The sequence below is a fragment of the Phascolarctos cinereus genome, unplaced genomic scaffold (assembly GCF_003287225.1).
Source record: "Phascolarctos cinereus isolate Bilbo 61053 unplaced genomic scaffold, phaCin_HiC Scaffold_5;HRSCAF=322, whole genome shotgun sequence".
In the NCBI taxonomy this organism is placed as follows: Eukaryota; Metazoa; Chordata; class Mammalia; order Diprotodontia; family Phascolarctidae; genus Phascolarctos; species Phascolarctos cinereus.
The window spans coordinates 326,509,670-326,798,027 of NW_027555958.1; the positions used below are offsets into that span (position 1 = coordinate 326,509,670).

At 39.1% G+C, this 288,358-nt stretch overlaps 7 protein-coding genes, 1 long non-coding RNA gene and 1 pseudogene across 8 annotated transcripts in view; 6 read left to right on the forward strand and 3 right to left on the reverse strand.

Moving 5' to 3' along the window:
• Positions 1 to 15,585: 15,585 nt before the first annotated feature.
• Positions 15,586 to 128,152, forward strand: LOC110201875 (uncharacterized). The gene is made up of 4 exons (XR_002322589.2): positions 15,586 to 15,966; positions 16,734 to 16,812; positions 21,763 to 21,846; positions 128,078 to 128,152. It is a non-coding gene; the product is annotated as an uncharacterized LOC110201875 (long non-coding RNA).
• Positions 85,574 to 103,641, forward strand: LOC110201874 (antigen-presenting glycoprotein CD1d-like). Its single transcript, XM_020977744.2, is given in 6 exon segments — positions 85,574 to 85,737; positions 86,065 to 86,331; positions 87,214 to 87,483; positions 101,143 to 101,415; positions 101,709 to 101,808; positions 101,984 to 103,641. Coding segments are annotated over 6 exon segments (1,002 nt in total). The 5' UTR covers positions 85,574 to 85,667; the 3' UTR covers positions 102,006 to 103,641.
• A 13,493-nt stretch (positions 128,153 to 141,645) lies between the features above and the next one.
• LOC110201851 (olfactory receptor 10T2) lies at positions 141,646 to 142,590 on the reverse strand. Its single transcript, XM_020977723.1, has one exon. It carries the CDS (start codon positions 142,588 to 142,590, stop codon positions 141,646 to 141,648), a length of 945 nt encoding a protein of 314 aa, XP_020833382.1.
• A 36,963-nt stretch (positions 142,591 to 179,553) lies between these two features.
• Positions 179,554 to 180,497, reverse strand: LOC110201883 (olfactory receptor 10K1-like; annotated as a pseudogene).
• A 35,476-nt stretch (positions 180,498 to 215,973) lies between these two features.
• Positions 215,974 to 216,821, reverse strand: LOC110201826 (olfactory receptor 10T2-like). The gene is given in 2 exon segments (XM_078155763.1): positions 215,974 to 216,584; positions 216,587 to 216,821. Coding segments are annotated over 2 exon segments (831 nt in total). The 3' UTR covers positions 215,974 to 215,988.
• Positions 216,822 to 250,947: 34,126 nt separating this feature from the next.
• On the forward strand, positions 250,948 to 251,895 carry LOC110201825 (olfactory receptor 10K1-like). The gene is given in 2 exon segments (XM_020977706.2): positions 250,948 to 251,041; positions 251,044 to 251,895. Coding segments are annotated over 2 exon segments (906 nt in total). The 3' UTR covers positions 251,856 to 251,895.
• Positions 251,896 to 257,922: 6,027 nt separating this feature from the next.
• LOC110201858 (olfactory receptor 10K1-like) lies at positions 257,923 to 258,876 on the forward strand. The gene has a single exon (XM_020977731.2). The coding sequence runs from the start codon at positions 257,935 to 257,937 to the stop codon at positions 258,874 to 258,876; it is 942 nt and encodes a 313-aa protein (XP_020833390.2). The 5' UTR covers positions 257,923 to 257,934.
• An 18,907-nt stretch (positions 258,877 to 277,783) lies between these two features.
• Positions 277,784 to 278,952, forward strand: LOC110201827 (olfactory receptor 10R2-like). Its single transcript, XM_020977708.2, has one exon. It carries the CDS (start codon positions 278,011 to 278,013, stop codon positions 278,950 to 278,952), a length of 942 nt encoding a protein of 313 aa, XP_020833367.2. The 5' UTR covers positions 277,784 to 278,010.
• A 6,631-nt stretch (positions 278,953 to 285,583) lies between these two features.
• LOC110201828 (olfactory receptor 10R2-like) overlaps positions 285,584 to 288,358 on the forward strand; it is a 10,926-nt gene continuing 8,151 nt past the window's right edge. The window contains 3 exon segments of the mRNA XM_020977709.1: positions 285,584 to 285,598; positions 288,221 to 288,283; positions 288,285 to 288,320. Of these exon segments, the coding sequence (XP_020833368.1) occupies positions 285,584 to 285,598; positions 288,221 to 288,283; positions 288,285 to 288,320 (114 nt within the window).

The window sequence follows — 288,358 nt, forward strand, 5'->3', positions numbered from 1 at the left end:
TCAGCATTGAATATGATGTTAAAAATGAATCAGTCCATTTTGAGTGTTGCCAAATGAACCAAACTGTTGAACTGGGAGAGAGGAATTAGATTGGTGCTTTGAAATCATCCAGGAGAGGATAGTGCCAAATCTCAGCAAGGAATGATCAACTGGGACAAGTTGTGCTATGGGGCAGGATAAAGAATGGAGGATGAAGAGGCAAGGAATGTCTCTTGGGAGAGTGGGCTTACTCTTAACAGAATTTCTGCATAGCCTTGTTTCTACTAATTTTAAAAGATCAAATGTAGCATTACTGAAGGATGAGACCTCATCTAAGCTACTGCTGGGATGGGTGCCTGAGTTTCTCACTTTTCAAGGCATCCGTGCTGAGCTGGATGCAAAACCCAGCATGGACTCTGACTCTTGGACTCCAGGAGGCTCACTCTCCTGACCTTTCAAAAGCCTCCAGATCTTTCATCTAAGAACAGGGCAAAGGATTAAGGCCCATTTACACGAGGCTGCCTGTTGGCCGTGAAGGGAAAATGTCCAAAGCCTTAGCTTTTACTGTGTTCTCTCTCAATGGACACTGTCAGCAAAGGAATTCAAACCAAGAGAAGAGGTTCACCAAGGGAGAGAACTGAAAAGAGTGACTAAGGCTTTGGTTGACCAAGTGTTTTGGACAGACTTTGAAGCATGTGTAGATATTCTGTAACTAGTTCCAACCAGCTGCCCAAGAGGTAAATAGTAGCCTCTTGATGGCTACACACCTTCAAAAGGCTAGTGTCTTCAAAGTATCTCCAGAGCACAGCACTGTAATTCTCCCAGAAGCAGGCTCACCAGGAGTAGCATCAGAGCTCTCTGCATGTATTCCAGCCCTCCATTATAATTAAATATCCCATTATTTAAATTTGAGAACAAAAACAGATTCCAAAGCCAAATATAAATGATTTAAAAATCTGCTCTTTTAGATTCTCTATGCTCCAATTTTCCTCTGTTACTTTAGAACACAGAGGGTTGACCACTAATTGGAAATCCAAAGAGAATTTAGAAGACACAAAAGAATTTGGCCCAGGTAATGAATAAGATTATCAGGGCTGGTGGTGGTGATAAATAGGTCCTCTTAGCACATTCTCCCATTCACCCCCAATGAGGTGAAAGGCAATTGGCCCCTTGAGCAGAGCCTCTACTTCTCCTGACCCAGACCTGTGCCCCTCTTGGGTCTCCAGATCTTTGACTCCAAACCCTCTTGACTGGTTAATTTGAATGGTTAAGTAGGAAGTCCTGCCTCATTCTGGAGGTCATGCCTCTTGCTTTCAAAGGATACATAGGCTAGGGTGGGTCTCATGTCCAGAGTCCCAAGGAGTATGATGAGGAAGACTGCCTTTACCAGGAAGACAAGACTGTGTCTGAAGCTGTGAATTGCAGCTAGAACCCCTGCATAAGATTAAAAGTAGGAGGAAAGGGGTGAAGAAGAGGTTATGCTGGAAAAGGGCTCAATGTAGAAGACAGATTGACCATAGGACCCAAAGGCCAAACAGAGGAACAAATGCAAGACTTTTCCAAGGTATGTGTACACAGAAGTCCAGAGTCCTAATGTTGGAAGGAGTCTCAGGCTATAGCTAGTCCAAGTTATTCTTGAATAAGAATCTCTTTTATATCATCTTTGATAAAAAGCCAATTCACCTTTTGTTGACATTTTACAGTGAAAGGAAACCCATCACCTCAGGAAGTCTACTCCACTTTTTGGCAGATCTAATTGTTATTAAAGCTAGGATCTCTGGAATGCTTAAAAGATTGCAAAGTGCTTTATGTATATTAACTCATTGGATCCTTCTAACAACCCTGTGAGGGAGGTGTCCATTTTACAGATGAAGAAATTGATCCTAAGAGAGGTTAATTGATTTGCCCAGGGTCACACAGCTAAGAAGCACCTGCAAGCTCAGTGAATAGAACACTAGATGTGGAGTCAAGAAGATCTGAGTTCAAATCTGGTCTCAGATACTTACTAGCTGTGTGACCCTGGCCAAGTCACTCAATCACTGAGGCTGCATTTGAACCCTTCTCTGTGACTCAACTTCTATAACATGAGGTCATCCAGGCACCTTCTCTCTTCATTCCCTTCCACCTCTCCCTTGCCTCCTCCCCCCACCACTCACATTTTTCGGCTCTCTTTTGCATATTTTCTTCCCCTGTTAGAATGTAAGCTTCTTTGGGGGAGTCACTGTCTTTCTTTTTGGTTGTTTTTATATTCCCAGTGCTTGGCAGGGTGCCCAACACAGAGTAAGAACTTAACAAAAAATGGCTTCTTCTCTTACCTTTCCTTACGGGTTATTGATAAAGCGTACAGTCAGAGGAATGTGTGGCTGTTTTTGTTTCTTTGACATCTAGAACTGGGCTATTCCATCAGGTAATGGATAAGAAGGAAGTCAGGAGCTAGGCTTAAAATTAGGAGCCACTTATATTAAGTATTCATATTTTCTGGAAATCACATAATAATTATAATAACAACTGTACCGTAAGACTTACAAAGCCTTTAATATATCTTATTTCATTTGATCCTCACAACAACCCCATGAATTAAGGACTACAGATATTATTATCTCCCTTTTATAGGTAAGAAAACTAAGAGTGGCTAAGTGATTTGCTTGTGGTCACCCAATTAGTAATTTTTAGAGTCAGAGTAAAGAACAGGATTTGAAGCCTCAGTGAAGAGGGTATGCAAGTATAGATGACATTTGTTCCTTTGTCCTTACCCGTGCCCTTTAGTAGTAAGATGAAGTTCCCATTCTCAGGTAGCATAGAGTTCAAGCCAAGCATGGCTCTAGATAGTCTAAGTAAGAGAGGAGAAGATAGCTCATTTTAAAAAGGTTCTTTTTTTAAATTTTAGGAATTCCCCAATCATAAATCTAAGAGATCAAAGGGATTTTAGAGGTCTTCCAGTCCCACTGCTCACCTATTGAGGCAGTGTGGAAGAATGGAAAGAGTTTTAATTTTGGATTGGGGGCCTCAGTTCAAATCTCAGTTCTAATGCTTATGACACCACTCTGCGCAAGTCCTTTAATCTCAGAGTCTCAGTTTCCTCATCTGAAAATAGAATTAATAATACTTTCACTACAATCTCCACAGGATTAAAGTGAAGTAAGGTAGCATAGTGGATAGAACAGAGCTTGGAATCAGGAATAGGCATGTTCATGAGTTCACATGTGGCCTCAGATACTAGGTGTGTGACCCTGGGCAGGTCACTTGATACTATTTGCCTCAGTTTCCTCATCCATAAAATGAGCTGGAGAAGGAAATGGCAAACCACTTCAGTATCTCTTTCAAGAAAACTCCAAATGGGGTCACGAAGAGTTGGACGTGACTGAAATGACTGAAGAACAAATTAGTTATGGTATGGTATATATTAGTTATGACTACCACTCCTGCAACATCCCTGAAAGACACAAAGTCTTACTTGATCACTTCTAGCGGCAGTGAATTCATTAATGTGAGGCAGTTGTTGAACAGCTTTAATTATATATTTTTAAAGATAATTTTCTACTGAGTCAAAATCCACCTTCTTTAACATCTACACACTGTGGAACAAGTCTGCTCTCTCTTCTATGTGGGTGGCCTTCAAATATTTAGGAACACAGACTTCTCTAGTTGAAAGGTCCTGGAGATTACCCAGTCCAGCAATTCCTTTTTAGTGGTTCAAGAATCCCTTGGGGTTTGAGACATTGGTCCAAACGGTTCATGCTAAAAGTTCTTTAATGGCACCTTAAGAAGTAAATAATTGCAGAGTATAATGCGTAGTATATTAAAATACCTAGCAGTTCACAATTCTTTTGTTTCACTAAAAGGAGTTCATGGAACAAAAATGTTGGGAGCCACTGATCTAGTCCAAGCCTTCATCTTACATATGAAGAAGCTGAGATGCAGAGAAGAGAAAGGATTTGCACTTATTCAAAGTCACATAGGTACTAAAGTTGACAGAGCTAGGATTCAAACACAAGTCCCTTCATTCCAGAGTCAGTTTTATTTATTTATGTCACATTATGTTGTCTGAGACAACCCGTCTACTTTTCTCAACTATCAATTGATCAACAAGAATTTATTAAGCACCTACTATGTGCTTGGTATATAATAGGCATTTGGCACATTTGGCATTTGGTTTTTAGTATATGTTTGTTGACTTATTGTCTGACAAACACCATGTTGGCACTGGGGATTCAAAAAACAAAAGTGAAACAGTTCCTGCCCTCAAGCAGCTTACATTCTATTAGGAGAGATAAAATGTATAGTACATAAATAAATATATAAAACTAGATTGAAATTCCATAAGACTCTATTTGGTTCCTTTCTTGCTATTCTGATACCATCTCACTTTAAGGCTTTGGGGTATATTGTTTTACTTATTGCAGTCAAGGTGGGTACTGTCCTTGAAGACAATAATAATACAAGCTACCATTTTAAAATCCTGTAAGGTTTGCAAAACACTTTACAAATAGCTTATTTGATCCTCACAACAACTCTGGGAGGCAGGTGCTATTATGAATCTTATTTTACAGAGGAGGAAACTGAGGAAGAGAGAGGTTAAGGGAGTTACCCAGGGTCACAGAGCTGGTAAATGGCTAAGGTCTGATTTGAGCTTTGAACTTTGGTCTCCCTAACTTCCTAACTCCGGTGCTCTACGCAGCGTACCACGTACGCCTCATGACATAAACTCATGGAAGCCTGTAGTGAAGATCTGAACTTTACAGATTGAGTTTGCTGATCCTTGGCAGGAAGACACTAAACAGATTCAAATTGTTCCTTGAGCCATTTGTTAACAATGGCGAAAGGGGGATTCTTTCACTCATTCCTTGCGTCACAAAGCCCTCAGTGGGGTGGAAACTCCAGACAATTCTCTCTATCTGCATCCCCTCCAGGACATACAAGGGAAACTCTACTGACTCACCCAGAACACCAAGAAAGTGGAAGGACAATTTTCCCTAGTGCTGATTCAGCACCTCCTGAGAGCTTTAACTTAATAGGATGCTTGGAGACAAAGAAGGAGAAGCCCAATTCCTTTCCCTTTCTTTGCCAAGTGGCTCAGATGTTTCCAGGTTAATGGCATTAGGCACTTCAGAGACTCCCAGAACTCAGTCTTTGCCCCTGTATGGTCCATTCTACCTACCTATTAAAGCCAGAATTAGCTTCCAAATTATAATTCCTTCTGAATTATAATCATAAACCCATAGAATGCTGGAACTTGAAGGAAACTTACTGTTCATCTAGCTCAGTCCTCTCATTTTACTAATTATAACTGACATTTACGAAACACATTTGGGATTGCAAAGTGCTTTAGGCAGGGCCAAAGATCGGGAGCTGGAGCTGAACCAAATTTATGAAAATAAGAGCTATTCCTCAACTGAGAAATAGTCAAAGGAGATGACTAGGCAGCTTTTGGAAGAAGAAATCAATACCAGCATCAATAGTCACATAAAAATGCTCTAAATCACTGTTGATTAGAAAAATGTAAATTAAAACAACTTTGAGGTACCACCTCATACCTATCAGATTGGCTAATATGACAGGAAAGGAAAATGACAAATGTTGGAGATGTGGAAAAATAGATACACTAATGCACTGTGGGTGGAATTACGAACTGGTCCAACCATTCTAGAGAACAATTTGGAACTCTACCCAAAGGGCTATAAAAGTGTGCATACCCTTTGACTCAGCAACACAGCTACTATATCTGTATTCCAAAGACATCAAAGACAGAGGAAAAGGGCCTATATGTCCAAAAATATTTACAGCAGATCATTTTGTAGTGGCAAAAAACTGGAAATTGAGGGGATGCCCATCATCTGGGGAATGGCTAAACAAGTTGTGGTATGTGATTATGGTGGAATACTATTGTCCTATAAGAAAAGAGCAGGATGGTTTCAGAAAAACTTGGGAAGATTTATATGAACTGAGTTTGAGTGACATGAGCAAAACCAGAAGAACACTGTACACAGTGACAGCAATATCGTAATGATGACCAACACTGAGAAAGACTTGACTGCTCTGACCAAGGCAATGATCCAAGACAATCCCAAAGGACACGTGGTGAAAAATACAATCTACGTCCAGAGGGAGAACTGATGCACTCAGCACACAGACTGAAGCACACTTCTTTGTTTTTCTTGCTTTTTTGTGTTATTGTTTATCTTGTTTATCTTCTCAATGGGCTGGGAAAGGACGAGAGGGAGGGAGAGAATTTGCTCAAAATTTTAAAAAGTGAACATCAAAATTTTTAAAGAAATTTAATTGGGAAATACTTAACCAAATAAAAAAATATAATTAGAAAAAGAAACAATGGATCAAGGATAAGTGACTGCCTAAGGTCACACAGGTAATAAGCATCAGAAGTGGGCTTTGAACCCCAATCCTCTGACTCCAGTCAGTGAATGATCTTACCACTGTGACACATGACCTCATGATTTCATCTGATACTCTCAACAACCCTGTGAGGTGGATGCTGTTACCATACTAGATTCTTTTCCAGGAAAGGGACTGGTTCAAGGTCACAGAACTTAGTGGCAAAGCCAAGACTATAAGCTGGGTTGACATTCATTTCCCCACTGCTTAGCACAGGGAACTGCACTCAATATTTAGTAAATGTTTGTTGAATTGAATTTCAGTTAATCAAACTTTGTGCTGTACCCAGCAAATAGCTCCACAGAGCTGTTCAAAGAACTTGTGTATTCTGTAAATGTGTATATTCATCAATATTATTCACTGAGTGCTCAATGTATCTATCCAAGAGCTGTCAGAGGTAAGAGAAGCAGGTTTACCCACCTGGAGGAGAAAGTCTGATCTTTGGAGATTAAGGAGACAAAAGAATATGTAGTAGGAGCAGTGAAGACAGTTGGTAAAGGGGCCCATTAGTGAAGCAGAGACAGTTGTCTCTTGGGTACTTTTATGGCACAAAGAAGACCACATTTTTGGTTAGGAGGCAGATTGTTCAAGTTTATTTTTCACAGCTGCTCAGCTGGGGGCTTCATTCCCTTTCAGAAAAATTGATCCCCAAGTGTCAGTGAATATGACGGCATATTTATACAGTTACAGACATAAGGGAGAAACATCAGTGATGGGAAGCAAGCAGGCTTTAATGAGGTCAGGAGCAGGGAGAGGAGAGCGGGCTACAAGGACACATTTGGTGTTCACTCTGAAGCCCACAGTCCTAGCAGCTGGCATTAAACAGGGAAAGAGCTTGGAAAACATTATACAATTCACCTGCCTCGTTGAGATAAGGACATCTGTGTGACTGCATGCATGGGGCAAATGGGGGGAAACAATGAGTCAATTATTAAAGAATGGGATCTAAGCTCTTGAAACCAAGAAAGAGGCAGGTATCTAAGAAAAACAGTTTTGCCAGTGTTGCAAATTTGCACATAACAAACAGATTTTTTCTCTTCCATCCCTTCTCATTACAATAAAGGAAAACATTACCTTACATTAAAGTAGACTGTGGTCAACATCTAAAACATAAAGAAATATAATAAATGGGAATACGGGGAAAACAGATTTGAGGTACAGATAAAGAATGCTTTTCCACCACCAGAATCACAGTGTCTTGGTCAGGAGGAACCTCATAGATAATTTTTTAGATCAATCCATATTTGTACAGAAATGTCGTCTAAAACTGGTGTCAAACTCAAGTAGAAATGGGGACTGCTAACCCATACATAAGGTTCTTTGTGGGCTGCATGTTGACTTAATTTTAAGATGTAATATTATCTATAATTTAATTTATTTTGTTAAATATTTTCCAATTACACATTAATTTGGTTCAAGTTACACTCCACAGTATTGTAGGGTGGCCTATGAGAAGAGTACACCTCTATTCTAAAACACCCAGGACAAAAAGTCATTAAGCCTATGCATAAAGCCCTCCAGTGAGGGGAAACTCAGTACCTCCAAGGGCATTCCACTTTTAAATAGCTCTATTTGTTAGGAAGTTTTCCTCTCCATCAAGACTAAATCCTCTTTGCTCTTCTAATCATGTTCCTGTTTTTGTGTTCTGGGGCCAAGCAGAGCAAATCTGATTCCTTTGCAGTGGCAGGCCTGTGACAAGCCTTCAAAGTATCGAAGACAGCTATTATGCTCTCCTTTCCTTAAGTTTTCTCTTCTCTTAGATAAAAAATCCTTAGTTCCTTCTATAATAGATGACTGACCAAAGAAGGCTCAGTACCAGGAACGTAGGCAATAGGTTCTGTCTGCTACTCACTCATATCGGGCAGGGGTTTGGTGAACCTGCTTCTGGCAGTGCATGATGACATATAACGGAGAAGCTCTGCTCTCAGGATTGGAGAATGTGCAGGTATTCGTGACTGTTTCTTGCCTCCTTACCAAGTGGTGAAGAAAAGCCTTCTCAATGGCTTGTGAGCTGGAAATGAGGGAGCATATAAGAGGTACTAAGAAGCCGAAGTGAGCTCTCTTTCCTGGTGGTAACTGAGGGAAAATATTTTGGAAGCCTCTTGGTCTGGAGAGAGGCCTTGGTCACTAATCTTTCTACTGTGGTTACCATGTGGCCCATGAACACATGACATCTCTATTTTTTTTAACATTGTTCTTTTTGCTCTTAGGGGAAAGAATTTTGGAGAGGGAAAGGACTAGGTGATGACCTGGTGAATTTCAAAAAGTCAGAAAATCTACCAGAGGTCCAGTAACTAGAGTTCACTCCTTACTCAGTAAGGAGTCTAGCCCTAAGGAGCATCTTGAAGGATTCAGCTTAGCAGTAGGCTGCAGGAAGGCACTGACTTGGTTAGTGACTATGCCATACCTAGAAGTGAATGCAATGAATGTTCACGGTGGCCACTTTAGGTTTGAGTTCACCCTCTCTAGGCACCAAAGTTGTAGAGGGGAGAATGTGCCCCAGTTTGGTAGAATGTCTTTGGACTATGCTTCATGCTATTTTTTTTCAGTAAACTTCCCTTTGTGAAACTAAATGATGTTCATAGGTTAGATAATATTGGTGTGTCAGTCATTAATGATTGAGTTTGGGGCAGCAAATGCAACAGAATGGGGACTCAAGTCAATAGCACTAGAAAAACCTCACTACCTCTAAGGGTGCCCGTAGAGCCCTGAGGGGGGATGTATAATCAGACATACGCATTGGGCACCTGACCTTAAACTCACAGGAGCTTGTGAGTTGGGAGAGGGGTCTCAACTATATCAATATTCTTCAGTTGGTTCTCATATAATGTGGTCTTGAAACCTTCCACTATTCTAGTCAATTTTCTATGTTTGTTCTCCATCTTATCAATATTCTACCTAACATATGCAACTCATTAAAGAAACAGTGTTGAGAATGCTTCTATTGTCTTATGTTTCCATTTCTGTTCTTATTAAATGTTATTACTGATTCTCTGTTATTTTTATTAGCCTAGGGTCTATTTGCATAGTAGAAACTGTATATCTAGTCCTGAATTTGACTTTAGAGGATTTTTTTTTCCTGGAATGGGGGTTCGAGCCAAGTGAGGTACATTTACTACAGTATACTCTCTCTCCCTATAATATGACCAATTCACAAAGGACTAGGATTGGTTGGCACATGGGCAATGTAGGCTAAAGTGTTCAGTTCAATGTTGGTAAGGCTGTGGGGAAACAGACCTGTTAATATGGTTCTTGTTGGAATTGTAAATTGGTGCAATCTCTTTGGAGAGCAATCTGGCAACATAGAATAAGGGTTAGAAAACTCTTTATTCCCTTTGACCCAATGAAACCACTACTAGGACTATACACTAAGGATGTAATTATCCAGAAAAAAAAATACCTAGCTATATAAAACTATCCGGAGTGCTTTATTTGTAACAGCAAAAAACTAGAAGCAAATTCTCTGGTCAATGGTTAGGGAATGGCTGAACAAACTGTGGTATATCAATATAATGGAATATTATTTCCCCATTAAAATGACAAATAGTAGGAATATAGAGAAATATAGAACAACAAAGGGAATAATGTAAAGTGAAGAAAACAGCTAGAAGGACAAGATGCCATATAAACAGCAACAACGACAGAACTTTATGTGTACACAGATGATCGATCAGAACGGGACCCAGAGTTAATAACTTGTTACTGTTATTGCTTTGTAGAAATATATGTTCTTTTAAAAATGTAAATAGGTCTCCTTATATGGTTATAATGAGTTTAATTCTTTCTTTACTTTCCTTGTTTGTATTTCTAGAGATTGTTGCTAAATTTACAATAAAAAATTTAGAACTCTACTCCCAAACAGTTCTTAGAAGCTGCAAACAAACCAGCCCCTGGCTTCTCCTCCCTGGGGGCCCACAGGATTATAGGATCATAGATTTAAAGCTAGAAGGGACCTAGTTCAACTCTGCCATTTTATAGATGAGAAACAGAGGTCTGAAGAGGGTAAGTGACTTCAAGGTCACCGAGTAGAAGAGCCAAGAGTCAAACGTGGGTCATTTGACTCCAAACCTGACATTTCTGAGTGTAATGGAACCTAGAGGATCTGTACAGAAAGGAGTTTTCTTTGTGAGTTGCCCTGCTTACCCATTTGTGTTTCATTATTTGTATCTTCTGAGACGTGGAGTTGAAAGAGGGAGTTAGGTGGTAAGTGATTGAGAGGAATGTGGATTTAAGAAGCAAAAAACCCATTTGTTATCAGGAGGACTCCTGATTTGATTCAATTCAATTCAATCCAACTAATATTTTAGTAAGCACCTACACTGTGTCAGGCTCTATTCTACACTGAGGATGCAAGAACAAAAAATGAAATGTTCCCTGCTCATTATAAGGGCAGGTTCCCCTCGTTGGTCTGGGACTGTATTAAAAACAAATGAATGAGGTCAATAGAGTTTGGCCAAGTGAGCATCCCAAAATCAACTTATTCACATTGGAATATTCTAAAAATGAAGATGCCATTCTTCTTCTAAGGTCTCCTAGTGAGGGAATCAGGATCATGAGGAGAATCTCAAATCCCCCAAGAGACATCTAGGTGGTGCAGTAGATAGAGCACTGGGCCTGAAGTCAGGAAGACCGGAGTTCAAATTTGACCTCAGATACTTACTAATTGTATGACCCTGGGCAAGTCACATTACCTCTGTCTGCCTCAGTTTCTTCAACCGTAAAAAGGGGATAACAACAGTACCTACCTCACAGGGCTGCTATGAGGATTAAATGAGTTAATAGTTGTAAAGCACTTAGCACAATGCCTGGCACATTACTGGTGCTTAATAAAGGCTTATTTCTTCCCTTCCCCAAAGGGGAGAAAAGGTATGAAAAAGTTATTTATTTCCTCTACACAAAAGAAATGTTAAAAACAAAAGGTTTTCACAAGCATTCGATGACAGAAAACTTAACATTCAGCAACAGTAGAACAATTACTTTTCATTCTCCTAGAGGTTGATACTTAACATATCAAGACATGATGAAGTACTGAATGGGCGTTTTATACTTCACCTTGGTTCTGTACCATTCAGAGAATTCTCTCTAGGTCCATGTCTTCTGGCAAGCTGTCCTGGGGATTGAGATTCTTCTAGTCTTATTGGTATATTTTCCAATGCAGTGATCCCACCTCTGTGGAAGGGAACCAGAATTTCCAACCTCATAAACTCACAAAGTTGCCTTGCTACATACATCTCAGGTTCCCTGTTTGGTCACCTATATTCAGGAGAGGAAACACAAAGTGGAAAGGTATATAGCTATAGAGGAGTCTCTGGCCCCACTCTCCTAGGCCTGCTTCCCATTACATTATGCTTAAGACTTAAACTATATACAATTCTACTTAGAACTGGCTGCTGAGACTCCAGCTAGCTTGCTGATGCAGCACAGTTATAATTCTACCTTCTTCATCCTGAGTAGGCTTTACTGGTTAATTTTTAGAGACTCCACTTTTGTTACTCGTCCATGTTCCACAATCTTGTTACTCCACTAGTGACCAAAGAGCTAACAGAGCAGGTCCTTTGCCTGAAAATCCTATGTAAACCAGGGTCCCTTGTAACTCTGGGTCTTTGATGGGAAAACATATCCCACTGTTCATCTGGGCCACCAACACCCAGCATGCTGCCCTGTGGTATGGTTGGGTGTCAGGATGGCCACTTGGGACTGCCCTGACTGAACTGGTGTTCATCTGTTCATACCCTCCCATACTGTGCTTGGCTATGAGTATAAATTAACCATTCTGTGTTGCTGGGTGCCACCCAGCTGCCCCAAAATAATATGCATGATAATATTAGTGAAAACATCAAAAGAAACAACAATGATGGTGATATTAATAAATAACAATAGATTTATACAACACTTAGAAATTTACAAAATGTTTCATATACATTATCTCATCATAGATTCACAACAACCCTAAAGAAGTAGCTACTATAGGTATTATTATCTCCATTTTACAAATAGAGGAAATTGATTCTCAGAGAATTTAAGGACCACTGAATTAAGATCAAATGCAATGACCAATCCTGGTTCCCTCCTACCAGAAGAGAGTTGAGGAACCAAGGTTATAGAATGTTCCATATCAGACCCAGTTCCTGTGCTTAACTATTTTCTTCCTTTTGTAACCCCTGTCCCAAAGCCAACTGGCATGGGACTCTTCTCATTGGTGGAGATGAGAGGAGTCTCCATCATGTCCCTATTCCCAGCTCGCTGCATTAGAGACTTTGGGGAGTTTTCCCTTGGGTGAGATCAAGGACAGTCTCTCTTGGTTGAACTAAATTATCTCACTCCCAGTGGGAAAGATCCTTCACTCTGTATAAGAGAGTATATATTCTCTTATTATAACTTCTGTGATTTCTGTTTTGTGACTGATTTGGATAAATGGGTTTTCTTTACTACTCAGTGTTTGTGTTCATTTTGGAACTAGTATTTGGTGAGAAAGAAGTCAAGTATATAGAGCTTGGGGTCCCCCTTCCCCAGTAATAGTGAGACAGCAATTAGGCTTTAGATGGAACCCAAACATATCCCCCAGATTAATTATTATTTAAGACAGCAAATAGAAATAATAGCCCAGTACCCTCTCTTTATCTGAGGAGAGCAAAATGGCCTCAGGCCCCAAATTCCCTTGCTTTCTGTCCTGGTAAGAATGAAAGTCTCTCTTGGAGAAGCCTGGGAGGAAAAGAGGCTAGAGATGTCTATTCTGCCTCCCTTTGAGCCCTATGCCACAGGCAGGGGGACCGCCCCTTATGGACTTTCTCTATCCTTTTAATGTGGAAAGAACGGGTTCTATGGTAGGAGCAAGGGTAGGGTAGAGTTGTTGATAAGTGATTGTGCTGTAAAAAACAAAAACATCAATAAAATATTTTTCTGAAAAGAAAAATAAGTAAATAGAAAGTAGAGGCAAGGGTTGTTAACAGAGGATGAATACAAAAACATGGCAGGGTGCTATAAGAGTAGCGTCTGGGGTGCTGAGTAACTGATAATTTTTTAAAGAGTTTTTCTTAAGCTATATTGAGGAAAATAGGCTCAAAGAAGGGTTGAGACTGTTAGGATGAACGGGACAAAGATAACTGGTCTATATAGGCTTAAATCCCACTTTAGACACATACTAGCTGTGTGATCATGGACAAGTTACAGAACCTCTCTGAATCCTAACTTGTTGAACTTGACAAAATAGAGACAATGACACAGAGTATTCTATTCTGGGCCTTTTCTTCTCCCTCTATACTACTTCACTTGGTAATCTTCATCAGCTCCTGTGGATTTAATTACTGTTTCTATGCTGATAATTCTCAAATCTACCTATCCTTCTCTAAATTCCCTGCTGACCTCCAGTTTTGCATCTCCAACTGCCTTTCAGATATCTTGAATTGGATGTCCAGCAGACACCTCAAACTAAACACGTCCAAAACTGAGCTCATTATCTTTCCCCCAAATTCCCTCCCCTTCCCAAATTTCCCTATTACTGAAGAGGGCAACACCGTCCTCCCAGTTAACCTGGTTTACAACCTGGGTGTCATCCTCACTATCTCTGCACACACCCTTGCTCCCCTGCCCACCCCATCCCCCAATATGTTGCCAAGACATATTGATTTCACTTTTGTAGCATCTCTCCAAAATGCCTCCTTCTCTCTGATACTGTCACCACTCTGGCATAGTCCTCATTATCAGATAATTGGTTGGTCTGCCTGCTACAAGACTCTCCATTTTTGTCTAGCTTCCACTCAGCCAGCAAAGTGATTTTCCTAAAGCCAAGGTTTGACCATGTCACTCCCTCTTACACAAAAATTCCAGTGGTTCCCTGTTACTTCCAGGATCAAATGCAAAATCCTCTGGCACTCAAAGCTCTCTATAGCTACCCCTCCCTCATATTTCCAGTCTTCTTACACCTTAAGCCATTTCCCGACCTCCATCCCTTATTCCCTTCCCCTGAACTCTTCAGTGATGCTGACCTCCTTGAAAGACACTCCGTATCTTGGCTGGGGGCATTTTCTCCGGTTCTCTCCCATACCTGCCTCCTCATGGATCTCCCTCTGCTCCTGGCTTCCTTTAAGCTCCAACTAAAATTACACCTTCTACAGAAAGCCTTTTCCAATCCCTTTTAATCCTTTTCTTCAATTCTTCCCATTTATAGCTTGTATTTTTACATAATTGTTGGCTTGTTGGCTTCCTCATTAGATTGCCAGCTCCTTGAGGGCAAAGAGTGTCTTTTGCCTCTTTTGTATCTTCGGCACCGAAATAAGAGATTAATAAATGAATGCATTATTGACTGACTTGCCCTGCTTCCTTCACACGGTCGCTGTAAGGGAAGAACTTTGTAAAACTCAAAGGGCGCTGATTAAATCTTTGGGTAAAGAATTCAAATCAAATTTGCTTCAGTAGAAGAGCACCCTCCTTGGACCTCAATTTCCTCACCCATAAAACAATAATACAGCTAACGCTTATTATATGCCAGGCACTGTGCACTTAACAATTACCATCTCATTTGATCCTCATGACCCTAGAAAGTAGGGGTTTTATTATTATCCCTTTCTACAGACGTGGAAGTTGAGGTTAACGTTGACTTGCCCGGGGTCACACAGGCTGTATCTGAGTTTGGATTTGAACCCAGGCCCAGGACTCTAACCACTGCACTACCTAGCTGCCTCTGAATGGGTTCCCTTTAAGCTTCCCGCAGTTCTGCGACGATACTGAGAGCGGGTTTGAGTGTCGTAGAGTGAGAAGCCAGACCACACAACCTCCTCCTTTGCCTCCCAGCTAAGAAAAATGTGCGCATGCTCACTAAAGGGAAGCGAGGTAGCGCCCCCCCCAAAACCAACTGCGCTTGCTCACTAAGGTGGGGTCCTGGCACTTGACTGACAGTAATTTTGGCAATACCTACAGGAACCCGTGTTTGTCTGGTGAAGGAAATTGGGGTGAACGTCAAAGGCAGGGATGGTGTTTCCAATGCTTAAGAACTCTGGCCCAACGCCAATTTCTCTTCTCAGGGTCCAGGTTCCCTTCCTCCCAAACCAAGAGTAATGGGCCACCCGGACAAAAAAAGTCCACCCACTCCACCACCTCTGATTGGCCCCTTGAGTGAAATTTGCTGAGGCTATTGGCTCAATCTCACGTCAGTCAACACCGGAACAGGCGATGACTCACTCGGCTCAATACCGGAAACTCTCGCGGGCTCGGCACGTGTCATCTTGGGTATTGTAGTCCCGAGCACAGATAAACGAGTCCGCTTTTTTCCTTTCCTTCCCGCGTCTTCTAGAAGAATTCTTTTGCGCTTCTGGAGGTAGAACAGAATTCTCCGTGCGCTGGCGAGGGACGGGGGGTTTGCCTCCCACTCCCCCTGGACCGAGTGGACACAGACCCCTCTAGGCTCACTAGGAGTGAGTGGTGATAATGGAAAGAGCCCAGGGTTTGGAGGTGTTGGCTTCTGGGTTCAAATTCTGACTCCAGCCCGTACCAACTTTGTGACCCTGAGTGAGACCCTTCCTTCACAAGAATCCTTTTCCTGTCTGTAAATTAGTAAGAACAAGTGCAAGTGGGATGTGAATAATTGAGCTTTATAGAAATGTGAGTTATCTATTAATGGATGGAACATTCATTCAACAAACATTTGCATTTATTAAGCGCCATTTGATAGGAGCTGGGGGAGGGGGGCATGATACAAGACGCTCCCCGCCCACCCCCCCCACCCCCACCCCCCCTTGTTGTTCAGTTGTTGAATCATGTCTCGTTTGGGGTTTTCTTGGCACAGATACTGGAGCAGTTTGCCATTTCCTTCTCTAGCCTATTTTACAGATGAGGAAACTGAGGCAAACAAGGTTAAGTGATTTGCCCAGGGTCACACAGCTAGTGTGTATCTGAGGCCAGGTTTGAACTCCTGAAGATGAGTCTTCCTGACTCCAGGCCTGACACCCAATACAGTGTGCCACCTAGCTGCCCCCCCCCCAAGGGAAGTTTAAAATGGAGCTTACAGTAATATGTCAGTTAAAGTGTACAAAATGTTTTCCCCAGACCCACCCTGTGAAGTAGTTTAAATATTATCCCTGTTTTACACATGGGGACATTGAGGCTCAAAGAGCTTAACTGTTAACTTGCCCATGCCACCTAGCTAGTCAGTGTTAAAGCCAGGACCCAGACCTAGTTTCCTATGTTAGGCCACAAGTGCTTCTGGGAGCTTATCTCTTCATTGTATTCCAGAATGAGATGGAGCAGGATTGAACCTATAATAGGAGTGGATAGATATAAAGGTCTAGGTCTGTGCCCCATTCCTCTGAGGCATGCGGGCTGTGTGACCCTGGGGAAGTCACAGGTTATTCTATCTCTGTCATCTCCAGGTGCCCAGAAGATGCAGTTACCCAGAGATGCAACAAGAAAGCCTACTTCAGCTGTAGAGATGAGGAGCCAACTGGAGGGGTAATGATGTTAACTTCTGTTAGTCTGCCCAGTTCAGGAACCTTTAGGTTTCATAAGGGGCCTCTACTTGTGAAGGTGGAAAAGGAAGGACTCTCTTTAGCGAGCCAGCTTCACTGACCAAAGATCCTAGCCTTGAGCTATTTCCCTGGTATGGATGAACCCCAAGTCCCTAAGTGGAATCTGGGGTTTTTGCTGTTGTTGGCTGCAACCTGAGCTGCATTCCACTTCACAGGCAAATCAGGGAGCATTTATTAAACACTTGCTATGTTATGTGGCAAACACTGTGCTAAGCTCTGGGGATACAAAGAGGCAAAAATGTGGTTCCTTCTCTTGGACTACATGCAAATAATTGTGCTATATACAGGGTAAGTGGGAGATAATTTCAGAGGGAAGGGGTTGGGTAAGGGTTGTTGGGGGAGGCCTACTGCAGAAGGTAGGATTTGAGCCCAATCTTGAAGGAATCCAGGAGGTGGAGGTGAAGATGGAGGGCACTGTGGTCATGGAGAACAGTCGTGGTATGGAGTTGGCAGATGGAGAGTTGTATTTCAGGCACAGCAAGAAGTCCAGTGACACTGAATCATAGACTGTGTAGAGAAGTAAAATGGAAGAAGACAAGGAAGGGAGGAAGAGGCCAGGTAGTGAAAGGCTAAAAGCCAAACTGGGGATTTTATGTTTAGTTGTGGAGGTAATAAGAAGCCATGACAGTATATTGAGTGTGTGTGTGTGTGTGTGTGTGTGTGTGTGTGTGTGTGTGTGTGTGTGAGAGAGTATGTGAGGGGTGATATGGTCAGTTCTTCGATTTAGGAAAAATCACAGTGCCAGCTGAGTGGAGAATAGATTGTAGCAGGGAGAGACAAGTTGAGGAGAACACCCTGCATTAGGATGGTGGCTGTGTAAGTAGAGAGAAGGGGATGTATATGAGAGATGTGAAGGTAGAAATGACAAATTAGATATGTGAGGTGAGTGTGTATGAATCAAGGTTGCAAACCTGGGTGTCTGCAGTGTCTGGGAAGTTGGTCTGGCCCTTAACAGTAGCAGGGAAATTTGGAAGAAGGAAGAGATTGGGGGGAAGAATTCTTTGGGCATGTCGACTTTGAGATGCCTGTGGGACGTCTAGTGTGATATAGTCAATAAACAATTGTAGGCCTGGAGCTCCAGAGAGTTTAGGATTGATTATATAGATGTGAGAGTCTTCTGCATAGAGATGATTGTTGAATCCATGGGAGCTGATGATATTATATAGGGAGAAGCAGGCCCAGGACAGAGCCCTGGGGGGCAGCCATGTTCGACCTGGATGAAGTTCTTGCAAGGAGATTGAAAAAGACCAGTCTTAGGTGGCAGTGGCAGCAACAGCAGCAGTAGTAGTAACAGTAATAGTAGTAGTAATAGTTAACATTCATATAGCACTTATTGTGCCAGGCACTGTGCTAAGCACTTTACAATTATCTCTTTTGGTCTTCACGACAACCCTGGGAAGTAAGTGTGATTATCACCCTATTTCACAGATGAGGAAACTGAGGCAAACAGAGGTTATGTGACTTGCCCAGTGTCACACAGCTAGTCAGTATCTGAGGTTGGATTTCAACTCAGGTCTTCCTGACCTCAGGCCTGCCGTTCTATCCACTGTATCTCCTAGCAGTCCTGGGTAGGAGGAGAACCTGGAGAGAACAGTGTCACCAAAACCTAGAGAGGAAAAAGTGCGCAGGAGAAGAGGGTGATTGGCAGTGTTGGAGGCTATGGGGAGGCTAGGGAGGATCACGATTGAAGAAAGGCCATTACATTTGGCAATTAAGATCAGTAACTTTGGAGACGGCAGTTTCAGTTGAAATAAATGAAGCTGTAAAGCAGATTGCTGAGGTGTGGAATCAAGTGATGTGAAAGAAGGTGGCGGCACTGAGTGTGATAACTTTCCGAGGAGGTTGGCCATGAAGAGGAGAGACCCAGGATGATAGCTCGCAGGAATGGGAGGATCACAGAAAGGTTTCTAAAGATGGAGGAGACACGAGCATGTTGTGGGCCCCAGGGAAGCAGCCAGTAGATAGGGAAGGACTGAAGATTAGAGAGGGAAGGGATGCTAGAGGATGTGGTCCCAGGGCTCTCGGTTCTGAATACACTGACCAGTGAGCTCCACAATTGGACAGAGAAGCGTCATCCCAAAAGAGCAATGGCATTTGTGGAGGACTTAGAGAGAGGACCCAGGAGGCCAAGCAGCAGGTAAGAAATGAAAGTCAGTCCATATGATGACTCAGACACCCCTTGTGTAGGTGCCAGTGTACTCTGAGTTGAAGGGATAATAAAAGAAATGTGACTTTGGAAGTCACAGATCTGAAGAAGGTTTGCATAGCAGCCTGTAAACAAGTTCAGTGATCAGAGTTGGATGGAGTCAGTTAGGGTAGACTTCTTGGAATGGATATTGTTCACAAAACCATAGAATGTTGTAACTAGTTGGGGCTTTGAGATCATCCAAGTCCAGCTCCCTAATTTTGCAGCTAAGGAAACTGAGGCCCAGAAAAGGAAAATAACTTGCCCAAGATATTTCAAGGAACAAAACTAGGACTTGGCTAATTGCCTGCCTCGAAATCCAGCACTTTTTTTTTTTACCATGCCATTATTCCCATTTTGAAATGGGCTTTGATTGGTAGAAAGCGAGAGAGAAATCATAAGGACAATTGGGAAGTCGTTGTGGTCTTCTTTGTCTCCTGTCAATAGTCAGTAAACATTTATTCAGCAGCTCCTATGTGCCCGGCACTGTGCTCATCTCATAGCTTTTGTCTTGAGGGTGTGTTATAGTGGTAAAAGCCCTGGAATTGTGAGAGACCTAAGTTTGATTCCGGTTTCTAATTGTTGACTCGTTGTGTGACCATGAGCAAGCACATCCTGAAAATCTCCCAGCCTCAGTTTTTATCTGTAAAATAGTGACAGTAACACCTGTAGCACCTGTTACAGATTGTTTTGAGGATCAAATGACATTACATGTATAAAGTGCTTTGTAAAACTTAAAAAGCATTCTATAAATCTTTCCTCTTCTCCTTTGTTGTGTATCTTTCTGGAAAACTGGGGCTCTGTTCTTTTTTTTTCCTCGCCTCTTCCTTTGGCTCTCTCTGTGCTCTCCATAATCCCTTATAAGATATGATCCCTGCCTTCACCAGCCTCTCTTTTGATAATTCTTGTTGCTTGCCCCCATTTCTCAGACTTTTCCTACCTCCATTTCCCAGTCCTTTGATGGATTTAACAGACTCCTTTCCATATCACCATTGAATGGGAAATGATCACAGCATCCTTGGGACAGGATGGAGGAGAGGACAGGAAAAGGAACTTGGTAGTATGGCCTAGGAAGATTGAGTCATGGGGTTCCACAGCAGAATCAGAAAGGAAGAAGGGCCCCCAGAGGATTTCTTCACCCTTTTCCTGGGAAATCCTAAGGACAGAGAACAAAGCAGAATTAGTGAAGGCTGTGATCTGCTTGTTGGTTTGGAGGTAGGGAATGGAGGCAAACTAGAATTTCAATGTTTGTAGTGTGGTTGTCCCTGTTGGGGAAGGTAGGACCCAGCTCTGGTTCAAGCCATGGTCTCATTTATGTTTCTTTCTCATAAAATTCGGCTGGGTCAGCCACAATGATTTCCACCCTGCCCTGGGAAGGGAGTCCCTGAGATAGGAAGATGGTAGCTGCCTTCCTGGTTGCCTGGAAGCATATTATTGACTCTTGCTCTGTTCTCATCCCAGAGCCAGGAAATCCCTATTTTCAAAACTCACTTTTTCTCTGAGCGTCATCTCTTAACCTTCCATTCTTACCAAAGGGATGCATGTAAAAAAAAAAAAAGCATGGGAGACTTGAGTTTGAGTTAGGGCTCAAGTAAAACTTACTATTGCCTGACCAAGGTCAAGTAATTTAACATTTCTGAACCTCAGTTTTCTGGTCTGTGAAATGGGGATAAAAATATCCACTCAGCTTACCTCATAGTTCTATTGTGATATTCAAGTAAGATATTATGTGAAAGTAATTTGTAAACTTTGAATTACCATAAATATGTTGTTGTTATTATTATTGCTAGGAACAAGTTAGCTGAGTTTGGAGAAGGTAATCACTAGATTAACCATGTTATGATTTTGGATCATACCAACTCTCAATGACAGACTTTTAGGTTGGGGTGGGGGTTATGTGTGTGTGATTTGCTTCAGTTGAAGTAGTACCCACATTGAATTCTTCCTATCCTTCATTTATGGTGCAATAATATGCATGATACTACAGTTTACTCAGCCACTTCCTGGATTCTTTCTGTCAATATAGAACAGTGGAGAGTGTGCTGGATTTCAAATCAGAACAACTGAATTTGAATCCTGGATCTACTACTTACTTCCTGGGTTACCTTAGTCAAGTCACGTAACCTATCTCAGCCGCAGTCCTACAGCTGTAAAATGGGAGGGTTCGATTAGTTGTCCTCTGAGGTCCCTTCCAGATGTAAATCTAAGATCCTAGAAGGATCATTTGTGCCCTCATAAATGACCAGAAGTGTGCAGTGATCAGTCTTGATGACCCATACCATCTTGCTAAGCCACCATTTCCTCCTCTTAGAACTGTTCTACTGGACTTGTGTCTTTATTCTCCAAACTTCCTTATCATTGGTCCTAGCCTGAGCCACTGAGACTCTTGGACATTGGTGATTTCCTCATCACACTTGAGTCCTTGACTTCAGAGTTTCCCTCTACCTAATCCCAGATTACCTTTTCCCTCTTCTTTGACTATTGCCATGATAACTAGGTGCCCTGGTGTCCTAATGCAGACTTTAAGAAAGCTTAAAATACCAAGTACAGAAAGAAACACAGCCATAAAGCAAGTCAGCTTGATTGGAGGGAGATAACACAAAACCTAGGTGGGGGTATCAAGAGTTGGACATGACTGAACTAGAACTATGAGGTCAGTAATGCAAGTATTATTGTTGCCATTTTCAGGTGAGGAAACAGAGGTTAAAGGACTTCCTAGTATTACACACTAATGAGGATCGGTGACAGGATTTGAAGCCAGATCTCCTGACGGTAGGACCGCTTCTCTTTCCACAGTGCTACATAGTAGTCATGTTCTCACTCTCCACCTGAGATTATAATGGGAAAGTTGGGATTTTAGTAGTGTGGAGAAGTCTCCTTACCTGAGGCAGCCTGCTGTGCCCCAGCCTGAGTCCAAGAGATATTTTCCCTCAGGTAGAAGGTCCTGAGGGGATAGCTTTGTGTCATCCTGGATGCCAGCATGCTTTGAAGTGATGGCCCTGCACCTTTCAAGGTTATGGTCCTGCCCCTTTAGGTACAGGTGCATAACCTCAAAGTATTCTGGGAAGCAAAGGCTTTCTGGAGACCATCTCTCAGTAGTCCAATAGAATCCACTCCTGGGCTGTGGATGCTCTGCTGAAAGCCTTTTTGTTCTAGTGGGTTTCCGTCATAGGTATTTACGTCAATGAGTTTCTATTTAAGCACCTGCCATATGCCCAGCATTGTGCAAAATATGTTGTCCCAGTGAAGTTTAAAGCCAGTTGGAATCTGTGTGCATGGAACAGCTAGAGACCAACGCTAGGCAGTACAAGAGCAAGTAATAGGTTGTAGGCTGGAGACTTTATGGGATAGAGATTATACATGCTGTAAGAATTCTGGGAAGGAAGATGGGAAGTGTGAGGTAGTGGAAAGAGGGCCTGGAGTCTAGTCTCAGTCTTATCACTAGCCAGTCCTGTGATCTGGAGCTGATCACCTTACCTCTCTGAATCTCAGTTTGCATATCAGTAAGATGGAGATAATGTCATTTGCTGTATCCTCTATCACAGGGTGATTGTGAAGGAAGCACTCTGTAAACCACAAGTATCCACTTATGGTTATTGGGGCAGCTAGGTGGTGGAGTAAGTAGAGCGTCAGGCCTGGAGTCAGGAAGACCTGAGTTCAAATATGGCCTCAGACACTTACTAGCTGTGTGACTCTGGGCAAGTCACTTAACCCTGCTTGCTTCAGTTTCCTCATCTGTCAAATGAGCTGGAGAAGAAAATGGCAAACCACCCTAGTGTCTTTGCCAAGAAACCCCCAAATAGGGTCACAAAGAATTGGATGTGACCGAAATGATTGAACAACAGCATTATGGTTATTGGAGAAAACAGTGGAAGGTGTAGAATTTGAAGTGGAAGTATGGCAGATGTTGGGAATAGCGTTAGCAAAGATGGGACTGAGGGTGAGCCATGGAAGGGGAATTTGAGTCAACAAACAAACGTAGAAGGACCTGCTAAGCCCAAGGATCTATGTTAGGTACTGGGGATACAAAGACGAAAAATGGCAGTCCCTCAGCGTAGTGCTTATGTCATGGAGTTAGTTGTCCTAAGGATCAGAGGAGAACAAAGATATAAAGCTCTTTGCAAACCTTAAAGCACTGTATAAATGACAGCTGTTACCCTGGAGATTGCAGTTTAGTAGAGAAGATAAAATACGTGTGCAAACCACTATGAGCACAAGTTAGAAAATGAATATGTGCATGGGATGTATCAGATTAACTAGAACCTAAGAAGTTTAGGGAGGAAAAAAATCACTTCTAGCTGGGCAGACTTCATGGAGGAAATGGCTCCTGAGCTGGGCCTTGAAGGAAGGGGAAGATGGCAGGAGGAAGAGACGAGAAAGGCTGAGGGGTGGTTTGGGCCAAGCATGGGAGACAGCATGTGCAAAGGCATGTGAGTGGCAGAAGGTGGGATGATTGGGAAAAAATAAGGAGTCTAGTTTGGCTGAGATTGAGGATGCTAGTAGAATAAAACCACTGCCAGGGCAGCTTGCTGACCATGGAGCCCTATGAAGGCCTGGCCAAAGAGTTGGTGTTTTATTTGGATGGCAGCGGGGAACCACTTTAGGTGTTGGTGTAAGGAACTGATCTGTGCATATCCAAAGCATGGGGTCCTGAAATGAACTGCAATGTAAGTGAAAAGGAAGTGACGGATGTGGGAGAGATAGGCAGATGGGGACCTCTAGGACCTGGCAATTAATTTGGGGTGGGATGTGCAGGAGTGGGAAGATTCCAGCTTGACTCCAAGTCAGAATGGGAAAAGTTGGAAAATGCAAAAAGAAAGGGAAAGTTAAGAGGAGGTGAAGATTTGAGAGGGATACAAGGAGTTGGCCTTTCTGGAGAAGTTTTTGTCCTGAGTAGTAGTGCAAAATGAGGTTAAATGAGTAGGAGGTATGAAGGACTAGAAATGGAGGCCCTTGAATGCCAACTGGGATTCCAGTCAAGGTTAAATAGGATTAGCTAGGCAGTTTGGTGTATTGGATAGAGAGCTGGCCTCAAGGTCAAGAAGATCTTAGTTCAGATCCCTGCTGTCCCACATACTCCCTATGTAACCGAGGGCAAATTTACTTAACCTCTCATCCATTGTTCCTTATGTGAATGAGTCACAGATTCTGGTTCCCCCAAAAGCCACCAAAAATAACCCCTGCCCTACATGGTTTGTTCTAAGATCAGATCAGTCAAGTAGTTAGTGAGCATTCATTAAGTGCTGATTTAGTGCCAGGTCTTGTACTAAGCCTTGAGGATAAAAAGAAAAGAAAAGAAAAAAAACAATAGTCTTTGTCTTCAAGGAACTTACATTCTAATGGAGGAGACAACATGTAAATAAATAGGCTCATACGAGATACATGCAGAGTAGGTGGAAGATAAATTGAGAGGGGAAGGCTCTAACTCTTGGGGGTGATGAGAAAGGCCTCTTGCCAAAGGTGGTATTTGAGCTTGAAGGAAGCCAAGCATTTTAATTCTGTTAGTTTTTGTACTTCCTTCTTCAGTTGGCCAATTGTATTTTTAAGGGATTTGTTTTCTTCAGTGTACTTTTTTCCAGTTTGCCAATTGTGTTTTTTAGGGACTTGTTTTCTTCGGTGTACTTTTTTTCCAATTGGCCAATTGTATTTTTTAAGGACTCTTCTACCTCTCTCATTAGCCTTTTAAAATCCTTCTTGAGCTCTTCTAAGAAGGCTCTTTGGGCTTCAGACCAGTTCATATTCCCTTTTGATCTTGAAGATGTGGGTTTGTTGACAATGTTGTCCTGTTCGGAATTTCTGTCTTGATCTTCATTCTTCTCATAATATGAATCTATAGTATGTTTCTTTTTACTCATGGTTTCTTTATTCCCTGGCCTTTAAAGAGATTGAGCTCTCCTGCTGGGGAAGAGAGGGCACTGATCCAAGCTTCTTGTGTTGGGAGCCTAGGTCCTGACCACTGGCTTTGCGTGCTGCAGCCTCTTTATGTTGGCAATTGGAGGCTGTGGGGCCCTGGCAGCCCACTTTGTGTTGGGCTGGAATCAGCAAGGCTGGAATTTTCAGGCAATTCTAGGTTGCCTGCTTTTCCTTTCCTTTAGCTTTCTTCAGCTCCTTTTAGATGGGTGCTGCAGGGTGTTTATCTCTCTGGAGACCCTTGCAATGCTGCCTCCCTCGTTTTTTGCTAATGCACTGGGAGATTCCTTTGAGGTAGAGTTCTGAGGCACCTGGTGGTTTTCTGAGCTGGTTTCCACTGGTTCCCCTGCCCTCACTGAGGCACTGGGAGGTCCAGGTGTTGGTGTTTGCCTGCTCTACCACCTGGGCTTCAGGATCTCTTCCTGGTTGACAGTTGGAGCCTGTAGGGTTCTGACAGCTTACCTGGTGTTGGGTTGGAATCAGCAAGGCTGGGACTTTAGGAAGTTGCTTTCTTCAGCTCCTTTCAGATGAATGCTGCAGGGTGCTTATCCGCCTGGGGCCCTTTGTAGTGCTGGGCTGCTGCACTGCTGTTCCCCATCTTTCTTCTAGTTCAGCTGTTCCAGGGTTTTTTTTTTTCCTGGGGTGATATTTTCTGGGTTTTCAGAGGTTGATAGGGGAGGGTGAGAGCGACTACCTTTTTCACTCTGCCATCTTGGCTTCAGGAAGTGGAAGACCAAGCTAAGCATTTTAAGAGTAAAGGTGAGGAGGGAGAGAATGTTAGGTATGGGGGATAGTCAGTGCAAAGGCACGAAGATGGGAATGTCATAGATGAGGAACAGCAAATGGGGTTTTAGGGTATGTCTGGAGGAGAGTAAAATGTAGGAAGACTGGAAGGTTGGAAGGGGCTGGGTTGGGAAGAGTTTTAAATGCCAAATGGAAAACTTTCTATTCTATCCTGAAGTGATAAGGAGTTTACTGAGTAGAGGGGTAACTTTAGAAAACTCACTTTGGCAGCTGTGTAGAAGATGGATTGAAGTAGAGAGAGAGTGGAAGTAACTATCTTTATCTGATTTGACAGAAGAGTCAACTGAGGCCTAGAAAAGAAAAGGGACTTGTTCAAGATCTCACAGAACCAAGATCTGTTAGGAGGCTATTGCCTCAGGCTAAGTGAGAAGTGATAAGGGTTTGAACTAGCATAGTGGTCATGTAAGTATAGGGAAGGGGATGTATTTGAAAGATGTTGTAGAGAAAGAAACAATAAATACAGGCCACTCATTGGGTATGTGGAATGAGAGAGAGTGAGGTCTTAAAGATGACCTTAAGGTTATGAACCCTGGTGACTGTTGGGATGGTTCTGTTCTTGGCAGTAATAGGGATGCTTAGTGCAGGGATAAGTTTGCCTGGCAGTGGGGAGGAGAGGCGATAACAAACTCTGCTGTGGACTTGTTGAGTTTGTGATGGCTTTAGGACATTGGGTTTGAAGTGGCCGATAGGCAATTAGCAAGACAGTTAATAAAGTCATTCTTGCTATTCTTGTCAAAGAGATAGAGAGCTGTGGGCTAGACACTAATATAATTAGGTGGTTTCAGAATTGGTTGAATGGCTGAAATCAAAGTGTGTCATTAATGGTTTGTTGCCATTTTGGAAGGAGTTTTCGGGTGGTGTGCTCCAGGGAAGGGTATTTGGCCCCCTACTCTTTAACTTTTTTATCAGTGACTTGAAAAAAGTCCAGATGCATCCTTATCCAATTTGCTGGTGTTACCAAATTAAAGGAGAAAACTAAACTCACTGGATGGCAGTGTCAGGATCTAAAAAGATCTTGATAGTCTAGAAACTGGTCCATATCTAAGAAGATGCAATGTAAAAATTTTTATTGATACATTTTGTTTTCATATCAGTTTCATTTTCCAGCATAGACCCCTCCTCTCTCCCACCCAGAAAGCCATTCCTTATAACAAATAACAAAGAGAAATAAAAATAGGTCAACAAGAGGACAAATCACTCAAGTTTAATAGTGTGTGCTGTGTTCCTCCTCCATAATCTCCCTCCTCCGCTGAGAAGAGAGGGAAATGCACTGTTACATCTCTTAGGCTGAGCTTACTTACTACAATTACATGGCATTCAGTTTTGATTTTTGTTCTTTCTATTTACATTGATGTAGTCATTGTGTATATAGGCAGCTAGAAGGTACAGTGGCGGAAGCATTGGGCCTAGAGTCAGGAAGATCCAGCCTTGGATACTTCCTAGCTATGTAATCCTGGGCAAGTCACTTAACTTCTATTGCCTTATTTTCCTCATTTGTAAAATGGGGTTAATAATAGCACCTACCTCCCAGGGTTGTTGTGAGGATTGAATGAGATAGGAGGTGCACAGTGTCTGACAGTTACTGCTACATAAATATTAATTATTATTATAATATTGTTTTCTTGGTTCTTAAGGAAGATGAAATTTTATATGGATAAATGTAAAAGCTTTTACTTGGGTTTAAAAAAAAACAACTTCACCTATTCAAGATGGGGGAGGCATGGTTAGACAGTAGTTCATCTGTAAACTATTTGAGGGTTTTAATAGTACCTTACAGGTGTTGTGACATAAGCCAAAGTTTGGATTAGTCCAATAGGTTCAAAGGTTTTTTTCTTTTAAAAAAATTCGATAGGTACTCGTGAGCCATAAAATCCAATTAAAACTACTTTAATAATGAAATTTAAAAGCACATAATAGAAGAATAAAAAGGATATAAAAACATCTCCCTTTTTTCAGTTACTGATTCAGGAACAGAAGGAAACAACTTGAAGGCAGTTGGAGCTCAGAAAAGATTCCTGACAACCTTTCCTGCCTTTATGCTGTTCCAATTTTAGATCAAATCACCAGGTGTTTTGGGCTGAGCCATGGAGCCAGTAGGAGGACCAGTTGTGGCTGAAACAGTTACCACAATCCTAAGAGCCCACTCGTCCTCCCCCTATTTTCTACCCCTTGATGACAAGGTCCCAAAATTTTCTAGAAGATCTTTCACCAGTAAAAATGTCAAAACGGCTTTCAGACATGGGGGAAAAACTTAAAACAAATGAAGATAAATTAATTTAAACAACTCTTTTGAAACATGGGAAAGTGATAGCAGGGGCAGTTCATTAAAGTCCTCTGAGATAAAATGATCATAATGTCCAGGAGCAGCACTAAGAGGATGAGGTTCGCCAAATGAATGTTGTATATGACATTGTCATCCATTCTCGTCACAAGTCTTGACTACATGAATCAAAACAGCTAAGAGATCATAGGCCTCTAACACATAACCTGTCCTGGAGGTTAAGTTGATACTAAGACTCACTCCATAATTCCAGATACACAGACTCATCCAGTGTTCCAAAGCCTGCCAGCCAAAAACTTCCTTTCTTGGATCCCCATTGTGTAGATAATACTAAATTTTGTTCTCTTTAGAGACTGAAAGACTACCCCAGTCTTTATTCCATAAAGATTCCCCTTTGCCTTCATCCAAAGACTTAAAATCACCACAAAACAGGCCAAAAGATCTTTTTCCCTGCCAGTGAATTCCTTGTCACCACTGTTATAAAAGGTGATTTTTACCTTCCCCATACCATTAAAAAGCAAAGCCCCTCCCAATAATTGGCTCTTTGTTTCCCCAAACTCTAGGAAAGAGCTTTTCAAACCATCCCAGGGTAAAGGGAACTGCCAACAAATGGGTACCTGAGCCTTTTCTCTAGTTGTACAAATCCACATAAGGGGGCAAAACCCTCAAATCTTGAATGACCCTGAACAGAAGATAGAAAGGAAGGGCAAGAGGGGGTCAGCTGAGACTGTATCCAAAAGTAGTCCATCCTGGTCAGGCAAATCCTTCTGAAGGGTAGAGCCAAGAAAGCACTGGAGTGGAAAGCATTCCTCCATCTAAGGGTAGTGCTGTTTTATCAGAGCCACAGCCTCTGGAAGATGGAACACCCAGTCCTGATAATCAGGGGTGTGATGACAGAGCTGTTATTTTAAAAGTCTGTTCTATGACACCAGCTGCCTGGGGATGGTGTGGAAGATTGATGGTATGGAATATGGTGATGATGGGCCTAATCCCAGACCTTTTTTGCAGTAAAATAGGTACTTTGATCAGAGGTGATACAAGGGAGCCCATAGGGAAGAGGAATATGTTTTGTAAAGGAAAGAGAAAGCCTTGATACTGGCTGCAGTAGTAGTGGACTTAGCTGGCACTGCAGTGCCCTATCCTGAATAGGTATCAATTATAGTGAAGACAGACCTCTTGTCCTTAGATGGAGTAAGAGGGCCAGAATAACAATTTGTCAGTCAGAGGCAGGCTAAGAATTACGTGGGATTATACAATACAGAAGAGTCCTGTTGAGCAGAAGTGGCTGCATCGTCTTTGTTTAAAGGGATGATATGGTCTCGTGCCAACCAGAACAGAGCATCTTGGCCCTCACATCCAGATTAATGATAACCCCAACCCCCTGTCTCTCATGTTCTTATAAAGACAATGGCCAGCTTCCTTGGTTTATCAGTGGGCGTATGATGTCTCCAGTGAGCACTAACATGACCTACAAACTACTGTATGCTGCTAGAAGCATCAGCAAAATTCTCCCATTTGTCCTGACCCCAAAGTGTAGAGTCTTTAATTGTCCAATTATGTCCTCTCTCAGCCCCAGTCCACTCAGCAAAATCCATAGCCTCTGGCCAGGCATCAATTTAAATACAAATTGTATCTCGTCCATCCCTCCAAGCTCTTTTCCAGGCCAGCTGTGCAGTTCTTAGCTCAGCCCAGTGGGAGAACTGGCCAGAACTTCCTTCCCTTGTGAGGATCAGCTAAGGTAATTTTGTAAATCTACAAGTGCTACATAAATGTGAACTATCTTTATCTGATTTGACTGAAGAGTCAGCTGAGGCCTAAATGAGGAAAGGGACTTTTCTAAGATCCCACAGAGCCAAGACTAACCCCAGGCCTTTGATTTCTTGTTCAGTGCTTTTTCCTTAGTAGTTTGTGCTTATGTTCTCTTTTCACCCCCAAGGCTGCCTCCAGGTCCCATCACAGCTCTGCCAGGGAGCAGCTCGGTAGTAAAGGTGCTGTGTGCGTGTGTGCTTCTGACCCAGGCTCCAGGTCTGAGGCGCCCTTCTTTATGGCACAGAGAAAACATTTTTGATTTCCTTAGGCAAAGGCCCTTCTGGCCTGTGAAACTCAGAGCCCCTAGCCTGCTTGTTAACTGCTATTTCTCTGACAAAATGATCTTTGTTAAAATGGAGTGACATTTTCCCTGACTAACTATGGGAGGCAGCTATTATGTAATGGGAAGAGCCCTGAATTTAGAGTTTTGAGAGTTGGCCTTCATTGTTGACTCTGTGGGTGACGTAACCTTTCTGAGCCTCAGTTTCCTTATCTGTAAAATGGGGATAATATTACTCAATAAACCCACCTGTCTTCTCAACTTCCCTATTTCTCTGGAGGGCATTACCACATTTCCAGTTCCCAAGCCACATTCTCAGTGTCATTCTCAGCTCTTCACTCTTCCTTACCCTCAGTATCCTGTCAGTCACAAGTGTTGTCAGTTCTGTCTCCGCAGTAGTTCCCACATCCTTCTCCTTTTCCACTCTCACAGCTACTACCCGGCTTCATGCCTTCATTACTGATCACCTAGGTTGCTTCAGGGGCCTCCTCGTTGGTCTTCCTGTCTCATGCCTTTCCCTTTTCTTCTCTAGTCCATCTTCCATATTGTGGCTAAATTGCTATTCCTTATACACAGATCTGACCTTATCCCTCCTCTGTTCAAGAGGCCCCAGTGGCTTCTGGTTACTTCCTGGTATCAACTATAAATTCTGGCATTTAAAGCTCTTCAGAATTTCAAAGCACAGGGGATGGCCTGCACAGTGGCGAGGAAACAAGATGGGGTATCTAGTATGAGGGACAACAAGAGGCCATCGTGGCCGGAATGTAGAATCCATGCTAAAGGAGAATCTGCAGTAAGCTTGGAGAGGTGGGCCGCATGAAGGCCTTGAAGGCCTAATACCTCTATGTGGCTTTTAAAGCCCTTCACAGCCTCGTTCCAGCATACATTCTGAGGCTTGTAGCACACTGCATCTCAAGGGCTGCTCCATCCTGCCCTAAGTGACATGTGTGCTGTCCCCCATATATGACATTCCACTCCCTTGTCTTTGTGCCCTGGCACAGATGTCCCCCAAGCCTAATTTTTCACCTCTACCTGGGACAATCCTTCTCTTCCTTGAAAGCTCAGCTCATGTAATACAGCCTGTAGGAAAGCTATTTTTTTTCTTTCCTCATGAAGTTTCTAGTGCTTTCCTTCTAGGAATTACTTTATCTGTATCTTGTGTTGATTTTCTATGTTTGTGTGTGTTGTGTTCCCAAAACTCTTTGAGGGCATGGACTGTAGGCTTTGACTTTGTATGCCCAGGATCTAGCCCAGTACCAGCCACAGAGTAGACAGTCCACAAATGCTTATGGAATGGACAGATGACTGCAAGATGATATATGTAAAGGACTCTTCCTTCCCCTTTGCTCACTGCCAATTTTTAAGAGACTGTGCCTCTTTTCCTACTTTTTTCCTCTTTGAATCTTCTCTTATCATTCATTCAACAACTGTTTTTAAGGGCCTACAATACATGATAGTATATGTTTAAACTAACCTTTTTTAAACTCCCAATCCCAAATCATTGATGGAGTTATTCTTTAGGTCAGCCAACTTTCCCACCCATCCTAATCCCTTGCCTTCCTGGGAATTCCTAGCAAGCAGATCCCTGAATGGGGGAGTGAGAGAGTCCTTTGAGTGAACAGGAAGAATCCAGAAGGAGGCATATATACCCTCCTTGACTCCATGCCCTCAGGGAGATCAGCATCTGATAGGAGAGACTGGGAGAAATGCAGGAAAACATAGCCAGGATTGCCTAGGTTGGGGTGCTGAGGGGCTGTGGTGCGGCCAGTGTTGGATGAATATAGTCTAAAAGAACTCAGATGTCCAAAGACCTAGAGTTAAAAGACATCCTACAGATTATCTAATAGAATTAATTTATTCTGCACGAGAAACTGAGGTCACAAGACTTGGGCCAGAGTCTTGGCTCTATCCTTGGACAAGGCATTTAACCAGTCAGAGCTGCATTTTTTGTATCATTTGTAAAATGAGGATAATACTACTTGGTTATCTGTCTCTTAGGCTAGACTTTGTAGCCCCGCTTTGTAAAGGAGAGTGGGTGGGGATACCCCTGGGGTTAGACTAAGTGCTCTTTATTCCACCATCTGGGCCCTGGGAGATAAGGGCAAGGCAGGGGATGCTAGGCTGAGTTCATTTGCTCTGGAAGAGGAATGAAGGGCAGGGGAAGGCAAGACCTGGTGAGAATCAAGGTGGCAGGTTTCCATGACTAGAATGGGAAATCAGTGTTGTACATATGCATTAGAAGATGGAGGAAAATCCATTTAATTGAGTACCTAGAAAATATGACTGGTGGAAAAGCAAACCTCCTAGAGAGAGGAAATGCCTCAGCTGTTCTCAGCTCGGCCCTACCCCATAGCTCTCAAACAGCAGACCCTGGTGAGTTTTGTTCTATGGGGACATGGGAAACGTCTCTGGCTTCACTCTCTTAGGTGTTCATTAAAAGTCAGCAGAATTGAACTGAATTCCCTTTCCTTCCTTCCCAAACCCTGTGGGTGTGCTCTAGTCCAAAGACTATTAAAAATAATTGAGTCACTATAGTATTGGAGGGAATGCTTTGTCATGGATGGTGAAAAATAATGGCTCATATTTCAGGTGTCACAATTCAGTTGTCACTTCCTCTATGAAGCCTTCCTTTATCTTCCCCCATGAACTCCTCAATCATTAGTGATCTTTTCCTCTTCAGTTTTCCTTGTACCTCTACCTGTTGTGGCTCCCAGGTGAATATGCACTTTTTGGGAGCAAGGACTGTTAACTTTCTGTATCCTATAATCTAGCAGAATGCTTTGCAAATAATAAGTACATAATAAATGTTAAATTGGTTCTTTAATAAAAAAATTTCAAAGTAGTTTCTATATAGCTACGTGAGGTAGGCACTATATGCATTATTATCCCCATTTTACAAATTAAGAAATTGAGGCTCAAAGAGATTCATTGATGACCTAAGGACAAGTGATCAGTAAGAATCAGTACAAAGACTCAAATCCAAGTCATGTGGCTCCAAGACAAGGACTTGTTCTATTATACTAGGCATTAATTGTCTGAGAGGCAAGGGATAATGGGAACTTTTTTGGAATGGAGATTTAGAAAGAGTAGAGTCCCTTGGGAACATAAGAACATAAGGATTGTCATTCTGGGTCAAAGCTGGGGTCTACCCAGCCTAGTGTTCTGTCTTAGACAGAGGTACCAAGGCATCTGTTTTAGAAGACATGGCTACTGGATGGATCAGTGTTGGACTGGGCCTTACTTCAGCTTTTTCTTTGTATCCCCATTGCTTAGCCTAGTGCCGGGCACATAGTAAACTCTTAATGAATGCTTGTAGCCTGACTGAAGGTAGAAAGCACAAGATGTGGCAGTTGCTGGTTATGTGAAATGAGGAAGAGAGAGGCATTTGAGGACATCAGGTTTGAAATGTCCAACAAGCAGTTGGTAGTGTAGGGCCAGAGCTTAAGGGAGCCTGGAGCAAGATAACATGCATTATCTGCATATGATAATTGAACTCATAGGAGCTGATGAGGTCCCTGAGAGAATGTGCAGAGAGGGAACACTTAGGACAGAACCTTGGGAAATACCCAAAGGGACAACTTTTTGACTCTCTGGATTTCGCCCTTCTGGATATCACCTGCGTTATACTCCAGTGTAGGGGCTGGGTGATGAGCCAGCAAGACATTGAGAAGGAGCCATCAGACAGGTAGGCTAAAAAATAAGAGAGAAGTGAGTGAGAAGGTAAGCAATGGTGTCAAATGCAGCAGAGAAATCAACAAGTATGAAGAATAATGGGAGAAACCCCACATTTGGCAATTTCAATTCAGTGATGAGTTTTGAAGCCAGTGTACAAAAGTTTGAGGAGTGAGTGAGAGGTAGTTGAGGCAGTGAATGTAGACTGATTTTTTAAGTAAGAGAGAGAGAGAGAGAGAGGTTTGGAATAACTTCTTGGGAAGTGAAATAGGGAATCAATTAAGGAAGAACAAAGCTAAAGTGAAGACCCAGATAAGATTAGACTCCTTGGCAACCTTCTAGAGTGAGGCTTCTTTTTTTTTTTAAAAATTTTTGTTTTTATTTACAATTCCATTTTTTTCCTTCCCCTTAGTCCTTTCCCTACCCATTGAGAAGGCAAGAAATATGATACCTATTATATATGTAAAGTTATGCAAAACATATTTCTGCATTAGCCATGTTCCAACAAAAAAAGCAAGAGAGATAAAGAAAGGGGAAAAAAGCTTGTTTGTACTCAGAGTTCCTCAGTTCTGCCTCTTGAGGTAGATAGCATTTTTCATGAGTCCTTCGGAATTGTCTTGGATCATTGTATTGATCAGAAGAGCTAAGTCTTTCACTGTTGATTATTTTTATAATATTGCTGTTACTGTGTAGATTGTTCTTTGGTTTCTCATTTCACTTTGCATCAGTTCATTTAAGTCTTCTTAGTTTTCTTCTGAAATCATCCCTTTCATCATTTCTTAGTACAATAGTATCCATCACATTCATATACCACAAGTTGTTCAGCAGTTCTCCAATTGATGGATATCTCTTTAGTTTCTAATTCTTTGCCACCGCAAAAAGAGCTGCTATAAATATTTTCATACATGTGAGTCCTTTTCCTTTTTCTTTGCTCTCTTTGGGGGTATAGAAGTAGTAGTATTGCTGGGTCAGAGAGCATGTACCGTTTTATAACCTTTTGGGCATAGTTCCAAATTGTTATCCAGAACTGTCGGGTGAGGTCACCAGTTGTGCATTAGTGTCCCTAATTTTCCACAGTCCCTTCAGCGTTCATCATTTTCGTTTTCTGTCTGTTAGCCAATCTGATGGTTGTAAGGTGGTGCCTTGGAGTTGTTTTAATTTGCATTTTTAGTTATTAGTGATTTAGAACATTTTTTCATATGATTATTGATAGCTTTGATTTCTTCCTCTAGAAACTGCCTTTTCATATCTTTTGACCATTTTTCAGTTGGGAAATGAATTCTGTTTTTATAAATTTGGCTCAGTTCTCTACGTTTTTGAGAAATGAGACTTTTATAAGAGAAATTTGATGTGAAATGTTTTTTTCTCCCAGTTTCCTTCTTTCTTTTTAATTTTGGCTGTATTGGTTTTGTTTATGTAAAACTCTCCATTATGTAAAATTCTCCATTTTACCTCCTTTGAATCTCTCTATCTCTTATTTGGTCTTCAAATTTTCTCCTATTCATAGATCTGACAGTTAATTTCTTCTGTGCTCTCCTTATCTGCTTATGGTATTACCCTTTATATCTAAATCATATACCCATTTTAAGCTTGTTTTGGTATATGGTCTTAGATATTGCTGTGCCTACTTTCTGCCAAACTACTTTCCATTTTACCCAGAAGTTTTTGTCAAATAGTGAGTTTTTGCTCCAGTAGCTTAGATCTTTGGGTCTGTCAAATATTAGGCTACTGTGTAGAGCGACTTCGTAACTGTTTTTTTTTTTTTCTGTCCTGGACTGCTTTGACAGTCTGGTGAAGCCTGTGGACCTCTCTCAAAATAATGTTTTAAAATGTATAAATTAAAATAAATAGGATTACAAAGGAGACCAATTATAATGAAATATAATTATCAAAATATATTTAGTTTAAAAGGTTTTTTTTTAAAGTTCATGGACCCCAGGTTAAGTGCTCTGGAATCTAGAAGCCCCAGAGGTGACCTCGTACTGCAAAGTAAGCCTTGGAAATAACTCTTCTTCTCTTCCTCCTGTCTGAATATCACCACCACCAGGACTTTGGGGCTCAGTCTCCTTCCTATTTTACTCCCACCCCAGGTAACCAAACCCTCATCACTTTTAAGCAGAAGAAGCAAAAATGTAGTTGGTGGAGGAAAGATAGAAGGGGAAGAAGGAGGGAGCAAGATAGTGGTTCTGTTATGGGATTTTCTACCTTGTAGCTAAAGCCATAGTGTAGTGGAGAGAACCAGATTGTAGAAAGCTAGGGCTTTGCCACTAGCTACCTGTGTGACCTTGGGTAAGTCCCTTCACCTCTTCAGATTCTAATTTTCTTGTCTACTGAAATAGATGTTCTCCATTGTGCCCAGATCTAACTCCTGTAAGCCTGGTAATGGAGTCTCTGGTTCTAAGGGTATGGGCATTTTAGTCCCTTTATTTGCATAATTCCAAATTAACTTTCCACAGTGGTAATACCATTTCACAGCTCCACCAATAATGTATTAATACATATGCAGTATTTGTGGGTGACACTTGCTCAGAGTCACACAGCTAATAAATGTCTGAGGACGGATTTGAATTTAGATCTTTCTGATGTTAGGTCCAGTACTTTATCCATTGTACCACCTAGCTGCATCTGACAAGGGCTGTCAGGAGTGTATTTCTCTTATATTTTACAAATCTAATCAAAACAGCTTTAAAATGGAAAGGATGGAGAGGCAGAAAACTCCTTATATTTATCAACCAAGCTAGATACCCTTGAGAATAGTTATAATGGAAGAAGATTATCAGTAAAGATAACCACCAAATTGACAAAGTGACAAAATTCACAAAAGGAGCCAGTAATAACATCTCTGCCTCAAATGTCTTTATACAAATGCTCTAAATCAAGGCAACGAACAAGAGAAACTAGGGGTTCTAATGCAAGGAGGCAAATTAGACCTCATCATTGAAGTATACTGAGATTTGGTGAGATGAAACCTGTGACTAGAATATGGCTCTGGATGTACATATCTTCTCAAAAGAAACAGAATAGGACTGGCATGGATACAGGGTAGGAGGGAAGGTACATTTTTATTAAGTATGTATACTAAAATGAAGAAATTCAGAAATCAAAGGAGAAGCATGGTGGAAAGCATTTGAGTAAAGATCAGTGGAGGAAGAAACAAAGGATTTTGTAATCAGAATATATTATAGACCAGTGGTGTCAAATTCAAATAGAAAGGAATCCTGGATGGTGACATATTGACTTAGAAAACCACAAATTAACACAAATTATTGTATTGTGTTTTTAAAAACATTTCCCAAGTACATTTTAATCTGGTTCTGCTGGCTTGCCACCCACACTTGGGGCTGGGAGTTTGACATCCCTGCACAGATAACTTGATCAGAAAGAGGAAATAGATGAAGAGATTGAAAAATAGACCACAAGCTTAGCCTGGAAATAAGATATAGTAGGAATGGAACACTTAAATTATCTGTCTTCCTGCTTCTCTGCCAAAAGCAAAGTAGCTTAATAGCTTCTTAACTTGTCTCAATGATAATTTCATTACTTAAAAGGCAGAGAAACCAGTTAGAGGAAATTATGCACTGGACCTCACTAACAAGGAAGAACAAGTTGCTGGAGTAGAAATGATGGAAGTCTTGAAGGCAAGTGACCAGTTATTCCCAGTGTTTATCGTGGAGGAGGAGAGAGTTCAGAGAAATGGGATGGGTATAATCCCCTATGCTGAAGAGTCCGCTTGTGAAATATTGGAAACCCATTCATGAAATTCTGAAGAAACAACAGGAGTTCATTCCACTGAAGTGAAAAGGAAAGGATATTGTCTAAAGAGTTTGTTGTGGATGCACAGGGTGCTCACCAACCTAGGTTTTTAAAAAAGGTATGTGGAGGAGCAAGGAATAATGATGAATGTCAGAGCTCGGCAAAAAGAGTTAGGCGAGATGAAGCTCAGAATAGACTGAGTTTTGTTAGAGAAGTCTTGGAAAACACAAAGAGTTTGGGGTTTTCTTGTTACCTATGTTGAGGGAAAAGGGAGGATCAGAAAAGGGCCAGTCATGAGATGAAGCCACTGCTGGGCATGAGCTGGATGATGGAAAACTGAAGAAGAGCTGCTCAGTTCCTATTTGGATTTTTTTTTTCCTGCCAAGAAAAATCACCTTTGCCAGGGAAATGTCAGAACCCAAATCACTAATGGGGAGTTGATAGCCAAGAAAACTAAGGAGATATGAAGAGAGCACCTACTTGTTTTTGATGAATTCAGTCACCTGTACCCAGATGAACTACATCCTTGATTCTCATTCCGTCAGTCAACATGCACTGCTCAAATGCCTACAAAATACACATTGAATAAACATAAGGGAATTTCAAGAGGGATGCTATAGCCTTAGAGGGTCAGAAAAGGCCTTGTGTAGGAGATGACATGTAAGATGAGCTTTGAATGATATTAGAGATTCAGAGATGGAAGCAAAGTGGCAGCATATTCTAGGCATGGGGAGCAGCCTTTGTGTGCAGAGTCATGGAGACTAGAAGGAGGTGGACTATTAGGTGTGTGTGAGGAGCAGCAAGAAGGCCACTTTGGCTGGACCAGTGATAGAGTGTGTAAAGCAGAGTCGTGTCCTAGTGAGGTTGGGAAGGTAATTGGAGCCAGGCTGTGAACGGCTGTCATAAGACTGACAGAGATGATTGCTGAGCCACGGTCCCTGATCAGTGAAGACTGGAGAATGGGAGAGGCACCCCAAGATTACAGAAAGGTCATTACAAAAAGGGAAGAGAAAAAGTCTGCAAGCCAGAGACTAATGAGGTTGACTTGGATTCCTCAGAAAATTCTAGAGTGGATCATAAAAGAGATGGTTAACAAAAATCTAGAAAAGGAAGCAATGACCACAGAGTGCCAGCATGGCTTCGTCAGGAGCAGGTCATGCCAGACTAACCTCGTTTCCTTTTTTATCAGGCTGACTAAACATAACAGATCAGGCCAATGCTGTAGAAATCTGGTTTTGTATCCCTAGCACTCAGCACAGTGCCTGGAACATAGCAGGCCCTTAATCAATGTTTTTTTTTTTAATTGAAAGGATATTATTTACCTGTATTTTAGCAAAGCATTTGATAAAGTTGATCTGATACTATTCTTGGGGAGAAGATAGATACGGATTATATGATGAGACAATTAGATGAATTTGGAAATGGTTGGTTGGGCTGACTCAAAGAGTCGTTGTTAATGGTTCAGTGACAGGTTGGCAGGCGGTCTCCAGTGGATTGCCTCAGGGATCCATCTGGGCTTGGCCCTGTGCTGTTTAACATTTTTGTCAGTCTTGGATAAAAGCATAGATGGCAGGTTTATCAAATTTACAGATGACCCAAAGCGGGGAGGGAAAGCTAACACAATGTATGACAGAATCGAGATCTAAAAAGATCTTGACATCTAGAGCATTGAACTGAATTAAATAATATGAAACTCAGTAGGAAATTTTTAAAAATAACATTTTATTTTTTCCAAATTACATGTAAAACCAATTTTTAACATTTGTTGTTTGTTTTTTAAAGTTTTAAGTTCTGAATTCTATCTTTCCCTTCCTCCCCTTCCCTCTCCCTGAGACAGTGAGCAATCTGATATAGGCTATACATGTGGAATCATGTAAAACATTTCCACATTATTCATTTTGTACAAGAAGACTCAAAAAAAAAGAAAAGAAGAAAGAAAGATAGGATTCTTCACTCTGTATTCAGGCAACATCAATTCTTTCTCTGGAGGTGGATAGCATTTTTCATCATGAGTCCTTTGGGATTGTCTTGGATCATTGTATTGCTGAGAATAGTTAAGTCATTCACAGTTCTTCATCACATAATATCAGTAGGGAAAATTTAAGTCTTACACTTACTTATGTTAAAAAAAAATCAACTTCACAAGTACAGCATAGGGGAGGCCTGGTTAGACAGCAGTTTATCTGAAACAAATAGTTGGGGCATTTAGTGGGCTATATATTCAACATGAGGTGGCAGTCACAAAAGCTAGTATGATCTTAGGGATCGTTTCCAGGAATAAGGGGGTAATTGTACTTTAGGCTCCCTCCTGGTCAGACCATGTCTAAGGTACTGTGTTTAGTTCTGGGCACTGCAGTTTAAGAGGGGGGGACACTGATACCCTGGAGAGTGTCCAGAGAAGCAAAAACAAGACTATGAGTCTGTGTGTGAAAGGAACATCAGTTGAAGGAATTGGAAAGCAGTGGGGCACATGGGAAAGAACGCTAGGTTTGGAGCAAGATGACCTGCTTTCAGATCCCAGCTCTGCCACTTAACTCCCTGTGTGGTCTCCAGCAAGTCACTTAATCTCTCTAGGGCTTAATTTCCTCGACTATAAAATGAGAGGGGTGGATAGATGGCCCACGAGGCCAGCTCTGGACTGATGATCCCATGAAATATCCTTCCTGTGTCACATCTGCTGTTGTTACCTCAGGGTACTGTATGGTTAGGTGACCTGTTTAGATTTACATTGCTAGTGTTGTCTGAGACAGGACTGGAGCCTAGATCTTCCTGAGCCATCTGTTTGGGGGAGAGACACAGAGAGGCAAGGATATAGAGACAGAGGGGTCAGAAGACCTGAAGGGTGTGTGTGTGTGTGTGTGTGTGTGTGTGTGTGTGTGTGTGGTCATGTCTGTACGCATGCACACTAACTAATCTTCATTAGATATGGCCAAGAAGCCATTATTTCAATTTCTTAGGAAGGTATGGTCCAGAAATCCAAATCCCATTCTTAGGTACCTCTTTTTTAATCAGCTGTCCATTTTTTCTTCACTTAGTAGCATTAATGTATATATGACTTGCCTCTATACACTTTTCAGTCTCTTGCCCAGTACTTCATAATCTGCAGTGATGTTTTCTAGTGTATTGGTCCTTACATAGAACATCTGAAGAGACAGTGGATGGAACTGACCTAGAAGTCAGGAAGACCTGGGTACACATCCCACCTCTGATATCTATTGGTTATATGTTCCTGGATAAGTCACTTAACCTCTTGGTGCCTCTGACAAGTCTCTAAGATTAAAAATTGCAGTGTAGGTATTGATCTTTGTCGGTAAAACTTAGTCACTGGGAGCTCCCAACAATGATAAAAATTGCAAATCCAGTTTAAAAAAAACTGCTGGAAGAAGGCAGCGATTGTCAGCATCTGTGGTGTTTCTCAAACAGTGTTTCATCCTGGGGAATGTAAAAGGAAAGGGACAAATTACTGGGGAGATTGTGGGGGGCAGGCAAGGGCATTCATGATGGATTGAGCACAGATGAAGACTGGGATAGGAATCAGTTTTATCAGGAGTTGTATGTAGGGTATAGAAATAGTTTCTGGTGTGTTTGGAATTATTATTATTATTATTTTGTTGTTTTTGGCTAGGCGGTGGGGTTTAGTGACTTGCCCAGGGTCATACAGCTAGCTAGTAGGTGTTATGTGTCTGAGGCCAGATTTGAGCTCAGGTCCTCCTGACTCCAGGGCCAGTGCTCTGAGATCCACTGCGCCACCTAGCTGCCCTGTGTTTGGAATTCTTCATAGAAGTTCTCAAGAAGCTCAATAATTTTTGAGCATTGTAGTGCTATGAAAAGAACAGCGCCACGTAGGTAAAAGCCTGGTGTTCAGATCCTTGTGCTACTCCTTACTAGTTGTGTGGCCTTGGGAAAGTCACTGAGCCAGGAGTGCTGGATGTAATCTGTTGGCTTGTTCTGTCATATATCAGTGGACCTGTTATCTCTGGTCCCAGTTTTTCCCATCTACAAAATGAGGGCATTAGATTAGATCATCCCTAAAGTCTCTTTCAGTTCTAAAATCCCATGATTCTAGTCTAACCCTTTCATTTTGTAGATGTAGAGACTGAGGGAGTGGGCTATGATTCAGAATGTGAGGAAGCCCCTCATAGGGGCAGCCCTTACCCCTTATGCTTCTGCGGGTCTCTTTATTAGTCCTTCTTCCTAGTCCACAGGCAGCCTAGTAGGCAAGCTCTAGCATAGTCTTAGAAATTACCTAAATTGCAGAAATTCTTTCAACATGGCCCTAATCCTGCCTTAATCTAGCCTCAACCCACCCCTGACCTGGCCCTAACCCTGGAATAAAATCGAGGAAGCCTCTTCTCCTAAGGGCTCACTTTTGTTCTTTTATTCTTTGAAGCTTTTATAGGCTTATGAACAATGAATTTTATAGGCTTAGACAAAAATCACTGCTAATAGCCATGTAGTTTATTGGCAATAACAAGTAATATAGACATGTAGATGGATATCAACACAAGGTATGGAAGGCTGTAGTAGGAATCGTATCAATCACCTCCCTCTTTACACGCTTCTCTCAGCTGGTCTGAGGGGGTGGAGTGTAATGTTGCTGTAAAAAGAGATTGAGATATAAACTCCAGGTCTGAGTTTCCCCAGCACTGCCCTCTGGGAAAACAAGGGAAAGAAAGAAGCTGTTGACTGGCCTTTACTCTCACTACCCTCACAATTGTTGTCTTAGCCTGGTCTCAGGCCACTCCTGCCTGCCATTGCCTGACTTCTCACTTTCAGTCTTCTCACTTGCTGTCTTGCTTATCCATGCCCCAGAGGACTTAACCTTTTTGGGCTTGGAAATTTTTACCCTGGAGCCCTGCCTGTCCTGATTGAGAATTGCCTCAGTTGCTGACTGTATCTCAGATTGGCCCCAGCTACGCTTCACTTCACTCTCCAGCTGCCTTTCCATCTGCTTTGCTCACATGTATGTAGCCTCCCACCTCCCCCTGCATGTAGTTCTTAACATAATTGATCAGCTTTGTCATTGCTTCTGAAGGTGTATGGCAGTCTACTCTCCTGTTGTTCCACCCACCATCCTGGTAAATTCTCCAAACAAAATATCCCTCCCTTGCCCCCATTCCCTTCCATGTGATGTTTCCTTCTATTAAGTAACTATTTTAAAGCACTGCTGTGTGACTCTGGGCAAGTCACTTCACTTCTGTTTGCCTCAAGTTTCCTCAGCTGTAAAATGGGCATAAAAATAGCACCTACCTTGCCGGGTTGTTGTGAGGATCAAATCAGATGATATCTGTAAAGTGCTTAGCACAGTACCTGGCACATAGTAGGTATTTAGTAAATGCTTATTTTCTTCTCTCTTCCCTTCTCCTATTACAGTAAATACTTCTTGAGTTTTCTAACCCATTTATTCTCTACCTTCCAAGAAAAGTCCTCCAAACTCTTTGTGATTCTGAATCTTGACAAACTGGGGCTCGAGTAGAGAAGGAAGCTGAGAGTGACTTACCCATAGTGATGCAGTGAGTCAGAGGCAGAGCTGGGATTAGAGGCTGGCACTGGTGACTCTTAGTTCAGGGCTCTTTCACATTGATTGGTTTCACAGTTGCCTTTCAGCATAGGCACAGAATCAGAAAATCTCAAGATTCATTTAGTCCAATTTGGACTTGAGTCTCCTCTGCAATATCCCAGCAAGTAGTTGGGGTGCAGCCTCTATTGGAAGATCTCTTTTGACAGGGAATCACATTCAGCTTTTGGACAACTCTGAATATAAGGGAGAGAAAGAGGCTTTAATTTCTTATTTAGATTATTGTCGTTACCCTGCCTTTCCCACAGGGTGGAAATACCGTATGTCAAAGACCGTTTGGAAACAGTAAAAAGCCTTTTGAAATGCAGAAAGAAAGCTGTTTGGAATAGCTGCAGAGGCAAATCTAGGGCAGTGTGTGTGTGTGGTGTGGGGAGGAATGTTTTAAGTTTCCATTTATGTCCCTCAAACTGTCAGTCATTCATTTATTCTTTATACATTTAAATGTAGCAGCCAGAATCCTCCCCACAGGTGGGTCTTCTGAAAGCTACTCCAGGTACAAAGCAAGTTGTGGGGCAACATTCACTTAAAACTGTAGCTCAAGCTGTGGTAACTGTTCTGTGCCCTGAAATAATATACCTTCACTTTCAGAGCTTCTGTTTCCTTACCCATTGAACTAGCAATATTCTCTGGTGAAGTCACCTGGCTACAAGCTGCTTTTTCTGTTAAATTGGGACCATCTGCTAATCTGCTCTTTGCGGTATTACTCTGAAATGGCATCTGTACTGAACTGCTATTTTCTATCACTCTCTCCTGGCATTTTGCTGGTCATTAGCCACTGTGCAGCTTTATCCCCCATGGAGAAGGAGTCTATTAATTTGTTTTAGCTGATAACCCAGGGGTTATTTGAACTCTGTTGTGAGTTTAGGCCCTAGCCAGTCGTACCCAGTCACCTGGATAAAGAAATCATTAGGCATTTGTCACTCTTTCATACCTCTTGGTTATTTGCTTGGGTCCCATGAAAATTATCCCAGAAGTTTCACTGGCAAAACTGCCGAAGAACTGGGTGGAGCTGCAGTGAAGAGATTCCTCTCAAGCTGTACCATCCCCATGGTCCATGTAGATACCTTGTCAGCAAGACTAAAAAGAAACTAGGTAAACCTGTAGATCTTTGACCTTTTTTTCACCAGTTCATTTATCATTTCTAGGTTCCTCTTCAACCCCCAGCTACTAGTGCTTTCCTTATGAGATACTTTCCATCTACTGTGTATATACCTAGTTATTTTTATATTGCCTTACCCATTAAGATGTGAGCACCTTTCATGCAAGGACTGCTTTTGCCTATCGTTATATCTCTAGTACTTAGCACATTGTCTGACACATAATAAATTGACTAACCTAACTTATAAAGCTATATTTCCAACATTAGTCTCCCTTCTGAATTCCTCTTCATTATCACTAACTCCCTATAAGATATCTCCATCTGTACGTTTTATAAACATCTCAATGTTAGCATGTTTAAAATGTAATGTATTATCTACCTTTCCTTCTCCAAGACTTTCTGTTTCTAGAAAATAGAATCAGTGCTCTGTATCAGTGAGAAAGTACTGACATTCTCTAGCCACTGGGGTTTGTAATCTGATAATCCCTGGTCCTGGGAGCCCAAAGAGATACTTCTGGGGGTCTTCATATGGATGGTTTGTATAGGGGGCTATAGCAGGAGAGCTGAAAGTAGACAAAACAGTGGAGCCAGGATGAGCAGGGTGGAGAAAGCCTGGGAACCAGTGCAGGAAGGAACCGAGACTGGTAAGTGTGTGGATATGGTAGGGAATAGGGCTGGCTTTTGAAAACCTCTGTGATTAGGAGGAAGACTGGTAGACCATTTATGAACCTCTTCTTCCTCACTGTTTCTTCTTGGCTTTTAGGGCTGATCCCAGGTGGGTCTCAGACATGCGACCTCTTTATTTTGATCTTTCTTATGACTAGGGTGGTGGTGGTGGTGGTGGTGGTGGGAAAGAATGAGGAAGGAGGCAGAACTGTTTAAAAACTACTTTCTTTCTTGCCCTCATTGGGAAAGCCAAGAGGATGCTGTGGGAGGAGGTTTGGGGAGATGGTTGAACTGAGTGTTTCATGCATGAGAAGAGTGAATAACAATGTCTTTATTTTGTTATGTTCAGTAAACCATGGGATCACAGTATGTTGAGTATTGTAGTAAATTGTGTCTGTGTGTATGTGTGTGTGTGTGTGTGTGTGTGTGTGTGTGTGTGTGTGTGTGTGTGTATGTGTATACATCACCAGAAAGGGAAGAATCCGTGTACAGAGTGAGAGTGGAACTAGCAGTTTTCCTGATAATTCTTCAACACTTCAGAGTTATGTCTTGTGTTGACCTCAGATCAGTGCTGAATCAGGGACAAGCAGCCCTAGTGAAAAGCTGTGAGGATCTTGGGGTGCAAGGATGGGGAGTAGTTTAAAGCTTTGTAGGCCTAGTGCCCTGTGGGACACAATGGTCACACTCTGGACTTTAGGAAAGGTCTGTACACGGGTTCACTAGGGAAGAAGCCTCCCTTCTTAATGTCTCTGCAGGCTCACTAGTCTCCAAAGCTCATGGCCTGTGGCTAGACTACAGTGCCACCCAGTGGCCAAATTACATATTACATTCTCCTGCTGGTTAATTGATCAATTGTGATACCTTGTAGGGATTATGCCTCTAGGCCCAAAGAAGATAGGACAAGAGGCAGTTTGAGTTGCTTTCAGTATTCCTGTGCCCCAGGTGTCACCTGGGACACCCAAGTCACGTGCTACTCGCACTATGATCAGGGAAAACTTCCTGACAACCAAAGATGTTTCAGAAATAAAATAAGCGGGCTTTGGGGATAGAAAGTCCTCCATGACTAGAGGTCTTTAAGAAGAGGGATAGTTGACTGTCAGAAATGTTGTAGAAGCTGTTCATGCTTTGGTGTGGCTGAACTTCAGGCTCTCTGACATCCTTTTTGGTGCTGATTTTTTCTGTTTCTAATTTCAGCCTTGTCATTTACTAGGTATATGGCTTTGGACACATTACTTTACCATTCCAAGCTTCAGTTTCCTCATCTGTAAAATGAAGGACATGGACTACATGATCTTTAAAATCTCTTTCGGCTTTAAGATTCCAGAATAGTTAATGTAAATATTATTATCCCCTTTTCACAGATGAAGGTTGGGGCTCAGAGAAGTTCACATATGTGCTAAATAGAAGAGCCAAGAGTCAAACAAGATATGATTCCAAGCTCAATGCGTTTTTCATCCACTCCTTAAAGAATTTTTGTTGAATTGAGTTACACACAAAGGGAATCACTCTTTGGGAGTGATTGGGAGGCAGAAGGGAGGCAGAAGTTCTCAGGATGGGGTTGGTGAGAAGGTTGGGAGAACATTCGGTTCCCCATTGCTGCCTCTGGCTTGCAGAGCTGACCCCAGGAAGGTGTCAGATTCACAACCTCTTTCTGATATGTGACATATCTGGCACAAAGAATTGGAGTGAAATTGGGGCAAGGATGGAGAGGACCCTTTGGGTGGCACTAATTAGATGCTAGAGCAGAAGTTGGGGGGAAAGGCAAGGAAGGAAAATTAGGTTTCCATGTAGTGGTAAGTAAGACAGCCTATTAGGCTTTTTAAAGAGGTGGAATAATAGTAGTGAGAGGGTAGAGTTCAGGAGACACTGAGGCTAAAGTTCACATCTGGGGTGGGAAGATCTGAGCCAAGGACCCTGACTGGGAGATTGTGGGCCTTGCCCCAAGCCTCACACTGCTCTTACCCTTCTAGCTTCTGTTCTGGGTCTGACTCCCTGGGGCTAGAGAGATACTCTGGGTAAGAACTGATTGGGAAAGGGGAAGGGAAGAGGAGGTGACCTGGTGATTGAAGGAAAGGGTTAGAAGTACTTCTGCTGTTTAAGGGTTCTCTCTCATCACTCTAGCCACAGGGTTGAGTGACCCTATTGGGCAGTACCCTTTTCTTTCCAGTTTTCATTTTTTTGTGTGGGGTAGAGGAGAAAGGTAGAAGTTAGGGAGGTGGGGATGGAAGGTTGAGGGTGGAGGGGACAAGTGAAGAGATCCCAATGACAGTGATTTCTCTTGCTTCCTTTTCTTTTCCCTTTTTTCTTCACTTATTTCCTTCCTTCTAACCTCTCTCCCCACAGCTTCCCAAGAGCCCCTCACATTCCTCTGCCTGCAGATCTTGCCCTTCTTCAGCCATGGCTGGACCTAGACTGCCAGAACCTGGAGACCCATAGGTGGAAGCCACAGGCTGGCACCCTCCGCTTCCTGCTGCCCTGGGCTCAGGATCATTCAGTGCAGAAGAGTGAGGAGAATGATGGAGAACGGTGCAGATCTGTTTAACCAACTTCACACAGGATGTGCAGCATTTTGTTAAGTTCTTGAGGCAGGACTGTGAGCCTTGAGGGGCCTGGATGGCTGATAGCTGGTGATCTCCTCTGAGGAGTTTGATAAGGGAAGTGGGGAAGGACTGGAGAGGGCGATGTGGACTATAAGACTCTACTGTCTCCCCTGGGCCCAGAGTCCCCTACCTCCCCCAAACTTCACCATTACCCACCCCTGAATCCTTATTTCTTTTCCCTCAACCATGGCCCCAGGTTCTCTTCTCTGACAAACAAAAGATTCCCAACCCCCCCAAACCTCCCAGGTTCATGTCTCCTCTCAGTCTTTTACCCTTGTAATTCTGGGAGAATCTGAAAGCTTCCTTTCACCTGGTCTTCCCTCACTTATTGGCTGGTCAACATTATCCTTTCTCATGTTCCCTGTCTTACCTGTAGAGGAAAGTGGAAAGAGTACTGTAACTGGAGTCAGAGGAGCCTGCTTTTCTTTTCTACTTACTACTCCCATGGTCTTGAACAAGTCCTTTTGCTTCTCTGGGACTCAGTTTCCTCATCTGTAAAATGAGGAAGTTGACTAATCACCAAAGTCCCTTGCAGCATTGAAATCCTGTGAGCCTAAATTGGTGTTATATATTGCACTAACTTCCTACTGATCCAACTTTTCCAATCTTTCCCTAAACTCCACCCTCTTTGTCCTCTACTTCCTCATCCCCAGACCCCTTTGTGATCCAGGTGTAACATCTGCTTCAAAAGCCTCTCCCACAGAGGAGATATACTGTGGCTTTAAGAGCCAAATGGACTGTCTAAGATTGGGTGGTTATGCCTAACAGTTTTTGAGAAAACTGAGCAGAGAGATTTAATGCCTATTTCTGAGAGAAATTCCAGAGAAGACAGAAAGAAGATGAGGAAAAACTTCTTTCTTGAGAGAACTGTCAGCTTTTATTTTATGAAGAAACATTATAAAGATGAGAAATGAGTTTGAAGAGACTATTCAGTGATGGTTGAGAGAAGCTATAGAGACTATTTTCTTGTCATGGCTTAAGAGAAGCTGAGGAAGACAGGAGGATGGAGAAGTCTTTTTTTTTTAACTGATAGAAATGTTTTAACTTCTATCTTTTTTTTTTAATTTAATTTTTTTTATTTTTTTCCATATGCTTTTGAGTTGAAAAATTTTCTCCCTTTTCCTCTGCCCCACCCTCCCCAAGACGGCACACAATCTGATATAGGCTTTACATTTACATACCCATTAAACATATTTTCACGTTAGTGAAGTTGTAAGTAAAAATTAAAACCAATACGAGGAACCATCAGAAAGATGAAACAAAACTCAACAGAAGGTAAAAATAAGTGATAGCGATTTGACTTCTATAGTTCTTTCTTTCGATGTGGACAGCATTTTCCATCCCGAGGCCTCTGGAGATGTCTTAGATCCTCATAATGCTGAGAAGGGTTCAGTTTAACAATCTTAGTCATTGCATAACATGGCTGTTATTGTGTACAAAGTCCTCTTGGTTCTGCTCACTTCACTCAGCATCAGACCATATAAGTCTTTCCAGGTTTTTCTGAAGTCAGCCTGTTCATCATTTCTTATAGCACAATAGTATTCCATTACATTCATATACCACAACTTGCTCAGCCATTCCCCAATTGATGGGCATCCTCTCAATTTCCAATTCTTTGCCACCACAAAAAGAGCTGCTATGAATATTTTTGTACATGTGGGTCCTTTTCCCATTTGTTTGATCTCTTTGGGATATAGCCCTAGAAGTGCTATTGCTGGATCAAAGGGTATGCACATTTTTGTAGCCCTTTGGGCATAGTTCCAAATTGTTCTCCAAAATGGTTGGATCATTTCACAACTCCACCAACAATGTATTAGCGTTCCAATTTTCCCACACCTCTCCAACATTTATCATTTTCCTGTTTTGTCATGTTGGCCAATCTGATAGGTGTGATGTGGTACCTCAGAAGTTTTTTGATTTGCATTTCTCTAATCAATAATGATTTAGAGCATTTTTTCATATGACTATAGATGGCTTTAATTTCTTCATCTGAGAACTGTCTGTTCATATCCTTTGACCATTTATCAATTGGGGAATGGCTTGTGTTCTTATAAATTTGTCTTAATTCTCTATATATTTTAGAAATGAGGCCTTTATCAAAAGAGACTGGTTGTAAAAATTCTTTCCCAATTTTCTACCTTCCTTCTAATCTTAGTTGCATTGGCTTTGTTTGTGCAAAAACTTTTCAATTTAATGTAATCAAAATTATCCATTTTGCTTTTCATAATGTTCTCTATCTCCTGTTTGGTCATGAATTCTTCTGTTCTCCATAGATCTGATAGGTAAACTATTCCTTGTTCTCCCAGTTTACTTATGGTATCAGCCTTTATATCTAAGTCCTGAACCCATTTTGACTTTATTTTGGTATATGGTGTGAGATTTGGGTCTATGCCTAGTTTCTGCCATACTCTTTTCCAGTTTTCCCAGCAGTTTTTTTTCAAAGAGTGGGTTCTTATCCCAGAAGCTGGGGTCTTTGGGTTTATCAAATAATAGATTACTATAATCATTGACTACTGTGTCTTGCATATTTAACCTATTCCACTGATCCACCTCCCTATTTCTTAGCCAGTACCAAGCAGTTTTGATGATTGCTGCTTTATAATACAATTTAAGATCTGGAATTGCTAGGCCACCTTCCCCTGCATTTCTTTTCATTAGTTCCTTTGATATTCTGGACCTTTTGTTTTCCAAATGAATCTTGTTATTATTTTTTCTAACTCTATAAAATAATTTTTGGTAGTTTGATTGGTATGGCACTGAATAAGTAAATTAGCTTAGGTAGGATTGTCATTTTTATTATATTAGCTCGGCCTACCCATGAGCAACTGATGTTTTTCCAATTATTTAGATCTGATTTTATTTGTGTGAAAAGTGTTTTGTAATTGTGTTCATAGAGTTCCTGGGTTTGTTTCGGGAGGTAGACTCCTAAATATTTTATAATGTCTACAGTAAGTTTAAATGGGATTTCTCTTTCTATCTCTTGCTGTTGGGCTTTGTTGGTAATATATAGAAATGCTGATGATTTATGTGGGTTTGTTTTATAGCCTGCAAATTTGCTAAAGTTGTTTATTATTTCAAGTAGTTTTTTACTTGATTCTCTAGGATTCTCTAAGTATATCATCATGTCATCTGCAAAGAGTGATAGCTTTGTTTCTTCTTTGCCTATTCTAGTACCTTCAATTTCTTTTTCTTCTCTTATTGCTAAAGCTAAGGTTTCCAGTACAATATTGAATAACAGTGGTGATAATGGACATCCTTGTTTCACCCCCATTCTTATTGGAAATGCTTCTAGCCTGTCCCCATTACATATAATGCTTGTTGAAGGTTTTAGATAGATGCTATTTATTATTTTAAGGAAGACTCCATTTATACCTATGCTTTCTAGTGCTTTTAATAGGAATGGGTGTTGTATTTTATCAAAAGCTTTTTCTGCATCTATTGAGATGATCATGTGGTTTCTGTTGGTTTTGTTGTTGATATGCTCAATGATACTGATAGTTTTCCTAATATTGAACCAACCCTGCATTCCTGGTATAAATCCTACCTGGTCATAGTGTATTATTCTTGTGATAAGTTGCTGCAATCTACTTGCTAGTATTTTGTTTAAAATTTTTGCATCTATATTCATTAGAGAAATTGGTCTATAATTTTCTTTCTCTATTTTGACTCTTCCTTGTTTAGGTATCAATACCATATTTGTATGATAAAAAGAATTTGGTAAGACTCCTTCTTCACCTATTTTCCCAAATACTCTATATAGTATTGTTCTTTAAATGTTTGATAGAATTCACATGTAAATCCATCTGGCCCTGGAGATGTTTTCCTAGGGAGTTAATCAAGGGCCTGTTCAATTTCTTTTTCTGAGATGGGGTTATTTAAGTATTTTACTTCCTCTTCGGTTAATCTGGGCAATTTATATTTTTGTAAATATGTATCCATTTCACTAAGATTGTCAAATTTGTTGGCATATAGTTGGGCAAAATAATTCCTAATTATTGTTTTAATTTCCTCTTCCTTGGTGGGAGCTTCACCCTTTTCATTCTTGATACTAGTAATTTGGTTTTCTTCTTTCTTTTTTTAAATTAAATTAACCAAAGACTTATCTATTTTATTGGTTTTTTCATAAAACCAGCTTTTAATTTTATTTATTAGTTCAATAGTTTTCTTAATTTTAATTTTGTTAATTTTTCCTTTGGTTTTCAATCTTTCTAATCTGGTGTTTAGTTGAGGATTTTTAATTTGTTCTTTTTCTAGTTTTTTTAGTTGTATGCCCAATTCATTAATCTCCTCTTTTCTATTTTATTTATGTAAGCATTTAGAGATATAAAACTTCCCCTAAGAACTGCTTTTGCTGCATCCCATAGGTTTTGGTATGTTGTCTCATTATTGTCATTCTCTTGAATGAAATTATTGATTGTTTCTATGATTTGTTGTTTGACCCAATCATTTTTTAGGATTAGATTATTTAGTTTCCAATTATTTTTTAGTCTATCTTTCCATGGCCCTTTATTACATATAATTTTTATTGCATCATGATCTGAAAAGGATGCATTTAATATTTCTGCCTTTCTGCATTGGATTGTGAGGTTTTTATGCCCTAGTACATGGTCAATTTTTGTGTATGTGCCATGTACTGCGAGAAAAAAGTATATTCCTTTCTATCCCCATTCAGTTTTCTCCAGAGGTCTATCATACCTAACTTTTCTAATGTTCTATTCACCTCCTTAACTTCTTTCTTGTTTATTTTGTGGTTAGACTTATCTAGTGCCAAGAGGGGGAGGTTCAGGTCCCCCACTAGTATAGTTTTGCTGTCTATTTCTTCCTGTAACTCCCTGAACTTCTCCTGTAAGAATTTGGATGCTATACCATTTGGTGCATATATGTTTAGTAATGATATTACTTCATTGTCTATGGTGCCTTTTAGCAGGATGTAGTTTCCTTCCTTATCTCTTTTGATTAGATCTATTTTTGCTTTTGCTTTGTCTGAGATCAGGATTGCTACCCCTGCTTTTTTTCTTCAGCTGACGCATAATATATTCTGCTCCAGCCTTTTACCTTTACCCTGTATGTGTCACTCTTTTCCAAATGTGTTTCTTGTAAACAACATATTGTAAGATTATGGTTTTTAATCCATTCTGCAATCCTTTTCCTTTTATGGGAGAGTTCATCCCACATTCACAGTTATGATTACTATCTGTGTCTTTTTCTCCATCCTTTTCCCCCATTTATGCTTTTCTTTCTCCTTTTTCCTTTCCCCCTTCACTAGTGTTTTGCTTTTGACCACCCCTCCTTCAGTCCCTTCCCCTTTTATTATCCCTTTCCCTTTTCTTCCCCTTTAGTCTTACTGCTGCTTCCCTCCCTTCTTTCCCCCTCCTTTTTCCCCTCCCTTTTCTTTCCCCTTTTCCCTCCTACTGCCTATAGGGCAAGTTAGATTTCTATACCTAACTGATTATATTATGCCCTTCTTGAGCCAAATCTGATGAGAGTAAGGTTCAAACAATGCTCCCCCCCCTTTCCCTCTGCTGTAATAGGATTTTGTCGTCTTTTCCTGTAATGTAATTTACCCTTGTCTGCCTCCTCCTTTCTCAGTACATTTTCTAAGATCAGATTGATCCACTTATTTGGATCCATTTAACCCACTTGATTAGATTTTTTTTTATCATTACATCAAAGTCAACTAATATCCACCCTCTTTATGTATACTCCTTTAACAAGGTGTAATAACAATACAGTTCTCAAGGGTTGCAAGTCTCATATTCCCTTGTAGGGGTTTAAACACCCCCCCCCTTATTAACAACATATTGTATCTTCTGTCCCATTTACCTTTTTAAGTCCTTCTTGAGTCCTGTACTTGAAGATCAAATTTTTTGTTGAGCTCTGGTCTTTTTATCAGGAAAGTTTGGAAGTCTCCTATTTCATTGAATATCCACCTCCTCCCTTGAAAAATGATGCTCATTTTTGCTGGGTAATTGATCCTTGGCTGCATTCCAAGCTCCTTTGCCTTATGGAATATCATGTTCCATGCCCTGCAGTCTTTTAATGTAGAAGCTGCAAGGTCCTGTGTAATCCTGACTGTGGTTCCATGATATTTAAATTGTTTCTTTCTGGCTGCTTGCAGCACCTTCTCTTTCATCTGGTAATTTTGGAATTTTGCTATTATATTCTTGGTGTTGTCAATTTGGGATCTCTTTCAGGTGGTGATGGTGGATTCTTTCTATGGTTATTTTCCCTTCTGGTTCTAGGACTTCTGGGCAGTTTTCCTTTATGATTTCCTGAAAGATACTGTCCAGGCTCTTTTTTTCATCATGATTTTCAGGTAGTCCAATAATTTTTAAATTGTCTCTCCTGAGTCGATTTTCCAGGTCGGTTGTTTTACTGATGAGGTATTTTACATTTTCATCTTTTTCATTTTTTTGTTTCTGTTTGATTCATTCTTGCTTTCTCATAGAGACATTAGTTTCCATTTATCCAATTCTAGTTTTCAACAGATTGTTTTCTTCTGTTAGTTTTTGTACTTCCTTCTTCAATTGGCCAATTGTGTTTTTTAGGGACTTGTTTTCTTCAGTTTATTTTTTTTCCAATTGACCAATTGTATTTTTGAAGGACTCTTCTACCTCTCTCATTTGACTATTAAAATCCTTCTTGAGCTCTTCTAAGAAGGCTTTTTGGGCTTCAGACCAGTTCATATTCCCTTTTGTTGTTGCAGATGTGGGTTTGTTGACAATGTTGTCCTCTTCAGAATTTCTGTCTTGATCTTCACTCTTCTCATAATATGAATCTATGGTACGTTTCTTTTTACTCATGGTGTTTCTTTATTCCCTGGCCTTTCAAGAGATTGAGCTCTCGTGCTGGGGAACAGAGGGTACTGACCCAAGCTTCTTGTGTTGGGAGCCTAGGTCTTGGTCACTGGCTTTGTGTGCTGGGGCCTCTTATGCTGGCAATTGGAGGCTGTAGGTTTCTGGCAGCTTACCTGTGTTGGGCTGGAATCAGCAAGGCTGGAACTTTCAGGCAATTCTAGGTTGCCTGCTTTTCCTTTCCTTTAGCTTTCTTCAGCTCCTTTTAGATGGGTGCTGCAGGGTGTTTATCTGCCTGGGGCCCCCTGCAGTGTTGTGTCTCTGTTTCTGTTAATGCAATGGGAGATTCCTTTGTGGTGAGTGCCAGGCACCTGGTGGTTTTCTGAGCTGGTTTCCACGGTTCCCCCCCCTCACTGAGGCACTCGGAGGTCCAGGTGTTGGTGTTTGCCTGCTCTACCACCTGGGCTTCAGGATTTCTTCACAATTGGAGGCTTCAGGGCTCTACAGCTCACCTGGTGTTGGGTTGGAATCAGCAAGGCCGGGCTTTAGGAAGCCTTTAGGTTGTTTTCTTCACCTCCTTTCAGATGAATGCTGCAGGGTACTCGCCTGGGCCCCTTGTAGTTCTGCCTCCCTTATTTTTGCTGAGGCACTGGGAGACCCTTTGCTGGGCTGCTGCACTGCTGCTCCTGTCTTTCTTCTAGTTCAGTGTTCCAGGGTTTTTTTTTCTGGGGTGACATTTTCTGGGTTTTCAGAGGTTGATAGGGGAGAGTGAGGGTGACTACCTTTTCACTCCGCCATCTTGGCTCCCGGAAACCTTAACTTTTATCTTGAGAAGAGGATGAAGAGAGTCCTTTAGAAGAGAATTTCCTTGGTGTCTTGAGTGAACTGACTGGTGGAATTGTGTTCTCAGAAGTTAAGAGAACACTGACTATTACAGTCAGAGTTTGAGGAGACTGGCCATGATCCTTCTTACAGATAGAATATTGTTCAAAAAAATTATGTCTTTGTTTTTAATATTGACTTCATTGTTAACAAATTATATAATCAGTAACTTTAATATTCATTTAATCCTAGTAGATTAAAAGATTCAATAGAGAGAGATGGAAAAAGATGTTTCTCTAGAGTATTAAATAATATTTGATGAAGTGAGTTAAGCTAAGTTAATTAAGTGAGAGATATGTTGAAATTTTATTAATTAATGAGAAAGTATATAGACATGCCTCTGGATTGCCCTAGAGCCCTGGATGATAAGATTAAATATGGAAAGAATCAGTAGCACACTAAGGAATGACCAACAGGTGAAGTTAGTTGACTCATGTAAGCTTGTTATATATGTGGAAGGCTGTCTTCCTGCTATATAGATCAGGACACTGCTCTTGAGGAAAAGCAAAAGGCAGCTTTGGGTGGTAGTTCAGTAGACTTCTTGAGCTCCTAAGGAGATTCATAGAAGTCTGTTCCAGGTAAGTATAGTTCAGGCTACTTGAAGGGTACTTAACCTGTGCCGGGGGACCTGGAACACATCACAGTCTACTCAGTGACAGTTTCCCTGGATCTGTTGATGATGATCTAGAAGCAGGAGAGGCACAGGGTGTCCTGAAATGGCAAATTTGGGTTTGGGAATCACTTTTTCCCTCTTTCCTCCTCCCTCCCCTATTTCGTGGCCCAAAGTCATCAAGACTTTAGGGCTCACCCTAACCCCTTCCCACTCACACCCAATTCTCCATCTCTTTAAGTCGTTGGCTAAAGAGGCAACAAGGTAATTGGTGAGAGAGAAGAGAAAGTTAGTCCCAGGAAAAGGGAAGAGGCTTGGAGTGGTCCTATTATGGGACCTTGGCCCTTATAGCCAGAGCATCTTAGAATAGTGAAAAGAGCTTGGGATTTAGGAGGCTAAGATTTGAGTCTTGGCTCTCTTACTCCTTCTGTGACTTTGAGCAGGTTTCTGTGTCTTTGGGCATAAGTTTACCTTCCGGGTTTAGCTGGATACTACACCATGAGGACCTGGCTCAACTCTAAGGGTCACAGCTGAGGTTGTAGTGGTTTTAGTGATTGGTATCTACTGTTGAAAAAGTGCTGGCTAATTCTCCTGTTTCTATTTGCTCCATCTTTCTTCTTTCCACTTCTCTAAGTCTTTACCCCTTAACCTTTTCTAAAGCTCAGCTCTCCTCCCCATTCAGGCCCAGGAAAGCACTTTTACCTTGAGTTAGGCCAGGCGATGTTCCTCAGTGTTCTCCTTACAGGTCATACTCTTTGCCTCTCACTACGTATCTCCTATTGGATTGTGAGCTCTGCAATCTCAGAAACTTGGCTCTGCACAATCCAGAAGTCTTAGGGCTTCTCCAATATCTTTCTCTCTTCCTTTCCACTCTCCTCTTTCCCAAACATGTTGTTATTATGGACTTTTCCTTCCTCTAACTCCAAGAAGTAACTTTCTACATTGGTCAGAGGTTCCCCTGTAAACTCTATCAAAATACAGTGGAGGGGGTAGGAGGTTGGGCCATTTCTTCTTTCAGTAAGCAAACATCACTGAGTACCTGTTATGTTCTTAGCACTATAACTGACAAATGAGGACACCCAAGAAATAGAAAACAGGGCTCTTGTCTTTGGAGAGCTTGAAATCCCAGAGGAGGATTAACTAGACAGAGGAAGGAAGGAACAGGGGAGCTTTTGCCTGGACAAGAAGAAATTTTAGCAAGGTGCACGTTATAGATGCTTTCAAGTATTTTAACTGCCACATGGAAAAGGATCAGACTTGATCAGTTCTGTCCTGAGAACCACCTGATCATTTAGGGAGAACAGTTGCCACTGCTATTGGATGTTATATGAGAATAAAGAAAGCAAAGGACCCTGGGACCTGTCATTTATTATTGAATATCTGTATACACACATCTATAAAATTATATACATACATATATGTACATATAAACATATACATGCATATGTGTGTGTATATACATATATACATACACACATCTACACATATGTGTATATATATCTATATGTATATATATCTATATCTATCTATCTATCTATCTATCTATCTATCTATCTATCTATACATACACACACACACACACCCCTATGCATAAATGGGAAAGAAGTGAAGAGAGAAATATATAGCTTCAGCCTGAAAGTGAAATTAAGAAAGTGTAGCCACTGTGTATCTGCAGGAGTTCCTCGGTGACGGGCTGAGATTGCAGAGGGACAAATTCCGAGCTTAGCCATAAGGGTGGCTGAGTTGAATTAATGAGTAAACATGTAACTTTGACAGATTTCCCATACCAAAATTAAGGCACTGGTTAGAAGGGAGTAGAACTCTTATTCTTGAGATGGAAACATTGGGGAAGACACAGAATAGGACCATAGATTTAGTGTGAGAGGGTCTTCATTTTACAGAGTAAACTGATGCCTCGGTTTAGAATTATATACATCAGGAAGTCACTGTCTTTCATACATCCTCCACACTTATCTTTCACATAGTCACATGACTAATAAGTGTCTGAGATAGGATTTGAACTTAGGTCTTCCCAATTCCAAGCCTTTAGTCTTCCTAGCTGCCTCAATCTTGTGATCTCCAGGGGACTGGGAGAAGGGGAATGGGGGAAGATAGGAATACTGTATCTTCCACACTGTGAGACTTGCCCTGTGACAGAAATAAGGGTATAGCCAGGGGCTTGGAGGAAATATCAGACTTGAGAAGTAAAACTACACAAACCAAAATTTAGGAATTACCTAAGGAGGAACCACCCAATCCTGTGGAGTGCTCTGGTGCCCCAGTTCTACATATTGATGAGTGCCACCCCCTCACCTAAAAGTAGCTTTTTTGCCTGCATTAGCCCATCACGTAATGCCAGTGGGAGCTCCTAAGAACAAAATAGATGGGTAACCAACTAAAGCCTTTGTAGATTTGTATTTTCAGAAGAGCAAGGGAGGTAGTGTAGAGACATTTAGTGAGACTTCTGTATGCAAAGGGACACCTAGGGCAGGGAGGAGGGGAAGGAAAAAAAACCACATTATTCTATCCTAATGAATCTATTTAATAGTCTTAAACTCATGGACTTTGAGAATGGCCATCAGGCTCTTCAGTAGGAGAGGGCATGTGTATGTGTGTGTGTGTGTGTGTAGCTATCTATAAAATTTGATAAATGATGACTATATAGCTATCTATAAATGACATAGATAGTACATACATACATACATGCACATATATATGCAGACACAAAAAATGTATATGTGCACATGTGGAATTATACACACATGTGTATGTTTGTCATTTTTTGAAAAGGACCAACAACATCACTGGGTGATGTCTTGACTCGTCCATGAATTGGATTTAAGTGAGGCAGAGTTGCACAAAGTTGTCAGCCTCACTCTCTTCCAGAATTGTCGAAGTCTAATGGCAGGACAAAAGTCAGGATAACTAGCAATGGTCTGGGATACAGTGGATGACATTAACATTTTTGATATCTGACCAAGCTCTCTAAGCTTTCCACAGTGCCAGCTTCAGCTGCCTCTATAGCCATTGGAGCAGACTGTTCTCCTCTGCCCATTCTACTGGGGGAAATCTTCACATGCTTGGGCTAGACATCCCTCTAACACACTGATGGGTTTGCAACCCATTGGTTACCCATTATATATGTATATGTATATATATGTGTGTTCATAGATAGCCCTCCTCTCTTGCCTTTTTTCAGGGGGATCTTAGTAAATGTACCCTGCGAAAGGTGTAATAATCAAACAGGCCTGTTAGGTACCATGTCACCCTCCTCTCTCCTCCCTCCTGTTCAGTGAGCTCCAGGCAGCTCCTTATTACCTACCTCCTCTGTTCAGCTGTTAAAGCTCTTAATAGCTTGGCCATTTCTTACATTTCCTAGTCTTAAAATTCTTGCACCCTGTGATCCAGCAATATTGGTTTGCTTGTGATTCTCCAACAGGACACTCTGTCTCCTGTCTCAGTGCCTTTCCATGGCTATTCCCCACACTGGAATGCTCTGCCTCCTCACCTCTGCTACTTAATTTTCCTGACTTCAGTACTCAGTTTAAGACCCACTTTCTGCAGGAGGTTTTTCCCAGGCTCCCTTGCTGCTAATGCTTTCCCTTCTCATATTGCCTTCCATTTACTCTGTATATGTTTGCACCTAGTTATTTATAGGTTGTCTCCCCCATTAGAATGTTAGGTCCTCGAGGGCAAGGACCGTTTTTACCTTTCTTCATACCCCTAATTTTTAGCCCCATGCCTAGTATATAGTAAATACTTAATAAATGCCTGTTGGTTGACCGCATTACAAATGTATGTGGCTTAGAGCAACTGCTGGTGTGCTATATCTATTCAGATCACGAGGTGGCGCTTAAAGCTCGAGGTGAGCCAGTTCATTCACCTTGTATTCCTGCAGTTAAACCTAGCATCTTCCATCCTCTTACCAATTTCCAAGAACTTTCCAGGGATGGCGAATAATTCTAAAAATAACTGACAATTCTCTTGAACCATATCCCATCTTCTTAGATCTCCCTCCTCCTCAGTGTATTCCTCAAACAATTCACTTAGTTGGTACCCCCAGAGTACAAGACTCTCACAAAGAGTGAATGCCAGAAGATCCAAGACTACGGAGCATTGAATCTTTTTTAAGGTCCTACAAGACAATTCTTTTAAGGTAGATGTGGAACTGCATGGTCACTGAGGTCCCTTCCAACTCTGAGATTCTCTGAGCTGTTGTTATCATGATCATTCATTTTGTTCTCAACTCTTTTAGTGGAGTCCAAGAATCAACCTGAAAAATTGGCTATCCTGTTTCATTCTTTTATATTTAATGCTCTACAGACTCTTTCAAGATGGATAAAATAATTGATTTTTAATATTTGGTTAAAATATTGGGATGCAAGCTCATGTTTAGTAGAGTCACCAATATCATCTTTGGGATAGCTTTAGTGGCAGACAGGATATCAATGAAAATATGTACCTCATCCTGTTCCCGTGTGCTTTTAATTTCTTCTAGTAGGTCTATCCTTTAAATGCTGGGGATGGAATGTCAGAAATGTATTCTTAGGTCAAGAAGAAGAAAGAGCAAAGAATCAGTCCCTCTACCACCTTCAGGGTTGGCCTGATGCAGGCACAGGAGGTATGGGCAGTTTGGGGATCCAACAGAGTGGGTCAGTGGTCACAGAAGATGAGGAAGGGAGACACACAAGCAACAACGTAGAGAACCTTGTGATTATTACCACTGTTTAAAAAAATGTTTTTAGGGAACTAGAGAAAGCTAAATTGCAAGTTCAAGCTTGTAGAGCAAAACTAAAGAAAGCAGAGAGATAGGTAATGGATCTTATAATAGCTCAGATACGGTAGGGGGAAGGGGTCTAGAACTGCAGGAGAAACTAGGGTCTGGGCCAGAGGCCCAGTTGAACAGGACAAGAAATTTGGGTTGTTAGAGAGGGGTTGGATAAAGAGAATGGAATCAGGTGACAGTAGTACCCACTATGGATGAGCTGAATAAGAAAGAGAACTCAGCAATACCACTACTACGTCTATTTCCAAAGATGATCAGAGAAAAAGGAAAAGAACCTATATATTCTAAAATGTTTATTGTATCAGCTCTCTTTGTGGTGGCAAAAAACTGGAAATTTCAGGGATGCCCATCAATTGGGGAATGTCTGAACAAATTGTGGTATGTGATTGTGGTGGAATATTACTATGTTATAGAAAATGACGAGCTTGTTGAGTTTAGAAAAACATGGAAAGGCTTGCATGAAATAATGAAGAGTAAAATGAGCAGAACAAAGAGGACATTGTATACAGTAATAGCAATATTGTTTTAAGAACTACTAATGGTGTCTAATGGTAGCCATCTCTAAGGTGGGGGGGAGGGAAGAAAAAAAGAAAAAGAAAAGAAATTTACCTGATAACTATATATGTTATACTTTATTATATATTTAAGAGGAATAGCAAGTCATACATAATAGATTTGCAGTTTCATGTGCAATCATCTTTTTAAAAATTCTATCTTATTTTATTTCATAAATTAAAACTAAAATAAAAAAGTCAGAGGAAAAAAGAAAAGTCTTTCTGTTGCTTTTTTAAAATGTTGTATTGACTTGAGTATATGCTGTTCCTGGGTTCTATATCTGGCTTGGTCATCTGCACAGAATTCCTGTTTAGCCAATTCCTGGTCAGCCAAAAGAAAAAGGATGAAAAGAATGAGAGCTTTTTAGTAGAAAGTTTCAAAGCTAGAGGGTATAAGACATATGGAAGTAAGAGCTTCCCTTTTTCCTCATCTGCAGAAAACTATGCTGTTGGAAACTAAAGAAAGATTAAATTTGTGACTCATGCACAGTCTTCTAATGTGGAATTCCAAATTCTGAGGGGAGTGATTTTTCTTTTTTGCTGTTTTTATGTGCAGAAATATGCTAGTGGAGATTTTCTTCAGAATATACCTCCTTAGAATTGTTAAAAAGCCGAGGTTTTGTCAGATTTGTGTAACAAATGCACCGGAACCTCTCTCTCCCATCCTTCCATAGAGAGTGAGGAATTTCTATTGCTTCAGTGTTAGTGGAAGAGGGTGATTTACAATTTGATATTTGGTTTCTTGGCTCAGAGCCACCTTTCACAATAACATTAGGCCCTACCACTAGATCCAAGTCAGAAGTTTGGGGAGTCTCACTGTCTGTGAGAAGTGCTTATGAAAACACATTAGCTCCCCTAAATTTTCAGCCTTGGACTAGTCATAAAACCTTATTAGTTTGATGAGAGAAGGAGCCATAGGAATGTGTGTGTGTGTGTACAGAGTGCCTGAGGCCAAAGTGATCAATAATTTGATTTACAGAGGAACCAAAGTCCCTCCACCTTAACCCACCCCTCAACATACACCATAGTTAAATGGGAATGTAACAGAGCCCTAAGTCCTAGTGAGCATACACAGAGTGCCGCTGATACAGTTTGCCATTGGAATGAATAAATGGATCATTTTTTAAAGTGCTGACTATGTGCAGAGCATCGTGCCATGTGCCGGGCATACAAATAGAAAAGAAAAACAGTCCTTATTTTCAAGGAGCTCTCTTTTTAAAGGAGGAGGCAACTTATACTGTAGATTTAGCCGCAAGATAGATAGAAAGTTCTATAGTCCATAGGAGGCTATGGAGCCGGTTTTCAGATGAATTATGATACCATGTAATAGAAAAGCCTTAGAAAGATATTGAGCACATGGAGGCATTTTGTAACTAGTTCTAGTCTGCTAACTACATGGTAAATAGGAGCCCTTTTTTATTGGCTCTGATTGCATAACCAGAAAGGGTGACATGTGGCCTCATGAATGTGGGCCTTATTCATTTGCATTGGCACCTGTTTTTTCATTTTAGGTGAAGGACATTAGTCTGGAGGCTCACAACCTTGTGAGTTTCAAAAAGTCAGTAGAGTGAGCTACATGAGGTCTAGGAATTGGGGAGTTCAATCTATTCTGAGTTTTGGAGCCAGCCCATCATTAATGCCCCAGGAGCAACATGAACTTTCAGGACCCATCTCAACAGCAGCAGAGGCAAGGGCTTATTTGTCGATAGTGCCACATTTGGAGATCAATACTATGTAGAAACTGTGTTAAGTGTGAACCCACTGTCCTCAGAGAAGCAAGGTGATATAGAGGAGAGTGTGCCCCTGAGATGTGGGGGCAAATATTTGTACTTGGGTTCTTGTAATACCTTTGAAGGAACCACACCTTTTTGCAAGCTAATTGATATTAATTGGTTAAACGGAACTGGGGTGCTAGTCATTGGCTTCTGCCAGTGGAGGGGAACACACCTAGAATGGAGGTTTGAACTTATTGCGTTAGAGAAGAGACCACTTCAGCCTTTCAATAGTGTCCATAAAGCCCTGATGGAGAGATATAATTGGCTTTGCTTTATGAGAGTGAGGCTGGAGTGATATTTGCTAGAGGAAGATGTTAATTCTAGTTTATTAAGAGAAGGTTTGAAAAGTTTGCTTATACAATATAGAAATTACTTAGATGGTGAATTAACTATTAATTGTAGAATGTATGGAAAATAATTAGACAAACTGGAAATTGATTGGCATACGCCATTTTCTTAACATTTCATCTGCTCCCTATGTAATATTGGAAAATAAGGCAAAATAATGAAATAGCAGACCACCTTTACATCTTGGTATATAATGAGTTCATCAGTTTCTGTAAGCCTTTGATGTTGTACATAAAAGATCTCATTACCAGGCCTAGAATCTCTCCATTTCAGTCCATCAAGGAGAGAGATAGCCCTGAAGCCTGCTGAGGAAAGGACCTACTTGGGCCTCAGACGGCTAGAACTGCTGTTCAACCTTGGATCCACATATTCCAGTTTAAAAGGCTTTTTTCCCTAGGGGTCTATAGGTAGTATATTAAGCCATCTAGGCTAACTGTAATCAACACCTTTCTGCTTTTGAGCGAACAAGCTTACATTCATTTTCTGTATAAAAGCCCAGCATGTGATTATTTTATTAATTTGCTATGATTGATGCCTATATCAGAATGTGTTAAACTAGGAAGAGAAGAAATGAGCTGAAAGTTTTTAGGAAACACTTTGTATGCATTTAATGGCTAGACAAGATGGATCTTTTCAATGACTGTCATGTATTATGCAACAACTGTAAACTGGATGGTAATACTTTTAACTTGAGAAACAACACTTTAAGTTTTAAGCAGTGGAACTTGCAAGGCCTCTTGGGATAAACTGAGTTTGAATCCAGGGAAAAGTGTTTATGCTGCTGCTGAATCAGCCAGATAGATATATGTTCCTGGGATAGTTAATAGGAAAGCCTTATGAAGATAATGGCCAAAACCTCTTAACAATAATAGTTAGCGTTTATATGGTACCCATGATGTGACAGACCCTGTGCTAAGCACTTTACAGATATTTCTCTCTTTTGATCCTCACAACAACCCAGGAAGGTAGATGCTAATATCCTCATTTTACAGCCAAGGAAAGTGAGACAGACATTTGTTAAGGGACATACAGCTATTAAGTGTCTGAGGCTGGATTTGAACTCAGGTCTTCTTAACTCTAGGCCCAGGGCTCTATCCATTGTATCACCTAGCTGCATAGGTAGAATCTATATGTAGATGGCTTACTTTAGATTGGTTCATTTGAAGAAGGCCCATGATCCCTTCAATCTCAAGCACATCAGCTACTCAGACTTAACCTTATTTCTAATGACTATGGAATAATCCTGAATTATTCAAATTGGTGCTCCTTAATTTTAAAGTATCTTTCTCATGACTGCTTAGGCAATTCGCAGTTGGTTATTGAAATTGTAAAATTTAATCAGTATATTCCTTGTACTTTTAAGTGTGAGGTATTTTTCTGGTGGCAATCTTGATTTGAAGGAGAAATACTTTGTTGTTTGTATTCAAAAGTTCTAGGCGGGTTTATTATTATTATTATTATTATTATTATTATTATTATTATTATATCCTTCAGTATATATTCAGAGACAAAAAAAATCTTTCATGTTCTCCTGAGAGAATTTTAATCCTTAGATTATCTGTGCATCCTGTTTTCAAGGCCGGTCATTTTTGTTTGTGTAGTTTAATGCCCATGGGTGTGGGGAGCACCTCACTCCTCTGCTCTGGGCCTGCAGATGCTCACCCTCTAGGTTGGCTCCTTTACTCCAACCTGTTCTTGTATTTGCAGATTGAGTTTCCTGAAGAAGATCCACCACCATGTGGTTACATTTTAAATTCTGATGAGGTCCTGGGCTCCTAGGTCCCTGTTGTGGGGAAAGACAATCCCCATACTTACTACTTTAGCTTTTGAGGCCCCACAGATGCATTTCCATTTATACCAACCAGCCGCTCACAATATTAACTTAGCAATAAGGCAAAAGAAATAAAAACAGCACACATAGTCAAGTAGCAAAGCAAATGCACAAATGTGAAAATGTATCACAATCCACATATAAATCTGGGTCACATTCTCCCACCAATATGCACATTTATATAAATCTAGCAGGGAAGCACATGAGGGAGAAAAATCTGTGTGCTTGGAATAATTTATAACTTGAGACTCTAAGTTTTGATATCATTGGACCATTCAGGAAATCTACACCATGCAAGGCTGATTCTCTGCAAACTGTCTGCTGGTATCCACCATTCTCCAGCTGGGCAAATCTCTACTCAAAAGGATGAAGTATTTATAGGCTCCTTTAGCTTGAGTCATCCTGAAAGGGAAGTTAGAAAAATGTTGCCTTTTATTCATCTAGCAGTTCCCTTTAAACCGGAGAACTGAAAAGTTCATTAGATTAGCTATCCCTGGGCAAAGCCAGTTAGTAATTTGCCATTACATTTCGTCCTTCAGTCATGCAGCAGCAAACAGATATCACAGCAAAATATCTCAAGTTGATTCTGGTCAGGGCAAACTATTCTATTATTGCTATTTGTCCTTAGTTCTCAAAGAGGACCAATGACATCATGATAGCGATGTCAGTCCAATATACAGAATTCAGAGAAACAGAAAGAAGGTCTGTCCTAACTGATGCAGAGTGAAGAAAGTAGAACCAGGGGAATATTATACTTAATTACAGTGATGGAATAGAAGACAACACTAAAAGACAACAGGACTTAGAAGATATGTAATGATCAAAATTGGTTCCAGATAATTAATTAAGAAGTGAGTGAAGTGAAAAAACAAAACAAAACAAAACTATAATGCATTATTAAGAGATAAACAGCTAAACAATCTATGGAGTAGACTTTATGGTGATTGGAGGTTGAAGTAAAGGAGGAAGCAAATTCTAGAACTGGTTGTGAAGGAACAACATTGATAACAGTTGAAATGGGAAAAGTAATTAAGGATTAGTTGTGGTTGATGTCAGAACCTAGGAAACCAAGCAAGAAGCTCAGTGACTTGAATTGGTGCTCAGAGAGGAGAGAAATTTTGTGAAGTTAAAGGTGACATCTTTTCACATTTCAGCCAAATTCTAAAGTGTCCTAAACCAGTTTCAAGAATCTGGAATCTCCAGGAAACTAAAGTGGTTTGGTGAGGCACAAAGCCCAGAATTGGACTTTTTTTTTTTTTACAAATACTATTAGGGGTAACCTGTAAACTCAAATGGAAAAAGAAAACAAACTCATTATCAACAGAATGGTAAGTGAATTGGAATAAAGCCTCAGAGAACCTGGGTAAGAATGTAAGTTCTTCATTTACTTTCTGTATGATTTCAACATGGTGTTTCCCTTCTCTGGGCCTTTTTTGGGTTGTTTTTGTTCAGTCATGTCTGACTCTTCATGATTCCATTTGGAGTTTTCTTGGCAAAGATACTGAAGTGGTTTGCCATTTCCTTCTCCAGCTCATTTTATAGATGAGGAAACTGAGGCAAACAGGGTTAAGTGACTTGCCCAGGGTCACACAGCTACTAAGTGTCTGAGGCCAGATTTGAACCCATGAAGATGAGTCTTCTTGACTCAGGCTCTGTATTCTATCCACCGTGCCCCTATCTGCCCTCTCTGGGCCTCAGTTTCCTCATTTGTAAGATGACTGAATGCCCATCCCTTCCAGCTGTACATCCCTTGATTCTGTGATCATATGAATAATGGTTCTAAAGTTTGTTCCCAAGGCAAGCCAGGATATTTGGGAGACTATTCTAGCCTTAAAAGATGATCATGAATCATCTTGTTGAGTACTCTTTTTTTGCCCCTGTTAGGGATAAACCACTGGGCTGTAAATCCTCAGCCACAACTAATTTCATTTCTGGGTCAGACTCTGAATCTGAGTTTTCCATTAATTCTAGCAGCTTCTTGGCTTGTCTTTTATAATCTAACTTAACTATAGTCACATCCATGCCAGAGAAGCACCTCCTTCCCAACTATTTTACGTTTAACCATTCTATATTTGTTTGTATTAATTTTATATTTATGCTATATATAAATATACATATACATTTCTCCATTGAAGTATAAGCTCCTTTTGAATAGAGATTCTTTCACTCTTTGTACTTGTATCCCCAGAACTTAGCAAAGTGCCTGGCACATAGTAGGCACTTAATAAATGCTTATTGATTGATTGACTGATTGTTGACCCCAAAGAGTCAGTTCTGCTGTTCTAGAGCCTCAGAATCACACAACTTCTCAATTCAGGCCATTGGTGGGGACTCAAATACCAAGGCTGGGAAGAACTTCTGCATTTCTAATAAGAGGAGAAAGAAACTTAATCTCATTTTCCCAAAACCAAGCTTTAACTGGGAGGTGGTAGGTGTGGGTTTGGCAGAAGCACTATCTCTCCGTGTCTCTGAACCTTTATTTACCTACACTTCACTTACTTCCCCCTGAAGAAACTTCTCAATGATAGAGGAACTTCTCAAAGTAATGGAGGAGGAAGGGTCAGGGAAAGGTGTAAAGGTCAGACTGAGGATGAAGGAGACTCAGTAAAAACCCCAACATGCCAGAGTTTCCAGTCAGTGTTGTGCATCACCCACATGGGACTTCCCAGTTACAATCTGAGCATCTGGTCAGAAACTGTGGAAAGAGGATGAGAGGCGGATGAATCATAGAGGAGAGGGAGAAAGGATATAGAAGAGAGAGGAGGAAAGAGTCATGGGGGTGGGGAGATAGATGAAAGCTTTAAGGTTTACAAAGTATTTTATACAGTTGTTCATTTGATCCTCAGAGCAACTCTGTGAGGTAGGCAATTTCTATCCATTTTACAGATGAGAAAATGAGGATCAGAAAGGCTGAATGGCACAGCTTGGATTTGAATGTGGATCTTCTGATGCCTAAGCCAGAGTTCTCTCCATTATGCTACAGTTACCTTTTAAAGAAGATTAAGAGATAGGGATCAAGGGGAAGGAGGGAGGAAGTGTGGAGTAGAAAGAGCTTGAAATCAGAAGGCCTGTGTTCAAATTCTGGTTCTGATACTTTTACCTTGACTAGAGAAGTCATTCTCTGAGCCTCCGTGTGTCCAATGAGTATAGTGATCCCTGCTCTACTTCACAGGGTTTTATGGAAAAGCACCTAAACCTATGCTACTATTACTACCCTATAGTCCCTCTGGAGAGTTAGAATTGGTGGAGGCGATAATGTAGGACAAGAAAAGCAGATCAGAATTGGCAAGGATGAAACATGAGCAGGTGTGATTGTAAGTCTGTTGTGTGCTTACTACCCTCAGGCAGATATTTCTTATGATTTCATGTGGGGAAGGAAAAAGAGATTTCTAAGACGATCTGTTCTGTCCCTTTCCCACATTCCCCAACCCCCATTTTTAATAGCATCTGCTGATTTCCTTTGTTTATTTTCAATATTCTTTTTTAAAAAAGTTTAGTTCCAAATTCTCTCCCTCACTGTAGACCAACTCCCACTCATTGAGAAGGCAAACATAAAGGATTCTGAGAAGATGGTAGAAAAAGGCAGGAAATTACTTGACTCTCCCAAATTCCTCCACAAACAATTTAAAATAACATCTCAAAGTGAGCTCTGAGGAGCAGAAATAATTAAAAGTCAGGATAAGCAGTTGTCCAGCCTAAGACAATTTGGGAGGACATTAAGAAAGACCTGACCTCCTTGGTGGTGGTCTAGCCTGATTGAAGCATAGATATTTCCAAGCAGATACAACGGAATCAACAGCCTGCAACTGTGTAGGGGGGCAGCCTCAATTCAGAAACTTTCACCTCACAGACAGTGTGGGGGTCAAATAGGTGACCAGGGGAAGATTTAAAGGACTTCTGCTGGTGCTGGATATGGGACCCAGGTGAGCTGGTCCTAGGCTGTGGCTATGGACAAGTAGGAGTGAATACACAACAATGAGTATGGTAGCAGAATGGCAGGGACCCTGTTGGCTGTGGGAGCTAGCAGGAAAGTGGAGTTCCTGGTTTTGGTTCCAGGGCAGAGGAGTAAGCTGAAAGCTTGCTGCTGCAGGAGAGACTGCAGAGAGTCAGAGCATTTGGGGTGATAGCATTGCTGGGGGCCAGGGTCATGGCTCAGGGGCAGAGAGGAGTACCTGAGGTGCCCCAGATAAAGCTCAGAAAACCATAGCACAAAAAACCTGAAGCCTGAGACATTACCCCCACCACACCTTGGGACTAGAGCTCAACTCTAATGCAAAGTTAATAGCTGAGAAATAAGATGCCAAAAGATAAGTAAACAAAAGAGAAAGAACCCAACCATAGATAGCTGCTATGGTGATAGAGAAGATCTGAGTTCAAACTCAGAAGATGATAATGAAGTTAAAACAGCTACTCCTACTTCAAAGAAAAATGTAAAATGGTCACAAGCTCAAAAAGAGTTTTTGGAAGAGCTTGAAAAGGACTTTAAAAGTCAAGAGGTTGAGGAAAAATTAGGAAGAAAAATAAGAGTAATGCAAAAATATCAAGAAAATTATGAAAAGAAAGTCAGCCAGTTGGAAAAAGAGATCCAAAAACTTATGAAAGAAAATGACTCCTTAAAAATCAGAATTGGGCAAGGTCAAGATAATGATTTCATAAGAGTATAAGAATAATAAAAACAAAATCAAAAGAATGAAAAGATAGAAGAGAATGTGAAACATCTCACTAGAAAGACAACTTATCTGGAGAGCAGATTGAGGAGACACTGCCTAAATTAACAGAAGAGGAAATAGAATAAATAAATCTATTTTAGAAAAAGAAATTGAACAGGCCATAAATGAACTTCCTAAAGAAAAAAAAATCAGGACCAGATGGATTTACAAGTGAACCCTACCAAACATTTAAAGATCAACTAATTCCAATATTAAATTATTGGGAATAATAGGCAAAGGAGTCCTACCAAATTCCTTCTATGAAGCAAATATGGTGCTGATACTTAAATTAGGAAGAGTAAAATAGAGGAAGAAAATTATAGACCAATTTCATTAATGAATATGGATGAAAAAATCCTAAATAAAATATTAGCTTAGGAGACTACAATAACATATCACAAAGATTATACACTGTGACCAAATGGGATTTATACCAGAAATGCAAGGATGATAGTTTCTATCAACTATCATCATAATGGCTTATATAAATAATAAAAGTAACAAAAATTATATGATTCTATTAATAGATGCAGAAACAGCTTTTGAGAAAATTCAACACATTCCTATTAAAAACACTAAAAATCACAAGTATAAATGGATTTTTTCCTTAAGAAGCATCTACCTAAAACCATCAGCAAGCATTATCTGTAATGGGTATACGCTAGAAGCCTTCCCAATGAAATCAAGAGTGAGACAAGGGCGCCCATTATCACCAATATTGTTCAATATTGTATTAGAAATACTAGCAATGGCAATAAGAGAAGAAAAATAAATTGAAGGAATTAAAATAATCAATGAGGTAATAAAACCATCTCTTTTTGCAGATGATATGATGATATATTTGGAAAATCCTAGAGATTCAACTAGAAAGTTAAGTTTAAATAATGATTTTAGCAAAGTAGCAGGATATAAAATAAACCCACATAAATCATTAGCATTTCCATATATCACCAACAAAACCCTGCAACAAGAGATAGTAAGAGATACCCCATTTAAAAGTGGAATTGCTGGATCAAAGGGTATATACAGTTTTATAGCCTTGTAGGCATAGTTTCCAAATTGTTCTTCAGAATGGCTGGAGCAGTTCACAACTACACCAGTAGTGCATTAGTATCTCTGCTTTCCCACATAGCTCCAGCATTTGTCATTTTCCTTTTCTATCATATTAGCCAATCTGATAAAAGTGAGGTGGTACCTCAGAGTTGTTTTAATTTGCATTTTTCTAATGAATAGTGATTTAGGGCATTTTTTTTTACATCACTATGGATAGCTTTTATTCTTTCATTGAAAAACTGCCTGTTCATATCTTTTGTCCATTTATCAATAGGGGAATGGTTCTATATATTTGAGAAATGAAGTTTTTATGACAGAAACTTGCTAGAATTTTTTTGATATTAATTCATTGTCTATGATACATTTAACAAAATGTAGTTTCCCTGATTATCTTTTTAAGTTAGGTCTATTTTTTCCATTTGCTTTGTCTAAGATCATGATTACTGCACCTGCCTTTTTTACTTCAGCTGAAGCATAATAGATTCTGCTCCAACCTTCTATTTTAATTCTGTATGTGCTTCTCTGTCTCAAGTGTGTTTGTCGTAAATAACTTATTACTGGGTTCTGGGTTCTAAGCCATTCTATCTGCTTCTGTTTTGTGGGTGAATTTGTCCCATTCATATTCTCAGTTATGATTACTAATTGTGTATTTCCTTTCATCCTATTTTCTTCTGTTTATCCTTCTCTCTTTCCCTTTTAACCCTGCTCCCTCAAAAGTCTGTTTCACTTTTGACCACTGCCTTGCTTGATCCACTCTCCTTTTTATCACCTCCCCCTTTTTTTCTCATCCTCTTCCCTTCCTAATTCCCTGTTCTGAGTCTGAATATATATGTTCTTCCCTTTTGGACTGATTCTAATGAAAATGAGGTCCAAATGATGCTTACTATGCCCCTTTCCTATTTTCCCCTCCACTGTAAAAGCTCTTCCTTGTGTACCACTTTTATGTGAGATAATTTCCCCCATTCTTCCTTTCTTTTTCCCTGTCTCCCCAGTGCATCCTTATTTTACTCCTTCATTTTTTTTTTGTGAAATCACTCCAACATAATTGACTTACACTCATGTGCTCTATGTTGACTCCTTCTAACTGCTCTAATAATGATAAAGTTCTTAGGAGTAACAAGTATCATTTTCACAAATAGGAATGTAAATAGTTTAACCTTATTAAGTTTCTTAGAATATCACTGACTAACTTTTTATATGGCCTATGAGCTAAGAATGGCTTTTATATTTTTAAATACAAAAATAAATAAATAATAAAATTGATTTTAAAATGTAAAAACAATTCTTGGCTCATAGACCATATGAAAATAGGCTGGTTCAAGCCCCTCCTAGTATTCTTTTCCCCAAGATTATTGAGACTGCTATTAATCAGCCTGCTTTTAGAAAGAAGTATTTACTAAGGAGGTATGGTAAGAATTGTTGATTTAAAATACCCCCTCTCTCCCTCCCCTGACCCCAGCCAAAGTCTGTGATGCATTCTGCCATAAGTACACACAGAATTCAGGGAAAAGTAGGCTCAAGCTTAGAAAGCACATGTGGTAAATTATGAGTAACTCAAAGCTTTTAGTTTCTAGAAGTCATCTCCTGTTCATGGGATGCTCAAATAGTTCTCCTTAGATATGGTTGTTTTGTTTTTTGTTGTTGTTTGGCTAGGCTCCTCGTATAACTTTGAATCTATATCTAAATCAGAAGCAGGTAGGTGCTGCAGTAGAGAGAATGCTAGATGTGGAGATTTTTACTAGCTATGTGACCCTGGACAAGTCATAACCTCTGTTTGCCTCAGTTTCCTCATCTGTAAAATGACAATAGCATCTGCCTCTTAGGATTATTGTGAAGATCAAATGAGATAATTATAAAGTGCTTAGCACAGTGTCTGGCACATTATAAGTGCTATGTAAATGTTACTTTATTATTATTGTTATTAATTATTGTTTAGTCTGTCTTTGGCTCCCAATGCAGACACGGCTGTCAAATCAACTGAAGAAAAGATGTTACTAGGATACTGAGGGGAAGATGGGAAGTCCAATATCTTTTGGGCCCTTCAGAGTTTGTGGGAAGATTTGGATTCCTCTGGTCAAAGCAGGGGAGAAGAAGGGGGAAGGAGACTTTATCACTTAGCTGCCCCCAAAACTCCTTCCAGTTCAATGTCACTCTGATTCCAAATACTTTTCCCATCTGAAGCCTATGATTAATTGATTGATTGTAACTAAATCTATGACTGATGTTAATTGATTGTTTTCACCTGAATAAGGTACTAAGGTAAGGTGGGATGACTTGATTAAGTAAATCAATCAACCCCACCTTTTACATGATTCAATAGAATTGGCTTAGTCTGAATCACATTCTTTTCTAAATGCTTATCAGCCATCTCTTTGCTAATCTGTTATAGAATTACACCAAATATCCAAGTAAAGCTAAAGCCGCAGCTGTGTCCCAAATCCAATATTTTTTTCCTTCTTTTTTGAACATCGCAACATTTGTTCACTTCATCTCCTAAAATCATTCTCTATTACTCCTCTGTATTTATGAGCAGAGACTATGAGATTATATGCTTAAATTCTTTTAATACTCTAGAATTTATCTCTGTTTATAGGCTTGAATTCATTTTAGCAGGTAGGCACTCTCTTAACTTGGACTACAATTCTCTCTCAACATTGTTTGTTTTTACCTTTTCAATCTGGAGACAAGCAATTAGCTTTATAGGAACCCAGGTATTTAGAGCTGGAAGGGCCTAGCTCAGGGGTAACCTGAGGTCTTGAGGCTGAAGATTCCCCACCCCTGGACTGCTTATTATCTGTTTATCCACATCATTTTGTAGGTGTCAAGAGAGGTTAAATAACTTCTTCAGGGTCACACAGGAAGTCTATCTGCCTTTAATGACATGAGTTGTTATTGTTATTCATGCTAATTTTACATAATTTTCAATGCATGAATAAATGAAAAAAATATTTTATCAGGCATCTATGATGTGCCAGGCATTATGCTAGGTACTGGAAATGTAAAGATAAAATTGAGATCTTACATTTTAAAAGCAGGAGACAATACATATAAGAATGTGGTGGCCAGGCAGTCATAGAAATGGTGAGTGGAATTATTGGGCAATACGTTTAAAATGTCTTTTTCAGAAACTAATGATATTGATTTTCTTTCTCTTTCCAGAGCAAGGGATAAAAAGTTGTGGGGGAGGGGTGTTTGGGAAGAAAGTGAAGTGAGGGATGACAAAATATATCAGGAGGTTCTTCACGGTGGATAGATGAGAAGCATGTTCTGGAGGAGCAGCTGAAGCGAGTCTTTTACTTGAGTTTGCATTCACTCAATATAAGCTCAGTCCCAGGGTAAACAAAGTTCCTGGCTTTTCTACCTCCTAGGTCCATGACCTCAGACAAGTCTTCTTCTTCCTCTAGGACTGTTTCCTTATTATTTGGTTGTGTTTCAAGAAGACATAAAAGATTCCAATTAGTGTTACTTTTTACAAATCTAAACCAATTTTTATATCTCTTCTCTTGTCTTTTCTCTCTGTCTCTCTCTCTGTCTCTTGTCTTGTCTTCTCCTCTCTCTCTTTCCATCTCTCTTTCTGTCTCTCTGTCTCCATCTCCTCTTTAAAGTTCTCGAGTATGCATGAGAAGCAGCATGGCATAGTGGACTTCTAAGTCAGGAAGACCCTGATTGAAGTTCTGCCTCTGACACATACTATATTACTCTGGGAAAGTCTTTCAGTGTCTCCAGTCAACTTCAAAACAGGTGCAGATATACATTGTTAGAGGGAATTCCAGGAAATGTAGACAGGCAAGTATATGGTCCAAAACCATAAAATAGGATGTGTCTGAGAGTCCCATAACCAACAGTTAGGGGAGTCTCTAAAGATAAGGATGTCTCTTGTAGGTTCATAAACCACCAAATGGCTCAGGGTGTGCTTAATTGGACGAAGAATTTGTGAAGGAGAATAAATTGTAAGAAGGGGGAAAAGAAGAACATAAACATTTACATAGTGTTATTAAATAAAAACTCCTGAGAACTGTTAAATGGAAGAAACTTTAGGTCCAAAAAGGGGAACCTGTAATGAACTAGAGTCCAGTCACAATTTATACAGATTATAAATGCATTTATTGCCTGAGAAGAAGTTTGTAAGCTTGAACAGTGAGTCAGTGTTCTCACTTGTTCAAAGAGGAGTTGGAAAGCATGAGGCATGTATATTTTTTAAACAAAGGAAGGAGAAAAGGCAGGAATTTGGGCAGATCCTAGGCAAGAAGCCCCATTCCCAAGGGGAGAGGGGAACTAGGAAACAAGGGGAATGAGAAATTCCAGGTGTCAAAATTGTGGCTTTTTGATACACAAATCAGAATGCATTCTTAGTGATAAGTAGCCCACCATTCAAGGCTTGAGCACAGACAACAAGATTAGGGGATATCTCCAAAAACCATAAAACAGGATGTGTCCAAGAGTCCCATAACCAACTGTTAAGGGAATCTCTAAAGATAAGGATGTCTGTTGTAGGTCCATAAACCACCAAATGGCTCAGGGTCTGCTTCACAGCTGGTATATGCTTAATTGGTTTTAGAGTTGCTTATTTTCTGCATGTTCGGCTGGGTTTACTTTCAGTCATCACAAAGGATTATTGGTATGTCAAGCCCCTCTGTATCTTAGTTAATACAGCTCATCCTCATACAGCCCTTCTCCATTACCTGGATAACTGGGGACTCAAGCACATCAAGGTATCCATTTTCACAGTGTCTGCTTCTACCAGGCATTGTGCTAGTCTATGCCTATGTCCGTATCTATGTCTACATCTACACCTACACCTGCACCTACATCTATAGTTGTCTATGTCTACTTATCCTTCTAAATCTATATCTACCATATCTATGTCTATATTTACTTCCATGTCTCTGTCTTTGTCTACATCTCTATCTCAATTGTTATCATCTATATTTATATCATCTATTATGTATATAACATATCTATATAAGTATCTTTATCTCTATCACTGTTGCTATAGATACAATATGTCCCAAAAGTCTTCGTGTAGTTTTAAGCTTTAGTAACTTCAGAAGTGGGGAAGCTAGGTGGAGCAGTGGATGGAGTGCTAGACCTAGAGTCAGTAATACCCATCTTCCTTCTAACTGAAATCTGGCCTCAGACACTTACTAGCTGTGTGACCCTGGGCAAGTCACTTAACCCTGCTTGTCTCAGTTTCCTTATCAGTAACATGAGCTGGAGAAGGAAATGACAAACCACTCCAATAGCTTTGCCAAGAACACCCCTCATAGATTCACAAAGAGTCAAACATGACTGAACAACAAACTTCAGAAGTATAAATGCTACAGACTTATTATAAAATCATTTGAAAGTTTATTTAAATTTCATTTACAGTTATTTAGTTTTGTTAATTTTGATAAAATTTTAATTTTAATTTTCACAAGATGGAACACCCTGTCATTATGAATTGCACGTGAAACCATTTCTGGATGATTTTTTTTAGACAAGTGACTGGGTAGAGGAAATCCTCTTGCTTGGCTACCTTGATCACCTGACGATGTATCTTCATTAGGTCTTTTCTTCTAGAGTAACATTAAAACTGTCTCCTATGCATCAAAACCTTATTCTTTGGATAATTTTAAGGTTAGGATTAAAAACGTAATCTTTTTAGCAACTAAGCAGTAGCTAATGAAAGTTTTTTACAAAGTTCAAAAATCTACTAGAGTGATGTATAGCACAAAGTTATGTTGAAATTTAATAAGGAATATATAAATATTTTAAAATTCAAATAATTAATTTTAAAAGTTTTTTTATGGATATAACTTTTCATACATTGTATGTAGCATTACCAACGTGGCATTTATACTGCCGAGGTTTTTAAAGCTTAAAACTGCATGAAGACTTTTGCGGCACCCTTTAAAATGCAAGACTTGATGATTTGTTTGAAAGAATTGATTAGTATCAGAGAAGATGTAAATTTACTCACTAAAATTCAGAAATACTTCTGCATAATTGCTAGATGGAACTGAAAAATGAATTTCATGATTTAGTGAGTGCAGTGAACAATACACTTCTTTGATCTACTTATCTTTGTTGAGATATCTTTTTCAACTGATAGCCATCAATCAAGTACAGAAATAAACTGAAGTTAGAACCAGACTTTTGATTCACTGTATTACAAAATGTTAAACCAAGATTTTTTTCTTCTTATTATAACAAGCATTTTCTCTTTCTCTCTCTCCCATTTTCCCTTTGAACAATTTAAAAAATAAAAATAGAACTCTCATCACATATGCATAGTTTAATGAAATAAATTTCAACACTGGCCATGTCCAAAAATGTATGTCTCATTTTGCATTTTAAATCAATCACTTCTCTAACAGGATGTGTGTAGCATACTTTAACTTTGGTCTCTGAAATGAGCTTAAAAAAGATTTCTAAAAATAATGAAGCATATTCAGTCTCATTGCTCTTAACTACAAAATGATAAAGCATATTCAATCACATTTTTCTGATGTATTTTTAGTGAGATCAAAATTTTTTTTACCACGAACAAATAAAATAAAAATTATTTTAAAATTGTGTTTATTTCATCTTTATGACAGGCTTTTAAATGTATATCTTACACACGCTTCTTATGTTCATAAAATGGCACAATAGTGCAGAAATGTAATTTGTAAGCAAATAATACACATACATCCAGCATATATACTCAGAATTTGTTTACTGATAGGAGTCCTCAATCAACAAAGTTTTGAGACTACAGTGTCTCTAGTAACTATCAATGTGCATAATTTTCCTTATGTAATGACACCATTTAAAAGTCATCACATATATACTATGCACAACTTCCTATGATGTGCGTGCTATTTATTATTATTGTTGTATCTTAGAGGTAATGTGGTAACAAGACCACTGGATTTGGAATCAGAAGACAAGGATTTCAGGTACAGTTTTATTCCTTGCTAGTTGAGTGACCCTGAGCAAATCACTTTTCTAAGCCTTGATTTCCTCCTCTGTGAAGTGGGCATAATAGTGATGCTGGAGGACAAGAATTTTATGAAACTTAATGCACCACCATGGAAATGTGAACTATTCACTTCTTAAAACCTCAGTTTCCCTATTTACATAATGGAGAGAAAGCTTGCACTATTGACTTTACAGTGTTATAGACACTAGCCAATTCTTGTACATTATGAAATTTCTAAGTTCAACTCTCCAACAAGAAGGAAGGCTCTGGGTTCCTGCCTCCTCCACTACCTGAGACTGAATCTTGAGGGATCTTTCAGAATATTCTGACAAATTACGTCAGTCATATTGTGAGCACCATATACTGGGTACCTAGAGCCCTTGAGCAACTTTGGAGGTGCGCAAAGTGGGGGGACAGATTTAGCAGACAAGTAAAAGATATAGTTCCTAGTCTGGAGGAACGGGCAGTTTAATTGGAGAAATTGAACAGAAACACATATGCAAATAAGTGTAGTGCAAAAGGATCTTATAAACTTGAGGATGAACACAGAATTAAAAGAGAGGTTAGTATCAGGAAGGGTTAATCAAGAAGGGCTTGTTATGGAGAGTTGTTAAGTTTTGGAGGGGTAGGTTGAGGTATGGATTGATAAAGAGGAGGCTGATAAACTCAGCCCACTGGACAGTATATGAGACACACAGACTATGACCTGATCTCTTTATTTTTATTTTTATTTTTTATTTTATTTTTTGGGAAATGGCCTTTTATTTTATTTTATTTTATTGTATTTTTAAAATTTTTTTTCCATATGCTTTTGAGTTGAAAATTTTTTCTCCCTTTTTCTCCCCCCCCCCAAGACGGCGCACAATCTGACATAGGCTTTATATTTACATACCCATTAAACATATTTTCACATTAGTGAAGTTGTAAGTAAAAATTAAAACCAATAAGAGGAACCATCAGAAAGATGAAACAAAATTCAACTTAAGGTAAAAATAAGTGAGAGCGATTCGACTTCCATAGTTCTTTCTTTGGATGTGGACAGCATTTTCCATCCCGAGGCCTCTGGAAATGTCTTAGATCCTCGTAATGCTGAGAAGGGTTCAGTTTAACATTCTTAGTCATTGCATAACGTGGCTGCTATTGTATACAAAGTCCTCTGGGTTCTGCTCACTTCACTCAGCATCAGACCATATAAGTATGACCTGATCTCTTACTCCCTGTCCTTCCTTCCTTCCTTCCTTCCTTCCTTCCTTCCTTCCTTCCTTCCTTCCTTCCTTCCTTCCTTCCTTCCTTCCTTCCTTCCTTCCTTCCTTCCTTCCTTCTCTCTCTCTCTCTCTCTCTCTCTCTCTCTCTCTCTCTCTCTCTCTCTCTCTTTCTTTCTTTCTTTCCTTCTTTCTTCCCCCTTTCCCTGTACCCCTAATCTGCCTCTGCAATGATTAAATCCAAAACAATTTTAAATGTTTGGAGCTCACTATTCACCATTGAAGCCATTTGTTTATTCTCTCTCCCTTGTAATTTTACCTTTTGGGAGAACTGACCTTTTGCTTACTTTTCTGCTTATGGCCCAGTTTCTTTGAGATGATTCCCACTACACTACAGTTACCTTTGTTTTCCTGTTTGACAGGAGAGAGGTAGGTAGGGAGGCCTGGCTGTAGGAGGGATCCCTACTCTTGCTGGGCAAAGTCTCTCCCTCTTACTCCCATATGCAAAGGCAGCAGCTTTTGGAGAAGAAATCTGCCAAATGCTTTGTGTTCCCAAAAGATACCGCAGACCTTTTTATAGCCCGAAGCTAAAGTTCAGGACAACATGACAGAGCCTGCTTCTTTAGGAAGAAACCTTTATTGATACATACCCACAGATTCCCCTATGCCCTTCATGCAGGGTGGGCTAATACTCCCCACAATACATGCACACATAATATGCATATGCACACATCAGGTAAATTTCCAGGATGCCAGACCACTAAGTAGTCTCTGCGGACTTAGGCCCTATGGTTTCCTTCACCCCTAAACACCACCTGCCTCCAACCCTTTGGAAAAGTAGAAAGTGTCTGTTACCATATAGATCATATGTAGATCTAAAGTAGGAGGGGACTTCCAAGGCTACATACTAAGTTCAACTCTTCAATTTTACAGATGAGGAAAATGGAACCTAGGGAGACTGTCAGTGAAAAAGCATTTATGAAGCACCTACTATGTGCCAGGTATTGTGCTAAGTTCTGGGGACACAAACAAAGGCAAAAGATAGTCCCTTCTCTCAAGGGTATCACAGCCTAATCTAACTAATGTCAACAATACAACAAACAATGATGAAGCACCTACTGTGTGCATAGCTTCTTACTGTGCACTGAGGGAGGTACTGTGTTCACACAAGACATGGATATAACACACACACAAGTAACCATAACCCGTAAGAATATGAAAATAGAATCAGGGAAGAAAGTGGCTAAAAACAGTTGTGGACCTGGTTTCATTCTGACCTCAGTTTGAGTCTTGATTCTGACAATTACGTGTCTGAAAGTTCCACAAGTCACATCACCTCCTGGAGCATGTAAAATTAAAAAATCTCCCCTCATAAAAATAATACAAAACATGATCTCTTCTAGCCCTGACAGTATTCTATGATACTATGCTTAGCTGAAATATTTGCGCCTTAAACTCTAACCAGTGAATAACAATGACTCATTTATATATCTTCTCACAATCAGGTGGGAACTTTACATACGGCACAGAAAGCCACAATACACAAGAAAACACATAAATGTGTGAAAAGCCACCTGCCATTGTGGAAAGAGAACTGAGCTCAGAATAAGATAGACCTCAGACCTTCTTTTGATCCTTATTAGTTGGATGCCCCCGGGTAAAGTCGATAAGTAGAATCAAGTAACAAGCTGTTATTAAGCACCTACTGCTTATGCCAGGCATTGTGCTAAGCCCTGGGGATAAAATAGAAACAAAAACAGGCTCTGCCTTCTAGGAGCACATGATCTAATTGAGGAGACAGCATGTAAACAACCATGTATAAACAAGCTCTATAATTTAGAGGTAATCTCAGAAGAAGGCACTAGTATTAAGGGGGACCGGGAAAAGGTTCTTTCAGAAGGTGGGAATTTAGCTGGGACTTAAAGGAACCCAAGGAAGAGAGGAGGCAGAGATGGAGAAGGAGAGAATTTTAATCATGAGAGTCAGCCAGTGAAAACACACAGAGTAGGGAGATGTAAGGAATTTCAAGGAAGCCAGTGTTATTGGATAGTAGAGTACATGGACTGCAAAGGAAGGAAGAAATCAAGTGATGAAGCGCTTTAAGAGCCCCTAAAAGGAATGTATATTTGATTTTGGAGCTAACAGAGAGCCGTTGAACTTTATTGAATGGGAGGATGTCATGGTGAGGTAAGTTGCACGGCTAATTATGGATTGGAATCAGCAGAGACTTCACACTGGGAGACCAACCAGCACACTATTGCAATAGTCTAGAAGTGAAGTGATGAGTGGTGGCAATGTCAGAGGAGAGAAAGGGACACATAAGAGTATGTGAAAGCAGAAGTCAATAGGATTTGGCAACAGATTGGATACGCAGTGAGAATTGGAAGTTGAGAATATTACCCAGGTTAGGAGTCTGAGTGGCTGGGAGGGATGGTGGTGTCCTTAGGAGTAATAAGTAATACAGGAAGAGGTGAGGGTTTAATAATGAGTTCAGTTTTGGATGTGATGAGTTTAAACTATCTGTGGGAATCCAGTCTACCGTGTCCAATAGGTAATTGAAAATGCAAGACTGGAAGTCAAAAGAAAGGTCTGTTGTCAATCTGTGTCTGACTCTTTGGGACCCCATCTAGGGTTTTCTTGGCAAAGATACTGGAGTGGTTGGCCATTTCCTTCTCCAGCTCCTTTTATGGATGAGGAAACTAAAACAAACAGAGTTAAGTGACGTGCCCAGGCTCAAACAGCTAGGAAATGTCCGAGGCCAGATTGGATTCAGGAAGATGAGTCTTCCTGACTCCAGATCCAGTACTCTATCTACTTCACCATCTAGCTGCCCCCAAACAAAGGTTAGAGCTAGAATCTAGATAAATAGATCTGAGAATCATTTGCATAGATAATTGAATTCACTGGAGCTGGTGAGATCATCAAGCAAAATAGAATAGAGAGGGAGAAGAGAAGAGGCCCAGGACAGAGCCTTGGGGAACACCCACAGGTAGCAGGTGAGACCTGGTTTGAAGATCCAGCAAAGGAGACTGAAGAGTGGTCAGACAGATAGGAGGAGATCCAGGAGGGAGCAATATCTCAAAAACATAAAGAGAAGAGTATGGAGGAAGAGCTGGTGAAAGTGTCAAAGATTTCAGAACCTACACTTTTTCCACACAACTCTACCAGTTTCACACCAGAAGCCTCCCTCTGTCCTCAACCCCACCCCCATATTCTTTAAGTACACCTCACAACAGCCTTGTGAGGTAAATGATGGGAATATGGTAATCCTTTTTTAGATGATAAAACAGGTCAAGGGAGATCGAGTGACTTGTCAATCTTCCAGAATTAGGCCAATAGTAAGTGTGTGAGAATTGGAGAAGAGATATGAAGGGAAGAAAGAAGGGAATGGAGGGAGAAGGAGAAAGGCTGTCACAAGATTGGGAGTCCCATGAGGATTTCTACATTTATTATATGATCTTTGGAGTGGAGAGCAGAAACAGATAGGCCTGCCCTCAGATGAAGCCTAGCTTTTCAGTCTCTTTCATGTCTCTGGATCTCAGTTCCTCAAGTATAAAACAAGAGCATTGGAATAGATGGCCTCTGAGTTCCCTTCCAGCTCTAAATCTATGATCTTCTTATTCTTGGCGTTGGCATGGGATGGGAAGATAAGACTTGTCCACACAAAGGGTACCTTCATCTCTGAGGGCTTATATTTTGAGAGGCTCCCAAGGCTTTAGTGGTATTACATATATGGTATTACATATATATTTTTCTTTCTGTGGCTTTTGTGGGTCATCATTCTGACTTAGGCCTCATTCCTATTCTAAGCCAGTCTCACTGTTGCCTCAGGCCCAATTAATGCAAATAGTTTCAGTGTGGTATAGGGGAAAGAGAATTAGAATTCTAGGGTCAAGAGACTCACACTCAAATTTTGCCACAGACATTTTTGACCCTTTTGATTTTGGGCAAGACATAGTCTTGCAGAACCTTGATTTCCTCATTTGTGAAATTAAGGTAATAATACTGGTACTACCTACTTTTTTTTTTTAGGCAATTGGGGTTAAGTGACTTTCCTAGGGTCACATAACTAGGGTACTACTTACTTTTAAGTAAAGTACTTTGCAAGCAAACTCCAAAGCTGCAGAAATGTGAGTTGCTGCTTATATATATATATATATATATATATATATATATATATATATATATATATATATATATATATATATATATATATATATATATATATATATATATATATATATATATATATATTTTATATATGTGATTCAAATTATTATTCAGGGTTGAAGTAAAATGTGGAAGGCCTATGTGGCAGGCCTGCAGATTGCTTGTATTCCTGTGTTTATGACACAAGATTCCTTTCATTTTAGCCTAAGAGATATGACTCATGCACATTTGCCCAATTGGGTTAACTCTAAGCCCCTTTCCATAGCAAACACTATCTTATTTGATCCTCATAACAACCCTGGGGGGTAGATGCTATCATTATCCCCATTTCACAGATGAGAAACAGGGGAGAAAGGTTAAGTGGCTTTCCCAGGGTCTCACAGCTAGTAAATATCTGAAGCATGATTTGAACTCAAATCTTCCTGACTTAAAATCCAGTGCTTCATTGACTATACTACCTACCTAGCCTTGCAAAACCCTGATTCTACTCTGAATTTACTGTGTCATTAAGTCCTAGTCATATGACCTTGATAAAATGTAGATTCCTTAAAGGAACAGATAAGCATGCTTGGATACTGTATACAGTATCTTACTCTTGACATAGAATCTATAAAAGCAATAACAGTAACATGCCTACAGTCCCAGTCAGTTTCCACATCACACATAGGCTGTTCCTAACCTAGAGTACTAGGGAAAACATGGTTTGGTTGACTTAGTTCCTCAAGTTATCTTGTCATACCTCCCCCTTGAATTTGTGAAATTTTAAAAAACCCATATATGTACCAATATACCATCAAATTATTCCTGTTAACACTCACCTTCACAGAGTTTTAGAGCTGTGAGGGACTTAGAGTCAATCTACTCCAATGTTCTCATGTGTTTGATTGGTATTATGTTAAATAAGTAAATTAAATTAATCAGTACAGTCATTTTTATCATATTGGCATGGCCCAGGCATGAGACCTGAATATCTCTACAATTGTTTAAGCTATTCTTAATTTTTTAACGGAGTGTTTTATGTCTATACAAGGTGTTGTATCTCCACAAGTCTTAGAATCTCAAAACAAGAATTTCACTAGATTTGAAGGCCACTTTTTTGAGTTAATGGTTTGCAGGGCACAGTCTCTTCTCCCTTTCCACAACTTTCTCTCCCCTCTGTCTCCATCTCTGTCTCTGTCTCTGTCTCTGTCTTTCTCTCTCTCTCCCTCCCTCCCCCAACACACACATATAGAAGTACTCCAGAGCTTTTTGGAAAAATATAACCTCCTCCAGGAGGATGACCTTAATCCTTGGCCCAGCTTGCTAGAAGATATATGAGAGGGATAATTCAGAGCAGAGGGGATGAAGAAACTGGGCTCAGAAAAGCTAAAGGTCATTTTCAGTGCCATAGCTAGTGAATTCAGAAGTCCTTCTTAGGGAGGGAACTAAGAAATCAACTAGTTTAGCCTATTCATTTTATAGCTAAGGAAACAGTTCCAGGGCCATTGAATGACTTGCCCAACAATCATACAGTAAAGAGCAAAGTTAAAATACTTGAACCTAGGTCTGCCCGAGACAAACCTGGGGCTCTTTTCACTACATCACCATCTTTCTTTTTCTTTCTTTCTCTCTCTCTCTCTCTCTCTCTCTCTCTCTCTCTCTCTCTCTCTCTCTCTCTTCTTCTCTTTCTTTCTCTTTCTTTCTTTCTTTCTTTCTTTCTTTCTTTCTTTCTTTCTTTCTTTCTTTCTTTCTTTCTTTCTTTCTCTTTCTCTTTCTTTCTTTGTAAATAGTTTTTTATTTTTCCCCAACTCCATGTATTTACAACATTTGTTTTTTTAATAAAATTTGGAGTTTCAAATTTTTTCTCCCTCCCCCTCAGCCCCTTTCCCCCAAGTCGGGGAGCAATCTGATAAAAGTTATACATTTGCAATCATGTAAACATATATCCACACTAGTCATGTGGTATCACCATGTTCTTAATAAATGATTGTTAAAGTGAGTTACTAAGAGAAATCAATCCCAGTGGTGAGGCACAAAATGACAGGGGGGTGGGGTGGGTAGGACAGGGAAAGAAGGGTGGGGGGAGGAGGGAGAGACAGACTTTGAAGGGAAGCAAATAGAGGACAGAATACAGCCTGGAGACAAGGAGGATCTCCCATTCCAGAGACTTGGGACATGTAGCTAGAAGTGAGACATCTGGCTTAGTTTTTATTTTATTTTCTTAAATATGTTTTATTGATGTCTTTTTTTTCCCTTGACATTTCATTATTTATAGAAAACAAAAAGAAGCTTACTTCTGTTCTCTCTGCTCCCTTCTCTAACCCCCCTCCCCCCACTGAACTTCCTCCAGGACAAAAAACAAACCCAAAAACCATACCCGCTGAACTATTTATTCATAGGAGGTTGAGTTAGGGGAAGGAAGTCAGGCCAGGGGTAGGGCAGGGTTTGTGGCGAATTGAAGGTCCCAGCAGAGAAGAGCTGCGGATCGCCTGCCGGGCCTCAATGCTGTCGCTGTGTCTAGCCTTTCTGCTGCTGCTCCCAGGGCTCTCTGAGGGGTGGGAAGGAGGGACTGGTAAGAAAGAACTGTTGGGGGTGGGCAATGAGAGGCATGTGCAGGACAGAGAGGGGACCTGATGATTAGAGACGGGGCAGAGTGGGGAAGAGATGTGTGGTACATTGGCTATTCTTTCCCCTGCCCAGGGACCGCCCTTCCCCGACCTTTCCATAGCTCTGGGAAACTTCAGGGCAGACCACTCTTTCCCAGACTCAGTTTCTCCTTTGTAGAGGAAGCGGGGAGGGAGACAAGTAGTCACTGCGATTGTTTCCTCTTTTCCATTTCTTTCGGCTTTTACCTTTTCTCCTCCACTTACCACCTTTCTCTCACCCTCTTTTCCCACAGCTTCCCAGGAGCTCGTCCCCTTCCAATGCCATCTTATCTCTTCTTTTCAAAATCACAGCTGGGTTCAGAACCTGGGCTCAGGCTGGCTCGGGGATCTGGAGACCCACAGGTGGGACCCGCAGACTAGCACCATTCGCTTCTTGTGGCCCTGGGCCCGGGGTCATTTCGATACGGAGCGCTGGGAATGGCTGCAGAGAATCATACAGATTTTCCTGATCAGTTTTACACGGGATGTGCAAGACTTTGTTAAGATCTACGGGGAGAATTGTGAGTCTTGGGGATGTGGGATGCTTACAGCTCAGGATTTTCATCCCAGGAGTTTGTTGGGGGGAGGGAGGAGGAAGAGATTGAGATAGGCATTGCGTCCCCTTAAGCCTCTAACTTCTTCTTAATTGAATTCTCCCTTTGTTCCCTGAGTCCCTTTCCTCTTCCAAATATAATCTTTATTGCATCACTGAAGCCTTATTCCCATCCCTCCAACCACGGTCACAGGTTCTCTGCCTTGACCCTTAAAAACTCTTCGGTTCCTCCATTGCTCATTTTGATCTTGACCTTGGAGGAAGCCGAGACAATCTTCTTTCACCTGATCTTTACTTTCCCTGTGGCTGATGCTGTCATTCTCGGTACCTTGTTTTGTCCTCATTTCCAGTCTTACTTGCAGAAGGTAACAGAAAGGGGACTTCACTACCTCTCAAGTCAGACTGGCTTTCTGTAGGTCCTCTTAAGGAGGGTATGATGAAGAAATTGTAAACTAGGGCGGAATCCTACCTCAGGTGGTTACTGCATGTATGATTGTGGGCAGATGATTTTACCTCTCTGGCCTCATTTTCTTCATCTATAAAATGAGAGGGTTGTACAAGTTAGTATCTGAGGTTTTTTCTAACTTTAGATCTGTGATCTCATGAATGATCCTATTATACTAAGCAAGTAGTTTACCCTTTTTGGGCCTTCATTTCCTCCTTTGAGGGGCTTGAATATGATTTCTAGGGTCTCTTCTCCATTAAAATCCTGTGAGCACAGATGGGAAAAATAATTATTTCCCACACTCATCACCACCTCCCGCTCCCTGCTCCACATCTAACCCCTTCCATCTCTCCTTAACTAAATGTTTTACCTCTTTCTTCTCTTCCTTCACCTTCTCACCCTTAGACCCCTTTGTGATCCAGATGAGAGCAAGCCATTCCCCAAAATCTCCTGTGAGCTTCTTCCAGGTGGCATTTAAGGGAATAGACTTCATGAGCTTCCAAGGAGATTTATGGAGGCCTGCTCCAGGTGCTGAAAATATGTCCCAGATTATCACCAGCATTCTTAACCAGGACCAGGGTACCCGGATCACAATACAGAACTTACTCAATCACACCCTTCCCCAGTTCCTTGATGGCCTTCTAGACACAGGATGGAGAGACATTGAAAGACAAGGTCAGTCCTAAGAACCAGTTTCCTCCTCCCATACCTCAAGAACACAACCATCATGAATCTGGGATTCAGTCCCTTCCTATTTCTGTCCTAACTCAAATCTCCATCATTTTTTTTTTTTGGCCAGGCTTGTTTTTTATTTTATTTTTTTTTAATTTAATATTTTATTTTTCACAATTACATGTAAAAACAATTTTAACACTTTTTTTCAAATGTTGATTTCCAAACCCTCTCTCTCCATCCTCTCCCCTTCCTCATTGAGAAGACAAGCAATTTGACATAGATTGCACATGTTGTAATCATGCAAAACACATTTCTATGTAAATCATGCTGTAAAAGAAAAGAGATGGAAAAAAAAACCAAGAAAAATAAAGAAAAAGCATCTTAATTCTGTGTTCGGGCTTCACCAGTTTCAGTGTCTTTTTGGAGGTAAGTGGGTGATGTAGTGGTTAGAGTTCTGGGCCTGGAGTCAGGAAGAACTGAATCCAAATCTAGTCTTAGACATGTATGAGCTTGTGACCTGAGCAAATCATTTAACCTGAGTCTTTGTCTTTCTTTTTTTTTTTTAGTTTTTCAAATGACTTTATTTTTTAAAAAAATTATTAATTTATTTTGATTTATCAACAATCACTTCCATATGCTTTTGAGTTTAAAATTTTTCTCCCTCTTCCTCCCACCACCCTCCCCAAGATAGCGCACAATCTCATATAGGCTCTACATTTACATTCCTATTAAACATATTTTCACATTAGTGAAGTTGTAAATAAAAATTAAAACCAATAAGAGGAACCATTAGAAAGAGGAAACAAAACTCAACAGAAGAGAAAAAAAAATTGGTAGCGATTCAACTTCCATAGTTCTTTCTTTGGATGTGGATAGTGTATTCCATCACGAGGCCTCTGGGGATGTCTTATATCCTTGTATTGCTGAGTAGAGTTAAGTTTATCAGTATTAGTCATCGTACAATGTGGCTGTTATTGTGTATAAAGATCTCTTGGTTCTGCTCACTTCACTCAGCATCAGACCATACAAGTCTTTCCAGGTTTTTCTGAAGTCAGCCTGTTCATCATTTCTTATAGCACAATAGTATTCCATTACATTCATATACCACAACTTGCTCAGCCATTCCCCAATTGATGGGCATCCTCTCAATTTCCAATTCTTTGCCACCACAAAAAGAGCTGCTATGAATATTTTTGTACATGTGGGTCCTTTTCCCATTTGTATGATCTCTTTGGGATATAGCCCTAGAAGTGCTATTGCTGGATCAAAGGGTATGCACATTTTTATAGCCCTTTGGGCATAGTTCCAAATTGTTCTCCAAAATGGTTGGATCATTTCACAACTCCACCAACAATGCATTAGTGTTCCAATTTTCCCACATCTTCTCCAACATTTATCATTTTCCTGTTTTGTCATGTTGGCCAATCTGATAGGTGTGATATGGTACCTCAGAGTTGTTTTGATTTGCATTTCTCTAATCAATAATGATTTAGAGCATTTTTCATATGACTATAGATGGCTTTAATTTCTTCATCTGAGAACTGTCTGTTCATATCCTTTGACATTTATCAATTGGGGAATGGCTTGTGTCTTATAAATTGTCTTAATTCTCTATATATTTTAGAAATAAGGCCCTTATCAGACTGGTTGTAAAAATTCTTTCCCAATTTTCTACCTTCCTTCTAATCTTAGTTGCATTGGCTTTGTTTGTGCAAAAACTTTTCAATTTAATGTAATCAAAATTATCCATTTTGCTTTTCATAATGTTCTCTATCTCCTGTTTGGTCATGAATTCTTCTGTTCTCCATAGATCTGATAGGTAAACTATTCCTTGTTCTCCCAGTTTGCTTATGGTATCAGCCTTTATATCTAAGTCATGAACCCATTTTGACTTTATTTTGGTATATGGTGTGAGATTTGGGTCTATGCCTAGTTTCTGCCATACTCTTTTCCAGTTTTCCCAGCAGATTTTTTCAAAGAGTGGGTTCTTCCCAGAAGCTGGGGTCTTTGGGTTTATCAAATAATAGATTACTATAGTCATTGACTACTGTGTCTTGCATATTTAACCTATTCCACTGATCCACCTCTATTTCTTAGCCAGTACCAAGCAGTTTTGATGATTGCTGCTTTATAATACAATTTAAGATCTGGAATTGCTAGGCCACCTTCCCCTGCATTTCTTTTCATTAGTTCCTTTGATATTCTGGACCTTTTGTTTTTCCAAATGAATCTTGTTATTATTTTTCTAACTCTATAAAATAATTTTTTGGTAGTTTGATTGGTATGGCACTGAATAAGTAAATTAGCTTAGGTAGGATTGTCATTTTTATTATATTAGCTCAGCCTACCCATGAGCAACTGATGTTTTTCCAATTATTTAGATCTGATTTTATTTGTGTGAAAAGTGTTTTGTAATTGTGTTCATAGAGTTCCTGGGTTTGTTTCAGGAGGTAGACTACTAAATATTTTATAATGTCTACAGTAAGTTTAAATGGGATTTCTCTTTCTATCTCTTGCTGTTGGGCTTTGTGGTATATATAGAAATGCTGATGATTTATGTGGGTTTTTTTATAGCCTGCAACTTTGCTAAAGTTGTTTATTATTTCAAGTAGTTTTTTACTTGATTCTCTAGGATTCTCTAAGTATATCATCATGTCATCTGCAAAGAGTGATAGCTTTGTTTCTTCTTTGCCTATTCTAATGCCTTCAATTTCTTTTTCTTCTCTTATTGCTAAAGCTAAGGTTTCCAGTACAATATTGAATAACAGTGGTGATAATGGACATCCTTGTTTCACCCCGATCTTATTGGAAATGCTTCTAGCCTGTCCCCATTACATATAATGCTTGCTGAAGGTTTTAGATGCTATTTATTATTTTAAGGAAGACTCCATTTATACCTATGCTTTCTAGTGTTTTTAATAGGAATGGGTGTTGTATTTTATCAAAAGCTTTTTCTGCATCTATTGAGATGATCATGTGGTTTCTGTTGGTTTTGTTGTTGATATGCTCAATGATGCTGATAGTTTTCCTAATATTGAACCAACCCTGCATTCCTGGTATAAATCCTACCTGGTCATAGTGTATTATTCTTGTGATAAGTTGCTGCAATCTACTTGCTAGTATTTTGTTTAAAATTTTTGCATCTATATTCATTAGAGAAATTGGTCTATAATTTTCTTTCTCTATTTTGACTCTTCCTGGTTTAGGTATCAACATATTTGTATCATAAAAGAATTTGGTAAGACTCCTTCTTCACCTATTTTCCCAAATAGTCTATATAGTATTGGAATTAATTGTTCTTTAAATGTTTGATAGAATTCGCATGTAAATCCATCTGGCCCTGGAGATTTTTCCTAGGGAGTTCATCAATGGCTTGTTCAATTTCTTTTTCTGAGATGGGGTTATTTAAGTATTTTACTTCCTCTTCTGTTAATCTGGGCAATTTATATTTTTGTAAATATGTATCCATTTCACTAAGATTGTCAAATTTGTTGGCATATAGTTGGGCAAAATAATTCCTAATTATTGTTTTAATTTCCTCTTCCTTGGTGGTAGCTTCACCCTTTTCATTCTTGATACTAGTAATTTGGTTTTCTTCTTTCTTTTTTTAATTAAATTAACCAAAGGCTTATCTATTTTATTGGTTTTTTCATAAAACCAGCTCTTAGTTTTATTTATTAGTTCAATAGTTTTCTTAATTTCAATTTTATTAATTTTTCCTTTGGTTTTCAATATTTCTAATTTGGTGTTTAGTTGAGGATTTTTAATTTGTTCTTTTTCTAGTTTTTTTAGTTGTATGCCCAATTCATTAATCTCCTCTTTTTCTATTTTATTTATGTAAGCATTTAGAGATATAAAACTTCCCCTAAGAACTGCTTTCGCTGCATCCCATAGGTTTTGGTATGTTGTCTCATTATTGTCATTCTCTTGAATGAAATTATTGATTGTTTCTATGATTTGTTGTTTGACCCAATCATTTTTTAGGATTAGATTATTTAGTTTCCAATTATTTTTTAGTCTATCTTTCCATGGCCCTTTATTACATATAATTTTTTTGCATCATGATCTGAAAAGGATGCATTTAATATTTCTGCCTTTCTGCATTGGATTGTGAGGTTTTTATGCCCTAGTACATGGTCAATTTTTGTGTATGTGCCATGTACTGCTGAGAAAAAAGTATATTCCTTTCTATCCCCATTCAGTTTTCTCCAGAGGTCTATCATACCTAACTTTTCTAATGTTCTATTCACCTCCTTAACTTCTTTCTTGTTTATTTTGTGGTTAGACTTATCTAGTGCAGAGAGGGGGAGGTTCAGGTCCCCCACTAGTATAGTTTTGCTGTCTATTTCTTCCTGTAACTCCCTGAACTTCTCCTGTAAGAATTTGGATGCTATACCATTTGGTGCATATATGTTTAGTAATGATATTACTTCATTGTCTATGGTGCCTTTTAGCAGGATGTAGTTTCCTTCCTTATCTCTTTTGATTAGATCTATTTTTGCTTTTGCTTTGTCTGAGATCAGGATTGCTACCCCTGCTTTTTTTACTTCAGCTGACGCATAATATATTCTGCTCCAGCCTTTTACCTTTACCCTGTATGTGTCACTCTTTTTCAAATGTGTTTCCTGTAAACAACATATTGTAGGATTATGGTTTTTAATCCATTCTGCAATCTATTTCTGTTTTATGGGAGAGTTCATCCCATTCACATTCACAGTTATGATTACTATCTGTGTCTTTTTCTCCATCCTTTCCCCCCCTTATTTATGCTTTTCTTTCTCCTTTTTCCTTTCCCCCTTCACTAGTGTTTTGCTTTTGACCACTGCCTCCTTCAGTCCCTTCCCCCTTTTATTATCCCTTTCCCTTTTTTCCCCTTTAGTCTTACTGCTCTTCCCTCCCTTCTTTCCCCCCTCCCTTTTCTTTCCCCCTCCCTTTTCTTTCCCCTTTCCCTCCTACTGCCTATAGGGCAAGTTAGATTTCTATACCTAACTGATTATATTATGCCCTTCTTGAGCCAAATCTGATGAGAGTAAGGTTCAAACAATGCTCCACCCCCTCCTTCTTTCCCTCTGTAATAGGATTTTGTGTCTTTTCCTGTAATGTAATTTACCCTTGTCTGCCTCCTCCTTTCTCAGTACATTTTCTAAGATCAGATTATCCACTTATTTGGATCCATTTAACCCACTTGATTAGATTTTTTTTTATCATTACATCAAAGTCAACTAATATCCACCCTCTTTATGTATACTCCTTTAACAAGGTGTAATAACAATACAGTTCTCAAGGTTGCAAGTCATATTCCCTTGTAGGGATGTAAACAGCCCACCCTTATTAACAACATATTGTATCTTTATGTCTGTCTTGAGTCCTGTACTTGAACATCAAAGTTTTTGTTGAGCTCTGGTCTTTTTATCAGGGAGGTTGGAAAGTCCCCCATTTCGTTGAATATCCATCCTCCCTTGAAAAATGATGCTCATTTTTGCTGGGTAATTGATCCTTGGCTGCATTCCAAGCTCCTTTGCCTTACAGAATATCATGTTCCTTGCGGTCTTTTAATGTAGAAGCTGCAAGGTAATGTGTTATCCTTACTGTGGTTCCATGATATTTAAATTGTTTCCTTCTGGCTGCTTGCAGCACCTTCTCTTTCATCTGGTAATTTTGGAATTTTGCTATTATATTCTTGGTTGTCAATTTGGGATCTCTTTCAGGTGGTGATGTGGATTCTTTCTATGGTTATTTTACCTTCTGGTTCTAGGACTTCTGGGCAGTTTTCCTTTACGATTTCCTTAAAGATACTGTCCAGGCTGTTTTTTCCATCATGATTTTCAGGTAGTCCAATAATTTTTAAATTGTCTCTCCTGAATCGATTTTCCAGGTCAGTTGTTTTGCTGATGAGGTATTTTACATTTTTATCGATTTTTTCATTTTTTTGTTTCTGTTTGAGGCTTGCTCTCTCATGGAGACATTAGTTTCCATTTGTCCAATTCTAGTTTTTAACAGATTGTTTTCTTCTGTTAGTTTTTGTACTTCCTTCTTCAGTTGACCAATTGTGATTTTTTGGGACTTGTTTTCTTTAGTGTACTTTTTTCCCAATTTGTCAATTGTATTTTTTAAGAACTCTTCTACCTCTCTCATTTGAGTATTAAAATCCTTCTTGAGCTCTTCTAAGAAGGCTTTTTGGGCTTCAGACCAGTTCATATTCCCTTTTGATGTTGCAGATGTGGGTTTGTTGACAATGTTGTCCTCTTCAGAATTTCTGTCTTGACCTTCACTCTTCTCATATTATGAATCTATGGTATGTTTCTTTTTACTCATGGTGTTTCTTTATTCCCTGGCCTTTAAAGAGATTGAGCTCTCCTGCTGGGGAACAGAGGGGCACTGACCCAAGCTTCTTGTGTTGGGACCCTAGGTTTTGGTCTCTGGCTTTGTGTGCTGGGGCCTCTTATGTTGGCAATTGGAGGCTGTAGGGTTTGGACAGGTTACCTCTTGTTGGGCAGGAATCAGCAAGGGTGGAATTTTCAGGCAATTCTAGGTTACCTGTTTTTCCTTTCCTTTAGCTTTCTTCAGCTCCTTTTAGATGGGTGCTTCAGTATGTTTATCTGCCTGGGGCCCCTTGTAATGCAGCCTCCTTTGTTTCTGCTGATGCACTGGGAGATTCCCTTGTGGTAGAGTGCCAAGGTACCTGGTGCCTTTCTGAGCTGGTTTCCACTGGTTCCCCCGCCTTCACTGAGGCACTGGGAAGTCCAGGTGTTGGTGTTTGCCAGCTCTACCACCTGGGCTTCAGGATCTCTTCCTCGGGTTCTGACAGCTTACCTGGTGTTGGGCTGGAATCAGCAAGGCTCGGACTTTAGGTTGCTGTCTTCAGCTCTTTTCAGGTGAATGCTGCAGGGTAGTTATCTGCCCGGGGCCTTTTTCAGTGCTGCTTCCCTTATTTTTGCTGAGGCATTAGGAGACCCATTTGCTGGTCTGCTGCACTGCTGCTCCCTGTCTTTCTTCTAGTTCAGCTATTCCAGGGTTTTTTTTTCTGGGGTGATATTTTCTGGGTTTTCAGAGGTTGACAGGGGAGAGTGAGAGTGACTACCTTTTCACTCTGCCATCTTGGCTCCTGGAAATGGAACTCCAGGATTGTTTTTTGAATTATTTAAAAATTTTACTGATATATTTATGTTTTTTTAAAATTACCTAAATTTTCTTATATAGTCCCTCTTTCTTCCTTTTCCAGAGAGTAATCTGTAAATAATCTCTGTAGAGAAGTTGGGGAGGTGCCTTCTCATAGCTCTACATTGACTGAGACACTGTCATTTTTATTCCTCAGCATTCAGTTTTAATTGTTCGTTGAGGTTCAAGGTCTCTTGCAGGGTCATCTCAAAAGAATTCACAGACTCAGACCATCTCAACTCAAGTAAAGGCATTTATTGAGAGTTACACCTCTCAGAAATCAGGCCAGGCTCCAAGAAGGAACCAGCAGCTTAGCAGAGCAAGACTGGGATGTTTTATAGAACAAAAGTTCCATTATGTTATTACAGAATATATGAATATATAGGAGGGGTTTATTGATGTGGGAGGGTTCCTAGCCTCCCTATGCATTAGTTTATACAGGATGCATACAGAAGAGCCCACTGGGGGGGCATTAATGTATGATAATGATATTATAATAAGCCTTTCTCCATCATAAGTTCACCTTAGGACAGTTCTTTGCTATTATTGTGCAGGTGTCCACTTAGGTGGTCAAACATCCTGCTTTATGTCTTCTTGATGCTGTTTTCTGATTGGCTGGCTATTGTGATCCTGTCTGGGGCAAGATGGCTGGCTAGCTATTGTGGCCCTGTCTAAAACTAGATGGATGTGGTTAAAACACCTGCTGTTCTAGTGAGGCATGAGTTCATGACATGCCTTCTGTTCAAGTGAGGCATATGAGGAAGCTGGGATATTGGGAGTGGGGCAGTGGCTAGATTTCATCACCTTTGTTACTTTTGACACTGTTGACCACCCTTTGCTCCTGGACATTTTTTCTTTCATGATTTTTTATGACACTGTTGTCTTCTGGTTCTCCTCTTACCTGTCCAAACATTTCTCTTCCTTTGTGTGCTAATCATCCATACCACACTCCCTAATCATAAATGTATCCCCAAGGCTTTGTCTTCTTTGTCTTTTCTCTCTATATTTTCTTGTTGACCTCATCAACTTCCATAGGTTCAATTGTCATTTCTAGGTTGATGACTTCCAGAGTTGTATATCTAGCTCTAATCTCTCTCTTGAATTCACATTCTACATCACCAGGCATTTTTCTATGGGACATTTCAAATAGGAGATCTGTCCCAGAAGTATCTCTAATTCTGTCTAAAACAGAGCTCATCAAACCTAAGGTGGTACCAAATTTCCTTATTTCTGTTGAAGGTACTTACCATCATTCTTCTAGTTTCCCAAGTTTGTTACATTGGAAGTATGTTCAATTTATCTCTTTCCCTCGCCTCCGTATATCAGTTGCCAAATTTTGCCATTATCCCTCTTATCTGACCCTTATCTCCACTTACACAAACTACCACCTTATTTCAGGGGATACAGAGCTGGATCTGGAATCAGGTTTGGAGACAGGCCAAATACTGCCTCAGACATTTACTACCTGTGTGACCCTGAGTAAGTCATTTAACCTCTGTCTGCCTTATTTATAAATTTATAAAATAAGAATAATAATAGCACCTTTCTCCCATGGTTGTGAGGATAAAATGAGATATGTGAAAACTGCTTTGTTGATCTTAAAACATTTGTATAAATGCTAGCTATCATATTTCAGGCCCTGGTCTTTCCTGTCTGGGCTGTTGTGCTGTTCACCGAATTGATCTCCCTACCTCAAGTTTCACACTGCTGCAATCCATCCTCCACAAAGCTGCCAAAGTGATTTTCCTCATGCACAAGTCTGACCTTGTCACTTTTCTAATCCAATGGTCCCCTGTTGTCTCTAGGATAAAATATAAACTCTTCTATTAGGCTTTTAAAGTCCTTCACAATCTGTCCTCAATTTAATTTTCTTGTCTTATATGTTACTACCCTTCCTGTACTTTATGGTCCAGTTAAACTAACCTTCTCTCTTTTCCCACATGATGTGCCATCGACTGCCTCTGTGGTTTTTCACTGCTTCTTTCTGTGACCTGGAATGCACTCAATCTTCACTTCTACCTCACAGAATCCCTCACTTCTTTCAGGACCCAGCTTAAGCATCACCTTCTACAGGTGATTTTCTTTAACTCCTTAACTACCTTGTATTAAGTACTTTGTGTTTAATTTCTGAGGGGCAGCACAGTGTAGTGGACAGTAAGCTATCCTTGGAGTTAAGCTCTAGGTTCAAGTCTTACCTCTGGAAAGTAATGGATAATTGTGTAACAATGAACAAGTTATTTAAAATCTCAGGACTCAGGCAATGCTCCATAAGAGCAGATTTCAGTTTTAATTTAATAGATGAATTTTCTTACTACTTTAGTAGATGAATTCTCTTTGCTAATGAAATCACAGGTTTGGCCCAAAGATTAATTTTATTTTATTCTGTGTATACACTGCATATACACCATATATAGTGGTGTTCAAAGCCCATCATAACCTAGTCCTCTCCTACCTTTCCAGTCTTTTTTTACATCTTACTCCATATGATGTACTTTTCCATCCAGTAACATTAGCTCCCTTGCTATTCCACCAAGACACTCAATCTTGTGGCTCTGGGCATTTCCCCTGTCTATCCACCATGACTAGAATGCTCTGCATTCTCATCTCCATCTCTTGCCTTCCTTCAAGTTCCACCTAAAACAGTACCTTCTACAGGAAGCCTTTCCCAACCCCTTCCAATTCAAATGCCTTCCCTCTGTTAATGACTTCCTATTTATTCTGTATATAGCTTGTTTGTACGTATTTATTTGTTTGTTGTCTTCCTCATTAGATTGTGACTTTTTGAGGTCAGGGATCACTTTTTGCCTTTTTTTGTATTCCCAGCACTCAGCACAGTGCCTGACATGTAGTAGGTGCTTAATAAATGTCTGTTGAGTAATTGATTAACATATATACATATTTTATCCTACTATAATATGTAAACTTCTTGAGAGCTGGGACTGTTTCTTTCTTCTTTATCTTTGGATCCCCAAGTGCCCAGTACAATGGCTGCTATGTAGTAGGCTCTTAAGAATGTTGGTTTATTGTTCCAAATTGCTTTCCAGAATGGTTGGACCAATTCATAGCTGCACCAAAGGTAGATTAGTGTGCCTCTCCTTTTACAACCCTTTTCAACATTGACTATTTTCATCTTCTGTCAACAACTTTGCCAATTTGCTCGGTGTAAGGTGAGATCTAAGTTGTTTTGATGTGAATTTCTCTTGTTACTAGTGATTTGGAACATTTTCCCTTATTGTTATTAATAGTTTGTAATTATTCTTTTGAGAACTGTTTGTTCATATCCTTTGATCATTTAATCCATTAGGTAAAAATAGCTAATTTTTTTAGCTGTCCTATATATTTGTATTAGTTGCCTTTTATATCTTGGATATGTCTCTTTTTGGAGATATTTCACATAAATACTTTTTCCCAATTAAGTGCTTCCCTTCATATCTTAAGTATATTAATTATGTTTGTTCAAAAGGTCTTAATTTCACATATTCTAAATAATCTATTTTGTCTTTTGTTATTGCCTCCGTCCCTCATTTGGTTAAGAATTTGCCTCCTACCCATAGCTGTGAAAGATATTTGTGTGATTCTACCCTTACTTTTGTTATGATATGACCTTTGATAGAAAAAATAGGCATACATTAAGGCACAAAGAAATTTCAAATAACTCTAAAAAGACATAAATGTTAAATGCATCCATTACAGACTATAATATAATGAAAATCACAATAAATTCAGAGAGGGCAAACAGAAAACACAGACCTAAAAGGAAACCTAAAATTAAATCCAAGATAACTAGTGGGTCAAAGAACAAATAATAGAAAAAAAATTAATGTTTATGTGAAAGATAATAGAAATGTGAAAGATAAAATAAAATATATTGGAATGTTTGGGATATGGCTAAAGCTGTCATCAGAGGGAAAAATTATATCCTTAAAACACATATTTATACAATAGAAAAAGAAAAGATTAAGAACTGAATATCCCTTCAATAAATTATAAAAACCAACAAATAACCCCAAAATAAGCACAAAAGAGGAAAAGGTTGCTTCCTTTATCTGCTATTATTTTAAATAGTTTTTGAAGTACTAGAAATAGCAATAAGACAAGCTAAACATATTAAATACATAAAGATGGGCAGGAAAGAGACAAAACTATCCCTTTTCACTGATAAAATAATGGTTTACTTAGGAAATCTAAAGATTTACCGCAGAAACTAATTGAAACAATTAATACCTTCATCAAAGTTTAAGGCTATAAAATAAACTTACAAAATCAATAGGATTTCTATATTATAACAAAGTAAAAGAGGCAGTAATAGATAGGGAAGTATCATTCAAAATAACTACAAAACACATAAAATATTTAGAAATTAGTCTATAAAAGCACATCTAATACATGTATTCATTCAGTTACAAAATGCAAAGGAATGCTTATGTATCTGAGAGGACATTCAGTGCTCATGGCTGGGCCATACCGAATTAATAAATATGACATTATTATCAAAGTTAATTTATAGATTTATTGCTATACCAATCAAACTATCAAAAGGATACTTACTTTACAGATAACTAGACAAAAATAATAGCACAATTGGCTTGGAGCAGAAAAAAGATCTAGAATATGAAGAGAAATAATGAAAAAGAATAGTAATAAAGAAGGAATAGTGATTTTTAGATCTGCAACTATTGCAAAATAGCAGTCATCAAAACCACTTAGTACTGGTTAAAATATTTAAAAAAGTAAATTGCTGGAGCCAACTAGACAAGGAAGAATCAGAAATTATTGTACTCAAAAATTCAGCATTCAGTACTCCTCCAAAAATATAAAGTACATAGGAAAGTGCTCTGTCTTTGAAAAGAATTTTTTGGAAAATTGGAGAGTAGTCTGGAATAAATTAGATTTAAAGGATATCTTTATATTGTATTCCATGATAAATAAATATCACATACATTTCATTTCTGTGAATAGAGGATACTTCATGTAACTAAACAAGGGATAGTGGCAATTTTAAATGATAAAATAGATGAATTTGGTTACTTAAAATTGAAAAGCTTTTGCACCAATAAAATTTAATGCATATAGGATAAAAGAGGGATAAGTTGATTAAGGAAAATTTTTACCTGTGTGTTGTATACTTCTGATAAGGATTTGATATGCAAAATATACAGACCACTAACAGAAATGTGTAAGAGCAAATGCAATTCCCCAAGACAAAAGTAGTCAAAGTATCCTTTGAACAGTTTTCAAAAGAAGAATGGAAAACTATTAATAACCATATTTAACATTTTTCCAAATCATTAGTAAGAAAATAAACACAAATGAAAAGAATCTTGAGGTTTCACCTTACTCCTAGTAAACTGAGATGACAAAAAAAATGACAAAAGATGAAAAGAATCAATGATGGAGGGATTGTGCAAAGATACTAACACATTGTTTATGGAGCTGCATACTGGTCCTACCATTCTGGAAAGCAACTTGGAATTACACAAATAAAGTGACCCTTTGACACTGCTAAGCATCTATTTTAAGGAGGTCATTGACACAAAGAATGTTTCCATATACATAAAATATTTTATAACAATATTTTTTGGGAGTAGCAAAGAACTGGAAACAAAGTAGCTGCCCATTAGAAATTGCTGTGCTGTAAGAAACAGCAAACATAATGCATCTGTAGAGAAGCATGGACAAATTCATATGAGCTGATACAGAGTAAAGTAAGCAGAACTAGGAAGGCAATATAAATAATGATGAAAACAATATAAATGATAAAAACAATTAAAAATAATCAAACTGAATGTTGTGAAATCCAAGAACAAGTTGGACCCCAAAGAAGAGGTTTGAGAAAACACCTTTCCCATGCATTGTTGCAGAGGTACAGTTCCATTGTACGTGCCATTTAAAAAAAATGTTGATTAGTTTTACTGTATTTTTTCTCTTAGTCCTCTTTCGAAAATATATTATAAGGAATGGCTCTTGGGAAGGTATAGAGGGAGGGATACAAGGAGAAATGTAGGTAATGTAAAAAATAAAATGTATTAAAATATCTTTTAAAAATATTAAAATCACATCCATTTGGAGTTTATTGTGGGTATATGTGGCATAAGAGGATATAAACTCGATTTCTGCCATCCTACTTTCCAGTTTTCCCAAATACCTGTGATTTTTTGAGTAACAGAGGAAGGGTCAACATAAGGATAGTTGGTGGGGGATAAGTGTGAGCTGGGCCAGTGAAGATAGAAGTTTGGAGGAGAGTACTGTTATGGGATTTTTCATCTTGGTATGGTGGAAAGAGCTTGAAATTTAAGGATTCTAGGTTCATATCATATTTATCTGCTCTTTAATCCCTATGTGACCTTGACAAACCCCATTAGCTCACTGGACCTTAGTTTCTGACTCTATGAAAATTATGAGACTAGACCAGATGATCTCAAAGGTCAGTTCTAGCTCTAAATGTATCATCCTGTGATTTTATGAATCCTTACATGAATCTCTCTTGTCCCTGTCCTGTAGTTAGGCCAGAAGTCTGGTTGTCAAGTAGTCCCACCCCTGTTCCAGGGCAGCTGAAACTACTTTGTCATGTCTCAGGATTTTACCCAAAGTCGGTGAGGGTGACTTGGATAAAGAATGGACAAGAGCAACCAGGAACAGGTGACCTCCTGCCAAATTCAGATGGGACATGGTATCTTCAAGTTATTCTCAATGTGGAAGATGGAAAAACAGCCAATCTGGCTTGCAGGGTAGAACACAGTAGTCTTGGTGGTCAGGACATCATCTGATACTGGGGTGAGAAATGGGGAATGGGAAGAAAATGGTGCTAGAATGTAGAAGAAGGGGGTAAATGGGATGGTCACAAGACTGGGAAGAGAAGAAGATAGAGAATCCTAGACTCAGGAGGGAGGAAAACATGAAACCTTGGACCTAAGAAGGATCAAAAGGAACCTTGGGCCCAAAAGGGAAGAGGATGGAGGTCACAGACTTAGGATGGAAAGGGATAGAGAATCTCAGGCTCAGGAAGGATGGGGTAGAGGAAAGATCCCAGTTTAGGGTCCTTATGTGCTAATATCTCCCATGTCCAGCCAAAAGCTCTACCTGGCCCTTGGCTCTGGGGATCTCAGCTGGGATTGTTGTGGTGGTTTTGTTAGTATTTGGAGTCATCTGGTGGAAGAATCAACATAGGTGAGTCTATCTGTTTCCACTCATTCCATTACCTCCACTTTTATTTCTACTTCTCTCTTTTTCTCTCAATCTCTTTCCTCCTTCACCTTTTCTCCCAGTATACATTCCTGCTTAGGGCCAGCAGGAATGCTTTTACCTTAACTCAGAGGGATGCTTACCTCTGCTTTCCCTACAGGTCATATGAAGACATTCTGTGACACTCTTCTCCCACTATCTTTCTCCTATTGGAGTCAAAGCCCTGGAATCTCAGAAACTCGGTACTGTTTAACTCAAGAGTCATAGCAGTCTGGAATATTTTGCCTCCTTATTGTCCTCTTTCTCCCAGCAAGTATTTGTAATACATGAGCTCCCAAAGATATAAACATTGGCTTTCCTTCCTCTAATACCGTCGACTTTAACTTTGGCTGTTAACACCATTCCCTGTGAGCTCCCCCCAAGTACAATGGAGGGGGGAATGTTAACTGGAAATTAATTATCTTTTTTTTACACATTTTGTGTTCCTGGCACTACACTAGACATATGAGCATATGCAAGAGGAAAACAGGGTCCTTGCCTTTGAAGAGCTTGAATCTCAAAGGAGGCTGACCAGGAGGGAATACCATAGAAAAGATAAGTAGTCTAGTGAAGAGAAGACTTTTATAGATTAGAGAGGGGCATGATTGCTGTCTTTAAGTGTTTGAAAGTTGGCCAAGTTGAAGAAGAATTAGACATGTACTACTTTACCCCAGAAATAAGAATAAAGGGCAGTGGGTAGAAGTTGTAGAGAGGCACATTTTGACTCATTGCAAGAGAAACTTGCTGACAATTACATCTCTCCTAAAGAGGAACAGACTGTCTCAGGTCGTCATGAGTTTCCTTGCACTGGAGATCTCTAAGTGAATGCTAGATGGCTACTTGGTAGGAATAAAAACAGTTTTCCCATCCAAGTACAGACATATCTACCTCAGAGATATTGTGGCTTCTGTTCTAGAGCCCCACAAGAAAGTGAATATTGCAACAAAGTGAGTCACATGAATTTTTTGATTTCTCAGTGCATATAAATGTTATATTTATGTTATACTGTAACCTATCAAGTGTGCAATAGTATTATGTCTAAAGAAACAATGTGTATACTCTAATTAAAGCTACATTATTGCAAAAAACAATGCTGTCATACGAGCTTTCAGTGAGTCATAATCTTTTTGCTGGTGGAGGTTCTTGCCTTGATGTTGATGGCTGCTGATTGATCAGGGTGGTGGTTGCTGAAGGTTGGGGTGGCTGTGGCAATTTCTTAAAATAAGACAACATTGATGTTTGCCATATTAATTGATTCTTACTTTGATGAAAATTTCTCTGTAGCATATAATGATGGTTGATGGCATCTTACTCACAGTAGAATTTCTTTCAAAATTGGAGTTAATCCTCTCAACCCTTGCCACTGCTTTATTAACTGCTTATGTAATATTCTTCAATATTGTTTTGTTTCAGGGAATAGGGAGACCTGAGGAAAGTTGAGGAAACGGTGGTTGGTGGAGCAGTCAGAATGCACCCACTTATTGATTAAATGTGCCATCTTATGTGGGTGCTGTTTGTGGTGCCCCAAAAACAATTACAATAGTAACATCAAAGATCACTAATCAAGGATCACCATAACAGATATAATAATAATGGAAAAGTTTGAAATATTGTGAAAATATGACACATTGTGAGCACATGCTAGTAGAAAAATGGTGCCAATAGATTTGCTTAACCAAGCGTTGCCACTAACCTTCAGTTTGTTAAAACAACAACAACAACAAAAACCCAAATTGTAGTGTCTGAGAAGCAAAATAAAGTGAAACACAATAAAACAAAGTATGCCTCTTCTATCTGACCAGAATGTTGATAGTCTGTGAAACATAGTTGGGGAGTGAAAGCATAGGAATTTAAACTAGGTAGCAATTCTATATCAACTCCTTTGATGAATATATCATTCTTTCACCAAATCTTTTCAAATTTTGCTTAAATGTAATCATTACAAAGATTTGGGGGCAGAGAGAAGAAGAGAGAGAGAGTGAGAGAGAGAGAGAGAGAGAGAGAGAGAGAGAGAGAGAGAGAGAGAGAGAGAGGAAGAGAAGAAAAGGAAGAAGGAAGAGAAGGAGAAGGAGAAGAAGAAGGAGAAAGAGAAGCAGAAGGAGAAGAGAAGAGAATAGATTGGGTACATGATATACAGAAGCAAATAAACACAGTAGAATATTGTTTTGATAAAGCCAAAGACTCTAGTTACTGGGGGAGGTACTCTCCATCTGACAAAAATTGCTGGGAAAAATGGACAGCAGTCTGGTAAAAACCCAATGTTTTGACCCACACCTTACAATCTACAACATGATAGGCTACAATGGATACATGAGCTACATATAAAAGGTCATGTTATAAAAACAATTGGAAGAGAAATTATTTTTTAGATCTAAAATTAGGGGAAGAGTTCATGACTAAATAAGTGATAGGTTAAGATAAATTGGATAACTTTGATCAAATTAAAATAAAACATTATTGCATAGAGAAATCTAATATAAAAATTAGGAGAGAAAACGGTAACTGGGAAAAATCTTTACAACAAGTTTCTCTGATAGAGGTCTCATTTTCTAGGAACTGATTCAAATTTTTAAGACTAAAGTCATTTCCCAATCAATCAGTGGTCAAAGGATATAATGAGGTTTCCAAAAGAAGAAATCTAAGCTGTCAATAATCACATAAAAATGCTTTAAATCACTAATAATTAGAGAAATGCAAGTTAAAGCAATTTTGAGGTTTTACCTCACCCCTATCAATCTGACAAAGATGATGAAAGAGGAAAATGACAAATGTTGGGGGAGCTATGAGAAAACAAATACACCAGTACCCTGTTAGTGGAGCTATGAATTGGTTTGGCTACTCTGGAAAGCAATTTGGAACTGTGTCCAGAAAATTATGAAACTATACATGCCCTTGACCCACCACTAGGCTTGAAAATTAAAGAAAAAGGAAAAAGATAAAAATGTACATATTCGTAGCAGCTCTTTAATAGGAGTCAAAAATTGAAATTAAGGGGGTGTCTACCTATTGGAGAATTACACAAATTATGATATATGAATGTAATGGAATATTATTGTGCCATAAATAATGATGAAATTGACAATTTCAAGGGAAATTCTATGAACACAGAGCCAAGTGAACAGAAATAGGAGAACAATTTATACAATGATAACAACATAGAGAAAACCACTTTGATCACAAGCAAAACTTTGGTAACCACAGACAGCATAAAATGCCTAGGAGTATATCTGCCAAGACAAACCCAGAAACTGCATGAACATAATCATGAAACACTTTTTATACAAATAAAGTGAGATTTAAAGAACTGGAGAAAATTGTTCATGGATGGGCAGAGCCATTATAGTAAAAATAACAATTCTACATAATCTACTTACTCAATGTCATCCCAATTAAATAATAAAAAAAAATTCATCAAGCTGGAAAAATAATAGCAAAATTCATTTGGGAAAACAAAAAGTCAAGAATAAAAGGAATTAATTTTTAAAAATGTAAAGAAAGGAGGCTAAACGGTACCAGATCTTAAACTGTATTATAAGGCTATCAAAACTATTTGTTTGATAGTATTATCAAAACTATCTGGTACTGGCTAAGAAATAGAGAAGGGGATCAGTGGAACAGAGTAGACATACAATTTACGGAGTAAATGATTATAGTAATCTTGTGTTGGACAATGTCAGGATTTAAATTTATGGGATAAGAGTTCATTATTTGGTAAAAAGTTGTTGAGATAGCTAGGTGCTGCAGTGGATAGAGCACTAGCCTGGGAGTCAGGAGGAACTGAGTTCAGATCCAGCCTCAGACACTTGACACTTAACTAGCTATGTGACCCTGGGCAAGTCACTTAACCCCATTGCCTAGCCCCCCCCAAGTTGTTGGGAAAACTAGAAAGCAGTATGGCAGAAATTGGGTATAGACCAATATCAGACACAAATTTACCAACATAAGGTCAAAATGGATACGTGATCCAGATAAAAACGGAGCTTAAAGTAAATTAGAGGAACATAGAACATATTACCTATCAGACTTATGGATAGGAGAAGAACTTAATAATAAACAAGAGGCAGAGAGCATTGTGAGATGTAAAATGGATCATTTTGATTACATTAAATTAAAGGGTTATAGAGATAAAACCAATGTAGCTCAGATTAGAAGGAAAGCAGAAAACTGGGAAAAATTTTTATAGTTTCTCATATAAAAGTCTCATAATTCAAATACATAGAGAACTTTGTCAAGTTTATAAAAATATGAATCATTTCCCAATTGGTAAATGGTCAAAGATATGAATAGGCAGTTTTTCAATGAAGAAAGCAAAGCTATATATAGTCACATGAAAAATGCTCTAAATCATTATTGATTAGAGAAATGCTAATTGAAACAACTTTAAGATATCTTATATTTATCAGATTAGCTAAGAAGGGGAAAATGACATGTTGATGGGGACATGGAAAAATTGGGGTACTACTGCACTATTGGTGGAATTGTGAACTGATTTAACCATTTTAGAGAGCAATCTGGAATTATGCCCAAAGAGTTACAAAACTTTGTGTACTGTTTGATCCAGTGATACCACAATTAGTTTGTTTCAAGGTGATCAGGGAAAAAGCAAAATAACCTATATCTTCTAAAATATTTATAGCAGCTTTCTTTGTAGTGGCAAAGAACTGGTAATTGAGGGAATTCCCGTCAGTTGAGGAATGGCTAAATAAGTTATGGTATATGATTGTGATGGAGTATTACTGTGCTGAAAGAAATGGTGAGCTGGTTGATTTTAGAAACACATGGAAAGACTTGCATGAAATAATGAAGAGTGAAATGAGCAGAACCAAGAGAGCATTGTATACAGTGACAGCAATGTTGTTCAAAGAGTAACTGAATGACTAAGTTATTCTGAGTGTTCTAAATACTGAGATCAACTACAAAGGACCTATAAAAGAAGATGCTATCCACCTCCAGAGAAGAACAGATAAACAGAAGTATGCATAAGAGTAACTGAATGACTAAGTTATTCTGAGTGTTCTAAATACTCAGATCAACTACAAAGGACCTATAAAAGAAGATGCTATCCACCTCCAGAGAAGAACAGATAAACAGAAGTATGCATAGTATGGTTTTAGATATATCTATATCTATATCTGTGTCAAATGGTAGCCTTCTCTAGTATGAGTTAATGAGAGAGAGAGGGAGATAGTTTGGAATTTAAAATGTAACAAAAAATAAATAAAACAAAAGAAAAAAAGCAAAAGAAAAAAATTTTGAAAGACTTTAGAAATCTAAGCAATGCAGTGATAAACCACAAGTCCAAAACAATAAAAATGAAACATGCCATTCATATTCAGATGGGTAAATGATGAACTTAAGATGCAGAAAGAAAAATTTTTTTTAGACATGATTAATATGGCAATTAAATTTTCTGTTCTGTGTAGATATGTATTGAGAGATTTTTTTTTGTTTTTGAAATTTCCCAAAGAGTGTGCAGACAATGAGAAGGAGAGATGAATAAGAATAAATGCTTGCTACTTGAAAAAAAATATTATTTGTTACATGGAGTGTCTCTCTGGGAGGAGGGAAAATACTGGGAAGAATTTAAGTGATGTAAAAACAAAATACAGTTATAATTTTTTGAGAAAGAAGTTATGTGACCACTCCTAGATCATATTTGTAGTATCAGAATTGGTATTTCAATCCAAGTTCTCCCACTTAGGCAGCTAGGTGGTACAGTGGATACAGTGCCAGGCCTGAAGTTAGGAAGACTCATGTTCATGCGTTCAAATCCGGCCTCAGACACTTGCTAGCTGTGTGACCCTGGACAAGTTACTTCACCCTGTTTGCTTCACTTTCCTCATTTGTAAAATGTGTTGGAGAAGGAATTGACAAAGCAGTCCTGTATCTTTGCCAAAAACAAAAACAAACCAAAAAACAACACAAATGGGATCACAAAGAATTGTACACTGCTAAACAATCCCACTTACGTTAAAGGGAATAGAGAGTAAAATTAACATTATCCTTTTGTGTTGATGTGTCAGTCTACAAGTAGCTGAGGCAGCTGGAAAGTTGAGTATAAATTGCTCAAGGGAATTAGAATTAATTACATACAGTGTAACAGGGGAGGGAGTAGCTGCCCAACACAGGGATTACAGTTAAGAAAACATTATTACTACTCACAAGGGAAGGACAAGAACAAGGGCCAATGGGGAACCGCCTCAGCATGTGGATCCATTGACCTTAGTCTGAGGGCAGCACACAGTGGGGGTGGTTTTGCTGTGCATTCTCTTTCTGGTGGAAGTCCTGAGCCCTTCAGGACACAAATTTATATAGACTTTTGGACCAAGAGCCAAAGTGGCCCTAATAGGAAATTGCCCTAACATGTAGGGGAGAAGGGCCAGTAATCTGGTCCAGTGAAATGAGGGCATTTTCTGAATTACCTAACAAGGAATAAATGAGAAACAATGACCCTGCGCCACACAAGGGCTGGAGGGAACGCCTGGGCACTGGGTTTATTGAGCTTTAGCACATGTGTATCCTTGCGGGGGAGGGATTGGGGCCGTGAAAGTCAAGCCAATTTTCACCAGCTCACATTATTCAACTCAACCGGAAATCTCACAGCTGTCCTTGGATGGGGATGCTACTTACATAAATATCCAAGGCCACATAGAAGGAATTGTTCTATTCAGTCCTGGGTGAAATCCTGGATAATCAGATGAAGTACTGGTTAGGAATGGTTATGGATTAATGAGCATGGTATTTAACTCTTATTTTTTTTGTGTGTGTGTACTCTAAATCTTGCTATGTAATTTTATCTTATTTTTCAAATGTATAATTCTTGAATGTTTACACTTAGCTATTAATACAGAATTCTATTTTGAAAATTTGCAAATAACAGTTTGTCCCCTACTCTTTGTCTTTGTCTCCTTCTCTCCTCTCTTTCTCTCCCCCTTCCTCCATCTCTCTCTCCCTGTACGTCTTTATGTCTCTCTCTCTTTTTCTCCTCTTTCTTTCTCTCTGTCTCTTTCTCTCTGTGTCTGTCTGCCTATCTGTTATTCAGACCATACTGCTGGCACTACTTCGTTGCCCTATCACGGCACCTGTGTTAGTGCGTGGAAAGGGCACCTACTCTAGCAAGTCTTTCCTTCCTTGGAGTTCTGAGGAAAAGCCTAGCTAGTGTGGAGAGGCTCCTCACCAGTCGGCGTAGGCTGGCTTCTAGGTGATGCAGCGTTTGGCCATGGCAACCCACAGAACAAACAAAATACAAAATGATTTTTGGTTCTTTGTCATCCCTTCTCCTTCTATGGTAACAGTGGAGGAGTGGGGAAAAGTGGTGAAAGGGGCCAAGTTTTTGGTTTTAGACCGTCTATACACATTGTCTGTTGGTTCCCTAAATGTGAGATCTTTTTCCAATAGTCAAGGGCACATATTCATATAGGAACCGAATCTTTTATGTGTTGACATTCACTATAAATAAATCCAGAAAATTAAAGGCAGTTGCTGCTAGATGGAAGGATAACCCATAGGTTTTTCTTGGTAAGGCCTCCTATAGTGGTCTGTGTAACATATTTAAAATTAAAAGACTGTCAGGACAGGGATTTGGGGAGAAGGACTAAGTATCCTACCAGGCCATGCACAGATTTCTTGGTGCCCATACTTGGTTAAGAAGTGATTGATGAATTATTATATTTTGGAGTGATGGATAACATACTTGTTCTTTCTTATCTATCTTTCAGGTCGCACATATTTTCCAAATCTTGTGAGCATATATGTCCTGTTCTGCAATTAGTTTCTATATACTGTTGTGTCTCTTTAAGTATATGTGTATGTATACATATATATATACACATAAATATAATTTATATACATAAACGTATTAATGTAATTATATACCCTGTATGTAGTGAAGTCTATATGCCATTGTGTGTATCTCTCTCTGTCTCTTTCTGTCTCTGTCTTTGTCATCTATCTCCTGTGAATTTGTACAACTTACTAAATTATGTGTGCTGTGTAGAAGAGTTCAGATGAAGGGCAACAGCACCACAAAGGAAAAGCTTTAAACAATTTTATTTTTATTCAGAAGAGGAGGAGGACAGATGCCAGGAGAGAGAGTCTCAGTGTGGGTCCCCCATGGCTGAAATAGGCAGCACAATACACAGGGAAGGGGGGCTGGTATCCGTGTTCCAGTCCAAGGCCCAGAACCCTTCTTAGTTGTTACTATTAAAATTCCTATCATTTTTGGTGAGTGATACTTCTCTTTCCCTCAAACCTGAGATTAGTTGGATCTCAGAGGCAAATAAAGAAGTTGTTATAGTTTTAATATGTGTCCAAAGACAAGAGGGAAGACAGTTTCATGGGATATTGGTCATCTTGTATATAGCACTTCTGATAAAAATTTGCAAAAAGACCATTTATAAAGAACATCATCATGGGACCAGAGCATTGGGAAACCTTAGAAGCTACTGAGTCTCCCTAATTTTACAGATGGGGTTACTCAGGTACAGGGAGGTTAAATGATTTGCCGGGGTCATAGAGAGAGTAAGTGTCTGAGGCAGTGTTTGAACCTAGGGCCTCTAGATTCTTAACTCCATTGCTCTTTACACTGTGAAATGTTGTTGTTGTTTTTGCAAGCTTACATCTCAAAATCAGTTTCAACAGATGAAGAGACTGAGAAATTCTGTGCAGAACTTGATGAAAATCCTCCATATTAAATCAACAGGGTAGAGAAAATTAGAGTAAAAAAATGTCAGAGCTGGAACACTGGGTCACACTTGGGCTTTTCCCCAAGAACAGTTTAGCAGTCAAAGACCTCTAAAAAATTTTCCCCAATGTTCTACTCCTATTATAACTCAGGAAGAGAAAAGAGAAAAAAATGAACAAATGACATAATAAAAAATACCTACTTACAATTCCAACTTTTTCATACATTTCTACCTTATCATCTCTTTAGTAGTTCTTGCCTGATTTAAATTTCTTTCTTTGTTTCTAGCCTTGAGAGATTAGATAGAAAAGGCAGGAAAGCTTATCTCTTCCTCCTAATTTCCCCCTTGATTTCACGGTCTCTTCATCAGACCTGTGGTCTCCACCTCATGGAATACCCTGCATTGGACTCCACCCTAGGAGGAAGTAAGTTAAGATCAAAGAAAGCTTGGCCTGCTGTCCTCAGAAGGCATTTCTTCAATACAAACTCAAAATCTTTGTTGAAATGAATTTAATTAAACTTAACCACACTACCAATTAGGAGGTTACCTTTTTGATGATTGTTTCATGTTTTTTCTTACACTGTAACTAACATATTCCTAATGTTAGGAGATAAAGGGGTGCATGTTTTTATACCCTTACAGGCTTTTTGCTGTTGTTGAGTCATTTCAGTTGTGTCCTACTCTTTGTGACTCCATCTAGGTTTTTTTTTTTTTTGGCAAAGAACTGGAGTGGTTCACCATTTCCTTCTCCAGCTCATTTTATAGATGAGAAAATGGAGGCAAACAGGTTAAGTGACTTGCCCAGGGACATACAGCTTGTAAAGTGTCTGAGGCCAGTTTTGAATTCGGGGAGATGAATCTTCCTGACTCCAAGATGGGCAGTCTATCTACTGCACCATCTAGTTGATCCTTTTATGGATTTATTTCACATTAATTACTCTCCTTCATCCACTCTATGTTCTAGCTAAGCTGACTTCGTCTTTCCAAATTCAGTGTTCCATCTCACTTAGCACATAGCCTGTTTCCCATCCTTAGAACACACTCACTCCTCAATTCAATTCAATAAACATTTATTAAATGCCTACCATGTGTCAGGTACCATGCTAAGTACTGAAGATAGATACAAAAAGAGGCAAAAGACAGTCCCTGCCCTCAAGGGGCTTATAATGGTGGAGACAACATACAAATACATATACAAAGCAAGCTGTGTACAAGATAAATAGGAAATAAGACAGAGAAAACACTAGAATTGAGAGGGGTTAGGGAGAATTTCTCACTTCAGTCTCCCAGAACACTTAGCATCCTTCAGGTTCTGCTCAGGTGCTTCCTTCTCCAAGAACACTTAATTGGGACCCAAAGTTATTAATGTGTTCTCTCTCTCTCTCTCTCTCTCTCTCTCTCTCTCTCTCTCTCTCTCTCTCTCTGTCTGTCTCTCTCCTTCCCTGAATTATTTTGTATTCACTGCTCTTAAACATATTCTATGCCCAGCAAGAAATTATATATTTTTATATTTTTCTCTTTATCCTTAGAGCCCATTAAATAACCAATCTCTCCCCCACTCCCTCATCCGCCATGGTTATATGTCTTTGGCCCCAACAGGCTGGGAATTGTTGCATGGCAGGAAGTATGTCCCCTCTTCCCTCTAGTCAGAGGTTCTTAACTTGGGGTTCATGTACTCCTTGGAGTCCATGGATAGATTTCAGGGGTCTGTGAACATAAATGGGAAGAATTGTTTCTTTATTTTCCCTAACCTCTAGCTGAAATTAAGCACTTCCTTCACTTATTTTAGAACATTATTCTGAGAATGGATTACAAATCAGATAACCCTTACAAAATTCACATGCCACTGAAATGAAGTTTGACAACAAAGGTCATATCTCCCAAATTATGCTTATTAGGTAAATAGACTTTATATACAATTGAATTTATACTGATATTCACCTGATGCCTCTATTCTTAGTTGATTATGGCCCTGGTCTTATAGCTGCTAAGATGCTTTAATTTCTTATAGAAGAGTCTTCATTTAGGGCATTTCCTGCTGGATAATAATAATAATGATAAAGATAGATTCACTTATATGAGGAACAGTATGGCACAACAGATAGATGGCAACCTAAGCTTTTCTTGAGTTTTTAAAAGACTATATCTGCTTATGACTTCATTATTAAATGGTAGTACTATTAAAAATAAGAGTACTAGAAGACACATAGGGACTTTAAGTTTTACAAGCTCGGGGTGGAGCCCAGATGGCAGAGATATGCCAGGAATTTGCCTGAGTCTTCTCTAGTTTCCCTCAGAAACAATGTCAAATCAAGCCTCTACAATAATTCTAGAGTGACAGAATACGCAAAAAAAATGGGCTGAAATAATTTTCCAGCCCAAGATAACTTAGAAGGACTTCAGGAAAGGTCTGTTTCACTTGGGTAAAAGGAGAGCGCAGCCCAGTGCAGATGATGTTTGGGCAAGCCAGTGGGAGGCTCCTAGCTACAGCACAGATCAGCGACCAAGGCGTTATGGTCCTGGCTCAGCAGGCCAGTGGTACAGCAGACCAGTTGTGAGGTCTCCAGCTCCAGTGCAGCAGGCAAACTGCTAGCTGTGGAACCCAGGGCACAGCAGGTGTGACAAGGCTGTGCCACCCTAAGTGCAGTGGGCAAAGCCACCAGCCCCAGAGGCCCTAACACAGACAGTCAGGGACCAGGCCACAGGCCCCAAGAACAAGAAGCTTGGGACAGTGCCCCTTCTATCTCAAGAGCAAAGCTCAACATTAAAAAATGAGCAAAAAAACAAAAAAAAAGCCATGATTATAGAAAGGTATACCATGGCAACCAGGAAGATCAAAACACAAAGTTATGATAAGACAACATTGTCAAAATGCCTACATGTGAATTGATCTTAAGACCAAAAAAACCTCTTGGAAGAGCTCAGAAGAATTTTAAAAATCATGTAAGAGAAGTAGAAGAAAAATTGGGAAAAGAAATGAGAGTTATGCAAGAGAATATGAAAAAAGAGTCCATAGCTTGGGAAAAGGACAAAAATTAATTGAAAAAGACAACTCCTTTAAAAATAGAATTGGCCAAGTGGAAAAAAATCCCCTGAAGAATATAACTCCTTCAAATGTAGAATTGGCCAAATGGAAAAGGAAATACAAAAGCTAACCCAAGAAAATAATTCCTTAATAATTAGAATTGGGCAAGTGGAAGGTAATGACACTGTGAGGCATCAAAAATCAGTCAAATGAAGTGAAAAGAATGAAAAATAGAAGAAAATGTAAAATATCTCATTGGAAAAACAACCAACCTGGAAAATACATCCAGGGGAGATAATTTAAGAATTCTTGGACTACCTGAAAGTCATGATCAAAAAAAGAACCTGGACATCAGCTTTCAAGAAATTATCAAGAAAACTGCCCTGATATCCTAGAATCAGAGGGTAAAATAGTCATTGAAATAACCTATTGATTACCTGCAGAAAGCTGTACCAAAATTAAAACTCCAAGGAATATTGTAGCCAAATTCTAGACCTAGGTCAAGCAGAAAATACTGCAAGCAGCCAGAAAGAAACAATTCAAATATCCAGGAGCCACGGTTGAGATTACACAGAACTTAGCAGCTTCTACATTAAAGGATCAGAGGGCTTGGAATATGATATTCGAGAAGGCAAAAGAGCTTGGATTACAACCAAGAATTTACTACCCAGCAAAAAATGAACATAAGCTTTCAGGGGAAAAGATGGATATTCAATGAAGTAGGAGACTTTCAAACTTTCCTGATGAAAAGACCAGAGCTGAATAGAAAATTTGGTCTTCAAATACAAGACTCAAGAGAAGCATAAAAAGGTAAACAGGAAAGAAAAAAAAACAACCGTAATATTCAATAAAATTAAATGGTTTACATCCCTACATGGGAAGATGATACTTGTAACTCTTAAGAACTATATCTCTATTAGGGTAGTTAGAAGGCATATGCTTAGACAGAGGTTGTGGGTATAAGCTGACTGATGTGATGATAAAAAAAATTTAAAAATAAATTAAGGGGTGAAAAAAGGATTTTACTGGGAGAAAAGGAAAGGAGGAGACAGAATAGGGTAAATTATATTACATGAAGATGCATGAAAGACCTATTACAGTAGAGGGAAAGAAGGGAGGGGGTAAGCATTGTTTGAACCTTACTCTCATCAGATTTGGATCAAAGAGGGAATAACATACTACTCAGTTGGGCAGAGAAATCTATCTTACCTTATAGGGAAGTAGGAGAGGAAAGGGGAAAGAAAAGGGTGGGCAGGCTGGGGGAAGCAGTGGTCAGAAGCAAAATACTGGTGAGGAAAGATAGGGTGAAATGAGAGACAAAAGTATAAAAAAGCAGGGGAGAGAAAGGATGGAGAAAAATACACAGTTAGTAATCATAAATGTGAATGTGAATGGGATGAACTCTCCCATAAAATGAAAGTGAATAGCAGAGTGGATTAAAAACCAGAATCTTTCAATATGTTGTTTACAAGAAGCACATTTGAATCAGAGAGCAACACACATAGAGTAAAGGTAAAAGGCTGAAGCAGAATATATTATGCTTCAGCTGAAATAAAAAACACAAAAACAAACAAAAAAAACCCCACCAAGGGTAGTAATCCTGATCACAAACAAAGCAAAAATAAAAATAGATCTAATTAAAAGAGACAAGGAAGGAAACTACATCTTGCTAAAAGCTGTCATAGACACTGAAGTAATATCAATACTAAACATATATGCACCAAGTGGTACAGTATCCAAATTCTTAGAGGAAAAGTTAAATGAGTTACAGGAAGAAATAGATAGCAAAACTATACCAGTGGGAAACCTTAACCTCCCCCTCTCAGAACTGAGTAAATCTAACCACAAAATAAGAAAGAAAAAAAAAGATGAATAGTGTTTTAGAAAAATTAAATATGATAGACCTCTGAGAAAACTGAATGGGGACAGAAAGGGATATACCTTTTGTTCAGCAGTACATGACACCTACACAAAAAACTGACCATGTATTAGAACACAAAAACCTCACAATCAAATGCAGAAAGGCAGAAATATTAGATGCATCCTTTTCAGATCATGGTGCAATAAAAAAATACATGTAATAGAGGGCCATGGAATGATAGATTAAAAATTAATTGGAAACTAAACTATGTAATCCTAAAGAATGAGTAGGTCAAACAACAAATCATAGAAACAATCAATAGTTTCATCAAAGATAATAACAATAATGAGACAAAATACCAAAATTTATGGGATGCAGCTAAAGCAGTTCTTGGGGGAAATGTTATATCTCTAAATGCTTACATGAATAAAATAGAAAAAGAGGAGATCAGTGAATTGGGCTTGCAACTAAAAAAGCTAGAAAAAGAACAAATTCAAAATTCTGAATTAAATACCAAATTAGAAATCCTGAAAATCCAAGGAGAGATTAATAAAATTGGAAGTAAGAAAACTATTGAACTAATACAACTAAGAGCTAGTTTTATGAAAAAAAATAGATAAACCTTTAGTTAATTTGACTAAAAAAAAAAGAAGAAAACCAGATTACCAGTATCAAAAATGAAAAAGGTGAATTCACCGTCAAGGAAGAGGAAATTGAAGCAATAATTGGGAGCTATTTTGCCCAACTCTATGCCAATATATCTGACAATTTAAGTGAAATGAATATTTGCAAAAATACAAATTGCTCAGATTAACAGAAGAGGAAATAAAATACTTAACCCCATTTTAGAAAAACAAATTGAACAAGCCATCAATGAACTCCCTAAGAAAATCTCCAGGGTCGGATGGATTTACAAATGAATTCTATCAAACATTCAAACAACTAATTCCACTACTAAATAAACTATTTGGAAAAATAGGCAAACAAGGAATTCTACCAAATTCCTTTTATGAAACAAATATGGTTTTGATAGCTAAACCAGGAAGAGCAAAAACAAGAAAGAAAATTACAGACCAATTTCCCTAATGAATATTGGTGCAAAAATTTTAGATAAAATATGAAGAAAGAGTTTACAGGGGCAGCTAGGTGGTGCAATGGATAGAACACCGGCCCTGGATTCAGGAAGACCTGAGTTCAAATCCGGCCTCAGACACATAACACTTACTAGCTCTGTGACCCTGGGCAAGTCACTTAACTCCATTGCTGTAGCAAAAGAACCCAAAAAACAAAGAAAGAGATTACAGCAAGTTCTAACCAGGATAATACACTATGACAAAGTGGGATTTATACTGGGCATGCAGGGCTAGTTCGATATTAGGAAAACTATCAGCATAATTGACCATATCAAGAACAAAACTAACAGAAATCATGTGATTATCTCAACAGATGCAGAAAAAGCTTTTGACAAAATGTAGCACCCTTTTTATGAAAAAACACTAAAGAGTAGAGGAATAAATAGAGCTTTCCTTAAAATGGTAAGTAGTATCTAACTAAAACCACAAGCAAACATTATCTGTAATGGGTATAAGCTAGAAGCCTTCCCAGTAAGATCAGAGGTGAAACACAGATGCCCATTATCACCAGTATTATTCAATATTGTATTAGAAATGTTAGCTTTATCAATAAGAGAAGAAAAAGAAATTGAAGGAATTAGACTAGGGAGTGAGGAAACACAGCTATCACTCTTTGCAGATGATATGATGGTATACTTAGAGAATCCTAGAGAATCAACTAAAAACTACTTGAAATAGTTAACTTTAGCAAAGTTGCAGGATATAAAATAAACCCCCATAAATCATTAGCATTTCTATATACCACCAATAAAGCTCAGCAAGAAGAGATAGAAAAAGAAATTCCATTTAAAATAACTGCCAACGATATAAACTATTTGGGAGTCCACTTGCCAAGACAAACCCAGGAACTATGTGAACACAATTACAAAATACTTTTTACACAGATAAAGTCAGATTTAAACAATTGGAAAATAGTAATTTCTCATGGATAGGCTGAGCTAATAAAATAAAACCAACAATTTTATCTAAATTAATTTACTTATTCAGTGCCATACCAATCAAACTACCAAAAATATTTTACAGAGCTAGGAAAAATAATAACAAAATTCATCTGGAAAAACAAGAGGTCAAGAACATCAAGAGAATTAATGAAAAAAATGAAAAAGAAGGTGGCCTAGCCACATCAGACCTAAAACTATATTATAAAGCAGCAATCATCAAAACTATCTGGTACTGGCTAAAAAGAGTGGTGGATCAGTGGAATAGATTAGGTACAGAAGACATTAGTAGTGAATGATTATAGTAACCTACTGTTTGATAAACCCAAAGACTCCAGCTTCTGGGGTAAGAATTCACTATTTGACATAAACTGTTGGGAAAACTGGAAAATAGTATGGCAGAAAGTAGGCATAGACCAATATCTTGCACCCTATACCAACATGAGGTCAAAATGGGTACCTGATTTAGACATAAAGGGTGATACCATAAGCAAAGTAAGAGAGCAAGGAATAGTTTACCTGTTAGATCTATGAAGAAGGGAAGAATTTATGACCAAACAAGAAATAGAGAACATTATAAAATGGAAAATGGATAATTTTGATTACATTAAATTAAAAAGTTTCTGCACAAACAAATCATTGCAATCAAGATTAGAAAGAAAGCAGAAAGATGGGAAACAATTTTTATAGCAAGTATTTCCAATTAAGGCCTCATTTCTCAACTATATAGAGAAATGAGTCAAATTTATAAGAATACAAGTCATTCTCCAATTGATAAATGGCTGAAGAATATAAACAGGCAGCTTTCAGAAGAAGAAATCAAAGCTATGGAAAAAATCAAAGTCACATGGAAAAAAATGCTCTAAATCACTATTGACTAGAGAAAAGCAAGTTAATACAACTTTGAGATACCACCTCACTCCTATCAGATTGGTTAATATTATCCCCAAAAATGATAAATGTTGGAGAAGATATGGGAAAATTGGGACTCTAATGAATTGTTGGTGGAGTTGTGAACTGATCCAACTATTCTAGAGATCAATTTAGAACTACAATCAAAAGGCAATCAAACTGCATTTCCTTTGATCCAGCAATACCACTACTAGGTCTGTATCCCAAAGAGATCATAAAAAAAGGGAAAAGGACCTACATGTACAAATTATATTTATAGCAGCTCTTTTTGTGGTGGCAAATAATTGGAAATTGAGGGAATATCCATCAATTGAGGAATGACTGAACAAGTTGTGGTATGTGAATGTAGTAGAATACTATTGTGCTATAAGAAATGATGAGCAGGTGGCTTTCAGAAAAACCTGAAAAGACTTACATGAACTGATGCTGACTGAAGTGAGCAGAACCAGGAAAACATTTTATACAGTAACAGCAGCATTGTGCAATTATCAACTATAATTGACTTAGCTCTTCTTAGCAATATAATAATCTAAGACAATTCCAAAAAACTCATGATGGAAAATGCTATCCACTTCCAGAGAAAGGACTATGGAATCTGAATGCACATCAAAGCATGCTATTTTCACATTTTTGTGTGTGTATGTATCTTTTCCCTTTTGTTCTGTTTCTTTTTTCACAACATGACAAATGTGGAAATATGTTTTACATGATTGCACACATACAATCTATATCAGATTGCTTGCTGTTTTGAGGAGGAGGGATGAGAAGGAGGGAGGGAGAAAAATTTGAAATGGATAAAAATGAATGTTGAAAACTATCTTTACATGTAATTGGAAAAAAATAAAATACTATTTACAAAAAAAGTTTTACAAAGGCTTTCCTCATATCTCTGGGGACTCTTGATTTAGTCAAAGTCATCGTGCTAATAGGGAGGAAGGAGGGAGTGATTAGTAAGGGAGCTCAGTGTAAAGAATGTGAATCCATGTCCACTAACATTCCTAAAATAAACTTGGATTTTTCTTTAAATGGTTGCTCTGCTAAGAGCAATGTGTTTTTAAAAATTATTTATTTTTAACATTCTTTTCTTTTTCAATTTTGAATCCAAATTCTCTCCCCTGCTTACTCTATCCCACCCATTGAAAAGGCAAGCAATGTGATATCAACTGTACATGTCAAATCATGCAAAATATATTTCCGTATTAGCTATATTTTTAAAAAGGAAGGAAAATAAAGTAAGAAAACTATACTTCAATTTGCACTGAGAGTTCATTAGTTCTCTCTCTGGAGGTAGATAGCATTTTTTCCCATCATTAGTCCTTTGGAGTTGTCTTGGATCATTGTATTATCAGTTTTGCCAAGTGTTTCCCAGTTGATCATCATCACAATATTGCTGTTGCTGTGCACAGTGATCTGGTTCTTCTCATTTCACTTTGTATCAGTTCATATAGATCTTACTATGTTTTGATGAAACCACTCCCTTGCTGTTTTCAACAGCACAGTAGTATTCCATCACAATCATATGGCACAACTCATTCAGTCATTCCCCAACTGATGAGCAACCCCTTGATGTCCAATTCTTTTCCACCATAAAAACAGCTGTCATAACTATTTCTGTAGATACAGGTCCTTTTCCTTTTTTAAAATCTCTTTGGGATACAGACCTAGCAATGTTGTTGCTGGGTCAAAGGGTGTGATAGTTTTATAGCTGTTTGGACCTAGTTCCAGATTGTTCTCTAGCATGATTGGACTGGTTGGTTAACTACTCTAACAGTACATTGGAGTACTTGGGGTATAGGTATTCAGATAAGACTAGTACCTCTGGTGTACCTATTTTCCCCTCAACCCCTCCAGAATTTTTCATTTCTTATAGATGTGAGGTGGTACCTCAGATTTGTTTTAATTTGCTGTTCTCTAATCAATAGCTATTTATAGCATATATAGATAGCTTTGATTTCTTCCTCTGAAAGTTGCCTCTTTATATCCTTTGGCCTTTATCAATTGAGGAATGGCTTTTATTTTTATAAATTTGACTCAGTTCTGTGGTCGATATACCTACATATATATATATATATATGTATATATATATGTGTGTGTGTGTGTGTGTGTGTGTGTGTGTGTGTGTGTGTGTGTGGGTGTGGGTGTGTATTTGAGAAATGAGGCCTTTATCAGAGAAACTTGCTGTAAATATTTTTGATATTATTCATTGTACATTTTAGCAAAATGTAGTTTCTCTGATTGTCCTTTTTAATTAGGTCCATTTTGTTTTTGTTTTCTCTGAGGTCATAAATGCTGCCCCTGCTTTTTTTTTTTTTTAGTTAAGTTAAAGAATATTAGATTCTGCTCCAGTTTTTTATTTTAACTGAGTGTCTCTCTGTTTCAAGTGTCTCTCATAAACAACATATTGTTGGATTCTAGTTTCTAATCCATTCTGCTATCTGTTTCTGTTTTATGTGTGAGCTCATTCCATTCACATTCATAGTAAGGATTAGTAACTGTGTTTTCCCCTCCATTCCATTTTCTTTGGTTTCTTCTTCTTCCCCCTCTTTTTTTATCCTGTTCTTTAAAAGTCTATTTTGCTTCTAACCACTGAATTTTTAAATCTATCTTCCTTTTTATCATCCTTCCCTCCCTTTCTCTTATCCCCTTTGTCTTATATTTCCCTATTGAGTAAGTTATGTTTCTATACACAACTGAATATGTATATTTATTCTTCCTTCTTTGAATCAGTTTCAATGAGAGTGAGGTTGAACCATTGCCCCTCTTCCATTTTCTCCTCCATTGTAAAAGTTCTTCCTTGTGTACCTCTTTTATGTGAGAAAGTTTTTCCCATTCTACCTCTCCTTTCCCCCTTCTCCCAGTGTACCCTTTTTTCTTAAACACCTTCATAGTTTTTTGAGAAATCATTCTAACATAATTGGTTCATATCTATGCCCTCTGTCTATACTCCTTTTAGCAGCTCTAGCAATGATAATGGGCAGTTAGGTGGCACAGTGGATTGAATGCTGGGCCTGAGTCAGGAAAACATCTTTATGAGTTTGAATTTGGCCTCAGACATTTATTAGTAGTATGACCCTGGGCAAATCACTTAATCCTGTTTGCCTCAGTTACCTCATTTGTAAAATGATCTAGAAAAAGAAATGGCAAACCACTCCAGTATTTTTGCCAAGAAAACCCCCAATGGGATCACGAAGAGTTGAAACAACTGAACAACAACAAAAAGTATGGATAAACTTTGGGAGTTATATATATCATCTATCCATATAGGAATGTAAACAGTTTAGCTTTATCAATAACCTTTCATGTTTACCTTTTTATGCTTCTCTTAAATCTTGTTTTTGAATGTCAAGTTTTCTATTCAGCTTTGGTCTTATCATCAGGAATGCTGGAAAATCCTCTATTTCATTAAATATCCATTTTCCCCCTGAAGAATTATACTCAATTTTCCATTTTGCTGGGTAGTCTTGTTGTTGTAATCTTAGCTCCTTGGCTTTCTGCAATATCATATTCCACATCCTCTGCTTCTTTAACATAGAAGTTGCTAAATCTTTTTTTTTTATTTTGTGAGGCAATCAGGGTTAAATGACTTGTCCAGGGTCACACAGCTAGTAAGTATAAAGTATCTGGTCTGAGGCCAGATTTGAACTCAGGTCCTCCTGACCCCAGGCCTGATGCTCTATTCACTGTGCTACCTACCCCTCTTCTTTTTTTTTCCTCTCTTTTTTTCTTAAAATTTTGTAAGCTACTAAATCTTGTGTGATCCTCCTGACTGTGGCTTCACAATGTTTGAATACTTTCTTTCTGACTGCTTGAAGTATTTTCTGTTTGACCTGGGAGCTCTGGAATTTGACTATAATATTCCTGGGAGTTTTCATTTTGGGATCTCTTTCAGGAGGTGATTAGTAGATTCTTTCAATTTTTATTTTATCTCTGGATCTAAGAAATCAAGGCAGTTTTGCTTGACACTTTGTTAAAATATAATATCTAGGTTATTTTCTGATAATGCCTTTCAGGTAGTCTAATAATTCTTAAGTTATTTCTCCTTGATCTATTTTTCAGGTCAGTTGTTTTTCTGATGAGATACTTCACATTTTCTTCCATTTTTTCATTATTTTGATCTTGTTTTATTGTTTCTTGATACCTCATAGTGTCATTAGCTTCTACTTGCCCAATTCTAATTTTTAAGGAATTATTTTCTTCATTGAGCTTTTGTACCTCTTTTTCCACTTGGTCAATTCTGGGGTTTTTTTTAGCAGTTCTTTTCCTTAGTGAATTTCTTACCTCCTTTTTCATTTGGACTAGTATGCTTTTTAAGAAGTTCTTTTCTTCAGTGAATATTTGTGCCTCCTGTTTTTTTTAACCAAGATATTAATTCTCTTTTAATAATTTTCTAGCATCACTCTCATTTCTTTCCCTCAATTTTTCTCTACTACTCTTATCTCTTTCTTAACTCTTCCAGTAATTCTCATTAGGTTTGGGTCCTATCAGTATTTTTCTTTGAGGCTTTGAGGTGTTTTCCCATTGTTGTCTTCTGAGTTTATGTCTTCATCTTCCCTGCCACCATAGTAGTGTAAAATTCTTTTTTTTGTTTGTTTGTTTGCTCATTTTTCCAACCTATTTCTTGACTTTGAATTTTTTATGAAAGTTTTACTCTGCTCACCTTGGGGTAAGAAGACACTGTTCAAAGCTTTGGGTTTTTCTTACTACTGTTTTCAGAGCTAGTTCTGAGGGTCTACAAGTTTTGGTGCCTCTAAAATGGTGGATTAGGGGAAAAATGGTGATCACTGCTATGCTAGTCTGTATCTGGTCTTTTACTCCTGGTCTCCTGTAACCACAAGTGTCAGTGCTTCTCTTTGCCTTGGAGCAACAATCAGGATCCCTTCTCCTTTGGGACTGACTCCTCTCCACTCTGGAACTAAGACCCAGAACTGCATAAGGGCAACAGAGTTGCCAATCAGTACCGGCTGTACCCAGTGCCAGCAAAGGGTCCCCTGTAATCTCTTTCTGACCAGTTATCCAACCTCCTCACCATCTTTGGGCTGAGAGCTCCCAAAGTTGTTGCTGCTGCATGGCTGTTATTGCCACCACGTATGTAGGATCTGAATAGGTCTCTACCCCTGGTGTCACAAACTTCTCCTGCCAACCAAGTTTTCTTGGGCCTAAAAATGTCTCAAACCAACCCTTTGTTGGCTTTGCCACTCCAAACATTATTTTAAAGTTATTTGGAGAGGATGTTGAGAAAGTTCAGCTAGGTTGCCTCTAATCTACCATCTTGGCTCTACCCTCCCAAACAAATTTCTAGGAACGTGTTTTTGACCTTCATTCCATACAGCTAAAAGAGACTCAGTTTCCATCATTGTAACGCTTTTATTCCTTGTCACTTTTTGAAAAAAAAAAGCTAATGTAACTTTGCATTCTTCTTTTGCCTGTGTTTTTATAATATTTTGTACCATAGATCCAGGTATCTTGACATTTCATCCTATATTAGAGTTACTATGTCCACATTTATGCCATTTAGTTACACCAAATTTTTGTTCTTATATGGTAATAAGCTGCTTCTTTTTTGCTTTGGCAGTGTTTCTATCTTAAGTATTTTTCCTTTTGTCCATTTTTTAAGGGTTCTTTTTTTTAAAAAAAATTGGTAACATGGTACATAGCAGCACATCACACCCATATTCAACAATAGGTAATTGAAGGCTGACAATGTAGCTGCATATTAAACCCCTTGACTAGTTCACACAAATCCTATTAATTGAATTTTGGTTTGCATTAAATGTGATTTTTATAATTCTCACAAAATCAAAAATTGCATTATTTAAACTCACATTGATAATTAACTATGTTTCTTTTGTGGAGAACCACATTAATAACACTGTTAAAAAAAGGAAATGAGATTAATATGGTATGATCTCCTCTTGATGAACCCATATTGTAAACTTTGTGATTATGACTTCTCATTTTCATGTTTCACTTCTCATTTCTCTGGTTGAAAATCCATTCCACTAATAACACAATAATACAAAATGATAGAATTTTATCCAGATTCAATGTCAAATCCATGAGCCTTGGTTTAAAGAATCTACTCTCCCCTTTTTGAAAATTGGAATATTTGCTCAGTTCTGTGGTAGGTTTATAATTCTCCATATTTTTTCTTTTTTGTGGCTAGCAATGGGGTTAAGTGACTTGCCCAGGGTCACACAGCTAGTAAGTGTTATATGTCAGAGGCCGGATTTGAACTCAGGTCTTTCTGGATCCAGGGCTAGTGCTCTATCCACTGTGCTATCTAGCTGCCCCTATAATTTTTCAAATACCACCAATATCATCTAAGTAATCGGCCCAATGTTTCCATACTCTGGTATGTAGCTTGTCTAATCCCAATGACTTGAACTCAATGAAAGTAGCTAGGTATAGTCTTACTCCCCTCTCAGTTATCTTGGCTTTTAATTTCTTGCTAATTATTTTTGTTCTATACTTCACAGAAGCACAGAATTTCAGAGATAGAAGGGCCCTCAGAAGTCATCTCCTCTAACTTAACTCAAAACATAGTTATCTTAACAACATGTCTGACAAGTGGCTCTCTAGGTTTTTGCCGTAACACTTCAATGAGGGGGAGCCCATTACTTTTGGATATTTCTGTTAGAGAATTTTTTCTTATTTCAATCCTGAATTGACATATTTTCGGCTTTTACTCATTGCTCCAGGTTCTGCCCTTTGGAGCCAACAGAATAAAATTAATCTTTGCACATGACAGCATTTCAAATACATGAAGACAGGTAGCATGTCCTTGAGGCTTCTCTTGTCCACTGGTAGATATCTCCATTTCCTTTAACAAATCTTCACGTGGCATCAACTTGAGGTCCCTTACCATCTTGGCTTACTCCTCTGAACACTGTCTTCCCAGTGTCCTTCCTAAAATATGGTCAGTCAGATGATCTTGGTTTGCTTAGTGGCTCTAAAGTAGTTATGTAGTCTTGGCCACTTCATAGATGGCTCTGAAGATCATTTTCCTTGGCAGAGAAAACAAAACTTTAAAGAAAAATCATTCATATTTCAAACTCATGCTGTTTTCTTCCTTCTCTATGAAGTCTTTCCAGATAAAATTGATTTTTCTTCCTCCCCTTCCTGACCTTTTCCCCCAATTATCTTACTTAGAGTATTTATTAAATACTGTTTTAGACTGTTCTTTAATTTCATATGTACAAGATTTATGTCTCTGAAAAGACTGTAATCAAATAAAATAATGAATACAAAGTGCTTTGTAATAAAAATTTTATTATATTGTAAACACTGTGAGAGCAGAGACCACATCTTTTTGCTTTGTGGTTAGAACATTCAACATATATTACTGTAACAAAGTACAACAATGTAACAGAGTCTAGACAGCCCAAGTATAAAAAATGGACTATGTAACAAATATCTGTAGATAGATTTTAAATTTTTTGTTTAAGAGAAATGGAGTTTCACCCTTGTGGTGAGCAGGAAGATGATGATAACTGGGTGGTCTCTCCCTTACTCTCCTATCTTCAAAAGCAGTTTTAGGCTTGAAATTATATCTATTACACATCAGATATTGGCTGTCTAGAAGTATGATTCTTTTGGGGGTATTCAGGGTAAAAGTCATTTTGCCTGATCACTTGGGGGTAGGGGGGGAGTTATTCTGCTCCAGACCTCAGAGGGTAACATTTGGCTTAAACTCTGTTGATCTAATTTCCTCTTTTCACCATACACTTATTACACAAAAGACAATCACAGATATTGGTCAAACATTTTTATAGAAGCCAGCAAGTAAAACAGAAAGGAGAAAACTATGCAGATTAGTTTAGGTGGTAGAATACACAAGAGTAAATGGAAGGTTCTGTTAACTGAAGGGAAATAAAATCTTAGCTCAAGGGAGGAGAGAATAGTCTCATCTGAAAAATCCACCCTTAGCAGTTTCTGGGAGTGCAGGCACTGGGAATCAAGGGATATTTGGGGTCTTGGCTTCTTTTAACATATCTGACTCTAAGGAGGTTTCCATTTGTCATTCAGCATCTGTGCCTTCTTTTCTTCCTCATCTCTTTTTCCCCTTCTCTCTCAAACATCTTAACCAAATAGGAGTCAACTCTCTCTACACCTACCCAGCATTATGAAGAGGTCCAGGGGACCTTCAAACCCAGCTGGGTGGAGCCACATCAGGTAGAACCCCTCAAAATCAGAAAATTCTAATCCAACGATTTGTTTCCTCTATAATTCAGTACATAGGTGTTCAATAATTATTTATTGTGTGGAGGAAGAAGTCAGTGGAGGGAGAAATATGAACAAGCTTCAGTGTGTTCCAAGCTTTCCAAGCTGGGTTGCAGGATCGGGGTAGGAGGGGTGGGAGTGGGGACTGTAGGTGTTGCAGAGAGGTTGTTTTCTTAAGGTAAACCCAACTGGAAGCTGCTGGGCAGAATGACTTATTTTCTTCCCAAAATATTAGTATTGAGAATGGGCTTTGTTGTCAAAGAGCAAAAGAGGAGAAGGAAGAAGAGGAGGAGAAAAAGGAGGAAGAGGAAGAGGAAGAGGAGAAGAACAAGGAGCAAAAGGAAGAGGAAGAAAAGAAGTGATGTTCTTCTTTGTAATTAACTAGGTTGGACTTCAGAAAACAGACTCTTGCTGAGACCACACTAGAATGCTAGACTTCCTAGAGTCTTTGTTATTTTGGCCTAGTCTCAGTGAATGCTGGGTCACCATCATAATGAAGTATCAGAGCAGGACTTTGTGGGGGTTATAGTATACAGGAAGAAGATGAAATACACCCACACCCAGGAGGAGAGGGTGCTCCCTTAGTTCACCAGGCACCAAAGCTCTAAAGGAAGTACCCCTTTCATTTTTTTTTGAAGGAGGAAAGTCCCTTAGTTTTCCAGGAAGACAGACCTTCCTCCAAAAATGTACAAACATTAACACTACCATTTTTCTATTTAGTAAATTAAAAAAACCCCTAAACTTAAACTAAAAACCTGTTTTACATTGCCACAGGAATCTTTTCATTTTTTTGTTTTCAAATTAATATAAAATATGATTTAGAAATGCTTAGGTGTAGGATTATTTGATGAGCAGGGGGAAATCTCTTAAAGTACCTATCTCCAATGTATGTTTGGTGGGTTGGCTAAAATGCAGGTTATTTCATATTTTCACTTTTACTATATAAGTAAAAAAGAACATGGATGGTGAGAGTGAGGAGTAATAGATGAGCAGTCTGAGTCTTGCCCTGTCGTTCACAACATATTGGGGGTAAGGGAATATTATTATAGTTACAGGAATGCAGGAAAAAGGCAAAAAGCTCTGCCTCTTCTCCTCCAGTTCAGCTATTGTCTTTTTGATATCTATCAAAGATTAAAGGTAATTGGCATAGTCTGGGTACTAACTGCCAGGTGATGATGGAAGTGAAAGGAATTCTATCTTCCTCCTCTCAGCTAGGAGTGATAACTGAGGGACGTTCCAATGAGAGAAGGGAGGAAGTTGAGAAGAAATTTCTTGACCGTCACCTGAGAGGATAGTTTGTTATCAGTTGTGGTGTGGTGAAGCCTTTCTAAGGAAACAACAAGAAAAACAGCAACCTGAAAAAGTGTTGATTAGTCTTTGAGAATGTTGGCCTATGGTAGGCTCACAAAAGAGTAATAATACTCTTTGCTCTTCTGTTACAGAAAAAGAAACTATGACAACCCACAATAGCTTCAATGAAGTGACTAAATACAGTTTTGAAGATGGAGTAGAATGGCAATGATAAGAGAAACTACATGGCCATGTCAAAGGAACTATGAAAGGAATCATTAAGAAGTGAAGCATGCAGGTGTTACCTGGTCTGTTAAACTGTGACTACAATGCTTATTTTGTGGTGTTTGGTTTGCGGTTTTGATTATCCTTCTGATAAGGGTATGTTTGCTTCTTAGAATTTTGTAACTGCGAATACAGTCCTCCTTCTGGGGGAATAAAAATGAATAACTGATAAGTGACTAAATCTCCTCTGCTCTCAGTTTCCTCATCTGTAAAGTAAGAGGTGGGACTAGATGACCTCTACCATCCCTTGTTGCTCTAAATCATATGATCTTCAGGAAATTCATGGATACATTGTGAAATAATACAAATCAAGGACAGATTTTTTTAAACCATTCTCATAAGTACAGAGAGGACATTGCAGGCAGAAGGAGTGGTACAAATAAGTATTAAGAGGTGGGAAAGGGCAAAACTTGTTAGGAACAGTCAGTATCCCATTTTGGTTATAGTGTATAGATGGGAAGAGTCAGTGATAGGGCTGGTTGATGTCAGATTGGTGAGGGCCTTGAGTGTTAGACTGAAAAACATCAATTCTTCAAAGATCCATGATTTTTTTTTTAGTTTGAACACAACCTCCACTGATATAGATTGTGACCCCTCTATAGCTTAGTAGGTGATCTTCAACTGTTGCCAAAGTTCAAAAATTCATCACCCTGTTGGCACCCTAATGATGTGCTTTCCAGAATAATGAGAACTATGGATTATTTTTACAATGATGAGCCTATAAAGGAAAGTGTGGTGTGTGTGTGTGTGTGTGTGTGTGTGTGTGTGTGTTTCTATGTGAATTTCAGGGTGATCTATTATTTCTTTGAGGCAATTACAAAATTTCCCTTTGTTTTTATTTCTTTGACAGTCATGTCCTATTACTTGGGGCACAGATGGTAGTTACTTAACAAGATACTGGTTAGTAAGAGCTTCATTTCAAGGACTTGTTCTTTCTGACCTAAATGGATACAAGTTATAGCCTTGCCATAATGGATTGGCCTGTTTGTGATATTTTTGCATTGATCCATGCCTATGGAATTGCAGTGGATTAAAGACACTGTGATAGAGTGGAAAGGGTACTTAGTTTCAAGATAGAGAACCTACATTTGAATCCCTGCTCTATCGTTTACTAACTGTCTGACCTTGGGCAAATTACTTCCTCATAGAATCATAGAACCATAGTTTTAGAGCTGGAAGGGACCTTAGAGGTTATTGTTTCCAACCCCCTGATTTTGCAGATGAGGAAGTATAAGTTTTCTTCATGTCCTACTCTTCATGACTCCATTTGGTGTTTTCTTGGCAAAGATAGTGGAGTGGTTTGCCATTTCCTTTTCCAACTCATTTTATAGATGAGGAAACAGAGGCAAACTGGGTTATGTGACTTACCCAGGGTCATATAGCTAATAAGTGTCTGGGGCTCCGATTTGAACTCAGATCCTCCTGGCTTTAGGGCTGGTCCTCTAACTGCTGTGCCATCTAGCTGCCCCACAGATGAGGAAACTGAAGCCCAAAAGGGGCCTTGACAAGGGTCATACAACTAGTGCCTGCGGTGGGATTCAATCCCAGGTCTTCCTGACGTCAAGTCCGAAGCTCTATCCATTGCACCAAAAGAAGAGGTTGGACTAGAGAATCTCTAAGGTTCCTTTCACCTTTAGGTCCTGTGATCTCATCATCCAATAATAATAAGCTTTTAATGTAGTTCTAAAGTGCAGAAGTTCTATAAGCCTGTGCAGCTCTAAAACAGATGACTCAGAGTGTGAGTCTTAGATCCCTAAGACATATAAGATGAAGGGGGCTGGGCTCTTGCTTTCTCTGGAACTTGGAGAGGTGGGGAAAGAAGATAGCTTGATGGACAAATCAAACAGGTGGCAGACAAGATCTGGCCATAATTTGCCAGCCTCTGCTCTATAGCATCAAAGGTATGGGTTATCTTTCCATGTATGTTCCTTGGTCATATGTGTTCACTACATGTATATTCTTGCATGTGTGTTCCATGTTCACACATGTTCCTTATATATATCTCCTAAGTGAGGGAAGTATATACATGTCTACGTGAAATGATTGATTTTGTTACTTATTTTGGTATATACTTCATGTGGTTAGATACTCGTTGCTTTGAACTAATGTGTCTTCTGGTTAAGTAAAAGAAAACATATCAATTGGGGCTTATGAGCTAAGATTTTAATGCAGATGGTGTACATGATGACTCACAAAATGCCTTGAACCTGGAGTAGCTTTCCATAAAGCTACGAGTGAGCAGGGTCTGGAATGTACTAAATACTAGGGCCAGGAAGGATGTTAGAGATCATCTTTACTGAGGGAGCAGGGGGTGGGTGGGCCTTCACTTTCAAGGAATGGGAAGGTTGAACGAGAAGTTCAAACCGAAAACTGGTGAATTACTGCAGCAATGGTTTCCAGGGTGTGGTCAAATAGAGCCAATGCTGAGATTCTCACTACAGCTGAGTTTTATTGGCTTGGAGAGTCCTTGAAGGGCTTGTGCTATAGAGTCAGCTAAGTCATTAGAAGTTCCAGATGAGGACCACCTTTTGTCCTTTTTTTGGTGACCAAGATAGGGTTATTCACATCTGATTGCATAAAAGCAAATTAATTCTCATTACACCTGGATTCCTAGGAGGGAATCTGCAAAGCCAGGGGTGAAGTTCCCAAAGGAAATGAATAGATTGAATCTATATGGCTCCCTGATGTCCTGTTAACTTATGGCCTTCCAATTAGACACCATGATTTGGGTGGAGCCCTACCAGAATAGTCCTCCCCTGCTATATAACTATACAGGAGTAGGCTGCTCAACTGGTGAAATTTGAGCAGGTCAGGATTGCTATGGCTTACATTAGACAGATGCTGCTATGATTGTGAATGTTGAACATCCTTCATTTCAAAGAGGATGAGTGACATCAAGGGGTAATGTCTTGACTTGCATATGGATTGGGTTGAAGTGAGACAGAGTTGTACAAAGTCATCAGTTTCACTCTCTTCCAGAGTCATCAAAATCCAGTAGTGAGACAAAAGGCAAAAGGACTGGTGATAGCTCAGGATGCAATGGATGATCTTGGGATCTTCTATGTCTGGCCAAGCCATAAGTGCCCCATCACTCCTGCCTCAGGTAGTCTTTATGGCTATTGGAACAAATTGTTCTCATCTACCAGTTCTGCAAAGGAAAGTCTTTACATATTTAAAGCAGACATTTCCCTAATATGCTGATGGATTTGAGGTCTGTTGGTTTTCCTCAACCTGGTTGAGCGGCTCTGCCAAGATGGAGTGCCAGGACTGAAGCAGGAAGGCTTATCTTCCTGAGTTCACATCTGGCCTCATATGCTTACTAGCTGTGTGACCCTGGACAAATCACTCAACCCTGTTTGCCTCTGTTTCTCATCTGTAAAATGAGCTGGAGAAGGAAAAGGCAAACCACTCCAGTATTCTTGCCATGAATATCCCAAATGGGAGTCACAAAGAGTCGGACATGGCTGAAGTGACTGAACAACAGCAACTATGTTGTATAGGCCACAGGACCATGTATTGCTCTAACTAAAGCTAATGCTGCTATTTTTTTCCAACTGGGCTTCTTGTGCCCATTGGAACATTCAACCAACCCAAGTGACTATCAAGGTGTCCCCAACTGGCAAAATGGCAGCCTCTCATCTCAGAGCAAGAAGTTTGCCCTTGCTAATCAATAGCTGCATCAACATATACCCAGGTGAAGTGTCCAACCTTTGCACAGCCATGCCTGTGACAAATTTATGCCACCCAAGGAAGGAGAAAGTCTCTCTGGACCTGTAGTTCTGGGATCTTGCCTGATAAGAATGGACTATTTTTGGATGTAATTCCAGATGACCCTCTCTGCCTCTTTCTTATTGCTTCCCTGTGGTGGAGATTTTGATGTCCAGGTTCTTGTCCCCTCAGAGGACTGTGTACACCCTGGAGAAATGCCTCAGGTCCCCCTCAACTAACAGACTTTTTTTCCATTGGGGTAGTTTGAATAACTCCTTCCCAGAAAGGAGCTGGAGGACTAAGGATTGGTATTGTTAAGAGGTGACTTGTTTTCTAATAGCATAGGGAGGGGGCTGAAACTATTGCTATACAACTAGAAATCTGTCTTGGTAGTAATTCTAGATCCCTGGCTGGGGTGGGGGAAGAATGCTTATTTAGACCTCATAGAAGATGGGAGTAACCCTTCTACAGAGGCCTCTAAAGGGACAAACATTTTATATTATTTCTTTTTTCTTTTCTTTTTTTTTTAAATTTGAATTTTTTTATTTTTTCCATATGCTTTTGAGTTGAAAATTTTTCTCCCTTTTCCTCCCCCCCACCCTCCCCAAGATGGCGCACAATCTGATATAGGCTTTACATTTACATACCCGTTAAACATATTTTCACATTAATGAAGTTGTAAGTAAAAATTAAAAGCAATACGAGGAACCATCAGAAAGATGAAACAAAACTCAACAGAAGGTAAAAAAAAGTGATAGCGATTCGACTTCCATAGTTCTTTCTTTGGATGTGGACAGCATTATCCATCCCGAAGCCTCTGGAAATGTCTTAGATCCTTATAATGCTGAGAAAGGTTCAGTTTAGCAATCTTAGTCAAATATTATTTCACCTTATGTGACTTTCAGCTTTGGTAAGGGATTTTTTCTTTTCTGGTGAACCAGGGAATACTAAGAGGGTGTTAATATCGGGAGAACCTCATTATCAACTTAGATCCTGGGACAGGATTGCATGTAAAAAGTTGTGACTTCGTAAGCCTCTTTACTATAGATGACCCTGATTTATAATGCAGGACTTAGAACTGCTAGAGATGTCATCATCTATGCTGTGTCCCTGTTATTCACAGTGCTGTTCCAGCTCATCCTTACCATCTTGTATTAGAAGACTCATGAGCTGTAGACATTTGGCTTCACCAGATCATTGAGATTTGAGACTTGGTCCTTTCAAATGGGAAGGAAAAAACCTAGGATTTCTGGCTGTTGTTCTCCACAGTTTCTGTTCTGTTCTGTTCTTTTTTTGTGTGTGTGATGTTTAGGGTGAGGTCTATAAATTTTTTGTTCTTTTTTTCCTCCTTTAGTACTGTCTATGCTAGTAGGATTGTCCACTAAAAGTCCTCAACACATTTAAATAGTGGAAGGTTCTCTAGAACATTGTTAGGACCTTGCTACAATGGGAGTGGTATGTGAAAGGAACATTATCTAGCAGGGTTTCTTCTCTCTCTTTTTCTTTCTCTCCCCCTCTTTCACTCCACATGGGAAAAGGGGATAAGGATAAGACTTGATTGACCTGGGGATGACAAGATCCAAGGTATGCCTCCATTGATGGTCTCTTGTGTTGACTGGCTTCCTAGTCCTGTAGGGGTTTAAAAGCTCCATCCATATAGTTGGGGCTTCTCAGACTTGGTAGATGTCTGCAGACCACTGGAGTCACCCCAACATTCCCTGCTAACCAGGAACATTTCTATATTTGGAGATGGGATGGAAGGTGGGGCTGGCTAGATCTATAACACCTAAGTGCAACTGTATTCTTATTACATATTCTCGCCATTTAGGTCTAAGTAAATGTTTTATTAATTATTCAATGACCTACTAGTGCTTCATTTAGTCCCAATAATAAACCTGAACTAACAGGATGTTAACATCAGGCCCATCTCTAAAAGCAATTTGTGACATATCCAGTGGTGTTGTGAGGCTAAAATTAGACAATGGTTATAAAGCACTTTGTAAACTTTAAATTACCATATAAATTCGTCTACTACTACTACTACTACTACTACTACTACTACTACTACTACTACTACTACTACTACTACTACTACTACTACTACTACTACTACTATAGCTTTTCCTTCCACTTTCCCCATCATGGTTTCTATATATTGTGGGTTGGCATAAAAAATTAAGTGGGAGTTTTTGGGGAGTTTTGCAGAAGCTGCAGATGACACACAAAAGCCATTAGATGACATATAAAAAAATTTAGAAACTCAGAAATGCATAAAATATATGTACAGTATTATACAATATCAACCCAAATTTTACGATTAAGTACTGTAAAAAATACATAAAAGAAAAAGAAAAAAAAATCAGACTTCTTTGTTTACAAAAGGAAGGCCAAAAAATTTCATGTGGATTTTCCAGATGCAGAGGGGCAGTACCCGTATCTGCCACGATGTGGAAGGGATAACTGTTATTCTTCTTCTTATTGTTATTTTCCAATCGCCAGGTCTCCAGTCTGCAGATGACTTCATTCACTGAGCCTGCTATCGCACTCCTGCTGAGCTCAAGCACTATTTACAGAGAGAAACGGGGGGTGGGGGGGAGAAGAGGGGGACAGGGAAAGGGGGTGTGCTACTAAATGTTTCACCGTGCTGGGGAGGAAGATTCACATACATTTAAAAAATTTGATTTGCATTATAAATAGAGTTAATCCTCAATTTTCACTGGGGCAAAGTTCCTAGAAAACAGAGAAAGTTGAAAAGACGTGAATGTTGATACAGTGCATTGAACCTATGGGAAATAGAGGGGTTAGGTTTCCTCCACCACCAAAAACTGTAATCTTTTGCTAGAGGCTGCTGAAAATGCACTTCTGTGCATACAATTCTTTATAACAAAAAGAGTTATAACAAAACTCTAATTCAGATAATATGCACTTTTCCTAAGATAGTAATCATAAAATAACCCATACAATGCAAGGAAGAGGCAGGGGTAGCATGTCAGAAGAAACCCAAGGTTTCTTCTGGAGTGGGGAATCTGCTAACTGTAATCTCCCTTTAGTCGCTGTGGTAGAATTGTTCCCTTGGGAGAAGCACATGGCTCTGGGAGATTCCGGGCCCTGTCTGAGCTTGGAACTGCTGTTGGGTCTCTCAGACCCACTCTCTGCAGGCAGGAGCCCTGCGTCATGGCCAGCGAGGGAGGCAGGATGCTCACTCCCAGTGGGAGCGCTGGAGAAAGGACAGGGTAACCACGATCTCATTTACCCATAAGCTTAACCGCTTTTCCATGTTTTCAATTTTCTTATCCCACACTTGAGAAGTTCATTTAGCACTTTTTGGGAACACTTTTACAAATACTTTCCTCCTTTTTGTAAATATAAACCTGCCCACAAGGCTCTTCTCTTTCATCGCCCCCCCCCCGCCCCTCTCTTCCCCCCCCCCCCCCCCCCCCCGCCCCGGCCCCTCCACTCTACCCCTGGATAGCTGGGAATAAGCCTGTTTGCTAACAGGAAAGTGCAAATGAGGTTCCTAATAAAATCACGCTAAGGCTCACTAAAGTCAACCCAGAGAATGTTGAGAGTTGACTACTATCTTAAGTGTAGAAATCAGCAAAACAAGAAGGCAAGCTCTGATTTGTGGCTATTGCTGTTTTCTGAAGTGTAAATGCTCACACTAAAAACTGAATAATCTTTCCCAAGCCTCTTAAAACTGACTCCAGCACACCCCTGCCTATATCCCAGCTTGCATCTTTGAGAAGAAAATTACTAACAACCTCTACGTATTTTCACTGCTTGCCAGACTGGTGACCAAATACCAATGCCTCTTGCCCCAAGGTCAAGTCCCAATCTTGTTGGCAGCTTTTGTGAGTGAGGGGAGTGTGGGGTAATAATCTTGTAATGATGAAGTTGTTAAGAAGGATTTGCACTTAGTAAGCATTTAATATACATTTGTTAAATTGTAGAACATTCACTTCTATTTACATAGTGCTTTAAGCTTTACAAAGGGCTTCTGTCAAAATGGTTCAGTGAGGTTTATATTTTTTTAATATAAATTTATTTATTTTTAGTTTTCAACATTCACTTTCACAAGTTTTTGAGTTCCAAATTTTCACCCCATCTTCCCCCTCCCCCCACCCCAAGATGTCATGCATTCTGAATATCCCTTCCCCTAGTCTGTCCTCTCTTCTATCTCTCTCCCTTTCTCTTATCCCCTTCCCCTTCTATTTTCCTGTAGGGCAGGATAGACTTCTGTACCCCATTTCCTATATTTCTTATTTCCCAGTAGCATGTGAAAACATTTTTTTTAAACATATGTTTTTAAAACTTTAGATTTCAAATTTTCTCTCTTCCTCCCTCCCAACCCACCCTCATTGAAAAGACAAGCAACTCAATATAGGTTGTACATGTGCAGTTATGCAAAACATGTCCATAGTAGACATGTTGTGAAAAACTAACTCTATTTCCCTTAATCCTATCCTGCCCTCCCATTTATTCTATTCTTTCTTTTGACTCTGTCCCTCCTCAGAAGTATTTACTTCTGATTACCCCCTTTCCCAATCTGCCCTCCTTTCTATCATCCCCCTGCTTTCTTGTCCCCTTCTCCCCCTATTTTCCTGTAGGGTAAGACAGATTTCCATACCCAATTGAATGTGTATGTTATTCCCTCCTTAAGCCAAATCCTATGAGAATAAGATTCACTCATTCCCTCTCACCTTCCCCCATTTCCCCTTCCACTGTAAGAGACTTTTCTGTTTTTTTGTGTGAGATAATTTACCCCATTCTACCTCTCCCTTTCTTCTTCTCCGAGTATAATCCTCTCTCATCCTTTAATTTTATTCTCCAGATATGACCCCTTAATCTTCAGCTCACCCTGTGCCCTCTATCTATCTATCTACATATACATACATATAATTTTTTTCCTCCAACTACCCTGATACTGACAAAGGTCTCAGTGAGGTTTATATTGCAAAGGTTATTATTCCAATTTTACAAATGATGATCCCTCAACCATTCAGAAGAAATCTAGCCTGACCTCTACCCAGAACCATAGAATCCCTGGAGGGAGAGGGATAGGGAGGTTGGAGTTTCCACTCTCCTGGTTTGGTGGTTGCTGTAGCCCTGGGGTCACTGCCAAGCTCTTTTTGAGAACAATATCACCTCCACTCTATCCCCCCTACCCCAACCCCACATCAATATCTCTGGCTACTAAGTCCCCTTTGGATCTGGTCTGCTCAGCAGATCTTCCACCAGTTCTTCCTTTAATGGAGTTTCTTTGGGGAATGAGCCCAGCTCTCCTGCTCTAATATGAATGAGGGCCAGGGTGGGAAAAAGTGAGATTTATGGAGTTAATTTACATAAATAAATATACTACTCATCCCTAGCTAAATTCCTGGGAGGAAATATAGTTCTCATTGGCTTCCCACATTTGGAGAGGATTTGCTTTGCTTTGGTCCTTGCTGTGGGATGCTAGGGGTCAATCAGGTATTTTTTCAAATAGTCCCTGTTTTTCAGAAAAAGAAGGGAAGCAGGGCCTTTGGAAAGGATTTGGCTTAGTTTCCACTCTTCTCTTTCAGGGCCAATTAGTGGCAGCTTTTGCCTGTCTCCTCAAGTCTCATCTCTGGGACTTTATCTCGTTATGGAATTAAGACAGAGTCCTCGGCCAGACTGAGTCTGGCCTGCCCAGTAGCCAGTGAACCAGACCAATGGATTGTGGCTTTAAGATCGTTTCACTCTTTTTGCTTTTTTGTTACCTTTAGGACAAGAGATAAACTTCTCCATTTAGCTTTGAAAACCCCACTAGCTTTCCAACTTCAGCAGACATTATTCTCCCTCTTCTACTCTGTGATCCTGCCAAACTGGCCTTCTCCTTGTTCCTCACACATGACATGCTATTTTCCACCTCTGTATTCATATATATATATATATATATAAATAATATATATTGAATATATGTGTATATAATATATAATATAATAAATAATATATAAAAATATATATACATACACACACATGTAAATTTATTTATTTTCAGTTTTCAATATTTACTTGCACAAGATTTTGAGTTCCAAATTTTCACCCCATCTCACCCCTCCCCCCACCCAAGATGGCATGCATTCTGAATATCCCTTCCCCTAGTCTGTCCTCTCTTCTATCTTCCACCTCTGTATTTTTGCAGTGGCCCTACCCCTTGCCTGCAATGGACTCCCTCCTTCCCTCTCCCTTTCTTGGCCCTCCCAAACTACTTTATTAATATCTTCCATCCCAGACTGTCTTGTATTGAACTATTTTGTATGGGTTTGTGTTTATTCACTTTATACTTATGCTGTATGTATTTAGCTCTTTGTGAGTAAGGATTGTTTCATCCTTAATACTTGTATCCTCAGCACCAGGCATACAATTAATAAATACTTTTTTATTGATTGCTTGATTGGGTTGCCTTTGTGGGGAAAAACATCTGGGATTTTCTTCCTTGAATGTGAGGGTTCTTCCAACTCTTCCACATCCTGCCAGAAGGGATCTTAGAGATCCTCTTTTAGTCCAACCCCTTCATTTTACAAATGACAACTGAACAGAATCAGGATTTGAACCTAGGTCCTCTGACTTAAAATTCAAGTGTTCTTTCCATTATATATTTACATATGTAAATATACATATATCCATATATGTATATATACCCATTATATATTTGGGGAAATTTCCATAGACCCTATGTTTGTTGAACCTTCTTACAGATTTTATTTTGAAAAATATTGGAAGGGCAAAGTGAGGTTCATTTTAGGATAATAGATTTAAAACTTCAGAGAACATCTAGCCTAGCCTTATCCATCTATGTTTATTTATTCATTTAATTATCTATCTATCTATTTATTATTTATTTATGGTTATTTTAAAAATTTAGTGTTTTATTTTCCCCAAATTACATGTGAAAACAATTCTTTAATATTCATTTTTAAAACTTTGTGTTCCAAATTCTCTCTACCTTCCTCCTTCCCCGCCCCCCTTATTGAGAAGGCAAGCAATTCATATAGATTATCTACATGTAGTTATGCAAAACATATTTCCATATTAGTCATGTTGTGAAAGAAAACATAGACCAAAAGAAACCTCAAGAAAAATAAAGAAAGTTTTAAAATATGCTGTATTCAGATACCATCAGTTCTTTCTCTGGGGATGGACAGCATTTTTCATCATAAGTCCTTCAGAGTTGTCTTGGATTGCTGGATTGCTGAAAATAGCTAAATCATTCACAGCTAATCATCTTACAATATTGATGTTACTTTGTACACAATACATTTCACTTTGTATCACATGTAAGTCTTTCCAGGTTTTGCTGAGAGCATCCTGCTCATCATTTCTTTTAGCACAATAATATTCCATCACAATCATATAGCAAGATTTATTCAGCCATTCCTTAATTGATGGACATACCCTTAATTTCCAATTCTTTTTCACCAGAAAAGAGTTACTATAAATATTTTTGTAAAGGTCCTTTTCCTTTTTTAAATCTCTTTTTGGATACAGACATAGTAAAGGGTATGCATGGTTTTATAATCTTTGGGCATAGTTCCAAATTACTCTATAGAATGGTTGAATCAGTTGACAAAGCCAGCAAGAGTAAATTAATGTCTCATTTTTCCCATATCCCCTCCAACATTGGTAATTTTCCTTTTCTGTCCTATTAGCCAATCTAATAAGTAAGAGGTGATACCTCAGAATTGTTTTAATTTGCATTTCTCCAATTAATAGTGATTTAGAGCATTTTTTCATATGGCTACAAATAGCTTCAATTACTTATCTAAAAAACTGTTCATATCTTTTGATCATTTATCAATTGGGGGATGGCTCTTATTTTTATAAATTTGACTCAGTTCTCATTTGAGAAATGAGGTCTTTATCAGAGAAACTTGCTTCAAAACTTTTTTTTCACTGTTATGATTGCTCTGTAATTTGGCTATAATATTCCTGGGAGTTTTTCTTTGAGGATCTCTTTTAGGAGGTGATCAATGGATTCTTTTAATTTCTATTTTACCCTCTGGTTCTAGAATATCAGGACAGTTTTCCTTGATAATTTCTTGGAAGATAATGTCTAGGCTCTTTTTCTGATCATGGTTTTCAGGTAATCCAATAATTTAAAAATTCTCTCTCCTGGATCTATTTTCCAGTTCAATTGTTTTTCCAATGAGATATTTCACATTGTCATCTTTTTTCCATTCCTTTGGTTTTTTTTTTGTTGATTTCTCTTAAAGTTTTTAGCTTCAATTTGCTTAATTCTAACTTTTAACGGTTTATTTTCTTCACTGAGCTTTCCTTTTCCATTTGGCCTATTCTACTTTTTAAGGAGTTTTTTTTTCCTTTAGTTAATTTTTGTGCCCCCCCCCCGCCAATTTGGCCAATCCTGCTTTTCAGGACATTCTTCTCCTCTTTGGCTTTTTGGACCCCTTCTATCATTTGGCCTATTATATTTTTTAAGGTGTTACTTTCTTCATTATTTTTTTTGTATCTCCTTTACAAGCTGTTGACTCTTTTTTTTTCATGATTTTCTTGTATCACTCTCATTTCTCTTCCCAATTTTTACTCTACCTCTCTTACTTGATTTTCAAAATCCTTTTTGAGCTCTTCCATGGTCTGAGAGCAATTCATATTTTTCTTGGAAGCTTTGGATGTAGGAGCTTTTACTTTGTTATCTTCTTCTGAGTGTGTGTTTTGATTTTCCTTGTCACCCTAGTAACTTTCTATTGTTTGCTCATTTTTGCAGTACAGCTGTTTTCAGATATACTTCTAGGGACCTGTAAGTTTTCAGTTCTTCCAAGGTGGTGTAATCTAAGGAGAGGTGCATTTACTGCTCTCCTGGCCTGTGCTCTGGTTTATGAATGACCACAAGTACTCTTTTATGCCCTGGAACTGTGATGGGAGTCCCTATTCCACTGTGGATGCAAGCTCTGATGGGCTAGTGCTCCTTCACACCCTGGAACTGCCACCTGGGACTGTGACCCAGATCTGAGTATGGGCAAAGCAACAGAGTCTTGTCCCCCAGTGCCAGCAAAGAGACCCCTATGATCTCCTTTTGACCAGTTGTGTGATTGCCTTACCATCTGTGGGTTGAGAGTTCTGGAAGAAGCTGCTGCTGTTGCTGATTCAGTGGCTCCCAAGCCCTATTTCTGATTTGCTGGGGCCTGGTCTGCACTGGTGCAGCTTGTGTTGGACTGTGCTACACTTTTACCTGAGTGTGACCTTTCCTGACAAACTTCTAACTTGTCTTTGCCTGGAAAATTATTTCACTCCATCTTTTTGTGGGTTTTGTCATTCCAGGAATTGTTTTATGGAATCTTTTAAAGGTGTTTAGAGGCATTTTGGGGAGAGCTCAGGTGGGTAGCTGCTTTTTCTCCACCATCTTGGCTCCATTCTCCAGCCTCATTTTAAGATGAGAAACAGACCCAGAGAGGTTGAGAGATTTGCCCATGGTCATATACATTGTAAGTCTAGCTAGGGATTTGAACCCAGGCCCTCTGACTCCAAGTCAAGCACTTTTTTCCACTAAAATATGCTGAGGATCAAATCACACCCATGGAGCAATAGGGCATGTTCACAATACTGTGTAGGATAACTCACATTTGTCTGTTCTTTTCCAAGATGGAAAGGAGAGAGTGCCCTGAGCCTTTGAAGAAATGGGCCTGAGGCATGGTGGAGGGCATACCTTAGATAATTTCCCCCACCCTTTACAAACTAAAACTTGACTCCCTCAGATCAACTTGTCTGATGGCCTCAAGAAGACTCTCTTCAGTGCTGCCTTCACCTCCTGATTCCTCAGGCTGTACACAAGGGGGTTGAGCAAAGGAGTCACTATCGTGTAGGTCACTGCCACCAACTGGTCCTTGTCTGATGCAGACTTGGATTTGGGCCGGAGGTAGATAATGGAGGCACATCCATAATGCACAATGACTACAGTGAGATGGGAGACGCAGGTAGCAAATGCTTTACTCTTCCCTTCAGCTGATGGGATCTTAAGGATGGTGTTGACGATGAAGCCGTAGGAGATTAGAATTAGCACAAAGGGAACCATAATGACGAGGATGCTGAGGCTGAATAGAGCTAATTCCTTCACGTGGGTGTCTGTACAGGCCAGTTTGATAACAGGTGCCATGTCACAGAAATAGTGATTGACCCTGTTGGGGCCACAGAAGGGCATGTCACAGATAAGATTGGTGGCCACCAGGGCAATGAAGAATCCTGTTGCACCAGACACAGATACAAGTCCCAGCCCCAGCCTCTTGTTCATGATGATCATGTATCTCAGGGGGAAGCAGATGGCTACATAACGGTCATAGCCCATCACGGCAATGAGGAAGCAGTTGGTGCATGCAAAGCTGAGAAAGAAGAAGAGTTGGGTGGCACAGGCCACAAAAGAGATGGCCTTGGTGTCAGAGAGCAAGTGGTCCAGGAGCTGGGGGATGATGACAAAGGTATAACAGGTTTCAGAAAAAGAGAGGATGAAAAGGAAGCCATACATAGGAGTGTGGAGGGACCGGCTGCAATGGATCACAGTCATGATGGTGGCATTGGCCAGCAGAATTGTCATGTAGAGAAGTAGGAAGATCACAAAGAGTAGCATCTGTAACTCACCAAGGCTGGAGAAACCCACGAGTATAAACTTGGTGACCCTAGTGGTTTGGTTGATTCTTTGCATCTTAGCAACTTCTTTCTAGGAATAAATTAAATCAATGGGTTAGAGTTGTCATCATTATAATTTTCATTATTACCGTTTTATGCTTTAGAATTGGAAAGGGCCTTACACATCCTCAAGTTCAACCTTGGGAAGTGACTTACACAGAGGATGTAACCATAAAGCACAGTAGAATGATGAGAACTCATCTTCTATAGCACAGGAAAATTTAAAAAAATACTTTGTACACAACAAATGCAAGGTGAGGAACTGAGTAGTGGACAGAGTAGAGGAACAGAGTAGTGAAGGACTTGGACCACACCAAAAAAATCTAGCTTCAGATTTTGGCTCTATCATTTATTAGCTGTGTGATGTTGGGCAAAAAGTGTAACTTCATAACCTCAGTTTCCTCATCCAATGAAATGGGGATAATAATGCTAATAATTCATAGTACTCTTAAGAGGGTACCAATATACCCTACTTTATACAGTCCATGGTCACATAATCAGCAAGTGACCAAGCTGAGGTTCAAACCCAGGAAGGCCTCTTGCCTCCAACTTAGGGTTCTATCCACTGCACCACACTGATTCCCCTTTCTAAGCCTTTATTATAAGTACTAATTGAGTCATAGAATACTAAGAATTATGGCCAACTTTTGATAACTTATTTGTGGTTCTGGTGAATAAATAAAATTTTTAAAAAGCATTCATTAAATGTTTATCATGTTCCTAGTGCTAGGGATGTGAATACAAAAAAGAAAGATAGTCTTTGCCTTCAAGGAGCTTATATTCTAATAAAAGAAAACAATACATATAAGAGAGTGGTGACCAGAGAGGGGTGTTTTGAACACAAAGATGGTGAGTTGAGCCATAGTGCAAAAATATATGAGCATGTAGAAAAGAAAAGGTAATCACTAGGATCCAACATGGGTTGGTTAGGAAAAAGTCATATCCAACTAAGCTTAATGTCTTAAAGAGGCTAGAATGATTGATTGGTACTAAAGACTTGGAAGAAAAAACATGTGGCTTTTGAAAACTTAAAGTTGAAGGACACCCAAAGCATAATGGATAGGCATATGGTGGGCACGAGAAGTCTGCAACATATTGCTAATGAAGAATTGTACAGAAGACATAGAATACCATCAGATAGTTATAAGCCTGAAAAAGAGGGTAGACATATCATTTGAGTGAGGGAAACCAGATGGATAGCCTGTGTGATCCACACAATGTCAGCTACACCCTCCTTAACATTAGGTGGACTCCTTGGGGGAAGATTTATAGGAGGACATAGACAAGAGTTATGTAGGGTAAGAAGTAATAGATAGGATGAATGGGCTGTGATCTATATTATGGAAGGAACTGTGCACATCAGTGAGGGGACATTTGAAGTGCTGAAGATGATAATTCGTGACACTGGCAAATATTGTCAATAAATGATTAACATCAGCCCATTACTTCCTTTTCCAGAGCACATTACCTAAGGACATGCATCTTATGAGTTGTGAAACCAGGACTGGAACCCAGTTTTTCCTTCAAATTCTTCTGGGCATTTCTATCACCAAACATGGGGTTCATGCACAGAGTATTCAAGTGTTTTAATATTAGTTTGAGTTACATATATTGCTGGTCAATAACCTGTCTCCTCAAATGATATAATGAATTCCAAAGTGAAATAGAAATTACTTTTGCTTCAAACTCTATGACTCCATGATACACAAAGGCATCTATGTTCTCACCGATGTTGGTACTACCACCAGTGATGCAGATCTCAACTAATCCATGTCTGATCATCCTGTAAGACTCTTGTTGATATTTCCCCATCACCTTCCCATAGGAAGTACATCCAATATGTTAAAGACCTCCCTGTTTTTTCTCTTGAATTTGCAAGATTACCATGGGATCACATGGGCTGTTCATTCCCAACTCTCACCACTGTCACCATATTAGCCCATTTTCTACTTTGATGATACATTTTTTGAATGGCATCCTTTATGCTCATTGTATATTGTATATCTACATCCTTTATTATTCCTTGTTGGTAAAATGTTTTGCCCTGTTTTACCCACCATGCACTACTTTTTTTGCCTTTTGGGTGGCCTTTGGTCTTAATTCTTTGCAGACTATTCCATGAGGCAGCTGTTCATATACACTATTCATATATAGTCAACTATTCTATGGACCAGCTAGGAGGTGCAGTGGGTAGAGCACTGGGCTTGGAGTTAGGGTAGACCTGAGTTCAAATCCAGCCCCAGACACTTAACCTCTGTTTGCCTCAGTTTTCTCATGTCTAAAATGGGAATAATACTAGATCTTACTTCTCAGGGTTGTTGTGAGAATCAAAGGAGATCATAATCATAAAGTACGTAGCACAGTGTCTGGCACACAGTAAGGCTTATATTATTATTTGAATTGCAGTCATAAAACAGCAGGCCAGGTCATCATGAGGACATTTAAGGATGGAATTGGGAGGACATCAGACAGATGGAAAATATGTGCTGGAATTTTTAAATTATAAACTCTTCTCACCACCAAGAAGAATGTCACCACTGCATCCCATGTTTAACAACCTCATGTGTGACTCTAGAGGAAGTGGAAATGGGAGTGAAGAGGAGAAAGGTGACGAAAATAGTTGAATTAGATCAAGCAAGGTCTGTACTGGAGATGACTTAATTTTGAGTGCATTGCCGGACTGATTTTCAAAGTATTTGAAGGAAGGAAGAGAAGATACCAAAAGAATAGGGGAAAAAAATTAGTCCTTATTTCTATGACATCCTCCCCTCCAAGATGATTGGAAGAATCTTGAGGACTAGAAACCCATATGTCTTGCTTTCCCATCAATATACATTTTTATAAGTATAATATACTTTTATTTATCAGTCTTTATCAGTATTTATCAGTCTTTCTAAATTTCTAAATTTTAGCTTCATCTTTTGTAAAATGGGTATAATAATACTTTCAAGATCTAAATATTAGAATTATTATCAGGAGAGTTATTTGTGATCAGGAGGAAGCAATTTGCATGTGAACTCTTATTATATAGTACTTGGTGGATTATACCTCATTGGGTCTTCCCTACATTCCTGTGAAGTAGGTCTATAACAGTACAATTATCATCTGTTATTTTTCAATGGAGGAAACCTAGGCTTAGAGAGGCTTTGGCTTATGGAGGGTCATTTGCCTAATAGGTGATAGAATCCACAGGCTAAATCAGGTCTTCTGAATCCAAATCCAGGGTTCTCCTCTACAACACAACTGCTCCCACTTTCTCCCCCACCTTTGAAATGGAGATAGTAACACTTGCATTGCCTGCTTTACAGGGTTATCAAGAAATCAGTACTTTAAGTACTTTTAAGTACTTTATACTTAAGCAGAGCCATGCTGGAACCAGCAGGAGCTGGAGAGAGCTAATTGTTAAATTTTCAATGTGAACATTTATCCGCTTGGAAATCAGCAAATGCTACAAATCAGAGCTTTATTTACTTTTCTGTTGATTAGGTATACTTAAGAAAGTGATGGAGAAAATGATAATAATGCAAATTAAACTCGAAGTATGTCATATACACATACATACATGCACATGTATACATATATGTACACACACATATATGTATATAAATACACATGCACGTATACATTTGGAAAGCTGGCTAAATATTTACAAGTACACTCTTGCCTATCATACATATAAAGTCAAATAAGTACATTTCACACAACTGACAAAATAAATGCGGCAGACAGATACATGGTGGGGTGGTGGTAGAGATAAGTGCAGGAGGGGGTCTGGTTGGGGGAATTCCAAAGCATAGTAGGTAGTACAGGGCCTGAGAAAAAACAAAACAAAACAAAATAGTTTCGCCTCCTTTCATTAATCCAGGCAGCTTCCTGTAGGAAATAGAATTCTAGTCACTGTCAGAATGATCAGAAAGTTCTAAGAAGGAGAGCAAGTTACTCAATTCTTATTTTTTGAACAAATGTGTGGATTATTCATGAATTATTTATGTAGTACCTGAATCACTCCTTCTCATACCTGGGCCTCCAAAGAGTCACCCCAGGTTTGAGATATGGTAAATTCCTATTTGGAGGAAGCTAGGTGGCTCAGTGGATAGAGTGCTACAATCTGGAGTCAGAAAGTCCTGAGTTCAAATCAGACCTCAGACACTCACTAGCTGTGTGACCGTGAGCAAGTCACTTAACCTCTGTTTAATCCACTGGAGAAGGAAATGGCAAATCACTCCAGCATCTTTGCCAAGAAAACCCCACAGAGAGTGTGGTCTACAGGGTCACAAAGAGTTGGAAATGATTGAATGACTAAACAACAAGCAAAAAAATTCCATGCTGCTCCTGAGTCTCCACTAATGTGGGGACTCTTACCAATCAATGGGCATATTAGCTCAAAATCAAAGACTTTTAATAAAATGATATAGCAAATAAAGTGACAAGACACTATTTCCTCTATGAATAAATGGGGTATACTCTCAAGCAGATTATCATATCACCTGATGGAAGGACATACATGCAGAGTACATGCATGATCTGGTAACCCACATGGAGAGAGCCCATGTGGCCAGTAGTCCATGTGAGCAGCTAGATGATATAATGAACAGCAGGCCAGACTTAGAGTCAAGAAGACTTTTGGTTCAAATCCAATCTCAGATACTTACTTGCTGATAACTTTGAGCCTTAGCTTCCTCAGTTGTAAAATGGGGATAATAATAGCACTTCTCAAGGTTGTTGTGAGGTTCAAATGAGTTAAGTGTAGACTGTTTTACAAAGCTTAAAGTGCTATATAAGTATTACATATCATTATTATTATGATCACCAGGGCAACTTACCTTTCTATAGTATGGGGTTGCTGTTGTCCTCTGTTGTTATCGCACTGCTCTATCCTCCTTGTCCCTCCTGGGCATCACTCCACTGTTCTAGTGGTTATGGCTGGGCATCTCTGCGGGTCTTGTGGTTTTTCCTGAGTGGCACCATTGATTTTGTGATCACTAAGCACGTAGTAAAGTATTTTAAAAAGAAATTAAGAACTCTATCCCCTTTATTCCCTTTCCAGCCAGAAGTGGTAAGTTTAGCTGTGTGGATCAGAACGGGTCTGCCTCCATTTCCATTTCTGAAATTGTATTGGCTGTAGTAACTCATAAAGGCTTTCTTCTCTAAGGTGAAATGACAACAACCAGACCTGTGAAAACACATATCCCTAAAGAACAGAAATAAGGTTTTGGTGATGTTTCTAACTAAGCAGAATAGCAATGTTAAAGTTTCACTGTTTCATTTGCATCATCAAATTTGTTTTTAAAGTACTAGATTTAAAGTCAAGGAACTTGGGTTTGAATCTTTATAGTAGCACATTAGCTATGTGACTATGGGTGAGTTACTTCACCTTTCTAGGACTCAGTTTCCTTGTCTTTAAAATAGGGTAATAAAGGGGCAGCTAGGTGGCGCAGTGGATAGAGCACTGGCCCTGGATTCAGGAGGACCTGAGCTCAAATCCGGCTTCAGATACATAATAACACTTACTAGCTGTGTGACCCTGAGCAAGTCACTTAACGCCATTGCCTAGCCAAAAAAAAATAGGGTAACAATATTTATAGCTATAGTTTACCTACATCTAAGTGGTGCTGTGGATAAAGCTTGAGACTTGGAGTCAAAAAGACCTAAGTCTAAATTCAGCCTCAGACATTTAATAGCTGTGTGATCCTGGACAAATCACTTAACCTTTCTATGCCTCAGTTTCCTCATCCATAAAATGGAGATAATAATAGCGTTTACCTCCCAGGGTTGTTGTGAGAGTCAAATGACATATCAAATGCTAAGAAACCTTAAAACTATATAAATGCTAGCTATTAAAGGGTAAATACTTTGTAAAATGCTCTAGAAATGTTGTTGCTATTTATGATGATGCTGATGCTGATGCTGTTGCTGCTGTAGCCTGGGATTTGTGAGTCTGGTACCATGGCTTGATTTCAATCTTTCCTGCTTTCTAAGTATTCAGCTATTTTACTTCAGTACTTTAGATGTTCTAAAAATGCTCCAAGTTAATTTCTTTTTTTTAAAAAAAGTATTGTTTTACTATTCTTATGCTTTCAAATTCCTCTATCAACATATACTTGAAGACTAATTTGCTCAAGTATAATTTTGATAGCTCCCTCCTAGTAGAGGTCCTTGACTTGGGTCCTCTGACTCCAAAAGCTATTTTCTTTTGATTGTACTATGCTTTCTCAAGAATTAGCAAACTTATTTTTACATAGTACTTTATTGGTTACAAAACATCTTCTTCACCACAACGCCATGAGGGGTAAGTATCATCATCCCTTTTTTAAAGATAAGGAAACTGAGGCTCTGCTTATCCTTACTTATGATGGTCAAGTAGAAGCTGTATACAAGGGCCTTCTATATATTTTCTTTGGCTGTTCTAGAACAGAACATTAAATGTGGAAGGGACCTTTAGTGATTATCAAGCCCCATTCCCTCATTTCATAGATGAGGAAACCGAGGCCCAAAGACCTTTCTTTAAGGGGAGAGGTTGGAGGAACCAGAACATTTTTTAGCCTTGATATGAGAAGACGAGGGGGGTAAGTACATGAATGACTGCCATATGGAAGACACGTTATTGACCTGGGAAAGCAGAACTCATTAGGAGCAATGATTGGTAGTTGTATGGAGATAAGGAAAATCTTCCTAACTAGTAGAGCTGCTTAAAAGCAAAATGGGCTGCCTCTGGTGGTTATAGAATCCTATTCACTCAAATTTTCCGTAGAGGCTAGGTGACTGCTTGTTATGATGTTGTTGGGGGTGGGGGGCGGGATCCTTGTTTGGCTATGGGATGGATCAGAGGGCCTCCAACATCCATTCTAACTTGGAGATTCTGTGAAATGCCTTAAGGAAAGCATGGGGCGGGGGGAGGGTGGATAATGAGCAGGGGAAGCACACACTTCTTGTACAACTTGAAAACAAGTTGGTGACATGGCAGAGACAAAAACAGTGAAATTAGGTTTTCAATTCCCAGCATCTGGGATATTGGTAGCAGAGAAATTAGAGAGGAGGAATTACACTCAAGGGAATAAGGGGAGAAAGAAACAAGAAGGAAGTAGCCACCTTGGTCACTCTAATGGTAACTCAGATTTTTATAGTGAATTCCTAACAATAATCTTGTGAAATAGGTAATGGTATGGGGGTCTTACTGCTCCCTTTTTATAGGTGAGGAAAACGAGGCTCAGACAGGTGAGAGGATTTGCCCACAGTCAGAGCTAGAACTCAAGCCGAGATTTTCTGACTCTTGAATCCAAGGCTCATTCCACAGCTCAGGTGACCCACATACTCTGCCTACTGCAGAGCAACTTGGCAATGTTACCTGCGTGATACCTGGCCCTGGACTCAGGAAAACCTAAGTTCAAATCTGGCCTCAGATCATTACTAGCTATACGACACTGAGTAAATCACATAATTTCTCTCTGCCTCAGTTTTTTCAGCTGTAAAGTGGAGATAATAATAGCATCTACCTCCCAGGACTGTTGTAAAGAACTTAGCACAGTACCTGGCATATAGTAAGTGCTTAATAAATGCTTGTTTTTTCCCTTCCTTCTTGCAGATTCTGCAAATGAATTTGTACAAATAACTTTTATTGTTGTAGATGACATTCTATTCCCAAATGGAAGTTTCCTTTTTAAATGAGAGGAACTCCTTCTCTAGCTTACAACACACAAATATACACATATACACACAATCACGCACACATCCTACTTCTGAAAAATTATAAAGTAGTATATCTGATAAAAAGGCATAGAGAAAATAATATGATCTTTGGTTTGGAGGGAGAACAGGTGGTGTTAGAGAAGACTTCCTGAAAAGGATGAGTTTGGAGCTGGTTAGAAGGAATGGAGAAATAGGGACTGGCAAAGATGTTTCACCATCCTAGGTGGATTACAAAGCCTTCTGGAAGGCTCAGAAATAGGAAAGTTCACTCAATCTTTCGATGCACAAGGATTTTTTGAATACCCATTTTTCTAGGCCCAGTGGAAAATACTGAGAGATATAGAGGACATGGCTCTTGGACATGAGGTGCCTGCAATGAAGGCCATTCAAAGATGTTATCCTAGGATCAGAGAAGGCAGTTTATAGTTTTTAGTCATTTTTCAGTTATGTTTGATTCTTTGTGACCCCATTTGGGGTTTTCTTGGCAAAGATACTGGAGTGGTTTGCCATTCCCTTTTCCAGCTCACTTGACATCTGAGGAAATGTAGGCAAACAGGGTTAAGTGACTTGATCAAGGTCACACAGTTGTACAGTTTCTGAGACTGGATTTGAACTTGAGTCCTCCTGACTCCAGGGCTGATGCTGTGTCTACTGTGCCACCTAGCTGTGCTGGCAATTTATACACAGGTGCTGAACTGTAGAAACTTGCCTGGGATACATATGCTATCCTGGAAGGGCCATTGGTCTTGGAGTCTAGAGATCTCTATTTGAGTAGCAGCTCTGAGCACACACCAGCTATGTGACCTTGGGCAAATCAATCCCCCCACCCCAACCTTCAACACTGGGCTTTGGTTTCCTTACACAGCAGTTGGACTAACTGAACTTGAAGGTCCCTCTGTGACCCTCATGTTACAGACACAGAAACATCAACTCAGAAATCAATGACTTCCCTAGGATTGTATCATTAATAAAAGTGGTAGAACTGGGATTAAAGTCAGGCTATGTGGTTTCTAATCTTGTGTTCCAGGTCTGGACTTGCTATCAGAGTGACCTTTTATTCATTTTAATTTCTTTGGGCCTCAGTTTTCTCATCTGTAAAATGAGGGAATGGGGCTTGATAATCACTAAAGGTCCCTTCCACATTTAATGTTCTGTTCTAGAACAGCCAAAGAAAATATAAAAAAAGCAGTTAATTATTCAGCTGTCTATGAACTCTGAGCACTGTATATGTCCCAATATTTGGTTATTTTGTCATCATGTAAATACTGACAAAATTGGGCAATCAGTCAATGGTAGCAAGGGAACTGAACAGCTGGAGGAGGGAATGATTCAGGGCATGCATGATTCAAAACACTCAGGAAGACCTTGGTGGTAGAATGCCCTTGTACACAGCTTCTCCTTGACCTTACTTAAGTAAGGATAAACAGAGCCTCAGTTTCCTTATCTTTAAAAAGGCGATGATGATACCTGCCCCTCATGGGGTTGTGGTGAGGAGGATGTTTTGTAACCAATAAAGTACTATGTAAAAATAAGTTTGCTAATTCTTGAGAAAGCATAGTACAATCAAAAGAAAACAGCTTTTGGAGTCAGAGGACCTGAGTTCAAATCCCAACTCTGTCATTTACACATAGTGTGACCCCTGGCAAGTCATTCCACCTCTCCTGGCCTCAGTTTCTTCATCTGTAAAATAAGGGGATTGGATTATGTGACTTTGAAAGTCCTATCAATTTCTAAACAAATGTTTTTTTTAGGTTCTCAGAAACTCACTAGCAGAGACAACACACTTACCGTTTTTCCCCAGCAAGTCCAAGGAAGCTGTGCTTTGGTCTTTGGTCCTTTGTCTCATAGGCAGGCAGGGCTTTTGAAGAGGAGTCCTTTGGGAGGATGAATTGAAAAAACTGGGGCATCTGCTTTAGAAACACTGTATGTACAGTTAAAATATTGTTGTGCAAGTAGAAAGGAATTATTTGGACTTGAAAATTTAGAACTGTATTTTTCTTAAATAAGAGGCTGAAAGTAGTCCAGCTTATAGAGAAGTATTAAATTGTGTGATTAGGCTGGAGTGTACTTATGGCCTTCTGGGGTTCCAGGGACTGGTGCTCTAGGGAACTTAATGAAAAATAAGTGACTAAAATTGAGGGAATGTTTGACCTACTTAATGCCAGGAGACAGAAAGGCCAGTCCAGGGTGAGAAAGAATACTCTATAATAGTAACAACATATGATAAATTATAGTATAGTAGAAACATTGGCCTTACATTCTAGTCTTGAGTATGCAATTTACCACTTGTTTGACCTTGGGCAAGCTGTCATATCTATCTGGGCTTCAGTTTCTTCATCTATAAAATAAAGCTATGATCTCTAAGGTCATTTTGGGTTCAGAATCTTATAATACTATACTTATAAGATTTTATAAAATGCTTTCTAATAAATGTCCTGTGAGAATATTAGCATAAAGACAGCTGCTCCTATTTTATAGATGAGGAAATGGAGTCTCAGAGAAATTAAGGAACTTGTCCATGGTCATTCATTCATTCAAGAAATAAATATTTATTAAACAGTTACTACACCAGGATGGGGCAGCTAGGTGGCTCAGTGGATAGAGCACTGGGCCTGGAGTCAGGATGGCCTGAGTTGAAATCTGGCCTCAGGTACTTATTAGCTGTGTGACCCTGGGCAAGCCACTTAACCTCTGTTTGTCTCCATTTGCTGAAGAAGGAAATGGCATAGCACTCCAATATCTTTGCCATGAAAACACCATGGACAGTACTGGTATTTTGTGGTTCATGGGGTCACAAAGAATCAGACACAATTGAACAACAATATGTCAAGATCTGTGATAGACATTGAAGGTACAAAGAAAAAAATGAAATAACCCCATTTCTCAAGGAGTTTATATTCTAGTAGGGGAGCTCAGTAAATGTCAGGGCTAGAATTCAAACTCTAGTCTCTTGACTCTAAGACACACTATGGTGGCTGTTTAGGGGAATAAGCAAAAATAGAGAAGTCACATTTGTGGAATTCAGTGAATTAGGGGTTTTTATTAAGGAAAAATTTCTTTGATTATAGTCAAAATTATTTTTCACTAATTCAGACTTCTTAAAAATCTTTCTGGAAATCTTTAAAAAGAGGAATTTTTGGCCAAGGGAAAGAGAATGGACATAAAAAAACATGTTAAACACAGTCATCCTTGGCTATAAGAGGGGTTGCCCAATTGACCTCTGTAGAGGTCGCCTATCCCCCTAAAGACAATGGCCAAATTAATGTGTGCAAGAGTGGTTAGAGGAGGCATCCCATTAATAGATATTCCTCTTTTTTGGCTAGGCAATGGGGGTAAGTGACTTGCCCAGGGTCACACAGCTAGTAAGTGTTGTATGTCTGAGGCTGGATTTGAACTCAGATCTTCCTGAATCCGGGGCTGGTGCTCTGTCTACTGCGCCACCTAGCTGTCCCAGATATTCCTCTTTCTACAACCCTAGTTAAATCTCTATGCTTGAGATTCCCTGAATAGTGAATACTGTGAAGCTTGCAGAAGAAAGGCTGATGGAAACTCAGTCAGTCATAAGCCTAGGTGCCAAAACATAGTCGTGTTCTTTCCTCCTCCCTATCCCCCCCCCAGTTTATTATATTTTTTTTTGTCAGAAAATTCCTCCTATTAGACAGTTTGGTACATTTGTGAGCCCTGAGCCTGAAGAATAATTCTGTTTTTGTTATTAGCATTATCACTTTATGCCTCTTTTGCAACAATTTGCTTGTGCCCCATACTATTTCTCTCCCCCACCAAGCACCAAAGTCATTCACAAGTATAATTAAACCTCCTCTACAAATATGGGTCCCTGGAAGCTCTTCCAGGCTTCAAGGCATGATGGCATGATTTTGGTCAGCATCTATTCAAACCTACAGTTTATGAATTTCTAATACTGCCACTTTTTTTCTTCCTTCTTCCTTTCTTCTTTCTTCTTTTCTTCTCCTCCTTCTTCTCCTTTTTCTTCTCCACTCTTCCCATTTCTCCTCATCTCTCTCTCCTCCTTCTCCTTCTCCTCCCTCTCTTCTCCTATTACTTCTTCCCCTTTCTTTCTCCTCCTTCTCTTTCTTTTCCTCCTTATTTCCCTTCCTCTTCTTCTTCCCCTTCTCTTCCTTGTCCTCCCCCTCTGACTTCTCCCCTTCATAATCTTTCTCCTCCTTGCCTTCCTTCTCCTAAAAACAAAAAACAAAAAACCCAGCACATCAATTCAAAACAAATGCATTAAATTCAGTAAAAGAGCAAGATAAATGACAGGGAAAATCTCCTACTTCATCCCTATCCCTCACACAAGGTCATGTCTTTCCACAAATTCCCATACTACTGGTGGGAGAAGGAACATGCATATCATTGAAAATTCATTTGATTAGGGCTATCTGTAACCCAGCTAGAGCATGTTTCTCCCTCTGAAGTTTCCTTCCTCTTTCTGCTTTCCTGTAGAATTCCTGATATTATTTGAAAGTCTCCAGGGACAGAGCCAAGATGATGGAGAAAAGGCAATAATTCACCTAAGCTCTCCCAAATTGCCCTCCAAACAACTTTAAATAACATCTCAAAATGAATTCTGGAGTGGCAGAACCCACAAAAGGATAGGGTGAGACACTTTTCCAGCCCAAGAAACTTAGAAGGTCAGCGGGAAAGATCTGCTTCACCAGGGTGACAATGGCATACAGTCCAGTGCAAGCTGTGCCCCATCAAACCAGCATCAGGGCTTGGGAGTGACTGAATCAGTGGTGGCTTCTGGAGCTCTCAGCCCACAGACAGCAAGGGGGTTGGACAACTGTTCAGAAGATGACAAGGGTCCTTTTGTTGGCACTGGGTGCAGGACTCTGTTGTATTGCCCATACTCAGATCTGGGTTGCAGTCCCAGGATGAAGATGAGCACCAGCACACCAGAGCTTGTAGGGGATCCTGGACATGGTTCCAGGGTGGAAAATATTACTTGTGATCACTCACAGACAGAGCAAAGTCTAGGAAAGCAGTGATCACACTTCTCTTTGGATAATACCACCTCGGAAGAACTGAAAACTCACAGACCCCCATAATTAGCCCTGAAAACCTCAACACAAAAAAACCTGAAGCTTGTTATAGTGACTCCTTCACCTTGGGAGCAGAGCCCAACTTTAACATAAAACTCAAAGTCAAGAAGTAGGCTGGAAAAATGAGCAAATAACAAAAAAAGGACATGGCCATAGAAAGTTACTATGGTGATGGAGAAGATCAAAATACAAACTCAGAAGAAGACAATGAAGTCAAAACAGCTACATCCAAAGCCTCAAAAAATGCGAATTGGGTTCATGCCCAAAAAGAATTCCTGGAAGAGCTCAAAAAGGGTTTTAAAAATCAAATAAGAGAGGCAGAGGAAAAATAGGGAAAAGAAATGAGAGTGACAGAAGAAAATCATGAAAAAAATCAACAGCTTGGCAAAGGAGGCCAAAAAAATACTGAAGAAGATAACATCTTAAAAAAGCGGAATGGTAAAAGAGACTCAGAAATCTACTGAAGAGAAGGACTCCTTAAGAAGTAGAATTGACTAAATGGAAAGGGAAGTACAAAACTCACTGAAGAAAAGAACTCCTTAAAAAAATAGAATTGGCCAAATAGAAAAAGTGGTACAAAAGCTCACTTAAGAAAATAATTCCTTAAAAATTAGAATTGGGCAAGTGGAAGCCAATGACTCCATGAGGCATCAAGAAACAATAAAACAAAATAAAAAGAATGAAAAAAAGAAGAAAATGTGAAATATCTAATTGGAAAAATAACTGACCTGGAAAATAGATCCAGGAGAGATAATTTAAGAATTATTGGACGACCTGAACTCCATGATAAAAAAAAGAACCTATACGTCATCTTTCAAGCAATTATCAAGGAAAACTGCCATGATATCCTAGAAGTGGAGGGTCAAATAGAAATGGAAAGAATCCACCAATCACCTCCTGAAAGAGATCACAAAAGGAAAAGAAAACTCCCAGGAATGCTATAGCCAAATTATAGAGCTTCCAGATCAAGGAGAAAATATTACAAGAAGCCAGAAAGAAACCTCAAACATCATGGAACCATAGCCAGGATAACACAAGATTTAGCAGTTTCTATATTAAAGGAGAAGAGGACTTGGAATATGATATTCTGGGAGGCAAAGGAGCTAATCTACAACCAAGAATTAGCTACCCAGCAAAACAGTATAATCCTTCAGGGGAAAATGGATATTCAATGAAATAAAGGACTTTCAAGCATTCCTGATAAAAAGATCAGGGCTGAATAGGAAATTTGACTTTCAAATACAAGACTCAAGAGAAGGCTTTTAAAAAGGTAAACAGCAAAAAAGAAATCATAAGGGCTTCAATAAGGTCAAATTGTTTGCATTATTACATGGGAAGATAATACTTGTAATTCCTAAGTGCTTTTATCATCTTAGGGCAGTTAGTAGATAGAGGGCATAGATGTGAGTTGAGTATGATGGGATGATATCTAAAAAATAAAATTAAGAAGTGAAAAAGAGGAATGCACCAGGAGGAGGGGAAATGGAGAGGTAGAATGGGAGTAAATGATATCACATAAAGACACAGGAAAGGATTTTTTAAAGTGGAGGGTAAAATGGGGAACAGAGGAGGATGCTTGAACCTTACTTTCATCAAGATTAGATCAAAGAGGGAATAACATACCCAGTTGGGTGTAGAAATCTATCTTACCTTACAGAAAAGGAAGAGGGGAAGGGGATAAGAGAAGTTGGGGGTGGGGCTGACAAAAGGGAGAACATATTGTGGGAGGCAATAGTCAAAAGCAAAACACTTTTAAGGATGGACAAAGTGAAAGGAGAGAAAGAGAGTTGTATAAATGGGGAAAATAGGATGGAGGGAAATGCACAGTTAGTAATCACAACTGTGAAAAAAATTTACAGCAACTTTCTCTGTCTCATTTTTCAAATACATAGATAATGGAATCTAATTTATGAAAATAAGATCCATTCTCCAACTGATAAATTGTCAAATGATATTAACAGACAGTTTTCAGTTGAAGTAATCAAAGCTATTTATATTTATATAAAAAAGGTTCCAAGTCACTATTGATTAGAGAAATGCAAATTAAAATAACTTTGAGGTACCACCCCACATCTATGAGGTTGGCTAATTTGACAGGAAAGAAAAATGACAAATGTTAGAGATGTGGAAAGACTGAGACATTGATGTACTACTGGTGGAGTTGTGAACTAATTCAATCATTCTGGAGAACAATTTGGACCTAAGCTCAAAGGGCTATAAAACTATATTAAAAAGATATTAAAAACAAAAAAGAAAAGGACATATGTGTACAAAAACAGTTATAATGTCTCTTTGTGGTGGCAAAGAATTGGAAGTTAAGATTGTGAAGGGATACTATTGTGCTATAAGAAATGATGGGCAGGATGCTCTCAGAAAAACCTAGAAAGACTTAGATGAATTGATGCAAAATGAAATGAGCAAAGCCAGGAGGACATAGTATATAGTGACAATAATATCGTGCTATGATCAGCTGTGAATGCCTTAACTATTATCAACAATACAATGACCTAAGGCAATTCTGAAGGACTTATGATAAAACATATATGTCTATCTCCAGGGAAAGAACTGATGAAGTCTGAATGCAGATCAAAGCATATTTTAAAAAACTTTTAAAATTTTTAATGAGTTTTTTCTTTTTTATTTATGTTTTCTCTTACAAAGTGATTGATATGGAAATATGTTTTGCATGATTACACATATATAACATATATCAAACTGTCCCTCAATGAAGGGGTAAGGGAGGTAGGTAGAGAATTTGGAACTCACAATTTTAAAAAAAAGAATGTTAAAAACTGTTTTTACATGTAGTTAGGGAAAATAAAAATATTAAATTTTAAAAAAGAAAAAAGCTATACAACTATACTTTGACTTGTGTTTTATATAATTTAATGTTTGTAAAATGTTGCTATGCATGCTGTCATGTAATGTCCTTCACGTATTCTTGTTGTGTTTACATGTACAAGATTTCAGAAGTGAGTTATACATTTGATTGCTTATGTAGCTATGATGATAACCATAATGAATGAAATTGTTTACTTTTGACTGTATGTTGATGATCTTGAATGAGAAAGTTTTATTTTCATATGGATCAAAATGGAAATTTTGTATATAATATAATATGTTGTGCATGATATAACATATTATATAGTTATATAAATATAAAGTATACATAAAATTTGTTAGTAAAATATTTGATATTTTAGAGGTCACATGCTCTTTGTACATCCCTTCCTATCCTAAATTTTTAGCTTTCAGAGGTATAAAAAGTTTATTGATAGAAGGAAGATAAAAGATACTGTTTATTTCATATGTCAACAGTTTGGTTGCTGAAAAGGATAGAAAAATAGCTTTTGTGAATGGGAAAACAAGATAAAATTCACAGATGCAAGACACCTTGATATATGTAAATTACTGAACAAAGCCCTTAGTGAACGTTAACCTACTCATTATGCCTATATGACATGTTTTAAAGATTGGAGACTGACTTTAGAGACTTACAAGTTGTTATAAATTCCGGCCATGGACTAACAGTGGAATTTTTATTTTTCTGTGTTGTATTTTCTTCTTCCCTGCTTCCTTCCCTCCCTTTCTTTTTCCTTCCTTCCCTCCCTCTTCCTTGCTTCCTTCCTTCCTTTCTTCCTTTCTTCCTTCCTTCCTTCTCTCCTCTCTGTCTCTCTCTATAGCATATAGGCCAAAAACATATATTTCATGCAATACACAACATATAGAACAAAGTTGTTTACAATAGACCAAAACCAAAAATATATATATACACACACACATATAATCATATATATTATATAATATAGGTCATACATAATACACAGCATATGACCTATTAAGGATATATTACATGCATTCTAATAATAAGACCTTTTTGGTTATATGTGTAATTTCTTTTTTCATTGCTCCTAGAGCATCATAAGTCAACCTAGTAATTGATAAGATAGTCCTAGCACTCTGGTGATGATCTGGTGTTAATTTTCTGCTTTCAGTGTTTTCAGACCCCTTGGCCTCCCCTTTTGTTCCTGAAGTTAACTCCTAAGTCAGGCTGGCTACTTTTATTTCCAGTTTCTATGTATGTTATCAGTTTCCTGAGGGCCTCCACAGCTGGTATATTAGTCAAGTAGGGTGCAGACTCTGTATTTTTTCTTAATATAAATCATGATTCTGATACTCTTCATATGATCCAAGAGAACTTCTGCAATTATATTTATTTCATACATTTTGCTTATACTTAAATGTATACACATTATCTTTACTGATTTAGTGTAAGCTCCTAGTAGAGAGGGATTGTTTTGTTTTTATTGTTTATAGAGTACCTAGCAAAGGTAGGCCTGGTATAGCAGGTACTGACTCTTACTAATTGGCCAATAATAGGTCCCAGCCCAAGCCTCACTTGCTCATTGTTTGGGTTTTGATGGCTCAGAGTAAGTATAAATAGCAATTGTTTCTGTTTTGGGCCAGAAACTCTGACGGTCTTCCCCTCCCTGAGTGATTCTTTTTTGAAGGCTAACTAGGCCATTTTGTTGCCTCAGTTCTTACCTAACCTTTAACTGCTGAATGGCTGTTGCTTCAGACAAATTGAGACCTGGGAAAGATTTTAGTTTAATAATGCTGAGGTCTCCCACTGCATCCTGGGCCATTACCAGTCAGCCTGACCTACATCTTGCCACTGAACTCAGTGACTCTGGAGGAGACAGTGGAGCTGATGACTTTGCTGAGCCCTCCCTCCCTTAAATCCAATTCACTTGCAAGAGAAGACATTACCCTCCAGATGTCATTTGTCCTCTTTGAGAACAAAGGATCAATGACAACAACAGGAGAAACTAAGGGTAATTATTACTTAGTAGTTACATAGTTGCATAGTAATTACATTTATTGTAATTAATTTATAGTTTAATTAATTTTGATTAACTGATGGGTCCACCTGAGAACTCACTTGTTTAACTCTTCCTATCTCTTTTGCCCTCCTGATCATTGGGGAGTTGGACTAATTTTTTATGGGCAGTGGGAGGTTTCAGTGCATTATTGTTACACACTGGCCTATTCTCTCACTTGGACCAAAGCTGTTTTTCAACTTTTATTTCCCCTTCAATGCTGGTTTCCTCCAGTCTTCCCTGGTTTTTCTCTTGTGATGAGCAAATTCTTTTCGACTCTCATAATGACCTTGCAAGTGAACTTTGTGAAGCTCTTCACTTACGAAGACTGGAGGGAGTGGAGGAACATGTGACCTTTGTCCTACATCCCTGTAGCCATACTATCCTACTTAGACCAGACTGGTACAATTGTCTCAATCTGTCTCCCTAGACCTCCCTACTTGGTCTTCATAGGTTCTCTGTCTTGTAGAACTGAGGATATGTCATCTGTGTTACCTCCTGGTGCCATCAACTATTCTGTACCACTCTTATGGCTCTTTCCCGCTTTTACCCATCAAGGATGCTCTCTGATGCCCTTTGTTGACTTCTTGATGCTCTTCCTGTTTCCAATTATTCTCTGCTATTTTGCCTTCCTCCTGAATTTCTCCCTTACAATCTCAACACCACAGGCTTTTTATGTTGTTTTGAAAAACAAACAAAAAAATGGGAGTTGTATATTTCAAAAACCATTCCTGCATTTATTGATATAATCATGTATTTTTATTGCTGTTTTATTAATATAATATATCATATATAGTTTTATTAATACTGTGCCAACCCTGAATTTTTAGTATGAATCCAACCTCTTATAGTATAGAATAATCCTTAATTTGTCCTTTCTGTGGTTCTCCTCTCCTTTTCCTATTGACCTAGTTTTTTACTCCCTGCCATTCCCTGCCTACTTCTTTGCTTTTCATTATTTTAAAAAATTATTTCTCGTTGTGAATGACTGAATCTACTTTATGAACTTGGTGACAGCCTGGCAAGCTGTTAGGAATCAGGCTATGATGGACTGTAATAATTACCTCAATTTTTCAGATGAAGAAATGATGTTTAGAGAAGTTGATTGATTTGTGCAGTTCATAATGGTCGTAGGGTCACAGATTTAGAGCTGGGTGGGACCTTGGTGGCTAGTAAGTCCAAATTCCTTATTTTATATTTGGGGAAACTGAGGCACAGAAACTGGGGAAATTTGCCTACATTTAAAAAGCTAGTAAGTATTCAAGGTGGGATTTGAATCCAGGTTCTTCTATTTCCAAGTCCACTGCCCTCTCTACTATACCACTCTGCTTGTCATTATAGAATCTAAAGGCCAATGCCATAATTTTCAGGGAAATCAGGAAATCAATGATGCTGTGAATGGCTGTCATAAAGTTGATGAGGAGTGGAGCTGAGTTATGGAGGCCTCACTAGGAATATGAGAATGTGGAAGAGCTAGAGTTCCAAATAGTGGGATCACTGTCAGGGAAGGAATCTATATATGAGAGTGGAATTAGGGGATCTTATCAGGGATACTCTTGGTAAGGGACTCAAGATAAGTTAGATCTTTTGAAAACAGAATACCTCTAGTCTAATTTTAGTACTTGTATCCTGGTGATAGTGAAAAGTGTGTGTGTGTGTGTGTGTGTGTGTGTGTGTGTGTGTGTGTGTGTGTGTGTGTGTGTTGGGGTTTATGTGAGAGATACAATTCTCTATTAGTTCCCTTTCCCTTTCAGTACCTACCTTCTCCACTTTTGTGAGAGGTCTACTACCATGCTTCCAGGGTTTACTGGGCTGCACAAATAGATAATTTCTCAAACAAGTCATCAGTAGAGACTTATTATGGTGGTAAGCTCCTGTCTGCGTGACTGGAGGTAATCTGAGGGCCCTTCATAACCAACATAGTGCAAAGAAGGTATTTAGGAGTTTTACTAAACAAGCTAATAAGAGATTATAATAGAATTATCCAAATGGCCCAGCTATGGTGTGAATGCATTGGAGACAGCACCTCTTCACATAATAGACTGTTTGTTAGCCATCACGGATGGCTCATTATCACTGATGAAATTCCAGAAACTCCTCAGTTAATGTGATGGAATTATAGGGTATTGGTCATTGGATGCAGACAATTGAGAGGACTGACTGACTGCCTGAAGGATCTCTCTGGTGGCCTTAGAAAGTAAGAGGCAGCTCTGAGGAGGGAGTTCACTCCTTATCCTTTCTCTTGCTCCTCTGGGAGGTTGTGGAAGGAGGGGATTTCTCTCTCTTCTCTTTCACCATCCACGATGGGGTCTTGCAGTAGAAGCAAGTAACCAAAGGAGATCTGATTTCATGAAACCTAATTGTTGAATTCAAGGACATTGCTCTCTCAATCCCAGCCTTTTTTTTCTCCCAAAGGGGGAATTATGAATTCTCTGAATAGCATGATCCCTGAATCTAGACTTTTGGTTGAGAAGATTACTGGGTCACCATCACCTTTGAAATTTGCCATATGGAGAACTCCCAGTTCAAGAATTCCTGAATTCAAAAATTCTAGGCACTGGTTCTTTTAGTGAGAGATTTCCTGATGCATTCTGCTCATAGGAGAAATAAGACCATAGCCTTACTTGGCTCCTGCCTAGCATCCCTCATGGAAGACAAAACCTTTGGGACCTTTAGCTGAGGTGTAAGTAGAGGCAGTATTGCCTACTGTCAATCAATGAAGCAGTGTTCATCAGAGTAGCATGTGGTGGAAACCATCGGAGCAGCATCTGGCAGTGTTCAACAGAGCACCATCTGATGCCTGGTGAAACCTATAAAATAAAATACAAATGAATGAATCAAGGTAAACCAATTACATTGAAATATAGTTATCAAAATATTAAAAATGTTCATAGACCCCAGATATAATGTCCCCTGCAAATATAATGTCTCCTCCTAAGCGTTCTCTTCTTCAGGCTTACTTATGAATGAATTCTGGCTGCTGATAGAAGCCTATAGTTACTGGACCTGTGATTTTATTAGTATGTGGAGTTCCCAGAAGATGAAAATCCCCCTCCTAATACAGTTTGATAGTTTGTACACAAGATATAGTATTAAATGGCTGCCTGGGGTACTTCAAGGTAGAATGATTTTACTAGGATTGTACATATAATATGTCAGGGGCAGGATTTGAATTCAGGTTTTCCTTGATCTAATGCTAGCTTTCTATCAAACTATATCACATTATAACTCCTTGTGTTTGCTACCCTAAAGATATATTTGTAGTTATTCTGCTAACCTGAGCAAGCAGTATGGATATGCTTGACTTTTCCCCATAAATACTGTGGTTGATCAAGGGTTTTAGGGATTTTTGAATGACCAATAAATTTAGGCATGGCTAGGCAACAATATACACAAAAAAGATTCAAAGGGTATCAGTGGCCTTCAAACTCACTAGCTCATAGAACTTTATATTTTGATTGCATTTATGGAAGTACAGTTGCAGAGTGAAGGAGGTGATAATCCCACTGTATTCTGCCATGGTTGGGCTTTATCTGGAGGATTGTATTCTTTTCTGGCTATCATATTTTAAAAAAGGATTTGACAAATTAGAGTGCATTCAGAGGATTGTGAGGAGACTAGAAAGGATACTGTGAACTAAGGATAGTTAGCCTGGAAATAGAGATGCCTAAAGAAGAAACTTATAGCTTCCTTCAAGCGGTGGCTAGATGGTACAGTGGATGGAATGGTGGGCTTGGAGTCAGGAAGACCTGTGTTAAAATCTGGCCTTGGACATTTGCTAGCTGTGTAGCTCTGGGCTAGTCACTTAACCTCTGCTTCAGTTTCCTCATCTGTAAATGGAGATAATAATAACATCTATCTCCCAGCATCATTTTGAGGATAGTATGAATAATATTTCTAAAGCACTTAGCACAGTGCCTAGCACACAGTAGATAACTGTTAGGTATTATTAATTGTTATTATTGTTATTAGGTATTAGAAAGACCATCATGTGGAAAAAAAGATTAGAGTTCTTTTATGTGGACTGACAGGACAGAAGGAAGTATAATGGGTAGAAACTGAAGGAAGATAAATATTGAATTGCTCAAAGGAAAAACTTCCCAATAAGGTATCCTGTAGGTAGTGAGTTTTCCATCATAACTGGTCTTCAAGCATAGTCCAGATGAACATTGTTGGGAGTGTCATAGAGGCTATTACTATTCAGGGAGGTGTTGGCTTAGAATGCTTCTCAGTTCCCCTCAAACTTTGGTGTGCTCAAATTCCATGATAATCTGGGGTTGAGGGGCCCAGTGTCATTATCTCTGGGATATATTATATTGGATGGAGTTATCAATCTTGTTATCTTTTGGTATGTGGTTTTCTGAGATCTGGGCAGGGGAGCCACCTTAGTAGGTATGGCAAAGTCAACTTCTTAAATTCATAGTTTCTTTACTATTTAAATAGCCCATGTGCATTAATCCAGAAAAAAATTCTGCATTTCTCTCCATTTGTTTATTTTTCTTCTCCTGGAGTTTGGTTAATTTTAGGGGAAAGAAAGACTAGGTAGCAGCCCAGAATAAAATTAACCCCACTTTAGGGAATCTCACTCATCTTTGGAATAAACTATAACTTCTTTCCCCTCAGTTGAGGTCATCCTTAAGCAGCTTCCAGCTGTCCACATGCTCATCAGCATGAAAGAGAATGATACCATTCACAGAGGGGTTGGCAGATGGTGAGAGTATTCATAACCCATCAGTGAGCATTTGGTGATGATGATGCCAAGGAAGAACATCTGGGGGGCACAGATGGCAAAGATGATGGTGAATATGGAGTGCCGGTTGGGGGAACTTCTAGGTCAAGATGAGGAAGACACAACAGATTTGGAGGGAACATGCAGAAAGAAGCACAAGTAGGTGTGGAGGCTTTATTCTTGGCAGAGAGAAAATTGAAACTGATTAAAGTGCAGCTGCACATAATTGCTAGAATCCCAATAAGACCCAGATGCTCTGATTTCCAGTTTCTGCTCAGATCCCTTAAAGAGATCATTGTAACCATCTCCTTTCCTAAGTTCTTCTGGGTGGGTGGGTGGGGTCCAACCTATCTTTATTGAGATCTCTTGACTCTTCTGCCCAAACCCCATGGCTCCTACTTTTTAGAATAGAGGCTCTGTTTTTCTATTTCCTCTACAAATCTATTCTGAGCTGTCACCCTGATGATCATTACCCAGGGAAGTTTTCTTTGGTTTCTGTAACTCATTGCAGCACCAGAATCTATGTCAGTAATTGTGTTAACCATGTCCCCAGAGAGTGATTATGGCAGTATGTTTTGACAAATAATCTTCTCACAATCGCTAATTAGGATTCTTGGGGGACAGTGCAAAACTTTCTAGCCCAGAATGTGAGATGTAAAAAAGCAATTAAGAATTCTATTCCAAAGAAGTTTCCCCAGAGCAAGTAGAGGTCAGATTAAGATGGAGAATGGAAAACATGAAATCCCACAGGGGATCAAGAATACATGAAGCAACTTCAGATTAATCGAATTCACAGTGAGTAGACCATAGAGGCAGACTTCTGACCTCCTAGAGGGCCTCAAGCAGAAGCTGGATGCTCACTTGTCAGAGATGTTTTCAAAGAGGAGCCTTGCTCAGGTTGGACTAGATGCCCTATGAGGTCCTTTCCAAATCTGAGATTCCTTGGTTCATGAATGCTTAGAAGAAATGGAATAACAAAGGTAGTATGTAAGGAGCTGTAGACTGGGAATCAGATAATTGAGGTTCAAATTCTGCCTCTAATACTTATCTGATATATGACTTTAGGTAGGTCACTTAACCTTTCTAAGCCTCACTTTACTTATCTGAAAAAGAGGGGTAATAATACTTATGCTATCTACCTCACAGTATGTGTTGGGAGGAAAGCGCTTTGTATGCTCTAACATAAAAATAAAACTGATAATCAGGAGAGTAATCAGGTAAGGCTTCCTATAACTGGGAAGATTTCCAGCCCAATAGACTCATTCCTAATCATGCTCTTCCAATCAATAAAAATTAACTGTCTTTTTCTGCAATGATCTGGAAAGCCCTGATATAGATGTGACCTATTTGGCCACAGTCCAATTTTAGGTGTCAGGATTGAGATAGGAAGCTCCACAAAGGCTAAAGTCTTTTCAGAGTTGTGCAGGATTTCTTCTGAGGCTCTGACTGCTAAGTGGAAAGATTCTTATAATCCAAAGAGACAGGTTTAAGGACTGGTGAGTCTCAACTAATTTGATAGAATTATTCCTCTCTCTTCTCCCAAACTCTTTCCAACTCTGCCCCTTATGCAAGCAGGGAGTGTGAAGTAAACTTTTTTTTTTAAGGCAATTGGGGTTAAGTAACTTGCCCAGGGTCACACAGCTAGTAAGTGTCAAGTGTTTGGTTTGAGGTTGGATTTGAACTCAGGTTCTCCTGACTTCAGGGTTGGTGCTCTACCCACTGTACCACCTAGCTGCCCCTCAAGTAAACGTTCTTTCCACCAATAAGGAGAGTCTTATGTAAATGTTCAAGCTTGCACCTTGGGTTAATTTTATAACAAAGAAAAATTGAAACACAATTAAATCACACCAGAACTTTAACTGACAGAATTTTCAGCATTCCACTTCTATAGACCCCTATTCCTTAAGAGAGAGAGAAGAGGTGTGTTTTATTACTCATTCTCCAGTCTGTCTTTTAATGCTATTTTTCTTTACATTATTGTAGTTGTTGTTCAATCATTTTAGTCACATCTGACTCTTTGCGATCTCATTTGGAGTTTTCTTGGCAAAGAGCTGGAGTGGTTTGCCATTTTCTTCTCCAGCTCATTTTACAGATGAAGAAACTGAGGCAAATAGGATTAAGTGACTTGTCCAGGGTATACAGCTAGTAAGTGTCTGAGGCCAGATTTGAACTCAGGTCTTCCTGACTCCAGGCCCAGGTGCTTTATTCATTGTGCCACCTAGCTGCCCATTATTGTAGTGATTGCTCAATTCTATTTTAAATACTCTAAGGGACATGGCTATTCCATTTGTTCAGCATACATACATTGAACACTGCTAATAATATTTCTTGTTCTTTCCTTCTATTCTTTTTTAGCAATGCTAATCAGAACTGGTAAAGGCTACTCAGGTTCATCAACAGAAGTAGTCTTGCAAATCATGTGACTTTGTAATGCATCTTTTGAAATCTTTTTCTTCCTTCAAAGTCCAGCTCAGGTATAGCCTCTCCTGATGCTTATATAGCCTACTCTGTGCCTCCCTGGGTCTAGTCTTGAGGTAGAAGTGGCAGTTGGAAGGGGAGAAGTGCTTCCTTCTCTGGCTTCGTTTTTGGAATGAGGGCTGTGCTGTCCAGGACCAGGCACACGTGTTCTTCTCTAACTAGGTAGTTCCTATTCCCTAGTCACTGCCCTCAACTCTACCCCTGTAGAGAGATTTTTTTTCTATCATTTTCTTGGTGGGTGGGAGTGGAAGAAGGAATGAATAAGGCTATGTGTCACGACAGTTCAGTGTTATCTAACTCAACAAAAATCATACCCTGGCTAATTTTTAACTTAGGACACCCCCAGATCCAGTTTAATTCTGCCTTCCGGGACATTTACTGAAATGATAAATAGATCAAAACCATATGATTCTCTACTTTGATTTGGCTCAATCCCCATCCAGGAGAGATCAGAAATTTTGGCACTTCTTTTGTTTAGGGCTCAAACCCTGCTCTTTTCTGCATTTGCATGTAACAATATCCAAGTACTGTTCTTCCCTGTTGCAACCCCCACCATCATCCAGTTTGCAAATAAGGTAATACATTGATCAATATCAGTTAGATTGATAAGATTTTTCTAGCCAGTAAAATAAATTCAGAATATTTCAACAGAAATTAGAAAAATAACTTTATTTAAAATTTTGAAAATTTAAATAAATAATAAAAATCAGTAAATAGAACATTTCTGTATGCAAAATAGAACAGAAAAAGAATATTGTGACCAAGACACTTGACACTTACTAGCTGTGTGACCCTGGGCAAGTTACTTAACCCCAATTGCCTAATATATATATGTATATATATATATATATATATATATATATATATATATGTATATATTGTACGTGACCGTGAATTTTTTTTAATATAGAACTTGCTTTTCCTTTTAGGTATATAATAAATTCCATATGTGGCTTTCAAAGTGATCCTGCTTGTCCATATTTCCCTCTAGTCTTCTTTCTGTTTCTTTCTATGTCTCAGTGACACTTTTTCCTTTTACTTATTTACTTTTTGGGTAGGCTATTCCTGTCCACTTTTTTTCTCTCTCATCTATCAACAATGAAAAAAAAAAGAAAAGAAAAAATGAAGTCCTTATAACAATATGCACCATCAAGGAAATCAAATTCTAACATTATTTATGTCTGAAAATGTAGGTCACATTTTGCACCTTGAGTCCATTCCCTCTTTGTCAGGAGGTGGGCAGCATGCTTCATCATTGTTCCTCTGGAATCGTAGTTGGTCATTGCACTGATCAGAGTCCTTAAATCTTTCAAAGTTGCAAGGAAGGTGACTTTCCAGAACAGTATAATCCTTAGAGTTGGCTTCTTCCCTTCTCAGGAACCCATCCTCCAAAATTGAGTCAGCAACAATAACCCCATTCTGGCAACTAAGACACGAGCCAGCTGCAGTTTCTGAGGGCAGTGGCCCCACATCATGCTGTGCCCTAACGCTTGGCTCCCTGGTCTAGTATTTCACTCCAGTTGCCATATTATTTCCTTCTTTGCTCAAAATGCATGCTTTCACATCTGCTGCTACCGCAAAGAGTTGCTCCTTACTTTGCCATAGGGTCTGTTGAAAGACTTCCAGGGACAGCAGTAGTCTACCTCACCCCTTATGTTTTTGTGGTCGAACCTAATTCAGAGTTTGTGACAGTTTCAGCCCATAGTAGAGCAAGAAGAAAATAACTGTTTAGGGCTTCTCTCATAAACCTGTATACTTCTCCCTATATGCAGAGTTCTGGCTCAGAAGCCTATTATACCTTCTTTTTTTAAACAGAATTTCATTTTTTCCAATTACATGTAAAGATAGTTTTCACCATTCATTTTTATAAGATTTTGAGTTCCAAATTTTTCTCCCTCCCTCCCTCCCTACCCCACCTCTTTAAAATGGCAAGAAATCTGATATAGATTATACATGTGCAGTCATGTTAAACATATTCCCGCATTAGTCATGTTGTGAAAGAAGAAACAGAACAAAAAAGAAAAACCACAAAGAAGAAAGAAAACCACACAAAAAAGTACGAATAGTATGCTTCAGTCTGCATTCAGATTCCATAGTTCTTTCTCTGCATGTGGATAACATTTTCCATCATGAGACTTTTGGAACTGTTTTGGATCATTGTAATGCTGAAAAGAGCTAAGTCAGTCATAGCTGATCATCACACAATGTTGCTGTTACTGTGTGCAATGTTCTCCTGGTTTTGCTCACTTCATTCAGCATCAGTTCATGTAATGAAGTGGTTTTTTGAAATCTATATGCTCATCATTTCTTATAGCACAATGGTATTCCATTACATTCATATACCACAACTTGTTCAGCTATTCCCCAGTTGATGGGCATTCCCTCAAATTCCATTTCTTTGCTACCACAAAAAGAGCAGCTATAAATATTTTTGTACATGTAGGTCTTTCCCTCCTTTTTATGATCTTTTTGAAATATAGACCTAGAAGTGGTATTGCTGGATGCACATTTCTATAGCCCTTTGGGCATAGTTCCAAATTGCTCTCCAAAATGATTGGATCAGTTCACAACTCCACCAACAATGCATTAGTGTCCCAATTTTCCCACATCTTCTCCAACATTTATCATTTTCCTTTCCTATTATACCTTAAAGGTATCATTCACTTATCTAATTTTAGTAACATTTTATCTACATTTCATATTGGTCCTTTTACTGTACCATATTTAACTCTATACATCATGTCATTTCAAGTAAATATTTACTTTAGGAAAAGATTGTACCATTTTTCACCTTTGTCATCCTAGTACCTAGCATAATGACTTGTATATGTAGTGAGTCTGCTATGAGCTCATTATCTGGGAGGCAGCCTATCTATATCTGCTTCTCTGAGATTCTAGGGATACCCTGAGGAACTGAGAGTATCTCTTTTTATTAACTTGAAGCTTCACCTATTGTGTGTCTCCCCAATGTTAGGTGCCATTGAGTAGGGCTGTCCTAGCTTCATTGAATCACTTAACATGAATTGGCTTTTACTAAAGGAATTTAATTTGAAGGTATAGCAAGAACAAGAGTACAAAACACCTTGGGGGCACACTCTTGGCTTACCCCCAACTTGTTTTCTGGGGAGAGAGGGCTCACATTTAACTCAGTTCATGCATAACATTGGTCTCCCCAAGTTCCCATTGAGAGGTGGTATCAGCTACTGAAGAGCTGGGTACCAAAGATCACTTCCATAAATCATGCCTCTATTCTCACAGGCATCAAGCCTGGGCTGGCTACAAAACCCATATGCTGGGGCATATTTGATGCTAGGAAGCTGGCATTGTTTCTAGACTTTTCTGAAACTTACAAGATCAGAGGCTCCAAACCCTTCATTTTAAATAGAAAATAACAAATGCAAAGGACCAAGATCTGTCTTCACAGGGCCACCCATATATTTGCCTTAGAGGGGAAAAGCCCAATGCCCACCACCTCTTCCCCACACACAGAATTGTCTCTCACTGTAAGTGGAGAAAAACTATGAGAAGGCTCTGGTCTTCTTTGTAAGACATCTGAGTCCCCACTAAGTAGCCAATCAAAAGACTTCTCCTAACCGTATCATTTAGCAGACCAGAACCAGATGTAGAATACCTATGCACATTTGTGTCTCTCTAAGGCATGTCTCTTTCCATTACATGTCACCATGAATCTCCTGGAAGCAGGTTCCCCAGTCTCTTCTAGGTGCTATCAGAGGTATGACATATGCCAGTCCCCATTACAAATATGGTTGATGTTTCATAAAAGAAGAGAAAGCTCAACTCTTGCCCTCAAGAAGCTGACAGTGTGGTGGAGGGAATGAAACATGGGCACAGGTAATTATGATGCAAGGTGGAAGGTGGTAATGCAGTAAAAGACAACAAGCATACTGCTTGTTGCTGAGTTGTTTTTCAGTTGTGTCTGACTCTTCATGACCCAAATGTTGGGGTTTTCTTGGCAAAGAAACTGAAGTGCTTTGTCATTTCCTTCTGCAGCTAGTTTTACAGATGAGGAAACTGATGCATATAGGATTAAGTGACTTGCCCAGGGTCACACAGCTGGTAAATGTTTGAGTTCCAATTTGAACTCAAGAAGATGAGTCTTCTTGACTGCAGGCCTGCCACTTTATTCACTGCACCACCTAACTACCATAGAGAAGGCTTAAGGAGAAGCTAACATTCTGTAACTATATGAAATAAGTGTAACCTATATCTTAGAGCACGAAGTTCTGGGTTTACATGGCCCAACATCAACCTAAGTGATTTCTCAAAAATCCCTTTCTTTAGTTCATGTCGCTACCAGAAGTTCCTCTGGGAGCCTCGAAATATAGGTTGTGTCCGGGTGTCCATGAATGTGAGTAAAAGGATCCCAGTTACTCTGCCAGATCTCAAGTTTTAACAATGTCAGATATATTTATTTCTCCTTCCCCTAAAAAACCTACAAAACTCATGGAAACCCATAAACAAGACAAACTCTCCTCTACAGTGAGTCTCACTTTCTTTCTTTTTTATATTTTTTTTTATTTTATTAATTTATTTTGATTTATTATTAATCACTTCCATGTGCTTTTGAATTTAAAATTTTTCTCCCCCTTCATCCCCACTACCCTCCCCAAAATGGCACACAATCTGATATAGGCTATACATTTACATTCCTATTAAACATATTTTCACATTAGTGATGTTGTAAGTAAAAATTAAAGCCAATAGGAGGAACCATTAGAAAGAGGAAACAAAACTCAATAGAATAGAAAAAAGTAGCAATTCAACTTCCATAGTTCTTTCTTTGGATGTGGATAGCATTTTCCATCACGAGGCCTCTGGAGATATCTTAGATCCTTGTATTGCTAGAAAGGGTTAAGTTTATAAATATTAGTCATGGTACAATGTGGCTGTTACTGTGTACAACGTTCTCTTTGTTTTGCTCACTTCACTCAGCGTCAGACCTTACAAGTCTTTCCATGTTTTTCTGAAGTCAGCCTACTCATCATTCCTTATAGCACAATAGTATTCCATTACATTCAAATACTACAACTTGTTCAGCCATTCCCCAATTGATGGGCATCCCTCAATTTCCAATTCTTTGCCACCACAAAAAGAGCTGCTATAAATATTTTTGTACATGTGGGTCCTTTTCCCATTTGTATGATCTCTTTGGGAAATAGCCCTAGAAGTGCTATTGCTGGGTCAAAGGGTATGCCCATTTTTATAGCCCTTTGGGCATAGTTCCAAATTGTTCTCCAAAATGGTTGGATCATTTCACAACTCCACCAATAATGCATTAGTGTTCCAATTTTCCCACATCTTCTCCAATATTTATCCGACATTTTCTCTTTTTGTCATGTTGACCAATCTGATTGGTGTGATGTGTGTCTCAGATTGTTTTGATTTCATTTCTCTAATCAATATGATTTAGAGCATTTTTTCATATGACTATAGATGGCTTTAATTTCTTCATCTGAAACTCTGTTCATATCCTTTGACCATTTATCAATTGGGGAATGCTTGTAGTCTTAAATTTGTCTTAATTCTCTATATATTTTAGAAATGAGCCTTATCAGAGAGCTGGTTGTAAAAATTTTTCCCAATTTTCTACTTCCTTCTAATCTTAGTTGCATTGGCTTTGTTTGTGCAAAAACTTTTCAATTTAATGTAATCAAAAGTATCCATTTTGCTTTTGTAATGTTCTCTATCTCCTGTTTGGTCATGAATTCTTCTGTTCTCCATAAATCTGACAGGTAAACTATTCCTTGCTCTCCCAGTGTGCTTATAGCATCAGCCTTTATATCTAAACTATGAATCCATTTTGACTTTATTTTGGTATATGGTGTGAGATTTGGTCTATGCCTAGTTTCTGCCATACTCTTTTCCAGTTTTCCCAGCAGTTTTTTTCAAAGAGTGTTCTTATCCCAGAAGCTGGGGTCTTTGGTTTATCAAATAGTAGATTACTAATAGTCATTGACTATTGTGTCTTGCATAGCTAAGTTATTCCACTGATCCACTACTCAATTTTTTAGCCAGTACCAAGCAGTTTTGATGATTGCTGCTTTATAATACAATTTAAGATCTGGAATTGCTAGGCCACCTTCCTCTGCATTTCTTTTCATTAGTTCCTTTGATATTCTGGACATTTTGTTCTTCCAAATTGCTAGGCCACCTTCCTCTGCATTTCTTTTCATTAGTTCCTTTGATATTCTGGACATTTTGTTCTTCCAAATGAATCTTCTTATTACTTTTTCTAACTCTATAAAATAATTTTTTGGTAGTTTGATTGGTATGGCACTGAATAAGTAAATTAGTTCTTATTAAAAACACTAGATAGCATAGGAATAAATGGAGTCGTCCTTAAAATAATAAGTAGCATCTACCTAAAACCTTTAGCAAGCATCATATGTAATGGGGACAAGTGAGATAAGATCGGGGGTGAAACAAGGATGTCCATTATCACCACTGGTGTTCAGTATTGTGCTGGAAACATTAGCTTTAGCAATAAGAGAAGAAAAAGAAATTGAAGGTATTAGAATACGCAAAGAAGAAACAAAGCTATCACTCTTTGCCGATGATATGATGATATTCTTAGAGAATCCTAGAGAACCAAGTAAAAAACTACTTGAAACAATAAACAACTTCAGCAAAGTTGCAGGCTATAAAATAAACTCACATAAATCATCAGTATTTCTATATATTACCAATAAAGCCAACAGAAGAGATAGAAAGAGAAATTCCATTTAAAGTTACTGTAGACATCATAAAATATTTAGGAGTCTACCTACTGAAACAAACCCAGGAACTGTATGAACACAATTACAAAATACTTTCCACATAAATAAAGTCAGATCTAAATAATTGGAAAAACATCAGTTGCTCATGGGTCGGCTGAGCTAATATAATAAGAATGACAATTGTACCTGAACTTTAGAAATAATTTAGCTCAATCCCTTAAATTTCACAGAAGTGGAAACAAATCCCACAGAGGGTTAATTTTGGATTAAGGTCACACAGAACATAGGGAGGGAATTGTGGAAAAGGGGATTGTAGGACTTAGAAATGGAAAAGTCTATAGAGATCCTAGAAGGAGGAGAGGCACGTTTCCTGACTGCCAGGCCAGGGTACTTCTTCCATCTCTTTTGGCCTCTAGTAATCTAGTACTTGGCTTTTTAAATGATGTTGATTTGAATGGTCTAAGGCAGGCTCAATATTTCCATTATAGTTCCCATTACTGCAAGAAGATGGCTCTGCCTTACCTCTGTGTACAGAAGCCACAACTAGAATGTGTAATAAGGAGTGAGCTCAGCTGAACTTTGGGGTGGGAGACGTTGTAGAGGCAGTTGTGAAGACATAATACTGGAGAGAAGTTGTGAGCCACGTGAGAACAGGTGATGGAAGTGTGGAAATCAGAGAAAAGCAGACTTCATTGTCAATGTTACAGCCAAAGTGTGGTGACTAAAGTCATTTTCCTAATGTGAAGATCTGATCATGTCACCTCCCTAACTCAATTAACTCCAGTGGCTCACTGTTGCATCCAGGATCAAATATAAAGTACTCTGACATTCAAAGCCTTTCATTACATAGCCCCCTCCTACCTTTCCAGTCTTCTTACACGTTATTTCCCGCCATGTCCTCTTCGATCCAGTGACACTGGCCTCCAGTATGCTCCACAAACAATATGCTCCATCTCTCAGCCCTGGACACTTTCGCTGGCTGTTCCCCATGCCTGGAATGCTCTCCCTTTTCCACTCTGAATACTGGACTCCTTGACTTTCTTTAAGTCCCAACTAAAATCATCCCACCTTCTACAGGAAGCCTTTCGCTACTTAATTCTAGTGCCTTCTCACTATTAATTATTTCCTATTTATCCTGTATAAAATATAAATATTTGTATATTTTTGTTTGCACATTGTCTTCCTCATTAAAGTGTAAGCTCCCTGAGGACAAGGACTGTCTTTTCCCTCATTTTGTATCCTCAGTGCTTAGCACAGTACCTGGCACATAGTAGTTGCTTAATAAACCTTGATTGATTGGTTGTTGATTTCTAGTGGATAATCATGAGATGGATCCATCCAAGAGGTAGTGAACCTCTTGAAAAAGTATTGGGAAGAAGTACAATGTTGGGAATGAATAACAGCATCAATAGAATAACAGAAAGCCTAAAGAATTCTAATGACCAACATTCATATAATACTTTATGGTTTGCAAGGTGTGTTACCTCATTTGATCCTCATCAGCAACCCTAGCAAGTAGGTGCTATTATTATCTCCATTTTACAGATGAGGAAACTGAAGCTGAAAAAGGTTCAGTATTTGCCCAAGGTCATATAGCTAGTAAGTGTCTGAGACAAGATTCAAATTTGAGTCCAGCACTCTATCCATCGTACCACCTATCTGTTGTGGTAGGTAAGCCAAAGCTTAGAGGCTGAATCAAGTACAATAGTGAGCAATGGGGAATAGCAAATCTTGTTCCTTAATGGAGCCCCACCTAGGGCAATACTATGAGTGCCAGGGATTGTACATGTCTCTATTGGGTTGGGGAAAAGGTATGGGGAGGGGTGCTATTAGAAAAGGGCAAGGCACTCTCTGCTCTTGGATAGAAGTCCTCTCACAGGTAGGTAAATAACTACTGTTGGTAAATATAGTAGGTAATTGGCAAATACTTGTAAATGTAATTGGTGAAAATTTTTCTTTCTTTTTTTAAATTAATTTATTTTGATTTATCAACTATCACTTCCATATGCTTTTGAGTTTAAAATTTTTCTCCCCCTTCCTCCCCACCACCCTCCCCAAGACAGCGCACAATCTGATATAGGCTATACATATATATATTCCTATTAAACATATTTTCACATTAGTGATGTTGTAAGTAAGAATTAGAACCAATAGGAGGAACTACCAGAAAGAGGAAACAAACTCAACAGAAGAGAAAAAAAATAGCAAATAGTATGCTTCGATCTTCATTCAAATTCCATATTTTTTTCTTTGGATGTGGATAGCATTTTCCATCACGAGGCCTCTGGAGATGTCTTAGATCCTTGTATTGCTAGGAAGGGTTAAATTTATCAGTATTAGTCTTTCACAATGTGGCTGTTATTGTATACAACGTTGTCTTGGTTCTGCCCACTTCACTCGGCATCAGATCATACAAGTCTTTCCAGGTTTTTCTGAAGTCAGCCTGTTCATCATTTCTTGTAGCACAATGGTATTCCATTACATTCATATTAATCAGTAAAAATTTTTTTAAAATGGCAAAATAATTTGGTTAAAATTGGCAAAAAAATTTGGTAACCATAGTAGGTTTGGTAAATACTTTTTTTTTTTGGTGAGGCAACGGGGGTTAAGTGACTTGCCTAGGGTCACACAGCTGGTAAGTATTAAGTGTCTGAGGCTGGATTTGAACTCAGGTCCACCTGACTCTAAGGCCAGAGCTCTATTCACTGAGCCACCTAGCTGCCACTGTAAATACTTGTTGATTGATGATTTAATGTATACATAAACCCTGCTCTGTGTTTGATGCCTTGTGATCCTGAGTGCTTAAGAGGCAGCTGGTGGCCACTCTTTTGAAGGATGCCTACATTGAGGTTCTCAGGTTTTATCTGGGTGGGGTCACACTAGACCTTAGTAAAAGGATTTGTTCTGTAAAACTTGGACTCAAGGACCTGGAAGGCCACATATGGCCTCAAGGCTGCAGGTTCCCCACCCCTAGACTAGACTGAGAGATTTATAACAGCTCTCTCTCCCATTTATTCCCCTCTAGCCCCAAAGTGTTCTTCAGATCAGAAAGAAACCTCTCACACAGAGATTATGCCAGTTACCTACCTCATTAAAACTCATCTCCCTTTTCCTCTTCCATCAGTGACTGATCTTTGTCCTTCTGGATTTTCAGTTTGGATTCTGCTACAGTATGACAAATACACCTTCCTGTCACTCTTCATTCTGTGTCCTTTCCTGTCTCTGGGCTTTGTGCGTTCCAGGTAGCATGGTGTAGTGGAAAGAGCTACTGTAGATTTGGAGTCAGACAATCCGGGTTAAAATTCTAGCTTTACCACTTAACACCTGTGTGATCTTGGTCATGTAATTTATTTCTCTGGGTTTTAACTTTAACTTTTATTGCTTTCATAATATCTAGCCTCTTTTTTCCCCTCAGCAAATTTTGGGGGTTTGGGGAGTACATGTTTTCTTTGTGTATCCTTCAGATGGTTGGGTTGGATGGTTCAGATAGCTGGATGTTTGAATCTTTAAGATCATGCCCTCCTGCATCTAATAACCTCTAGTGGCTCCCTATTACCTCCAGATCAAATATAAAATCTTTTGGTTGGCATTTAAAGCCCTTCATTATCTGTCCCCATCTTACCCTCCCAGTCTTCTTAAAAGGAGAATTATTCAGCTTGATTTGGTCACCTTTGGATATTTACTAAGGACAGATGTTCTTCTATATTCTGTGGTCCAGTAACATGGACCTCCTTGCTGTTCCTTGCACATGACAGTTCATCTTTGCACTCCAAGCATTTTCACTGACTGTGTCCCATGCCTAGAACTCTCCCCTTCCTTATCTTTACCTCCTAGCTTCTCTGGCTTCCTTCAAGTCTCAAATAAAATTCTACCTTCTAAAAAAAGCTTTTCCAGGGACAGCTAGGTGGCGCAGTGGATAGAGCACCGGCCCTGAAGTCAGGAGGACCTGAGTTCAAATCTGGTCTCAGACCAAACACTTGACATGTACTAGCTGTGTGACCCTGGGCAAGTCACTTAACCCCAATTGCCTAAAAAAGCAAAAAAAAAAACCCAAAACAAAAAAAAACTTTTCCCAGTCCTCCTTAATCTTAGTGCATCTCCTCTGAGACTACTCCCCCCCCCAATTTATCCTGTACAAATCTTGTTTATACACAGTTGTTTGCATGTTGTCTCTACCCCCTCCCCTGCGACTGTAAGCTCCTCAAGAGAAGAGACTATTTTTTTAAATCTTTCTTTGTAACCCTAGAGTTTATCAGAGTACTTGGCACATCTTTGGCCCTTACTAAGTAGTAATCAACTAACTCTTATAGCTCTAGATCTTATGATGCTCATTCCCATTCTCCATCCCAGTCCTGTTCCACACTCAGCCTTAATTTGCTTCTAGAAAGCTTTTCTAGCTTGATCCTATTGCTTTGCTTTCTCAAACCTCTCTCAATCAGTTTAACATTAATGTATTGTCTGGTCAGGCAGCTAGGTGGAGAAGTGGATAGAGCATCAGGCCTGAAGTCAGGAAGACCTGAATTCAACTCTGACCTCAGACATTTACTAGCTGTGTGATACCAGGCCAGCCACTTAAGCCTGTTTACCTCAGTTTACTCACTTCTTAGGAACAGAGAAAGATTCTGACTTCAATCCCAGATATCCCTTTTAAGTGAACTGACTTTTGAATAGAGAGACAGGTGTATCAACTTATTAACTTTTAGGTTCCTACTCATCTTTAGGTTATTGGAGGGCAGCATCTCTGCATTAACACAAGAGAAAGGGGACACCTGGGGATGAGAGTAGAAGAAAACTGAAATAGCTAGCCCAAGAAAAAGAAGGTTAAGGGTGTTAGGTTGAATAGTTCTCTCTCTTCATATCTAAAATGGGTGATTATAAGGAGAACATTGACTGGTTAACATTGGTTTATTTACACAGAGAATTGAGCAAGAGAGAATAAGGGGAAAAATATAGAAGGGGAATTGATTAGACTGGAAGAAGAAATTTCCGTTATTGGTTGAATGAAACTACAGTAGAGGTACCAGGAAGGGATGGAAGAATCCCTGTCCTCATTAGATATTCAGAAGTGATCATAGCAGGCTGAGTAATTCTCCTTTCTCGGCAGTACAAGCTCCATTTGATGGGAGAGTCTGAGAGGCAGAGGAAGGCTTGATTATTTACTGGTTTTTTTTTATGGTGGAGGGGAGAGATACAACTCATGTAGGAATGAGACGCTTACAATGGGAATGTGAGTATGAGAAATTGCAGTTCCTATACTTTCCTATTAGGGAGAAGGGAGAACTGGCCTATGGTGTTAGAAATTCTGCAAGATGATCAAACATTCTGGAAAACTGACCAGCCTGCACTGGGGAAGTTGTCTCACCCTCCTCCCCACTTAGGACTTCATGGAGTTGGACAGAAGATTTGATATCATTGTTGCATGGAAAAAAATGTTCTCCCCATGACTCTTCTAAGTGCTAACTTGAATTCCTTGTTTCTCAAGCTGTAAATCATGGGATTAAACAATGGGGTAAGGATGGTGTAGGATACAGATATCAGAGTGTCCTGGCTCGAGGTATAGTTGGTCTTGGGCCGTAAATATATGAAGGAGGCACAGCCATAATGGACAGTGACAACAATGAGATGGGAGGCACAGGTAGAGAAGGCCTTGTACCTCCCTAAAGAAGAGGGGAATTGGAGGATGGCAAAGATGATGTGGATGTAGGAGACCAGGATTAATAGCAGGGGAATGACCAGGACCAATGCACAGAGCATAAAGATGACCATTTGACTGAGGTGGTCATGGTAGGAGGCCAACTTGAGGACAGGGGAGATGTCACAAAAGAAATGGAGGAGTTGGTTGGAGGAGTGGAAGGGCAAGTGGAACACCAGAGAGGTGATGAGGATGGAGACAGTGAAGCCACAGGCACAGGCCATGGCCACTAACAATAGGCACACCTCATGGCTCATCAGTACCGTGTAACGAAGAGGATTGCAAATGGCAACATAGCGGTCATAGCCCATGGCCGCCAGCAGGAAGGAGTGAGAACAGCCGAGGAAGAGGAAGGTGAACATCTGTATGGCACAGCCCACAAAGGAGATGGCCTTCTTCTGGGACAAGAGATCTATCAGCATCTTGGGCACAATGACAAAGGTGTAGCAGGTCTCAGAGCAGGAGAGGACAGCGAGGAAGAAATACATGGGAGTATGGAGGGCTCGCTCAGTAGGATGGTGGACAGGATCACAGCATTGGTGCCCAAGGTGAATAGGTAGAGAAGGAGGAATACCACAAACAGAAGCCGTTGTAGCCCAAACAGACATGAAAAGCCAAGAAAGACAAACTCATTCACAGCTGTCTCATTGCTCCTCTCCATAGAGGAAACTGTTTGGGGAGATAGTCTGCAATGAAAAGCCATGGAAAGATGTCAGTGGAATTTCAATAAACATTTATTAAGCACCTACTATGTGAAAGGCATAGTGCCAAGCCCTTGCAAAACAAAGGTGGAAACAAAGTTTTGTCAAACTGAATTGAGTAGAATTTCCTTTAGCAGAATAGGGAATGAGTGCACAAGTCAGGTGCTCCCAGACATTTAGTCCCAAACCTTTGTTTCCTCTTTATTATTTATCTATCCAATATCCAAGAAGATGCTGTACGAATTTGACTTAGTGTTTCAGGAACCATGAACCTCCATTACCTTTTCAAGCTATCATTACACTGCTACCAGGATAAACTTAAATAGCAGTTTCAGCATGTCACTGTCCTGCTAAAGAATTTACAAATCGCTGATCTCAATCTTATCAGGTCTAAATTCCATTTATGACCCTTATATTCTTAGGATCATAGCAAGAGAGCTGAAAAGGACCTTAGAGGGGGAAAGATGACAAGCGTTTATTAAGTCTCTAGCTCCTTAAATGTGACCGTCTCATTTTGCTGATAAGGAAACTGAGGCACAGAGATGGGAAGTGACTAGGCCAAGGTCGTATAAGTACTAAGTTGCAGAAACGATGAATCCAGGTGATCTTTATCCAAATCCAGGACTTTTCCTCCTGTGCTATGTTGATTCTCCTATTACTCCAACTTTAATCTCCCTACTATCCTAAATGAACTCTAGCCTGGGCAGTCCTTTCAGGTCTCCTGTACACATCTTTCTCATTCCTCTTGCTGATCCTTTGCCCATGCTACCCTTCCAGCCTGTAAAGCCTACTCTCCTCTTTCTCTAATCCTCCTATAGGGCCCAGATCAAAGGCTTTCTCCTCAATGAAGACTCAGCCTTGGCATTTAGTCCAATTCATATCTAAACATTACTAACGACTGGTCATCCAACCTCTCGGAGACCTCCAAGAAAGCGGTCCACCACCTCCAGAGGCAATCCCTTCCATTTTTGGAAGTTATTAAAACTTTCTTCCCTGAGATCAAGCTTAAATTCACCTTGTTGTGACTTCAAGTCTTTACTCCTGGTTCTGATCCTGGGGCCAACAGACCAAATGTAATTTCTTTTCCCTAGAAGAGCCCTTTAAAGACACCTGAATCTTCTCTTATCTAGGCTAAGCATGGCAATTTCCTGAAAAGGACTGTCATATGACATCAGCTCAAGACCCTTCACTATTCTCTTTGCTCAGTTTATAATTATACTTATCCTTCCCCAGTTGTGGCACTCAGAAAGAAATGTATCCACACTTACACTATGTGTGCTCTGGTCAGGTGCAGAATGATTGTCATCTCCTTAGTTCTGAAGTGATGCCTCTCTACATGACCCCAAAACACAGCAGCTAGGCAGCATAGTGGATAGAGTGCCAGGCCTGAAATCAGGAAGACCTCAGCTCAAATTTGGCCTTAGACACTTACTAGCTGTGTGACCCTGGGCAAGTCACTTAATCTTTTTTCCTCAGTTTCCTCATATGTAAAATGAGCTGGAGAAGGAAATGGCAAACCACTCCAATACGTTTGCCAAGAAAATCCCAAATGGGGTCATGAAGAGTTGGACACAAGTGAAAAGACTGAACAACAACTGACCACAATTGCACTTTGTTTCAACTACTTTAGTCATAGGAGTTAAACATAGAAGTCTAGTTTGACACCCTCATTTTATAGAGAAGCAAACTGAGGCCCAGACAGAAGAAATGACTTGCCCAAGGTCACATAGCTAGTAAATGGCAGAACCAGTATTAAAACTTCCAGCAGTATGTTGGAGTAGAAAGAACTCTGGTTTGAGACTGGAGACCAGGGATGGAATCACAACTCTTATAATTTTAACTGTCAATTATGGGTAAGTCCATCCTTTTACTTCTTTAGATAAGTGCCAGGTGCTTTACAAATATTATCTCATTTAACCTTTATGAGAACCCTGGGAGGCAGGTGCTAATATTATTCCCATTTTAGAGTAGAAGCAGAGGTTAAGTCACTTGTCCAGGGTCACACAGCTAATAAGTGTTTGAGGACAGATTTGAACTCAGATCTAATCTGATTCCAGGGCCAGAGTTCTATCTACTCCACTACCTAGGTACCTTGGTCTAGTCCTTAACTTTACTGAGACTCTATTGTCCTCATCAGCTAAAAAACAATAATTGGACTAGCCAATCACTTTCAGATCTAAATCTTTGTCCCTCCTATCCTCTGATGCCTCTGCTGAGGTTGCTGTGTAGCACAGTCTTGGGAAATCCTAAAGAGCTACGGATAGGTATTTTGTTATTATTATTATTATTATTGTTACTTCATTCTCTTTCCAATCACTGGTTTAAGTGTCCGATTCAGCTAACTGGCAGGGGCTTGGCTAGTACTTGATGACTTGATTGAAAGCTTAAATTTGATCATAAAATCTAGTGCCTCCCTATTTCCTCTCGTGTAGAGTTGTTGTTTTTTTTAATCCTTTAAAATGTTCAAAAAAATCTTTTTGCATGTCATGGACCCTTTTGGCAGTGTGATAATAAAGTCTATGCTCCCCATCACAGAGTAATTTGTTGTTTTTTTTTTACTTTTCATTAATTTATTTTGATTTATCAACAATCAATTCCATAAGCTTTTGAGTTTTAAATTTTTCTCTCTCTCCCACCCTACCTCCCTCCCCAAGATGGCATGCAATCTGATATAGGCTATACATATACATTCCTATTAAACATATTTTCACATTACTGATGTTTTAAGTAAGAATCCATTAAATAAAATGAATGGGATTACAAAGGAAGTCAATTATATTGAAATATAATTATTAAAATAATAAAAATTAAAAAAAACTTCACAGACTCCAGGTTAAGAACCCCTACTCTAGAGTCAAATACAAACTCTGTTGGGCATTTAAAGGCCTTCCTACCTTTCCAACCTTATTAGACTCTATTCTCCTTCATACACTGTATGGTCTAGACAAATTGGCCAACTTGCTTTTCACAAATGTTATCTTAGAATCTTTAGTTTCCTTTAAAGTGGCTTAAGTACCATGTTCTATGCGGATCTTTCCTAATACCTCGAGCTGCTAGTGTCTCCCTCCACAATGATCAATATTTGTTTTGTAAATATCTTGTGTATATATGTATATACATATATATACATATATATATATACATATATATATATATGATATAGCTGTGTACACATACAAGATATTTATAAATATACACATGTGTTGTCTTTCCTGACACAATGTAAGCTCAGTTAAAATTTCTGCAAGAAGCCTTTCCAGGTCCCCCTAGTGCCTTGCTGCTGAGATTACCTCCAGTTTTTCCTGCACTTATCCTGTTTATATATTGTCAGTTACATGCTATATGTGTGTATATATATATATATATATATATATATATATATATATATATATATATATATATATGTTGTGTGTGTGTGTGTATATACGTGTGTATATATGTATATATATACACATATACACACGTATATATACACACACACATATACATATATATATACACACACATGCACATACACATATATGTAAAATGTAGTATATATATGTACATATACACACATAATTCATACACATTCATACTCACACATATATAAATAATTCCCATTACATTGTGAACTTCTTGAGGGCAAGGATTGTTTTTGCTTTTATTTGTATCCCTAGAACCTGGCCTAGTGCTTCACACATAGTAAACGCTTAATAGATGCTTAATAGTTGATTAGTTGGTTAATTATCTCAACTCACTCCTGGAGAGGGTAAAATATTGATCAGTTTGGGCCATCACACTATTTTCAGCTGGGCTGGGAATGGGTAGAAAAGGAGGTCTGGTTTTGAACAATCCAGTCATTTTGTTTTCATGGGGACAGTCATATTATTTCATCTACCATCCAGGAAAAATTTTCCTGGGACTCATTGTGGCCATCTCATCCTGACCACCAGTTTGCCAAGATACCTTAAAGCACTCTCTGAGAATCTCTGGTTGAAGATAATAATATACTTTGTGTGTGTATGTGCATGTGCATGCAGGCGCCCCCCCCCCAATTCCATTCTAGTGTTGCTACAATTCAATTTGTCTCTCTGTATCCTAGGAAATTTGCTGATGCATGAGAAACTGTGCATCTCTTTACTAATGGGGAATAGACATCATAGACCTAATTTAAAATCAATTTCTGTGAGACTCCCAAAATGAGACTTGGATCTGATAACATGGTTCCTAAACAGTTTTCTGGAATTGAAGTCCTATTTGTAATTAGGCGTCTGGAAATTGAAAATAATGGATAATTTGGGGTATTTGGACAATGGATAATTGGATAATGGGAATAATGATAGTTTTACGAGCCTGCTGAGAATTTCCTTTCGCAGATGTCTATTTGCATATTTGATATTATAACTATTTGAATTTTCCCTTCTGTTACTCATGTTTGTGTCCTGTGCCAGACTGGATAACCTCTCCAAATTGGGCTTGGAAAAGAAAATCCCATGATGTCAAGTCACTAGGCACTGTTTCTAGGGGAACACACTGGGACTCTTTGTTTCCTATGTAAACTGAGCAAATGTTCCATTAGTCAATTTACAAATATTTATTAAGGGCTTACTATGTGCCAGACTCTGGGCTAAGCCCTAGGAAAACAATGAAAAAGCCAAAACAGTTCCTGCTGTGAAAGAACTTACAGAAAAGCAAACAAACAGATATAGCTACAACAATACAGATTAGATGGAAGATAACCTTAGGTTAGAAGGGGCTAACAACTGGGAGAGCAAGAAAGGGTTGCTGGACATGGGGAGTTGATGGTGCTTGGGGTGAGTGTTAAGGAAGTCAGGAATTCTAAGAGGTAGAGCTTAGGAGGGAGAGCATTCCAGGCATTGGGGACAGCCAATACAAAGTCGGAGAGATGAGGAGGGAGCAGTCATGTGTGAGGAACAGTAAGTAGGTCTGTATGAAGGAAGGTTAGAATGAATGGCAAGTAATGGGTTAAAAGAAGGGAATAATGGGAAAGGGCCAAGTTATGAAGAACTTTAATGCAAAACAGAGGAGTTTACGTTTGATCCTAGAGGAAACAGAGAATCATGGGAGCTTCCCTATTGGGTGATATTACTTAAGGCTTAACACTTGAGGAAAATCACTTTGGCAGCTGTTTGGGGATCGATTGGAGAGGGGTAAGATTGGAAAAGACAGTTCAATTAAAAGGTTATTGCAATAGTCTAGATAAGAGGTGATGAGGACCTGACCTAAGATTGTGGTGATGTGAGTAGAGAGAAGAGACACACACAAGATATGAAGAGAAATAAACTGGAAGATTCAGCAACTGAATGGTGATTAGAAGGATAATGGTGCCCTGTACAGTAATGGGGAAGTTTGGAAGGAGAAGGGGTTTGAGAGGAAGACTTGATCTTCTAGAGGACCCTAAACTGTTCCTGTATGTTTGCTATGACATCATCATAATCGCCATCACAATACATTTAAATAGCACTTCATTTATTTATTTATTTTTTTGGTGAGGCAACCAGGGTTAAATGACTTGCCCAAGGTCACACAGCTAGGAGTATCATATACCTGAGGCCAGGTTTGAACTCAGGTCCTCCTGACTCCAGGGCCAGTGCTTTATCCACTGCACCACCTACCTGCCCCCACTTTAATGTTTATAAAGAACTTTACCTATAATAACTGTAAGGAAGACAGTTCAAGTATTATCTCCATTTTACTGATGAGGAAACTGAAGCTCATTATTAGAGATAATGAGTATTGGAGCCAGAATTTGAACTCCAGTCTCCTGATTCTAGATCCACTATGCCACACAGTACCAGCACAGCTGGAGCACGTTTAAAGAAGTGTTTTTGGTACCTCCCTGCTTCCCATGTCTTCCTTTCCCCTCATACACCTGTCCATCACTCCCCACTGTCCTCCACAAAAGGTTTGGTATATAGGTTCCACTTATGGAAAGGGGATGGGAGGCTGAGTCAATGACTACTAATTGTTAAACCATTTTGTTTATAATTTCAGAGCTTGTTCTTCTTAAAGCTTTACCTGTGGTCTGAGATCTTTCCATCTTTCTTTCCTGGTCACTGTTGTGTAGAGTTTTCTTCAGACATTAGCAAAGAACTACCTAAAGTCATGAATACTTGGATTGCTGGATTTGAGGGCAGTATGTTCAGAAGCCAAGGAAACCTGATTGCCTTTTAGGGAATCCACAGTAATTTTTTTTTCCTTTAGGGGAAGGAACATGACATATCAAGCCCCTATAAACTTTAACAAGTCCCCAGATTTTCTGAAGTGATTTCTGGTCTGACCTGCTGTATGTCACACATCATGAGCTTTCAATGAATGGATACATATAAACATACAAGCTAGTAATAATAATAGTAATAATAATGCCAACTTTATTCATGTTAATGGTTCAAATTTCTATAATGTTTAAAGGTTTAGAATATGCTTTCCTCACAGTCTCAATCCAAAGGTAGTGAGGCAAGTCATGTTTTATTATTCCCATTTTACAAACAAGCTGAGAATCAAAGAAGATAAGTGACTTATCTTCTACTGTGTGCCATGATGTAGGTTTAAGAGTTTTGAGTAAATGGTTACCCAGTAGGACTGAGTTTTCATAGAACTAATACTGGTTCTCCTTTAGGTAGTTTTGTTGTTCATTAATTTCAGTCATGTCTGACTCATCGTGACCCCATTTGGGGTTTTCTTAGCAAAGATACTGGAATAGTTTTGCCATTTCCTTCTCCAGCTCCTTTTATAGATGAGGAAACTGAGGCAAGCAGGGTTAAGAGACTTACCCAAGGTTACACAGCTAGTAAGTAACTGAGGCTGGATTTGAACTCAAGTCTTCTGACTTCAGGCCTGGCACTCTATCCACAGAACCACCTAGCTTCCCTCCCTTAGATAGCACTTTATAGTTAAAGCACTTTCATATCCATTATTTTCTATGATCTCACAATTCCGTGAATTAGTCAATGCTGGTATTATTTTCTCCATTTTATAGGTGAGGGGACTGAGGTCCAATGAGGCCAAGTTTGCAGCTATAACTAGGGTGGATTAATAGGAGACTTGACCCAGGGTGTCAACATTTTGAGAAGCACACTTCCTCTCCACTGTAGTCTGCTTATGGTACCTATGCTTAATCATTTTGCTTCCTGTGCAATGGCCCCTACATAAGTAGCATCACTGCCCTGCTCCTTCACTTAATCGTGGACTGCTATTTCTGATGTGTCCATCTCCTAGGGTCCGCCTTCCCCTACTGCTGCACTATCCCTCTCTGTATCATATAGGTGAATTGGGGAGAGTAATTGGCTGTGTCTAGACCAGAAAGGATCAGTTTCCCTTGAGGACATATTGTGCCTTACTGAGGTGGACTCCCCCCTTTCAAACAAATTTTGGGGTGGGAACACCAGAATTACTAGTTACAACTCTGGTTAAGTGACTTTTCTCAGCTATAGAACTCAGAAATGATAGAACTCAACTCAAAGCCAGGTCTCCAAACTCTAATTCCAGAACTCTTTCCTCTATTTATGTCATATTGACCAACCTAAGAAAATTATTCTATTGTCCTTGTATACTGATAGTAGTCATTGATATACAAAAGCATGTTGTACAAACAGGCAGGCCCAACATTTATTCATACATGACCCAAAACACACAAACACAAACTCATTCTCTCCCTCTCTCTTTTCTTCTCTGTCCTTGTCTGTCTTATAGGATTATGAAAAGCAAAGTAACTGCTTTTAAATGCACCTTGAAAACTATAAACTGCTCTGCACATTCAGAGGGTTGGTGGGATCATTTGTTTTGTCATGAACTCTGAAACTCAATCACTTTTTTTTTTGGCTAGGCAATTGGGGTTAAATGACTTGCCCAGAGTCACACAGCTAGTAAGTGTTATGTGTCTGAGGCAGGATTTGAACTCAGGTCCTGACTCCAGGCCCGGTGCTCTATCTACTGCACCACCTAGCTGCCCCTCTCAATCACTTTCTTGAAGGAGTTGCATTCTCACCAATCAGTGTATCACATGTCTGTATCCTGGGGTAGCATGAAAGGGGAAACGTCACATTTTTTTCTGTCAGTGAATTTCCCTGGAATGAAAACCACCTTTTGGAAAGGATCTGTACCAGCTAGGGGATAGGAATAGAGCATCTTTGAGCTGGTGGTCTTTGTGAGGCCTATCCCTGAACTTAGTTCTCCATGTGGGTGAGTGGGCTTTCAGGGTAATGGAGAAAGGAAAGAATCATTGCTTTCAACATGGATATAACTGGGGGAACATTAGCCCCAATTTATAGCTCTAAAATGTGACTGGGTTGAAGGTGTGGTAGATAAAGCTAATGGCTATGCATAATTCTACTCCTCCTCCAGGAAGGCTTAATAGAATCGTTGAACACTGAAGGGGAAAGACAGCTTAGAGGTGATATAGTTGGAGCCCTTTATCACTGTCACTTAAAATAACAGGTGAAATTATTAGTGTTACTATTAATATTATTAATAATTAATACATAATAGAATGGCAGTATAGCAAAGGGTTTAAGTGCTGATATTGAATCAGAAAAAAGTCTATATTCAAATGCTGTCCCTAATGCTCACTAATTGTGTGACCCTGGTCAAGTCTGTGTTTAAGGCAACTCCTTAGGACTTATTGAAGTTGTTAGACAGTTGCAATTTAGAGGAAGGTCCCTAAGCCGACAAAATCAAAGATCCTTTATGTATTTGCATATAATATATAAATTTGAGCTAATGGAATCTGCTTATTTTATAGATGAGTCTCAAGGAAGGGAAGTGACTTGTCTAAGGTCCATGGAATAGGCATTCTTCTTTTTCCCATTGGGAAGGAGTGCTGTTTGTCCATGAACTCTCAAGTCATTCTCCATATCATTAGTGAAGTTAGAGAAGAAATGACAGCAGCCTTAATGCAGGTGTGGTATCAATATTATCACAGTCTATCTGTGAACTGGTTCCTATGTTCTTGTTTTGAGCCTGTTTGTTTCCTATATATCTGTACCTCTCTATGTGTCCATCTCAGGCTGGAATCCTTTAAAGGTCAGGGACCATGTCCAGGTAATCAGTTAACTGGCTAGCAGGCCTGAGCATCTAAAAAGGGCCCAGTCAAGTGTCAGGTGTAACTCAACTGAGAGCCCAGTCAGTACATCCCTTTGTGAAGAAATGTGCTTAATTGAGGTTTTTTATAATGGTGGTGCTGAATCTTATCAGGAGAAAAGGGTGGTCAATTAATATAGACATAGGATGTGTCTACACAAAATTAGGTGGAGCAGATGGTGATTCAGCTAATTTACAGCATAGAAAACGTTTATCTGCATTGTCTGGGCAAAGAAATCTACTTTAGAGTTTATTTGGATACAACCTGGTTAGATCCTGTGCAGTGAGTGCAGTGACTTTCCCCTTTCCTAGCGCTTCACAGTTATGCTATGCACTCTACTTCAATCTTACCTCTTACCTTACTTAGAGTTGAAAATGCTGGTTTCCTGGTAGGCTGAATGATAGCATCCTGAGCTATTCTTCATTTAAGCTCTAGATTCTGTGGGTGCACTGTTTAGAGCTGATTTCTTCAATGCCTGGGTTGGTCTCTGGTCATTTCCCCCTTCTTTGTCTCACCAAAGTGACTGGCTACAGAGTTCCTTGCTGAGATTAGTGAAAGAATGGGGTTCAAGGTAAAGAACTGATTGTGGATGTCAAGGGTGGGGCAAAGGGAGCCAGTCTCAGCCCACAGGGAGAATGAGACAACAGCCTGGGCACTGGCTTACCCAGTCTCCTCCCTCCATCTGGCTGCTCATTCCCTCTTGCCAAAGACCCCACAAATCTTGGGGCTGACAATGACCACTGGGGCCTGAGCTTTTATTATTATTGATTTGTGGCTGGTGGCACTTTGATTGGTCTCTGATGGCACCACTTGCGGTGGAGATGATGCACTGGGTATAATTAACAGACAAATTTATTATGGAAAATAGAGGAAAGTCACCAAACCCCAGGTCTAGGGAGCAGGAGCCTCTGAAGACAGTCCCTTGAACAACATAGCAAAGCCAAGAGTATTTGTCTAGCGCTGTGCAGTCAATGTTCAATTATCTATGATAATGGATGGGTAAAAGGGAGACTGAAGTAGATAATACGTAACCTTGCATAATTTAGAACAAACTGTTTCTATTTGTCTTAAGAAACTGCTTTAGTCTTTTGCATCTGTTCTGTTCTCTCTAATCATTCGGCCTACCTAGTCCAGGCCTTCATCACCTCTCATCAGGATTATTGCAACAGCCTCCTAACTAGCTGCCAACTCTCTCCCCACTCTAATCCATCCTCTACATAGTTGCCAAAGTGGTTTTCTTACATACAGATAGTCAACCATGTCATTCCTCCACTCATTGAGTTCCAGAGGCTTCCTATTCCTTCTAAGATGTATTATAAGCTTCTCTGGCTTTTAAGGCTGAGTGAGTCACTCAACTGGATTCTCTGGGTTCTGCTCCTTGCTGCAGCTCTATTCCATTCTACCTGGCTAGATCTTTCTTGAATTTGTAGTCAGCTCTCCTTTCTGCTGCCAGAGGCCTCATTCCTGAAACTACTTCCTGCATTGATTCCTATCTTTCTGTAATTGTTTGGACAGTGTGCTTCTGCTCCTTGCCTTAAATGGTTTAATTTGCTAAGCTACTTCTTGCTGGGTGTAGTGTCTCCTCCTGGGAAAGCAGCCCTACTTCTGGACATCATGGTCAATGGGATGAGGGAGAAATGAAAATTTCTCCCCTCCTCTACACTCCTACAAAGGCACTGGTATCACACTCCCCAAAACAATTCTCAAAAATTTTACACTTTTTAAGTGTTCAACTGTCTCTAGGACTTGGCAGGTTTGGTTTTTTTTTTTATTATATTAATTTATTTTGATTTATCAACAATCACTTCCATATGCTTTTGAGTTGAAAATTTTTCTCCCTCTTTGTCCCCCAGCACCCTCCCCAAGATGGTGCACAACCTGATATAGGCTTTACATTTACGTACCCATTAAACATATTTTCACATTAGTGAAGTTGTAAGTAAAAATTAAAACCAATAGGAGGAACCATCAGAAAGATAAAACAAAACTCAACAGAAGGTAAAAATAAGTGATAGCGATTTGACTTCCATAGTTCTTTCTTTCGATGTGGACAGCATTTTCCATCCCGAGGCCTCTGGAGATGTCTTAGATCCTTTTAATGCTGAGAAGGGTTCAGTCTAAAAATCTTAGTCATTGCATAACGTGGCTGTTATTGTGTACCAAGTCCTCTTGGTTCTGCTCACTTCACTCAGCATCAGACCATAAAGTCTTTCCAGGTTTTTCTGAAGTCAGCCTGTTCATCATTTCTTATAGCACAATAGTATTCCATTACATTCATATACCACAACTTGCTCAGCCATTCCCCAATTGATGGGCATCCTCTCAATTTCCAATTCTTTGCCACCACAAAAAGAGCTGCTATGAATATTTTTGTACATGTGGGTCCTTTTCCCATTTGTTTGATCTCTTTGGGATATAGCCCTAGAAGTGCTATTGCTGGATCAAAGGGTATGCACATTTTTGTAGCCCTTTGGGCATAGTTCCAAATTGTTCTCCAAAATGGTTGGATCATTTCACAACTCCACCAACAATGTATTAGTGTTCCAATTTTCCCACATCTTCTCCAACATTTATCATTTTCCTGTTTTGTCATGTTGGCCAATCTGATAGGTGTGATGTGGTACCTCAGAGTTGTTTTGATTTGCATTTCTCTAATCAATAAGATTTAGAGCATTTTTTCATATGACTATAGATGGCTTTAATTTCTTCATCTGAGAACTGTCTGTTCATATCCTTTGACCATTTATCAATTGGGGAATGGCTTGTGTTCTTATAAATTTGTCTTAATTCTCTATATATTTTAGAAATGAGGCCTTTATCAGAGAGACTGGTTGTAAAAATTCTTTCCCAATTTTCTACCTTCCTTCTAATCTTAGTTGCATTGGCTTTGTTTGTGCAAAAACTTTTCAATTTAATGTAATCAAAATTATCCATTTTGCTTTTCATAATGTTCTCTATCTCCTGTTTGGTCATGAATTCTTCTGTTCTCCATAGATCTGATAGGTAAACTATTCCTTGTTCTCCCAGTTTACTTATGGTATCAGCCTTTATATCTAAGTCATGAACCCATTTTGACTTTATTTTGGTATATGGTGTGAGATTTGGGTCTATGCCTAGTTTCTGCCATACTCTTTTCCAGTTTTCCCAGCAGTTTTTTTCAAAGAGTGGGTTCTTATCCCAGAAGCTGGGGTCTTTGGGTTTATCAAATAATAGATTACTATAGTCATTGACTGCTGTGTCTTGCATATTTAACCTATTCCACTGAACCACCTCCCTATTTCTTAGCCAGCACCAAGCAGTTTTGATGATTGCTGCTTAATAATGCAATTTAAGATCTGGACTTGCTAAGGCCACCTTCCCCTGCATTTCTTTTCATTAGTTCCTTTGATATTCTGGACCTTTTGTTTTTCCAAATGAATCTTGTTATTATTTTTTCTAACTCTATAAAATAATTTTTTGGTAGTTTGATTGGTATGGCACTGAATAAGTAAATTAGCTTAGGTAGGATTGTCATTTTTATTGTATTAGCTCGGCCTACCCATGAGCAACTGATGCTTTTCCATTTATTTAGATCTGATTTTATTTGTGTGAAAAGTGTTTTGTAATTGTGTTCATAGAGTTCCTGGGTTTGTTTCAGGAGGTAGACTCCTAAATATTTTATAATTATATAAATATTTTATAAACAGTAAGTTTAAATGGGATTTCTCTTTCTATCTCTTGCTGTTGGGCTTTGTTGGTAATATATAGAAATGCTGATGATTTATGTGGGTTTATTTTATAGCCTGCAACTTTGCTAAAGTTGTTTATTATTTCAAGTAGTTTTTTACTTGATTCTCTAGGATTCTCTAAGTATATCATCATGTCATCTGCAAAGAGTGATAGCTTTGTTTCTTCTTTGCCTATTCTAATGCCTTTAATTTCTTTTTCTTCTCTTATTGCTAAAGCTAAGGTTTCCAGTACAATATTGAATAACAGTGGTGATAATGGACATCCTTGTTTCACCCCCTATCTTATTGGAAATGCTTCTAGTCTGTCCCCATTACATATAATGCTTGCTGAAGGTTTTAGATATATGCTATTTATTATTTTAAGGAAGACTCCATTTATACCTATGCTTTCTAGTGTTTTTAATAGGAATGGGTGTTGTATTTTATCAAAAGCTTTTTCTGCATCTATTGAGATGATCATGTGGTTTCTGTTGGTTTTGTTGTTGATATGCTCAATGATGCTGATAGTTTTCCTAATATTGAACCAACCCTGCATTCCTGGTATAAATCCTACCTGGTCATAGTGTATTATTCTTGTGATAAGTTGCTGCAATCTATTTGCTAGTATTTTGTTTAAAATTTTTGCATCTATATTCATTAGAGAAATTGGTCTATAATTTTCTTTCTCTATTTTGACTCTTCCTGGTTTAGGTATCAACACCATATTTGTATCATAAAAAGAATTTGGTAAGACTCCTTCTTCACCTATTTTCCCAAATAGTCTATAGTATTGGAATTAATTGTTCTTTAAATGTTTGATAGAATTTGCATGTAAATCCATCTGGCCCTGGAGATTTTTTCCTAGGGAGTTCATCAATGGCTTGTTCAATTTCTTTTTCTGAGATGGGGTTATTTAAGTATTTTACTTCCTCTTTTAATCTGGGCAATTTATATTTTTGTAAATATGTATCCATTTCACTAAGATTGTCAAATTTGTTGGCATATAGTTGGGCAAAATAATTCCTAATTATTGTTTTAATTTCCTCTTCCTTGGTGGTAGCTTTGCCCTTTTCATTCTTGATACTAGTAATTTGGTTTTCTTCTTTCTTTTTTTTATTAAATTAACCAAAGGCTTATCTATTTTATTGTTTTTTTCATAAAACCAGCTCTTAGTTTTAATTATTAGTTCAATAGTTTTCTTAATTTCAATTTTTTAATTTTTCCTTTGGTTTTCAATATTTCTAATTTGGTTTTTAGTTGAGGATTTTTAATTGTTCTTTTTCTAGTTTTTTTAGTTGTATGCCCAATTCATTAATCTCCTCTTTTTCTATTTTATTTATGTAAGCATTTAGAGATATAAAACTTCCCCTAAGAACTGCTTTCGCTGCATCCCATAGGTTTTGGTATGTTGTCTCATTATTGTCATTCTCTTGAATGAAATTATTGATTGTTTCTATGATTTGTTGTTTGACCCAATCATTTTTTAGGATTAGATTATTTAGTTTCCAATTATTTTTTAGTCTATCTTTCCATGGCCCTTTATTACATATAATTTTTATTGCATCATGATCTGAAAAGGATGCATTTAATATTTCTGCCTTTCTGCATTGGATTGTGAGGTTTTTATGCCCTAGTACATGGTCAATTTTTGTGTATGTGCCATGTACTGCCGAGAAAAAAGTATATTCCTTTCTATCCCCATTCAGTTTTCTCCAGAGGTCTATCATACCTAACTTTTCTAATGTTCTATTCACCTCCTTAACTTCTTTCTTGTTTATTTTGTGGTTAGACTTATCTAGTGCAGAGGGGGAGGTTCAGGTCCCCCACTAGTATAGTTTTGCTGTCTATTTCTTCCTGTAACTCCCTGAACTTCTCCTGTAAGAATTTGGATGCTATACCATTTGGTGCACATATGTTTAGTAATGATATTACTTCATTGTCTATGGTGCCTTTTAGCAGGATGTAGTTTCCTTCCTTATCTCTTTTGATTAGATCTATTTTTGCTTTTGCTTTGTCTGAGATCAGGATTGCTACCCCTGCTTTTTTTACTTCAGCTGACACATAATATATTCTGCTCCAGCCTTTTACCTTTACCCTGTATGTGTCACTCTTTTTCAAATGTGTTTCCTGTAAACAAATATTGTAGGATTATGGTTTTTAATCCATTCTGCAATCCATTTCCTTTTATGGGAGAGTTCATCCCATTCACATTCACAGTTATGATTACTATCTGTGTCTTTTTCTCCATCCTTTCCCCCATTTATGCTTTTCTTTCTCCTTTTTCCTTTCCCCTTCACTAGTGTTTTGCTTTTGACCACGCTCCTTCAGTCCCTTCCCCCTTTTATTATCCCTTTCCCTTTTCTTCCCCTTTAGTCTTACTGCTTTCCCTCCCTTCTTTCCCCTCCCTTTTCTTTCCCCTCCTTTTCTTTCCCCTTTTCCCTCCTACTGCCTATAGGGCAAATTAGATTTCTATACCTAACTGATTATATTATGCCCTTCTTGAGCCAAATCTGATGAGAGTAAGGTTCAAACAATGCTCCCCCCTTCCTTCTTTCCCTCTGCTGTAATAGGATTTTGTGTCTTTTCCTGTAATGTAATTTACCCTTGTCTGCCTCCTCCTTTCTCAGTACATTTTCTAAGATCAGATTGATCCACTTATTTGGATCCATTTAACCCACTTGATTAGATTTTTTTTTATCATTACATTTAAGTCAACTAATATACACCCTCTTTATGTATACTCCTTTAACAAGGTGTAATAACAATACAGTTCTCAAGGGTTGCAAGTCTCATATTCCCTTGTAGGGGTTTAAACAGCCCCCCCCTTATTAACAACATATTGTATCCTTCTGTCCCATTTACCTTTTTAAGTCCTTCTTGAGTCCTGTACTTGAAGATCAAATTTTTTGTTGAGCTCTGGTCTTTTTATCAGGAAAGTTTGGAAGTCTCCTATTTCATTGAATATCCACCTCCTCCCTTGAAAAATGATGAGGATTACGGAATATCATCTTCCATGCCCTGCAGTCTTTTAGTGTAGAAGCTGCAAGGTCCTGTGTAATCCTGACTGTGTTTCCATGATATTTAAATTGTTTCTTTCTGGCTGCTTGCAGCACCTTCTCTTTCATCTGGTAATTTTGGAATTTTGCTATTATATTTTTGGCGTTGTCAATTTGGGATCTCTTTCAGGTGGTGATTGGTGGATTCTTTCTATGGTTATTTTCTCTTCTAGTTCTAGGACTTCTGGGCAGTTTTCCTTTATGATTTCCTGAAAGATACTGTCCAGGCTCTTTTTTCATCATGATTTTCAGGTAGTCCAATAATTTTTAAATTGTCTCTCCTGAGTCGATTTTCCAGGTCGGTTGTTTTACTGATGAGGTATTTTACATTTTCATCTGTTTTTTCATTTTTTTGTTTCTGTTTGACTGATTCTTGCTCTCTCATAGAGACATTAGTTTCCATTTGTCCAATTCTAGTTTTTAACAGATTGTTTTCTTCTGTTAGTTTTTGTACTTCCTTCTTCAACTGGCCAATTGTGTTTTTTAGGGACTTGTTTTCTTCAGTGTATTTATTTTCCAATTGGCCAATTGTATTTTGAAGACTCTTCTACCTCTCTCATTTGAATTTTAAAATCCTTCTTGAGCTCTTCTAAGAAGGCTTTTTGGGCTTCAGACCAGTTCATATTCCCTTTTGTTGTTGCAGATGTGGGTTTGTTGACAATGTTGTCCTCTTCAGAATTTCTGTCTTGATCTTCACTCTTCTCATAATATGAATCTATGGTAATTTCTTTTTACTCATGGTGTTTCTTTATTCCCTGGCCTTTAAAGAGATTGAGCTCTCCTGCTGGGGAACAGAGGACTGAAGCTTCTTGTGTTGGAAGCTTAGGTCTTGGTCACTGGCTTTGTGTTCTGGGGCCTCTTATGCTGGCAATTGGAGGCTGTAGGTTTCTGGCAGCTTACCTCATGTTGGGCTGGAATCAGCAAGGCTGGAACTTTCAGGCAATTCTAGGTTGCCTGCTTTTCCTTTCCTTTAGCTTTCTTCAGCTCCTTTTAGATGGGTGCTGCAGGGTGTATCTGCCTGGGGCCCCCTGCAGTGTTGTAACCCTTGTTTTTGCTAATGCACCTGGAGATTCCTTTGTGGTGGAGTGCCGATGCTCCTGGTGGTTTTCTGAGCTGGTTTCCACCGGTTCCCTCCCACCCTCACTGAGGCACTCGGAGGTCCAGTGTTTGGTGTTTGCCTGCTCTACCACCTGGGCTTCAGATTTCTTCACAATTGGAGGCTTCAGGGCTCCTACAGCTCACCTGGTGTTGGGTTGGAATCAGGAAGGCCGGGGTTTTAGGAAGCCTTTAGGTTGTTTTCTTCACCTGCTGTCAGATGAATGGGGCAGGGTACTTGTCTGCCTGGGGCCCCTTGTAGTTCTGCCTCCCTTATTTTTGCTGAGGCACTGGGAGACCCGTTTGCTGGGCTACTGCACTGCTGCTCCTTGTCTTTCTTCTAGTTCAGGTGTTCCAGGATTTTTTTTTCTGGGGTGATATTTTCTGGGTTTTCAGAGGTTGATAGGGGAGAGTGAGAGTGACTACCTTTTCACTCTGCCATCTTGGCTCCTGGAAGCGGAACCTCGCAGGTTTAGTTTTGTAAAGGCCACCAGAGCAGGGCCAATTTTTTTTTTAATCATCCAGTGGCCAGCTGCCCTTCCAATTCAGTCACAGGATTGCTTCCTACTTCTTAAAGGGATGGCAGGGCTTAGACACACCTTCATACTTTGTTGTCATATTAATGCCTTATTACCTCTCTTCTCTTCCCCTTGGCTACATGAATTACCCTTCCCTTCAGTACAACAATAGTAACTGATGGGCAAATAATGTTTTAAGGTTTGCAAAGTACCTCCCTCACAAAAACCTCTTGAAGTAGATAGTAGTGAGGCTTTAGGGGGAGTTTGAGAGAAACCCGCTTTCTGGCATCATTCCCCCCAGCCACCTCAATTTCTTCCTGTTCCCCACTTTATGCTGGGAATGGATAGCATCACCTCTAGGATGGATGCAAAACCCTTGGGAAAAAGTTACTTTCTTCTTTTTCTAAAAGCTCTTGACTTTGGTTTCTGCTTTCTGAACTATAGATATGCATATCTGCTTTCTGGAATGTAGATAGTCTAAAAGTGATAAATTTCCACATCTTGTTGCTGCAATTAGGGAGGAGAGTCAAGAATCAATGGGTTTGTTAAGGTATACAATAAAGAATGAAAATTTAATAGCCAATAATGTTATCAAGGAATTGAGAGTAATTTTTACCAAGGGGAGGGGGTGGGAAAATGGACTGAGAACCCTGAGACCATTGATAAACAAGTACTTCCTATATTTTAAAATGATCAATACAATATTTTTGTAGGCCTGTGTTAAAAAAAAATATTAAGTGCCTACTATGTGCAAAGCATTGTACTAGACACAGGGGATAGAAACAAATAATCCCTACCCTGAAATAGTTTATATTCTACTGGGAAGATACAATGTACACACAGAGAAGTAAATACTAGGTAATTAAGTTGAGGAGGAAGAAGAAGATCAGGAAAAGTTTCATGGAAGAGGTAGGATCTCACCTAAGCTTTAGAAAACAATAACAGCTTAAGCACTTTACAAATATAATCTTCTTTGATCCTCACAACAACCCTGGGAGATAGATGCTATTATTATCCCCCTTTTACAAATGAGGAAACTGAGGTAGGTATAGGTTAAATTACTTGCCCAAGGTCACACAGGTAGTAAATGTCTGAGGCTAGATCTGAATTCAAGAGTTGCTGATCGCAGCATACTCTAATGCTGAACATCTTAATAGCCTAAACAAATCCAACATTCTAAAAGGTGGAGATGATGAAAGAATGCTTTCTAGTCAAGGGGGGATGGTCTATGTGAATGTATGGAGATGAGAGATGGAATGTTGAATTTAGATAACATTTATAGTCCAGTTTGGCTAAAACATAGAGAGTATGAAGAGAAGTAATTTGAAATAAAAATAGGAAGCTAAATTATACAGGCCCTAAATGCTAGGCTGAGGCATTTTTTTTTCTTTTTTCTTGGAAGCAATAAATCACCGAGGGTTCTTCAGTAGGTCAGAGAAATAGAGCTGTGTTTTAGGAACAGAAGTAGATGCATGGAGGATAAAGTAGAGAGGAGAGAAGTAGAGAGGAGAGAAGTTTGACATAGGAATACCAGTTAGATGAAGGTGCTTATACATGTTTGTGAGAAGCAAAATCAAACAACAAAAGGCTGTCCCACCTTCTAGCTATTGCCAGGATGGTGACTAAGAAGGCAGCTGTCATTACAACTTTATGAATCAGATTGTGGGTGGAAAAAGCACAATATTTAAAGTCAGGGGAAATAGAATCAAGTAATTAAAATGGTTATTTTATATTCTATTCCTTTTTAGTATATGCGGAGTCCTAGATGTCTTACTTTAGTTTTAAGCTTTAGTTAAGACTTTTGGTACACCTCTATGTCATTTATTTTTGTCAATTTTTTTGGGGGGAAGGAGAATGGGGAGGGAATATGTAGGGAGTAAAGATCTTATCAAAGGTGGTATATTATACTCTGGGAGTATGTTGGGTAATTCTGGGTCATGTCACTGCTTTTTCACTTGTTTCACTCTTTTGTTCCCCTCTCAACTCAACTTCAGACTTCTTTCTCCACCATTATGCAGCACCCTTTTCAGCCTGGAAGATCACCCCACCCTTGGGCCCCCTTCCTCTGATTGGCTAATTCCTCCTGGAACTTTCGTTTTAAAGATAGTGCCCAGGCCGGTCATATTCACTTCTTCATTCCTCTCTGGCTTCCAAATCTTCTCTTCCTACTCCCTTGTTTTTCAATTTCCTTTTATGTTTTGTCTTCCCCAATCAGAATGTAAACTCCCAAAGGGCAGGAACTGTCTTTTTGATGCTACTTGTCTTCTCAGTATTTAGCACAGTGCCTGGCACACAGTAAATGATTAATAAATGCTTGTTAACTTGTTGTTGACTTTCTCATGAGACTTTAAAGTGATGCTGGTAGGATGAGGGGGAAATAGGTGAGAAGTTGTTTGAGAAAGAAGGCTGCATTGTTATAAGGGCACAAGTCTACTTTCAGAAGAATAAAACTATGGTTCCAGATGTAGACATCCATGGTGGATATAAGTTGGTTCTCTGAACGCAGCAGGGACTGAGATCTAGTCTCATATCTTGACAATCCAAGAAATATATATTTTGGCTTAAAAATAAATAAGAAAATAAGTAAATAAAGAAGAAAAACCACTAGGTGATTTGGACTGAGAGGGTACAGTAATGAACACATTCACAGTCTGCTGTTGTATTCATATTTCAGAAAGATCCATCTATGTGTTTACCCTCCTAGTTTAGGAAAATCTATGCCAAACAATTTCAAGTTCATAAATTTGTCCAGGAAGTGGGGTATAGGAGAAGGAGGATGAGCTCACAGCACAATTTATGCCTAAATCTCAAACTAGGAAAAATCTAATAAAACGCGGCTCAAATTAGAATAACCAGATGGGATCCAACTTCTCTGTTTTTTTTGGTCAACTCTACAAATGGTTTTCAACATTTTCAAACTCCTATCCTAAATCTGTGGAATGCTTAGAGCTTGGTCAGACATTGAAAATGTCAAGGTCGTCCATTGCATCCCTTTGCCAGTAGTCCTGACTTTTATCTTGCCACTGGACTTCAATGACCTAGAAGAGAGTGAGGTTGATGACTGTGCAACTCTGCCTTACTTAAATCCAATTTATAAATGAGTCAAGACATCACCCTGTGATGTCATTGGTCCTTTTTGAAAATAACATTTAATGGTCTATAGTTCTTTAGTGCCCTTGAGCATCATGGGCTGGGGCCTGTATTCCCCTGCCAACCCCATTCAGCACTGGGAGAGAGTTAACCTATGGAGACAAAATCTTAGGCTGCTTCTAAGAGTCTTATACTCCAGAGTACTCAAGTAAAAAGAAAGTCCCTGCCCTCAAGGAGATTATATTCTAATGGGGGAAGACAAAACATAAAAGGAAATTGCAGTGGAGTCAGAGAGAAATAAAAGAGTGGGAAAGAAGGGACATGCCCCAGAATTACCCACCATAGTCCCAGAGTGTAATATGTCTTCTTTGAGAACAACATTTAATGGTCTGTAGTTCTCTAGGCAGCTGTTTGCCTCAGTTCCTCATCTGTAAAAAATGAGCTTGAAAAAGGAAGTGGTAAACCACTCCAGTATCTGTGCCAAGAAATCCCCAAATGGGATCGTGAAAAGTCAGGTACTACTAAAATAACTGAACAACAACAGTTCTCTTTAATGGTCTTCTTAACATAAGGTTCTTAGTCTTCCTCTGTTTTCTTCAGCTTGGTGGTTTTGAATAAATCCTTCAGCAGGCATGTTGAGTTGAAAGCCTTGTAGAATTCTACCTATTTGAAAGTCTGGGGTAGAAGACTTTTAGAAGCAGCCTGAGACTTTGTCTCTACACCTCAACTGTCTCCCAGTGCTGAATAGGGCTGGCAAGAGAACATGGACTGAAGCCCATGATGCTAAAGGGCACAGAAAGCCCATCCTTTGCTCCTAGCTGTGAACTGTTCTCCATCAGTCCCCAGCCCCATATCTTGAACTATCATTTTGAACTGGATATCCCATAGGCATTTTATATTCTACATATTTAAAACTGAGCTCATTATCTTCTCCTCTCAAATCCACTCTTCCTTTGAACTTTCTTTTTTTTCCTGTTTTTTTAAATATAAATTTATTTATTTGTAGTTTTCAACATTCATTTCCACAAGTTTTTGAGTTTCAAATTTTCACCCCATCTCACCCTTCCCCCAACCCAAGATGGCATACATTCTGAATATCCCTTCCCCTGGTCTGTCCTCTTTTCTTTCTCTCCCCCTTCTCTTATCCCCTTCCCTTCTCTTTTCCTGCAGGCAGGATAGACTTCTGTACCCATTTCCTGTATTTCTTATTTCCCAGTAGCATGTGAAACTTTTTTTTAAACATATGTTTTTAAAACTTAGGTTTCAAATTTTCTCTCTTCCTCCCTGCCCACCCACCGTCATTGAAAAGGCAAGCAACTCAATATAGGCTGTACGTGTGCAGTTATGAAAAACACGTCCATAGCAGACATGTTGTGAAAAACTAACTCTACTTCCCTTAATCCTATTCTGCCCTCCCATTTCTATTCTTTCTTTTGACCCTGTTCCTGCTCAGAAGTATTTACTTCTGATTATACCCTTTTCCAATCTGCCCTCCTCTCTATCATCCCCTGCTCTCTTGTCCCCTTCTCCCCTATTTTCTTGTAGGGTAAGACAACTTCCATACCCAATTGAATGTGTATGTTATTCCCTCCTTAAGCCAAATCCTATGAGAATAAGATTCACTCATTCCCTCTCACCTTCCCCTGCTTCCCCTCCACTGTAAGAGACTTTTCTTTTCTGGTTTTTCTTTGTGAGATAATTTACCCCATTCTACCTCTCCCTTTCTTCTTCTCCGAGTACAATCCTCTCTCATCCTTTAATTTTATTCTCCAGATATGACCCCTTAATCTTCAGCTCACCCTGTGCCCTCTATCTATCTATCTACATATACATACATATAATTTTTTTCCTCCAACTACCCTAGTACTGGGTCTCATAGTTACAAATATCATCTTTCCATGCAGGAATTTAAACAGTTCAATCTTAATAAGTCTCTTATGATTTCTCTTTCCTGTTTACCTCTTCATGTTCCACTGGAGTCCTGTATTTGAAAGTCAAATTTTCTATTCAGCTCTGGTCTTTTCATCAGGAATGCTTGACAATCCTCTATTTCACTGAATGACCATTTTCTTCCCTGAAGGATTATACTCATTTTTGCTGGGTAGGTGATTCTTGCTTGTAATCCTATCTCCTTTGCCCTCTGGAATATTATATTCCATGCCCTGCGGTCCTTTAATGTAGAAGCTGCTAAATCTTGTGTTATCCTGATTGTGTTTCCACAGTACTTGAATTGTTTCCTTCTGGCAGCTTGTAATATTTTCTCCTTGACCTGGGAACTCTGGAATTTGGCTATTATATTCCTAGGAGTTTTCCTTTGGGGATCTCTTTCAGGACGAGAACTGTGGATTCTTTCAATTTCTATTTTGCCCTCTGGTTCTAATATATCAGGGCAGTTTTCCTTGATAACTTCTTCAAAGACGATGTCTAGGCTCTTTTTTTGATCATGGCTTTCAGATAGTCCAACAATTTTTAAATTCTCTCTCCTGGGTCTATTTTCCAGGTCAGTTGTTTTTCCGGTGAGACATTTCACATTGTTTTCTAATTTTTCATTCTTTTGGATTTGTTTTACAGTGTCTTGATTTCTCATAAAGTCACTATGTTCCAATTGCTCTATTCTAATTTTTAAGGAAGTATTTTCTTCAGTAATCTTTTGGACTTCCTTTTCCATTTGGCCAATTTTTCTTTTTAGGGCATTCTTCTCCTCATTGGCTTTTTGGACCTCTTTTGCCATTTGGGTTAGGCTGTTTTTTAAGGTGTTAATTTCTTCAGTATTTTTTTGGGTCTCCTTTAGTAGGCTGTTGACTTGTTTTTTCATGATTTTCTTGCATCACTCTCAGTTTTTCCTCTACTTCCCTTACTTGCTTCTCAAAATCCCTTTGAGCTCTTCCAAGGCCTGGGACTGATTCATATTTTTCTTGGAGGCTTTGGATGAGGAGCTTTGACTTTGTTGTCTTCTTTCTGGTTGTATATTTTATCTCTTTGTCACCAAAGATAATATAGTCTGACTCTTTTTGTGCTGCTTGCTCATGATCCCAGCCAATTACTTGAGTTTTAAACTCTTTGTTAAGGTAAGAGTCTGCTTCCAGTGTGGAGAATGTACTGTCCCAAGCTTCAGGGGTTTGTGCAGCTGTTTTCAGAGATACTTGTAGGTACCTGTAAATTATCAGTTCTTGCAAGATGAGGTGTTTACTCCTTTCCTGGCCTGTGAGCACAAGTATTCCTTTCTGTCCCATAACTGTGAGGAGGGGTTCCTCTCCACAGCCACTCCAAGCTCCACCACGCCAGCATTCCTCCTCACCCCAGCACTGCCACCCAGAACTGTGACCCAGATCCAAACAGGGGCAAAGCAAGAGATTCCTGCCTCTGCACTGGCAAAGAGATCCCTGCAATCCCTCTCTGATCAGCCACTGGATTCCCCCTCAGTCTGTGGGCTGGAAGCTCAGGAAGCAGCTGCCTCCCCCCAGGACACACTCTTGGGGAATGAAGCTGAGAGCCCGCCTTGCTTTCTCATCACTGACAGAAACAGACTTTTCCCACTGACCTTCTAAGTTGTCTTTGGCATTAGTGAGTTGAGGAGTCTGGAAACCTCCACAGCTGCCCGAGATTCAGTCCTCTGAGGCCTGTTCCAGGTTCACTGCGGGCTGCACTCCCACGCTGCGCTGTGCTCCCAAGACATTGCGATATACCTTTCTGATAAATCATCCAGGTTGCCTTGGGCTGGAAATTTGTTTCACTCTGTCTTTTTGTGGGTTCTGCTGCTTCAGAATTTGTTTAGAGCCATTTTTTTTATGAGTATTTGGAGGGGTTTGGGGGAGAGCTTAAGCAAGTCACTGGTTTCACTCCGCCATCTTGGCTCTGCCTCCTGAACTTTCTTCTTGGTATTGAAGACACTACTCTCCTGCTAGTCAACTTAGTTCAAATCCTTGGTGTCATCTTCAATCTTACCCATTCCATGGGGCCAATCAGTTAACAAATGTTGTTGTTTCTATCTCCACAACACCTCTTGCATATTTCTGCTTCCCTTCATTAGCTTAGCCACTATCTTAGTTTGTGCTCTCACTCCTCTTACCTTTGTGCATTACAATGGTCTCCTAAAGGCTCTCCCTGCTCCCAACCACATTCCACAGAACCACCAAAGTGATTTTCCAAAGTGCAGGTCTGTGTCATCCTTTACTCAGTACATTCCTGTGACTTTCCATAACCTGTAGGATCAAATGTAAACTCCTCTATCTGATATTAAATCCCTTCCCAATCTGGCCCCTTCCTACCTTTTCTGGTCTTTTCACACATCACTCCTGTCTATGTACTTGATGGTCTAGGTATAGTGACTTACTTGCTGCTCCTCGTAGACAACACTGTATTTCCCAGCTTCAAGCCTTTATATTGGCTGTTTCCCATAAAATGTTCCTCCTCACCTTTACCTCTTGGAACTCCTGGTTTTCTTCAAAACTCAGTTCAAGTGAACTCTTTCAGATCTGTCTCCTCCTCACTCCCCGTTTCCTACCAGCTACAAATGCCTTCTCTCCCAACTCTTGTATATACTTATAAACTCCAAACTGCTGTGAATACTTATACAAAGTGTACCAAAAATCTCAGTGCACTTTAAGCTGTTAAAGTACACTTAGATTTTTTTTTGTTTTGTTTGGCAATTGGGGGTTAAGTGACTTGCCCAGGGTCACACAGCTAGTAAGTGTCACGTATCTGGTCTGAGGCTGGATTTGGACTCAGGTCCTCCTGACTCCAGGGCCGGTGCCCTACCAACTGCATCACCTAGCCACCCCATACACTTAGATTTTTGAGACATCCTATATATGTGTATCTTCTCCAGTAAAATGTAGGTTACTTTGTTGGTGTTGTTTAGTCTTCTTCCATTTGTGTCTGACTCTTTGTGACCCCATTTGGGGTTTTCTTGGCAATGATACTAGAGTGGTTTACGTTTTCCTTCTCCAGCTCATTTTACAGATGATGAAACTGAGGCAAACTGGGTTAAATGACTTGCCCACAGTCACACAGTTAGTAATTATCTGAGGCCAGATTTGAACTCAGGAAGATGAGTCTTCCTGACTCCAGGTCCGACACTCTATCCACTGCATCATCTAGTTATTAACAAGAACTATCTAACTTTTGTCTTTTTCTCTCTGGTACTTAGCATAGTGCCTGACACAGAATAAACTCTTCATAAATGCTTATTGATTTACTGATTGTTATTTTATCTTACTGGTGTGTTTTTGAAGTACAAGTGGGCAATAGGTTTGAAAGGCAAGCCAGGTCAGCAGGTGCCCTATGCATTTTCTAGGCTTTTGAAATACCTTACATTTGCATTGAAAATTGTATGTTTTATTATCTTACCCCACACAACCCCAAATATTGCTACCAGGAAATGATTTCAACAAATGACAAAAAATTGTCCTGGTTTTCCTCAGAACTCCAAATAGTGACTTTTAAAGCACGTTCTTAAAATGGATGGTAACTATAGTTTGCTACCACTACCTCTCTGCCTCTTATTTCACTACAGTCATTTAATTTTTTGTTTTTAATTTAATTTTGCTTATTCACTTAAGAAGCATATATTTAAGTTAAGGACTCCTCCCCCAGCAATGAAAAGAAAGTAAAAACAAAGCACTTCTAGCAAACATTCATAGTAAGGCAGAACAAGTTCCCACATTGACCATGTTCAAAAATATGTCTTATTCTGCACATTTAGTCCACGACTTCTCTGTCAAGAGGTGAGTTGTATTCTGTATCATTGATCTCCTGCAATTGGGCTTGGACATTGTGTTGATCAGAGTTCTTTCAAAGTTATTTGTCTACGATGCTGTTGTTGTTGTATAAATTGTTCTATTGGTTCTGTTCATTTCACCCTATATCAGTTCAAATGAATATTCCCAGGTTTCTATTAAACCATTCCTTTCATCATTTATTATAGCTTAATAGTATTCCATTACATTCACATATAATACTTTATTCTGTCATTCCCCAATGGGTATGAATCCCCTCAAATTCTAGTTTTTCACCACTACAAAAAGAGCTTTTTGTAGACATAGTTCCTTTTCCCTCTTTTTAAAAAAATTTCTTTGAAGTATAGACGTAGCAGTGGTATCACTGGGTAAAAGGGTATATAAAACCTTTTGGAGATAGTTTTCAAGTTGCTTTTCAGAATAGCTGGACCAATTCCACAAATGTACTGACAGTTCTTTTGAATGTGACTATTTTTAGAGTTTGAAGAGTTAAAATTCACAAAGTGAATCAAGGAACTCTTTGGAGTCTTTTGGAAAGTGAAGTAAGTACTTACAGAAAGGTGGATTTCATGAATCTCATCTCATAAGGGAACAAAAAGTCACCAATCATCAGGATTTTCTGATATGAGCAAATGCAATTGTTCTTCACCCCAAATATTTCATAAATAGTTGAGATCAGGAAAATGGAATGTTTCTTTATTACTTGTGGTAATTATTTGTGTTGATCAAGAACAGAATGATAAACTCTTCAGCTTCTCTGATATCTATACCACTTCAATGTGTCTTAACCAATTAATATCAACTAGCTTTTTAAAAAGGAATGATTATTTAAAGACAAAGCAAAAACAGAAGTTATAAACATTTCCCTCCTATCATCTGAGGACACACTGTCCCCTATAACACCTTGGTCCCTGGGGAGAGTAAGCTCAAATTTAACACAATTTCTATGTACCATAAATCCCACCAAGTTTACTTCCAAATGCAGTGTGGATCAATGAGGCCACCTTTCTATGACTGCTAGGATAGGTCAGGCAGGTTGCTCAGGAATTTGCTCTTCATTGTTGGGTTTCTGGCAAATCCTGGCATGAACTCTAGATCTCAGGCTTCTGTTGGATTGTTTGCCTGATCTTTCAAAGCTCCCGAGTTCATAGACATTTCAGACAATCCTTAACTTAAAAATATGAGAGAACAGTTATAATAGAGACAGAAACACAGAAAGGTTATGCTCTTTGGCTTTAGGATAGCTCCAAGCTAGGAAGCTCCTAAGGCTCCTTCCACATCTATCCTGGTGGACCACAGAAATTCAACTTATTTCTCCAACATTAACCAGGCAAGAAAGACCTAGAACAAGAGACTTATGTTGGCTAGTTAGTATCTTTTGAATGCACCCCAATTCCAGCTCCACGGACAAACAAAAATGCCCCTCTCTATCACTATGCTTAGCAGATTGCAACCTGGTACATAATGGCTATGCCTGCTCCATAGTCTAGTTTGGACTGCACCAGCTGAGTATACTGAGCATGTTAACCTGTATCCTGCTACATAAAATATACAGAATTAATATAAAGAAAATAATTACAAATAAAGACAAAGAAGTTAAATAGAAGGAAGTTTGAGAGTGAGGATATCAGAAAAGACTTCATGTAGAAGATGGTTCTTGAGCTGTGTATTTTTTTTAAATTTTCAAGTAATTAATTATTTTTTGAGGCATGTCTTAAAAAGATGAACAAGGAATATATTTTAATCATGGGGGACAATCAGTGTAGGGATGCAGAGATGGAATTCTGTGTATGAGGAACTGAGAAAACCCCAGTTTGGTTGTCTTGTAGAGTGTGGGAGCTTCAATGAGGCTGGGAAGATTGGTCGGGGTAAGTTTGTAAAGAGCTTTAAAACTGAGGTAGAGGAATTTATATTTGATTCCAGGGGTAATAAGAAGCCATTGGAGTTTATTGAGTAGGGGAGAAGGCTGGTCAGATCTGTACCTAAGGAAAATTACTTTGGTATCAGGGTAGAGTATGAGCTAATGTGGGGAGAGACTTGAAGCAGGGTGATGAAATGGCAGGCCATCACAATTAACTGGTAAGAAGTGATGAGGGCTTGAAATAAGATGGTAAGTGAATGAGTAGAGAGGCATAGTTGAGTGTGGGAAATAGCACAATTTGGCAACTGGTTGGCCATGTGGAGCAGAGAGTAAGGAGTCTAGAATAGTGCCATATTTACAAACCTGAAAGACCTAAAGAATGATGGTGACTTTGAGGGAAATTTGGAAGAGGGATAGGTTTAGGGGAAGAGATGTTTTGTTTTGAACACAAGGAGTTTGAGATTCTCTGGGATATACAGTTTGAAATGTCCTCCAGATAGTTGGTGATGTGGGCTTGAAGCTAATAGAAGTGACCAAAGATGATAATCAAACTCATGAAAGTGATTAGATCACTACGAGAGACAATGTAGAGACAGAAGAGTGTAGGGCCTATGACTGAATCTTGCAGAAGAGCCACAGTCAGAGGACGTGATCTGCAAAGGAAACAGAAAAAGCTATTAGAGCTTTTTTTAGAGCTATCAGTCATGTAGAAGAAGAACCAGGGGAGTTACACACACACGCACACACACACACACACACACACGCACAGAGGAGAATATCCAAAAGGGAAGGGTGGTCAATGAAATAAAATGAAACAAATAGGTTTAGAAGGGTATGAACTGAAAAAAAATCATTTGATTTGGCAATTAAGATATCATTGGTGATTTGGAGAGGGGGGGACAGTTTCAGTCAGGTGATGAGGTGGGAATTCAGATTGTAAAGAGGTTGTCAGTGAATGAAAGGAGTTGAAGTGGAGGCTGTGAATAGACGACTTTTTCTATCTATAGAAAATGGCTTAGAAAGGGGGACAGATAGAGGAAAACAGAATTAATTGTAGGGTCTAATGAAAGATTTTTTAAGGATGGCATGACTGGCATATTTGAAGACAATGGAAAAGGGCCAGGATATAGGGAAAAGTTGAAGGAGGGAGTAGAGAAAGGGGGGGAGAGAGAGAGAGAGAGAGAGAGAGAGAGAGAGAGAGAGAGAGAGAGAGAGAGAATTATTGAGGGTGTATTCTGATGGAGAAGGCAGATGAGATCAAGGCACATAATCTTCCTTGGCATGAGGAAGAGCCATCTCATTTTCAGAGTCAATAGGAAACAAGAAGGGAATAGAGGGTGAAATCAAGGGATTTTAAGAAGAAGAGAACAAGGAAGAGAGAGTTCATGTGGAATAGCCTCAATTTTCTCAGTAAAAGAAGAGGTGAGGTCTTTAGCTGAGAGCAAAGGAGAAGCTGGAGGTATGGAAGTTATGAAGAGGGGAGACAAAGTTTGGAAGACTTTTTGTGGGGAATGAGATAGGGGATCAATTAGGGAAGAATAAAAGGATTGCCTCTTTGCAGTGAGGCCCCAGTTGAAGTTAGATTACTTGAATTTATAATCTAGTCCAGCACCATTCTGCAGCACACAAACAGGAGCAGAAGAAAGTTGTAGGAACAATACAGGGACCAGTGGTATAAAACCAGGGGTCAAGGAATTTGAGAGTATAAGATAGTGTAGAGCTGAATTGGGTAATCATAAAGGCAAGATTGTGAAAGGTAGGGAAGTGTAAGACTAGAGGTAATGAACCTGAGAAAATGATGAAGTCAAAGGGATTCTAGTTTTTGATGAAGGGGAATAATGAGTTTAGGAGAGATGAAGCACAGGGAAAAATGGAATGATAAAAGATTATGGTCTGAGAGAGGAACAGAAGAGTGGGTAATTAGGAAAGTGAAACACTTACGAGTAATACTGTGTTCTGATTACTATTCCATGTCTGGTACAATGTGTCACTGAAGGGTTAAAAAAATAATCTGTACTAAAACCATGTTCAAATACACCTCCCTTCTCTCCCGTTCTATCTAGATGCAGATCCCAAGATGGTTAAAAGCAGTTCAGAAAGATTAAAAGCACAAACTACTAGCAAGGGGACTAAAAGCAATTGTAAGGAGGTTTGTTGGGGTCTCCAGAACTCTCCACTAAAGACCTAAAAGCTGTTTTTACATTCTTCTTGCGCAAAAGTCCCACAGCTGGGTTCCAAATCAATTCACCCAGGGTCAGGAAAGAGGGAGCAAAGTTAACCAAAATTGCCCCAGGTCAGTATCACAGCTTCCTTACTTACAAGAATCTTGGCTGATATTGTGAGTACATGGGGAGGGTAGGATTGTCAGCTCGTGCCATGCCAGTATCCTGGCACATCAAATGTTAAGATTCAGTGTGACCATTCACATTCTTTTTTTTTTTTTTTGGCTAGGCAATGGGTTAAGTGACTTGCTCAGGGTCACACAGTTATTGAGTGTCAAGTGTCTGAGGCCTGATCTGAACTCAGGTCCTCCTGACTCCATGGCTGGTACTCTATCCACTGCGTCACCTAGCTGCCTCAGCCATTCATATTCCTATATGGGGCTGAAGGCTCTTTTTAGGTACATATTCAACTAGATATCCTCTGAGTTCTCATCTAACTTTGAGGTTCTGTGTTTCCATGACTTACAGAATGTGACTGAGCTTGTTAATAACAGAGATGGAACTACAAGCCAGGTATACTAACTCATATCATAGAGCTCTTTCTACTATGCCTTGCTGTCTCTTCTTGGGTAAATGTATTAACTTCATAAATAACTGCAGCTCAGTCTGGTACATCTTGGTTCTATATGATTATTTGACTGAATTTTAGCTTCAAAAAAGTCTCTGCTGAATTGAAACTAGCTTTTTAAATGTAGTCTGGGGAGGGGGTCAGCTAAAGCATTTAAGAAGGAGACAAAAAAGAAAGATGTAACTCTCCATCTGCCTTCCTTCGGTGCTTGGGAATCTTGTTATGTTTTTCTTTTTTGCTGGAGGAATCATGAGGGAAATGTTTAGGTTGGAGTTGTAGAACTCTGGGAGTCTGTAGATGAAAAAGATGAAGAGCCATTGCTTGAGGTCATGTCTCCAACCAATTTGATGGAATCTGATTAGAACAGATAACATTCTTCAAAAAAAGCTTTCATTCAACAAATTTATTTAACAGCAATTTATTTATTATCTACTCCACATGAGGCATTGTGTTTTGGTTCTGAGGGAGAAACAAAATGAATTCTACCCAACCTTTGCTCTTGAAGAGCTTATGATATATTAGAGGAGGTGAGATATCTACTCAAATAACTAAAACTGAAGTTGATAAATCCATAAGGGAAAGGCAGCCTGGAATGATGGATAGAGAGCCAGTCTCAATACCGGGATGACCTAGGTTCAAGTTCTACTTCCGAAACAGAATGAATTTGGGCCATGGGCAAATCACATAACCCCTTGGTGCTCTAGGGAGGCAATTCTCTAAGATTATAAATTTCAGAGAAAGTGGAAGACTGCGCTGGTAGAAGGAGTTTCTTCCCCCATTAATTCCTGGCCTATATACCATTGAAATCACACATTTTGTCCATGTGCACCAGAGGTATGAAACCAGTGTTATGAAAATAGCACTGACCAGAAACCCATTCAGATCTGAAGATGTATGCAAGGAGTTTTCTCCCAATTATACACCTAGTAAGCAACCCATGTGTCTTTTCTGAAAACTGGCCCCTACTGGTCAATCACTTACTGTTCCCTTGTTCCTTTGATTGAATACAGACACTTCAGGGGAAGTGGGACACCTCGTTTTCTGATATGAAGGAATTGCACCTGTTTGCTCTCTCCCTCCCAACTCAGAAAGCCCCTAATCTTTCTTCCAATTAAGAATCATCTGATTTAATTTTAATATTTTTAAATTTTAATATTTAATCTCATATCCTGGTTTATACCCTGTTGTTTTCTTTTAATGCATACAAATCTGTCTCCTATATTCAGGTTCTAATGCCAAGCTGAGGAGGCCTGGTCTTGATCTGTTATGCGAATGGTATGCATTGGTTAATAAATCGATATGCTCATAAACTTGAACCTTTGTTTACTCAGTTATCTCATCTTTCACCCATCACAGTATCTTGTTTGTAAAAGGTTGTTTGTATATTGCATCTCCCATCAAACATTGAGATCCTTGGAGTCAATATCTTTTACCTTTCTTTGTATCTCCAGTGCTTTGCACAGTGTCTTGCACATAGTAGGCACTTAAATTTTTGCTGACTGACTAACTTATAAGCATTAGCATTACTTCCAAGTGAGTGGATGAATATTAAACAATTTAGTCAATCATTCATTTAACATTGGATAGGCACATTTTATTTTCCTTCCAAATAAAAAAAAATTGACTTGAAATATTCACTTTTGCCTAGGTAGCATGTTGACACAAAATACATCTTAAAACATAGAGTTTGCAAATTCAGCCAAATGAGTTATTTTTGAAGCAACCTGTTAGTAAAAAGTTATTTAATGGTATTCTACCTTTCTGTTCTCAAACGGGCTGGTATGTGCAGACAGAGCTAAGTTGTAAAATCATGTAAATATGCATTGAAAGGAAATACAGGGAGCAATTGGCAACTGTATTAACAGTAATGATGCTGATAAAGGAGAAAGGATGCAATGCTTATTGTATTTGGACTTTGGTGTCCATGTACAAAGATTGGAACCCAGGTCATCTGTCTCTGAACCTAGAGTTTCTTCCATGGCAACTCTTGAAATTGGCTAGGCTGTGTCATATCTATGGAAAAGAGAAGAATTTATGACCAAAGAAGAGACAGAGAGCATTATGGGGAGTAAAATGGAAAATTCTGATTGTATAAAATGGAAAGGTTTTTACACAAACAAAACCAAATATACCCAAGATTACAAGGAAAGCAGAAAAGTGGGATTTTTTTTTTACAGCAAGTTTCTCTGATAAAGGCCTAATTTCCCAAATATATAGAGAACTGAGTCAAATTTGTAAGAATAAAAGTCATCCCCCAATTGCTAAATGGTCAAAGGATATGAGCAGACAGTTTTCAGAAGAAGAAATCAAAGCTAAGAAAATCCATCAAAAGTTTTCAAAGTCATGAAACATTCTCTAAATCACCATTGATTAGAGAAATGCAAATTAAAACCACTCTGAGGTACCACCTGACACCTGGCAAATTGGCTAATATGGAGGAAAGGAAAATGACAGATGTTGGAGAGGATGTGGAAAAATTGGGACACTTAAAGTCTATTGGTAGAGTTATGAACTGATCCAACCATTCTGGAAAGCAATTTGGAGCTATGCCCAAAGGGCTATAAAACTGTGCATACCCTTTGATCCAGCAATGCCACTAGTAGATCTGTATCCCAAAGAGAGAAAAAAATAAAAAGGGAAAATAATTTATATGCACAAAATATTTATAGCAGCTCTTTTTGTGGTGGCAAAGAATTGGAAATTGAGGGAATGCCCATCAATTGGGGAATGACTGAACAAGTTGTGGTATATGATTGTGATGGAATACTATTGTGCTATAGGAAATGATGGACAGGATGCTTTCAGAAAAAAGACTTACATAAACTGATGCAAAGTGAAGTGAGCAGAGCCAGCAGAACTGTGTATACAATAGCAGCAATACTGTACAATGATCAACTGTGAATGACTTAGCTATTCTCAGCAATACAATGATCCAAGACAATTTCAAAAGATTTATCATGACAAATGCTGTCTACCTCCAGAGAAAGAACTGATGGGCAACTGAATGAAAATTGAAGCATATTTTCAAAGGTTTATTTTTTTTTTTTTGGTCTGTGTCTTCTTTTACAACATGACTAGTATAGGAATATGTTTTATATGACTGCACATGTATTACCTATATCAAATTGCTTGCCTTCTCAAGGAAGATGGAAGGGTAAGAGGGAGGGAAAGAGTCTAGAACACAAAATTGAAAAAAAAAAACAAATGTTAAAATTATTTTTACATATAATTGGAAAAAATAAAAATTTTCACATTAAAAAAAAAGAAATTGACCAGGCTAGTGATGTTGACTCTCATTTCTTTAGCTTTTCTCTCTTACTAATTTGATAAGCACATTCATCTTTTCTTTTCTCAGAAATGAATTGTAGCTTTTATCTCATATGAACTTCCAAACTAATTTTGAAGAAATACTTAAATAATAATTTTGTATGTGAACATCCAGACATTCATAAATGTTTCCACCAGATAACAACTCACTTTTATTTAGCCTTTTAGGAGTCATATTTTCCATACATATTCTTCTGGTTGAGTCTCTTAGTCATCCTGAAGGACAAACAATAAAAATATTGAAACTAAAGTACAGAAACATTAAGAAAACATTGTCTGTGGTACCACAACAAGAAAGTGGTTTAGAAGTCTCCTGACTCCTAGTCTAATGCCCTTTTCAGATCATCTCTTGCAGCAGGGATGCCCTTTAGGTCAATAGATCATTTGATCTATAACCCTGTAAAGAGCCTAGACTCATAGAATCTTAGAGTTGAAAACAGCTTTAGAGATCACCTAATCCAATCTTTTGCCCTATGCAAAAATATCCTCTTTAATATCCCTGACTTACTTAGCCCCTGCTTGGGGCAGTCAGATGGTGCACAGGCAGCTAGATGGTACCGGGGATAGAGTGCCAGGCCTGGAGTCAGAAAGACTCATCTTCCTGAGTTCAAATCTGGCCTCAGACACTTACTAGCTGTGTGACCCTAGGCAATTCACTTAACCCCATTTGCCTCAGTTTCCTCATCTATAAAATGATCTGGAGAAGAAAATGGCAAACTACTCCAGTATCTTTGTCAGAAAACCCCAAATGGAATCACGAAGAGTTAGGCACAACTGAAAAATGAGTGAACAACAAACAAATGGGCACTTTCAGTGATGAGGAGCTCATTGTTTCAGAAGGCCACCCATTCCATTTTTTAAACTAGAAATGAGAAAGTTCATCCTAAGCTTCACTTTTAGGGTGTGAAAACTCAGTAATCTAAGCCTAAGAACTTCCTCACGGGCACAACCAAAAGATCCAACAGAGGACCATGGAATCTACTTCCTGAGAGATCATGAGGAAGTTGGGCAGATGTTCCACATGCAGGACTGTAGACTCCCCCATGTCCCCATATAGCCTGAGGCCTCCTCATCTATTTCATGCTTTTGGGAAATGAATATCTGCTTAGGACCTTCATTAGGGCTGTTTTTACTTCTTTGTTCCTCAGAGTGTAGACAAGGGGGTTGAGCATTGGAGTTATCACAGTCTAGGTCACTGCCACCAGTCGGTCCTTGTCTGAGGAATAGAGGGACGTAGGGCGCAGGTAGATGAAAGAAGCACAGCCATAATGGACGATGACCACAGTGAGGTGGGAGATGCAAGTGGCAAAGGCCTTTCGTTGCCCCTCCACTGAGGAGATCTTGAGGATGGTGGAGACAATGAAAACATATGAGATGAATATCAGTACAAAGGGGACCAGTAATACCAAAATACTGAGAAAGAAGATGACTATCTCTTTCATATTTGTGTCAGTGCAGCCAAGCTTGATGACAGGAGAGATGTCACAGAAGAAGTGGTTGATCCGGTTTGATGCACAGAAGGGTAGGCTGAACACGAGGATGTTGACAACCACAGAGATTGTGAAACCACAGAAGGCAGAGGCCAACACCAACTGGATGCAAGTCGGTCGGCTGACAATGAGCATGTAGTTCAGAGGGTTGCAGATGGCAACATACCGGTCGTAACCCATCACGGCAATCAGAAAGCAATTGGTACAAGCCAATCCTACAAAAAAGTAGAGCTGGGCTGCACAACTAGAGAAAGAAATGGTCTTGTCAGTAGAGAGTAGGTTTGTCAGCATGTTGGGATGATGACCAAGGTGTAGCAGGTCTCAGAGCATGAAAGGATGAAGAGAAAGAAATACATAGGGGTATGAAGGGAACGGTCCAAACGAATGACAGTCATGATAGTTGCATTGGCCATTAAGGTGGTCAGGTAGACCAGCAGGAAGATGAAGAAGAGCAGAATCTGGAGGTCTCCCAGACTTGAGAAGCCAACAAGGATGAATTCAGTGATCATACTCTGGTTCTGTCTCTTCATTGGTCACAGAAGAGAAGCTGAAACAACCTAGAACCAGATAGAATTCACGCGATTTGGTTGAAGTTTGTGTAAAAAGGCATATGCCCCAAATAAATCAGATTCATATCTTTGTCCCTAGCCCAAATCCTTTGTGTATTTGCCCCTTCCTCTATTGTCTGATTTCAATAAAGTTGACCAAGAATATAAGTAAATGTAAATTGTTTTCTCATATTTATTATTGAAAACTATTGGAGCAAATTGTATCAAGAATGATCCAAAACTATGATTAATCCAAAACAATTTTCTTTTTATCTCTTCAACATGTCTTTTTCTTCTTCTTATGTGTAAATGTGTGGCATTCTTTTGAATATAGGCCTAGTGAAGCTAGGTGGTGCAGCAAATGGAGTGCTGGGCCTGAATCAGGAAAATTCACATCTCTGCATTCAAATTTGGCCTCAGACACTTACTAGCTGTGTTGCTCTGGACAATTCACTTAACCATGTTTGCCTCAGTTTCTTTATCTGTAAAATGAGCTGGAGAAGGACATGGCAAGCCACACCACTATCTTTGCCAAGAAAATCCCAAATGAGGTCATGAAGAGTTGGATATGACTAAAACAACTGAATAACAATTTTGAATACAGGCCACACTTAAATTTATATCTTTGTGAAACAGAAAATAAGCATATGTGGCAAAATAGTACCAAGTATAGATTGTACTCAGAGCTTATATAACTAAAATTGGAGAGGTGGGGAGAGTGTGCCCTATATTTGGATAAATATAGGTTCATAGGTTCAATTCAATAAAAAAAAATACCACATTGCAGAAGATGGAAAGAAGACCACAAAGGAGTAGCAGACTTGTAAGAAGCTCAGAATGAGTTGAGACTGTAATTAAATATAAGAACAAGAAAAATGACTTTTAAAGCCATATTAGGGGCAAGAAAAGAATCAAAGACACAAGGGAAGGCATTGCTGGAGAGGATGAAACAATGATAATGGACATAAGAAAGAAGGGCAAATTGCTCAACTTTTACTTTGCTCTTGGGTTTTCTGCCATGGAAATAATCTTTGGAAAAAGTTGGTAAAAGGAAATTGAAACTCAAGATATGTGATGAGATAATAAGAGAACACCTAGTCATTGTCAATGGATTTAAGTCCTCAGGCTTCAATGAACCTAGTTACCAGGGTATTGGAGAAAAAAAAATTCAAGATGTGATTGCAGAGCCCCTATCAATGATCTTTATAGAATCATGGAAAATGGGAATGGTACTGCAGAATCAGAGCTGAGCAAATCAAAAAGGGGAAAAACATTTCTTTAAACTATAGATTTGGAACTTTATTTCATTTCATAGCAAATAGGATTCATCCTTATAAGAAGAGTCAGTGGACACTTAGGAAAGTGGTGGCTAATCCAATCCAGCATAGGATTGTCAAGAATAAATCATACCATCCTAACCTAATTTCCTTTTCTGACAAAGTTACTATATTGGTAGAGCAGGGGAATGACAGACATAGTTAAGCTAGATTTAAGGAAGGTATTCGATGAAATATTTCATGAAATTATTGTAGACAAGTTTGAAGAGGTATGGACTGGATAAGAGTCCATAATTAGGCAGAACTGGATTGGGCTGAAAGAGTGGTAATTAATCGATTGATATCATCCTGGAGGAGTCACAAATTAAATACTCCCATGGTCTGGCTTTAACTTCTGTTCAGCCTTTTAATCAGTGACTTGAATGGAGGCAGAGGTAGAATGCTTATCAATTATGTAGATAATATGAGCTAAAAGAAATAGGCATAGCTAAATACTTTGAAGGACAGAAATGGGATCCTAAGAGATCATGACAGCTACAATTAAGTACTGAATTTGATGGGATAAAATGTAGTAACTTTAAACACATAAAACATTATGTGTGTGTGTGTGTGTGTGTGTGTGTGTGTGTGTGTGTGTGAGTGCGTGTATGCATGTAATGAAAACGTGCAGGAGCCATTTCAGTTGTTGTTCATGTCCAACTGTTTGTGACTCCATTTGGGGATTTTTGGGCAAAGATACTGTAGAGGTTTGCTATTTTTTCCTCCAGCTTACTTTACAGATGAGGAAACTGAGGTAAACAGAGTAAAGTGATAATGCTAGTAAGTGTCTGGGCCTGGGTTTGAACTCAGGTCTTCCTGACTGCAGGTGTGGTGCTCGATCCACTGTGCCATTTAGCACACTGGCAGGACCCATAGCCAGACAAAAGTCCATGAAAAAACAAGATTGAAGCTTTGGTGGTTGATAATCTCAAAATGACTTGAAAGTATGACATGACAGCTCAAGAGATGTGCTTGAACAGAAGGCTCTGGCTGCAGTGAGAAAAAACACTGTGTATAGAATGAGGACCAACAGAATCCCTTGTACTCTGCCCAGGTCAGACAGCATCTGGAATACTTTTTTCACTTGTAGGCACTACATTTTAGGAAGGTCTTCAGCAGTGGAAGTGACAACAAGTCTAAAGGAAGCTTGGCTTGAGATCCAAATGGACTGCATTATTCCAAGAATGCTCACTGAAGAAACTGGCAGGAGGACAATTCATAGACATAAAATGGAAGACATTTGTCAACATTTCCATAGCATTCTGTTTGATGATCAATGACTGAAGAGCCATTGCATTTGTATTTCAACACCTTAGTCCTGAAAGTTCTATGTAAAAAAAGAAAAATGGTACTAAGGTATATGGACTTGAAAGTCCTGCATGAAGAATAGAAACAAATGATACTTTAGAATATGAAATTTGGAAGGGTGGCTAAAAAAAACAACAACAGATAGACATTGAGCAAATAGAAGCTAGATCTGACACAATGTTGGAATCAGGGAGGGATTGCTTTTCACAGTATCTCATGGAGAGGATGCCAAAAGAATGGAGCAGTTATGGAAGATATTTGTATCCTCAAAAAGAGACCAAGAAAACATCAGTAACTACAAACTTATGTGCCTACCTTTTCATCTTTATCAAGTCTTTATGGGAATGATGTGTATACATATTCAGGGCATACTTGATAAGAATATGAGAAAGGAACAGGCAGGTTGTTGTAAACAATTTTATACAGCAGACCACCATTACAGTTATACAAATGACTGAAGAGTGAAAACAAAAGAGATCCCACTGAGCTTATTGTTAGTAAATATACTTTTTAGCACTTGAGGAGGAGGCAGCAACTGCAGGGACTGAGGCTGTAAGGAGCCTGGGCTGGCACAGATGGTGGTAGATGGTGGTAGCAGCAGACATGGGCATACAGGTGGGCGGGGGGAAGCTTGACGCCACTGCCCAGGCTCCGGCCCTCGGCTGCTACCTACGGGGAGATGCTGCTCAGTCATTTGGCCTTCTGGGAGGCAACACTGAGCTTAAACTGGGACGGAGAGCTCGCAGCTCCATCAGTGCCAGCTGAGGATTAAGCAGTATGTCATATCCATTTGTGAGGAGCTTCAGTTAGGAATATTTATTGTGCCTGATCCCCTTGACATGACTAAGATTATCCTCTCCACCCACCAGGGGTCAATTTGATGACATTGGGGAATAACCCCAAATTCTACCACAGTGGGAAAGTCTACCTGAGTATTCTGGGTACTTGTGGCCCTGCCTGGAGCCCAGCCCGGAGCATCTCATGTTTATCTCCATCTTGTCACTGATGACTGAAAACCCCTGCTACATTTAGCCTGGCTTTCCAGACAATTCACCTGAAGGCACAGGTGAAACACCAGCAGGATGGTGCTGAAATAGACTGATAGCAGTTCATCTGAAACAGAGACAGATGCACAGGGGAGCTCAAGGGCCTAGACCTCCCCCACTGCATCCCTGGGATGAAGCAGCAACACATCTCCCTGGAGCTCCAACAGCATCCTACCTAAGGCAAGAACCAAGGATGCTCAGAGTGGAAGTGGGCTGTTGTTTACAACCTTCTTGACATCCTGGTACCAGGGACCATTTTCATCCCATGTTTCATTCAAGGTATAGGAGAGCTTGGAGCATGGTTCTCTGGCAAAAACTGAAGGACATTTCCACTGGGGCAGTTTGTTGGGGATAGAAGACAAAGACTGAAACTCCTGGGGGGGGGATTGCCCAAAAGAGTCAACGGGGATACTAGGTGGGAGGGGAGGGTCAAGGGAGTGGGTGTAGGGGAAGCAAGAGAGGAGAGTGTCACATGACTTGTTAAGGTGGTTGTCTGGGCATCTGCCTTTCAGTTTTGAAGCTGGGCCTTCCCCTGCTTAGACCAATGCAGCCCAGCCTAGTGTAACCTGTTGGACTTACCCTCATTTTCTGTCTACCATCATAATTTTGTTTTCACTGTTCTAGACAGACCCAAGAAAAGGAACAGTGGTGGAGTCTGGGCTACTGTCCAGAAAGTTCTACCTAGCACCCAAGCCCCTTTTCCTCCTTCCTCCTCCCTATTCCTCTCTGTGCCATTAGATTGAAATTTGATTGAGACCAGTGAGAGTTCTTTGCAAAGCCAGCACAGGTGCAATAGAAACTGAAAATACTATTTGTTCCTACAACCACCGATTCTCATGGAAAAGCACCCAACACTGGCAACCTCTGTCCATTTGGGGATAGAACACATCATGAGGGAATAGTTCCCTCTGAATTCTCATCCAAACAGGGATAGTCTTCCTTTGGAGTGACAAGGGAATTGGCATTTTTGAGGAGTGAATTGTCCAGCCACTCTGCTTGGTGTTTGCACTCAATCTATGGTTCCCTCCCAACTTCACAGTCTGGGGAAGCAGTGGTGGCCAGTTGCAGAGGGCAAACAGTACTAAGAGTGGAGGGCTCTGTTCTAGGCTGTGCACCCTGCCAAATGTGGACTCGGCAGGAGAACAATCAGAGGGGAAGTCATCCACTGGCTAGGGCTAGCTCTCATTCTCCCAGTTTTATTTAGCTGCAAGGATCCTAATGGCTGGTTAATGTAGAAAGACATGCTTGGGCACTGTAGTGCTGGGCATCCCTCCTTCTCCCTATTTTGGCTCTATCCCAAGCTTCCTGTGAGGTGGTGAAGTGGGTAGGGTATAGAGCCTGTGTCAGGAAGACTCATCTTCCTGAGTTCAAATCTTGCCTCAGACACTTTACTACTTGCATGATGCTGGGCAAGTCACTTAACCCCATTTGCCTCAGTTTTCTCATCTGTAAAATGAACTGGAGAAGAAAATGGCAAACCACTCCAGTATTTTTGCCAAAAAAACCCCCAATAGGGTCACAAAGTTAGACACAACTGAAAAATGACTAAACAACAACAACAACAGCTTTCTTACTGCCTTATGTTTCCCATTAGGGGCACCATCCACACAACTGTCTAGTTAATCCTAAGGCTTTGGTCAGCAGCCTAACTACCTGTGAGGGAGAATGACTGGATTCTGTGGAAAAGAGAGGTCAGAGTTTAAAGGGCCTCTGCCTTGTGAGTCAGATAACTTATACTTTAGTTCTAAGGTTCCAGAATAGCCTAGAACTCTGTTTAACCTAAACACTTACCATTGTGAGATGAAACTTATTGGGCAACAGGGGAAGAATTCTTTGGAAGGGGAAACAAACAGGGTAAAATGTGCTTGTGGAACAGGAAGAGAACCATAGGTAACCATCAGTCAAGATCAGTTATTTCACTCAAAACAAGTTTCAAGGCTGCCAGTCTAGCCAGATTATAGGTCTGGGATAAGCACTAGACAAGCCCCAAATTCCCTCAGTTGGAATAGACACAATGCTGTGCATGAGTGCTCTTGGTCTATAGATGCTGTGTTGTCCTTCTACCGTTTAAATGTTTCTACTTCCAAGTGACAGTCTTCTTCCTGATCCTGCCATGAGCAGAGCACCTCTGGCCCATCTTTTATGCTCTAATCTTGAGTTGAAAAAACACATGCACACAAGTCACTCAAAGAGACATCTTTATATCTGACTACACATAAAAGTTTTTTTGTGCAATAAAGCTTGTTTTGGCAAAAAAGAAGCATCTGGCTTCATAGGAGAGCAAAACAAAGCTTTAAAAGTCTCTTCCATTAAGTAACCTCTTATTCATATAGAGATCACATAATATTCTTTAATACATAGGACCACAGAGACAATTCTGGTCAATGATGCTCTATTAGTTATCATTAATCAAAGCAATTAAAACATATGCTCGCCAAATGTGTTTTCCACAGTCCTGAAGAATGCTTTGTTCAGGTCCAAGGTTTCCCCGTGGATTATGAAGTCCTCCAGAGCTATTCTCTATACATAATGTTATGCTGAATGTGTCAAACTCCAGAACATGACAATAAGATCCATGACTATTCAAAAGAGATTGACCCATAAATCATGAAAAAGTTAGATGGATGATAATGCCTAATGTTTAGATGATAATGTGCAGTAGGATGGCCAATCCACTGAGTTGGTATAATATTGCATTTGGGATAGGTACAAAGGTGATGATGAAGGTGATGCTGATTACAATGTGACATTTATATGGTGACACATATTACAAAGCTTTTTACATGTTGTGTTTGTTTTTATCCTCACAGCAATACTATGAAGTAGGCACTACATACTTTAAATTTATTTTACAAATAAGGAAACTGAGACTCAGAGAAGTTAAATGATTTGCCCATGGTCACAAAGCTAGTAAGTATCAAATGCAAGATTTGAACTCAGGTGTTCCCAAGCCCAAGTCTAACACTCTAAGCCTAGATGAACAATGAGTTTGGCATAAAATTGAATGGGAGGGAGAGAGCAGGATGGATTGCATTTGGGAATTTTCACAAGGCTCTTAAGAACTCCAAGCTGCTCACCAGTACAAAGGCCCCTTTTTAAACAAAAATGTTTTTCCAGTGATGCTCTACAATGGCATATCTTAGAATACTATGGAATTGGTATTGTGGGTAACCTAAAAGGCAATGGAAAGACAGGGTGATGAATAGTGGGCTGAAGCATATTTCCAGTGATAACCTAGGCCAAGAAGAGATGTAGGGGCAGCTAGGTGGTGTAATGGATAGAGCACTGGCCCTGTATTTAGGAGGACCTGAGTTCAAATCTGGCCTCAGACACATAACACTCACTAGCTGTGTGACCCTGGGCAAGTCACTTAACCCCATTGCCTAGCAAAAACAAAAGCAAAAAATAAAAAAAAGAAGAGATGTAAAGGGTTTTGTTGCGAAAATGAATGATGGAAAAGGAGGTGGGCTGGTCATGCATTGAAAGCTAGGTAGCCCAGTTGTCTCTTTTACACCCTCAAAATGTAGAAAAACAAGTAGAGGAAATCTTTCAGTGTGTTGGGTAGATATTCTGTATGGGCATTTATGCAAGAACATGGATAAGAAGACAAGAATAGATTTTGCTCCACATCCACAAGAGCACTGATCCATTGAAATATTTGAAACTAGAGCAGATGATGACAAGGAAACTCAAAACCATGTCATATGTCAGTAAGTTAAAGGAACTAGGAATGTTAACATGGAGAAGAGAAGACTCAGAGGAGAAGTAATAGATGCATTTAAGTATTTGAAGGGCTACCATGTGGTAGAGGGATTACAATTGTTCTTGGCCTCAGAAGGGGAGAACTAGGAGCAAGGGGGAGGATTGTAAGATATTCAACAATGGTAGAATTGCCCCAAGAATTAGAGAATTTCCCTTCACCAGAGGGTTTTGAGAGTGAATTGGATGAACACTCACTAATTGTAATAATAATAACAGTAGTAGCTAATATATATACATACACATACACACAAATGTATATGTACTATATATGTATACACACATATAGACAGTATATATGTACACACATATGTGTACATACTATATATCTACACATATGTATATATACTGTATATCTATACCCATCTCCATGGGTATAATACTAGGTCAGGAGTCAGACATGTGTGTACATAAATCAGTACATATATGTACATACATATAAGTATATACATGTATGCAGATATAATGTATACACACAGCTGTATATATATGTATATATATGTATATATACATATATATATGCATATACACACACACATATATATGTATATATATCTCATTTTAAGGTTTGAAAAATACTTTGCAAATGTTATCTCATTTTACCTTCACAATAACCCTAGTTATTGGTGGTATTATTATCCCCATTTTCCTGATCATGAAACTGCAGTAAGTAGAAGTTAAGTGAGGTTAGGTTGCCTAAGGCCACACAGCTAATAAATGTCTGAGGCTGGATTTGAACTCAGGACTTCCTGACTCCAGACCTTTACCAACTGTACCATCTAGATACCTATTATAGAGAGAGTTCTTGCTGAGGTATGGGGTAGACTAAATGGTTTCTGAGGTCCTTCCTATTCATAAGAAGGTAATAGAATATTATTACTGAAAGGGTGCTTAGAGATCATGTAGTCCAACCTTCCCCCATCTCATACACTTACTAATTATGTGAGTCTGGGCAGGCCACTTAGCCTCTGTCTGCCTCAGTTTCCTCTTCCTATGTTAAATAAAGGGTGGGACTCAATGGCCCCTAAGGATCCTTGTAGTGGCCTCGAAGGACCCTTGTATTGGCCTCTAAGGATCCTTGTAGTTCCATGAACCTATGATCAATTCAATTTCATTCAAAGTATTTCAGTTCAAATTATAGGCATTTTGGAAGCCCCTGGGATGCTCAGCTCAGAACCAAATAATTTGTGTTTCATTGATTTTTCTCTAAATCCTTTGTTCCCATGTAAACAAGAGTCAGAACCAAATCAAAGCTGAAGGCCCTGCCAAAATCATATCATTTGCTTGGCACCCCACCCTATACCAGCTCTCTGCACACTTTAGACCATCTTTGCACTGCCCTCAGCCCTGCTGTACCAAGGGAAGCCTGCTGTTTTGTTTGCAGACCTACAAATGAAATGCCAATGTGGTGCCAATGTGCTCCACATGCTCCTTTCAACATTGGTGGAGATTTTAGATTTATAGACTCATATTGACTTGGAGCTGGAAGGGACCTTGGAGATTATCTGGTCCAAGTGCTCACTTCATTTAATACTATCCCTGGCAGGTGGTCATCAAACCTTTACTTGAACACTCTCTAGGACATCAAAGGCTCTCATACATTCTTGTTGATTGATCCAAGCAGTGGGGAGCTCCCAACTTTGTCAGCAAATAGAAAGCCACAGTCATCTTTCCTTCTGCTCCCTGAGGTGTTCTCTTCTCACAGAATCTCAGAGTCAAAGGAGACGTCAGAAGTCATCCTGTTTGAGCTGTGCCGAACAGAGGTTATCTGTCCAGCAGCCATCAGCACTTGAAGACAGAAAGACACACACACAGACACACACACACAGACACACAGACACACAGAGTCACACACAGACATAGAGAGACACAGACAAAGACAGAGAGACAGAGAAACACTGGAGAGGGAGAAAAACTGAAGAGGGGGAGAGAGAGAGAAAAAGAGATTGTAAAGGGGAAGAGAGAGAGAGAGAGAGAGAGAGAGAGAGAGAGAGAGAGACAGACAGACAGACAGAGACAGAGACAGAGAGACAGAGAAAGACAGAAAGAAAAAGAAAGACTGATGAGGGAGAGAAACTGAAGAGGGAGAGAGAGAAAAAAAGAGACTGGAGAGGGGAAGAAAGAGACAGAGACAGAGAGACAGAAACAGAAACAGACAGAGAGAAAGAGAGACATACAGAGAGAAACAGAGACAGAGAGACAGAGAGAAAGAGAGAGAGAGACAGAGAGAGAGAGAGAGAGAGAGAGAGAGAGAGAGAGAGAGAGAGAGAGAGAGAGAGAGAGAGAGAGAGAGAGAGAAAGACAGCGACAGAGACACAGAGAGACATACAGAGAGAATCTGTGATTCTTCCAGTTGTCGTTGTTCTCCATGTGGTCCTGTGTCCCATGCCTGTAATGCACTGGCCCCTTACCTCTTAGAACTCCTAGCTTCCTTCAAAGCTTAGTCCAAGGGTCATCTCCTGATAAGGTTTTTATTTCCCCCCCTAGTTAATAGCACCCTCCTACTCATCCCTGAATCACTTTGCATTTACTATTTTTGTACTGACTAATTTGTATAGATGTTATTTCTTCCTGAAGAATGTGAACTCCTGAAGGGCAGGGATTATTTTAATTTTGTCTTTTTCTCCCCAGTACATAGCATAGAGATCAAAACATAGTAGTTAGTTAATAGTGGCTGAACAAGTGAATGTGACATGATCTCCAGTCTCCTCACCCATCTGTCTGCCTTACTCTGCACTTCTTTAATTTGTCCACGTCCTTCTTAAATGTGATGGTTAGAAGTGAGCACAGTTCTTTAGATGAGGTTTGGCCAGGGCACAGGACAGTGGGTCTTGCACCTTCCCTAGTCTGGATACTGTTGATGCAGCCTAAGATTCCATTAATATTTTTGGTTCATTTCCTTCCTAAAGGCTTCTCATCTCTACATATGTACTTTCTCCCTTAATAGAATGTGCTTTTCCTTGTTCTCCACCAATACATGGGTCTCTCTTCTCATTTGATACTGAACTTAAAACTCACTCCCTGAAAGTCTTTCTTGATTGTCCTCAACTGATTGCTCTTTCCCTCTGCATCTACCTTGACTATATGCTATTTTCATTTGCACTTAGAACCACAAAATGATAGAGCTGCAAGGACCTTATCAACAATTTCAACTTCCCAGTTTTTATATATGAGGACAGTGGGGGGTAATGACTTACCCAAGGTCATACAGAGAGTTAGTGCTCTAACCAAGACTAGAAGCCAAATTTCCAGGTGCCCTTGATCAATGTTCCTATCACCATGCTGCTTCCCCTGTGATATATAAAAGCTGAGTTGTATAAGTTTCTTTTAGCCCAAATGGTTCAGAACAGTCACTATTAAATAAAGTAGAAAGGGTATTTTCCTTTAAGAATAATTATTATAGGAAAAAAGTCTACATGCATTAAAAAAAAACTGAATGAGCCAATCTGACCATCTTAGCTGATCTCATTATAAAGGCAACAGTCTGTCACATTTCTATAACATTTTAGGGTTAATGATTCCCATTTTACACAGATGACTACAGAAGACCTGAGAGGTTAAATCACTCACCCATACTGACAAAGCTAGTCAGCTTCAGAGCCAGGGTCCAAACCAAATAGTTTCCCATTACATCATTGCTCTCTGCTTCACTTGACCGCCCTTTGCTCTTGACTCAAGATTCTGCCTCTACCATGCAAATCTACTTCCTACTCCATATCCTCCTGCCTGCTTTTCTCTCTCCTCTCAGCCTTTCAAACACACTGCTCCCCTTACTGAGGCCATGCTAACTCTCCTTGGCTCTCTTTGTTGCTTTCTTCCTTTCCAACCTAGATTTATACTCTTCTCTTCCAAGAAGCTGGACCTGCCTGATATTCTTATTTCCTGACTTCCAGGTCAGCTCTCATCAATCCCTTCTCAACACTCTTTGTAGCTCCAACACACAGTTATCTGGGGCTCTGTGCCACTGGAATATTTGTCTGTGCCTATTTGTTGTATCTTGGGGAGTATTTCTCTTTTCAAACCCCATCAAAAATAGAGCTTCCTGAAAGCAGAGATCTTATCTTATTCTTCCCCAGGATTTCTCTGCAGTGTCCCAAACAAGGGTTTGCTCATGGAAAAAGGGGACCAGAGTTGGAGACAAAGACTTAAAAAGGACAGACTTGCCAACAGGGTGATACATTCCATGATAGGTTAGACTGATTGAGAGAAAATGCCATCAAAAATGAAAATTGTCCTTAAAAACTACTTCAGGTAATACTTACTCTTGCTGTCAGGATCCAAGTACAAGTGTGATTTCCCTTTGTCTCTTTAAACCCAGGGCAGCCTGAGGAAGAGAAAGAATGGGAATGGGTTTTTGGAGACTAAGAAGCAGCATTTATCTTCCAGTTCTGGCTTGGGAAACATTCGGGGTTCCTGGGTCTGAGGAGGTATAGAAACTTCCCAGGAGACGATGAAACTGCCCAGTGACTTTGATGTCAGCAGCTGTTCTGTGGCCCTGAAACAAACATCAGTGGTGCTGAGGCCAGGGCTAATATGGCTATAATGACCTGTAGGGATAAGGTCTCGAGGGAAACCTTGAACCTTGGAACCTGGTGTAAGAAAGTCAGGCAGCAACTTGAATCTTCAGGTATGTGTCCAGGTTTTGGGAAAGACCTTAATTTTGAAAAACCAAGGTCACCCACTGCAGCCTGGGCTATAGACAGCCTTCCTGACCTTGGTTTAAAGGAAGGGGAAGGACAGTGTGAAATAATGAATGCATAGAGTGTTGGATTTGACCTGAGTTCAAAACTTACTTTTGACAATTTAATCTGTAAAACTAGGGTTCATAGTAGCACCCACTTCCCAGGGTTGTTGTAAGAATGCAATGAGATCATATTTGTAAAACACTGTGCAAACCTTAAAGTGCTAGCTCTCATTATTAATAACTACTATCAGAGAGTGCACAAGCAAGCGAGCCCCTCTTAATCTTGGGGAACTCTCCAAGACTACCTGCTAAATTACAATGGAAGGACTATAGAAAGCTACATAAAAGTGAGTTATTAATGAGGTATTTCATTGGACCAATGTGGACAGACAACATCTGAGCTATTAATCATAATTTTCTATGTAGCCTAAATTATCTTCTAATGGATCCTTTTTCTTGGAACTGTACGGATTCTAAATGTTGAACAACTTTGTGGTTCACGTAAACCAGGCAATTGACTGATATTCACTTCACTAATTATGTGTAGCCTCAGATACAATAATACACAAATAATCAGTTTTTAAAAATGTATCTGGAGAGGATTCTGGGAAGATGGTGGACTAGATCAGAAAACTTTCAGCTTTACATATTTCCTCCACAAAAAAGACAGAACATCACCCCAGAGCAGCAGAAATAAACATGGAATAAAGCAGATGTCCTCCAAAGATAATTTGAGAGAACCCCAGGAAAGACCTGACCTTCAGGGGTAGAAGTTTGGCCTGAGCAAAGTGCAAACATCTCCAGGCTTACTCTATAGAATCAACAAACAACAAGCCCTAGGAGCAGCTGGGTCAAGAAGCATCCTCAGTCTTAGAAACTTTCATCTTTCAGATAGTGTGGGGTTTCTGACACAGAATAGGAGAAGACTGAAGGACTTCCATTGTCAAGGGACACCAAGCACAGCTGTGTGCTGACCAGATGAGTCCCGGGTTGTGGCTTCCAGGAGAAGGAGCTAGCACACACCTAGTGAGTGCAGTAGCAAGGGGCAGTGGGCACTTACAGGAGAGCAGAGTCTCTTGTTTCAGTTCTAGGGCAGAAAGGACAGTTGTAGTTTTCAGCTACTGGAGGGATGGCAGGGAGCAAGATCATTCATTGGACAGTGTGGCTGGGAGCCCTAGCTGTGGCTTAGGAGTGGAGAGGAGAGCCCAAGGTTGGGCCCCAAGACAGACCTCTGAAAATAGCAGTAAGAAGGATATGAGGCTTGGGGCATCATTCCTTATACCTCAGGGCTACAACTTGATTACAATAATAGCTGCTAGAAAAGAACCAAAATAAAACATACAAAAATGAATAAAAATGAATAAGTAAAAGAGTAAGAACCCAACCATAGAGAAGATCTGGGTTCATCTTCAGAGGAAGATAATGGAGCTAAAAAAACACTCCTTTTTCAATGAGAAACATCAAATGGTGCCAAGCACAAAAAAAGTTCTTGGAAGAACTTAAAAAAGACTTTGAAAATCAAATAAGAGAGATTGAGGGAAAATTTAGAAAAAAAAATAAGAACAATCCAATAAAATCTAGAAAATTATGAAAAGAAAGTCAACCAACTGGAAATAGAGACTCAAAAACTTAAGGAAGAAAATAATTCCTTGAAAACTACAATTGGGCAAGGGAAGCTATTGATGTTCTAAGACAACAAGAAATCATAAAACAAAATCAAAAGAATGAAAAAATAGAAGAGAAAGTGAAAGATCTCATCAGAAAAAAAGTAACTTATCTGGAGAATAGGTTGAGGAGAAATAGTGTAAGAATAGTCAGACTACTTGAAAATTATGATTAAAAAATTTGGTACAATATTACAAGACATTATCAAGGAAAATTGCCCTGAAGTTCCAGAACAAGAAGTCAAAGTAGAAATAGAAAAAAAAAATCACTGATTACTACCTGAAAGAGATCATGGGAGGAAAACTTACAGGAATATCATAGCCAAGCTTCACAGCTCCCAGGTTAAGGATAAAATTTTGGAAGCAACAAGAAAAACAGAAACAATTTAAATATTATGGACTTACAATAAGGTTTACACAAGACCTAGCAGCTACTACATTGAAGTACTGTAGGTCTTGGAATACTATCTGTAGATAAAAAAGAGCTGGGGTTATGACCAAGGGTAACTTAACCAGAAAAGTGAAGTATAATCCTGAAGGGGAAAAAAAAAAGGATATTCAATGAAGTCAAAGACTTTCAGGTTTTTGTGATAAAACCACCAGAACTTAAGGGAATATTTGATATAGTACATCAGGGAGTAATATGAGGTAAACGTTAAAGACCAATTATAAGGGACAAAAAAGTCAAATTGTTTACTTTGTATATGAGAAAATATTAGCAATACTCTTATGATTGTCATCATTATTTGAGTAGTTGAAAGAAAGATATGGGTTGAGCTGAGTATGATGAGATGATTCTTAAAAAAACTGTAGGGAGAGATAAAAAGGAGTAATTACCTCATACAAATGACACATAAAAGGAAAAACTGATACAGAAGAAGCTAGTGGGGGGAGGGTGGGTAGTACTGGAACCTTATTCTCCTTGGGAATGGCTTAAAAAGGGAACTATATATATATATATATGTATGTATATATATATATATATATATATACATACATATATATATATATTTAGAAGGGTATAAAAGCCTTCTAAATTTGGCAAGAAATAAGGGGGCAAGGGGATAAGGCAGGGGGATTCTTGGAGGGGTGGGTAGGTTAAGGAATAGGAGGGCAAAGTAATGGGTAGAAGTGGGTAGAAGCAGAGGAGTGAGGAGGGATAGGGTAAATAGAGTGAGAAGGATAGTGAGGAAAAATAGGAAGGAGGAGAATACACAATAAGTAATTGTAGCTTAGAATGTGAATGGGACAAATTTACCCATAAAACAGAAATGGATAGAAGATTAAAAATTTTAATTCAACAATATGTTACTTTCAGGAAACATGAAAATGAGAGATACAAAGATAAAATAATGGGCAGGAGTAGAATTTAGTATGTAAAAAAGCAGGGGTAGTAATCATGGTCTCAGACAAAGTCAAAATTAAAATAGATTTAATCAAAAGTGAAAAATAGAGAAACTACACTATGTGTCACCAATGTTATTATACCTACCAGAAGAGATACAGGAACTGTATGAACATAAACATAAAACACTTTTTATACAAATAATCTGAGATCTAAATAACTTGTTCATGGGTAGATAAAGCCAATATAATTTTTAAAATGACAATTTTACCTAATTAATTTATTTATTCAATGTCATCCCAATTCAATTACTAAAAAAAATTTACCGAGTTACAAAAAATAATAACAAAATTCATTTGGAAGAACAAAAGATCAGGAACTTCAAAGAAACCAGGGAGAAAAAGATGAAAAGAAACTAGATTCAACAGTATCAGACCTTAAACTATATTATAAGGTGAGGGCATTGTTGAAGTATAAAAAGGGTAATTTTGATTATTTTAAATTAAAAATTTACCCCCTCCCCCAAACAAACCCATGTTGCCAAGAATAGAAGGAATGCAGAACATTGGGGAAAAAAGCTTTCATAGACAATCTCTCAGGTAAGATGTGATTAGGTTGGAGTATTGCTGTGGTGCAGGAAATGATGAACTGGTTGATTCAGAAAAACATGGAAAGACTTGGGCTTATGAAGGAAGATGCTATCCGCCTTCAGAGAAACAGATGACAGGCAGAAATAAGCCTAGTATGGTCTATGTGTTTGAGTGTATAAGTGTATGTATGTGTATGTTTATAGATATCTATGTCTCTTCTCTCTCTCTCTCTCTCTCTCTCTCTCTCTCTCTCTCTTTCTCCATACACACACACACACACACACACACACACACACACACACATGCACACATGCTTAATTGTAGCCTTCTTTAGGGTGGGGTGGGGGAAGAGGGGAAAAAGTAAAGTAAAAAGCGCACAGAAGAGAACAGAAGAAAACCAACAAAGAAGCAAAGAAAAACTGGGCAGTTTTGAAAACAATGTGTAGTATTTGTTATATCATTTTTTTTGAAGTGGAAATTTATTGTTTTATATTGAATCCTCTCTTATGGTCTGCTGTGTACATAGCGCTGTTTTCTATTTTTCTTTTCTCATTTCATATTTAAATTTAAAATAAAAATATTACAAAAATATATCTACTCCTTTCTCTTCTAGATGCTTTTTTTGTGGGGAGATGAATTATCTGGTTTGGCTTTCAAATAACATCACCCCCCCTAAAAAACCATGCTCCAACCTATCAAAATCTGTCCCTCCTCTGGCCTTCTGTGCATATTAGTCATGAAAAGAAAGTACACAGCCACCACTACAAAGACCCTGACCCTTCAAGGGCCTCTGTAGCCCATGGGAACTTCCATTTTGAAAACATTTCTCAGACTCTCTCTCTACATCCCTCCTATTCCACATCCCACATTTTTGCCTTCTCACAACTTGTCCTACATTTTCCTTCCCTTTTATATTCCCGTTAGCTCTATATTCTCCCTACTCTTTAGTATGCCCCTAGATTACCCTCTTGCTTTTAATTCAAGGTAACAGAAATTTGTTAAGCAGATGTATGAGTTATTGTGCTGGACAGTGGGAAATACAAAGATGAATAAAGGGGCAGCTAGATGGTGCAGTGTGGATAGAGCACTGGCCCTGGAGGACCTGAGTTCAAATCTGGCCTCGGACACTTAGTAGCTGTGAGACCCTGGGCAAGTCACTTAACCCTGATTGCCTCCCAAAAAAAAAGGTAAGGCATTGTACCTAAATAGAGCTTACAGTCAAGTAGGGAGATAGAATATGGACATAAACAACTCAAATATAAAATAAAATATGAAGGCAACATGACATAGTGTAAAGAATATTGTCTCTGAAAACTTGGAGGATCTGGATTCAAAACCTACCCTGAATGTTGACAACCTGTGTGACCTTGGACCTCAGTTTCCATGTCTATAAAATGGAGGGGTTAGATTAAATGGTCTCTGAGGTCTCTTTTTCCTCTAGAGCTATCACCCTATCATCATACACCTCAAGTGTACAGGAGAAATATAAGGAAAAAAATCAGAAATCTCCAGGACACTGGAAAGGGAGGAGAAGATTCCTCCTTGGTGCTTTTGCTTGGGAGGCAGGGTAGTACAGTGAGAAGAGCACTATGTCTAGAATCAGAAGACCTTGGTTCAAATCTTGGCTTTGACACTTGCTACCTGTGACATTGGGAGAGTCATTTAGGCTATTTGGCCCAAAGTTTTCTCATCTGTGAAATGAGGGAGTTGGATGGGATGAATTCCATGGTTTTCCAGAATTGAATTCAAAATTAAATTAAAACACACTTAAAATTAAATTCCAAAATTTAAACCTCATATCCTGGAACAGCTAGCATTTACCTACCACCTTAAAAGTTAAAAAGTGCTTTATATATGCTATCTCATTTGATCCTCATAAGTGTGATTAATACTCCCATTTTACTGATGAAGAAACTGAGGCAGAGAAAAGTTAAGTGATTTGCTCAAGGTGGGTTAGTCAGTCAATAATCATTTATTAAGAGCCCATTATGTGCCAGGTACTGGGCTAAGTGCTAGGGATACAGATACAAAGATAGTTTCTGCCCTCAAGGAGTTTACAATCTAACAGAGAGGATTAACATACAAAAGTAAACTGATAAGGCATTTGTTGGGAGTTCACATAATTATTAAGTATATGAGGCAGAATTTGAACCCAGGTCTTCTTGACTCTGACTCCAATATTCTATCAGTTTGATTCAATATTCTATCAATTTGCTTCTTCTTTTTTTTTTTTTGGCTAGGCAATAGGGTTAAGTGACTTGCCCAGGGTCACACAGCTAATAAGTGTCATGTGTCTGAGGTCAGATTTGAACTCAAGTTCTTCTATATTCAGGGCCAATGCTCTATTCACTATGCCCCCTAGCTGCCCCATCCACTTGCTTCTTATAATGGGGATCTACAGTAATAGGGGAGGGACTAGCAGAGTGGGAGGACTTCAGAGGATGTTGAGGCATTTGACTGGTGAGAAAGCTGAAAGGGGAGTCTTCATTTTCCAGGATAGGCTTGAGAAACAGCAGCGGAAGCACAACACTAAACTGCATTTGCCTATTCCCACGTTCCCAACCTGGCCCTAGTGATGCTAGTACCAGCAGTAAGTAAGCATTGATTAAGGTCTTGCTATGTGCCAGAGCAGCTAGCTGGTGTAGTGAATAGAGCACTGGGCCTGGAATCAGGAAGACTCATCTCCGTGAGTTCAAAGCCTCAGACACTTACTAGTTGTGTGACGCTGAACAAGTCACTTAACTGTTTGTCTCAGTTCGTCATCTGTAAAATAGTCTGGGAAAGGAAATGGCAAACCACTCCAGTATCTTTGTCAAGAAAACCCCAAATGAGGTCACAAAGGGTTGGATACAACCAAAATGACCACACAATAAAAAATGTGCCAGGCACGGGGAATATAAAGAAAGACTAAAGACAGAGATCGCAGTATATTGAGGGAGATGATGTGAAAACAACTATGTACAAACAAAATACATACAGAATAAGTCAGAGATCCTTAAGAAACGGAAGGTACTGGCATTAAGGGGGATGGAGAAAGGTTTTTGATAGTGTGGTTTTCACTGGCACTGAAGAAAGTCAGGGAAGGCAGGAGGAAGAGATGAGTTAGAAGATAATGCCAAGCATGGGGGACAGCCAGTGAAAATGCAGGGAATGGGGAGGTGGCTTGTTTTGTGGGAAGAACAATGAGGCCAGTATTGCTGCATTATAGAGTGCCTGGAAGTGAGGAAGGTATAAGAAGACTAGAAAGGTAGGAGGGGGCTAGGTTATGAAGGGTTTTGAATGCAAAACAGAATAGTTTATACTTGCTTTTGGAGGTAATAGGGAATCAGTGGAGTTTTTGAATAGGGGCATGATGTGATCAGACCTGCTTTTTAGGATATCGATTTGACCACTGGTTGGAGAGTGGACTGGAGTGGGAAGAGACTTGTGGCAAGGAGATTGACTGACCAGAAGGCTATTGCAATAATGAGAGGTGATGAGGGCCTGCACTGGGATGGTGGCAGTATCAGAGGAGAGAAAGGAGAATACAAGAAAGATGTTAGAAAGGTAAACATTGGCAAGACTTGGCAATAGATTGGGTATGAGGTTAAGGGTAGGAGGTGACAGAGGGTAGGGTAGAGGATGATTCCTTGGTTGTGAACCTGGGGAACTGGGGAATTTCAGAATGGGGTATTCCACAAGCAGGCTTCTTAAGAACTGACAGGTTTATACCAAATAGAAGAGAATGAACATACTTAAAGAACAGGGCTCCTATTGGACATTTTCTCCATCATTTTAAAGGTCTAGATAATCAAGAAAACAATAAATCAAGCCATGATTTATTTGCAAAGCCTGCCAAATTCTAAGGCATAAATGTTCACTGCAAATTTAACCACTGGGTCTCCAGGGCCCATAGAAGTTGGCACCTCACCATTGGCAAAATCTATAGCAATTTTGTGTTTATATCTCCAGTGCCTGAAGTTAGTGATTGCTACGTAGTCAGAATTTCATAAAGGCACGTTGAACAAATGGATGAATAAAAGTAGGATAATATTAATACTACTTATCTCACAAGGTTGTTTTCAAAACACTGTATGAAACTTAAAGCCCGTAGCTATGCATAGCACATTTCATTGGGCTGTACATCTATTTGATTTTTTCAGGAGAATTTTTATTGAATATTCAATCATAAGATACATAATTTTTTATATAAAATTAAAGAAATGAAAAGTTAACTAAACTGGATTAAAAATAACAAATGAACTTAAAAATAAATTTAAAAATGATAAATAAAATAACAAAATGTTTTTGAGACATTAAGGCATGCCCAAGCACATCTGGCACAACCTTAAATGAGCTCAGTATAAATGAATTATTATTACTGATCCAAGAAACTCTGCCTAGTGGTATCATGGTAGATTGCTTGGCCTGTTGGGCAGAAAGTATTCCCCTTTGGATACCTGAGGTCTCTGGGAGGGGGGGACTGAAAAGAGAAAGATAGTTTGGACAATGTTATTCTATTCATGCTCCTAGGTTGAGGAAGACCATAGGGAGCTAATTCCTTTTTCCTAAGAGTGGAACCCCAAGCAAAGAATCTATCTGGGGGCCCCCACAAGGGGGCATAATTGAGATCGAGAGACCTATTGAGAGATGTGGAGAGACAGAGAGAGAGAGAGAGAGAGAGAGAGAGAGAGAGAGAGAGAGAGAGAGAGAGAGAGAATGAATATCAGTGATCTGAGCCTCTAGCAACTTCTGAATGCTTTGGTATATTAGAAGAGGTCCAGCTTACTTTGGGGAGATTGCCCAGCCCTGTGAGAGAAGAATCGATGGCTTTTGTGATTACTACTTTTATTATACAAATTCAATTTTCACAAGATCATAGGATCATAGACATAGAACTAGAAAAGAACACAGAGGCCAACCCCTTAGAGATGGGGAAACTGAGGCCCAGAGAGTTTAAATGACTTGCCTAAGGTCACACAAGTAGTAAGTGTCAGAAGTGAGGCCTCACCTTATTTTCTCTGTCTACAGAGTCTATGTTCTTTCCTTTAGAATCAGAAGATAACCTTAGAGATCATCTAGTCCAATGGTCTCATTGTGCAAATGAAGAAACTGAAGCCCAGGAAAGGTGAAGTTACATTTTCAAGGTCACCTAGGCAACAGAATTGACACTTAAGCCCAAGTGTTCTGATTCTAAGTGCAAAGGTCTTCTATTATGTTATGTGCTACTCTATGCTTATGTCTATAATGTCCAACCAACCAAATGATTGGTTGGCATCTTGATTTAGGTGTTCATGTGCAACATAAACTGGTTGTTTAACAATTCGAATCAGGATCAGTTCTTATATCTAATTTTGAGCAAACATGTTCCTGAACTCATGGAAAACCCTAAATTCTAAAACTGGTTGCTTCTGGAAACAAACAAACAAAAACTGCATCAGCCCCCTGGGAAAGTGTAGGATGCCTCAGAATCCCAGGATGTGAGAGGACACATAATCATTGACATAATCAATAAATGTGAAGATAACTTGATTTAAAAAAAAGGCTCTGGGCCCAAAGCTCCTTTACTCAAAGTCAGTCAGCTTAGGCCCAGAGGGAGTTAAAGGAGTTTCTTGGCACTCAGCTTAAGGAAATGTCTTTCACCGAAGAGGAGGAATTAGTGGCCTTTTCTCACACTGAAGGCTCTTGCATATAGTCTCAGGTCCTAGGCTGGCTGAGGGGAGGTCTCTTAAGACTCAAATGACTTAGCCACCTGAGTGAAGGGGAAGCACCACCCAGGCTAGGAGTTGAGAACATGTATTGAAAGGACTCTGCACACTTTGAGGCAGGGTACAAATGATAATGATGACAATAAAATATTCTTTGTTCCTTGTACCTTTTCCCCACTGTTGTTCCCCCCTTTAGAATATAAACTCCTTGAGGGCAGGTACTGTTTTTGCTTCTCTTTATGTCTCCTGCACTTAGCACAATGCTTGGCACATAGTACATGTATAATAAATACTTGTTGACTGACTGATTGGAAAATATTCTGCATACTCTAATCTAAACATAAATTTAGTGATGGTGAAGATAATGATGCTTGGTTTCTGTCTCATTTCATTCTGCTCTGGAATGCTTGGCACATAGTAGGCACTTAATAAATGTTTATTGACTGACTTCTATTCAAATTAAATTAAGTTAAATCTGGCAAATATTTTATAGAATCACAAAGTCTCAGGGTTGAAAGGGACCCCAGAAGCTATCTGTTCCAACCTCTACCTGAATAAGGCACGGTGTTTAATGCTGGGGGAAATATAACAAATATAAACATAAATATAAATAAATGAAACAAATAAAAATATAACAAAAAAAATGCCACCATTCCTTGAGGTGAGTATGATCCAATAGAGTATGGGGCCATCCTGAGAGAGATGGAGGCAGAAGGCATCCCTCAAATGGCCTGAGGAACAGAGAGCCAACAGTCTACCTCATCAGAAAGGAAGGAAGGAAGACAGAGTCTCCACAAGGCAGGACTTGTTTCCTAGAATATAGCACTAATTTCCTATAACATTTCTGCCTCTGGCAAGGAAGATCCTGAATATAAAACATGCCATCTGTGTACAGGATTTAGAATTGGAAGATTAAAGTTCAGCAATTGCCTATTTCAACCTCCTCATTTTTTTTGTAAGGAAACTGAGGTCTGGAGAAGTAACTTGGTCAAGTTCATGCTAATAAGTAAGCGCTGTGGTTTGATTTCAGGATCAATTGACTCCAGACCCAATGCTTATGCCACTACATCACAAAATCATAAAATCATAAAATATGAGAGTGGGAAAGGATGTCAGTAGCCACCCCTCTGCCCCCCTGCCCCAGTATAATTGGTGCACAGAGGGAATCTTCACTGAGATCATAGTGGTCGAGCTGGAAGGACCTTGGAGGCCACTGAGTCCAACTCCCTCATTTTACATATGAGGAAAATGAGGAACATGGATGTAATGGGATGCGACTATGCTGTAAGAAATGGTGAATATGTTGAATACAGAGAAGCATAGAAACATCTACATGAACTGATGCAGAATGAAACAGAGTCAAGAAAACAATATACACAGTGACTACAACTATGTAAATGGAAAGAACAGCCACACCAAGAAATCGGAAGTGAATATGGACAAAATATAAAGATCAATCATGACTTGTAAAAAGAAATGAGAGGATGGTCCCAATCTACTCCTTCATGGAGGTGGTAGGTTCACAGGTGGTACACATTGCAAGTGTTTTTAAAAAAATTTTCAATGTATTGATTGCTTGTGTTGATTTTTCCATGTCTTTTGTTTTTCTTTTATCTTTAGAAATGCTATTTATTATATGGGTTGTCTCTGTGGGATGGACAATAGGAGGAATACTGGAGAAAACTGTGGTGATGCAAAAAAAGAGAGACATCAATAAAAACTCATTTAAGAAAGAAAAAAAAAGAATGAGAGATGTGGAGAGAGTCTTTGTATCTGACAGGGGGGTGATAATGACCAGGGGAAGTTTGATATAATTGAAAGAACATTGAGTTTTGCATAAACAGAGTAGGCATGGAATCTATTTCCAGCTCTGCCACTTAATAGCAGTTTGACCTTGGGTGAGGCACCTAACATTTATATGCCTCAGTTTCCTCATCCATAAAGTGGGTATGCTAATAATTACATTACCTACCTCACAGACTCACTGTGAGGAGCAGTTGAGATGAGACTATGAAGTGCTTTATACATGTAAACTACTATCCAAATGTGGATTGTCATTATGAGATGTTCATGGCCTTTGAGTCTCCAAGGGCCCCTAAAACTGAGACCACTCGTGAGAAAATGGTTACTATTTTCCATGAGAAACTTGATTGCTAATTATCCCCTGTGAAACCTCTCCGCAGCAGCAACTCCATTGCCAGGAGACCAGGAAACTTACCTCTCAACATTAAGAACCCTAGCCCGTAGTCACTGACAACTTGGAGACTCACTTTTGTGGCCAGGGAGGAAGAGGAGAGCAATGGAGGGAGGAGGGTCATTGTCCTGATGATGGTCAAAACCTCTGACTCATTCCAAACCATTGCCTGCCATGGACAAAGGTTCATTTCCTTTTCTTCTTCCTCATCACCTTTTGTCCACCTTTTTTGTCAGGCACCTGGTTTGCTAGCTGCTTTTAACAGATAACACTGGGAAGCCCATCTGTGACATATTTGGGAGGAAGCACGCTGGGCAGTTGGAGCATCAACTTGGGCTGGAACATCTGTCACATTGCCATTTGGGAAGACTGGCAGTGAGTGAGGACAATAGAACTCTTCTCAGGGAATCCCTATCATTGTAGCTTCCAGGTAAGAGGGACCCATAGAGCTCATGCCTGCACCACATCAAGGGAGGGGCAACTGGTGAGGATCTCACCCAGTGCTGCTACATCAATGCCAAACCTTGTCATTGAGGTGCTAAAGTGGATTTTCATCCTCTGGTATCTAGATGGACTTTCTATACAACCTAAATGAGCTGAATCATTACCTAATCTCCATTTCTTTCTGTATATAAAAGAAAAAGAGCTGCACTGAACAGACTAATATACTGTCCTCTGCTCTGATGGGATTTAGACAGTGATTTGAGACCCATGTTAAGAGTAATAACAGAGTGTGGTGTATTGGATAGAAGGCTGGTCTTGGAGTGAGGAAGCAAATCATCTGTCTAATATGTATTACATGACAACAGGCAAATCACTTCACTTTTCAACATCTTGGCCAATTCTCCAAGAACCTACAAACAATTGTTGATATGCTTTGGTAGGGGAGTTTTCACACCAGGAATCCTTTATGCTGATGAAATCACAGGTCAAAACAGAAAGAAATGCTCCCATTTCTGTGTTAACTTGTACTTTCAACCTACTTTCAGACTCTAGGTTTCCTTTTTTTGATCATCACAACAAAGGATGACATATGTAGGGTGGGTCTAATTAATCCATTTGGCCAATGAGAAAGCTGTGACAAAGAGTAGCTAAATTACTTTACTTTTGAAATCACTTTTGGTTGCTAGGTGGAACAGGTTCACTGGGCTTGGAATCAGGAAGACTCTATCTTCATAAGTTCAAATCTGGCTGTATGACCCTGGGCAAGTCACTTAATCCCATTTGCCTCAGTATCTCATCTGTAAAATAAGTTGGAGAAGGAAGTGGCAAGCCACTTTATTGTCTTTGCCAAGGAAACCCCAAAGCGGGTCACAAAGAGTCAGATGTGATTGAAACATGACACAACAATGTTACCTTAGTGGCAAAAAAGCCAAAATTGAAGTCCATATTTCTTTCCCCATATGCACATACCTCTATCTTGACCATTCTCCCCACTCTACACCTTGGTAGTTTCTTCTTCAGAACTCAAACACAGTCAACAGGTATGTTTTTTCCTCACTCTGGGCTGGCTGTGATCATGCCCAGGACTTCCCATGAGTTCATATTTCAAGTATTGTTCTGTGAAAGGTCATGAGGAAACCAGATAAGGCACTTGGGGAAAGATCAGGAGACACTGTGAGGGTGACCTCTATAGGGGTTCTGATCCATTGTCATCCAGCCTGGGGGTCTCTTTCTGAGAGCACATATCTGTCTGTTTCCTCCCTTAAACACCTGCTTGCAAAAGAACCTGAAGCTTCCTTCTGCCCCCATACCCCACTCCTTGATAAGATCCTAATGATGCCACAGCACAGGGATGCTTCCTTCTGAGAAACTGGGGCTGCCTCCTTCATGATAGCAGCTGAGGATTTCCTTTTACCAGGTGGGAGCTCAATAGAAATGAAAAGAGTCTCACAGCCTCCAGGTGGGTGGAGGGAAGTTCACAAAGTAATAGAGTCACAGAATTGCTGTGTTGGACAAGGATATAAAGGTAATCTTGTCCAAACACTTATGTGATGCATGAATCCCTTATACAACTTCATTATTAAATGACCATTCATGTATTGTTTGAAAACCTCCAGTACAGAGGATGTACCATCTTGGTGAGTTTTGGATATTTCTGATTACATAAAGTCCTTATGTTGAATCAAAATATATGTTCTACCTATTTGTTCTAGTTCTTTTCTCTGGGGTCATGCAGAATAATACCATCTCAGAGTTATAGAGTACTTTATGGTTTACGAAACATTTGTTTCACAAAATGTTTTTAAAGGAAGTAGTGTATTATTCTCATTTTATAGATAAGAAAACCGAGGCCCCCCAAAAGTCTTTTGCTTTGTCCATAGTCACACTCCTGGTCCATGCATGCCACAGCTGAGATTGTCTACTACTTCTTCTAGGGTCATCCAATTAATTTAGACTGAATGCACTGTGACTTTATAAAAAAGAAATCCCCTTTACCTGAATTGACTTCCTTCTCAGGCCAAATTTATTGGATAAATTATTCAATCTTCCATTTGCATTTAGTTGTAGATACAGATATTGTCCATGAGGCCCAGAAAGATGTGCTGGTTAGATAACTGTACTATATGGATAATTGGATCTCTGCACCTGCCATAGGCTAGAACTGGTACATTAAAAGGCTGTTAATGAAAATTTATAAGTTTCCCCTCTAGAGAGACTCAGTGGTCAAGCAGATGCAATTAGAAGCTTAGGCATTAGGATATTTAGGATTCACTGGGCTAGAATTATGATATAGAATTCAGGAAGCAGGCACAGACATGGGTCAGGCACAAAGTCAGACTGTGGTATTGATCTGATGACCTTCCTGTCAAGCTCATTTGACCAGCCACAAGATCTTATGTTGAAGTCATTGAACAAGAGACCCTAGATACTTCAGGAAGCAGGACATAGAGAGACTAGAATATTAATATTCCTTCCAGTTCAGAACCTATCTGGAATGTTACATTCAGTTCTGGACACTAAAGCTTCTTTTCCATTGGTTCTGCATTGCATAGTGGACAGAATTCTGGCTTTATGACCCTGTTTAAGTCACTCAATTTTTTTTTCCTGCCTCAGTTTCCTCATGTGTACAATGAGAGGATTGAACTTGATGGCCTCTAAGGTCTCTTCCAGGTTCAAATTTATGGCCATAATTTTCACTCGCTCATTTATTCATTCATTCATTAGTAAGACAATATTCAGAGGAGGGCAGAGAGGATGGTGTAGGTCAATGAGTACATATTACACGAGCATGGATTGAAGAAATTAAGGGTGTTTAGCCTAGAGAAGAGCAGACACAGAGAGGTCATAATAGTCCCTTAAGTATCTAAAAGTTTTCACGTATAAAAGGGATTAGACTTAACAGTGAGTGGGTGAATAACACTTGTTTTGCCTTTCTTTTTATTTCCAGCACTTAGCACAGTTTCTGACATAAAATAGGCATTTAATAAACCTACTATCTCCCAGCTGCTGAGCTAAGCTCTGGGGACACAAAAGAAAAGGAGAAACAGTCCCTGATCTCAAGGATTCAACGGTCTAATGTAAGAGCTCACACAGTCCAATGGACTTGTTCAGTTTGGCCCTCAAGGGCAGAATCAGAAGCTGTAATGGATGGAAGCTGCAAAGAGGCAAATTTAATCTTCATGTCAGGAAAGAACTTTCCCAAACTATCCCAAAGTGGAATGGGTTGCTTCAGGAGGAATATTTTCCCCTTCATTAGAAGTCTTTAAGTAGAAAGTAGATGACAATTTATGGGGTATGTTGTGATCACATTCTTTTTTTGATTTGGATTGGATTTCATGACCACTGGGATTCTTTCTATTTCTAAAATTCTGTGATTCAGGCGAGAGACTTAAGGCAAAAGTTTGACTCAAGGGCTAGGCTGATCCTGCATCATTCCAATGAACCAGGCAAATTAGGCCAAAGAAATTTATTTTTGAACTTGAATTAGCATCCACTTCAGTTTCTTGATGGGCCAAATGATCTGGGTAATTAATTACCAAATCACCATTTCCCTTGGTCCTGAACTGGTATGAGAATAAGATGGGGAAGTTATAATAGCCCTTTATATTTTTATAGCACATTATAGCTTCCAAACCACTTTCATGTACATTTGATTGTGATATTTCTGAGGCATCACAAACTTCAGTTGGAACAGACTTCATGTGTCATCTAATCCAACTGTAACTGAAATCATAAATCTTATCTACATCTGCAACAAATGGCTATGTAGCCTCTCTGGAAATCTTTAATAATATGGAATTCACTCTTTTTGCCCATCCTTCATTGCAAGGTAGCCCATTTAAAAAATTAGTAGCTAGCATTTATATAGCATTTTAATATTTGCAAAGTACTTTACAAATACCCCATTTTGTTATTATCATTTTTGACAGCTAGAATTCTTAGGAAGTTTTTCCTGATGTTGAACATAAAATCTGCCTCTCAAGTGGTCTAGGTCCTCCCTCCCTCTTTTTTTCCCTCCTTTCCTTCCTCCCTTTATCCTTTCCTTCCCTTCCTTCCTTCCTTCCTTCCTTCCTTCCTTCCTTCCTTCCTTCCTTCCTTCCTTCCTTCTCTCTCTCTCTTTCCTTCCTTCCCTTCCTTTTTCTTTCCCAGTCCAGCTAAAGGTATTATTCAGACATCTCCCCTCTTTCCTCTACCCCTATTGACAATCTTAGAGCAACATTCATTTACTACTCCATTTTCCAAAAAGCGGCAATTTGATTCATTCTCTTTCTTGCTTTTTTCCCTTTCTAGGCTAATATAGGATGTAATTCCCAGTGATGAGCTTTGTGCTGTGTTCTTTCTTTGATCTTTCCATAACTTTCATACGAAATGGAGTTTTTGGAAGACAAAAGACTTTTCTTCTTATGTATGTGTCTACTAGTATATTTGCAGGTCTTTCCCTTACATTATTTCTTTTAATTTTTTTTTTCTTTTGGAAGAACTTTCTTCTAAGCAGCCTTAAACCAGAAACATGTATTCACTAAGGAGGCAGCATGGGGTGATAGAAGGCACTCTGTATTTTATGTTGAGGGATTTAGTCTTACTCTACACCTTTTTATTCACCACCTGCCCATCTTAATGCAAGTAAATCCTGTCTTTGGACCTTTGCCTGCCTATTCACTTGTCCGCCCCTGGAGTCTAGGTATTCCATTCCTTGGGGTGGCAAGTGGTCCTGAGAACTATCACACCTGCTCAGAGACATGGGTTCTTAAAAGTTGTTTTTGCTGTGAATTAAACCTATTGTGTGTCCCCTTCACACTCCCCTTGCCTGGAGAATTATGTCATGAAACCCTAGGAGAAATCTCCCTTCATAGTTAGTATTGACTCCTCTTCCTTATTCTAGATCCATGCCCCATCCCCAGTACTATTTCCCTTTTCTTCTAAGACAAGTCTTCCCCTTTAGAACAGTTTCTTTTCTTTTCTTTTCTTTCTTCTTTTTGGTTAGGCAACGGAGTTAAGTGACTTGCCCAGGGTCACACAGATAGTAAGTGTTATGTGTCTGAAGCCAGATTTGAAATCAGGTCCTCCTGAATCCAGGGCCAGTAATCTATCCACTGTGCCACCTAGCTGCCCCCTCTAGAACAGTTTCTTTTAGAGAAACTGAAAGATCAATAATCCTTTTTGCCTCATGTGGAAGTTTATATCTGGATCCTGCACTTTTCCCCGACCCCCTCTTCCCACCCAAGCAACTTTCCTCTGTACTTTCTCATGTCCCTAGTTACTGATTTCCTTACAAGGGATGTGATCTTTAGTCCAATACACAGTAATTCAATTCTTCCTCTTTTCTTCCTCCTGATTCTTTTGAACCCCCTAAGATCTTTTGTCCCTTAGAGTTTTTTCCTTGTAAATGGTTTCTTTTTGTTATTTCACTGATCTTCAATGATGTGTTTGGTTTTTAAAATCTTTGTCTTTGTACTGGAATCATTACAGGACTGATTTTATTGCTTTGCTTTTTCCCCCTTCCAGCTATGATCATTTACCTTTCTTGTGTTTATTTTGATTTATATAATGAGTTTCAAATTTCTTGCTTATCTCTGGTTTCTTTTGAGGGAAATGTTGAAACTATTCTTTTTTGTTGGAAGTGTATCTTTTTAAAATATTTTTATCTATTTCATTAAATATTTCCCAATTATATGTAAAATTGTAGCAACTACTTAAAAAAATTTTTAGTTCCAAATTCTGTCCCTCTCTCCCATCTCACTCCCCTCCTTGAGAAGGCAAGTATTTAATTTTGTCTTTTTTTCCCCCACTGATGATTAAACTCAGTTTTGTAGAATTTTATTTGGTAGTCCAAATTAATCTTTTCTTTTTAGAACATCACATCCCAATTATCTCCTTGATTTCCCACAAATAAGGAACTATCTTGCAAGACTTATACTGATTTTCTAAAATCTGGAGGATTCTCTTCTGGTTACCTGAAAGGTATATTGACTAATATTTATATTCAGAAATTTTGTTGCCACATTTCTTTGTGAGTTAATGTGTGTGTGTATGTGTGTGTGTGTGTGTGTGTGTGTGTGTGTGTGTGTGATGGATTGTAGTTAATTGAATTTTAGTTTTCTCTCTATTCCAAATACTTCTAGATTTTTTTTTTTTGCAAGGGTAGTGAATCTTATTCTTGGAAGTATTCTCAAATCTCTTTTTTCATCATATTTTGCTGGGAAACCAATGATGTTTGAATTCGTTCTGTGAATTTTGTCATCAAAGTTAATAGCCCTAACTTGAAAAAATGTCATGTGTTCTTTCAAAGCTGTATTCTTTTAAAATTTTTCTACCAGTTTTCTTTTACTTCTGCACTTTTGAGCTCCAAATCTTCTATTCCTCTTTTATACTTTATTTGAAATTATCTTTGTCATATTTTTTAAAATGGCCACATTCTTGATTTAAAAAAAAATTCTTTGAAAGTTCTGACAACCCTAATTTCCATCCTTATTTTTTTCAGTTTTGAAGTTAATTTTTTGAGCCATTCTGGAGGTTGGATTTTTCCCCCAGGTATTCCATCATCATCTTTGTGGGTCTCTTATAATGCATTATCCTGATTGGGGATTTTCAGATTGTCTTCCTTCTTTCTATAGCATTTATTTGTTGTATTGTGCCCTTTTCCAGATTGTCTGGATTGTCCCCCTATTCTCTTGTTTGTCATTGTCAATGATGCTCTTTTTTTTTCACCACAGTCTTTATTTTTGTATTTGTTATCCCTTTATTCTATTTGGCACTTGCTTTTTTGAAATAAGAGAGAGAAATTGGGTTTAGATGTGTCCTTTCACTCAGCCATATTGCCTGAAATAAATTGTCTAATTTTATTTTTCATTTTTTCTTTTCTTTATTTTATTGGTTGATTTTTAGCTGCTTGGAAGTTCAGCTCTCTTGGCTCTGGGTTTTAACTCAACCTCTTTCTCTACCTTCTTGTTGCATACTATTTCCCTTATGGTCTAGAGTGTTGAATGAAGTTTGTCTCTCATCCATGGTTACATTCTTTCTACTTTCCAGATTACTAAAGGCAGGTAAAATTAATCGCATCCTCTATTAAGGAGTGAGGTGTTGCTATTGCATCACTGCTGAGGGAGTTTCCAAGAGGTAATGAGTGTCTGCCATTGCTGGGCTTATACTCAAACTGCCATTTGACTTTATTTCTGGAAGACTTTTTTCTTTTGTCCTTACTGTGCTAAATGAAGTTCCACACTTCCAGGACTCTGCCACTCATAGATTCCATTATCTATTGTTCAGAGTGCTAGAGTTGGGTGAGTTCAATGACCTTCCTTTCATGGGGTGTGTGTGTGTGTGTGTGTGTGTGTGTGTGTGTGTGTGTGTGTGTATGTGTATGAGAGAGAGAGAGAGAGAGAGAGAGAGAGAGAGAGAGAGAGAGAGAGAGAGAGAGAGAGAGAGAGAGAGAGAGAGAGAGATGTTTGGCTAAATCACTGAGGAGAGGAGACTCTGAGAGGGAAAAAATGATATATGCCATGGCAACCATTTAGAGCAGATCTGGTGAGGCAGACAAGGAGCGGTGGGCTAAACTAGATATGATGGGCCAGTAATATAGACTTGTGGTTTATCATTCTTCTCTCAACCCTAATAAGAATATTACAGTCATGGGAAGATAGCCAGTACAAAGGCATAGAATTTGATGATGGAGTGCCATGTTGAGTTTAGTAAAGTAAAAGAAGGTTGGACAGGTCTTTTGGAGAAAATGTCTCCTTTCTTCTCTTCTTACTATTTTCATTACTTTATTTAATACATTTCTTGCTAGTTTGGTGTGATTGAGGTTAGAACTAGGCTTAAATACAACCTCTCTCTCTCTTTCTGTGTCTGTCTCTGTCTGTGTCTGTCTCTCTGTCTTTGTCTTTGTCTCTGTCTCTGTCTTTCTCCCTTCCTTGACTGATTGGCTATGGGAAGGTGTTATTGGATTTAGTTTCTAGTTAATGGATTGACCTGAAGATAATTTGACTTTTATAATGTTTCTGTCTATCCTTTCTTAGCTGATAACTCATTGGCCATGTCGATACCAATTAGTGACTATACAGAATGAATGTATCTGCTTTTTGTGTCCCTCAGATAGTCATGGCGTGTTACCCATTATTTTACAGATTTTCAAGGAATCATAAGCAGAGGAACAAACACCATCAACCAAAGAATAAGATTCCAGAAAAAAAACAGAAGGAAAATGGTGGGATATCCCTATGTCCTCTGCCAGAGATCCCCAGAAAAGGCTTTATAATATCCTTGTTCTCTATATAAAGAGATATAGCTAGGTTACAGTTACTGTGAATAATGAGCCCCCCCGAAGTAGTCACATTATTTGCATTCTCTCTGCCTATTTCTATTAAACTGGCACCAACATACCTCTTGGTAAATACAATAGCTCACATTTACACAGATTTGCAAGATTTATGAAACAGTTTTCTCATCACAACTCTGTGATGTTGGTAATGAGCATTAGAATTTTATTTCCATTTTTCAGATGAGGAAATGGAAACTTACAAAAGCTCGCTAAGTAGTCAGGTACACATGGTAAATATCTGAGGCAGAACTTAATGTTTTGAATCTACATTTGGTACTCTTAGAGAAGTAAATGGCAAAATACTTTAGTGTCTTTGTCAAGAAAACCCCAAATGAGATCATGAAGAGTTGGACATGATTGAAATGACTGATCACACACACACACACACACACACACACACACACACACACACACACACACACAGAGACTTTCAGTGGGAAGGAAAAGGTAAGTGAAGTAGGTCAACTGGGAAAAGGTGGTCCCACCTTAAGGAGGTATGATTGGAGCAGAATCTTGAAGGAAGCTAGGGAAGCCAAGAGTAATATGAAGAATCAAAATATTCCTGTCATGAGAAGACAGCCATTACAAAGGCATAGAGTTTGAAGACAAGTGCCAATTCAGTAAAGACTGGACAAGAAGAAGATTGGACAGATAGGAGGAGGCCAGGATATGAAGAGCTTTAGATGTTAAATAAAGGACTTCATATTGAACCTGTTGATAATAGGGAGCCTCTGGGATTTATTGAGTGAAGTAGTGGTATGACAAAGATGAGACATCTTATATAAGAGAAGTATAAGACACAATGAAGCCTTGTTGGAAAGAATCCATTAAGACATATAATAGTGTAATGAAAACAGTACAAACTTTAGAGTCAGAAGATCTGGGTTCAAGTCCTGTCTTTGATGCTTACTGCCTTTGTTATATAGGCAAGAAACTTAACTTCAGTAGGCTTCTGTTTCCTTATCTGTACAATTAGGTGACTTGGACTATATGGTCTCTGAGATGTCTTCCAACTCTAAATCTATGATTCTATGATTTTGTTGATATGGGTTCTCTTTTCACTGATTCATATTGCAGCTCTCCTCAGCCTCAGTGGATGGTTGCGTAAGTTTCAGTGTCCCACATTGAGTTGCTAGCCAGATGGTTGGTTAGGCTCTCAGTGACTAGCCACTGCTGAGTCAGCTAAATGAAATAGCCTGTCAATAGGCCTATATGCAAAGCGTGTGACAGATACTATGTTCTGCTACCATAGGCTTTGACAGCTTCACATCACTTCAATCCCATAATGAGACCTTTGAATGAACAAATGACTGGGGGATTAAGGATGAGGTAAGAACAGTAGGATGTAGAAGGAGAGAATGAGGGTGGTAGGCATGCAAAACAGAGTTGAGGAGTAGTTGTTAGAACTTGGAGATTATGATACAAGAACCAAGGAAGACCATGGGGTAGAGTGTAGGAGTGGTGGAACTAAAGATCCAGAGCTCCTGAGAGGAATCTTATCTAAGAGGAGACCAAAGCAAGCAAGAAAGAATTAAATAGCCACAGGAATAAGGAATAAGCTAAATGAGAAGGTAAGGAAACAAAAATGGCAAAGGTTAGACAGCTAGTGAGAAGAAATGCTCATCTTTAGGCTTTTTTCCAGCTTTATTAACAGAGATATTACAGAGGGGGAAAGAAGTTTAATATTTTGGATTGAAGGCTATAGCCCCTGGATGGCCTGTTTTTCCTTTACTCACCCTAAAGATCTCTCTTCTATGGATAGGATAAATGAAACAGCTGTAAGTGAATTTGTTTTTCTTGGCTTCTCAGCCCTCGCTGGATTTCAGAAGCTGTTGTTTGTGTTGTTCCTCCTCTCTACTTGTTCACACTGGGCACCAATGCTGTGATCCTGTCCACCATCCTGGTGGAGCGAGCCCTTCATACTCCCATGTATTTCTTCCTTGGAATACTGTCTTGTTTTGAGACCTGCTACACCTTTGTCATTGTGCCCAAAATGCTGGTAGATCTTCTGTCCCAGAAGAAGACCATTTCCTTTTTGGGCTGTGTTGTCCAGATGCTCACCTTCCTCTTTCTTGGCTGTTCTCACTCCTTCCTTCTGGCAGCCATGGGCTATGACCGCTATGTGGCCATCTGCAACCCCCTCCGCTATACAGTGTTGATGAGTCCTGGGACATGTCTGGGACTAGTGGCTTCAGCCTGTGCCTGTGGATTCACTGTTGCTTTGATCATCACCACTCTTGTGTTTCACTTGCCCTTCCACTCCTCCAACCAGCTCCATCACTTCTTCTGTGACATCTCCCCTGTTCTTAAGCTGGCCTCCCACCATACCAGTCTCAGTCAGATGATTATCTTCATGCTTAGTGTCTTGGTCCTAGTCATTCCTCTGCTGTTAATCCTGGTCTCCTATATCCATATCATCTTTGCCATCCTAAAGATTCCCTCCACTGTGGGCAGGTACAAAGCCTTCTCCACCTGTGCCTCTCATCTTATTGTTGTCACTGTTCACTATGGCTGTGCCTCCTTTATCTATTTGAGGCCCAAGACTAACTATACCTCGAGCCAAGATGCTCTGATATCTGTGTCCTATACCATTCTAACCCCATTATTCAATCCCATGATTTACAGCTTGAGAAACAAGGAGTTCAAAGCAGCTCTTTGGTGAGCAATTGGCTAAAACTTTTGTCTTAAAGTTGCAGGGACCACACCCCTTCCTTAATTCTCTTTCCAGTCCTATCATTGGAAGACCAGTCATCAAAGAAAGCAAGTTGAACCCACTGGACTGTCTTAATGAATCACTGCTAGATGAATGAAAAGAAGATACTTTGAGTGATAGACTCTTTTTAGATGTGAGGATGAAATCAATTTAGAGATGAATTTTGTCCTTTTGAAAAATGAAATGAACCAACCATGACACTAATTTCTTCATATCCTTCCTTTAGTTTAACATTGTAGAGTATCAGTTCCTATTCTTTTATAGCTCATACTCAACAATTTCATTGGGGCAGAAGTTGGGAATTTCTGCCCATGTGGTAATGGTTCCCATATCCCTTCCTACCCTCTGCTTCCCTAGAGCCCAGGGTTCTCTCCACTTTCTATAGATTTGGAGATTGTTACATGAAGAGCTGGAAGGAATACTTAGAGGTATTGTAGTCAAATGCTCTCAATTTGCAGATGAGAAAACCAAGGCCCTAGACAGGTGAAGTAACTTACCCTAAGTCACAAAACTGGTCAATAAACAATTTAAGAATCTAATTCAGGTCTGCTGATTCCTAGCCCAGTTCTCATTCATTTATGTCAACCTAATTCTCCTTGTCCTACCACATCCAGGTTCTGGGCTTATCTGTAGGAGTCAGTTCTGAGTGTGGATCCAGGACTGGGCTCAATTACCTAGTTTATTCTGGATCAATTGGGGCCATTTCATGAAACTGGAATTATTTCGATAATTTTCTAGTGTAGACTAGCCTTTAATGATATTTTGGTAATAAATTCCCTTTCCTTCATGATGAATAACAAAACTTTACATTTACATAAAGTTTTACATTTAAAATTATTTGTTTTATTTTTATTTAAATAAGCATTTCCATAACATAGTATAATAAAATAAGTTGATTGCACATGAAAACACAAATCTATTATGTACAATTTGCTATTCCTTTTAAATATATAATAAAGTTATCATATAAATTTCTTTGTTCCCCTTTTTTCCTCTTCCCCCATGAGAGATGGCTACCATCAGACACAAATATGTGTCTAAAAACATATCTGTATATGTAAAATCATTCTATATATACTTCTATTTATCATTTCTTTCTCTGAATGCAGATAACTTCATAAATTCTTTGTAGTTAATTTGGGTATTTATAACAGTCAAAATGATTAATCCACTCAAAGTTGTTCTTAAAACAATATTGTTACTGTATACAATGTTCTCTTGGTTCTACTCATTTCATTCTGCACACAAATCTATACTTAAAATGTTTTTGGCATTCTCTCTCCCTCTCTCAACATGGTGGCTTCAGCTAAATAAGAAGGGGAAGACCCTCTCTTGACAGACTTCCTTTCTGAGGATGGTGGCACTAGTGGTGGAGGAAGCACCTTTATGCCCAAACCCATCAGCTGGGCTCATGAAACGGACAACTTGGAAGATGTTTCTACCAATTGACATAGTAATGATGATGACATGTATAGGGCATCTCCAAGTGATCATTCCATTCTGCCCATTGCTCCATGGGCTGCTTAGGAACCCGATATTGACCAGAGCCATCTTTTCAAATTGCCACCCTACACTGCTTTTCTAGGGAATTTGCTCTATGATGTGACAGAGAATTCCATCAAGGAGTTCTTTAGAGGATATAATCAAGGAAGTGATTGAGAGGAAAAGGAAGTGGTCCAATCATATGATGAGAATAATTGATTAAAAAATAGATGATCAAATTATCCATGGCCTTCTAAGGAGTTATCTGAATAGACTTTAAATTACATCTTTATTTTTGCTAACCTCTAACTGAATTTAGTTTTTCTTTCAATTATTTTAAAACATTCTTCTGAGAAAAGGTTCCTAAGTTTCACCAAACTACCAAAAGCAGGAGTAGGCTTGAACCAGATCATGAAAGCCAATTATTAAATTTTCAGTGTGAGCATTTGTTCCACAGAAATTAGCAAATACTAAAAATCAGGGTTTGATTCAAAGGTTTTTTTTTTGTTGTTGTTACTGTCTAGGTTTAAGAGACAGAGAAATGTTGATAATGCAGATTAAACTTAAAAATATGTAGAGCCTACTTTTTTTCCCCCTCAGGGAGCTGGTTTTTAAATATTCATCAGTACATACTTGGCCAAAGAGATCCATGACACAAAGAAAGTTAAGATCCTCTGATCTAAAGGAAGGCCTCCAGAACCCTGGGTAGATCCTTTGTGGAGAATTTATGGGAAAACATGGACAAGAATTGTGTGAGATGAGAAAGTGTGGGGAAGCTGCTCTGTTCCTCACTACAGGAAGTACCCACATGGATGAGATCACAGCTCACAGACCCTTTGTAGTATAAAAGTTTGTTGTTCTCACTTGATATAGGGCAGCAGTTTGCTGAAATAGAAAGAGGACTAGATTTGGTACCTAAGGACCTCCTCCAAATCCCAGCTCTGCCCATTTATACGTTGGGCAAGTCCTTAACCTCTGTCAAACCTGGACAGTATACCAGCACCATGTCAGGAAACAGAATCATTTCCATTTGAATTGTCTTTGGAAGATTCTGAAGATTACATGGCAAGATAAGGTACAGACACTAAAGTCCTCTCTTGAGCTGAATTGCCAAGCATTCAAACTCTACTGCAAAGACTGCTATTCCGATGGGCTGGCCATGTTGTTGTAATGCCAAATGTATATTTGCTTAAAAGATTTTACAGAGAGCTCTTACAAGGCAAGTTCTCACATGGAGGTCAGCAGAAGTGATACAAGGACACTCTCAAAGTCTCTCTGAATAACTTTGGAATTGATTATGAGACATGGAAGACATTGGCACAAGACTGCCCAACATGGTGTGCCTCCATCAAAGAAAGCCCTGTGCTTTATGAGCAAAGCAGAATTGCATTACCTCAAAGGAAACATGAGATGTTCAAATTTAGAGACTTCTCCACTCCAAATGTTCATGTGGACTATTTGTGCCTGACATGTGGTAGAGCCTTCCATGCTCATATTGGTCTGATCAGCCACAGTTGGACATAGGGTACCTTGATCCCAACATAGTGATGCCATTTTGCTCCTCTTCAAAGGGCAATGACTGACCTCTGTGGGCTTTGGTTTCCTCATCTGTAAATTGAGGTGATTGGGTTGGATAAGATGACCATTCTACAGGATTAGGCTCCTGGCTTTCCCACCTGCTTTTCAACTTCTGCCCCAGCTGCCTTCTTATACTGGATGCATGCCCCAGCCTTTCAATTTCTGCCTCATGTGTTTGGTTAGTTCCTTTCTCCTCTGAGCCTCTTTTTGAAGAAGACCTCCTGTTATCCATACTTACCTGTAACCAGGGCAGCTCCTGACTCTACAGACTATATCTATCCTGATTGCCTCCCTGCTTTTTGGCTTGCTTTCTTCATTAGAATGTAAGCTTCTTGAGGGTAGGGACTATCTTTAGGCTTATATTTGTATTCCCTGAGTTTATCCCAGAATTTGACACATAGTAAGTGCTTAATAAATGATTTATCTAATACAATCTACTGAACTTTAAAAGTCCCTTTCAGCTATAAATCTATAATCCCTCCATCCTCAAACCAGCCCTAAGGCTGAGGGTAGGCAACATTACCTAGACTTTACAGGGGAGGAAAATTAGCTATATGGCTTGTTGAAAGTAAATGATGGTAGAGATCAGGTGAGGATCCAGTCTTAAGATTTTTTCCCACTGCAATAGTTAGTACCTATGTACCAAGTCTTGTAGGTTTTTCCTTCCATTTGATGCATGGGCTGCTGCTGTTTATGGCCCCTAATCCCCAGGTACTGTGGACTGAGACCACTTATGAACAATTGGTTAATATTTTCCATGAGAAACTTGACTGTTAATTACCCCCTGTGAAACCTCTCCACAACAGCAGCTCCAGTGCTAGGAGACTAGCAAACACTGCCAGCAATAAAGAACCACACCCCATGTTTGGTCAGTGTGACTGCCGAGATTCTTGTCCATGGCTAGTGACTGAGGAGCCTGATGGAAGGAGACTGGTTATATTGAGGTTGCTTAGGGTCAAAGGCCCCTGGACCTGTCTCATTTCTTCTCATGAACAGAGGAAACAGAACTTTGCTCTTTTCTCATCTCTTTATGTTCATTTTTGGGGTCTGGAACCTGTTTACCAGAGAGACACTTCTAAACACATCACTGCCTGTTTCAGAGCAGTAAGGAGAAAAATGGTGGGAAAGCTGGACTGACAGGACAAGACCTTGGTTTGTGTTGAGGCAGCATGGTGGCCAGAACTCTACTCATGGACAGTGTAAGAGAAGGGCTACTTCTTCCAAATGAGGATCCGGGTCAGTGACTCCCAGGTGAGAGAAGAGGTTGGTGGTATATATATATATATATGTGTGTGTGTGTGTGTGTGTGTGTGACAGGGACTATGTTGACACTATTCCAAATGAAGGATGATTTAGACAGGGATCTAATTAATTAATTGGATATCAGTTTGTGGCCAAACCTGTTCTTTCTACCTGAGTGGATTTTTTTCCCCTTTCAATTAGTTAAATTGTCCCTTTAGATAACCTGAATCAACCAAATATTTGCCCTACCTTTACTTGCTTCTGCCTTGTGAATACTTTACCCACTTTTTCATTAGATTAGTGCTTACATTTTAATAAGGAAACTAAGAACTTCCCTTCTAAGAGGCAGCTAGGTGGCACAGTGGATAGAGTACTAGCCCTGGAGTCAGGAGGACCTGAGTTCAAATCTGGCCTCAGACACATAATACTCACTAGCTGTGTGACTGTGGGCAAGTTACTTAACCCCAATTGCCTCACCAAAAAAAAAAAAAGAAGAAGAATATTAAAGAAATTTCCTTCTAAGAGCCCCAAAAAAGGGGGAAAAATCTTCCTTATCATCTTATGCTGCATTTAGATATTTCTAACAATCAGGTTGACTCCCTTCATCCTCTTTTTCCTTCTTCTTTCTTTCTTTCTTTCTTTCTTTCTTTCTTCTTTCTTCTTTCTTTCTTTCTTTCTTTTTTCTTTCTTTCTTTCTTTCTTTCTTTCTTTCTTTTTCTTTCTTTCTTTCTTTCTTTCTTTCTTTCTCTCTTTCTCTCTCTCTTTCTTTCCTTCCTTCCTTCCTTTTTCTTCACAATCTAAGCAGAGATTATGGAAAATTCAGAAAGGGTGTTTGGGGAATAAGAAGTACTGGACCTGAGGGTGACATCAGTAAGACGTCTTAGTCTATGGTCCATTTAGAGCTTACAGTTCACAGAATATTAGATCCAGAAAGGATCCTGATGTTCCATTGTCCATGTTTTTCAGGGTGGTTACCTATCCTCTGCTTGAAAAACTGCAATGACTGGGAGCTCCCTCCTCCGCAAGGTGAGTTGAAGACATTCATCTTACAGAGGAGGACACTAAAGGCTAAAGAAATGAAGTTATATCCAAAGCATTGCTGGGACTCTTGATCTATGTGTTCAGACTCCTCCCACTATATCATAAAAACTGTGGTTCTCTTTGGCTAATGATACCATAGATGTTTTACTTCTTTGTACAAATCTTTGTGAGTAATACAGATGCTTCCCTCTTTGCCCCTCATCTCCAAACTCCTAGAGTAGCCTTTTATGAGAACATTTTTGAGGATGGCTATACCTGCCTACTCTTGAATAGGGCAATGGAGTTCAGGACAGTATTCCTGTTTATTCTCACTAGCCTGGTTATGAAGGTTAATAGCCAATGTAGGGGTGTTGAAGATTTCCTTTGCTAAACCAAAACTCCTTTTACTTTCAGGATCTGATGAAGAGAATGGTCACATTACACAAATTGACCAGCTGAATTCTAGTCTTGAGAGAAGATTTCCAGATAAAATCTTCTGATTGTCTGCCAATGACTTGGTTTTGTACTCTGTCTTGTATCGTCATTAGATTTGTCTTCAGACTCCAGTAGGAGGAATGCAGGAGTTATGATCAAACACCTGGGAACATCTGTCACCTTTACCCAGAGCCCCATACTTTAATTCCCTTTATGAACTCTTTCCTATTGTCCTGCTTCTAGCCCTTTTCCTGAATCTTCTAAGTACTCTATGGAGAGGAGCAATGAGACAAATGTGAGTGAATTTGTCTTCCTTGGCTTCTCAGCTCTGGTTGGATTTCAGCAGCTATTATTTGTGGTGTTCCTTCTCCTCTACCTATTCACTCTAGGTATCAATGCTGTGATCTTGTCCACCATCCTGCTGGAGAGAACCCTCCATACTCCCATGTACTTCTTCCTTGGAATTCTGTCCTCATTTGAGACATGCTACACTTTTATCATAGTACCCAAGATGCTAGTGGACTTGCTGGCCCAGAAGAAGACTATCTCTTTTGTGGGCTGTGCTATTCAGATGCTTACCTTCCTCTTCCTTGGCTGTTCTCACTCCTTTCTGCTGGCGGCCATGGGCTATGACCGCTATGTGGCCATCTGCAATCCTCTTCGTTACACAGTACTGATGGGCCATAGAATGTGTCTGGGCCTGGTAGCTGCAGCCTGTGCCTGTGGCTTCACAGTTGCCTTGGTTACAACGTCCCTTATATTTCACTTGCCCTTCCATTCTTCCAACGAGCTCCATCACTTCTTCTGTGACATTTCCCCTGTCCTCAAGCTGGCTTCCCACCATACTCACCTTAGTCAGATGGTCATCTTCATGCTGGGTATATTTGCCCTGGTCATACCCTTACTGCTGATTCTGGCCTCCTATATCCATATCATCTCTGCCATACTAAAGATCCCCTCCACTGTGGGCAGGTACAAAGCCTTCTCTACCTGTGCTTCCCATCTCATTGTTGTCACTGTCCACTATGGCTGTGCCTCCTTCATCTATCTGAGGCCTAAGACCAACTATACCTCCAGCCAAGATGCTCTGATATCTGTGTCCTATACCATTCTAACCCCATTATTCAATCCCATGATTTACAGTTTGAGAAACAAGGAGTTCAAAGCAGCTCTGTGGAGGTTAATGGGCCAGAACTTGTGTTTCAAACATTAAAGAACAGGTTCTTCTTTTTGATTTCTGTCTCTGATTCTGGCTCTCTAATTGTGGTGGTGGGAGATTGGATGATTTTAGGAGGAAAAGAGTTTAAGATTTAAAGACAAGACAAAACTAGATTTTCATTATGCCTTGCATAACAGTTGTATGACCATGGGGAAAACCCTTATTCTCTTTGATTTCCCAAATGTCCAAAGCTATCCTCAAGTCCAAAGGCCTCACATGTTGCATTTATGAACATTCATATGATAGTATTTTTATTATCTCATGGGGTTGTTGGAAGGATCTGAAGTGATAATCCACATAAAGATTTTTTTTAAATAAATGCTTCAAGGCATCCACCACAGCATAATAGATAGAGAGCCAGTCACAGAGTCAAGAAGAGTTGAGTTCACAGCCTAACTGTGATGCATACCAGCTATGTGAGCCTGGATTAGTCATTTATCCCTTCAGTTCCCTAGGAAACACTTAAGACTGTCAGTTTCAGAGCAGCTGCTAATCTGCATTGATAGAGTTCCCCACTGGGAGTACCTAAGAACAATAAAATCCACAGGTCTCTTCTTAAAAAAAATTCAAATGTTAGCTATCATATCTCTGACCATCAATATCAGAAATACAGTCCTGATAAGGATGACAGATCTTAAGCTTTTATGTTCTAGAAGCAGTTTTGCCACCTATCCTATTCTTTCATTGTTCACTCTGGGCTCCACTGGAGTTTTTGTTCAGTGTGGGAGACAGTGGGACGAATAGGTGGCACCAGTCCCTGTGATCCTTGGTTCCTCTGTTCCATGGCCACAGACTGCATTTTTATCTCTCCCTGAGCATTGTGCAAATATATCTCCTTTGGTTTCAAGGGGGCAAGGTGAAAGCATTGGAATGAATAATCATGAATTCATCCCCACTGTTGGAAGCACAACTCAAAACACTACATCCCTACTGCTAATGGATCACTAGCATCATCTATGTAAGGAGAATAACATTATTAATATTAATGTAGTAAGGTAGTTAGTGAGAGCATAGAGCCAGGTAACTTTTCCCCATTGAATTTGAGTTAGCTTTCACAGCTTTGTGGGGAAAGGTGGTCAAGAGATTGTGTTACTCTATGGTCAGATGGATCAGGACATCACAAGAGCACTATTAGTAACTGGTGATAGCACTCTGAAAAACAAAAACAAACCTCTTGTCTTTCCTTAGTTGAAGAGTCCATATCCCTTCTCCCAAAGGAAGGCAATCATTATTCACCATACTGAAATGCCTCCCCTCTTATATGAGAATTCAATTTCCAGTCTCCTTACACAGTCTCATGTAGTGAGGACTTAGCCTGGGAATGAAATGAAAAAAGCTCATACAAAGGTTAAATGTTAGTACATCTTATTATTAATATAAATTTTACTGTTCTCTTGGCTCCTTAAAACTGGGAATGTACTGTCCCTTTAAGGTTTGTTGCTGAATTGTCTGCTCAGAGTTTTAAGAAAAACAATTGCTGAAATAGTTATTCTCAGATATACCCTTATGAGATAGTTGTTGAGTTATGAAGGTTACAAGCTACAGAAAACTGGGAAAATATGGATATCAGAACTGTTTTATGGTGTATTATTTTGAGACTAACATAATTTATGTGATTATAGATAGAAGATGAGAATTTGGCTATTAATCATAAACTAAGACGGAACATTTAGAAGAGGATGCCAAAACTGAAACTTGAAAGAGAAGAGAGTGAGAGGTGAAAGGACAGATTTCAGAAGTTCATCAGCTAAATTTGAAGTTGGAAGTGATATACACTACAGCTGCTATGGGTGATTAAGTCTTGTTGATTACAGGACAAGCTTGGTAACAGACTTAAGAAGTTACTTTGGAGATCAACTAGTTTGACTGAGATATTATGCTCAATAAGTTTATTCAAGCATGGCTTGCATCAACTCAGCTTAGCAATAAAAATATCTGTTCAACACAGAAGTTACATTCAGCAAATAACTTTCATGGACAGTTCCTGAGAAAGAAATAGAATACCAAAGTTTATGGTTGCAGAGGTTTGAGTTACCCTAAGCAATTCAATTTTTCTTACTCGTATGCCTTGTTGCTAAGTTCCTATGTATTCCCACTCTCTCCCCCAGATACTTAGTCCATAGATGGGAGAGTGTGACCCAGTTTTATGTGTGGATTGTGGTACATTTATTATTCATTCAATTGCTTTAATATCTGAGTACCTTTGATATTATTCTTTTTTTATTTGTTTTGTTTGTTTGTTTTTTTTGTTTTTAGGCAATTTGGGGTTAAGTGACTTGCCCAGGGTCACACAGCTAGTAAGTGTCAAGTGTTTGGTCTGAGGTCGAATTTGAATTCGGGTCATCCTGACTTCAGGGCCGGCACTCTATCCACTGTGCCACCTAGCTGCCCCTTTTTTTTTTTTCTTAAGTATATACAAAAATGTCATTACTGTGAATGGCTGCTTGTATAAATATGAACACGTCTGTGGGTGCTCAAGAGCTAGAGTGGTGAGTAAAGGGAATGTGTTTCTCCTTTACAGGATTATCCCTAGAACACTGAGAGAATTTTAGTGTAACTATGTAGTGTTGCTTCTTCTCTGAGAATCTACACCTAATGGTGTGAAAGCAAGTTGGAATGAGCTATTTGGCCAAGAGACTAAGTAGGCATCCATATACCTAGGTAGGAAGTGGAAGATGCTATATTGGGCATAGTACCCATTAAACTAAGAGGAAAATCTCAAATAAAAGGGACATTAGATAAACAGCTTCTTAGCTTTTTTTTTTTTGCCTTGGAGTGCATTGGGAGTCTTATTCATTCTCTTCTTCTTTGGCCTTTCCCTCCCTCCTTTTTTGATTTATCCTTTTTCTTCCTCTCTCCTCCATCAATTTTCTAATTTCTTAGTCACTAGAGTTAAAAGGTCTATAAGTTTTGAAGCCTGGAGGTTGAGGAAAATCTAATGGGAATTCTGTGTTGCTTTTACTCTCCTCCACCATCTATTCTCAAAGTATTGTGTGTATTTTTTCTTTAATAGCTCACTCTTGGCATTGAGGGACAATACTATTTCATAGAGAAGTAAGAGAAGAAATCAATGGGGGAATAAAACAACACGAAAAATTGCTATATATCTGCTCACGAAATAAGTCAGAGAGTTTTAGTGTGCTTCATGTTGACTATAAGTCAACCAGGTGATATGACAGCAAAAACAACAACAAAAACAGACAACAACAAAAGGCCCAATGAGAACTTCACCTGTGTTCAGAAGCATTGTGTCCAGAATAATTGAAAGAGATTAAGTTCTCCACAAAATGTCAGCTTGGCAACAAGTTCACCTTGACAGTCCTAACAGTTACCTTGTATTGACAGTTAGCAAGGTGTGTAATTCACAGTTCTTTTGCCCCCTCTTCCACTATGCCAGATGAAATAGACAAGCTGGAATATGCCTCAAAGAGGGTGACTAGGATGGTGAAATGACTGGAGAACACATTCCATGCTTATATTGGTTGAGGGAACTGAGGATGTTTTGGTTAAAGAAGAAAAGATTTAGAGGGAATAAAATGACAGTAAAATATTTGTTAGACTGTCATGTGAATGAAATGTTAGTATTTCCCCCCGACTCACCCCCATTGGTCCCTAAGGGCAGAACAAGGAGTAATGATAGAAGCCACAGAGGTTCAGATTTATGATAGATGTCAAGAAAACCTTTTTTTTTTTTTAACAATTATAAGTGTTCACATATATAATGGCCTGCCTTGGGAAGTTTCCCCTCACTACAAGTCTTCAAACAGAGGCTACTAGACGACTACTTATTATGGATGATATAAAAAAAAATCGTATAGGTACAAGTTGGATTAGATGAACTATAAGGTCCATCTTTTACATTCTGTGAATGAATAAATGAATGTCTTCTTTTACTTCTACCAGTTAATTGGTCTTTCATGTACCTCTTTATGACATCAAATATTTCCCCACTTCTCCATCTAAGGTCACAGATTGGAGAGGTTGTATCAAGGGATATAGGTTAACCTGGATGCTTAGTATTTAGTCCTAAAATGATAACAGGAAGGAAGTGAGGGAAAAAGAGATCAGGGATTGGGTAGGGATTGCCACAGGCATATCTGCTTCACCTGTGGTGCCCAGCAATCTCTGACTCTCTAATAGGCCATTAAGACTCTTGAATAAATTCTTCTGTTTTATCTATTTGGCCAGTGAGCCTTGGAAATACATTGTTCGCACTTGAGCCTACTCACTAATTGGGGAAAGCAAAGACCTGTGTCAAACCCAGTGTGGTAATGACTTCCCAGGGCTATTGATAACATAGTTATCAAGATCAGGGTATTAGTGCTATAGCTGATAGAGACAAAAGAAAAAGATTGTTGATGATTCTCATTGTCAAGGCAGCTTGGAAGAAGGCATGTAGGGACACTGTGCAAGGAAGGGGCAGGGGAATGGAGGAACAGCTAAAAGAAGTCTGCTCCCCTTCAGTCAGGCCATAAGACTCAAGATTATTCCATTCAAATTAGTCCAATTCAACAAAAACTTATCAAGTAGCCACTACATGCAAGGTACCAGGTACTGGAGTATGAGAGGGCTCCATGAGCAGACGGCAAATACAGGTGGTTGTGGGAAAAAACTCCAGATCTTCTTGTGCAGAACTGGAGGTGATGGGGACATAGGACACCAAGCTGCTATTGGATCTAATACATTTAGTGGGGGAGGCAAGAAAGTTTTACTTTGGAGATTTGAAGTTCCTTATGTGGGAAGGGAGAAAAGAACATTGACTTAATAAGGAGTTTGAAATCTTAATTCATATTAGGACCTTTTGGGCATTGGTATGAGGAGATCAGGAGTCATGGTTCATAGGTGTTTCATTTATTTCATGGATGACTCAGGCAGGACTCCATGGAGCTATGGTCAGCCCTTGTGTAGTAATTTGGGGAAAAGAAAAAGGGTGAATATGAAGATAAGAGGCTGATGACATGGAGATGATAGGAGACAAGGAGGAATGAGGAGAGGAGAAAGACTGGAAGAAAGGAAGGGTATTGCTCATTCATTCATTCACACACATTATTTACATGCCTGTAGTGTGGAGAGTACTATGTGAGGTGTAGCAGAATAAAGTTTAGAGAAGACACAGTTTCCTTCTTCAAAGATGTCACAATCTGGTAAGGAGAAAAGACAGAATATGCATACTATGTAAGTGAATATGGGTGTTGTTTAGTCATGTCCAACTGTTTGTGACCCCATTTGGGGATTTCTTGGCGAAGAAAACTAGAGTGGTTTGTCATTTCCTTCTCTAGCTCATTTTACAGATAACTGAGATAACTGAGGCAAACATAGCTAAATGACTTGTCCAGGGTCACGTAGCTAGGAAATATCTGAAATTGGATTTGAACTTGGGTCTTCCTGACTCCAGGCCTGGTACTCTACCCACTGTATTACCTAGATGTCCCACACAAGTGAATGAGACAATTGCAAAACAAAGCACTATATAGAATCCAAGGTGGGAGGAAAGAGAGAGAACCTTTACTATCTGGATGCATCAGAGATAGCATAATGGAGGAAGTGGCTTTTGATTTGGCATAAATAAAAGGAATAGTAATTTAACCTTTGAAGAGGGGATGGAATGACATTCAGAGCAAAAGAAATGATATGGGCAAAGGCAGGAGATTATAGTACATGTTTGGTGGAAATGGAGTAGTCCAGTATGAATGGAGCACAGAGTGTCTACAGGGAAGTGGTACAATATAATGCTGAAAAAGTAGACTGGGGTCACATTGTGGAGGACCTTGAATGCCAGGCAGAGGAGTTTGAACTTTGTTAGGCAATAGGCAGCCACTAAAGATTTTGGGGAAGAGGAGTGGGGTGATGAGTTCTACTTATCAGAAAGATCATTCTGATAACAAACAGCAGGCTGGTTCAGAAGAGGTAGAGAATACAGATGGGAAGATCTGTTATGATGAATTTTTAGTTACTCAGGAGTGATGCTGAGGTGGTTCTAGTGAATATGTAGTGTTCATTTAGCATCTATACAGGGGTAGGGAAATAGCAGCTCCAAAATCATGCCCATTTTTTCTTACCTCTCTGATCCTCTGGGAATCTCCACTAACCCAGATGCCCCTCAGGATCCATTGTCCTTTGTTCCTCTTTCCTTCAATTTTAGCCACCTACGTGACCCTTCAGGAAAATGCCTCATTTTTTCACCATGCCCACTCATTCCCTCGCTCATCGACTTATTCCTTATTTCTAAGTCACACAGATGTCTGCATTGCTCATCTTTCCAAGGCCAGGATATTGTTTATCTATTATAGATTGGCTTCCAAAAATTCACTTTCTTCAGGAAGTCCTTGTTTTATCTGGATATATTTAATGATTTTTTTCCCCCATCCTTGTCTGGAATTTCACATTTGAATTTCCCACATTCACAACTTTAAATACTCTTAGCCTTGACCTCCTTGTGGATCATCCATTCAAATCCCTTTAAATTTTTCTCTTTAATCAACTATGTTGGTGTCCTGTGATGATGTATTCATGTCATAGTGGTCCTTCTTAAACTGTAAGCCACATGGGATCAGGGCTATTTTATGACACTCAACTTATAGCTGTAATACACTTAGGGACCCAATGCATATGACAAAAGTTGGAGAATCAATGAGGATGATGGATAAGGGGGCTTCTAAGAGGATCTTTTCTTCTTTCTGGAACCCTGGCTCTTCTTGAATCCCATAATCTGAATACTCTTGGGAAAAGCCTGGCACAGAGTCAATGTTAGGGAATGAAAATCAAAAGAACTGAAGAGGTAGAGATTTCCCTTCTCATCTATGGTCTCTTACTAAATAAAGACCATGTCTTATTTCACTTTGTATATCTCTTAGTACATAGCATGTACTACTATATTGCTGTTTCTTAAAATGTTGAATGAATGAGTGGATAAATCAATTAATGAATAAAAGAAAATTTCCATGTATCTTGCAGGTAGTAAGCAGCATTCTTGACAGACAGCAATACATCAATGGAAAGATGAGTTGAAGTCAGATTAGAAAAGTCTTCATATTTCAAATAGAATAGTTTATATTTATTCTATGAGAAATGGGCAACTTCTGGTGTTTCTAGAGTAGGATAATGACATGGTCAGATTTGTGATTTAGAAATGTCATTTTGGCAGTTTTGTGGAGAATAGGTTAGACATGGATAGGGAGACCAATTAGAAGGTTATTGCTATGGTCAAAGAAAGAAGTGATGCAGACCTGAACTATCACAGCAGTTGTGTGAATATGAAAAAGAGGATGGATATGAGATATGTTATGGAGGTAGAATTTTCAGGATTTAATACAAGAAGAGTGAAGAATTGAGGATGACACCAGGATTGCAAAGCTGGGTGATTGAGAGGATGGTAGTGCTTTCAGCAGAAAAAGGAAATAAATATAAAATATTCTCACCTAATAAATGGAGACAAAGGGACATAGGAATCATCTATTGAAACATATCCTTCTTGATAGAAAATTTCACTTTGGTCAGGAGTATATTCACTACTTTGTCCACTACGGCACCTGCTTAATGGTAGTTGAAGATAATGAGACTTTACTAGGTTGTGGAAGTAGGAGTGGAAATGAGACAATAGCTGCAAAATGGCGCTTCCTGTAGCCACTGCTCCATTTATTCATTCATTCTGCCAATCAATGAATAGGTACTATGTGTTAATTAGATGGAGAAACTTAATTAAAGGGACTATGGTCAATGAATAAACAGAAGGCATATTTCAAGACATCAGAGATCCTAAAATCTAGTTAAAGATACAAGATAAACACTTGAAGTTAACAGGAAAATATATTACCTGAGCAACATATTAAACAGTGAAAAATATGCAAGCTAAAAATGAATGAGAATAAGAAACAATAAAGTGTGTTAGGTAAATTACAGAAGATTTCTTGGAGAAGATGATTTTTTAGCATTTTGATTTTGAGTGTTTGGATCTTGTCTGGTAGAGAACATGAGAGGCTATACAAGGTCCAAAGGCTGTGCAGGTAGTGTGGAGGTATCTAGGTTGTGGTAGGAAGCATAGCACTGTGCTGATTTAGAGTTAGAGAACATGGGTTCAAATCCTAACTTGGCCATTTACCATTAGTGTGACCTTGGGCAAGTCAACCATAATCAAGGGTAGGTTCAATTACCTACATAATCCAGAATGAACACTCTTAGATCACTAGGTCCACAGTGCTGAGCATTCTTCTAGCTCCATTTTCTTTGGGACATTGGAAGGAAAATGTTTCCTCCATACAACCTTATATGATTACTAAATTCCTGTTGCTGGGCTTCTCCAATCTCCAGGAAAAGCAGCTTGTGTTTTTCAGTTCAGCTTTTTCCTGAAGCTAAACACTCATAAAAAGTTCCCTGGCCACTGAACTCTTCATCTCCCTGAGTCAAAGGAAGGGATTTTTGGACATTTCTGAGTTCTTCTGTGACTGGCATCTGGACGTGATCCTATTCCCTTTTCTTCTCCAGCTTTTCCCTCATTTCTATAAATATAAGTTTTCTATATGTCTACAAATATAGGGATACTTCTGTTTCTGCTAGTCTAAATTGTCCTGGATCCCTCATAGTTCACTTCTCTTTGGGGCAGAGAAATGGGAGATGGAGTGAGGGTGACCAACCCAATGACTTCTATGTTTATTGTTTTTTATTTTTTTTAATGTTTATTCTTGAGAATAAGAAAGTAGGGTTGTGGGAGCAGGAGCACTTGAGATAGGAGATTTAAGTTTTCTTTTTTCTATTGTAGGTCCTCAGCAGTTGCTAGGTCCTTAATGAGTCCACAGGGAGCTATGAAGAGGAGATCAGAAAATTCTCTATATGAATGGCCTGATTTCTTCAACCTGGGGACAGAGCTTCAAAGTCATTGTCCCAGATCTGGTAGTCCTCACTAGATTCTATTAAGTAATTTGGGTGGAAGAACCTGTGTCAAATGTAGTATAGAAATGACTCACCAGAGTCATGGTAACAAAATTACTAATAAAGGCTTTGGTACCAGAGCAGAGAGGGAGGCAAAAGAAAAGTCCATTAATGATGTTCGTTGGGACAAGAGTTTGGAGGAATGCCTGTGGAGAGGAGATTGAAGGGACCCTGCAGAAGGAAGTAAGGTGAGGCTAATAGAATGTAGTATATATAAAATAATCTAGGTCCCCTTCGTTGAGGCCATATGACCTGGAGTATATGGGAGCACCCCCCAGAGCATATGGAAATTGGAGATTCTTATGGAGAATTTTAGTTGGAAGATCCCTGGAATAGATAGAACAGAAACTGAGATACAGGGCACCAATGCCAATGGTCTGATTTGAGGTGGGACCTGAGACATGGTCTTGTAGTTCTTTATTTGGGATAAATGATAAAGATACTTTTAAGAGAATGGACCATGAGTCCTGAGCATGAGGAGTAGGACAGCAAAACTCATATCTGAGTACTGGTCTATTCATTTCATTTCAGATCTCCTCTGACCTGTGATCTGCTTTTCCATAGTCATTGAGCAAAAAAGGGGAGGAAATCATGTGATAGTGGGTAGTGGAGAGAGGCATAAAGTACTTATAGAAAATTAGAGGGTTATAGGGATCTGGGAGATAATGGGACCGAGATAGGGAGTGGTGAAGCAGGAAAGCAAGAAAGGAAGAAATGTATGGGGAAATCAGGAACCATGACATTTTGTGTCCCTCTTAGAATCTCTTCTGTATCCAGAGATTACGATGTCCTTTTTCCTTCTTCTATTTCATATTTTCTCCCATCTTTCAGGCAAGTTGAATTATTAACCTCTTTTTCCATTGCATCCTCTCTTGTTGCCCCTTTTCTTCCAAATTATCGTCATGCTTACACTGCCCTAAAACAACCCCACAATAGTAATGTAGCATGATAGTCTATCAAGTGATTAAATCAGACAACATCTATGTGTCAGGCACTGAACTAAGCCCGGGGATACAAAGACAAACAAGCAAAGAAAAAGTCCCCTTTTTAGGCACTCATGGTCTAATGGGGGAGACAGTAAACAAGCAAATATGTACCAAAAAAGATAGAGGCAAGGATAAACTGAGGACAGTCTCAGAGGGAGATCATTAAGTTTAAGGAGCACTGGGAAAGGCTTCTTGTAGAAAGTGAGATGTGCTGAAATTTAATGGAAGCCAAGCAAAGTTGGTATTCTTTTAAAAATGTACAGATTATATAATTGCCTAGACCTTTCCCCAAGCATCTTCCTCCCAGTCTATGAAGCTGTAATGGTTTACATTGGCTAAGATGAAGTTCTATACTGGAGTCCTTTGAAGACAAAAGGGTGTAAAAATTGGGGAAAAAAAGAAGCTAGGTTGGAGCTAACTAGAAACATGTGTTGTCTATTCACTAAACTCTGAGGAAGCAATAACTGCAGTCACATGGACTCAGTAGATCCCTGGAGAAAGCCAGTTAGCACAGGGCTTGAAGAGAAAGCAGAATATAACATTTCATAGTATTTCTACTTAATTATAGAGCTGTACTAGCATTGATTTTAATTTTTCACTATTACAAATTCAATTGAAAATTTATAACATTATGAAATAGGGGCAGGTATACCCAGTTCTTTGGGTACTTGCCAAGAAAATCCGTGATTGGCAGTGGGAAATGCGGTGGTAATTATATTTTATTTAAATAAAGAAGGCATGAGTGCAAAAAGCTCAGAAAGGCAGAGAAAAGAGGTGAAAAGTAAAATAGAAGCAAAGTCATGGGGACAGAGAATGGGATGGTGAAGGAAGGCAGCATGGGGAAGAGAATGGTGAAGGGAGAGGCAGAGAATATCACTCATGTAATCACAGATTAGAGTGGGGAGCACTCAGCAGCATGGACCCAATGGAGACAGAAGAGTGCTGAAAGTGGTGGGGAGTTTGAGGTCTCATCATAGGTTATTTTTTTAAGTTGGGGGAAACAACAAATCCTATCTGTTCTACCTTGGGATCAGTTCATTAACATATCCAAAATCATCTCAAAGTTATTGGTAAAACTTCAAAGTCATTTCAAACAACTCAATTCTCAAACCTTTTTGATGTTCTGCTGGTCTGGAGCTGTGGAGGTCTGGATAGTGTCTAGAATTTATATATCACAGGAGCAGAAAATTGACAAGCAGCACCTAGATGGTTTCCCCTGATTTGGCTCATATTACCAGGATGTGAATTTTAGTTAATATATGATACAATTTGTAAATTATTCTCTTTTGATATTTGGGATGGTTTGTATGTGACTTCTATGTTCTTTGCAATCTTATTTCCTGCTATTGCTCCTTTATAGCAGTTACTTATAAACTTATTATAGTGACTAGAAGGTGAACGAGCAGTCAAGGGGACCAGGATTAGATGCAATTTTAACACACACAACCAACAGAGTGATGAATATTTTAAGCAGATAGGTTTCTTTTTTAATACTATCATCTTTTATCAACACTTCTACTAAAGTCCTCTTCTGATGCTTCCTTGGAGCATGAAAATGACCATATGTTCTTTTTTTTCTTTTTAAGGCAATTGGGGTTAAGTAACTTGCCCAAGGTCACACAACTAGTAAGTGTCAAGTGTTTGGTCTGAGACTGGATTTGAACTCAGGTACTCCTGACTTCAGGGCCGGTGCTCTATCCTCTATGCCACCTAGCTGCCCCCAATGACCATGTGTTCTTAAATGGTTTGTCAATTCAATGTAAATTCAGATTATGGGCTCAGTGATGGACTGTGTATCGATCACCAGAAGCAAATCTGGCATAACTTGTGAAATCAAGTCGTAGAGTGATTCTGTGCAGGGAATGTTCACATTTACAAAATCATTGGTCCTTAAAGCTCTGAAGTATTAGGATTCTTAGCATATAAACTTTTTTTTTCTTGGGCTCACTGGATCAAAAGATTTGATTATTTTTTATAACTTGTCATGTATTAGGGTTATGAGGGCTTCATTAGGAGAAAAAGAAATAAGGATCTGATAATCCTCATGTGCTGCTCTGGTCAGACCTGTTAAGTTCTGGTACTATAACTAAGGAAGGAAATTAATCAGTTGGAGGACATCCAGAGATGAGCTGGTGGTAGTGAAGGACCGTCATGGGATTAAGAAGGATTGGTTGAAGGAACTGAACACAGTCTGGATCAGTGAAAACTTGGGGAGCTTGGTGGGACATGATACCTATGTTCAAATATCTGGAAAGTTATCATAGGGAAGAGAGATCAGATTTGTTCCTTATGTCCCCAGATGCCCAAAGGAAGGGCAATGAGTTGAAGTTGCAATGAAGCAACTTTAGACTTGGTGTCAGGAGAAACATCTCAACAATTAGAGCTGGTCCAAAGAGAAATGGAGTGCCCTTGCAGATAGCAATTTCCTCCTCTGTGTACATAGATCTTCAGGAAGAAGCTAGATGACCACTTAATCAGGTATGTATGGGGATGATTCCTTTTCAGGTGACTGCTGAGTTCCTATTCAACTACAAAACTATAATTGTATGAAATGACTTTCTAAAAAGATTAAAATCCCATCATTAGTATAAAACATTAGTTGCCATTTTAGATCTTTTTTTGAGGTCATTAATGTAGATATAAGATTGTATTTCATTGCCAGTGATCATACTACTTTTCCTTTATCACTCCTTTTATCTTCACAATTCTCCTTGATATTCTTATTGTTCTCCATCCTTTTTATTCTTGGATTTTCTTTTTTTCTCTTTCCTTTACAAATTGAATTGTTTCACATTTATATAATCTTATGTATTTCATACATTACCCCCCCTCCCTTTTTTTGCCTCTTCTTTCCCAATCTCCCTCTCCTTTTCATTTGAATTTTGGCCTTTTCTTGTGACAACAAATTACAGAAGTTTATTACCTATTGTGCCAAGATCTGGATGTGTATATATTTTGAAGGATAGGTAGAGCAAAACTTTTTGCTTAATAAGCCATAGTCCTCCACATTAAAGGGTTTTTTTTTACATTTACAATTATTATTTATTTTTACATTTAAAAAAAGAGTTCCAAATTCTCTCCCTCTCTATAATCCCTCTCACACTTCCTGAGAAGGCAAGCAATAGAATATTAATTATACATGTGAAATCAGGTAAAACATATTTCCGTATTAGCCACGTCACAAAAAAGCAAGAAAATTATAATTCAATTTGCATTAAAAGTTCACCAGTTCTCTCTCTGGTGGTGGCTAGCATTTACCATTATGAATCCTTTGAAATTGTCTTAGATCACTGTTTTCATCAGAGTAGCCGAGTAATATTTGATCATCATCACGATATTGCTGTATAATGATCTCTTGGTTATCCTCACTTCACTTTGCATTAGTTCATAGAGGTCTTCACAGGTTTTTCCTCATCATTACCTATAGCACAATAGTATTGTATCGCAATCATTCTTGTTCAGTCATTTCCCAATTGATTAGCGTCCCCCAAATGTCCAATTCTTTGCCACTACAAAAGAGCTGTTATAAACATTTTTGTACACATAGGCCATTTTCCTTTTTCTTTCATCTCTTTGGGATACAAACTTAGTAGTGAAATTGCTAGGTCAAAGGGTGTGAACAGCTTTATAGTGCTTTAGGCATAGTTCCAAGCTGTTCTCCAGAATGGTTAGGCTGGTTCACAACTCCACTGACAGTTCATCAGTGTACCTATTTTCTTTCATCTCCCACTCCAGCATTTCTGATTTCTGATAAGTGTGAGCTGGTACTTTGAAGTTCTTTTAATTTGCACTTCTTTAATCAATAGTGATTTAGAGCATTTTTTCCATATGGTTATAAATAGCTTTGATTTCTTCTGAAAACTGCCTGTTTATACCTTTTTTTTTTTTTGCTAGGCAATGGAATTAAATGACTTGCCCAGGGTCACAGAGCTAGTAAGTGCTATGTGTCTGAGGCTGGATTTGAACTCAGGTCCTCCTGAATCCAGGGCTGGTGCTCTATCCACTGTGCCACCTAGCTGCCCCTCCTGTTTGTATCCTTTGACCATTTATTAATTGAGGAACGACTCTTATTTTTACAAATTTGACTTACTTCCCTATATATTTGAGAAAGGAAGTCTTTATCAGAGGACCTTGCTGTAAAATTTTTTGAATTCATCTGGAAAGAGAAACACTAAAAGATATCAAGGGAACGAATGGAAAAAAATGTGAAAGAAAGTGGTCTAGCAGTACCAGAACTGAAACTGTATTATAAAGTGGTAATTATCAAAACAATCTGGTACTGGCTAAAAAATAGAGTGGTGGATCTGTGGAATAGATTTGGTACAAATTATATTATAATAAATGACCATAGTAATCTAGTCTATAAAAAACTCAAAGTTCCAAGCTTTTGGAAAAAAACTCATTATTTGACAAAAACTTATGGGGAGAACTGGAAAATAGTATAGCAGAAACTAGGTATAAACTAACATCTCATACCATAAACCAAGATAAGGTCAAAATGGGTACATGATTTACACATAAAGGGTGATAAGCAAATTAAGAGGGCATGGAATAGTTTACCTGTCAGTCTTATGGATAAGGGAAGAATTTAGTACCAAAAAAGATATAGAGAAAATTATAAAATGTAAAATAGATAATTTTGATTATATAAAGTTTAAAAGCTTTTGCACAAACAAAACCAATGCAACCAAAATTATAAGGAAAGCAGAAAATTGGGGAAAAATTTACAAGTATCTCTGATAAAGGCCTCATTTTTCAAATACATAAAAAACTGAGTCAAATTTATAAAAAATACAAGTCATTCCCCAGTTGATAAATGATCAAAGGATATGAACAGGCAGTTTTCAGACAAAGCAATCAAAGCAATCTATAGTCATATGAAAAAGTGCTCTAAATTACTATTAATCAGAGAAATGCAAGTTAAAACAACCCTGAGGTACTACCTCATGCCTATCAGAGTGTCTAATATGACAAAAAGGGAAAATGTTAGATGGTGGAGGGGATGTGGGAAAACTGGGACACTAATGCACTGTTTGTGAAATTGTGAACTGATCTAACCACTCTGGAGAGCAATTTGGAACTATGTCCCATGGGCCATAAAACTGTGTACCCCTTTGATCTAGCAATACCACTGCTAGGTCTATATCCCAAAGACATTTAAAAAAGGGAAAAGGACTTATTTGTACAAAAATATTTATAGCAGTTCTTTTTGCATTGGCTAAGAATTAGAAACCAAAAGGATGCCCATTAACTGGGGAACAGCTAAAGAAGCTGTAGTATATGGTTGTAATGGAATATTATTGTGCTATAAGAAATAACAAGCAGGATGATTTCAGAAAAACCTGGAAAGATTTACATGAACTGAAAATGAAGTGAACAGACTAGAAGAATGTTGCACATGGTAACAATAATATTATTCGATAAAGAACTGTGAATGACTTAACTATTCTCAGCAATACAATGATCTAAGATAGTCCCAAAGGACTAATGATAAAGCATAGTCTCCACCTCCAGGGACAGAACTGATATTGATTGAATACAGACTGAGGCATGCTATTTTTCACTTTCTTTCTTTCTTTCATCTTTTTTATTTTATTCTAATAATCTTATACAAAATGACTAATAGGGAAATGTTTTACATAATTGCACATGTATAATCTATATCTGATTGTTTACCATATCAAGGAGGGGGAAGGAGGAGTAGGAGGATGGGATAGAATTTGGAACTCAAAACTTTAAAAAGATGTTAAAAATTGGAAGAAGATAAACTGTACTACTACTCAAATTTTTTATGTTAATTCATTGTCTATAGTTATTTTTAACAAAATAATTTCTCAGATTATCTCTTTTGATTAGGTCTATTTTTGCTTTTGCTTTGTCTGAGACCATGATTGCTACCCCTGTCTTTTTTATTTCAATTGAAGCATAATAGATTCTGTACCAGCCCCTTATTTTACTCTCTGAGTGTCTTTCCATTTCAAGTGTGCCTCTTGCAAAAAATAAATTGTTGGATTCTAATTTCGAATCTGTTCTGCTATTTGCTTCTATTTTATGGGTAAGTACATCCCATTTACATTTAGAGTTATGATTACTGTGTATTTCCCTCCATCCTATTTTCTTCTGTTTATCCTTCTCTCTCTCCTTTTATCCTGTCCCTCCTCAAAAATCTCCCTTTTATCATCCCTCTCCCTTCTCTTATCCCCTTCCCCTCCTACTTTCCTGTTGGGTAAGATACATTTCCATACCCAACTGAATATGTATTCATATGTGTACACACACACGTGTGTGTATATATATGTATATGTATATATATATGTATATACATACACATATATGTATATATGTATGTACACGTTATGTGTGTGTATATTCTTCCCTCTTTGTACCAGTGCATTCCTCTTTCTTATCCCTTCATGTTTTTTGAAATCTCCCAATATAATCAACTTAAACTGATGTCCTTTGTCTATGTAGTCTTTTTCTAGCTGTCCTAATAATAATAAATTTCTTAGGAGTTATATTTATCATCTTCCCTTATAGGTATGTAAACAGTTTAACCTTATGAAGTCCCTTATGATTTCTCTTTCACTTCTATCTTTTTCTGCTTCTCTTGAGTCTTGTGTTTGAACTTCAGATTTTCTTTTCAGCTGGGATCTGTTCATCAAGAATGCTTGAAAGTGCTCTATTTCATTAAATATTTGTTTTTTCCCACTGAAGGATTATGCTTAGTTTTGCTAAGTAGGTTGTTCTTGGTTGTAATCCTAGCTCCTTAGCTTTCTGGAATATCATATTATGAATCTCTACTTCTTTAATGTGGAAGCTGCTAAATCCTGGGATATTGTTATTGTGGCTCCAGAATATTTGAATTGTTTCTTTCTGGCTTATTGCAATATTTTTTCCTGGACCTGGGAACTCTGGAATTTGGCTATAATATTTCTGGGAATTTTTATTTTTAAATCTTTTAGGAGGTGATTGAAGGATTCTTTGAATTTCTATTTTACCTTCTGGTTCTAAGATACTGGGGCAATTTTGGGGGATAATTCTTAAAATATGATGTCCAGGCTTTTTCTTTTTATCATAGCTTTCAGACAGTTCAATAGTTCTTAAATTATCTCTCCTTGATCTATTTTTCACATCAGCTATTTTTCTGAGTAATTTTGCATTTTCTTCTATTTCCCCTCATTCTTTTGACTTTGTTTTATTGTTTCTTGATGTCTCATGGAGTCATTAGCTTCCTCTTGCCCAATTCTAATTTTTACAGAATTACTTTCTTCACTGAATTTTTGTTTCTTTTTTCCCATTTGCCCTATTCTTCTCTTTAAGGAGTTCTTTCCCTCAGTGAATTTTTGTGCCTTTTTTACTAAGCTGTTAATTCTCTTTTCATAGTTTTTTTGTATCACTCTCATTTCTTTTCCCAATTTTTCCTCCACCACTCATCTATTTATCTCTTTCAGAAATTCTTATGAGGTTTGTGTCCATTTGCATTTTTTAATTTAAGGCTTGTAGCATGTAGCTGTTTTTACATGTCTTCTGTGTTTGTGTCTTAGTCTTCCCTAACACTCTAGTAGATTTTATGGTCAGGTTCTTTTTTGTTTTCTAATTTTCCCAGCATATTTTGGCCTATTTTGTAACTTTGAACCAGCAACACAAAAAAAGACTGAAGCTTGGGACAGTGCCTCCTTACCTCAAGGTAAGCAGTGCCAAACTTTAACATTAGGTTCAAGGAAAACATATGTCCTAAACAATGGATACACACACACACACACACACACACACACACACACACACACACACACACACATATACATATATATAATATATACACATATCTCCTGATGTGTGTGTGTGTATATATACATACACACATGTATATATACACGCACACACACACACACACATATATATATACATATCTCCTGATGTATATGTGTGTGTATGTATATATACATATCTCCTGATGTGTGTGTGTGTGTGTGTGTGTGTGTATACACACACACACACACATATCCATTGTTTAGGGCATCTGTACACACACACACACACACACATATATATATATACATACACACATATACATATGTGTGTGCATTTATGACTAAGGATGAAAAGTAATTAAGTGGATTGGGTAAATAAAAGAGATCCTGGGGGAGGTGAAGCAGTATTTTTTAATTTTAAGTTTGTTTTTTTTTAGCAACATTTGGAGTATTTGGACCTTTGTGGGTATAAACTGTAGTTTACCATTCAAGGTTACGGATGTGGTGTGAGGATATATATGCTGCATATGGATCATAGTATTGTGCTGATTTAGAGTCAGAGGGCATGATTTCAAATCCTAGGTCTGCCATTTACTATCTGTGTGACCTTGGGAGGTCATATTACCTCTCTCAGCCTCAGTTTCTTATCTGTAAGATGAGATGGTTGGACTTGGTGTACTCTGAAGTCTCAGCTCTGTCTCTATTTGGAAGACCCTGTGTCTTGTGGAAGATGTTATCAGCTCAATTCTTAAGCAATTGCTAGCCTAAAACTAGTGGGGTCATCACAGACCATATTCACTCTATCTGAGGAGGGATCATTCCATAGAAACATCAGCAGGGCTAGATGAGAGAAAAGATCTATTTGACATAGTTATCAAATCCATAAATATTTCCTCTCATACTGGGTCAGGTTGGAGTCAATGTTCTCCAAATTAGAAAGTCCATCAGTGAGTCTTCTTTCTATCTTTTTTCCCTTTTTTTCCCCACAAGGCTGTTTCTGTTCTCTTCCTCTTACTGTACATGTAAAGGTTGCAGTGAGGATCATTCTCAGATATGAAAGGCTCCAAGCCCCAAACTCTGAGGCTCCCTCTTCCTACTAATACCAAGGACACCAAAGGAGATGAGTAAAATAAAGAAAAATAGTCCATGTGGGTCTTTAATTTCTAAAACTGAATGATATTAACTGCATAGTGGATTTGAATGATGATGCAGAAACTGGCTGAGCAATCAAACTATGTCCCAAGAACTGCTGATTCAGTTGACAATAAGAGACATATCCTAGGTTGGTTTATTTGTAGCTATATTACATCTCTAGCTTTTCGTTGTTTCTCCCAACCCCACCCTGCAAACAATTCAAGGTAGGTCCAATTACCTAAATTCTTCAGAAAGAATACCTTCAGCTTCCAAGGTCCACAGAACTTAATATTTTCCCCTCTCCTTTTTTCCCCTAGGACATTCCCAGCAAAATGATTCCTCCAGCCAATCTTACCATGATTAATGAGTTCCTGTTACTGGGCTTCTCTTACCTCCAGGAAAAGCAGCTTGTGCTTTTCCCACTGTTCCTCTGCCTTTATCTGCTTATTCTGTGTGGGAATATCACCACAGTGACTGCTATCCTCCTGGAACATAGACTCCACACCCCAATGTACTACTTCTTAAGTGTCCTTTCTGTCTCTGAGACCTTCTATACCATTGTCATCCTGCCTAAGATGCTCCTCAACCTTCTTTCTGTGCTCAGAACTATCTCCTTCACCAATTGTGCTGTCCAGATGTTCTTCTTCCTTGGTTTTGCTATCAACAACTGTCTGCTGCTTGGGGTGATGGGTTATGATCGCTATGCTGCTATCTGCCACCCTCTGCGCTACCCAATCCTCATGAGCTGGCGGATGTGTGGACAGCTGTCAATCACTTGCTGTATTTTAGGTTTCGTGATCTCACTAATAATGGTTAACTTGGTCTTTAGTCTCCCTTTTTGTAATTCCAACAAAGTCAATCACTACTTCTGTGACATTTCACCTGTCATTCGTCTTGCCTGTACAGACTCAGACACTCATGAATTTATCATCTTCATCCTTGGAGCCCATGTGCTTGTGGCCCCCTTTTTCTTCATTTGCATTTCCTACCTCTCTATCTTGAGAACCATCCTGAAAATCCCCTCAACTGAGGGGAAGAAAAAGGCCTTCTCTACCTGTGCTTCTCATATCACTGTGGTAATCATTCACTATGGCTGTGCCTCCTTTATCTACCTGAGACCCACAGCCAGCTATATCTCCAATAAGGACCGCCTGGTCACAGTGACATACACCATCATCACACCTCTGTTGAATCCCATGGTATACAGCCTCAGGAATAAAGATGTACAACTGGCCATCAGGAAAGTATTGAGCAGGAAATTTTGCATGAAATGACACAATTTGATTGGTCTCTTTGATAATTCAGCTTTGGTGCTGAATATTCTCCCAAATTGTACTTGTATTGCAACTGTACCCTTTGCTGCTATTGACAAATGTTAAGTGAAAGATTTTTTTTTTTGTGACATGTGGGAATGAATTTCTTTTGGGAACCTGGAATTCTGGATAACATTAAAAAGATCAAGGAGATTCAGGCATATTGGAGCCAGAGAAATTGGACTTGGCAGGGACTGTGGTCCCAGACAAGGTTACCAAAAACATGGCCTGAAATAGTGAGGGAAAGCATTTTCTTGGAGACTTGACTCAGGAAGGATGATGAATTAAGCCTGAGATGAAACAAAATATCAAATGAGGTTCAGCTGTGTTTCTGTCAGTGACACTATCATTCTCCTAGTATCTAGTCTCGGAGGCATCCTTGTCTACATCTATTTCACTGCCTTACTTCCATAAGTCCCCAAAATTTGTTTATTCATTTTTCACTGCCTTTTGAATGAATCTCTCCTTTCCAACACTATTTTTACAATTCTAATGATCTAACCCTCCTAGTGACGAGGTGGGACAAATACGAAAGTCTCTTGATTGATTCCCAGGCTTGCATTCTCTCCCCCATGCAATCAGTCATTCACATGATTATTAGATTAATTTTACTAAAATACCTTTGTTATCATATCATCTGTTTTCTTAAAAAAAGTTCCTCATGTTCTTTATGGCCTATAAGATAAATTCCAAATTACTTTTTCTGACTTTGATACAACACCTGGCTTTCCTTTCCAAAAATTATGCATCGTTACTTCTCTTTTTAAAAGTCTTTCCTGAAGACCACGTTAACCCTTCCTTTCTGATTAGTCTAGTCTGACTGAGTACTGTACCCTGAACATGACTTGTACTTCTTGCCTCCCTGGCTGTGCTCGCAGCATTTTCCTCACTTGGAATACCCTTCACTCTGTTTATTGAAATCCTGCTCATCTTTCAAGGTCCATTTCAAAGGCCACTTCTTTAATGAAGCTTTCACTGATCATTTTGTCACACAGGGGCCAACATGCGCTCTCTGAAAGAAGTGTAGTCACACTGACTCCTATCTTCTTATTGCCCCTCCTGAGTGACATTCTGTGGGATGAAATGTAAACAATTGCCAGAAGCCTTAATCCTGGAGGCCAGAAAGAATGAAACTGTGTTTAATGCCTCAGTGCTTGGTAATTTACTTTGTCACAGAAGTTAATTCAGTCAGAGCCTGGCTTCATCTCTCTGAAGGATGGTTATTGTGGGCTTTTCATATATATATATATATGTATATATATATATGCAACAATATATACATAGCACAAATATATTTATTATATATTATATACATGTACACATAAAAACATGTTTATATGCATATATTTACATAAGTATGTGTTTATATTTGCATATGTGTATATATGTTATATATGTGTATACACACATGTATACAGGAGTTTGATCCCTCCCCCTGTCTCCTTACCTAGGTTTCCTGCAGGGGAAGAAGAGAAATGCCATTTCATTGGCTAACCTTAGTGGTTCCATAATCTTAGTTACCTAATGCCCAGCGGCAGCGAATAGAGTGCTGGGTATAGAGTCAGGAAGACTTGAATTCAAATGCAGTGTCAGATGCTTATTAGTTGTATGACCCTGGACAAGTCACTTAACCTCTGTTTGCATTAGTTTCCTCAAATATTAAGTTGGAAAATAATAGCAACTAAATTGCTGTGAGCAATTGTGACAGTGATACTTGTAAAGTGCTTTGTACCATGTCAGGTATGTAGTAGATGCTATATAAATGATTATTCCCTTCCCCCTTCCACAGGATTGTTGTAAAGATCAAAAGAGATAAAATTTATAAAGTGTTGAGCTCAATGCCTGGCACATAGTAGGCACTTAATAAAGCCTTATTCTCTTCTCTCCTTTGCTCCCCTCCCCTGCCTTGAGAGGACTCTACCCTGAAGCCACACTCCTGAGGATTTAATAACATCTGGACATTCTTAAATGAATAACAAATTCCCACCCAGTCATATCTTTACCATCGCAGTGAGTCTGACTCTCTGTTTATCAATATTCAAACTTTGTTCTTCACCTCACTATCCACTAACTTATTCCTGTGTCCCTCAACTCTCCCTTTCACTGTAAGCTCCCCTTCCTCCCCTCCTCCTTATCTTATATCATCCAGATGTATTCTGCAATTATGATTGCTTTTGCTCCACCTCAGATGAAGATGGGGCCTTCTCTTTGCCAAGGCAAACCACTTACCTGTATAGGTGATTGAATTTTAGCCTTACTTCTTGATCAGATTACTGCCTGTATTATCTCACTCTCTCAATTATCTTCAATGTCTTACACCCCTGACTTGCTCTTTCCTTACTCCTTGCAAATATGACCAAGTCTCTCTCATCCTCAAAAGCAGTCACTTGATCCAACCATCTGCTAGCTATCATTCATAATCTCAACTCCCATTTATGGCTAAACTCATTGAAAAGGCTGCCTACAATTGATGCATCTACTTCCCTTATTCTCTTTAACTCTGTACATTTCTGGCTTCTGACCTCATTATTCAGCTGAAATTGTTCTCTACAAAGTCAGTCAATTTGTCAGTAAGCATGTTTTTTAAGCACCTATTATTTGTCAGGCACTCAGTTGAGTGTTAGGGATATAAAGAATATTAAAAGATAGTCCCTGCCTTTGAGAAGCTGAAAATCTAATGGATTAGATGACATGTAAATAGCTATGTACAAACAAGCTACATACAGGATAAATAGGAGATGATTCACAGAAGAAAGGCAATAGAATCAAGAGGGATTGGGGAAGGCATCATGTAGAAGTTGGATTTTAACTGAGACTTGAAGGAGTCCAGGGAGGTCAGTAGCTGGAGTGGAGGAGAGCGAGCATTCCATGCATAAGAGACAGCTAGTGAAAATGCTTGGCAGTGGGAGATAGAATATTTTGCTTGAGCAATAGAAAAGAGACCATTGTCACCAGATCAGAGATAAAGTGGTAAGATATAAGGTGTAAGAAGACTGGAAAGGGAGAGGGGCTTTAAATTCCAAAAAGACAGTTTTTATTTTTGATCCTGGAGGTGATAGACCACTGGAATTTAATGAGTAGGGGGTAACATTGTCAGACTTGTGCTTTAGGAAAATCTCTTTAATAATCCAATGGAAGATGGATATGTTGAGGAGATAACTTGTGGCAAAGAGACCAACTATTAGACCAACTAGTAGACCAGGAGTGAGGTGACAAGATCCTGCACTGGGGTTACGGCAGCGTCAGAGGAGAGAAGAGGGGCATATTTGAGAGATGTTATGAAGGTAAAATTAACAGACCTTAGAAACAGTTTAAAATATGGGGGTGGGTAAAGAGAGTGAGGAATCAAAGATCTCTTAATTGCCAGATCTACTAGGCTTTTCTCAGGTTGTATCCTTCTTGACCTCTTTACATGCCACCTTTGACACTGTTGGTCTTCTACTTTATATTGTCTTCTCTCCAGGTTTCTGTGACTATCCTGGGTGTCTTCCTTGCTATCTGACCTCTCATTCTGAATCTCCTTTGATCAGTCTTCAACAGGTCATGCCTGTTAACTGTGGATGTCCCTTAGTGCCATCCTGGCCCTCTTCTGTTATCCCTTTATTCTCTTTCACTTGGTAATCTCATTAGCTTCTATAGCATCATCTCTATGGTGATAATTCTCAACTCTGCTTATCCATTCCCAACCTCTTTCCTGATCTCCAATTTCACATCTCCAGCTGTCTTTTGAACATCTCAAACTAGGTGTCTTGTAGACATCTTAAACTCAACATAAACAATGCTGAACTCATTACCTTCCTTCCCCCAAACCTTAATTCTTAAGTTCTCTTTCACTGTTGAGGTTATCACCACTCTCTCAGTCACCCAATCTCACAACCTAAGTGTCATCCTTGACTTCTCCCTTTACCCTAATATCCTATCTGTTGCCAAGTGTTATTGATTTTACCTTCATCTCATTTCTTGTATATATCCACTTCTCTGCTCTGATGCTGCTATTATCTGAGTACAGGTCCTCATTCCTTCATGTTTGGATTATTATATTGGCCAACTATTTGGTCTCACTGCTTCAAATCTCTTCCCATCAAGTCTATTCTTCTGCTCAGTTGTCAAATTAATCTTCCTAAAGCAAATGTTTGGCCGTATCACTGTCCTACTCAGCAAACTCCCTATTGCCTCAAGGATCAAATAAAAAAACTCTGGTGGTTGAGAGCCTTCATAATCTGCCCCTTTTCAACCTTTCAATTCTTCTTACACTTTACATACTTCCAGATACTCTACAGTCCAGTGACACTGGCTTCCTTGCTATTCCTTGCATGAGATAACCCATCTCCCTGACTCCTTACATTTTAACTGGTTTTATCCCATGTCTGGAATTTGCTGTCTCCTCATTTCTACTTCCTGGTTTCCTTGAAGTCTCAACTAAAATCTCACATTTGAGGAAAGATCTTCTGGTTCCTCTCAATAATAATGTCTTCCCTTTGTTGATTTTCTACAAATTATCATATATATTGGCATATATGTATATATACACATACTTATATATGCATATATCTATATATGCATATAGATATATGCACATATAAGACAAATAGTTTGTACATTGTTGTTTGTGTATTGTCTTATCCATTAGACTGCAAACTTCTTAACAATAGGAATTGCCTTTTGCCTCTCTTTGTATTCTCAGTAAATAAGATGGTTCCTGTACATGGTAGAGTCTTAATAAATAATTGCTGACTCATTGATTCACTGATTACAATTTTTTCTCATGAACAAACTTTCAGTGGTATTTTTATTAATTAATATCAAATTATTATTAGTAATCTTCATATTAACATTATAATTTAATATATTTATATCATAATACTTAATATTAATAATCTAATTAATTAATTAGATAAGCTTCCATACTAGTTTATTAAAAGTTAATTTTGATGACCTAGAGATACTTTCTTTCCTGTTCATACTTTTTTTCTTAGAATTAAATATTAAAATAGATAAATGCATAATTAATACATAGAACTGATAATACAAATTAATATATTTGTGATATTTTCCCTATGACAAAGATCACCACTAAAGACCTCTCAAACCCTCAATATGAAAGTAGATGACTTTTCATTGCTCCTTTGGAAACATGGTTTCACACACCTCAGCTAACTCCAACCACAGATTAAAGTATTTTAAGAATGTTCTTTATATTTCTCCTCAACATCATAACAAATTCAGCTTCTTAATAAAAATAAAGTAATTTTTTTCTTTGACTTCTCTTCAGTAAACACAGTAAAAAAGTCTTTCCAAAATATATTGTATTTGCCAGCTCCTCATTGACTAGTTATTATACACTTATGACGTTTCTTTATAACACCATAATGAAAGTAGTTCTGACAAGGGAGACTTTTCTCTTTGTCTTCTTATTTGTCTTCTCCACAGATTCTTTATAGCTCATCATGGATAGTTGATAAGGCATACACCTTCTCCCTGACTCTATAAGAAGCACTTTATCATAAGCCATTGTTTTCAACTGATTCCATATTATCAATACCAAACTCATTTTTCAACATTTCATTTGGCTCTCTGTTCTTTTTATTTTATTTTTTAATTTATTTTGAGTTATCAACAATCATTTCCATAAGCTTTTGAGTTTTAAGTTTTTCTCCTCTTCCCCATTCCCCAAGATGGCATGCAATCTGATATAGGCTATACATATACTTTCCTATTAAACATATTTTCACATTAGTGATGTTGTAAGGAAGAATTAGAACCAATAGGAGGAACCATCAGAAAGAGGAAACAAAACAAAACAGAAGGAAAAAAATTGGCTCTGTTCTTAAAGAGACAATAACAATTTTTATAATATCTGTAGGAGATGCTTTTCGAAACTCTGCATATACACACGTGCACATATGCATACATTAATGCATGCATATGTATATATGCATACACACAAATGCAACACATATCATGTACATATACACATACAGCATGTATTATATATATGATACATATACATTTCTAGCCACATCATAGCTAGATGATATACTGGAAGTATTTATTAATTCAATCAGATATAGTACCTGATTATTTATATATAATATTGCTTTGTAATTTCAACTTATAATATGTTATACACTGTTTATGATTTTTGTGTTGTCTTATACAATGGGTTGTAGTTACTTTTTAATGTTTTATTAGTATGTCTTTTTTATGTGTGTGTATATATGTAACTATAGTGTCATGCATGCATTGCCATTTATGATATTAATATAGCATTACTATTATATATAATATATGTAGTCTTAACAGAGTGTTACTATATTATTATTTATTATTATTACTAATGGTACTTTTTTCTCTTTGCATATACTATTCTGATGTTTACATCTATTATGTTCTGTATATGTTTTAGATATTAAGTTATTGAAGCAGTTTATCAAGTGGTATTCTCCATTGTTATTAATGTAATTTTAATGTAAATTTAATATATCATGAATGATTATTTTTGAGGACTGAAAAATTTTGTCTGTGAGAAGAAATGTGACAGCAGAGTATATTGTGTGATTGCCTTAGGATGCAAGATGTGAACTAAGAAGAAATGATTCAGGAGCAGGTAAAGAGGGCCAAGGATTGGGTGTGATTTTCAGCTAGCACACACACAGCAAGCACACATCAGATCCATATTGCAGGGTATACAGGTCAGCAGATGCTGACCAATAAAACTGAACCTTGAATTCACTACACCTGATTCACTTTGAGGCATTCTTATGAAGTGGCCTCCTGATAGGGACCCAAGTAGTTATTGCCTGGACACCCACAGTTGGAAGGCATTGTGAAGTTAGTTAATAATAACTCACATTTTTGAGTAACTTAGCTTTATAAAACACTCACCACACCCTGTGATATAGATAATTTAAGTACTAGATTATTACTCCCACTTTACAGATAAAGAAACTGAGATTCCATATCTTTTAGTGCCTTGTCTAGGATCACATAACTGTCTGAGCAAATGAACTAGGCCTTGAGCTCTGCTCTTTGGTCTTAATGACCAGCGCTCTTTTCACTGAACTTTGGTATTCCAGCAGCCTAGTGAACTAGCCTGACTCAAAGGCAAAATGAACATAATGTTACACTTTTCACACTTTTCATAGAATAGAGCACACACATAGCCCAAGGCCTTTATCTGTTCAGATAAGAAAGCACCAGTGAGGAATGACTTCTGTTTTAGTGGCTCTCTGTGACTAGGGTACTAGTTGTACTAACCATTGCTTTTCAAATGGAACTGAGGCCTTTGTTCCTAAAGCCTATCCTTGCTGCTCTTATGACATAAGCTTTGGCTTGGTCCCTATGGGAATAGGAAGCTGATGGGAACCTTGATCTTAGTTAGAAAGACCCATTTGAGGTTCTCCCCCAGCTAAATATTCATGAAGAGTCCCCAGGTCAAAGAACTCTTTTGCTTCCTGACTCAAGGAAGGCATTTACTGACATTTTTTGGGGGAGTTCTTTTTTTTTGGGGGGGTAGCATCTAGACCTACACCTGCTTCTTTCCCTTTTCTACCTTTGTCCATGATTTCTATAATTGTAGGATCCCTTCTGTATTTACTAGTTCAAGTTGTTTCTTTTTGATTCCTCATAATTCACTCTCCTTGGATGCAGAAACAAGAAGTAAGGGAAGGGATGAGGGTGACAGAGACCAACCCAGAGAACTCTATGTCTAGCCTTCAATAGGGACTTGGGGGCAGGAAACCTGAAGGGAAAGATTTATTGTTTCTGTTGGAGGCCCTCACTAGAAACTAGTTCTTTAATGAGTCCACAGGGAACCATGGAGAAGAGATCAGAAAATTCTCCCTATGAATGTTCCAATTTCTTTATCTTGGTCATAGATCTCTAAGCTCAATGTCTCAGACCTGGTTGTCATCATTGTATTCTATTAAGTAATTTGGGTGGAAGAACTTAGGTTGAATGTAGTGTAGTAATGATCCTCTAGGGTCATGGGAACAAAATTTCTGATAAAAGCTCTGGGGCCACAGCTGTGAGAGAGATAGAAGAAAAGTCCATTAATAATGCTCATTGGGACAAGAGTTTGGAGGAATGTCCATGGAGAGGAGGCTGAGGGTACTATACAAAAAAAAGTAAGGTTGAGGCTAGTAGGGTATGAGTATATCTGAAATGTTCTTGGTGTCTTTCATTGAAGCCATAGGATCTAGGGAGTATGGAGGCACCCTCAGAGCATATGGAAAGTGCAGATTCTTATGGAGAATGTCAGCTGGGATATTCCTGGAACAGATGGAGCATAAACTGAGAAATAGGACACCAATGCTAATGGGCCTGAGCACTTAATGTGGGACCCGAGATAGGGTTTTGGAGTTCCTTATGTCGGAAAGGAGAGGACCTTTATAAAGGAGAGCACCATGACTCCTGACCATGGGGAGTAGGACAACAAAACTTACGTCTGGGTACTGGTCTGCTCATTTCATGATTGGCCTCAACTTTCTTCTGAGCTGTATTTTGCTTTTCCATAATCATTGGGCAAATAAGGGGAAACAATTATGAAGTAGCAAGTGGTGGAGAGAAGCATAAAGTGCTTAAAGAAAGCTGGAGGGTTGGCAGGCAGAGGGGGGAAGCTGGGAGATTATGGAACCAAGGTGGGGGGGAAGCAAAAAGGTAAGAAAGGCAGTGCTGCTGTTGAAGTGGTCATAGAGAAGCCATTGTAGTCAATAAATAATTGGAAAATGTAGGGAACTAGAGACTAAGCCAACCCTGGCAATGTCCTTCTTAGAACCTGTTCTGCACCCTGAGGATACTGTGTCTTTTTTCCTTCCTTTGTCTCAGTTTCTCATTTCATCTTTCAGTAAGTTACTTTATTAACCTCTTTTTCATTATCCCCTCTCACAACACCCTTTGTTCCGATCTACCTGTATACTTTTATCACCTTCAATTCTGTATATCAAAGTATCTCTGTCTCAGGTCTGTACTTCTCTCCCCTACATACCTCTCTCCTCCTTCCCCTCTCCCCAAATCTGCATCCTTCTTCTATGCATTCCAGGTGGATTTGAATGGATATGCTTCCTCCGAGCTCCTGATCTGAAATGTATTAGCTCACTAATGGCATCCCCTATCCCTCACCCCATTGTATTCAAAAGCTGCAGGGAAGAAGTCACAGGGTTCCAAGGTAGATAGAAAAGGAAAGAATTGGTGAAGATTGTGTTTATAACATTACCCTGTTCCCATCTAGAAAAAAACTTGCTCTCCTCTGACCTCACTTTCCTGTTTTACTTTGTATTTGATTTTGCCACAATACCAATATCAGGATGAAGAATCAGAGCTGTGATAAGGTAAGGGGGCACAATGGGTTAAGGAAGATCTTGGTAGT

Excerpts from the sequence above, each read along its gene's own strand:
- LOC110201851 (XM_020977723.1), bottom strand. The coding sequence starts at position 142,590 with ATGCAAAGAATCAACCAAACCACTAGGGTCACCAAGTTTATACTCGTG.
- LOC110201858 (XM_020977731.2), top strand. The coding sequence starts at position 257,935 with ATGGAGAGGAGCAATGAGACAAATGTGAGTGAATTTGTCTTCCTTGGC.
- LOC110201827 (XM_020977708.2), top strand. The coding sequence starts at position 278,011 with ATGATTCCTCCAGCCAATCTTACCATGATTAATGAGTTCCTGTTACTG.